At 42.7% G+C, this 288,358-nt stretch overlaps 4 protein-coding genes across 9 annotated transcripts; 1 reads left to right on the top strand and 3 right to left on the bottom strand.

Moving 5' to 3' along the window:
• Window positions 1-81,493: 81,493 nt before the first annotated feature.
• On the top strand, window positions 81,494-227,385 carry ADAMTS18 (ADAM metallopeptidase with thrombospondin type 1 motif 18; the record flags this gene model as incomplete). Of its 3 annotated transcripts, none has more annotated exons than XM_084257233.1 (23): window positions 81,494-81,583; window positions 81,686-81,773; window positions 84,631-84,950; window positions 155,492-155,774; window positions 158,027-158,220; window positions 158,492-158,575; window positions 160,118-160,277; window positions 161,519-161,624; window positions 165,757-165,894; window positions 167,029-167,182; window positions 176,623-176,718; window positions 181,415-181,563; window positions 188,159-188,331; window positions 192,641-192,771; window positions 193,625-193,748; window positions 195,939-196,183; window positions 211,567-211,702; window positions 212,950-213,076; window positions 217,148-217,352; window positions 220,146-220,331; window positions 222,401-222,613; window positions 225,403-225,550; window positions 227,270-227,385. In XM_084257233.1, 23 exons carry the CDS (start codon window positions 81,494-81,496, stop codon window positions 227,383-227,385), a joined length of 3,666 nt encoding a protein of 1,221 aa, XP_084113359.1. The 3 variants fall into 3 exon arrangements, with proteins under 3 accessions (XP_084113359.1, XP_084113358.1, XP_084113360.1); XM_084257232.1 differs by having other exon boundaries at window positions 211,567-211,708; XM_084257234.1 differs by lacking the exons at window positions 81,494-81,583; window positions 81,686-81,773; window positions 84,631-84,950 and having other exon boundaries at window positions 155,517-155,778; window positions 211,567-211,708.
• Window positions 227,386-255,035: 27,650 nt separating this feature from the next.
• On the bottom strand, window positions 255,036-266,669 carry SYCE1L (synaptonemal complex central element protein 1 like). Of its 2 annotated transcripts, XM_084257101.1 has the most exons (12): window positions 266,180-266,669; window positions 261,208-261,270; window positions 259,477-259,536; window positions 259,197-259,271; window positions 258,616-258,663; window positions 258,329-258,383; window positions 257,067-257,141; window positions 256,771-256,834; window positions 255,838-255,907; window positions 255,623-255,752; window positions 255,342-255,414; window positions 255,036-255,205 (listed from the first exon to the last, which is right to left on the bottom strand). In XM_084257101.1, exons 1-12 carry the CDS (start codon window positions 266,247-266,249, stop codon window positions 255,113-255,115), a joined length of 876 nt encoding a protein of 291 aa, XP_084113227.1. In that variant the 5' UTR covers window positions 266,250-266,669; the 3' UTR covers window positions 255,036-255,112. The 2 variants fall into 2 exon arrangements, with proteins under 2 accessions (XP_084113227.1, XP_084113228.1); XM_084257102.1 differs by lacking the exon at window positions 257,067-257,141.
• Window positions 266,670-267,440: 771 nt separating this feature from the next.
• MON1B (MON1 homolog B, secretory trafficking associated) lies at window positions 267,441-274,307 on the bottom strand (the record flags this gene model as incomplete). 3 transcript variants are annotated; one of them, XM_084257901.1, is made up of 5 exons in its annotated part: window positions 267,441-267,650; window positions 269,881-270,028; window positions 270,398-271,217; window positions 271,666-272,055; window positions 274,160-274,307. In XM_084257901.1, the coding sequence occupies 5 exons, from the start codon at window positions 274,305-274,307 to the stop codon at window positions 267,441-267,443; spliced, it is 1,716 nt and encodes a 571-aa protein (XP_084114027.1). The 3 variants fall into 3 exon arrangements, with proteins under 3 accessions (XP_084114027.1, XP_084114028.1, XP_084114029.1); XM_084257902.1 differs by having other exon boundaries at window positions 271,726-272,055; XM_084257903.1 differs by lacking the exon at window positions 271,666-272,055.
• A 6,975-nt stretch (window positions 274,308-281,282) lies between these two features.
• Window positions 281,283-282,723, bottom strand: LOC311185944 (metalloproteinase inhibitor 1-like; the record flags this gene model as incomplete). Its single annotated transcript, XM_084256832.1, has 5 exons — window positions 281,283-281,515; window positions 281,655-281,860; window positions 282,127-282,191; window positions 282,337-282,410; window positions 282,609-282,723. 5 exons carry the CDS (start codon window positions 282,721-282,723, stop codon window positions 281,283-281,285), a joined length of 693 nt encoding a protein of 230 aa, XP_084112958.1.
• Between the last annotated feature and the right edge of the window lie 5,635 nt (window positions 282,724-288,358).

Raw genomic sequence — 288,358 nt, 5'->3', positions numbered from 1 at the left:
AGACCGTCCAGTATTTTTCTTTTTCTTCCTGGCTTTTGGGCATTTCTTGGGTGGACAAGTCATTCTATCCCATCCTCAGAATTTCTGGGTATGATTGGTTTTCAGCTGATCTTAGTGGAGAGCTTGGTGACCTCCATGATGTAGTCTTATATTGGCTTCTCCTCTTTCTCTCCATCTCCCCAGTCCTTTTCTGCTACTCCTTAGGTTGCAGTTCACCCCAAGTCCTTGTCTGAGGCTTTACTTTCAGGAGATCCGAGATTCCTTCATCATTCACCTTCCATCCTCCATGTTTTTCTATCTTCTCTGAGGTCCTGTCTCCCATTCTCTTCAGTATTGTAGAATTACATTTAGTGACAATGTTCATTCTCGTTTTAGTGTGAACTCACGAGAGTTTTGACTATGTTTTCGATCTATTGATATTTTCTCTGCATTTTTAAAATTACCTTTAAGTTCAGATTATGCCTTGGTCTATGCTTTTGAGAGCAGGATTTATAGCTGTTCCAGCAGGAAAATATATATATATGTGTGTGTGTGTAATTTATTATGCCTGATTCAGAAAGTTTGTTGAATAAAGGAACATACAATGCTTTTCAGCCAAAAGCCATCAGGAAGTCACCTATAGTTGAACAAATTATGCTTTGCTAGCTTACTATAATGACAGAGACTGCACACCATCAGAAATTGTGTGTGTCCTTTGTAAAAGGGTGTTTGGAAGGACTTAAAGACTTGCGCTGAGAGACTACAGGAAGGTTCTAGGACATGGAGCTCTGCCGTAGATTGGATGTTCTCAGGATGAAAAGCTAATTCTATGATCAGATATCTTAATGTCCAGATATCTATCTATAAGGTGGAAAAAATAAAGCACAACTAAAACTACAATTGGTATTTGCTGGCCTCCCCTGGTGGCACAGCGGGTGGAGCACCGACTGTGAAGCTGTCCACAGCCTCTGCAGCACAGATTTGATCTCGGCTGGCCAGTGTATGTCATCAGTCTGCCTGTTTTGTTCCCCGCTCTGTCTCTGGTGAATCCTCTCACCCTCCCACACATCTGGCCTGTACCCTGGATTTTGTATGCATGAATGGATAAATCTTTAAAAAAAAAATGGTGTATGCCAGGAGAGGATGCTGTTTAGTCTTTTTAATTGATTATTATTGCTATCACTTTTTGTTTGAACAGTGTACTTGCTTTTGTGTTTTGCTTGTTCCTGGTTACGAAGTGGATTTGTCCTTGTCTTGCTCCATCGTGGTCATTTCCCAACCACGGATCTGTGAAATTGGGTGTGCACAACAGAAATATAGCACAGCTTGGGCCCTGGGCTCTCACCAATGCCACAGCCGACTCCCCCCGGCCCCCACAACTGTCAGGAGTTCCCTTTCTCTTTCTCAACCTTAATGAAAGCTCTTTACAAACTGATGTGATTTCCATGCAACTTTGCTGGAGGAGTAGTATATTTTTTAATATTAGAGCCGTTAGATTCTATTACATCTGAGTTTTCAATGCCAGTTTTGCCACTCGCAAAATATGTCTTTTAAACTACATTCATTTCTCTCAGACTTTTCCAGGCCATGTAAATGGGGACAATGCGCTTCATAGAAATCTTGTTTAAGGTAGTAATTGATATAATCAGATATGTAAATATATGTAAATATATGTAAATGATGAAGCCTCTTTGATACCTTTTGGCACATACATAATGGAAGTTCTTTCTTCCCATCTTTTCCTTTCTCAGTTTTGATAAGAACATTCTCCCGAAACATCAGTGCCCATTAATGACCTACATGCCCCTGGGTGGCTATGAATACACCCCTCCAGTAAATATGGCCTCCCATCCCCCCCCTACCATGGCCACTTTCCCTCATCTTCCTCTCAGTCTTGTGCATATAGCCAGTTTGCACTCTGACACATAGTTGGAAAGCTGAGATCTTATTTTCACTAACTCAGATTTGTATTACTTATGAAAAGTTTTGGATTGTTTTTCCCCCTTTTCTTCAGAAAGCTGGTAATAATTAATCCTGCTGTACTTGCAACAATGGAAAAATTGATAGGCATTTTAGAAGAGCCGGAATTCTAACACAATCTAAAATGTTCTCTCACAACAATGTAATGGTGGCAGTAATGCATCCCATTTAACTTAAGCACCAACTTCTTGGGCGTAGTTTTACTAATGAGAAAAATATCCAAGGGTGTAGAAACACAGAAAGGATCCTACAGTTGTGTGTTGGAATTTATGAACCACATTTGCAACATACTCCAAATTTGCCCTGGCGCATTTGGGCTGCCCTAGGAGTAGATTGTGAGCAAGGCTTTGGGTGTAAGCTGTTCATCTAGGAGAGGAAAGAAACACCAGGAGGAGAGCAGGTAGTTGAGATAGGGAGGGAAGAACATGAATGAAGCAGGGGTGATCAAGTCAGTAACCTTTATGACATCAGGCTCTTTGTCTTTTTTTATTGTTATTTATTTGGTTTTGATTGACTCTTTGTTTTGTCTTTTTTCCACATAGGAGTGAAGCCATGTGATATTTGTCTTTCCCTTCTGACTTACTTTGCTTCACATAATCCCTTCCAGTTCTGTCCATGTTGCCACAAATGGCAAGAGTTTCTCTTTTTTTTAATCACTGAGTAGCATTCCTCTGTGTGTGTGCATGTGCACACACACACACTTTTTCACATTTTTTAAAAATATTTATTTATTTATTTATTTATACAAGCACTGGGTACAGTCAGAAGCACGGGAGGGTGAGAGAATTCACCAGAGCCAGAGCGGGGAGCAGAACAGGGAGAAGGATCGAAGTACACTGCTGAGGGGAGCAGCGGGCGGCAGGAGAGGTCTGAGCGCCATGTGGGACCCTTGCTGGCGGCCGGGGATTGAACCAGTGCTGCAGAGGCTGCGGGCAGCTTCGCAGCCCAGTGCTCAACCGCTGCACCACTAGGGGAAGCCCTTCACATTTTTTCTTGCTGGAAGCCAGTGTAGAAGAAATACCTCCATGTTGCCTCTTGGGACACAAATTCACTAACTCCCTTCACTCATTAGTTAACCCCTGAAGGCATTTGTTTCCCAGCACTCGCAGGAGGTGTTGGTAGGTAGGCCGGTAAAGTGGGTTTCAGCAGGCAGAGAAGAAGCAGAAACCACAAAGTGGGAAATGGTAAAGGGGAGGACTTAGGGCTGTAGTACCAGTAGGTACAATGCTGAACACAAATTTAATTCTGAGTTAGATGTGACTTACCTGAAATGCCTTACATTGAAAGGTAACTCACCTTTTTTTAACCTTATATAAATTTTTTATATCATTTTTTTATTTTTGCACAATGTATGCATTTTCATCTTGGTTGTAGTCCCCATACAATTCACCACCCCCCCTTATTTTGACCCTAATCCTTCCTCCCCTTCGACCATAGTGTGTCTCTGGTTTATAGTTGCTTATTGATTTTGATTTTTACTTTATTATACTTAGTCCTTTACCTGGTCCCTTATTTAGGTTTTCTAAATTCCTGCTATGAGTGAGACCATCTAGTATTTTTCTTTTTCTTTCTGGCTTATTTCGCTGAGCATGATGCCGTCCAGTTCCATCCATGTTGCTGCAAATTGCATGAGTTTATCTTTTTTGATTGCTGAGTAATATTCCATTGGGTATATGTACCACATCTTCTTGATAAAGGACACAGAAACATTAATTCAAAGGGGCACCTGCACTCCTATGTTTATAGCAGCACTATTTACAATAGCTAAGCTATGTAAACAACCCAAATGCCCCAAAATAGGTAACTCACTTTTTTAAGGTACAGTGTTAAGGGACAGCAGAGATGATCAAGACCTAGGATATAAAGTCAAACAGACTTTCTCATGATGGTGGCATTGCTGGACTTTTGGGAGCTCTGGTTCCCTTCTACCTTCTGAGGTCATTGCCAAGGTCAAATGCAGATACCAACTGAACATGGCATAATATATTTGATAGGCACTCAAGAAACTGATGTATCTTCATTTTCCCAGCAAAGAATTTTTTTTGCCCCACTCAGTTTCAAAAATTTGTCAAGACAGAATTGCCCTTTGAAGCAATCATTTTTACCCTCATTGGCTGTATTTGTGGATTAGTTTAGTATTTCCTGAGATGGTATAGAAAAGAAATCTGAGTGCAGAGCTGATGGGCTCTGTTCTCTGGGCTTTTGCTGCCACTGCTTCCTACCACCATGGGTAGAATCCAGTGACTTTGAGACTTCCTTTGTTCATTAGTGGTTTCTGATTATTGAAATCAAAAAGATGTTCTTTTTGATTGCTGAGTAATATTCTATTATGTATATGTACCACATCTTCTTGATCCAGTCATCTATTTTTGGGCATTTGGGTTGTTTCCATAGCTTACCTATTGTAAATAGTGCTGCTATAGACATAGGGGTGCAGGTGCCCTTTTGAATTAATGTTTCTGTGTCCTTTGGCTAAATACCTAGGAGTGGAATTGCTGGATAATATGGAAGCTCTATCTTTAGCAGATTAAGGAATCTCCGCACATGAATGGAACTGGAAGGGATCATGCTCGGAAAAATAAGCCAGAAGGAAAAAGAAAAATAACAGATGGTGTCACTCATAGCGGGAATTTAGAAAACCTAAATAAGGGACCAGGAAAAAGACTAATTATAATAAAGTAAAAATCAAAATCGACAAGCAACTATAAACCAGAGACACACTATGGGGTTGGGGCTGGGAGGGAGAAAAAGGAAGTAGGATCAAAACAAGGGGGGGTGGGAATTGTATGGGGACTATAACCAAGATGAAAATGCATACATTGTGCAAAAATGAAAAATGATGTAAAAAATATATAAAATAAAAATTAAAAAAAAGATATTCTTCTCCTACTGAATTCTGCTCAGGTAGCCTCAGTGGTAACTCCATATACATCAAAGCTAGAGAGACTTTTACCTCTGGTTGGTATTTATTGATACAGTCAGCTGTCCTTGTTCTTTCCATGACCCTTAGTTGACTGATCATCTCAAAAACTCCCTGTTACTACTACTGCATTATGATTAAGACAACAATGGCTATTGCTACCATTGCTGCTACTCTAAGGATGAGTGTGGGGACAGTGACTGTTACTACTGGTGCTACAAAACTGCTACTGCTGCAATGATACTATTACTATTTTATTGCTACTACTACCAGTAGTGCTACTGCTGCTGCTGCTTCTGTACTACTTGTAGTTGCTGTTGTCTTTTAATGTTGTTAGTTTAGTATCTGACAGAGATATTGTAGGTAACATATGCCCATTGTTTGCATGCCCCAATTTTTTATCCTTTTACCAACACTGCTTTTGCTCCCTTTTACAGGTTAGAATCTTAAGATTGAGAGAAGTTAAGTCACTTGTCCAGCATGCAGAGTTGGTACATGCCAGGATCAGAATTTGATTTTCTATCAGCTTGACATCCATGCCTCGTTAGCTCTTATTCACTGCCCTTCCCTGCTCTATTTGAACACTTCCACTCCTGTTTTCCATTCTCTGCAAAAGATCAGGCTGCATATGTGCAAGACAAGGGGACCGTGGAGGCTAAGAAAGATGTTAGTGATTTGATATTACACAATTTAACGCCCACTTAAGCAATGAACAGGGGAATGAGAAACCGTGCAACTTGTAAGCATAGTGAATACACACTGCTCCACATTCTCTTGAACAAAGTTCTCTCTCTGAACCTCGGGTTTCCAAATCTATCATTGCCAGAATAGCAAGAACACCTAATTTTCAGAGTAGTTCTGAAGATCAAAAGGGTGATTGATCTCTTTGTGAAAACCTTTTGTAAATTATAAGCACATTCAATCATAAGCTATTGCTCTAATAAATTTTTTGAGACTGTGATGATTACACAAAAAGTGTTAAGTAAAGCTCATAAATCTGGCTATTAAGGGGCAGTTTTAAGCACATTGTTTTATTTTTCTACTTTGTTTATTGTTCTAAGTGCTATCGTCACATGAAAAACATTTAGGGAAACTATCATTTGATGTTCCTGGTCATCACAGACAGTGTGAGAATGACTAAATGAGGCAGAAAAAGCGCTGCATACTTGTTTCCAATTCCCGACTTCTCTCATCTCTCATCTCTCATCTCACCCGCTTCAGTGTCTGAGAAATGAGGTTATCTCATCCAACATTCTGTCCTGTTGGCTTCATCTGTCTGGGGGAGGGCAGAAGGCTCAGAGGCAGGACTTCTGGTTCTTTCTTTTCCCAGACTTCCTGTGCTGAAGAATTTTAGAGCTTAAGAAAAATAGGGAAGGACAAGAGTATGCTTCCTGGCCCTTTTCACAAAATAATCATTGTTTATTGAATGAATGAATGAATGAATGAATGGCTATTGGTTGTTTTTTTTTTTAAGAAGGAACTTAATCTCCCTTCCAAAATAAAATAACCTTATATTGACTGATGAATACATATACAATATCTATAGAATATAGTCATTTATTTCATTTATTGTACAGAATCCATGACAAAAATGGCTCCTATAATGTCTTTGACTTTCCCCACCCCATTCTTTAAAGGGCCTGAGTCACAAAACTTGGACCCTTAGAGCCTCCTCTCCTGATTGTGCATTCCCCATGATAAATAGCAGAGCTCTTCTCCTGGGATGTCCTACCTTCTCTCTCCATGGCCACTTGGATCATTGAACCCTTTTCCTCTACTCAGAGTTCTGCTCCCAGTGGATTGTCCACCATTCTGTTCCCCTTTGGATAGAGGCTTGGTTGAGGTGGGAAGTGAGGCTTTTGATCTTCTTCATCGTATGCAGAATCCAATCAAAATGCCAAGGGTGACCTCCGTGGGATATACCTATATTTCTTTTGGGGACAAAAGGGCTCATTTATTTGTCTTTTATTTGAATTCCCTTCTCCATTACTCCTTGAACCTGGATTTGTCTAATGCAGTGTGTGTAAACTGGAGCTTGAAGAGAGAAATATATATATATTTTTTAATTTTTTTTAAATTTTTTTTTTTTTAATAGAGGCATGCTTTATTTATTTGTTTTGCTGGTTTGTTTGTTTTGTTTATACATGCACTGGGTACAGTCAGAAGTGCGGGAGGGAGGGTGAGAGAATTCACCAGAGCCAGAGCGGGGAGCAGAGCAGGCAGAAGGACCGAAGTACACTGCTGAGGGGAGCAGCGGGCGGCAGGAGAGGTCTGCGCGCCATGTGGGACCCTCCTCTGGTGGCCGGGGAGCAGCCGGGGATCGAACCGGCGCCGCAGAGGCCGCGCGCAGTTTCGCAACCCAGCGCTCAACCGCTGCGCCACCGGGGAGGCCCCAAGAGAGAAATATATTGACTAGTGCATAGTAAGTATTGGAAAATTATTTGCTCACTGAAGAAACAGCAATGTAAATGAGACCTTCGTGGTGAGGGTTCAGGACATAGAGCCAGTCCCATAAAGGAGATGTTTCTTGCTCTGTTCCTACTCCTGCAGAAGCATCCTTATCAGTCTGTTTTCTTGGTGATATTTGAGTGATTTCCTATTTTGCTGAATTCAGATAATGATTGAACAAAATGAAAAAGTGATTTAAACAATGCACACATTGTTCTCAGCATAGAGGTCATTTCTGTTAGACATGAAAAGTTACGGTCATAGAGGATAGCTAAAGATTTAAATTCAGGGCCTCCCTGGTGGCCCAAGGGATTAATTAAGCACAGTGCTGTGAAACTATCTGCAGCCTCTGCAGCATGAATTCCATCCCTGGCCAGCCAGGGAGCTAACCACATGATGCAGACCTCTCCTGTTTCTCCCGCTGCTCCCCTCAGCAGTGTATTTCAGTAGATTCGCCTGTTCTGCTCCCCACTCTGTCTCTGGTGAATCCTTTCACCCCCCCACACCTCTGTCTTGTACCCCAGTTCTTGTATGCATAAATAAATTAATCTTTAAAAGATTTAAATTCAGCTTCTGAGTCTCACCCCCCAAATGTGGAGTTTGGCTACCACCATAATGCTACTTACAGAGTTCAGAGGCTGAACCTGAGCGTCCGAGAGAGAATTGACAATGACCTCATCTGGATCAAAGTGTCTGTCATACCCCACCCCAAGACCTTGTCACAGGTAGACAGGCATGCTCATTCACTATTAAGTCTTGTTCATGTGTGTCCAGCTTAGGAGATATTTAACCTTATGTTGTTTGGCCTCTAATTATTTTAGACTGAGATACAACATTCTTCAGTATACTTTACTTTAAAAAATCATCAGATAATATTAAAGAAAACCTATTTTTTTACTTTCGTGTATTTGGACAATTTATAATGTACTTAAAATATATATCATCTTCTCAGCTGAGACAGAATTGTCTTCTTAGATCTTCTGGTTAAAAAGAGTTGAATTTTTTATAGAGAAAAGTACATGAACATTTTTAGAATAATAATTAATGAACAAAATGTTTAGCAAATAGTTTCTTGAAAATATCAAAACTGCTAACTTCTTCCCACGTTATGAGATCTGGGAGATTCGAGTTTTGAAAGGAAGTTTACAAACTTCATATTTAAAGGAAAGTGTATCAAGTCCTATAAATGTTTCTATTCTGTTTTTTTAAAATGAGAATTAGTTTCATAAATGAAAGGGCTAAATTTTGTGTGGTGTCCAGATCATCTCCAAGATTATTTTAGGGTTGCAGGAGGCGGGGGTTTGTAATTGTCCTCCTGGTTTGTGGTTGTGCTCAGTTGCAACTTTTCCCAGTCTATTTGTGTCTACTTACTCACAAGTTCAGATTATCTCTGCTGTTGTACCCAAGTTGTTTTTTTTTTGTTTCTTTTTCCGGCAAACAAAATAGAAAAGTGTCTGTAGTGCATGCAGCTGCCATGCAATACTCTAATTTCATTCTCCACATTTTGCTCACCCAGCTCCCTCATCTCTGAATTTTAACCGTCCCCTCTGTTGAGCTGTAAATCACAGCTGGACTAGCTAAAGGAACACAAAATATAATGCAAGACACTTCTCTCCCCCAGCTACCAATTTGTCTTGCACTTTATTAGGAGGGTCTGTGATGGGAAGTGCTCTAAGATGTTGCTGAGGCTTGGGGAGTAGTTGCAGGCTGCTAAAAGTCCCGCCTGCTAAGAAACGGACTGGAGTAATAAGTGCAATTTTATGACTTGGCTCTGCTGAGCATTTAAAATGGGAGGCCTCTCTGAAAGTCCTGCATATTTTAGCAGGTAAGAATTTGCCTGCCAGTTTGGACTAAAATCAAGACAGGCTTGGGGGTCTTAGCAACCTTTTAGCCAAGGTCTGGTTTTCTTAAATGGTGATTTTCCAGGTTCTGGTTCCATATACCAGTGGTGAGAGCTTACCATCTCCCAAAACATCCTGAATGAGTATAGCATTGGCTAGTCCTTGCTAATAATAATTATAGCAATAATAACATAATGACTAACCTTCATTGAGTCCCTCTTATGTGTCAGACCTAGCAAAGGATTTTGTTTCTATTAAGTTATTTATACACTGAGAAAGGTACTGATGTTATTTCCAGTTTGCAGACAAGGAAACTGAAACTCACAGATGTCAAGTGATTTACCCAAGGTCACTCAAGGTTAGCCCTCTGAGCTTGCTCTCTAAACTGTTGCACATATTACCTAAGTTCTCTCTCACTGTTCCAGGCCAACCCAAACTTCCTCTCCTTTACATGTTCTTACATCACTTCTCTGTCTCTGGCCTGGGGCTGCATGGGGCAAGCCCATCTAGCCCTTTTCCTAGTTGCATTCATTCCAAAAACATTTCTAAGCCATGTCTGTGTTCCAGACCCTTTACATACAGTACCTAGTTTAACTAATAAGACTACCCTATGGAATAGGTGTTAATACTTCCATGTTGCAGAAGCATAACTTATAATAAGTACATTGTGTGATCTAGTTCTCTTCCGAGATGACCAACAGCCCATTTGCCTCAAACTGTAGTTAATCTAAGGGAATGGCTATCCTTGGCACACAAAAAGCATCCACCCATCTGTCCCCATTTATTAAGCATTTTATTTATTGCTTGGACAACACAGGATAAAACCTTGGCTAATCATCTGAGAGTTGATTAATTTTTCATGCACTTTGTATACTATTCATTTGGCACTTAATATACCAAGATATATTTTTGCCAAGAACTGTATGCGAAAGACATAGGCAACACCTGAATCCCTTCTACACGATGGTTCATAAGAGCCTGATATGTCAACTAGCTATATTTTGAACAGTGAGAGCAAATTAGGTTTCCAGAGGTGTTATCGATGGGGAAGAGGCGCTGGGGGCTAGGAAATGAAACGTTGGAATCTGTTTACCTTTGCCTCTTCTTCATCACTCCTAGAAGTACTTTTTGGACTTTGCTGGTGAATTACTCATGTTCTGCCAGCTCCTCTCTCTAGCAATGAAGTATCTGTCCAAGTTTCAGGTCAGTGTTCAGAGGTAGTAAGTCATTTTTCGTACTGCTTTTCTTGGATTCCTCCAGCAGGCCCATCGAGAGGAATTTCCCCTGAATGCATAATTTATAGTCCTCTCACAGATGATGGGTTTACAGTTTTGTGGTGAAAATGGGCCGCTCCTCCCAGCTACCATTTGTTTGGCGGTTGTACTTTGGAAAAAGACATGTATTTAAAATTATTTTAAGCTTATATTTAGCCTAACTTTAGCTTTGCGTTTCAGCAATTACAAATTGTTTATGTTACAATTATAATATTAGATGAAAAAACTGCTCATGTTTTAAATAGTTTGATAACTCCGCTACTATATTTATAGGGAAGCCATTCAAACACGGAGTGTCTGCTGGAGATTCCCTTTTCATAGGACGTGGTACTAAAGAAACTCCTGAGAGTGTTCTTTGATCCTCAAGTTTAAAAATTTAGTGTAGACAACATTTTAGATGATTTGCCCTTTTGATATTTCCTGTAATTAGTTAAATTACATTTATGTTCCTGTATTCTACATGAGATCATGAGAGCAGTCTATTTGTGCACTAATAAATTGTGGCACCTACACATAGCAGCTACTTTATTTTATTTTATTATCTTTAAAGGTTTATTTATTGCATAGAAGAACTGGGGGGTAGGCCATTGGTGCAAAGGTGTGAGAGGATTCACCAGAGGCAGAGTGGGGAGCAGAACAGGCAGATTTACTGAAATACACTGCTCAGGGGAGCAGTGGGCAAGACAGGAGAGGTCTGTTGCACCATGTGGATTAGCTTGCTAGCAGGGCATGGAACTCTGGCCATCTGGGTGATAGTGCTGACAGCACTGACACTAGACCCCTTTGCCACCAGGGAGGCCCCATAGCAGCTACTTTATCATTTGACGTTCAAACCATCTAAAAAGAGCTTTCTGGAAAATAGTGAACTACAAAGTGAATTTCTGTAAGTAGAAGTTCATTTTTCTATTTATTCCCTGCCTAAATATGAGGAGGAGAATCTTCTAGCTAAATATCAGGAGGAGAACCTTCCCTCCCACCCACCACCCAAGCCATATAGGCAGAGCACCTAATAGGGTTGGCAGTAGCTCACCCTAGATAGTGCTAAATTTCCTGTGCTAATGGGAAGAACAATTCCTTCCTTTTTCTTATCATCCCAAGGACAATTACTCTCAGCTCTGTATGGTCAATATTTTTGGGAGAGCTGAGGACCTTGCTGGTGGTGCAGGTGGTTGAGCACAGCACTGTGAAGCTGTCCACAACCTCTGCAGTGCGGGTTTGATCCAGGCCGGCAGGAGAGATACCCACATGGCACAGCAGACCTCTCCTGTCTCGCCTGCTGCTCCCCTCAGCAGTGTATTTTGGTCAGTCTTCCTGTTCTGTTCTCCATTCTGTCTCTGTCTCTGATTCTGGTGAATCCTCTCACCCTCTCACACATATGGCCTATACTCCAGTTCTTGTATGCATGAATAAATAAATATTTAAAAATTTTTGGGGAGAGCTCATTCTTTGTTTTGAGCTGTATTATGTCCTATGTATTACAGGACATTTGGCAGCTTCTCTGGCCTCTACCCATGAAAGGCCAGTAACATTTCCTTTTTTATTTGTGTCGCAAATATGTCTCCAAACATTGCTAACTGTTCCTTGTGGTGCAAAATCACTCTTGGTTGAGAACCACTGGTCCATAGTCTTGTTCCCTCCACAATTTTGTGCTAGTAGGAGCAGCATTAAGGACCCTGGGGATTGGTGACAGGCTGAATTTCCCATGGTTACGGGTCCTTGTGTCCATTCTTTCTCTTGGGCACTTGTTGATCAGAGAATGCAGTATGGTACAATGGACACAATATTGACCTTTGAGCAGGTGCCACCATCTTTGGATTCAAAGTCTCTAACAGGTTTCCTGACCTTTCTTAGATTAAGTTTCCCTTTTCTGAAACCCAGAGATAATGAATATGGTATTGATATGTCTGGCTCCTAGTCCACAGTAAATGCAAAAGGAAATATTGCTTATGAAAAGTCTTTGCAAACTCTAAGAGACTGAACCAAAGGGTCCCTTCTCCATTATATTATGTTAGGTTATTCAAGCAGCAGAGATAGTGACAATACATACACTAAGTTGAACCTCATCTTATCTGTTGTTACAAAGCTCTGTAGGAATTAGTACATATCCATATTATAGTTTTTGCTGTAGCTCAGAAACAAATATGTATGTTTTATGTGTATAATTTGACAAATATATAACTTGGATGACTCTAGAAAATTGAGGAAACATGGTAAAACCTGATTTTGCTCTTTGCCAGGAACATTTCAGAAAGTCCACACATGGCTTTCAGATGGCCAGAGTGAAGAAATAGGGTTATGAGGGTCTATGAGATCCCAGCCTTGTAAAGTGTACCTGCAGTGTGACACAGGAGTGTGTGCACCTCTATTTTATTGGTGCCCAAAAGCAGGTATGATAGTAAGATCGAGATTCCTTATGGATACATTTAGATCTCCTCAATTAAAGTGCTAATGGACTTTTCAATTTTTCATTCTTTTAGCAAATATTTAATAAGCAAATTTTATGCCCAGGTATTATTTCAGGCACTCAGATTATAAAAAACATAAGATAAAAATGTGAATAAAAAACATAAGATTCTTTACTTTCTATGGGGCTTATATCATAGTGGGCAGATCAGACACCAAACAAGCAAATAAACATGTACAGAGTATGATTGAGTTTATAGAAGAAATACACAGGTTTCACAATAGATGGAAAGAACTTGAGATGGTGTTTTAGCGAGGCTCCTGTGACCCCTTCTTTCCCTCCATGTTCCATTATAGCACAAAAAAATGAAGGAGCATCGCATATGGGTGAGATTTGTAAGATCTGGTAAAGATTTGTAAGACTGGATCAAATGGTAGAGGGTGGCACAGCACCCAGGTCAGACACCTTTGAAGCATCAGGTGCTCCATGAAGCACTTCACCCCTATGTCGTGTCCTGTTTTGTAAACAGTGTAAGGCAGTGGGTGGTCAGCTACATTCTGCAGAACAAGCTTGCCCCACAGACAGTTTCCCTGGCTTTTCCTCTGGAACAAATGTCTTCATCTTCTTAGTGGTGGTTGCATTTTCTTTGCAGAGTTCTTCGTTGCAAAGAATTAAGCGCAGGACAAATTAAATGTGTCTATGCCTCATGTAATGCAACAGACCTTTGAAGAAAAGTCCTAACCATTTTCTGAGTGTGCATGTATGCCCACCTCATTGGTATAACATGCAGACCCTGGAGTCAGATATGTTGGGTTCAAATTTTGTGTCCTCTTTCAGCTACTTCACCTTCTCCACCCTCCACTCTCTAATCCGTGCAAAGGAATAATGACATAACCTTGTAGCATTTTGGGTGAATTTTGGTACATGAATTAGAATTTGCAAAGCATACAGTCCATGGCTCTTCATAAATGCTTGTTGTTGCTGTTATTTTCCAGGACTTGCATTGCCTGTGCTTTGTTCTCATATAAACCTACCCAATTCCTAGTAATTCTTCTAAACCAACCTTAAATGTCACCTCCTGAGTCATTTTTATCTCTTCACTTCCTTTTTGGCCCCCAGAGCACCTGCATTCATTTATCTTTATGGTGCCCCATGTTGCGCTGTAATTCTGAGGGCCTTAAACCCTCTGAAGGCAATTGGCACAGAGCAGGAATCAACAAATAAAAGCACAGATGAGTAGGTGAATATAGACGAGAATCTCAGTGAATTTCATTCAGTTGATTTCATTAAATTGAAATTCATGGGCTGAAGCTAATTGGTGGGTGTGGATACTCCAACTAACTTTGAAAAAGTTTAAGCAGTTGCCTCAGCAAAGGCATGTAATTTTTCTCGTTCATGTGCCTTTAAGAGAATGAGTAGGCTAAGCCCTAAGCAACAAGGATGCTAATTAACTCTGATTAGAGAATTTATTCTCAGTACTTTGTAGAGGGATAGATAATTGTAATGTTTGTAGTGAACAAATTACTTATTATCTCTTTGAGGCATTCCCACTTGGCCAAGAGTTCTTTGATCATGGGGACATATACACACAGGCGATCATGTATTAGTTTTACATATGAAAGCCTTGGGTTCCTTTAATCCTTATGGGACAGAAAGATTTATCAGTGGAAAACAGATCTGAACCTTCCTGACCTCACCTCGACACAGAAATCCTTATTTCGGGTATAACGACAGGCTGGAAAGAGCAAATGCTTTTAACTAACGTCAACACGGTCTGGCACTCTTTGTAATTAATCAGGGCAGAAAATTTGCAGACAAGAGAGTAACATAGGCCTGTGCAAGTCATATTCCTGTTTAATCAGCAAGAGCACACACTTTTTCTTCACTCCACTTGGCGTTTCAAAAGGACCATCATTTGAAAATGACAAGTACTATTGTTGAGAAGCACTGGAAAGTTGGTCAGCCTTTGAAGACTGAGTGTTGATTGATGCAGGCAAGGAATGGTAATGCACTTTGGTTTCAATGAGTTATCCCAAATAATTCCCCCCTAGAAACAAACCACTAAATCCAGCCCTCTTACTGTGACAAAGCCTGTCTCTATCAAATCTGCGTATTATTTTATAACAAGAGAGTGTAAAAGCATGAAAGAATGTTGACTGAGAAGATAAATAAAGAACACTAAACTAAGAGCTGAAGTATAAAAGTGAGTTATGATCGCCTTGCTTAAAGGAGGTGAGTCCTCATCCCAGCCCACAGGACCACTCTCTCCTCTTAATGAGACACCATCAGGCTCCTGCCAGGACACTAGCTGGGTATTCCTGAGTTGGTCAACCCATAAAAGATGACATTCTTCAAAAGAGAAGTGTTTAACTTTTTGAGATGAAATGGAACAGTTGAGAATGATTTTCATATTTTTAATTGGGAGTTTATTTTTAAATAGTTTTCATTGCTCAAATTAGCAAAGAGGATGAAGCATGATGGAAAGTCTGAATTGAAAGAGGCCCAGATGTTGGCTTGGAGGAAGTTATTTAACCACCCAAAGATTCGACTCTTACAAAAATGATGACAGAAATGCCTACACTGCAGGTTCTTTGGGGATTCAATGAGATTGTGCCCATCAAGAGTCAGAATATATGGTCCTCCCTGGTGGCGCAGCGGTTGAGCACTGGGTTGCGAAGCTGCCCGCAGCCTCTGAAGCGCCGGTTCAATCCCCGGCTGCTCCCCGGCCACAGGAGGAGAGTCCCACATGATGCGCAGACCTCTCCTGCCACCCGCTGCTCCTCTCAGCAGTGTACTTCGGTCCTTCTGCCTTCTCTGCTCCCTGCTCTGGCTCTGGTGAATCTCTCACCCTCCCGCGCTTCTGACTGTACCCAGTGCTTGTATAAATAAAAATAAATAAATAAATCTTTAAAAAAAGTCAGAATATAGCAGGTGCTTAATAAATGATAGGGGTTATTATTATTTGTGGGCTGTGGGTGAGTGAAATTTTATTAAATGAGAGATAAAATCATAAACCTTAAAATTATTTTAAATTATACTATTAAGTTATACTATTTAAGTTATACTATTAAAATACAAAATGTTTGCTCTTTGGAAAGCACCATTCAGATAAAACATTAAGCCACAGACTTGACATGTGATACATATCAAGAATTAATAAGAATATATAAGAACTCTTAAAACTCAATGATAAGTGGATGAATAACCTAATTTAAAAAAAAGAGCAAATTGGGGCCTCCCTAATGGTGCAAGGGGTTAAGTCTCAGCACTATGAAGCTATTGGCAGCCACTGCAGCATGAGTTCCATCCCCGGCCAGGGAGCTACCCACATGGCACAGCAGACCTCTCCTGTCTCATCCTCTGCTCCCCTCAGCAGTGTATTTCAGTACATCTGCCTGTTCTGCTCCCCACTCTGTCTCTGGTGAATCCTCTCACCCTCCCCACCTCTGGCCTACACCCCAATTCTTGTATGCATAAATAAATAAAAATAAATCTAAAAAAAATTTTAAAAGAGCAAATTATTTAAACTGAGACTTCCCAAAGAATGTGGATGGTTAATAAGCTTTTGAAAGTTTACTCAGGAAAGTACAAAATCAAACCACAATGAGAGTCAACTACCCACACCCTGAATATCTGAGATCATAAATACTGAGGAGCATTGACAAAGATACGAAGCCCATGAACTCTCACACTCTGCTGGTGGGAGTGTAAAATGGCATGAGCTCTTTTGAGAACTATTTACCAGTTTCTTGAGATATGAAACATGCTCTTACCCTACTATCTAGCAATTCTACTCCAAGATATTTACCCAAGAGAAATGCCAGCATAGATTCACCAAAGATTGTATATAGATGTTCTTAGAAAAGAAGAGTCAGAGATTCCAAACAGTTCATAAACTGATGGCTGAATAAATAGAATGTGAAACAGTCATTTAATGAACTGCTATTTGGGGGGCGGGGGGAAGAGCAAAGTATAGAGACAGGTTGCAACTTGAGTGAGGCTCAGAAATTGGGCTAAGTGAAAGAATTCCAATTCAAATGGCTACATATTGTGCATTTCACTGTTCATTGTGTGAAAGGTCCAGGAAAGGTAAATTTATATGTTAAGGAATCATATTAATTATTGCCAGAATCCTGAGTTAAGAGAACTGATTATATTGGGCAGGGAGGCCTTCCCTGGTGGTGCAAGGGGTTAAACACTGCACTATGAAGCAATCCAAAGCCTCTGCAGCATGAGTTCGATCCCGGGCCGGCCAGGGAGAAACCCACATGGTGAAGCAGACCTCTCCTGACTCGCCCGCTGCTCCCCTCAGAAGTGTATTTCAGTCAGTCTGCCTGTTCTGTTCCCCACTCTGTCTCTGATGGATCTTCTCACCCCCTGCATCTCTGGCCTGTACCCCAGCTCTTGCATGCATAAATAAATAAATCTTTAAAAAAAGGGAAGAGAGAGAAGATTTTAGGGTGATGGAAATCTTTATCATGATGTCTGTGATTTCCTACATGAATAAATTCCTCAAACTGTATATTTTAGTGAATAAAAATTATGGCTCAAGTTGATCTATGTATTTGAATAGTGAATAATGAACAAAAAAGTGTGCTACTGCATGCTGTAAAGGAAGCCACATATATGGTACCCAGCAAGGGCCTTAGAAATGGGAGACTCCCAACATTTCTTGCCTTCCTTTCTTATTCCTGTCTGCCTCCCTCCTCACCCCTACCTCTCCTCCTCCTCTTCCTCCATTCATTCCTTATTATATCTGCTTGGCAATCGACAGGTGCTAATCTTTGCTAAGGTGTGAATGGCCGATCGTCTATCAATGTACAGTTCCTCTCAGGGGTCTCTTAATGAGGGACCCTGGAGATAGCTTATCCATCGCCTTTTTGAGGAATTGGTCCCTGGGGATAGGATTTTTCCTACATAGTAGACTTTGAAAGAAAGCTGTTATTAATTAGCCCCATGTATTCTTGGCTGGGGAAATGCAACCATTTATTTGGTAGAAAAACAAACATAAATCTCTAGATAGGCACTCTGTATTAATCAGACAAGTGGAATTTCAAGCTTTATTTCTCATGTGTAGGCTTTGTTGCTGTAGGAGGCGGGGTAGCATTTGTGGTAACAACATCACCTTTTAAGTCAAGCAGACCTCAGTTTGAATAATCACACCACTTGTTAGCTAAGTGACAGGGAGCTCCTAACTCTAAATTCTTACAATTTGATGTTTGGAAACCAAGCATTAAAGAGAGATATGAGCTCAGCTAAAAGAAGTTGACACAGAAATAAACAGGGAAGTTTGAGTCCTCTGGGTGAAACAAGAAACTCATATTTGGGGCTCTGGCTATTTGGGGGATAGATGGCTATTCTAATGGGACAGTATTTGGAATCTGTTTCTTTTTTTAGTTCCTATTTTATTTGTTAATGGGTATGGTAGTACAGACACAACCAGAAATGAATTTAGATAGTTAGATAACCATATTATTAGTTGTCTTAGGCTCCAGTTACCTAAACTGAGAACTGAAACTGAAGATACAGAATATATGCTTAAAAATCCTCAAATATTATGTTCTTTTTTTCATTGTTACCCATTTTATTTTATTGTTTAATAATTTATTTATATATATTTTACATCACTGTTCATTTTTGTGCAATGTTTGCTTTCTTATCTCATGTGTAGTCCTCACAGAATTTCCACCACCAATTCACCCGTTCACCATCACCACAGTCCCTTGTGCTCTTCCCAACCTCAGTTTGATCCCTCTCCTTCCCCCTCCCCTGAAGAATGCTTCCTGTTTCTAGTTGTCTGTTTATTTTTGTTTTGTTTTGTTGTGGTTTTTATTGTTACTATTTTTTGCCTGATCCCTTATTTGGTTCTCCCATATTCCTCCTATAAGTGAAACCATCCAATATTTTTCTTTTTTCCATCTGACTTATTTCACTGAGCATAATCCCTTCCAGCTCTATCCATGTTGCTGCAAATGGTATGAGTTTATCTTTTTTGACTGTTGAATAGTATTCCATTGTGTGTATATACCACATCTTCTTGATTCAGTCATCTATTTTTGGACATTTGGGTTGTTTCCAAGTCTTACCTATTGTAAATAGTGCTGCAGAAAATACAGGGGTGCAGATGTCCTTTTGAATTAATGTTTTTGTGTCCTTTGTGTAGATCCCTAGGAGTGGAATTGCTGGATCATATGGAAGCTCCATTGTTAGTGTTCTGAGAAACCTCCAGACAGCTTTCCATAGTGGTTGGACCATTTTGCACTCCCACATTCTTTAAGCACCCTTTGTCCTGTTAAAAGAGGCATTACATATATTATATACAAAGAGCAAGTGAGGGAGGGGGCACCTAGGGACCCCAAACTTAAGGGGTGCATGCTCTAAAAGGGATTCTGCTATTCACCACTCAAAGACAAAGGAAACAGACTTTTAGTGTGAATGATCTTGGATAGAATTGGTGTGCATAAAAAGAGAGGAAGGAATTTCCTAACAATAGTTTCCCAATAAAACCATCAGAATTACCCATTCCCTCATGGGCAGATGCCCAGCCAAATAATATTGGCTCATAGGGCCACTGAGGCACTGAAGCTTGTCACAAGTCTAAGGTCCCTTTGGGCAGGGAACTGTAAGAGGGGTTTTAGGCAGGTCTTAGAGAGTAGAGGCAAAAAGAGATACCACGACAAGATAACAGCTGCCATTGTCAACTTCCCCTATGTCTCTTACCCGTACAACTCTTCCAAATTTCCTGCATGTCTTCCCACCACATATTTCCTCTAAGTCCCCCAAGCCTGTGCGTACCAGTCAAAGCCAGAGAAACAAGAGCCCCAAGTTCCCCCTGTTGTCTGTGCTATAGAGCTTCACCTGGCCACTCAGCTCCATCCCTATTTCTCAGTAGCTCCCCTGCTCAGGAAGTCCAGTTATGTCACCCTGTGATCTATAATGCGGTGCAGCTGCAGACAAGTAGGGGAGGGGGAGGGAAATGGTGCCCATTTAGTGCTCTGCAATGAGTGTTCTTCTCCTCTTTATGGAGATGTCTCTGTATCAAAAGGAATCTAAAGGTACTTCCCATCTACCTTTTAAAATTAAAGGAGGGGGGCCTCCCCTGGTGGCGCAGCGGTTGAGCGCCAGGCTGCAAGGCTACCCATGGCCTCTGCAGCACCGGTTCAATCACCTGCGGCTGGTGAGGGTCCCACATGGCGTGATAGACCCCTCCTGTCTCGCCCACTGCTCCCCTCAGCAGTGTGTTTCGTCGGTCTGCCTGTTCTGTTCCCCACTCTAGCTCTGGTGAGTTCTCTCACCTCCCGTGCTTCTGACTGTACCCAGTGCTTGTATAAATAAATAAATAAATCTTAAAAAAAAAAAGAGTAAAGGAGGGGCCTCCCTGGTTCCACAAGGGGTTAAACTTCAGCACCCTGCAGCTATCTGCAACTACTGCAGCATGAGTTCAATCCCAGGCCTGCTAGAGAGGTGGCCCACATGGCGCAGCAGACCTCTCTTGTCTCACCCACTGCTCCCCTCAGCAATGTATTTCATTGGTCTGCCTGTTCTGTTCCCCATTCTGTCTCTGGTGAATTCTCTCACCCCCCACATCTCTAGCCTGTACCCCGGTTCTTGTATGCATAAATAAATCTTAAAAAAAAGGGCCCCCCTGGTGGTGCAGGCAGTTGAGTGCCGCGCTGTGAAGCTGTTCTCAGCCTCTGTAGTGCCTGTTCAATCCCGGCCAGCCGGTGAGGGTCCCACGTGGTGAAGCAAATCTCTCCTGTCTCGCCCGCTGCTCCCCTCAGCAGTGTATTTCATCAGTCTGCCTGTTCTGTTCCCTGCTCTGTTTCTAGTGAATCCTCTCACCCTCCCACGCATCTAGCCTGTACCCCAGTTCTTGTATAAATAAATAAAGAAAGAAAGAAATCTTAAAACAAAACAAACAAACAAACAAACAAAAAACAAAAACCAAAGAAATAGGAACCGCAATACATTAGCTGGTTGTTCTAGACTCATAGCTGGTTAGTGGAAAAGACTAGCCCAGAATTCTATTCTTCACTGCTCTCTCCTTACCTCCATGTGGTTTCAGTGTCAACCCTTTCTATAGTCTTTGTAGTATTGTCTGGATTGAGTTTGATGTATACAAATATGGGTTGTGTGTTTGATGTTAGACCATCTTTGCTTTCAGGTGCAAAAACATCTTTGTGGGGATCACACATCAGGTCTTCATGGAAACAGCCTGGTTTATTGACAAGTTCATAGGGTTTGGGAAAAGATAAACCTATCCAGACAACTCTGTTCTGATACCCTTTATTTGGATAATTTTAGACTATTTTCTTATCACTAGTGAGTCTCCATTTCTTCACCGTCCAAATGAATTCCTATGAGAAATGAAATAGCATATGCACAATCCCTGGCCCCTCATAATGATGATTCACCTTTCCCTCTTCCCTTCCTATGTTCTTTGGCCAAGTTTCATCTTATAAGAAAAGTTATCATCAGTGGAAGGGGTGATGAAGTCAACAGAGGAAGTAAGGAGAAAATACACCTACTCCTGCCTTCTCTTTGGGTGCTTTGGAGGGATCTTTACAGTTGATTACAGTTAATTGTCTGCCACTGGTGAGAATTTTGAGGCATTTTTTTAACTCAAGTATAGCTTTTAAATCTCAAAGCAGAGGCTGAGGGAAAATGAGACAACTGGTTTATTTTCAGTTCTCAATCAAAACATAGCCTCTGTTCATTCTTGCTTTGTCTGCAGAAAGAATTTCTCTTCTGTTCACATAAACATCAAAATTTAACTATTAATTTCTCTCCAGGGAAGGCTTATCACCATTTCTGGAGGCTCTGGATGTTAATGTTCATTCTCTCATGTGCTGCAGGAGTAGAGATTATATGGCACAAAGTTTTCATTTTTCAGATGGAGAAATTGCAAGTTACAAAGGGAATGTCTTGTTCAGCTTCACAAGGGAGAATCCAGTGCAACTTTTTGATTGCCCTGAAACTTCTCCTGTAGTTGTCTCCTCATTGTGACATCTTAATGAAGAATGAAAACCCCAGTGGTGATGCTGATATCATTCAATAAGCCTTCCTAGTAACTTTATCAAAATGGGAACTTATCCATTGATAATAAGATCTATTTCGAAGAAGTTTAGAGGCAGTAGTTTTACTTACTTCAAAGAGTGATTTCTGTGCACACTTATCTACTTAGTCAACCTATTCTTTCCAGAGGAAGGTCCATGGATGGACTTCCAAGGGACTATGAACCCCTGAAATCAAACATACAACTTCCTGTGTGTTTCCAGAGGTGAATGCGGGCTGTATTTTAGAATCCCCAGAGTCATCCCAACACAGCCTCCCTTCAAAGACTGTTCTACAGAGTAACAAGGAATAACTTTTTAACTGTCTTTGCTTTTCCACTAGAGAAACTTCTGGACTTTTTTTTATATGGGACTACACCCTCTTTATTGTTTGTGGTCATCCGTGACTACTGAGAAATTCGCAATGGAAACTCCAACAGCCCATCTCCTACCTGACAGTTGGTCAGACGAGACCCCAAAACAGGACTAAACTCAGAAGGGGGACCTTCAGGAGAGGCATTGGATTTCCAGTTTTCCTTCAGGAATTCACGGATCAAAGATTTGGGCCTTGGGAATTGATGAAGAAGGCTGATGTTGTATACTAATCTAAAATATGTGGGTATTAACATACAATCCCTGAGTATTTCTTGACTCCCATTTTAGTTCGCATCAGCATAAAATTATTAAATTGCATCTAGAACTTCTTGCCTGCCAGTGTGGTTATGAATCAGGAGGTACAGAACAGCTCAAATGTTTCTCCCAGGAAAAGGTGGTACCATATGTAGATATGTTTAGCTTCTAAGTAGCAGGAAGGCAGAGATTTCAACCTCTTCTCCAGCTCTTCTTCCAGGATTAGAGTGAACATAGCCTTGGGACCACTCAAATTCATTTCATAGAAGAGCCTAGAAGAATCTAGTGGAAACTTCTGATCTCCACCACTGCTCCTTTTACCTTTATCAGCATCCTATGTCAGCAACATATCAGTTTCCAGCAACACACTCACCCTACCCTCATCCTACCCCGTCTGATAACATCCTAGGCTGCACTACAAAAACATTTCTTCTCACTCACTCCTCCATTATCCTCCCTTTTTTCTTCCTTTTAAAAGGATTTTTCAAGGGCAAATTTATATTACAAATGATGTGTTATTTATGTGGTGACTGAAAAGAACTTTACACTTGAATAATAAGTGACTTCAGTGTGTGTGTGTTTGTCTGTCTGTCTCTCTGTCTGTTTGTGTGTTTATCTTATGGACCTCTCTGACTCCTAGATTGTTTTTCTAGAATGGTTCGTTTTTTTAAAATGAACTATTTTCCCCATCACCATTCCTCAGATCCCCTGTCCCTTTTCCTCCCCCTTCTGTCTTAATCTCAGAGTTCTCAGGATGTTTGTTGACATCCAGTAATTTGTAAAGTGTTTTACATTGTTGAATTGTCTGTTACATGAATGTCCAATATTTATTTTTATCATTTTGACTTGCTTTGGTACATTTTTACTACTTGCTTTGCTGGTTCATTTTTCAGGTCCCTCCATTCTGATGAAAATAGCTGCATTTCATCCTTTTTCATGGCTATGTGATATTCCATGTGTGTATGTACCACGACTTTTTGATCCTTCTTCCATTGAAGGAGATTTAGGCTACTGCTGTGTCTAAGCTGTGGTAAATAATGACTCATAGATTTGTAAATGTCTCCTTTCCTAGAGTAAGCATTTCCCAATTTGCCCTCTTTTCAAATTGAAAACAAGTACAACATAATGTACTTGGGAATAACTACCCCATGGATACTTTGGATACCTCATATTTTTATTAGTAGTGATTGGATCTATGAAAGATTAGGATGGACAATACTTTTTTATTTATATTATGTTTTATTTATTTATATGTACCAGTGTTTTGAATGAAAAATACTTGAATATGCTGTTCTGAATCTTCTTCCTTTTTACTTTTATTTTATTTTATATAATCCTTACATCACTTTTCAGTTTCACAATGGTATATATACGCAGTGGAATATTACTCAGCAATCAAAAAGGTAAAGTTATGCAATTTGCAGCAACATGGATGGAGCTGGAAGGGCTCATGCTCAGCGAAATAAGCCAGAAAGAAAGACAATACATTTTTTAATGCTACTGTTGGAACTACAATTTCACTTCCTGTTCCTCCACCTTTTGCCCCGCATACCTACCATCTTCAGTGTGTTGGAGGCACAAGGAAACACAAAGCCTTTCTTTCCACCCAGTGGCCATTACATGTATACACATTGTAGAATAGAGATTAAAATGATTTCTCCAGTCTGAAACATAATTAACATTTCTTATTAGAATGTTTTAAAATGTGAGGAAAGGTACAGCCTGACTGCCTGTCGGTCATGATGAAAAGCCCTAATATGCTGGAGGTCCAGCTGAGGAACCTTCCTCCCCAGGAAGCAACTGCCTCTGAGGGTTTGCCAAGACCAGCAGAGATCTGGTCCATAAATCTGTGCTGAGTGTCATCGTGCCAGTGTTACCCAACCTCCCAAACCAGCATGCCCATTTTCCTCCCCCTGCTGAGCCTGGAAGCAACGCTGGCCTCTGCCTGGTTTGCTGAGGTGGGCATCTGTTTTCATGCAGGCTTCTGGGAAGAACCTGGAGGCTGTGGCTTGTCATAGGTCCTGTATAAAGTGCCGCAGTCCTGTTCATTTTTCTTCATTAGGTCTTTTGGCTGAAGAACATAGCAGTACATGGATCAACTTTAGCATGAGAACATACATGTCCACTTACCTGTGTGTGGAATGTCAACTTCACAGTTGCAGCCATCACCAGGAAAAAAAAAAAGTCCTTTATATCCTATTAAGCCATATTAAGAGATTTAAGGGGTCTGTGTGAGAAGTAGGAAAAGGGAAGAGCTGAAACAACCAACCCAGACTCAAAGGAAGAGTTCTTTTATTTATTTATTTGCTTGTTTGGTTGTTTGTTTGGTTGGTTGATTGGTTATTTATTCATTTAATATATTTTGTACATTGTTCTTCATTTTTTCACAATGTTTGCTTTCTCATCTTGGTTATCGTCCCTGTGAAATTCCCACCACCAATTCACCCATGAACCATCACCATAGTCCCCTGTGCTCTTCCCACCCCTGTTTTGATCCTATTCCTTTCTCCCCACCTGCAGAATGTCTCTGGTTTATAGTTATTGTTGATTTTGATTTTCACTTTATTATAATAACTTTTTTTTATGCCCAGATTCCTTATATGGATCCTGTACATTCCTCCTATAAGTGAAACCATCCAGTATTTTTCTTTTTCTTTCTGGCTTATATCACTGAGCATGACCCCTTCAGCTCCATCCACTTTGCTGTGACTGTCATGAGTTTATCTTTTTTATTGCTGAATAATATTCCATTGTGTATATACCACATCTTCTTGATCCAGTCATCTGTTTTTGGGCATTTGGGTTGTTTCCATAGCTTAACTATTGTAAATAGTGCTGTAATAAACATAGGGGTGCAGATATCCTTTTGAATTAATGTTTTTGTGTCCTTTGGGTAGATCCCTAGGAGTGGAATTGCTGGATCATTTTGAAGCTCCATTTTTAGTGGTTTGAGGAACCTCCAGACAGTTTTCCATAGTGGTTGGACCAGTTTTCATTCCCACCAGGAGTGTAGGAAAGTTCCTTTTTTTCCACATCATCCCCAACCCTAAGCTCCACAGCTGTACACATGCCTGGGCCTTCTGGCCCTACCCGCCTCCCATCTCATACCTCACTTCTCCCCTCCTTGCATCCTCAATTTTATTTATTTTGAGCTATTTCCATCATATGCCTTCTCAGTACTAGGACCTTACACCTATATTGACTTTATCTGGACATTCTTTCTCTTTTAGATATTCCTGACCAACTCCACATTGTCCTTCACGATTCTCTTTGTATTTCCTCAGTTAGCAGATGAGATAACTATGTCTCCTCTGTGCAGTCTAACTCTTTGCCCCACCCCCATGTAAAATATATTCTTCCCACTTAAGGCAATTTCTTGTTTTTCCTTCCAAACTCTTAATGAAAACAACTTTGTTCTCAGTACAGAGTGAGGAAGTATCTGTTGGATAGACGCAAAAGTAAGAGAAGATACTAGATAATATCTTGGGATGTGGAGTCAGATTGTGAGCCCTCCTTTCCAGACATGTGCGTGGTAAGGTAACTGATGCCTTGGGTAAGGTAACTGATGTCTCTCATTCTGCTTCCTTGTTTGTAAAATGGACTGTTGTAAAGATGAAAAGAAAACCTTAGGAGGTGAGTAGGTGCTTATGGCATAGATTGTGGTGATGTTTTCACAGATATACACTTATCTGCAAATGCATCAAGTTGTGCACATTAAATATATTCAACTTTTTGTTTATCAATCATTCCTCATTAAAGTGATTAATAAAAGACTAAAAGGAGATCATGGGCACAGCATCCTTGAGAGATGTTATTTACAAGTGTTAATACGAGCTGGGTGGAATGGGCAGCAATGATCTTAGAGTGTACCTTGCCTTCCATAGGGATAAAGTAAAAGGATACTCATATGTAGGTATTATGAGAGCTAAACCTTTTTTTACAGATCCTTTTAGAGCTTCTACTGAGGGCCAACCTATGCCTTGCCATATTGGAATTTATATCTCCACTCCAGACACAAAAACCAGAGTCTCAAGCAGAGTGTTTTATTTCCCCTAAATCACAAAAGTTGTAGACTGTTTGAGCTCATATTTGTCTAATTTACTGTTTCACAATCGGATGATTTTGACCAGCCCCCTTCCAAAGGACCTGTGGCAATATCTGTAGACATTTTTCATTGTCAAAAACTGGGGGAGGAGGTGCTGATAACATGTTGGTTGAGGCGAGGGAAGCTTCTAAATATCTTGCAATCACAGGACAACCCCCACCACAAAGAAACATCTAGCCCAAAATGTCAGAAGTGCTGAAGTTGAGAAACTGGTCTGGCTTCACTGCATCAAGATTTCCTTTCTCATCCCAAAGATTAAATGACATTCCATTAATATGGTTCTAATGGTCTGGAATCCTGCAAGAGACCAGTGCCCTTCTATTGCCAATAAACTCAAATAACACTGCCCTATATTAAAAAAAAAAATGGACTAAAAATGGCTGTGTAGACATTTATGCAGTCAACAACCTGATGAGAACTTTTGCCTGTTTCTCATTCAAGAACTCCACACCCAGGAATCTTGGACTTGGGAGGGAGACACAGTGTTTGGAGCAGAAAAATGCAGGCAGAGTTAGTACCACCCTTGCTCCGCTTAGTAGCTGGTGGTTCTTGGGAAATTTAACCAATATCCCAAGATTCAGTTTTTCTATATCTGTAAAATGGAGGTGTTACATCTGACTCAAGTTGTTATGAGGATTTTCTGAAATTATATACTAGATCATTGAGCAAAGGATAAGGCAAATATGGGTAATCAGTGTTCGATCCATGTGAACCTCATCTGGGAACATGCTTCTTTGCTTCATTCTTTGCTGGCAGAAACTGGATTCATACCCAGCTTTGACACTGAAGCCTGTGTTTTTCTACCAGCCACCCTCCAGCCCTTTTCTTTGATGGAATTGGTGCCTCTGGAGTTCCTACTCCCAAGACCCTCCAGTAGGACCATGATAGATGGTGTTTCAATTAGGTAATGTTCCCTCACTTTCTTGTTCCCACTTACCTCTTATTCATTCTCCTCCAGCTGCTGAGTGGAGACTTGGTCACATGTAACTCAGTGGGGACACTCTCAGTATCTGCTGAGAACATTAAGTCTCTGGTCATCTTCACACTATACTTGCTGTATCTCTGCATTTGCTCTGTCTTCACATATTAAGTATTTACTTGAGCAAAATTCTACTTACTCAGTACCTCCAACATGCCAAAAACTTTGCTAAGCACTTTGCATGCCTCATTCTAATTTATCTCAGTGCCCAACATGGTACTCTGTATTTGTTAAATGAATAATTATTAAGTCATATTTATACAGTCTTAAAGAGGCTAAGTAATTTCAAGGTCACAGAGTAACCACAAAGGACCAGTACTAGTTGTGCCAGAAACAACTAAGCGGGGCTATTGATGGCAGGAGTCATTTCCAGTGCTAGATGGAAGTGCATTCCACTTTCTCTGACCCATGAAGACATCTCCTTCATGCATTCACTTCTGCACTAGGTAATTATTCAATTTCCACTTATTCAATTTCCATAAGAATAGGAAAAACAGACTAAGCCCCTGCTCACATCAAATTTACACACCAGTGAGATGGGAGGTGATACTCCTTGAACAAAGAAACAAATTATATAAAAACTGAGTGTTACCAAGTTGATGAATGGGCTAGCCAGGCAGGAAATTAAGGAGGTGTGTGGGAAAACCTCAGGTATGTGGGAAAGCCTCACAGAGTAGGCGGTCTTTAAACAGAGATTCTGAAGGACAAAGAGTCAGCCATGGGAAGTCTGTTTCAGACTGGAACAAAGGAAATAGAAATCTCTGGTGTTTTTAAGGAAATGAAAGGAGGCTGCGAGGTCTAGAGGGTAGTCGACAGAGCAAAGAGTACAAATGATTGAAAAAGACATTATTCTGACTTTTTGTACTAGACAAGATGCAGGGTAGTTACTTGCTCACAGTCTTGGGCTCTTTATGGGTTGAATTATGTGCCCCAAAAGGTAGAGTTGGGCCCTAAACTTTGGTAACTGTGAATGTAGCCTTATTTGGAAGGAGGATCTCTGCAGATGTAATTAGGATGTAAATTGAGGTTATATGGGGGGGTGCCCTAATCCAACACAACTGATGTCCTTATCAGAAGAGGAGACATAGGGCTAGACACATGCAGAGGAGAATGCAGGGGCAAGGGCTGTGGAAGACTCAGAGGGCAGAGAACTATGTGATGATGGAGAGGCAGAGACTTAAGGTATGCAGCCACAAGCCAAGGAATGCCAGGGATTGCCAGCCACCATTCAGAGCTGAAAGAAGGAGCATGGTTCTGCCAGAGCCTTGATTTTGCACCTCTAACCTCCAGAACTATGAGATAACCCATTTCTGTGGGTGGGGCCACCCAACTTGTAGTTTATTAGGTGTGAGTTAAGGTGACTAACTAGGAGGTGAATATAACAACTCATTTTGTGCAATGTAATCTCACCAATGTAATCTCACATGGACCACATGTGAAGGGGCTTCTTTTAGCTCCCTGACTGATGACATGCAGAAGAAGTGTTCCACCTTTAGAAGCACAGGGCCTGTACACTTTCCACTATTCCAGAAGGAATAGAAACATGCCTCTGTCCCACGGTGGGCTTGACAATGAGGAGAATGGAGGTGACACCCTCTGGTTGCCACATTGCCCACATTACTACCAGAGCTCACTCCCATATGCAGCATGAAGCAGGGTGTGTCTATATGTCTTAGCTCGGCAAAAGGTATGCTCACCATCTAAGCTTACTGGTGTCTTCCTTCACTCCAAAAGGGTCATTCTCAGTTAAGCAGACTGCATCTTCTCTGTGGGGAGGTCAAGATTACCCTAACATGGATTTCAGATAATTAAGGGAAAAAATAAATTTCCACTTGCCCCTGAGTGTATCTTTGCTTGAACAAGTGTTCCTCATTAGTTAAACAGGGTTGGGGTTTTTTGGATCACCCTGAGTGGCAATTGTGTCTTCTTCTTTTTTTTTATTTATACAAAAACTGAGGTATAGGCCAGATATGCAGGAGGGTGAGAGGATTCACCAGAGACAGAGTGGGGAACAGAAAAGGCAGAATGACTTAAATACACTGCTGAAGGGAGCAGCAGGTGAGACAGGAGAGGTCTGCTCGCCATGTGGGCTGCTCCGAGGCCGGCGGGGATTGAACCGGCACTGCAGAGGCTGTGGACTGCTTCACAGCACTGTGCTCAACCACCTATGCCACCAGAGAAGCCCCCAATTGTGTCTTCTTACTAGCATCAAGTTCTTTGAGTAAAGAATTGCTCTAAAGAATTGAAAGGGAGCATGCTGCAAGAATAGTGATGAGTTTCCTGGTGGTGGGAGAGAGAGGCTTCCAGAATGCTCATGGGTTCTAGTGTACATGGGCACCAGCAATGTGATCTGCCTGAGTTAATTCCCCTCCTGGGAGCAATAATTTCTCAGTGAAATAACATGCATAAGTCTCTTGAAAGAGCCACGCTTAAGTACTCATCCAAGCACTTTCCTTGTGTGAGGTATATATGGCAGCCTAGAGAAGATTAATATGTAGGAACACACCTGGTGAGAACAGCTTCTTAGCATCCCAAGTCCGAGCTAGTTCCTAGATTGTGTTGCCTGAGGTTGCACTGTCTGTTTTCTGGGGCCCCACATGAGAGCATGGAGACTTTGTTATGGTGCTCAGAGACAGGAGGGTAACCAATTGGATTTCTCTGTTTATTCTGTGCTGTCCCAGAAGACCCCATTGTCCTGGAGTCGGAGATATTAACAAGGGTAGCCTGCCAAGGTTTTGTGGATATGGAGATCATACATGACACTCCCAGTTTGGTGACACAGGGCTTTCTTACTCCTGGCACAGCCACTAGCATGAGTTTCTTACCTGTGTCTGCACCCCTTGCCATGGTTCCCACAAGCAATGTAAAGAGGGCCAGATGATGCATCACAGGTTGTGGAGTGTGTCATAGAAGGCGAATCATAAGCTTAGGGATGTCGAGTCTTTTATACTGGCCAGTAAACATGCCTGCCCATTGCTCTAGAGGGGCGTGCTCTCTCTACCCCTCCCAGCCCATTAGCTCTCTAGCCTAAAACCATGGTTGTTATAAAGATAGTCAGCACCTCTGTTCCCAACATGCTCAGGAATGGAAACATGCATGGAAAAATTCTCCATTTGTCTTTTGTCCTAAAATTATAATGCACCAGTGGCAGTTAAGAAAATGCCCCCATGCTGCTCTCCCCTCTTCTCTTTTTCTCAGCCTCCTTTCTTCCTTTTCACTTGGAGATAGAACTGTGATGGAAAGAACACAGTGCTTGGAATGTGGCATAGACAAGGGTGCTGGTATTGAAGTCTCAACCTGCTTCTTATTCACCATGAACCTTGAGCAAGTGGGTTATGATCCCTGAATCTCCATGTTTTCACCTGTGAAATATGGATGAGAGTGTCTGTCTTCCAGAGTGCAAAAAAGTTTGGCACACAGTGAGTGCTTAAGAATACCACCTGTATTTATAATCTGAATTTATATGCAGATTCATTCTTGGCCAAGAGAGAGGTGCCTACATTTTATTTTGTGTCGGTGTCTCTGCAAAGTTTCTCCCAGGGTGGTGGCTGACTTGGGCATGAGTGACATTTGAGCAAAGTGGCACGAACAGTTGCTTGCTTTGCCTGAGCTCATGAGTGGGCCAGCCTTTCTTCAACCCAAAGGAAGGCACAACCTTTGTGTGTGTTCCTTAAGGTTGTCTATGTCCCCTCTGTGAATCTACTGCATAACACCCTTCACCCTCCCTCCCTGCTCCTCCCTGGTCTACTTTCTGCGTCTTCACCCCTCTTAGGGTCTGCCCCTCAGACTTTTGCCCTTAGCTGCTGCCTTTACTGAATGGACAAGCTGTAATTCACTGTCAGTGCCTCCTCTATCTTACCTTCCTTCCTAGCTGCTCTCTGTCTTTCTTCACTCCAAATGGGCCATGGCTAGCCTTCAGAGGGGTGGATGTGGGTGAAGGAGAGGGAGAAAATCAGCATATTGTCCATGTTCCACTCTCAGAATATAGGTGGCTCAATTTCTGCCAGTGACCTTACTTCTGCCTGGCTATTCTCTGCTGATTTTGATTAATCAGGCCAGGTAAACAAATGATGCCCCCGGCTCCTAAGTAGTACAGAGTCAAAAAAGAGTTCAAGGGCTGTTGATGACCAGGAGTCATGTCCTTCCAATTTGTGAATGAGTAGTGGACCTGCCCCAGGAAGGGCAGCTGTCTCCCCAGATTCTGTATCACCATCCTGTTTGGTGACTATATGCAGAGAGGACATATGTTCCTTATACTTAAATATCCCTTCTAAGATTTTGCTGGTCAGTAGTGTCAGGACCCCTTTTATGATGGCTTTGATAGTGGTGGAGGAGAAATGTTAGTTCATTCAAACAAAACTAATCATCAATTCTCTATCAATCCATCTGTTTATGTATCTGACAGATCTGTCCACCTGTCCATCTATCCTTCCATCTATTTGTCCATCCATTTATACATTTTATATACCTATCTGCCTCTATCTACCTTCCCTTGCATCCATCCATCCATCCATCCATCCATCCATCCATCCATCCATCCGTTCATCCATCCATCCATCCATCCATCCATCCATCCATCCATCCATCCATATATCTTTTTGCCCATTCATCCATTCTTTTATCCATCTACTAATCTATCCACTCATCATCATTAATATATCTATCTACCTGTTTATATACCTATCTATATACCTGCTCATTCACCTGTTTTTTAATACATCTGTATCCATCCATCCATCTGTCCATCCATCCATTCATCCATCTGTCTCTCTATTTCAGATGACCTAAATATCACTGATTGAAACTGTGGCATTGAGGATGTCTATCTATTCTGTCTGTGTGTTGTTGTTGTTTTCTTGTGAGGAGACTCTGCATGGTTGAAAGTTGTATGGACATTAATTAGTTTCCAACTTCTAAACAGAGCTGGCATTTGTGGGCTCACCATTCTATCACACATGTAGAATATCTGTTCTGTGAATTCCAGATCAGCAATGATAAATATTCATTGACCGTTCAGAGTTTTTGGTATTAGAACACATAGTAGAAGTCTTGTGCATAGCATTTTATTAACAGGAAGCTTTTTTTTTTTCAATTCAAGAAGAAAGTTTACTTTTGTTTAAAGAAAAAAAATATAAAGCAGCTCTGAGGCCAGAGTAGGTCTGCAGTCTTTTGTCAGTGAAATTAGATGTGAGGGCAGGTCCCACATCACCACATGTTCTCACAAGAAGAGGTGATACCAAGAAATTCCAGCAGGCTCTGGGCAACTGAGAGGCTCAGGACAAGAGGAAGGAGACAGTGCTCAAGAGAGGGAACAGGAAAAGCACAGGATTTGGTGACCATCCTGAGGGGAGTCCGCCTTTATCAGAACAGTGTGGGGAGCGGCTTCTGTGTCATAGGGAAGGGCAGGCATCTCAAGCAGAGCCCCCTCCATTCCCTCTTCAATGCCTCTAGAGTGGTCCTCAACTTGGGGTGGGCTCAAGTGGCTTTGGTGACACAAGAAGAAGGAGGTGGGTCAGAGATGCCTAAAGGGGTCTTCTCTGAGACCCTGAAATCTGTGAAAGAATCATTTACCAAAGTCCATTTTTCTCACTGAATAACATAAAGACACAGATTTTTGGCCTCAAGTATGGAAACAAAATGGGTTGTTGGTTACTTATTGAAACATTTCATTTCTTGAAAACTTGAGAGGTATTTGTCTAAGTTAAACATTTCATCTAATCCTATACTGTGGACAGACATAATAATACTTGTTGAGTGAATGAAGGAATGAATAACAGGACTAAACTAAGGGAGATTTGTCACAATGATCAATCCACTCTTTTGTGCAACAAACCTGTTGGCTGGCTCATTTTCTAATAGAGGACGAGGTGACCCTCCCTTCTTTTTAGGCTCTGAGGGTGCTTGGTTCAATGTCTCCCCCATTATCTGTCCTTCTTCTCCCCCCCTTTTCAAAATTGAAATATGTCCTCAAAATGTACTCAATTATTAGCATGTACCTTGGTGTGCTTGTAAGTCACTGATCCTGGAGCCTCAATTACGCTTACTTCATTCCTCATTGGGAACAAAAGACATTACCAGGAAAAAACCTAATTATAATAAAATCAAAATCAAAATCAACAAGCAACTATAAACCAGAGACACACTACAAGGGGGTGGAAGGGCGGAGGGAGTAGAATCAAAACAAGAAGGGTGGGAATTGTGTGAGGACTATAACCAAGATGAAAATGCATCCACTGTGCAAAAATGAAAAACGATGTAAAAAATGTAAAAAATAAAATAAAATATATATGTTATTCCTGATGATTGGATGTCAGGAGACACATGGGGCAGAAAAACTGAGTGTGGCCTCTGACCCACAGTCAGCTAGGAACCAAGACTTCTGCTTGACTTCCCTAAAGTTGGCATCGCTCTGACCACCCTCAGAAACTTCTTTGAGCCAAAATTGTCTCATTTGCAAAATATGTTTGTTATATCAACCTCAGATGGTTTTAGAAAATAAACTGGCAAGACCCAAACTTGCCTGTTGAGAAAGCACCTCATATAGTTCTTGTCATGATAAATGTTCCAAGTGGCAGGTTATCACTGTTTTTATTATCACCATCAATCTTAGGAGCTAGGTTAAAAGGCCAGAAAGAATTTCGTGGACTTACTACACATATTACATTTTTATTTTAAAGCTTCAGAGAAGACAAGTCTTTACTACACTGAAATATATTAGCGATTGCCTATAAAATATGATCGTAATGTACGTTTGTGCTTTAAAGAGCACAGCTTTTGAGCTGGTGATAAAATTTCTTTAAGAATGCCCACGATGGGGTGATAAAGCAACAGCCCAGGCTTTTTCAACAGCAGAATAAAAAAGCCATCCTCGCCAGGCAGGAAAACTCACACTTTGGGAACCCACCTCCCAAATGTGAAGACACAGTTTACCTCCCTGACCTTCATGCTGGAATTTAAGTTCTTTTGAAGACAGATGTATCCAGTTCTGACTGGGACTCAAAGACCATAACAGCTGAATAGGCCACAGTGTGGAGGTTTCTAATTTCTGGGTGGACATGTTGGAACTTCTCACCAACCGTAGAATGGCCGGGTACTGCAAACATTTCTGCTGGGAGGCACCCGAAGTTCAGTGGGCGTTGACATGAGCTGAAGGGAAAGATACTACAGGTGAGTGAAAAACAGCCTGAGAGTACGGAGCCGGGTCTCCTGCTCGCATGTGTGGCCTTCCCAAGTGTGGACTGACCACTGTGCGGTGCCTCCCTGGGGCAGTACCTGCTGAGAGACTGCTGTGAAGACCCATCCTCTGCTTGGCAACCAAGGTGCTCATAGCAAAAGAAGAGTCTCACACCTGTGATAATACCACCTGCATATGCTGTTCACCTTCATCCAAAAGGTTATGGAAGCACAAGTGTGTGTTCCTGCTTGACCCTCCCCCTTCAGCTCCCCAGCAACAAATTCATGTTGAAGCCCTAATCCCCATGGGATGGTATCTGAAGGTGGGGCCTCTGGGAGTAATTAGATTTAGATAGGTTATGAGGCTGGGTCCTTAGGGACAAGACGAGTGCCCTTGTGAGAGGAAGGGACACCAGAGCTTACTCTCACTGCCATGGGAGCACAGTGACAGGACGGCCATCTGCCAGCCTGCAAGAGGACCCTCACCAAGAATAGAATCTGCTGGCACCTTGAGCTTGGCTTCACAGCTTCCAGAACTGTGAGGAATAAATGTCTATTCTTTAGATCCTCCTGTCTATGTTATTTTAATATAGCAGCCTGAGGCTAAGACAAGAGTAGCATTTGATTTGACTCTTCGAAAAATACCTGTGAGCTCAGCAGGGAAGAAGTAGGACATTTAGCAGAGGGAGCAACCCATGTGGACAAGCATGGCATGGACACATCCCACCTAATTTTTTTCTTATTGAAATTTATTGTATAGTGAATAAGCTTCTCCTAGAATGAGTCAGTGACTCCAAGTCTTTGCTCCAACTCTGACAATCCCTACAGGCACATCCTGTAAAGTCTTCCAGGATCTCACTGAAATGAAAGCACCTGCTTACATTTCAGCCAATATTACAAAAACCACTGCTATCCACATAGCCTAGATAGTCAAAGCAAGGACTTGGTGGGTCAGACAGAAGGAGAAGTTTAAGAAAAATATCATAGAGCTCATTTGGAAAACCACTGAAGGTTTTCTTGGGTCTGAAAGAGTCTGAATGTTACAAATAGCAGTGGTCTTTTTCTCTTTTTGTTCTATTATGTCTGAAGTTCACATGACAGAATCCCTCAGGACTCAACTTATTATGTCATAGGCACTAAACTTTAGAGAAAGCTGAAACCTAGTGAATACCAAATATGTCTTTTTGATTCTCCCTTCATGCACTTCTGATCTTGCCTAAAATATTGCAATGTTTTCTCTAAGTTATGTTTTCCCTAAGTTGATAGTCTAATATTTTAATACAGATTTATTTAGAGTTTTAGTGTTGAATTTTATTCCAAGTGAAGTATTTGGGTCAGAAGCTGTGCTCTAGGATACTGCAAATTCCTCCAAACTGTACTTAATTTCTTTTATATCACATATATCAGGCTTCTAGGTAGGATTACATTTGGAAAGCACAAAAAAGTGGTCCAATGAGAAATAATTTTAAAATGTTAAAGTGTTCCTAAAGCCACTGGTATCAAGCTTTTGAAAACGACACAGGCATTGTAAACTATAGTTTATATTTATTTTAATATTTAAAATATATTTATTAATATAATTTGTTGAAGGCTACTTTATGCCAGGCACCTGGGTGAATTTATTTCAAACATCAGTGTCATTCATTCCATAAAACATATTCTTAGTCTCTAGCAGAGAATAAAATAAGCTCTCAGTAAAGATAACCAAGACACCTTGACCCCTTCCCTCACCTCCCCCCACTCTAAGGATGAGGTAGACTGCATAGTGATCACTTTCACATGTGATACACTCTCCACAGACTCCAATTTTGTCAAAGATTGCCCTTGTGTACTAGAATAATTAAAAGCACCCTTTCACTCTTAAGAATATCTCAGGTTGGGCCTCCCCGGTGGTGCAGTGGTTGAGTGCTGGGCTGCGAAGTTGCACACAGCCTCTGCAGCACTGGTTCAATCCCCGGCCACTGACAAGGGTCCCACATGGCGTGCAGGCCTCTCTTGCCATGCCCGCTGCTCCCCTCATCAGTGTACTTCGTCAGTCTGCCTGTTCTGCTCCCCACTCTGGCTCTGGTGAATTCTCTCACCCTCCCGCGCTTCTGACTATACCCAGTGCTTTTATAAATAAATAAATAAATCTTTAAAAAAAATCTCAGATTGGAAAATAAATTATATGGTCCATCCAATTTAGGCTAATAAGCCAGAAGTCATATATGCATAAAAATAAGTACCTTTTGGTAAAAATCAATCATTTTCTGCTTCCTCTTTATCTAAGCAAAAGTTGATTGTTAACATTTATGTATTTGACTTGCATATTAACAGTTTAGGTCATATTCTAGGGGTTCACCAGGCAATAAATTATTGGCAATTTATAATTCTCTTGACCAATATATGAAATTAGTCATCTGGTTTTCCCCAGGTCAAGGGAAAATGGTCTTTAATTGACTCATTTCTTCCAGCTCTGACATTTTCTGAGTTGCCATGGATAAAATTTATCCATTGGAAAGCATAAGTATCTGCTTTCCTATATAGATGATGACCACCATGAATTTCTGGGGAGGAAACCTACCACCCACACCACTCTCTTTCACTTTTCACTCCTCCAAGGAATCGTTTTGAATCAGAGAATAGCTATATAAAAAATCAGAGCTGGAATAGTCTATAAATCACACTTGTCATCATTTTCCCAAACTATGGTTGATTTATGATACACACTGATCCTCATTGCTGTGGCCTCCCCATTCTTGTGATCTAAAATCTCATACACATACCATTAGGGACTACTTAAAGACTGTTCTAAGGGAGAAATAAAAATAAAACAGAATCAAAGTTGGAGAGAGATGTATGGGATACAAACACATCAGTGGAAAATCTGGAGGAGGCTGGAAATAAATGTGAATTCTGTGGAGAACAGAGAGGACAACCATTTGGTCAACACTAGATTATCTAAGCTAATGGAGAACGGGGGATGCTCAAATGCTGAAATAATCAAATGTTTATCGCTGGCGCAAAGATGCTCCCAGGACTTCATCCTCAGACACTCTAAGTTAGTTATTTCTACACAGAGAAATGGCCAAAGTAAATGCCCAATTGAATCTGGGTGGTTTCCCAATTAAGTTGGTAACAAAGCATTTTGGGGGAAGCTAAGAGCAAGAACAGAAAAAGGAAGAAGACTAGGCTAATAAGGGAGTGGGGCTGACTCATGGTCCTCTTCTCTCCTTATCTAAGCTAGACATTGACCATCTGGGCAAAACATGGGGAGTGGCCCCTCATCTGTGTCCACCTGGATTAAAATGCAGAGCTGGCATTCAACTTCCAGTGTCCATTGGCATTACCCTGAGAAAATACTTCCTCTGATGAGTCAATATTTAGGCTTGCTCTCAGTGGAATGTCCTTCATTAAAAAAAAATCTCCAGCTCCCATGTATTCCAGAAATCTGCCTGGGATAATTTTCTAAAATATTTCAACAAAGAGAAACAGTCCACGATGAAGTCATGAGGGAAGCTCATGTGAAACCTAATTGTCCGCCTTTCGAGTTGCTTTGGTTTTTCTCTCCTTCCAGGGCACGTCCAGAATTAGCAGGCAAAACAGAGAGAGGAGGGAGCTGGATCATGCCTGCCTTTGCCAGGCAGCCCTGCTTCCTCCAGTGGCCTGTCTTTTTCAATTGTAAATGATTTCACTGGTGATGGTTACTGAGAGAATATTCCACCCTTGTGGACCTTCTCCCTCCCCATGTTCTGCCACTTAATTTGTTTCATTTTGTCTAGTACTTGTCATCACTTTGAGAATTAAGCACAATCTCTTGGTCAGAGGGACTTGAGTTCAAGTCCTAATTCTGTCTCTGGTAAACTGTGAGAACTTAAAGTTATCTTTAAGTTGTCTTTCTCTGTCTCCAGTCTGAATCTCTTTTTATCTTCATGGAGATAATAGTAGCTAGATTATAAAATACTTATGGGGATTACATGGATATAAATAACCTGGCACATTGCCTAACATCGAGTAGGCACTGAGCATAACATGTGTGTATGTGTGTCTATGTGCACACGTGTGTGTGAGTCACAGTTTTCCAGAGAAACAAAACCAATAGGATGCCCCTCTCTCCCCCAGCCATATCTCTATCTCTGTTTTTCTCTGTATCTACACATCAAAAGAAATCTGTTTTCAGGAATTGACTCATGCAGTTCTGGAGACTTGGCAATTTAAAAATCTGCAGAGTAGGCTAACAGACTGAAGACCCACAAAGAATTGCACTTTCAGTCCAAAAACAGACAGCTGGCAGGATTCCTTCTTGCTTGAGGAAGTTTAGTCCTACTAGCACATTAACTGACCCTAGGAGGACCCCCATTTTCCTCTTTTTAGCACAGATACCACTAGGACATCAAACCATGCACTGCAGCCACGAGTGCTGAATGTCGTGCAAGCAGGACTGAGTTGAGAAGCTGATTGAGTAATGGGTTTCAAGTCTCAGTTCAGCCACCCTTCCCCGCCGCCCCGACTCCTGCAGTGTTTTGTAGGTCACCCACAGATTCAATTCACTTGTCTGTAAGTGGGAAGTTATTACTCAGTCCATGTTACTCCCTAAGGTAATGTCAACCCCTTGAAATTTCCAAGTATATTAAACTGTTGGAATGACCTTATATCTAAGCATTGAGATAATGTGTTCTTTCTTTTTTATTTTTTATATATTTTTTCCATCATTGTTCATTTTTAAACAATATTTGCTTCGCCCCCCTCAGGTGTAGTTCCCATAGAGTTTCCTTCACCAATGCACCCGTGCACCATCCTACACACTAAGTAAACATCACTGTCCTAGATGGTCTTTAAATTTTTTCTCCCATCTAGAAAATCTGGCCCATTATACTCATGAAAAATAACCAATGGAAGTGATTCCTCAAAAGTTATCATAGAATGTGCTCATTTGTCAAAAAAATAAAAAGAAAGTTGCACTGAGGGAAATCGTGGTATACTATTTCATAACCTCTTTGGTAATATATTTAGAAATAAGTGAGTGTCAATAAGCACGGTAAAACAGGATTCATTTTCATTGTCTTAAAACGTTTGTGCACACACTAAATGGTGGTGTGTTTATATTGTCCACCGAAGAATTGAAAAATCATTAAGTCCACAAAAATTCCATTTGCCCATAGTGTCTACACTCATTTTTCCTTCCTTTCACCCGGTTCATTCATCAATAGCTCTGTCTTTTCTTTCTTACTGGGTTCTACTTCACACGCTTCCTATCTTAAACTGGATGAAAAAAAAAAAAAAAGAGGTTTGCACATACCTGAACAAAAGGCTTTCTGGGCATTATGACTTCTTACCTCCGGTCCCTCAAGGCTGCATCTTTGCCCCACATTTCCTTGGCTCCCGCCCCCAAAAGCATTAAGAGGTAACAATAGCTGTCAGCCCCCGCCCAGCTGTGTCTTTCGGAGATGCAGCTGAATAATCAATTACTGGGTGAATGTATCTGAATTTCCCTGGCTGCCTTCCACAGACCCAAGACATCAAAGTGCACAGGAGTGAGCGAGGCTCTTCTCCCAGACGCTTTCACCATCCTGCCTTTCAACCAGAGTCTCAAGCCAGCAGCTACCCTCACCAACCTCGCTTCGCTTCAGCCATCCTGTCCAAGAGGTGTCGAGAGAGAAAGACCATTGTTCCTTGACAGAAGGGACCAGTTGGAATGGAGAGAGTGAAGACAGCAGCATTTGGCAAGCTTTGTGGGTTATGGGGAAAGACCAGAAGCTGTGAAATAGATACTTGAAACCATTTTATTTTCATGTTAGTACATTAAGTGGTTCTATTAAATTAATGCAAGTAGATCCAAGCCATAAGAACCTTCTACAAGGAACCAGACCCCGAATGCCCTTATGTTCCATGTAGTCAGAACCCACAGAGTTAGGGATGGTGCCTGTGCTCCTGGTCGTTTGCCTCGTTGACTGTAGGAAAAGTCAGACTATCAAGTGATCCGACAGAGGCATCTTACCAACTGTGTGAGCAAGCTGGGAAACAGTTTAAAGAGCAGAAAAATTCTTGTCTGTGAAGATGTCCAGTTTGTCTGAGTGTTAGTGTGGCTGTTTATGTCACTTTGAAGAAAGAGATGGTACAGGCAGAATGCCTGATAGAAAGGTGGCTGGCGGGCCAGGTTGTAATGGGTCCATGAAAAAAAGTGTATTGTTTATATAACAGGTCGCACACCCAGGCCAAAATAAGCCCTAAAGACAGCATTTTCTAAGAGGTGCCACTTTCAGCTTTTGTGTTTTCCCCTGAGCTGAACCTCAGGACTCAGATAGATCTGTGGTGAGCAAATAGGGTAACAAGGCTCAAAAATCAGCCGGCTAGCAAGGGCGGAGCCAGACTTGAATGTTCTCATCTGTCAAATGGACATTGTAGTTGGTCTCTTCACAGATGTCTGTGGTGGAGGCAAAATGAGATCATTACCAGGTGCCAGACAGTGGGATTTTATTTTTTTACTCTGGGCAGCAAGATACAGTGATCAAGCCTACCGTGGAGCCATACATATTTAGAAAAATCTTTGGAAGAAACATTTCCTTTGAGAATGGGAGATGACAACAAAAAGGTTTTCACTGAATCCAGTTCCTCTTTATTGATGTCACTCTTGTGAGGTGCTGGAGATTAAGAGCTGTTGCAAATTCATGCCTTTCAAACATAGTGTAGGGGCAGGACTGGACACAGTGCAGGTTTTCTGATCCCATGCAGACCGGGTAAAGGAGGAGTCAGAGTCCTCAGTAGTTTTGCAGGTTTTTTTATTTGGGGTTCACCAGGCATATGGCAGGCAGGGGTGCTGGCTGGGAGGCCTGCCAGCCTCCCAGCCCCCAGCAAGTCTTTACTCTATATCGGCTCTCTGGCATTCGTTCTGCTGCTTCTCGGCTTCTCTTTCGGCTTCGGCTTCTACTGCTGCTACTGGTGCTGCTTGCTGCTGGCGTCCCCAAGACGCTACCCTTAAAAGCATAGTCTTAGCTCAGCTGAATCCCATCTACCTATGCCCACACCCTATTCCAGGTGCCCGCCATCAGGCATGCATTCAGGACAAGGATCCATCATCTATCCTGATGGCGGAAGGGCAGAAAAGCCTGATATTTTCTTTACCCTACACATAGAAAGTAGACTATTTGCTGCTTAAGGTCAAAACAGTAGAGGGAGGAATTAGGAAGAAACTGCTAATGGCTATCGGGATTTTGGGGGTTGCCAAATGATTCTAAAATGGTATGGTATGAATGGTTGCATATTCCTGCAAATATCCTCCAATAATTAATTAAATGTTTTGTATACTTTCAGTGGGCAAGTTGTATGGTACAGGAATTATACCTCAATAAGGCAATTAAGGGACAATAGTGTATGGAAATAGTATAAACTAAAAGGAAAAGAAAGGAAACAATAGCAAAATATAACATATAAACAAAAAACAGGTCTTGGGGAGGGAGAGGATGTATTGACTTGGTCCCTGTCCTCATGGAGTTTAAAGTCTGTGGGGTAGCCACCTACTTGCTAATTGCTCAAATTAATAGGGGGTTGCAGAGAGAATAAGTGGGGACAGCGTGACATGGCAAATATGGTAACCTCCCCACAATATCCATGTTCTTCCTGGTCCTTGGTGCAGCCTTCCTTCTTGAGGTTAGGGTGCTTAGAGGACTCCTTGTAGCCAGATTAGGGACTGGGCCACAGTTTTGGCCACTGGGGCATGATGAGAGGGGACATGCACACTTTTCTAGTCAAGTGCCTCAGAGCCAGCTCTGCTCTCTTCTCTACCCGCCCCCACCTCGCCTTGAACTGGAACACTAGCTGCAGTCTTGTAAAAGCAGTTGGCACCATCAAGACAGAGGCCTGGGGCCTCCCTGGTGGTGCAAGGGGTTCATAAGCACAGCACTGTGAAGCTATCTGCAGCCACTGCAGCACAAATTCTATCCTCGGCCAGGGAGCTACCCACATGGCGCGGCAGACCTCTCCTGTCTTGCCTGCTGCTCCCCTGAGCAGTGTATTTCAGTAGATCTGCCTATTCTGCTCCCCACTCTGTCCCTGGTGAATCCTCTCACCCTCCACACCTCTGGCCTGCACCCAAGCTCTTGTATGCATAAATAAACCTTAAAAAAAATAAAATGGAGGTCTGGCTGCTTATTCCTTGAGACTGTTGCATGGGGTGAATTAAAGTTCTGTTCCGACTGAGTCGACAAATTCTGGGCTACTTTGTTATGCTGCTGAGTCTTTTTCGTAACTAGGACAAGAAGTTGAATTGGACTAGCGAAGACTTTACTTAGGAGGTATGTAAGGCAAGTGTTACCTTGAAGAATGCGAGAAGCATGACTCTAGGCAGGGAGATCTGAAAGTGCAAATGTCCTGTGATGAGAAACTACAATGTGCTATAGGTTGAGTTCAGTGAGGTAGGATTTCTATCATCCTTCAATGGAATCCAATTTCAACTTTATAAAGATCACTCTGACTGATGCACAGATGATTTGCAGAATATTGGTGGTAAGGGAGGTGGTGTGGAAGCGTAAGACAAATAAGAAGACTGTTGGGGTGGTTAATGGTGCCAGCCTGGACTGGGTGGAGGACATGGGGGAGGTAGGCTGGGAAGATTTACATCAGTGTTGTGAGGGAAGTTGTCGATGAACCAGATATGAGGGGAGGAGAGAGGAATATAGACAAATCAAGATGACTTCTGTGGTTCCTGCCTGAGCAAAAGGCAGAGCTATGAACTGAGATGAGAAAGAAAAGAGAATAGTTCTTGGTGAGGGGAGAAAGCAAGAATTTTTATTAATCAACTGTGATTTGGGCCTCCCTGGTGGCGCAGCGGTTGAGTGCTGGGTTGTGAAGCTGCCCACAGCCTCTGCAGCACCAGTTCGATCCCCGGCTGCTCCCCGGCAACTGGAGGAGGGTCCTGCATGGCGCGCAGACCTCTCCTGCCGCCCGCTGCTCCCCTCAGCAGTGTACTTTGGTCCTTCTGCCTGCTCTGCTCCCCGCTCTGGCTCTGGTGAATTCTCTAACCCTCCTGTGCTGGGTACATGACTGTACCCAGTGCATGTATAAGCAAAACAAACAAACAAACAAACAAATAAATAAAAACATGCCTCTATTAAAAAAAATCTTAAAAAAACAAAAACAAAAACAAAAAAACTGTGATTGCTTCTAGCTCTCATTCTGCAAAGGGGTTTTCATTTCCAATTCAGTGATATGGTCAGCAGTATCAACAGCAATAACTATACCTATACAGGGACCACTGAGCCCAGTGATGGCACTGGAGAAAGATGTACACCGTCCAGGTGGCTCTGGTAACAGTTTTGGGGTGGCAGGAGGGGTGTGGTCTGGGTTTCTTATTTGTCTCTGCTCTGCTGATTCTCTGCATCTATGCTGCTGGTCCTGCACAGATACACATTTTCTTGTAATTTTCTGATTTCAATTCTTATATCTCTCGGTCATGCAATTCATAAACGTTCAGTAGTCACAATCTCTGCTGGGACTTGGCTGCCCTTGAATTTGCTGAGAAAAAACAATCTTGATCATATCATTATTATACTCAGAAATTATCCTTATCTTTTGCATTTTTTCTAAACTCTATTATTTCTAGTAATTTTTTTTTTAAGTTTCCGCTAGGATTTCTACATAGACAGTGGTTATCTATGAATCAAGACATTTTATTCTTCCTTTTTGATTTCTGTTTTCTTGTGTAGTTTTGTTTTTGACTAATTGCACTGACCTAGAGCCCCCAGTGCAACACTGGCGAGAAATGATTAAAGCAGACATCTTGCCCTGCTCCTAAGGCTAAGGGAAAGCATTGGTCTTCCATCATGGAGTGTGATGTTCACTGTAGGTTTTTCTTTTTTTAAAGATTTATCTATTCAGAAGTGCGGGTGGTGAGAGGATTCACCAGAGACAGAGTGGGGAACAGAACAGGCAGACTGACTGAAATACACTGCTGAGGGGAGCAGTGGGTGAGCCAGGAGAGGTCTGCTGTGCCTTGTGGGTACCTCCCTGGCCGGGGATTGGAACTCCTGCTGCAGTGGCTATGGATAGCTTCATAGGTTGTGTCTCAAGCCCTTGCACCACCAGGGAGGCCCCACTGTAGGTTTTTCTTATGTGTCTTTTTTTTTAATTTTATATATTTTTACATCATTTTTCATTTTTGCACAGTGTATGCATTTTCATCTTGGTTATATTCCCCATACAATTCCCACCCCCCTTATTTTGACCCTATTCTCTCCCCTCCTCCCCATAGTGTCTCTCTGGTTTATAGTTGCTTGTTGATTTTGATTTTTACTTTATTGTAATTAGTCTTTTATCAGGATGAAGTTCATCACCTTTCACTCCAGCTTGCTGAGTTTGTTTCTAGAATGGATGATAAATTTCTTTCAAGTGCTTTTGCTACATTTATTGAGATGATCATATGAGTTTCCTTTTTTATTTTTAATATGGTGAATTACACTCATTGATTTTCATTCTTGAATTGCATTCTTTGGATAAACCCTACTTTACATATTCTCCTTTACATATATTAATACAATAGCTCTAAAGATGGTAACCAATTAAATCCATAATCATGAAGGATATTTGGCTTTATGTATTGTTTTTGCTTGGTATAAGGGTAATACTGACCTCATAGTTGTGAAGTATTTCTCCCTCTTCACTTTACGGAAAGCTTATGTAGAATTGATATTTATTCCTTGCACATTTGATAGGATTTAACAGTGAAGCTATGCCTTATGGGGCTAGAATTTAGTTTTTAAAAAGTTTTTTTTTTTTGCTCAAAATTCAGTTTTATATTTAACATTTACATGGCTATTCAGATTTTCTATATTTTCTTGAGTGATTTTTGATAGTTTGTGTCTTTCAAGGAATTTATCAAGTTCATCTAAGTTGTCAAATATATTGTTATAACCTGGTTCATAGTATCATTTTACTCTGGTTTTAAGCAGATTTTTATTTTTATTTTCATCATTTCATCAAGTTTGGTTGTGATATGATTTCTTCATGTCTCTTGTGCCAGGAAGACATTAAGTTTCTTGGTTATGTATGTATATAGCTTCCATTAAATTTGAATAAAAATAATTTGCTGTCGTTTCTTCAAATATTCTTCCTGCTCCTTCTCCTTCACAAAACACAATTACACATATATATTGGGCTGTTTGAGCATCCTTCTGTTCACAATACTCTTATTTAACTTTTTTTTGTCTCTCTTAGTTTTATTTTGAATAGTTTCAATTGTTATAGTACCAAGTTCACTGACTGTTTCTTCTGCAGTGTTTAATCTGGAATCAGTCTCACCCAGTGTATTTTTTATCTTACACACTATAGATTTCATCTCTGCAAATTCAATGTGGGTCTTTAAAATTTATCTGTTATGTCTTTTTTTTTTTTTTTAAGATTTATTTATTTATTTATTTATTTTTATTTATACAAGAGCCGGGGTACAGGCCAGAGGCACGGGAGGATGAGAAGATTCACCAGAGACAGAGTAGGGAACAGAACAGGCAGACTAACTAAATACACTGCTGAGGGGAGCAGCGGGCGAGACAGGAGAGGTCTGCTCGCCATGTGGATTGCTCTGAGGCTGACGGGGATCGAACTGGCACTGCAGAGGCTGCTGACAGCTTCACAGTGCTGTGCTCAACTGCCTGCACCACCAGGGAGGCCCCTGTTATGTCTTTTTAAGTCAAAGTCATTTTACACTAACTTTTGGACATCCAGAATATAGTTCTAATTGTTTAATATCTTTGCTAATTTTAACCTTTTTGTCAGTTCTGGGTCAGTTTCAGTTTATTCATTGTTCTCTATTTGGGTTATATTTTCTAGGTTTATTTTCTAGCCTGGTAATGTTTGGATGCTAACCACTGTTCATTTTATTTTGCTGAGCAATGGCTATTTTTGTATCCCTAAAAACGTTTTTGAGATTTTTCTGGGATGCAGTGAAGTTAGTTGGAAATAATTAATCATTTTGAGTCTTTTCATTTATGATTTCCTAGGCAGGTTTCGAGCAATGCTCAGTCTAGGGTTAATTAAGTATTCCTCCCACTGAAGCAATACCCTCCTGAGTACACTCCCCAGTGCCCCTTGTTAATGTGAGTGCTAATTAGGTAACAGCCATCATTCCTAGCTCGTCAGGTAACAGACAACATTCCCATTAATTTTTTAGATGGTTCTTTCCTTTGTTTTGAGTAGTTTCCTCACATGCATGTGCTGATTAGTATTCTGCTGAATCTTCAAGGATTCTTGGGGTTCAAGATACTCATCTTCGGGTTCCCTCCAAGGTCAGCTCTTTCCTCTGCAAAACTGCCCTGTATACTCTGTCACAATAGTCTGCATGCAGCTCAATTCTTCCATTTAAAGACTCTTCAGATTTCACCTGCTCTCCCCTTGTCATGTCTTTTCAGTGAAGCTATCTGGGATTGTCAGAGTATGAGCTTCATTTCTTTCTTGTCCCTCAGGGATCACTATTTTTTGTCGTTTGATGTAAAATGTCTTGAAAATGACTTTCCCCATGTTTTGCCTCTTTTTGTTTGCTGATTTGTTTTAGGTGGGAGGGGAAGTCTTGTTAATCTGTCTTATCTGGGAACAAAAATACACATCCCAATATCTTGATGTAAATAAGTCTCTGAAATAGGTACCCCTACACCCATTTTATAGGGGACGAAATTAAGGTTCAGACAGGCAGCATAGCTTGTCTAAGCTCCTGATTTGTAAGCAGTACAGTGCAAATTTCATCCCAAATTTGTTTCTTGGAAATAATTGTTTATACTATTTCCTGTACTCTGCATTTCCTTCACTTAAAATGTACTAGGTAGGGTAAGAGGGGAGAATGAGAGGAGAGGATTAGGGTTAACAAAGGACCTATAGACCAGTTCCCTTTATATAGACCAGTTCCCTTTATCCTGTGAAAATTAAGAACTTAAGGCTCATGCACAGAGTCCATACCAGTGATAGTCATTTTTTCTCCTTATAACAAAGGTCTCACAGTTGAGAACAGACTAACAAACTCTTGACTGGGGAAGATATACGAAGTCTTGAGATACTAAGAATAATAAAATTGAGATAAGAAGAAAAGATTGACAATATACTTAATTCCCTTCCTGATTTGGGTTGGTCTGTGCCCCCAGTGAGAACTGCTGATATCTAGGTATAAATTATTCAGCAGATAGAATTTCATACTCTGAGTGAAAGCATGCAATTGTTTCTGTTTTTTGTTTTTTTTTTTTTCCCCCTTCAACAGTCCTCTTTCTTCTGTGGCTGTGCTCTACTCCGTTCATTGTGTCTCAACTGAGACATGGTGGGTGAATAATGAAGACCCAATTAACCATTAGAACCACACTTTTTTAACCACACCAATTGGCCCAGTTTTTACCTGCAGGCCCAAGATAAGGTCATTCCAAGTTATCCCCCAAGACTTTGTTTATCTAGACCTTTAGAAATAAAAGTGGGGTGGGGTCTTTTAGAATACAGAATTGGAAGGTGTCAATCAGGAATCTACCAGAAGATGCAAAGGAAACTTGTGTGCAGTAGGAGAGGATAAGATAAGACACTTGAGAACCATAGCCAAAAATTAGACTACAGAGGGGTTGGAGGTGATAGATCAGAAGAAAGAAGATCATTAAAGTGTAGTCATTGGTAATCTCAGTTCCATAGTGCCTGATGATGGTTGGTACTTGGACTTCAGTTCCATGAGCTGATAAATTCCATTTTATGCTTAAATTGCTTTGAGTTAGATTTCTGTCACTGACTACCAAAAGAGTCCCGATAAGTAGAGAGAGGTTATTCACCCAATGTATGGTCCTGACTTCGATAGTAGAGGAACTGGCATATGCGTCCTATTCATTCTGTTTCAGAATACCAGGCAGGAGAGAGCATAGAATGCTATTTCTTCACATGGGGTGAGCAAAGGCCTCACCATCCACAAAGTGATTTTTGTTATCATGTGGTATGCATGTCCCAACCATGAAAGCTTAGTGCGCAACAGAGTCTAAAAGTATTATAGAATCCTTTCACAACCTTGAGGAAGATCTTATTATATACTTCCTTGGAAGACGAGGGAATGGAGTCTTGAAGAGGAAATGCCGGAAGTCCAGAATGGTTAGTGGGGGAGCTAGGAGTCTCCAATGAAGACAGCCTGCTAACCTCCCAGCCACGCTGACCACAGCAGTGCCCTGCTTCTGTGCTTATATGTCACCACCCTGTCAGCTGGAGCACCAGGGGTCCTCAGACATGACCTTCTACCAGTCACTGACACCAAAGTGTGGGTTTTCTCTCCACACCAGACAGTTTCATCCAGATTTATTACTCAAGAGCTTTATATGAAAGAACAGGTGAGAGCCACAATTTAGAGCCAAGGAAAAAAGAGCAAGAGGATTACTCCTCCTTGTTTAAAGCTGTCTTCTCACAGTCCTGTATTTACATGAATCCTCATTAGATGCTTGCTACTATTAAAGGAACACTGTGCACATTGCAGAGAGTGAGCACCAGGGTATCCTTTACATTTTTTTAAGATTTATTTATGCATGCAAGAACTGGGATGTAGGCCAGAGGTGCAGGGGGTGAGAGGATTCACCAGAGACAGAGTGTGGACCAGCAGATCTATTAAGATACACTGCTAAGGGGAGCAGTGGGCGAGACAGAAGAGGTCTGCTGGGCCATGTGGGTTAGCTCCCAGGCCTGGCATCGAACTCAGGCCGCAGTGGCTAGCAATAAATAGTTTGATAGCACTAAGACTTTAACCCCTGCACCACCAGGGAGGCCCACCAGGACTATCCTTAATCTAAGTTTCCCAAATAATGCTTCATATTTCCATCTCATGCATCATTCTAGCATAATTGGGATACTATTCCTGTTGAACCAGTGAATCAGAAGCAGAACAATGTGCTTTTCCTTCAGTGACACCAAAGCACTTGATTCTACAGAATTGCCAGTTGCCCTAAATACAAAATGAGTAGAGTAGTCCAAGGGTTGCGGTGGTGGGGGGTAATGGGACCAATGCAATCATTGTATTTTTCAGTCTCCAATCCAATCTCACAGACCTCACTGTTCTAAGGGGACCCATGCCTGTTTGGACAAGTGAAGCTCAGAAGTAACTTTCCTTATGGCAATTTTTAATTTGAATTTTGATTTTGCTAAAAAGTAAGTGAGCCTGCCACTATCAGCGAGACCAAATCTAATAAACAAGGCACAGACACCTCTGGCATTCCCGGCAATGGCTTTTGGTTTTTATCAGCAACAGGGCTTTAGGGAAGTTCTGCTGGATCAACAGAAGACAGCTCAGTAGGGGCTGCATGTTTAGACAGGGTGGGGCTGGGAAGCAGCCACACAAGGCCCACCCTGGGTCTGGGCTGTGGGAACAGTAAACACAGAGTAGACTCCCATGTCATAGGAAGGAAGAGACCAGGACCTGCAGGGTCTCCCCAGTGGCTTGGGGACTGGTGTCATTTCATCCCTGAGGTCATCATCACACGTCTTTCTCACACACCAGATGGTCTCTGCCTCAGAACTGGCAGGCTGAGGCTCCTCTTGTCCCACTTGGCCAATACCTAGAAGCTCAAGTTTGCAGGAATAAAGTGCACTTGGAACTGAGAAGAGTGGAATATCGCCCCCAACCTACTTGGGCCGCTTCACTGAGCTGATGGCAGACAGGGAGCCCTGAGTCTTGGCCCTGCTACTTCTGAGCCTGTGATTCTGGGCCAATTCCATCGCCTCTCTGAGCCTGTCGTCTAAAAAATGAGCTGTTCCAACCTGAAGCAACCTTAGAGATTATCTAGTTCAAACAAACTATGATTCTAAAAACCGTAGGGTGTGCTGTTCCATGTAGAATTTTTAGGAGATTGAAAATTCCCCATGTTTGTTCCTTGCCTCGAGGTTGCAGGTAAAGGGGCAAAAAGCTGGATTACAGAGAAACATCAAAATCCCTGAGGACACATTTAGAAGTCCTTGTGAGCCAATATTTCCTTAACATCTGTATTTATGCCAGCTCACTGGTTCCCTTATAAATATTAGCAAAAAGGAACCTTCTGTCATGGGCCACAATAAGAATTTGAAAACATCCTATATTTTCATTTTATTTTTTTCCAATTCCTTCTGATCATATACTTCGCCTATCAAAGTTTGTTGCCCCAGGCATGTCCTCTCCTTAACACTTGCTAATCTCTCTTTGATTTAGCAGAGAGGTATCAAACCCTTACTAGTTTCAAGCCAAAACACTGCCCCTTGATATCATCAGCAAGAGAGAAAGTGAGTCCTTTGCAATTATGTTCAGGTCCTGAGATCTCATCAAGACTTTCTTGCACTTCTTAAAACCTTCTGCAGAACCTGCCATGATATCTGACTTGCATTTTCTGCGCTCCGGAATGGGGAAGGCAGATTCTCCCATCCTGTCCCTTATCAGAAGTGCAGTTATGCTGTTTCATCCTTGGTAAACTCAGATCAGTGCTGATTATCAGCAGATCTCCTTGCGAAGGCCTGGACCCTGTGCTTTTATCATTGTCCTGGTACAAGCTTTATAAGGATCTTCTCTAAAAAGAAATTATCTTCAAACAATACTGCTCCTGTCCCCTATGCTTGGAGAGTGACACAAAGGAATACTCAATAACAAACCCAAGCTTTATAGATGCCATCCCTCTAACCATTTCTGAAAATTCAGGCATGTTGAGAACTGGTGAAGTTTAAATCCATAGCTACTGAAATCAGGCTCTTCCTAACCACATGAAACATCCCTCTGATGTGAGCAACTCCACATAGGTCAAAGCACTGTGCACAGCACTGAAGAGTACAGGCAGGGAAGTGTGATGGAAAACCCCTATTTTTCTTTTTCAACTGTACGTTTTGTGTTGGAGTGTGTTGGTGGGCCCTTGAGACCAAAGATACTAGTCACTATGTTGCTATGACCGGAAAATGCTGTTGATAGTTAATGATCTTCGTTTAAACAGTGACTTAGCACTTTGGTCTTCAGGACTGTAGTCTCCCAGTCAGGAGATCAAAGAGCTTTGGGTCATGCTCCTAGTGTCAGTGTCACAGAGTGTAATTACACACACCTAGGTCATTGAGCCTAGTCTCTGTGGTCCAGCCTATAGGGACCACCGTGGTCTAGGTGATCTGTTATGGACCAGGCTGCCATTAAGCGATGCATTAGTGTATTGCTTAGAGTCTAATGATTCTACTTTTAAGATAAAAGACTGTATAATACTAATTAATTAGTACAAAGTAAAAATCAAAATCAGCAAGCAACTATAAACCAGAGACACACTATGGGGTGGGGGGCGGGGAGAGGAAGGATAAGGGTCAAAATAAGGGGGGTGCAATTGTATGGGGAATATAACCAAAATGCAAATGCATCCATGGTGCAAAAATGAAAAATGATGTAAGAATTATATAAAATATTAGAAAAAACAAAAATAAAATAAAAGACTGTAATTACAAGGCTGAAAGAGATGACGATGCCCATTCACTGCAGAGTGAGCTATGAGGAGTTCTCAGTCTTCAGAGCTGGTTCCCTCCCACTGTTCTCTGAAAGCTTCAGCCCCTATCTGCCTGCAGGAGGAGTCTGATGCCTTCCCCATCCCTCCCATGCCCTCCACCCTCTGTGCTTTGGTTCTATGCAAACTCCAACTGGAGCATTTTCAATTACAGAAGTGATATATTTGAAAGATACTTATATCCTCCTTAAATACACACACACTCCTGAGATCAGCTATGTTTGGAGGGAAAAAGTTAACTAGGGCTTCTTAATTGGACTTTAAATTAACTATATGGGGTATTTTTTTCCTCATAGTAACTCACAGAGTACATGCCATTTTGAGGAAGACCTGGGCTTTAAAAAAAAAACAAAACAAAAAAAAAACTTGGGCCTCCCCTGGTGGCGCAGGCGGTTGAGCGCAGTTCTGTGAAGCTGTCCGCAGTCTCTGCAGCACTGGTTCGATCCCCGCTGGCCTCGGAGCAACCCACATGGCGAGCAGACCTCTCCTGTCTCGCCTGCTGCTCCCCTCAGCAGTGTATTTTGTCAGTCTGCCTGTTCTGTTCCCTGCTCTGTCTCTAGTGAGTCCTCGTACCCTCCCACGCATCTGACCTGTACCTCATTTCTTGTATAAATAAATAAATAAATCTTTTAAAAAAAACACACTGTGTTTGCTGTGGAATGCCTACTAAAGATGGAAAAAGACAGCTCACTCTGACTTGATGATATAACTAGGCCATTTGATGTTATGTATATGAAGTTCTCACTTGTCACAATGCCTAGAAGAGATGGGATACTCTAGGTGCATTTATGGTTGAATACTCCCACCCTTAAGTAAGGTTTCTTTGAACACCTACTACGTGCCACACACATGCTAGGAATACCAAGGTCAATGAGTTTTGTGGAAAAGTACTAACTGCAGTGAGAACTTTTCAGAGACCTTTAACTTTGTCTGTTAGCTTTAGAATAAGCATCCGTAAGTCATAATTTTTAAGCCTGTTTTTAAGGAAATATATGCAGGGTCAGAAGTTCCCAACTCACAAAAAAATGTATTGCTGTACCTCACAACTCATATTAGATATAAAACCCAACTAGAATAAAACCTTCTTAACTCTAATACCTGTTAACTTAACTATGGGTAATAAAAGTCTGCCAGGAGATAAGAAGTGATGTTAAAATCACTCATTCATTCAATGTTTTCCTTTTTGTGGTAAAATGTTATTAAAAATATGTCATTTTAACGATTTGAAAGTGTACAGTTCAGTGGCATTACATTCATAATGTGCTCCAGTGACCACTATTTCTAAAACTTTTCCCTTACCCCAAGCAGAAACTCTGTAACCAATACACAGAATTCCCCATCCTCCTTTCCTCTATCCCTTGGCAACCTCTATATCTACTTCCTGTCTTAAAAATTTGCCTATTCTAGATATTTGTTATAAGTGAATCTTACAATACCTGTCCTTTTGTGTATGACTTATTTCACTTTGCAAGGTGTTTTCAGGGTTTTGGCACATTGCAGCAAATGTTAGCACTTCATTCCTTTTCATGGTTGCATAATATTCCACTGTGTGGATCTGCCGCTTTTGTTTATTAATCTGTTAATCAACACTATTGTTGTTTTTACCTTTTGACTTGTAAAAAATGCTGCAGTGAGCATTGGTATACAAGTACCTGACTTGATTTTCAATACTTTTGAGTATATTACTAGTAATGGAGTTGCTGGAACTTAATTCTTTGTTGAACTTTTTAAGGAACTGCCACCATATTTTTGATAGAAGCTGCTCCATTTTACATCCCCATCAACACTGTATGCTGATTCTACATTCTCACTTACACTTGATATTTTCCTTTTTTGATTATATTCTTCCTGATGGCTATGAGATGGTATTTTATGGTTCTGACTTGCATTACCTGGTGACTATGTCGAGTGTTTGTCTATGTGCCCATTGATCGTTGTATGTCTTGCTTGGAGAAATGTCTATTCAAAATTTTTCCCCCTTTTTTAAATTGGCTTGCTAATCTTTCTGTTGTTGAGTATTAGGAATTTTTAAGCCTTTTAATTTACATATGAAATCTTTCAAATTTTAAATCTTTCTCAGAAAAATGATTTGCAGATATTTTTCCATTTTGTGGGTTGTTTTTTTTCAGTCTCTTAATATTGTTGTTTGATATACTGAAGTTTTTAATTTTGATGAAGCCCAATTTATCCATTTTTTTGTTATTGCTGCATGTGCTTTTGGTATCTGCTTTAGTTTGCTAATAATGCCAAAATGAAATACATCTGAGTTTTTTTTATTGTTGTTGTTTTGAGGGGTGTTTTTACCACAACAAAAATGCCTTTTGTTTCTTCTGAGAACTGTCTCCTTACTTGCAGATAGCTTCCTTGGCTGCCTCTTCACATGGTGTTTTCTCTGCACACACTCATCCTAGATGTCTGTGTGTGCGAATTTCCTTCTTATAAGGACACCAGTCATGTTGAATTGGGGTCTGTAAAACCTCATTAACCTTAATTACCTCTTTAAAGCCCTCTCTGCAAATATAATCACAAATTGAGATGCCAGGTGTCAGGACATCAAAGTATGAATTTTGGGGGCCACACAATTCAACCCATAAGAGTGTTATCTCTAAGGATCTATTTAATATCCTGACTGAGTGTATGGCAGGCAATGTGCTAGGCGGAGGATAAATAAGAGAAAAGCTTCTGCTCTCATGAAACTCACCTTGTTCAAGGACACAGAAAATAAATAAATTAGATAGGATATGATAGTAATAAGTTCTACAATGGAAAGTGAAATAAACATACAGATTTTAAAAATTAAATGGCAGAATGTAATGGGATGATAAGAAGTAAGTGAGAACAAGAGGGACTTCCTAAATCGAAGAGTCCGATCAGTCGTCTCTGAAGAGTGGACATTTCTTATGGCACCTAAATGATGACAAGGAACTGGTTATTTACAGATCTAGGAGGAAGTTTGATCTCATTGCATAGGAAACCAAACCTTGAATCTAACCTACTTGCTCATAGTAGCAGAGCTAAACTTTGCACTAGGGTCTCCCAACTTCCTGTTGAGAAAAGTTGTTGTGTGTATTTCAAGATTAATCAGTCAAGTTGATCAGTGGTGGGAGAAAAGGTAATGTGTAAAAAAAAGGATATGGTTTATATTTATTTATGTATCAAATTTACGGAATCTTTGGCAGCCATGAGGGGGTAATCAAATAACATGTTAATTTGACCAGTATTTTGACAAGTTGCCCTGGAATGTAGGTTCCAGAATTACTTTAGATCAATAAACAACATTCCTTACTGGGTAAAGTGGCAGGCACCCTGATCAGCTCTCTTGGAAAGGAATGCAACGCATACATTCCATTCTCCAGACCTAGGGCTGGCCACAGTGGGATTTCTGGGTGGCCAAGGAGAAATGAGAAGATGCAAATGCTTGGTCTTTGGTGGACTTGCCTTGTGAATATCAAAATGACAAACTGTCTTTCACATCCCCAGAGCTGGATGGCAAGACACAAAGATGGCTGAGTGTACAAGTCACATTCCTCCTGTCTTGCAGGATTGCAAGGAACCCAGCCCATTTCGCAGAGTGCTTTTGGACCCCAGACCAGACTCTCCCCCTTGAGAAAGCACCACCCAAAAGCAAACACACCCCAAACAATACCACTCCCAGAGCTGCAATTCTCAGCACAATCTCAGCTTTTACAACACAAGAGTAGAAGATCCTTCTTTAGGGAGGAGAGTTTATGTCTTAGTCCCTAGGAATCAGCCTTCTGTGATACTCTTTTCTAACTTGAGCAGCAGATTAAAGGTCTCTTTGGGTCCATGAAAACCACCACTGCTTCCCATACCAAACAGGGAGGTTGAAATGTCAGATTCACTTCTCCAGCCTTTGCATGTGGCATGTTGTACAGTCACAGCATTTCCATATCCTGCCTCCTCTTCCGATGTTTCCTCTTCTTCTTGATGACCCCTCATCAATGTCATGTTTCTGAATATGAAGGTCATGTCCTGTTATCTTTGCCTTGGCCACAGCACCTACTGTGCTTGGAACAAATGGATCTTCAATCACTTTCTGATGACAGACAACTTTGGTGAATTTTAAGCCTTTTTCATGTGTTGTGTGTATGTTCACCAAGCTTAGAGTTGCTGTTGTTGTCAAAACAGAGTTGTAATCAAGTTAACAAGTTAACAACTATCTCTCTGAAAAAGGTACGAGGTGGATATTATCGAAAATATCGTAAGATTTTATTTTTAAGTTTGCCACATCAGAAAATCTAATTGTGCTGTTTCAAAAGAAGAGGACTGAAAATAAATAGAACAATTTTCTTTTTTATTTTGCCATTGGGAAAAGTGATATAACAAATATCACTGTTTGCCCACTCTCTTCTAAGCCCACTATCTTATAAGCACATATGTAAGATTTGATGAGACAAATACAAAGATAAAAGGGTTTCTGTTAAAACAGAATACTTGAAAAGTCAACAGAATATATAATGTAGCTATAGTTTTAAATAACACATATATGCCCAAGTATAAATTATTTTAAATGTAAGTGGTAATAGACATTAAGAGCAATGAAAATACTCATTCACTTTGATGCCGTTCTCTGTCTCAAGAGAATTAATATCAAGGAGATAATTCAAATTCTTTACTGACATAAACAACATCTTTTTCATATTTATACAAAAATTAAATTAAAATCATTGTAGTCATAGGCTTTCAATATTTTAAGGTCTGTGTTATAGTCCAGACAACTGACATATTGAACTTGATTTAAATGTTATCACTAGGATATGAAACTGAGCAAACTAGGATATGTTTTGATACTAGCTTAATGGTGCAAAGGGAAATGTATATGGATGATGACAAACAAGTAAAACATGTGTACATATGAACAAACACTGACTCTTTTAGTTACTGAGTGGGAGGTACTGAATTAAAGAAGCAGCTTGTGGAAAGGTAAAGATGTTTTTCTAAGTTTTGCAAACCCACATTCTCAATTCAAAATATAACAAACAAATTAGAAATGACACAAAAAGGAGAACTGACTTTGGAAAAAGAAAACAGTATTGCTCACGTGTTATCCATTCCCCTTCCTTGTCTGTCTGAAATGAAGCTGCCTAGCACTGTCTTCTAACAGCAAAGATGAATTACGTTTTTGAAAAGCAGAAACTTTCCTAGCTAGGAAAGAAGATAGTGATCACACACATCAAAGCAGATATCTTCCTTGTGAAAACAATCGTATGATCTGAACATTCATTAGTGTAATTTTCCATTATTTCTGAATTTTATTACTGAATAAGAAGGCTATTAGTGTAGAAACACCCAAATATTCTTGAATGGAGGTATCTATTTAAGCCACTTCTGGAAACTGAAGGAGTGGCTTAATCTTTTTAAGAAATAATCCTCTCTAAAGAATCTGTGCCAATGATTATGAAATCGGTGAGCATTTATGAATGCCTGTTGAAACTAATGTGGTTTGTGTGTTTGTGCCAAAGTAACTCCACATATGATATCGATAGTTTTATTAGGAGGTTGGTAGACTTAGGACAAACACATCTTGGTCTCAAAGAAGCATTTGATAAAGTGTCCCTGATAACCCTGTACAGGATTATGATAAGGCTGTAGAGCACAATCCTAAATGACTGAAGATGTTGATTAATGGCTCCTTGTCATCTTGGTGGGAGGTCTGCAGCAGAGTGACATGGGGATCCCTCCCTGGCCCTGGTCTGTTTGTCATTTTTTTTTATCAGTTACTTGGGTTGAAAGTATGCTTATCACATTTTCAGCTGGCACAAAGTGGGAGGGGTTATTAACAGTCTAGACAGACAGGAGCAGATGCAATGAAAACCACAGGCAGAAACTGGACTGAAAATTGGAAAATGGAAGGCAATACAGCAAAAAAAAAGGAAGCTTAACTTTGGGGACTAGTACTAAGAGTTGTAAGGGTACCATGGGAGACTTGAGACTTGCTTAGCAAGCAGAGAAAACAGATCTGATGTTTCATCCATTTCTAAGACAAATTATGAATCTCCAGAATGATGAGGACATTTCAATAAAAATCAGTGTTCATGTCAAGGCTGAGACTTGCCTTGGAGTACATCTGCAGCACTATGTCTAGATGGGGGCCCACATTTCAAGAGAGCCACAAAAAACTAGGGATAAGTCAAAGGCAGGTTAACCAGAAAGGAAAAGGCACTATGCTGTGCTGGAAACTTTCTATTTTATTCCCCCAAAGCCCTATGACCTGGCTGTGATCATCAACTTATAGATGAGGAGACTGAGAGTTAGAATTTAAAAAACTTACCCCCAAAAGAATGATAGCAAGAGGGGCAAGCTGAGATTTGAGTTCAGAACTGCAAGTCACCCAGGTCTAAACTATCTTCTCCTCCAGAGACACCACCTGAATTTACTGAGGACATGAGTGTTGCCTTCATCTATGTCAAAGATTTTCTCAGATGGAAAGAAAACAGACTTAATGATGAGCGTTTCCGGAGACAAGAACTAATGCATTTGTTGCAATTTCATAGGGCAACCCATTTGTGTGTTATTTAAGGAAGTTGTAATAAGAGAATTATCTCCCACTGTGAAGATACATTAACATAAATCTTGAATATTCTTTTATAGAAACTATTTAAGTATAGAATAGAAGGTCATCATCGATCATGGATATGTGGAAAAAATCCCTAACTCTTTTGCTGAGAAAGAGGTTGAGCTCAAAGTCCTGTACCATCCTTCCCACTCAAAATTATTGTAGATGATTTGCAAGTCAAACCCACAAGAAATTAAACTGTGTTCAGAAAGGACCAATTTGCCAACTTGTCTGCTTCAGTACTTTTTGGTTTCTTCTTTTGAATCCTATGTGGCAACCCAGATTGCTGAAATTTAGCTTTCAGTTCTACAATTTACTTGCCCCGGGACCATAGATCAGTTACTGAACCCACATACAAATGGGGGTGATAATAATGCCTTCTTCGACCGCTTGTGCCCACGTCGAATGAGATATTCATTTGAAAAATACTAAGCAGGGCCTCCCCGGTGGCGCAGTGGTTGAGCACCGCACTGTGAAGCCGTCCACAGCCTCTGCAGCACCAGTTCGATTCCCCACCAGCCAGGGAGAACCCCACATGGCATGGCAGACCTCTCCTGCCTCGCCCTCTGCTCCCCTCAGCAGTGTCTCTGGTCCGTCTGCCTGTTCTGCTCCCCGCTCTGGCTCTGGTGAATTCTCTCACCCTCCTGCATTTCTGAACTGTACCCCAGCTCTTGTATAAAATAAATAAAAAATCTTTAAAAAAAATACTAAGCACCAGGATATAGCAAAATCTCAATAAATATTAATGATCAATAGCACTATAGTTATGATGGAGTGACTTATATTTTTCTCTTCTTTTTTTCCTCAAAACTTCAAACAAGGGTTTCAGGGATCTCAGCAAGGTTGTTTGAGGTTTGGATGGGTCAGATTATCTGAGGTGCTGCCTCTCCTATTACTTCACTGCACAGCTCACCTTAGAATCAGTGCCTGGCAGACTACCAGCACTTCTTGATCAGATTGGGAAGATGGATCAAGAACCAAGAACTCTCTCTGGGGTACCTTTTGTCTTCTTGCAATTTTCATTTTTACATGTCTTTTTAGTCATTGACATAGCCCAAGGCATGTTCATCTTAATGCATTTACATAGTTTAGAAGTATGTAAAATGGAAAATAGGCATCCTTTGTCCCATCATGCACTAATCCCCATCTGCAACACACACCTTCCCACATACATCCTGAAGGGAGAGTGTGGGTAAGAATATGATGTGTATCTTTCAAAAATTTGTATGTGTGTGTGTCTAACCACTGAAAGTCCCCACTTTACTATTTAATTTGTTTCTTCAACAATTGTGTGAAGTGTTTCCACTTTATATGCCATGGTTATGAAGATCAGAGAGAAGCAGATGGGACATTCTCCTATAGATAGCAAAGTAGCTAGCTACTAGGGGTGGAACTCTGGTCTATATCTCTTGAGTCTTGAGGTTGTTTAAACCAACCTTCCCAGCTTATGACATAAAGAACCATGAAAAAGATTATGAAATCAAAATTGAATTCATTAGTATTTGCTTTGGAGCTTTTACATTGAAAGAAAAGTAATTTATGAAATTCTGCAAAGAAATAGATAATCAAAAACTTTGCCATCCAAGAATATGTCATAATTATTTTCTTTAAAATGCAAGACAAAGCAATAACACTTACATTTTTAGGAGGCAATTTAGACTTTCTGCTATCTTATGTTTGGAGTGAAATATGATTTGATGCAGCCCCAGTTTCCAGCCAATTCAGTCTTTTCCTACCACCAACTCGAGGGAGGAGTCCAAAACACTGCAATTCAGAGGAAGAAAATGTTCATCTCTTTCCATAATGCTTCCTTTTTTGGGTGTTGTTTATTTAATAATCAGAATCAGACATTTTTTTTGCAGGCTTGGCAAGTGGCTACCAGTTTTGGATCCATTATGATTTGATTAATTGCACCACAGAGAAGACACTGGAGCAGAACTGACTAGATGTTTCCTCCTTTTAAACTAAACACTTGGGCTTTGCTGCATTTTTTTTTTTTTTGCCTGTATACATGAGACCACAGTGTTATATATTCTTCAATCCACTACTGAATTCAGAACACTTTGCGTTTTATTTTGTGATACCTTCCCTTCCTGATGGATGATGTTTTGAATTGTAAATTCAGAGCTCATTGTCCATGACATGTTCAGACTTAGGGTGACAGGTCTGTGACAAGTCCTTGGTGTGGCTTTCGGCCCTTCCATATGTCACTAATGACATGTGGTCAGGTTATGCAGACCAGAGTTTCCCAGGCAACCAAGTCATGCCCTCTAGGGATTCCTTGAGAAGCTGAAAAAAGATGTTGGAGATGAGAGGTCTGGAGCCACCACGTCTGGAAACCATTGTTTGCTTTCTTTTGTCTTCTTCCCTGAATTCCCCATCATTCTAACAGGAGTCTCCAAAGTGGGAGATACATTCCATTGCTAGCTCTCCAGAAGGTTCTCAGGGGTATAGAGAAAAATTTTTAAGTATAGCTCAATGAGTTAAACTCTTCATATATTCACAGTAGATAAAATAATTTTTACCTTTATAAGCTTTTTGTGTTTGTAAGGAAATAGTTAAGGTAGTACACTGATTTGGGGTGGGGGGGGGAAGGAAGAAAAATAATGAGGTCAGCAAAGAAACAATTGGACACAGTTTCCAAAATTTCTATCATTCTCGCTTTCTATTTACATGTTGTTTCTTATTCCTTAACAACAATGATCGTAATACCTAACACTTTATTTTCCTTCAAATTCACAAAATTTGCATATCTATTTCTATAAAAGGATGATTTTCCTTGATTTTTTTTTTCCAGGAAAAGAGACCTATAAACTGTCTCCCAGTTCATATTAAGAGAAGTCAGTTTGGAGTCAAAGAAGCCTTTTTCTCAATCCCAGCTTCATCATTCATTCATCGAGTGGCCTTGGTTAAGTTACTTGAGCTCTCTGTGCCTCACTTTCTTTCCCTGAGGAGTGGTGGGGTGAACAATAGCAACGCACTGCTAGGACTGTGGTGGGGGCCAGTGGCTGATGCAGGCAAAGAACCACCACATGGTTCCCAGCACAAAGCGACCATCCACTAAATTCTAGTTTTTGTCTATTCTTTTGATAGTGAAGTTTTAAAGATGCCGTTGATTGCACAGCATCTTATTTTGGCATGGCTCAAGTGTGAAGAGATGTGCATTTCAGAACAATGGTGCAGGGACTCTCTACTACCAGACTGTGGAGTTATTATAAACTGATCAGGCTGCATCATTCACTAGGATGAGCTCCTTGTAACTTGTGAGATTTGATTGATTGATTGATTGATTGATTGACTGATTTTTGCATGGAAGAACTGGGGTGTAGGCCAAAGGTGCAGGGGGTGAGAGGATTCACCAGAAACAGAGTGGGGAGCAGAACAGGAAGATCACCTTAAATACACTGCTGAGGGGACAAGTGGGTGAGACAGGAGAGGTCTGCTGCACCATGTGGGTCACCTCCCTGGCCAGGGATCAAACTCAGGCCATAGTGGTGATAGCACTGAGACTTAACCCCTAGGCCACCAGGGAGGCCCTAACTTGTGTTGTGGGAAATGTTACTTGTATGTGGGAAATGTTACATCATATTTTTACAATATCCGCCTGAGAGATGGACTGCTTTCCCCATTTTATGTATGGAGGACTAAGGCCTGGAAGGAATAAATAACTCATTCAGATGGCAGGGCCAGAGTTTGATCCCAGTGCAATCTTCTCTATTCCGATGTTTTTCTCCTTTTCCTGCCTCTTTCCTCTTCATGTTATGTATACCTTCAATGAGCCCCTACTATCTGTGGGTCATACATAGTGGATGGATCCTGAGACCTAGTGTCTTTTCATGCTAGTCTTTCTCTATACTTCAATCTGGAGACATAAATGTATGAGTGACTTTGTGTTTTGGTATCTCTTGCCTAAACCCTTTCTCTGAGAGCCTACTTTTTAGGGTTAAGCCTGTAAATCTCAGGGACAGCAACAACTTGACATTATAAAAGCTTAATTCTTTGTGTCTCACTGCCACTCTGATTCACTCAAACCCGAGGCTTTTCAGCAATGTTACTTCTTTGAACAGTATCCCCATTGCTTTAGCTGTGCAAATCAGGAGCAGCATCTGTGCCTGACATGCTTCTCCGGCACTTGTGACAGACACTCCTCAAAAGTAACCTTCCCTGTCTGTCTTCCTGCACCACCCTGGTCTCCCTTCCTCATCTCCGACCCAGACAGCTGCAATGCCTTCCTAATTATACTTGCCACCTCTGTTCCTCTCCCACCCCAATCTCCACATGTCAACTCAAGTGGGTTTTCTCCAATCTGCTCTTGTGACTCCATATTGCCGTCCTACTTTTCAGTGGGTGCTATGACTTTTATACAGACCAACATTTTAGCATGGATCCAACTCTCTTTTACACATCCTGTCTCACAATTTTCTGCTGTCCGACTCTGCTGAAGCCCCCGTGATCTTCTGCTGGGTCCTTGAGTAAGCCACCTTCATCCAGAGGCAAGATATACTGACGTGTGTTATTTCTTTTGCCTGAGAAGCAATCTCCATTCCAAAGTTTGCCACCAGAATGTCTATGTCTCCCTTATGTCTTGACTCAAGATTGGGTCAGGTCTGTACATTTTATTCAAAGCACCCAAAATCTTTGTGCTTATACACTTCTGTGTGTGTTAATTTCATTAGGCATGCCATTCTCTTAACTAGAGGTCAGGCTTGTGAGGACAGGACCAGGTCTCTTGATTTACCATCATGCTCTCCTCTGCCTTTCACAGAGCCTTACCACATAGCAGTATTTCAATAGATATTTGAACTAATACATGGTGATAAAGCATCCTAGGGGTATTGTATAAACAAACCGTCTTGTGTTTTAGTTACTGGTGAAAAAAAATCTCTATCTCTCAAGCAGGATTTTCAAATTTTAGTGATGATCAGAATTGTTATAATGCTTGTTAAAAGCATTCTGTTTCCCACCCTAGAATCATGTCTTCTTCGCTTACTGTGCTGGACACAGCCTGGGATGCCATGGGAGAAAGACAGGGTTTCCTCTCTCATTTCTAGACATGGAAGAAACTTCCATATTTCAACCATGCCTGGCATTGCTCAGAGATTCAATTTCCAGCAGATCTTTGCTTACTAGCAAGACTCTTGGTTCCCAACAGGGACAAGTGCCTGCAACTGAAAATAAATTGGGGAGGCCTGGGTTTCAAATATCTTTCACTGAGGAATTAGTTTTAAAGAGACACACAACAATAAAGCATGAACTCGGTCCAGACACTGTCATTCACAGCACGCCTACCCTCTCCACTGGCTTCATGCCAGCATGGAGCCAGGTGCCTCTCTTGGATCAGAGTCAAGTGCCCTGCGGCCACCTACAGAGCACTTAGGTAGGATCCTGCACCTCCATCTGCCCTGGTTGATTACTATTTCAGGTTCCACTAGAGGACTCCCAGCTGGCTGGCTGGGGTCCAGGAGCTCAGGCTCCCAGCTCACATCATCTGGGCTGCCCCAGGGCGGACTGACAAGACCCGGAGGACAGGAATGACGATTGCATTGCCTGCTTTGCTTGGGGCTCACCTCAGAGAGGTATTGTTTGCACATGATTACAGTGTTTATAGTTTATTGGCTACAGAAAGAAACAGGAGCACCAGACAATTGAAGCTGAGATTCAGGTTTTAATATGAAACAAAGCAAAATAATAGGACTTGGGGAAGGGGAGAAAGGGTTGGGGTGGAAGAAGATCAACTGTACAGAGAGAGGGGGCATTTTGGACATGTCCTGCTAGTAGATGAGCTCACTGGTCTTGAGGTAGTAGTGCCAATGGATGTCAAGTGAAATTTATAGGGCAGGCAGGTAACAGGCTGTTTCCCCAGAGGGCATGTGTTTGTGTACATGCGGAGCTAGGTAAATTGAAGGCACAAAATTTATGTGTATCTTACTGAAACAGTTGAAAGTGCTTAGTGTGATCCCTTCCAGCTCCATCCATGTTGCTGCAAATTGCATGAGTTTATCTTTTTGATTGCTGAGTAATATTCCATTGCATATATATACCACATCTTTTTGATCCAGTCACCTATTTTTGGGCATTTGGGTTGTTTCCATAGCTTAGCTATTGTAAATAGTGCTGCTATAAAATACTGGATGGTGTCACTCATAGCAGGAATTTAGAAAACCTAAATAAGGGACCAGGAAAAAGACTAATTATAATAAAGTAAAAATCCAAATCAACAAGCAACTATAAACCAAAGACACACTACGGGGGCGGGGAGGAGGGAATAGGATCAAAACAAGGGGTGGGTGGGAATTATATGGGGAGTATAACCAAGATGAAAATGCATACATTGTGCAAAAATGAAAAATGATGTAAAAAAAAAAAGTTCTTAGTGTGGTGGCTGTGGTAACAGCCCTTGCAAATATCCAACAACCTGAAGGGAAATTAATTGACTAAGGGCCTGGTTTCTGTGCCACATTGTGCCAAGACCACGTTATTAAGCACAGCAGCAAAACAAAGTCAAGCCATTCCCAGGAGACAGGAGACCTCTCCTTTGATGGCTGGCTTTGACTTGAGGCCTCTTTAATGGCTTTCTTTGACTGCACAGAAGTTTAAGAGATATTTGCACTCAACTATCCTTCCTGCTCTCCTTCACTGGGGCTCAGACCCACACCACAGTCTGATGGGCTTCCTAGCCTTCATGGTTCCCCCACTTTTCTCACAGATATTACCCCCAAGATCCTTGCATAACTGCCTCTTCTCAGAAAATCCTGGTGAAATAGGAGAGAACAGCATTTTTTACCCATGTGAAGAAATATTTACAGAAAAGACATGACTGGGATTCTGAGCTGTGAAGATGTTTCTTTTGTCTGTCTACACTCTCATCATCGTCATCATCATTCAGGACTCTGTTTTCTGCCATCTAATAAAACCCCTTGTCCCCAGCCCATGATGCACTCAGTCACACACTGAGAAGGTCTTCAAGAAACCTTTAACGTCCCAGCAAATAATTTGTCATTCAACGTCCTCTGTAATCATGGTGTCTTCTTAGACTGCCTGTCTTTTAACTCAAACCACCCGCCATAGCAGAGGTCATTAATTCTCAAGCTTCTAGCCTAAAAACTTACTCTATGGTGATATCATTAATTGCACAAAATGAAATAATTTAAATATCTCTATATAAGCCCTGTGATGTAGATACTGTGGTTACAAATTGCTTTTTAGCTGATAGGCAAATGTGTGCAGTAGTTATGAATCAGAAAATGTAAGTCAGATGCTGAGTTGTCTTAGGAAAATTATTCAGCCTCTCTGGATTTCCAAGGTATCATTGATTTACAGAGGAAGAGAGGCAAGAAGAGATGGTAATATCGATTACAGAGCTATTGTGAAGATATGTAAGATAATACTGTATATGTGAAGAGTTAGCATAACTCCCTGTACCCTTTAATGCTCATTGGGTATTCGCTGTCACTATCCACAGAAGAGTTATGGTAAGGAAACAGGTACATAGTGTACCTATGCACAGGTACACTATGTACATAGGTACATAGTGTTTCTCAATCTTGGCACTATTGACATTTTTTTATTTTAAAGATTTATTTATTTATGCATACAAAAGCTGGTGTATAGACTAGAGATGCAGGGGGTGAGAGGATCCACCAGAGACAGAGTGGGGAACAGAACACGCAGACTGACTGAAATACACTGCTGAGGGGAGCAGCGGGCGAGCCAGGAGGGGTCTGCTTCGCCATGTGGGTTGCTCCCTGGCGGGCTGGGGATCAAACCCGTGCTACAGAGGCTTCAGATTGCTTCATAGTATAGTTCTTAACCCCTTGTGCCACCAGGGAGGCCCTTATTTTATTTTTTCAAAGATTTATTTATTTATGCATACAAGGACTGGGGTACAGGCCAGAGGTGCATGGGGTAAAAGCATTCACCAGAGACAGAGTGGGGAACAGAACATGTAGATTCACTGAAATACACTGCTGAGGGGAACAGTGGGCAAGTCAGGAGAGATCTGCTGTGCCATGTGTGTATCTCCCTGGCCGGGGATCGAACTCATGTTAAGGTGGCTGTGGATAGTTCATAGGTTGTATCTTAACCCCTTACATCACCAGGGAGACCCACTATTGACATTTTAGACTGGAAAACTGTTGTTGAAAGTTCTGTTCTGTGCACTGTATAATGTTTAGCAGCATCCTTGTTCTCTCTATGCTAAATGCCAATAGCAAGTCCTATCCCTGACATGACAACCAGAATGTGTCCAGATATTGCCACATGTCCCCTTGGTATAAGGAATGTCCCCCAATAAGAAACACCATTTAAGATAGAATGAAGAGTCCCTAGATTTCAGAAGTCCCAAGTCCAATCAGGAAATCATCCATTTTATTTTAATTTTGGGCCTAATTTTCCATGTTCTATGACAGAGGGAAACATGGAATCTTCCAAGAACATAGAGAGGGGTCATCAGTCCATTTTGGAGGGATTGAGACTCCCCCCCCCCCCCAAAGACTTCCATGAAGAAATCTGAGCTCAGGTTCATGCCAACTATGACCTTTAGATTAACCATTATTAATGGGTCCATTAGTTCAATCTGAACTCATGATGGGAACTGTTTGGTTTCTCTCCCCAGATCCATGGTGGAGAGAGTGTATTCTCGTTTTTATGTTTTAGGAATTGACAACAACAAGTTTTTTTTTCTTAAGTCTACACTGATGATTAACACTTTGCCTCCTGAGGGAGATGGCAACTCTTCCTGCCTGAGGAGATCAGTCTCTTTCCAGCTGCTCTTCACTCCTGGAGATTCAGTAAGCCGAAAGGGGGTCTGGAACATTAGAGCTGCTGTTACTTGTTCTGCTATACTGAAGAGTGAGGCTAGCAAGGAATGATTTTTATTTCTGCAGAGCACATTAATGAGTTACTTGATATGCTAAGGTAGTCCTGGTACTGAAAAGAGGGGTAGAGGCTAAATTGTTCTGCATAAAACACAAGAAAGAGGAGTCTTTGGGAAGGTAGAGACCTCTAGCTACTTAGTGGGTGGCCAAATGACTTGTAAGAAAGGGCGATCTGATATCACTTTAATTCAGTGTAGACCCGTGGTGGTGGTTTGTACAACATCATGGATTCACTTAAGTGCTACTGAATTGTACACTTTCAGCTGGTTAAAATGATAAATTTTATGTTATGTATACTTGTGATGGCTAATTGTTTAATGTGTCAACTTGACCTCTTCTAAGGGATTCCCAGATAACTGGGGAAACATTATTTCTGGGTGTGTCTGTGAGATTATTTGGGGAAGAGATTAGCATTTGAATGGGTAGATTGAGTAAAGCAAAGCTGGTGGCCCTTGAAATGCCTGTGAGTATTATCCAGCCCCTGAAGGGCTGAAGAGCGGGAAAAATCCAAAAGGTGGGAAGAAAGGATGTTTCCTTCTCTCTGCTTGAGCTGAGAGCACAGCTTCTCCTGTACTTGACATTGGCACCTCTGGTTCCCAGGCCTTCAGTGTGAGACAGAGGCTTATACCAGTGGCCTCTCTGGCTCTCATGATTCTCCTGGCTCAGACTGGATCTTGAACTTGAACTAGAACCATAGCTCTTTTGGACCTCCAGCTTAGAAATAGCAGAGCATGGGACTTCTCAGCCTCCATAATTGATTGAGCCAACCCCTTATAACTGAGACACCCTATGTAAAAGAAATTGCAATCCGGTAGGATAAGAGTTGCCCCATGTCCTATTTGCCCAGGTAGACTAAATCACGGACTAGTGAGCCCTGTCCCAACGTTTTATTCAAACACTTCAGCCCACCAGGCTGACCAAAGGTGCCGTATGAGACAAAGGCATTTGATCCTGACTGATGATTACTAATAATTATCTTACAATTTCCTGAATGGGGAAGGGCGATCCTCCTGCATGCTCAGTTGATATGTACCCTGTATGTGCATGCCTGGATGTAACCCAACCCAGAACTAGCTATGACACTGCTCTCTTCCACTCTAGCACATGGACCTGTCCTTTCAATTGTCCCCCTAGCTCAGTTGATATGTACCCTGTATGTGCATGCCTGGATGTAACCCAACCCAGAACTAGCTATGACACTGCTCTCTTCCACTCTAGCACATGGACCTGTCCTTTCAATTGTCCCCCTAACTTCCCCCAAAGAGCCAGGCAAAATTATCTTTTCTGACATTGGTTCCCTTATGCATGAGAATAATAAAGCCTTTTCTGGTTCACCTGAAACTCTCTAGTGAATTCTTTCTCCTAGAGAGTCTCCAGACCTACTTATTTTGGGGGGTCTGATACACACACACACACACACACACACATAATCTCTTTTTTGGTTCTATGGTTCTGTTTTTCTGGAGATCCATAACTAATATAGTATCTTACCATGATGACAACAACATTTACTGCCCAAACTCTACTAAGAAATGTTACACACATGAATGACTTTCTTCAGTAGGTTGGGACCAGCTAAAGAGTCTGAGTTCTAGCAGAAGATGTGAGAACAATGACCTTGAGAGGTCAGAGGGAGCCTGGGGAAAGGTGAGAAAGAGAATGTCTGGAAGTCTCTCAAATTCTGACAAGGCCATTAGACTTCCAGTAAGGGATCATCCCCGCTGGGCTCACATTGGAAGGGACAGGTTGAATTCACCCCATTGTCATCTGAATTATATAAATATGGAGGAAGTAAGTTCAAAAAGCCTGTTGTCTGTGACCTAGTTGAGAGTTTATCAATTGCTTTTTTCTATTCCCTATCTCAGGGGTGCTGTAAGGGTCAAAGGAGTTGATAGCTACATGTACCAATTTTTACTCTCTGATGATTCCTTTTCATACACTGGTCCCTATCTTTGCATCTGTTAAATGACTTATTTGTCTTTACATTATTACCTTCACTGGATATCTACTGTCTTTGGTTTTTGTTCTACATGTTTGTCCTCCTAAGTTTCCTCCTCCCTCTTCCATGCCTTGCGTTTGCTCTACTACTTCCCCCCGTGACTGAAACATATAAAAGATGTCTTGGGTCAGGCCTGTGGCTCACCTGGGTGAAAATTCTGATAACCCAGCAATAGCCCATGTGAACAATAAAGGTCCTTTTGGGTGTAAATCTGAAAGTTAGGGATGAATTCTGAACACTGCTCATTCCCAGCTGAATCTTGCCTGGTCAAGCCTTTAGGGACAACTGTAGAGACATCTGTAGGTGGGTTTCAGAGGTACAGGAGGTTTCTCTGACAACATTATGATACCCTGGAATGTGAGATGACTGCTGGCATGATTGGGGCGTGTGTGTGTGGAGGGGGGACGTACCCATTGGTTGAATAATCATTCCATAAAATATGGTGAGATGGATCTTGGGTGTGTTTCTGGAAAGGCAGACCCACTTCCAAACTCTAACACTGTCACCTATCCAAATTATGTTAGCTGATAATCAGCTTCTTTGTTCATTAGACATTCTTACTTTCATTTTCCAGATTAGGAAACTATTTTGCAAGTACTTTGATGCTTATTTTCTTTGAATGTTCGCAATGCTTGGCCGAGTACCAAATAAGCAGTCAATTAGTGACAGTAACTTTTATCATTGTTGTTACTATTCATTTTTACAGTCTCTCTCTACTATTCTGAGATATATGTATGCCTCATGCTTTAGTTTTCTTGGTTCTACTTTATCGACAAAAACTGAAATATCCCTCATTTGTAAAACTGAATTAGAAATTGTGGCTCTTGGGAAAAGTGTGGCCTTGTAAATGAAATGTGGTGTGGGTGCAACCATCAGGTGTGTGAGTGATAACACCTGTGAAATATAAAGTTGAATGAATGGTATTTTTGTGACTTATATTCATTGGATAGCTAACTGTTGCAAAGTATAAGAAGAAGATTAAAAAATTTGACCTCCAAAATCATGCTCTTTTGATTACACTGCTTTGTGTTGACAAATTGATGAGGATTATGGATGAAGACAGATAAGTAACCAAGGACAGAGAAGTGGATCAGAAAAAAGTGGAGATATATATATATATATATATATATATATATATATACACACACACACACACACATATGCAATGGAATACTACTCAGCTATAAAAAAGGATGACCTCTGGCCATCTGTGACAACATAGATACAACTAAAGGAGATAATGCTAAGTGAAATAAATCAGAAGGAGAAAGACATATATTGCATGTTCTCACTTATATGTGGTCTATAGAGAAACATAATAAAGGATCAGTCAAAACCAAAACCAATAACAAACTCTCAACATATGACTGCAAAACTAAGGCATCCAGAAGGAGAGTGTGGTGTGGTGGGATTAGGGGAGGGAAGGGGCCCAATGGTGCATGTGGGGACTGTTGGGCCACTGCCAATGGACCGGGCGTGGAAATATTCATTTGTAGAGGTTTAAACCAATAATCCCAAATTAGAGACCAAGATGTAAACTTACTTAAATATAGTTTGGAGGGGGAAAAAATGAAGGCAGAAACTGAGAGACTTGGGTCTTCATGCTTCACTAGCTTTGTGACCTTGACTAGTGACCTCACCTATCCATGAACCCCAGTTGTTCTGTTCAAGGGGATTCCTAATAACCCCCTCATTGTGTTACTCTATAGAATGTTCCCTGGTAAGATGTTCAGAGTAACTCAAGGAAAGCTAGGCCCCACCTCCTTTCCCCATTGTGGGGGCAGCAGTGCAGATGGTCCTGCAAAGCTATTATTTGTTATAGCTCAACTGTCAACCAACAAAGGAGCTTCCAAATTTTTGCTAAGTGTGTTCCATCACGCGCCTTTGATGGATTATGTCCCAGCTATTAACAATAATGATGGCGCAAGGAATTTTAATCGCTGCCGCATATTCTATATATTATACTAGTCAAACATAGCAGCACCCAACATTGCAGTAAGTCCTCACTTAACATCTTGGACAGGTTCTCAGAAATGGCAACGTTAAATGAAACATTGATGTAAAGGAGGTGATTTGAGCACCTGCTGTATACAGTGTAATCTCAGCTGCGTAGAACAGCTGAAGGAAGAGACCTGTTTCCTTGGTCACCTATGAAGGGTGGATGATGCTTCATTCTTATTCTCTCATTATCCTTTTCTTTATTTTCAAGATTTTCAAAAAGAGCTGTTGGTTTTATCATTATACAAAGACAGATGTTTATTATTATACTATTTTTAAATCTAACAATAACTGCAAACCAATTACACTTTCTTGTCAGCCCTATCGTATATGGAGCTATTTATTTGCTTTTGCAAAGGAGAGGTTTGTTTTGATTTTGTCTGCATTCTCTTCAGGTGCTTTTAACCCAAACTGCGTTTTATCACTAAAGCAGGATGGTCAAAGTGTCTTCTTCTGAGAGATCGTTCATTTACTGGACTGTGAACGCAATGGGCAAAATGATATTTAGGTAATTCGGAAAAAGTGGGGGTTTTTAGGCATGAGGTGGAGGGGCTAGGGGCAGAATTTCAATTGTAATGATTTTCCTCTGTGTCATTTCGCCGTTTTCCAGGCCTTTTTCATTATGGCCGCGCAGGGCCATTTAAGGTACCTGCTTTCTAATCAGCGCTGGCTGTCTTCCAGGCAGCCTGGGCGGAAACTCAGTAGGCTCGGGGTTTAATTGGGGCCACCCACCATGGAAGCGCTTCCCCCCTTTGTCCGGAGAGATGGAAGCTCTTAATGCAATGCACATAAAAACATCCAGTGCTGCTGGGCAGGCACCAGCGGCTCTCATGTCCCAAGGTTGTTATTATGTTCCTGCTCAATGCTAGCTTTGCAGAGACTGCATCCGATCACGGGAGATGCTAGAACTCTACAGCAAGAGAGCAATAGAAAGTATTAGGTTTCAGTCTGGACACCACCCCTGATGTTTTGGACCCCTCCAAATAGATCCCAGACTGCTTGAAAAATAAAACATATCCCTCCCAGCCCTTCTGCTCTGATCCCTCTGCCACCTTGGAGTCCTTACATTAATTCCTTGCAAAAGCCAGCGGGGTTCCAATAATTGGTTTTAAATGATCTGCCTCTTGAAATTGTGCCTGCCAGTGTGGAAGGGACCCTGGTCTCTAGTCACTGCATAGCTTCTGGAAGCAAATGGCCTGTGCAATGGGGGTGCAGGCTCCATACAGCGCTCAGTGGGGAGGTGATGGCATGTGGAGAAGGGCAGATCCTGGTGGGGGTTTTGAGGGATGGAGATCGGGAACTGGGACCTCTTTGCATACTTAAAACTAGTCATGTTTAATTTGGATGTGACTATGGCATCAGCAAGGGTGTGATTCCCAGGATAACCGAGTGTAGTGCTCTGTCTAACCAATCATAGCGGGCAGAGGGATGAAGGAGGGGAGAGAAATAGGGGGGCAGAGAGAATGATAATGAGGCTACTCCTATGAAGTTACTTAATCTAACACTTAACGTGTTGATCCCTTTTATTCCTCCCTACCTCCCGGTGAGAGTTACTATTATCCTCATCTTGTAGAAGGGGCGACTGAAGCTTTGGAGGGCAGGAGACTCCCTGAGTGTCTAAATTCTGTACATTTGACTCCACAGCAGGATTTCTGCAGCTTTCATGGGGACCTTGCAGAGGCTCACTCAGCAGGTGGGGGACAGTGCTGAGACTGCATGGCTAACCAGCTCTCCTCGCTCTGTGATGGACACTCTAGACAGTGGTTGGTTCTCAACTGACTGCAGATTCTCCTGGAGGCAGAAGGCTTTCACCATCATCAAGATGTGCCATCAGAACCCTTCGCTCAGATTCTCTGGGGGTGGAACTCAGCACACACACCCAGGTTGAGACTGTCAGCTGAGCTGAGCAGTAGTGGGGCTCACATGGAGCAAGCCTCAAGGGGCTTTGCCTTATCTGAACAACAAAAACATACAAGTTAGTGAGGAAGGTAAGGAGAAAAAGAAAGACCACAGAGGCCGAGGGAAGGAACACAAGTGAGGACAAGCTGGGGAGGGAGGGAGGTAATGAAGACAAAAACAGCTGCAGCCAGTTCACAGGCAGCTGCTGTCCCCTCTGCAGTCATGGGATTTGTTCCTTGCAGGCCAGGATAGTAACAAGGTCCCAAAGTGGGGCTGGCCAAGGAGGTGGCATGAGGGCCTGTCTCGGCAGCATGCGTTGCCTTTCTTCCAGATATGCTGACCAATATGCTGTCCCCCCTTCACCTTCCACATTCAGGGGTGGCCCCAAACTTGGGATTCTGTGCAGATGAAGGCAGACCGCAAATGGCTGATGGTTTTGAGGCAGGAAAAACTGATCTGGGAGTCATCTGCCGGTACTTGGGATCTGAATGCATGGGGATGGAGATTATCTTATGAGAAAAGATAAGGAACAAGCACAGGAGTCTGGGAGCACCGATATTTAAGGGCCATGAAAAGAGCAGGGAAATTATTGATGAGTAAGCTGAACCAGAAAAAATGGGAGAAACACCAGGACAGAGGAAAGGCTTGGAAGCTCAGCAGATGAAAGGGTTTTGAGGAGACAGTCGTGACTGTTTCAAATACTACAACTCTTTAAAGATAAACACTGCCAAGGGCTCTCTCTCAAATACTTTTCATGGTTCTCTTTGAGTGAAAGGAGCAGGGTCAACATCTTTCTGTTTCTCTGTATTTACTTTTTAATAGCTTTATTGTCTTTTCACGATTATGAAATGGCCCTCGGGTGTCTCACTTTGGGGCAGAGGTGCAGAAGTAGTGAAGGGTGAGTGATGATGGACATAATGTGTGTCCTTTGCCTTCATTGCTCCAAGATCGTGCTAACTCACAGGATAGTGGGTTCGGGGGGAAATGATGAAATTGGCAATTTAGAAATTGTAAATCTGTGCATCGCCCTAGGTGGGATGAATCTTTGCTCTAAGTCAGTTACCCAATCCAAGATGATGTCAAGGAGGAGACTGTACCCCAGGCTGGGCGCAGGAAATGGCCAGGCCCTGTCTTGGCATGAGTTGAAAAGAAAGCCAATAGGGCCTAGGGCTCTACATCCTGCCCCCCCAAAGGCAGCATCAGCCCAGAAGGGGCATTTTTATCCTAATTTATTCAATTCCTAGTTTGGGGGCATTTCTGTGCCTGGAAGAAGGGAGAACCTTTCCCATACACACTGGGCACTGTGTCGGGAAGTGCAGTCCTGTGAACCACATGGGAAATATCAGGGTCCTGCTGGAGTGTGGGTAAAAAAAATATTCCAGATGGCATCATGTCTAGGCCAGAGTTCACAGCCTCAGGAAGTGGGGTGGCTACACCAATAAGATCCCCAAACAAGGAGAACAGCTACCATTTATTGCACCCTGGTGGTTTGGCATCAGACATTTTATACAGGTTGCTTGACTCAACCCTCATGAAAATAAAAAGATTGAAACAGGGATTGTTCTTGCTGCGTTTGATTAATACTTTGGTGTTCAAGGTCACATAGCAAAAGGACTATTTTCCTTGACAGTGACGATAATCCAACACAGAGCAACTTAAAGGGAAGAGAGAGAGAGAGCGGTTTCTTGGATTAAGAGGTAGTGATTTCAAGGAATAACAGATGAGTGCCCTGGCTTCACACTGGAACCTGTGTTTTTTCCACTTCTGTGCTATTTCTCCATGGATTTCCTTGATGCAGCTCCGAACGACTGCTGACAAGTGCAGGCTCCGCTCCTGTATTGTGACAGGCACAGCTGAGAGATGTTTCATCCTCCCAAGAACCAGTGACTGAGTCTTTTTTTTTTTTTAATAAAAGATTTATTTATGCATACAAGACCTGGGGTACAGGCCAGAGGTGTGGGGGGTGAGAAGATACACCAGAGACAGAGTGGGAAGCAAAACAGGCAGATTGACTGAAATAGACTGCTGAGGGGAGCAGTGGGCGCATCAGGAGAGGTCTGCTGCGCCATGTGGGTAGCTCCCTGGCCGGGGATCGAACTCGTGCTGCAGTGACTCCAGATAACTTCATAGATTGTGTCTTAACCCCCTGCGCCACCAGGGAGGCCCCACCAGTGACTGATTCTCAAAGTTCAGCTTGTGTCCAGGTCCCACCCATCTCTTGGGCCAATAATATTTGCCAAAAAGGAAGTATTACTATATGTTTGGTGAGGTCAAAATCAAAGCTTGAGCCAGAAGAAGGGTCATGGAAATATTTAGAAGGTCACTCACCCCCTTTCTCCCCCAACTCAAATCTAACAAACAACAGATATCAAGGCTTATAGCTCATCACTAAATCAAGGGTTCAGTTCCAGCCTGCCCTTTATTGTTTCTATTACACTTTGCTTCTTTATGAATAGGATTTAAACCTAGGAGCTGGGAAGTCCCCACTCCATCCACATGGAGGTGTAAAGACTGGGGGGGGCGGGCATAATGACACCTTTGTAATAGATTTAGTTACATCACAAACCCCCAGGTGTGGGTTAAAACACAGATGTCTGGGCCTCATCCCAGACCCACTGCATTGGAATATTCGTCAGGATGAATGTTAGAAAGTACTGCTAACAGTTACCCAGGTGGTTTTGGTTAGCAGCAGTTCCCAGCTCTGACTGCTCCAGGGCTGAGGGCAGACTGGCTGGTGTTAGGGATGTGAGTTTGGGAATTCCTGGGTTAGATGTCTAAGTCCAGGTGTGAAGAGAGAAGACTTGGTGTCAACCAATCTTCTTTCCCTTTCTAAGGCAGCCCTGCTGTTTCCCAGAGCATCTACAAAGCATATATTTCACTGTGCACAGAACTCAGAACTTGGCCTTGAACTTGCTGTGGAAGTAGTCTAGTTCTCATACTGCCTATTAGCCTTGGGCAAAGAAACTACTGTTGAGAACAGAGCTGGGAAAAGGACTAAAAATAAAACAGGGAAGCAGGACAGGTAGCCAGAGGGGGAGCATGGGAGGGAAGCGGAGAAGAAGTGGGGAAAACTCATCAAACCAATAGGTAAGGCTAGCGTAGATCCAAAGGAAAGAAATCGATGCTAAAATCCCAAGAGTGTGCAACAAGAGACAAACGGTGATACCAGGAGAGAGAACAGTTGGTAGTTCCCGCATCATTGTATGGTAACCTATTCCCAAAGCCGGGTGTTACACCTGAAGTCCTGCTTCCTGTAGTATCACTAATAAATACGCAACGCTGTTGCATGTCATGGTTTGTGTGGTAAACATCTTTCTATAAAGATGATAGAGATACTTTGAATCAGGGTAGAGAGACTTTGAATCTGCTTCTCTGTCATCCATCCTCTGCTCCTCTCTCTGCCCCTCCCTACTGTTTTCAGAACTGTGACGGTGTTGCCAACTGTACCCCATTTTTGAGACTCTGGCCAGAGGCAATCCTTCCTTCTCTGGGAGGAAAGGAGGTAAATCCTTTCCATCACTTGCCTTTTCAGCTGCTGTGTTGAATAAGTTCAGCCTTGTTTATAGTTTCTCTTTGAACCTGTTCTAGGTTTGAAAGCGTGACTTTGGACATCTTTATCTTTGGACATGAAAATACCTTCTGCAGGAAACTGTCAGGTATTTGTTAAATAAATTTGGAGGAAGTATTTAATGCGGCCTTAAAATGTCCAAGAAGAGCAGTGTCCCTCTACCCTCTGCCTGGAAAGGAGAGGAGATAAAAAGGGTCAATGACAGCGCAGAGAGTGAAGGGGAAGGGACTGCGTATGTCTTCATTTCCACAGAAAATTGTACCGTGGTGGAGCAGAGACTCAGGGAAACGTGAATCAATAACAGGGGTCACCATCATTGACTTTCTCTGGCCAAGAGGCGGTACATGATCTGAGGCATTATTTTGAAAAAAAGGCTACACTTATACCAATGAAAAAAGTAGAAAAATCAATACCTGGAATAGTTTCGTTGACTTTAAAGGAGAAAAAAGGGGGACATGTATTTAGGGAAAAGTGATACTGGGTGACCTCTCTATCTCAAAATTCCCCATTTCTTCCCTCCTCTTCTCCCTCCCCTGCTTCCTTCTTACAGATGTGCACTGAGTGTGTGGAAGGCTCTGGGCTCGGTGTGACAGAACACAGCATAACAGAGATTCCCCCGCATCACTCGGTGCATGCAATGGACTCCATGTTTCTGCCCCTCTCCCAAATTCATCTGTTGAAACCTAATGCCAGTGCAGTGATATTTGGAGGTGGGGCCTTTGAGAGGTGAAAAGGTCATGAGGTCAAAGCCCTCATAAATGGGATTAGTGCCTCTTGCCCCTTCTGCCATGTGAGGACACAGTGAAAAGAAAGCTTCAGGAAACCTGGAAGCAGGTTCTCACCAGACACTGAGTCTGCCTGTGTGTGATCTTGAACTTCCAGCCTCCAGAACTGTGAGAAATCCATTTCTGTTCTGTATAAACCACCCAGGCTATGGCATTCTGTTACAGGACCCTGAACAGTCTGAGACAGATTACTGTGAGCTGTAGATATTCATGATAGTGTCTTAGATTTATAACTTTACAGTCAACCAAGATTTAAAGTTCCAAGCAATTTAGAATGCGGTGCTAATTTTTAATTCACAACCAAAAGGCTGGACCATGAGCTCATGACTCTCTGTCACCATCTAGAGGCAGTTTACACATATTGCAGGGCCAGTTCCTGGACTAGTACATAAGGCCATCTGGGTGGCTATAGCTTTGCAGTGTTTAGGTAGCGACCCCACAAAAGAAATTGGACAGAATCATCTGGAAGTGAATGAAATGGGAAGTTTTGATCTCTAGATCTAGAATATATGGGAAGTGGGTCTTGGTTTCTGTACCAAACTATGAAAGGGTGGGATCTATAGGGTAGAAGGGCTTACCCTATAAAGGGTGGGGGAGGGGCTGCAAGACCAGGGAACATGAACGACATGCAGAGACCTCCAGTCCACAAAGGGGAGGAGGCACTCAAGAAATATTTGTTCAGTTGAATGAGAAGCTCTGAGGTGCCAGGCTGGTAGAGAAAAATGCCATAGGATGGGATTGGGGTCTGGACTGTTCATCCAAGTTCTCATGGAGAGAGGGAGGTATGTTGCTCCCCAGAGAACATCTGGCAGCATCACAGTTGTGGGCATCTGATGGGCAGAGATGCTGCTAACCATCTGGGTATGCACAGGATAGCCCCCTCAGCCCCAGATGCTGAGGCTTAAGGCTACAGTGGAGTACAGAGCATCCACCAAAACTATTCTCTGGACTCTAGCACTGACCCAGGCAAGGATCCTCTGATCACCAAAGAAGGAGATAAAAAGAGTATGGATGACCATGAAAATATATCTCCAAGAGGGACAACCTCTCTCCCAGTTTCCTTAGTGCTTACTTAATGAGAGCTCAGGGCTGTCAGTCCCAGACCCCTTTTTCAGGCAGCCTGTTGCAGGAGGATGAGGATGATGTGATTTGGGCCACCATTTGTACTTTCTGTCCCTGATTTCCTCTTTCCTTTTGTGTCCAGCTGTCTCCAGAAATCACAGAAACCACTAAAATCAGCTGTATCAGCATCACCCACAGGTGCTGGCTACCGAGGCCTGTTTGGACGGTACACCAAACCCACAGAGCCAGACTTCCCAGGGCTCACAGCCCAGGGGCCCACTCTAAAAGCCAGCATCCCAGGGGATTTTGATGCATATCGAAGTTTGACATGGGATGTAAGTTACAGATAGGCAGGGTGTCATCTGTTTTTACTTTTAATGCTCTCAGAAAAATGTTTTCACTTCATCTTTGAGATAGCCCTTTAGTGTGCTGTTTGGTCTTATTTTACAGGATATAAAATGGAGGCCACAAGAGCTTAAACAGACGATGTGGAGAGACCCAGGGGTTGTTAAACTTGAATTTTCTTCTTATGAGGCCATTCCCAAAAGCTTTCCCTTGGCCAGAAATGGTGCCACTTCTGACATGTGAGCTTTGTTTGCTCTGAGCTATGACATGGCCTCATCTTAACCACCTGGGTTAGGGCGATCCGTTTCCACGGCTGTACCCTGGTCCCACTCACCTTTCTTAATTGTCCTTGCCTTCTCTTGGCACCTGCCAGCCATGTCCACACACCATCCACATTGTTCTTTCTTGAAGACAGTTCTCCCACACACACACACACCAGTCTCCCACTAACTACTTATTTGCTACATGCTTCCCCCAGGCTGGAAGATCCTGTCCACCTTGCCATGTGCTGTTTCTGCCTCTCCCTCTGGTCTGTAACTTACAATCTTTCTTTTCCTTATAGAACAGACCCACACTCCTGGAGACTGGCATTCAGTGGTGGTTGTGGTGTGGTAGCCGTACTGTATCCTAACTGTTATAGTTTACAGCACTATACGGTCCTCTAAACTGATGTTACCGCAATAAAAAAAAAATTAAAAAAAAGGAAGAAGAAGTTGAAAAACCCAGGAGGATGGGTGGAAAGGGTTGGTCAATCAGAAAGCATCCTCATGCTGCCCCAGGAGAGGTGCAGACCCATATGCCTCCTCCCTCCACCCAACTAAATCCGATTCTGCAGTTATTTTAAATTAAGAGACTGCTCTTCTCCTTCATTGTATTTGTGGTCTTTCTGGTACTTAGAATTGTTGAGGTATCTCTCCGCAAGTGTTTCCTACTGGCCTGTAAGAATATATTTTGTTCATGGCTGCAAACAGCAGGGATCAAATAAATGCACTGATGAAAGGAACAGCCACCCAGCAAATGGAACCACGTTGGCGGTGATGGTTAGCAGGGTTTGTTGTGGCTGACTGCTGGAGGCTGGGACACCAGGCCAGGATTCAAGTTTGAGGAGTTGGAAGCATGGTCACTTGGGGAAGAGGTGAGGTGAGGGGAAGCCGCCACCGCTGACGGTGTGTTCCACGCTGCGGGCTGCAGGACTGGACAAGGCTCAGGGCTCCAGCCCACGAGGCTGCCCCCGACTTGCAGGTCAAGGGATTTCTCTTTAGGTAGCTAGGCAACCATGAACCCAGCTGAGTCCCATTTTCCAGTCTTCCTATCGCGGGTTAATAGCATCCACCTTGCAAGGACAGAGTCTGAAATAAATGAGATGAAGCCAGGGATAACACAGGCACTTTGGAGTTGTTTAGGAGGTTAAATACCCCAGCCTTCTCGCCAGAAGACTTGTCAGAGTCTGCACAGGCGGCCAAAGAAGTCGCGCCACTTACCTGAGCCTGCCCCCTTCTCAGCTCATCCCACCGTGCGCTTCAATTACGTTTTCCAAGCCTGACCCAGGGCGCGCCCCTCCCTCCCTTGGCTGTCGGTCCCTCCTTCCCCTCGCTCTTACCCAGAGTCCCCTCCCCTTTTCCCCTCCCTCAGAGCAGGAGCCAGGAATCCCACGCCCTTGCACCAGCCCGGGGGCTCGGACGGGCCCTGGAGCCGCTGGTCGCCAATCACCGTGCGGTGGAGAGGCGGGCGCTCGGCTCCGGCGCGCTGGGGGAGCCAGCTGGCGCTGCTTTCCCCGGGAGCCTCAGACGCTCTCAGCGACCCAGACGCACAGACTGGCGGGCGAGCGGGCGGGCAGGCACGGACAGAGCCCCCCAGCCGTTTGCGCTCCGAGGCGCGCGCCAGCCCCGGCTCGGGAGCCTCCCGGATCCCCCGGGGAGCCGCAGGCAGCAGCTCCGCAGGCTCGCGCCGGCAGAAGGGAGGGCGCACAGGCGGCCGGAGGAAAAGAGGCGCCGGGGCGCCGGGCGGGCGATGTGAGCCGCGCGGCTCCCACCTGGCGGCACCTGGAGCACCGCACTCTGGGGCGGCGGGGAGAATGCGCGCCGCCCGTGCGCTCCGCCCGCTGCGTCCGGCCTCCCGCAGCAGCCGCACCCGCACCTGACCATGGAGTGCGCCCTCCTGCTCGCGTGCGCCCTCCCCGCCGCCGGCGCTGGCCCGCATTGGGGTCCGGCGCGACTGGGGCGCTTGGCCAAGGCAGGTGCCCGAACGGGAGGCGCACCCAGAGCGGGTGGCAGGGGGCGCCAAGCGCCAAGCCCAACGTGCCGCTCACGTCCAGTGTCACCTCTTCTCTTGCAGGCGCTCCAGCTGTGCTGCCTCTGCTGTGCGTCCGTCTCCGCAGCCTTAGCCAGTGACAGTAGCAGTGGCGGCAGCGGTTTAAATGATGGTTCGTATTCGGCCCCCATCCCCATCCCCAGAGGGGCCTTTCCAGGTTCTTTGTCCCTTCCTTCCCCCTAAAGAGAGAAAAGATGGAACGCTGCCCCTCCACCTGGCAGGTGTGTGCGCGGTGCGCGCGCGCCTTGGAAATGGTTCCTTTTGGTGGGGGAGGCAGCGGGGTGGAAGGAGGCAGGCAGGAGGGATGCGGGCGAGGACTCTGAACTTATCAAAACAATCAAGGTCTCAAGCTGCAAGTCACTTAAATGAGACTTGATGAGGAATAAGAAAACAATACTTTCCCTCATTCACAGATGGCTTGTAAAAAATTCCTAACTGCCGTGAGAAGTTAGAAAGGAAGTGGACATAGACCTGGCGGTGGATATCAAAGGGTCCCTTCCTGGGTTTCTTCCGCTACCCGGAAAGCCTGCAGGAACTCATTCTTGGTGGTGGTGATGGGTGGGGGTGAGGGTGGGGGTGTTGGGCATGTGAGTACTTTACCTTTTGTCTCCCCCTCTCCACTTCTGTTCCTTTTCTTCCTCTCTGCGCTTCTATTCTCTGCTCTTAGCCATGAATTCCCAAAGCCCCCCCTGGGGAAAGAAGCTGGTAGCTTTAGATCTCTGGAACCTTCATCTCCAAGGCGGTTCCTTAGCCCCAAACTTCCAGAGCAACCTTCACTTCTGTCATTTATTAACCTTTCCCTGGTGCCCTGAAGGCAAATGCTAGTTTCCATTGTTTTCCACCAGCTACAGAACAGTTGGTTCTTGATCCAACCTTCATGTCCCACTGGAATTCTATCTTTTTTACCTGTCAGGTCATTCTCTGGCCCTGTTGGGGGACTAGGGAGCATATTGGGGAAGAGGCAGAATCACGGAGAAGGTCTGTGCCAGGGAGTGGGGCAAGAAGGGGACAGGAGAGAATCAGGAATTCACTCCTGGGAAATTCACCTTTTATCCAACCACAGAGATGGGCGCAGTTTTAAACAATCCCCATGTTCCATCAGGGTCAGAGGGCTGGAGGCTCTCCCTGTCCCAGCCACCACCCATAGGGACCTCCTCTTTAGTCAGCCCCTGAGCTGGCAGGTGGTGCTCCCCAGGGGCTCTGCCTGCCCCTCTTCCTTCAAGGACTTACTCTTTCTCTCCTGGCAAACAAGCAGCAGGTGTGGGGGTAGGAGGCACTTTTAGGGCCCATTCCTGGAAAGCTGGCTGGATAAGTCTCCTGCCTGACCACTCAACTCAGAGTAGACACATAATTTTGGACAAGGAGGTAAGAAACCACTTCTTGTAGAGAGTCTACAGTGTGTGTCAGGAATGTTTTTCTCAGTCAGCTTTCAGTGTTGTGGAGATAAGAGGTGGTTTTTTGCTATGAAGCTGCCACATACCTAGAAAGCCACACAACAGACTTTTTTTTTTTTCAAGAAGAGAATATTGTCTGTCCTGCCCAGTTTCTTTAAGGTTCAGGAAAGACTTATTTTTCCAAATTTTTAAAATATGCACGACAGTGTGATAATTTTCCTACTTAAAGGAGTCAAGGCAAAGTGGGAAGGGCAGGACAGCAAGCACAGGTAGGAATGAGAGCTGTTGCAGCCAGAAGAGGCCCAGATGACTTCGCTCCTCCACAGAAGAAAATGGTTAAAATTGTCATTTGGGGAATTTTTTTTTTTCTGAAGGTAGGCCCAAAGTATATCACCTGTCGTTGATTCCTGCCGACCACGGGACTTCCATTCATTTCTCAGCTTTATTTTGGGGGGTTGTTGACTATTTTGGGAAAAGGGAAATTCTTCTTTTCCTGCCCCCAGTAGCCAAGGATCTGAGTGACTCAAACATGCCACTTAGTTATTCAGAATCTTTCTAAACACTTTGAAAATTAGCTTCCATTCTATGCCTACAAAGTGGAAATGCAGAACATTCTGTAGTGTGCAGAGAGTGTATTCCACCCTGTGGGATGAACCTTTTCAGGTTCAGTGTTGTGTGATAGAAAACAGTGTTGCTGGCTTCGTTTTGTTTTTGTTTTTGTTTTGTTTTTTCCAAGCAGCAAATTGTCTTTTGGCTCCTCCTCTCCCCAACAAGCAGCAATTAGTGCTGCTCGAGGAAGCTTTGGAGAAGGTATTTTTAAACATGCCTTTCCAGGTGTCCCCTGATCGGACACTCCCCCACCAACATGTCTGAGCAATTTGAAACCTCAGACACCACAGAGAAGTTCTGACAATCTTGAGGCCTATTTATGCAGTCACTCTATTTTATGCTCATGATTAGATGGGACTGTCCCTGTGAAATGCTGGTAAAGTGTGAAGAGTGGTACATGTGCTGGGGTTTTTAGTATCGCGTATAATTCATATCGGGAATCTGAAACTGCTGTTACTTGTTAATTATCTGCAGTATCAGCTCAACTTATTCAGCACTGTGACTTAGCATTTGAAATGGAAACTGCCCCCCAAATAGGTTCCCGATTCGGTTTTAAACACAAAGATATCCATCTGCCCGAGAAAAAAAAAAATTCATTCCTTTTGTGGTTTTATACTTATTCATTTTGTCTCCAAAACAAATCCAATTTTACATATGGAGCGCTCTGGCTAATATATAAAAAAGCCATGTGCTGCAGACTCAGAGCGGTGGCGTGGTCCACATTCTTGACATTCAGCAATCCTGTGCTGGACTTGTCGTTTTTCTTGGAACTACTGGGGCCAAGCTGGTTGTAATGACCACAGGGTTCTTCTCCAAAGGAGTCGCTCTGAAATCTATTTTGGTGTCCCGCAATTGGAGCACAGACATCTTTGAACTGAGCATTGCTATTTGCCAACCTGTTGGGAAGAAGAGACCAAGTAGCCTCGTGGGCTCTGGGTGCTCACAGCAAACCCTCTCCCATTGCAGATTACGTCTTTGTCACGCCGGTGGAAGTGGACTCGGGCGGCTCATATATTTCACATGATATTTTTCACCACCACGGCAGGAAGAGGCGGTGGGTGCAGAGTGCCAGCAGCTCCCTGCATTACCGATTTTCAGCATTTGGACAGGAGCTGCACTTAGAGCTTCAGCCCTCGGCGATTTTGAGCAGTCACTTTATTGTCCAGGTACTGGGAAAAGATGGTGCTTCAGAGACTCAGGCCCCCGAGGTGCAGCGATGTTTCTATCAGGGATTTATCCGAAACGACAGCTCCTCCTCGGTCGCGGTGTCTACGTGTGCCGGCTTGGTGAGTAACCCAGGCTCCGAGGCCGCTCCCTCTTTCATGTGTTTCCTATAACTTGAATGAACAGATGTCTGCAATATTAAGTGCTCTTCCAGCCAACTCGACACATTCACACTGTCAGCTTTGATACTTATAATATTCTCAATTGAATTAATCTAATCTGCTCCCAGAAAAAGAAAATATAATAGAACTTTAATTACCATTTAGAACATTCTTTTGATGTTTAATGGGCTGGTCTTTTCATTCTCCATGTTTGAGATGATCCCCAAGGAAATTAATTTGATGGATGCCATTCGCTTTGTAAAGTCTTGAGAGACCAGACTTTATATAAATCTAACAAGTCGCATGCCTCGACATTGCTTTGAAATGGGAAAACTGTATTTCAATATGAAACTGTCTTCAGCAGCCCTGTTCAGCCCAACCTTCACTGAAGAAGGGAGGCCTTTTGTTTTCTTTTAACCAATCTGTTCGTGACATCCTACTCAAGTAGGACATCCTTCTAGAACATGTTGTGGTGTCCTCCAGGGTTGGCAGGATTAAGTGTGGCATGTGGGCAGGCAGAGCACTTAAAAGCATTTGTGACGAGTGTTGCTTCTTCCCTGTGTGTGATCCTCATCTGTTCAGCTCCAGGCTGAGAATACTGGTATAAAATACACTTGTCTCAGGATTCAGTTGGATGCTATAGGAGATGATAGAATAGCCCTTTGGGTTTGTGTTGCCACTGAGAAGTGTCTTGTGCTGACAGAAGAGTGTGTGTGTGTTGAGACATGAGGTGGTGATAGTCTGGGATGGCAGGAAGAAGGAAAAATCCTCAATAACCAGTCAAGGATCTGGTTTACCATGAAACAAAGAGAGAGCAACTGGCTTAGGTGCTAATTGAAGCTTCATCTTCTTTGTTCACATTATTGAGCTTTTGTTTGTTTTTGTATTTTTTTTTGGTGGTAGTAGTATAGTTGAAAATTTAAAATCTTTCATCACAACTGGAATTAGGGTAGCCATTGATATGGTCTTTACATTTTATTTTTATTTATTTGTTTATTTATTTATTTATTTTATAATGATATGGTCTTTACATTTTAAAGTGAAGCAAATATTCAATAGTTCCCAAAGGAGCTTGATCCATCTCACTTAGCTGTTAATATAGCATGCCTGTTATATGTTATGAGTTTAGCGCACAAGCACACTTAACAATACATCTTGGTATTGTGATTTTGTTTTGTTGTGAGGGATCTCTTGTTCCTTTTAAAGTATCCTTTTATATATTCCTTTCTCCTATGCTAGGATCCTAACATCTCCACAAAATGTTTAGCTCACCATGAGAGAGACTTAAATTGTCCTGTCCCACAGAGCACTGGGGTTACGAGCAGTCTTCCCAGGGTAATTCTCCCACCAGCACTTACTAGTACAACCTTGGGGAGCTCCTCACCTCTGTGTGTCAGTGTCCTTATATCTAAAGTGGGAATCACAGGAGGGTTATGTCAAGGGCTGTGAGATTAGATGGAGTCTTACCTGAAGTGCTGCAGCCATTCCCGGCAGGTGGTACTTGCTTTGTCTGCTCTAGTTCCAGTGACACTTGGCTTTTTCGGATTCTACTCTCTGTGAGTGATAGTGAATTTGACCAGTTGTGCCCTGTGATTAGATACGACCTTATTTCTCCCAATGAAGAATTGAATTTTGAATGGGGAGCAAGTGATCACTTAATGTATAGGAATGAAGCAAGTTCAAGCTTTCCATCTTTTTCATGGATGTGAAGAAATGGACAGCCACCTTTGCCTATGTGTCAGACTGATATAAACTGGAATCATGAGCTCAGATTTTGTCCCCACTGTTCAAGGAACCAGCAAACCAAAATCCATAGACTTTGTTAATGAACTTTCTTAGGCCTCAGTTTCCTCTCCTGAAACTTGGAAATTGTTTCTAAGACTGTTGCCTTCCTCCAGGGTTCTGACTCTCATTATTCAATATGTTGACCCAGCGTGAGGGGTTGGAGGAAGGGAGAGGGGAGGCACCGATATAGCTGGTCAGGACAGAATCAGTTTTATCCCCATTGTATTAAACAATTTCCATGACCCTGCCAAACAATAGCAAAACACCTACATCCATACTCAATTAAACAATAAGAAAGAGGTGGGGAGGAAAAGAACAGAACCACAATTGTGAAGCTGAGATCCTGCTCTAGAATAATTTTTGTAACCTTGTATTGAGGACTATATAAAGAAAAGTACAAAATGTATGCAGAAAAATGCAAAAACCAGAGTACAGCCTAATGTATTTTCACACCCATGTAAACATCAACCAGATTCAACAGGGTGTTACTACTGCTCCAGAACCAGACCTCCATCTTCAAGTATTACCCACCAGAAGTAACCAGTAGGTCATGGGGTATGTATATGTGCAGCTTTAGCTGATTCTGCCAAAAGCTTCCCAAAGTGGTTGTACTAATTATCACTCCCACCAGCAGTATAAGTGAGTTCCAGTTGCTTCACATCCTTACCAACACTTGCTTTTGTCTATCTTGTCCATTTGAGCCACATTGATGGATGGATGTGAAGCAATAGCGCATTATGGATTTAGTTTGTTTTATTCTTATGATTAATGAGCTTAAGTGCCCTTTCTCGTGTTTATTGGTCATTTGTTTACCCTCTTGTTACCTCACTATCACCCAGGGCCCAGAAATAGTATAAATGCTGTCAGTCTAAGTCGTAATGATTTTTCACTTCTCTGTGAATAGAAACAAGAATTTTGAGCAAAAACACTGTTGCAAACTTAACCTCTTTGTTATTCTGACTATGAATCTTTAAGCACTGATTTACTTATGAAACACTATGGATTAGCAACAGTGCGATCATTTGATGGTTCAAATGATGGTTAAATCATTTGAGATACCACACTGAGGACTAGGGATGTCAAAGGATGGGATGGAAAGATCTCATCAGATCTGGAGGAAGAATGTCTTCATCCTTCTGCCTACCTGGAAATCATAGACATTGCCCAGCTTCTTTGCTCAAACAAGGGGTTTAGACTATTTATCGAAACTTAATTAGCCAATACTGTAATGGATTCAGAATAGTGAATGAGTCAAGAGTTTAGGAAAGGTGCAAGCCTCTAATGTGCTTGTTGGAGAGACTCCTCCAAGTTAACATGCTAGAAGAGATAGGCAATTCTTCTTCCACTAAGACTGTGACATGGGTGATGAATCTTCCACTGGAAGTCTCTATACCACCAAGAGTGGGGCTGAACAACTGGCAATCAGAATGCCTTTGGAAGTTACAGCAATCTCCTAGTTTGCATGCATTGTATTAGGAAAGTAATAAGTTATGTTTACATAGCCAAGTGTCAGTAGGAAAGTTAATTGCTATCTTGAGTGTTAGGGAATCCCAGGAGAGAATGAGAAAGGATGAAAGGCTTGTAGTACCAAAATAACTGATATACATACATGTATATGAATATGCTCCAGCTGGAATTTCTCTAGCAGGAATTTCCCTCAATCATTCACAGTTAAACTATGCTGAAGATATTTTCTTCAAATGCATCCCCTCACCCCTCACAAACTGATAGGCCTCACTTTATTCAGATGCTGAGTTATTTACTTGGAAAATTTATAAAGAAGGAGTTGCAAATTTCCCTGAGTGAATTATGCCTCCTGTTACATTTGGGGGTGATTATTTTTAAAAATTTGAATGCCTCGGGCCTCCCCAGTGGCGCAGCGGTTGAGCGCTGGGTTGCGAAGCTGCCCGCAGCCTCTGCAGCGCCGGTTCAATCCCCGGCCACCAGGCGAGGGTCCCACATGGTGCGCAGACCTCTCCTGTGCCCACTGCTCCCCTCAGCAGTGTACTTAGTCATTCTGCCTGCTCTGCTCTCAGCTCTGACTCTGGTGAATTCTCTCACCCTCCCGCGCTTCTGACTCTACCCAGTTCTTGTATAAATAAATAAATAAATCTAAAAAAAAAATTGAATGCCTCTAGACAGAAGTAGCCCTTTCCAACCAACCACTGTCCCCTGCACCCACCTCCCTTATTCTCTGTGAAGGTATTTGAGTTTGTTCCAGAATCTTGAGTGGCTGATCAACCTTATCTAATCATTGTCTGTCTGTATGTCCCTTCTACAATCTCTAGCCTCAGCTTGACTGGGTGAGGTGATCATGCAAGGATGAGAAGATCATTATATCCAGGAAACCCAGCTGTTGTTGGGAAACTACTTTTTTTTGGTCAAAAAAAATTTTTTTAAAGATTTATACAAGAACTGGGGTATAGGCCAGATGCTTAGGAGGGTGAGCAGATTCACCAGAGACAGAGTGGGGAACAGAACAGGCAGACTGATGAAACATACTGCTGAGGGGAACAGCGGGCGAGACAGGAGAGGTCTGCCGCACCATGTGGGACCCTTGCCTGCTGGCCGGGAACAAACCGGTGCTGCAGAGGCTGTGGACAGCTTCACAGCGCGGCGCTAAACCACCTGCGCCACCAGGGAAGGCCCTCTTGTTAAAATTTTTTATGGGACTAATGTTGCCTTATACCATTACGTAAGTTTCAGGTGTACAACATAACTCAACACCTGTCTACACTCGATCATGAACACCAGGCAAAATCCAGTTTCCATCTACCACTATGCAATTCATCCCCTTTACCTGTTCATCCCCCACCCCTTTCCCTCCTGGTAAACACCAATCTGTTCTCTGTATCTTAGTTTCTTTTGTTCATTTGCTTTATCTTCCACATAGGAGTGAAATCATAAGGTATTTGTCTTTCTCTGTCTGACTTATTCTCTGTCTGACTTAGTTCACTTAGCACAATTCCCTTTAGGTCCATCCATTGTTGTATGTGGTAGGATTTCATCTTATTTTATAGCTGACTACTATTCCATTGTGTGTGTGTGTGTGTGTATATATATATATATATATATATACACACCACATCTTTATCCATTCATACACTTAGGTTGTTTCCATAGCTTGACTAAAGTATATAATGCTGTAATAAACTTCAGGGTACATTTACCTTTTTGAATTAGAGGTTTTATATTCTCTGAATAAATATCCAGATATGGAATAACTAGATCGTAGGATATTTTTAGTTCTTAAAATATTCCTTTTTTTGAGGACTCTCCATACAGTTTTCCATAGTGTCTGTACCAATTTAGATTCCAGTCAACAGTGTGCAGGATTCCCTTCTGTCCACATCCTCTCCACACTTGTTGTCTCTTGTCTTTTTGATAATAGCCATTCTCACAGATGAGAAGTGATAACTCTTGGTTTTGATTTGCATTTTTCTAATGAGTGATGATGACCACCCTTTTATGTGCCTGTTGGCCATCTGTACAGAGAGACCCTCCACCACTATATTGAGCTACAACCTACTATCTTAAGTCTTTCACCTCTGTCTCTTAATTTCGTCTTCTGCGTGTTAGAACATGCACCTTTCTTCCTGCATAGTCAGCAGTCTAAAAAGGCCTTTCACCAAAATGTCCCTTCTTTGTTAGGACAGTGATTTTTCAGTGTGATCAGCTGCATTAGTGTCACTTGAAGTGTTGAAAATGTGGGTTTCTTTGCCCACAAAAGAAGCCAAGTGAGACTGGGCTCAGGAATGTGTATTTTTCATTCTCTAAATGATTTTAATGCATATTAACATTAGAGAACCATGGGTTTAAGGCACTGAATATACAGGCACATTGTTTGAGTAATTGCTATTGGTTTGACAGATTGACCCCATTTTTGACACTTGGTGGAAATGTCATATTTTAAGAACTGACTGGAGAGACACATTGACTGGACATTCTTTCATTCGACAAGGATTTATGAGCTTCTATCATGTCAGGTACTGTTCAGAGTACTGTTCAGATAAGGCTGCAAACAAAATGTGTGTTGTACTCCAGTTGATAGAATTCCATTCTAAGGGAGGAAATGGAGTGGTAATTTTCAACCTAGACATTGCTGTTTTACTTCGAACCAAGCTATGATTTGACAGAACCCTGAAACAGAGTTCATGCAGCATGAGTTTAGAAAAAAGGGAAGAATGGTCAAAGGGGCAGCCCCTTGGAGGTTTCTCCATGCCCATGAACATATTCACATCTCGGTTGTTAAAACTCTTTAGATCTAGAGTTTTCCAGACTTACTGGATCATGGAAACTTACTTCCAAGAGCATCTGTTCACAGTCTGGTAGTTACATGAACATCACCAAAGCTGATTTCCCCAAAGAGATACTACACTATTACATAGTAATTTCTAACTGTTTTGCAATGCTCTAAGAATTAAAGGGGTACATAACTATATAGGTGGTTTCATGGCCATATATTCCCATGAAGTTTAGGTTTTCAGATGCAAGTAAGCAAATGTTTTTGCTGTAACACAGGTTGCACCTTGTAATATGCTAATGTGCAGTGGGGCAATGCAAGAAGTGGTATTTCAAGACTAATATGATCATTTCACTCCCCCCCCCCCTTTTATACCATTCTTGTATCAACAGTTTGGCCAAGGTCTATAAATGACTGTAAGCACGGTTCCTAGGTCTCAGGATATTTGTACTGGATGGGAACCTGATAAATCTATTTCCTCTGTCTTTCACTGGGAAAATGGACTCCTAGCTTAAGAAATTCTTAACACCAAGCTCCATTCACGTGAAAGACATATAGACACAGCCCTTCCCTCATTGCAGTTTGCCCAGATCTGCATTACATCTTTGATGAACCACCTCAGCAGAGGCCCAGCTGGTGAGAGTGACAGAGCACTGTTCTGTACCTGTCACTGCTCCTTGTCTGTCTCTGAATCGCCCCAGCCTCAGTGTTAGCAGCTAGACTAAGGGACATCCTAAGACCCCCAAACTTACAGACTCTAAAGGGATTCTGTCACCCGCTATGTAAAGATAAAGCATACACTTAGTGTGTAAGACTTTTAATAGGTGTACATAGAGGAGAGAAGAAAGGATGAGAGTTTACCAATGAAACACCCAGAATTACCTATCCCCATGTGGCTAAAATGTCCACTTAAACAGGGTTACCCTGAAGTGGGGCCACAAGGCCTGAGAGCTTGCAGTAAGTCAGAGGCACCTCTGGTAGGGCAGAAAGGGCCAGGCTAGTCTGGGACAAAAGGAGCAAAATCAAAGTGCAAGTCAAATAAAGGCTGCCACTGTCAGCCTCCCACAGGTCTCTTATGTTTGTGTCTCTTCCAAATATCTCTACATGTCTGTCCTTCATATCTCCTCCAGTTTGCCCAAGTCCCTAGTGCAAGTCCAAAGCTGAGAAGCAAGTATCTTCTCTGTCTCTGTCCCCTTCCTGTGTCTCTTCTGTGTTATGGCTTCACCTGGCAACTCAGCTCTGCCTCTCATCAGGTAGGGCAGGGTACATGGCACCTCCCCGTTATATGGAGATGCCTTGGTTATAGCAGCCAAGGTCAGAGTGCCCAGGAACTCTTCCAGCCTCCATGCCTGATGCACCACCCAATTTTGTCACTTGCTTTTTTCCTTCATTTCTCTTTTCTTTGTCCCCAACAATTAAACTGTAAGTGGCCTTTCTCCTCCATGGCTGACTGCCCCCATGTCCTCACAGAATCTGTCTTAGTGGTGGCCTTTTGAGACTATCACTGCAGTGACCCATTCACCAGGGAACTGGAGTCCCTGCAAGGGAATTGGGAAGCTGTAGGGTTTCAATAGGCAGTGAGGATCCTTTGATCTCCCCTTTTCAGAAGGGTTTTATGACTCAGCAGGCCTAAGCACCGAGTTGTTTCTTGCTGGTCACTGCCTGCCCAGTAGTCTTTAGAAAACTGATTTCCATTCATAAAAGGGCCAAAGTTAAATGACCTTTATCCAGAGAGGCAGAGAGAAAGCAGGCCCTCCTGCTCTGCTTGGTGGGGCCTTGTTAACTAGCAGGGGTTTGCTGAATGACAAACTCCCTCTTGGAACTTTTCCATTGCTGGAAAGGATCATGTGAAATTAAGGATTAGCCTGGCTTGTATTGACAAGTTTTTTGGATACAGGCTGCCCCCCATCAGAAATGTGTTCTTCGCTTAGGACTTGATTCATCTTGGGTAAAGGATCTTTTTGCCTCTTTGTTGTATGCCCTCTTCAGCTATAATTGATAAAGCCATTTAAATAGTCAGGTTTCTTGCCAGAGAGCTGGACCCCCAAGGCTTATTTGGGGGTTGCTCACATGGGCTTTCTGCCTTTCAGGGGGTCACCCCTGAAGCATCGAACTCCCCAAGTCCCAGTTGTTACCTGTGACCCCTCCCAAAAGGGTTTTTTTTTGTTCTGAGATTCAGAATACTCAAAACTACAGGCTTTGTCAAGATTTATTTACTTGAGTCAAGCAAGGTAAGCCCTGGGGAAAGCTCTGCAAAGTAGTCCCACCCAGAGCGGGAAAGGGTTTCCCTTCTAGCACAAAGTGAGGTTGTCCTGGTGAGGAAGGGTGGTCCTCTGTGTGGTCGGAGCTCGATAGAGAGGGCACCTGTGTGCTGGCTGTATCATGCTTGATCCTAGTCCTGTGTTCAAAAAAAATAGCCCCACAGCAAGTTGACTTCTCCTCTAGGTGGGGTTTTCAGGGTGATCATGGGTGCTAGTCCATGAGCTGAATCAGGTTTGCTCTGGTTTCTGTGTGTGCAGTGTAGCGAGTCTCTGGGACACAAAGAACTCCTGCAGAAAATGAGGTCTTTGACTTACAACCTGTGTTTCCTGGCTACAGAAGTGGGTTTCCCCAAGTCTGTGCTTTAGTTTCCTCATCTGTGGAGCATGTGATAACTCCATCTAATGGCATTGAACATTGGTAGTTAGCCCTCAGCCTGGCACACAATAGAAGCTTCAAGTCTGATTGTTCGTAACTTTGATCTACAAGAGGTCTGGAAGGAAGTGGCAAAGGAAGCACCCTTCTCAGAACTTGCCCAAACTGTCAGAACAGGAAAGGAGCACTTGGGGGCCTGGTGGTCTTCCTGGTGAGGTTGTTTGGGCAGTCACCACAACTTTATCAACCATGAAGAAATAAAGGGGAGAAAGATAAAGGGTCAAAGAGGAAGGCTGAACAAGTAAAGATAGGGATCAATTCTCTACAAAGCAGCCCAGTGGAGTGACTTTGTCTTGACAAGTGCCAACTCTGGTTTTTACTAACTGCATAACTTGGTGAAATGCTTCACCCACGTGTGTTTACTTTATTTATCTAAGCACTTCCCTGTGGGGTCCATTGATGGGAAAATACTCCAAGTGCAATGGTTAAAACAGTGCGTGGTGCACAGTACTAATATTGGTGATACAACAATAATTGTTCTTACTGCAAACCTTCTTCTATAAAAGCTGTTTTCAAAATTGCCTCCTGCCCAGTCCTCCTTACTACCCACAGGCAGTCAAGCTTTGGTCTACATAATAATAATAATAGTTTGTAATTATTGCACATTTGACTGCACTATTAAAACTGGAGCCATTGAGAGCAAAAGTCAGCTTGGACACCAGTCTTACTGTTATTTAACTGACAGTAAATGTGTCATCAAGGTCAAAAAAAGGGGTGGTACAATTATATGGGGAATATAATCAAAATGAAAATGAAAATGTATATATTATGCAAAAATGAAAAATGATGTAAGAATTATATAAAATAAAATATTAAAAAAGTAACGATTTTTCCTCTATAGACTTCAAAAAGATCTTTGAGGGGGCGGACTTATATTTAAGTACTGCCTCTGAGAATTCAGTAGGTCTTGAGTGGAGACTGGGTATCCATTTCAAAGAAGGGAAGAAACACTTCAAGAATGGTTCCATGGACACAGGTGACCATGAATCAGTGTCCTGATGGTATCTACCAAGAGCATTCTCAGGGCAGAGGACTGTTGTACATTTCCTGGAGATGCATCACACAGGAATGCATCACTTTCTGGAACGCATCATACTGTGTGAGTGTGTCTATGGATGCTCTGGTCAGTGTTAGCCAGTCTGTGTGCTAAGAGGGACAAGAATGACTGTCAAGTGCTGTCGGAATGTAGGGATTATTCTCACAATTTGTTAGGACTTTGCAGTTACAAGTAGAACAACTCCATCTTCTAGTAGATTAAGCATAAAATAATTGGTATTTTTTGGCTCTGGGGTAATCTTTCCTCCTCCATAGCCTCTTTCTCTCTCTTTCTGTCCTGGAATGGCTAGTTTTCCAAAAGGCTGGATCCAAGGCACCCAGTGATGTCACCATGTTTTCTTTCTTAGGGTCTCTCAGCTCTTTTGCTGTAGCTTAACCTCCTTCTGCATGCAGAGCCTTGTGAGTTCCAGGGATGATTGACACATTTCCTTGGGTGCCTGGTAGCATGTGTGACCTCCTCTGCAGTGACCACCTTTCCCCCCCAGCTGCAACCTATATCATACCTGTGAAAAAATAGTGTGCTACCACGGGTTTTATTTGCTCTCACTTGTCTGTATGCCTCAGAAGACCTCCTGAAATTCATCTGTGTGTCCAAAGAAGATTAAATCACATTTTTATTTCTGTATTGTCATGTGAACTAATATACTGAAGGAGGTCTGGGTAATATAATATAAGCCAAGAGCTCCCCAGATATCTCAGAAGCTCTTTTTGAAACCAGACTTCATTCTCGGGTATGTGTATATGTAATTTAAATGTGCATAAATTGTGTTAGCCATTACTTTTCCTGAAGCATTCTATGTGTGTGTATGTGTGTGAGAGAGAGAGAGAGAAACAAAGGGGGGGAGTGCTTACCTATAATGTATAACTTGGGGTTCCTCCCTTATCACTGCAGATATATCTTCTTCTTTGAAGTACTATATACTTAATCATTCCCAGCTGATTAATATGCTTGTTTCCAATTTTGCTGTTGCTAAAAAGAACCTGATTGTGTAGAGGTTGTCTTAGAAGCTTGCAATTCTATATATTATTTAAAGTTTTATTTTTTTATTTATACAAGAACTGGGGTATAGGCCAGAGGTGTGGGAGGGTGAGAGGATTCACCAGAGACAGAGAGGGAAGCAGAACAGGCAGATGACTGAAAATACTGCTGAGGGGAGCAGCGGGCAAGACAGGAGAGGTCTGCCGCTCCATGTGGGTATCTCCCTGGCTGGCCGGGAATTGAACCCACGCTGCAGAGGCTGTGGACAGCTTCACAGTGCTGTGCTCAACCCGCGCGCCACTGGGGGAGGTCCCAATTCTGTATTGTATGAGAAAGGAAAAGAGACAGACAGACATACCGACCAGGAGGGCCACACTCTGTGAAGAGCTGACATAGTAAATGCAGACAGGACTTTAGCAATGAGCATTTTTTTGCTGTTACTGACATTAGCTTCCAAAATCACCCCCACGATCATCTGGGTTGTATAACAGGCAGAATTACTGTGAACTCCTTTCATCTTTGTTTGCCAAGTGCCTAAGACAGTCACTTAGGAGAATAGTTGTCTCCAGCAGGGCCTGTGAGCTGGTGAAATGGTGTGGATTCCCACCACCAGCAATAAACAATTTAAGAAAAAATGATCCTGATTAATTTCTGAAGTCTAGGTATAAACAGGCATAATGATAGCATTGCACATGAAGGCTTTCATGTCCAAAACTATTTGCCTGGGTTTCCTCCACATCTCTGTCCACAAATCCAGAAGTTCCTCTTCAGCTCTATCAATTTATTCCCATGAAAGCCTGTTCCCACGGATTTTTTATCCAATTACAGGGTAGTGTACCCTCAAATACCATCATGCAAGTCTGGTGAGAGTGTTCTGTCTGGACAGCACGCTCACCTCTCCTGAAGGGATGCCTTTGATGTATCGGAGGATTTCATTCTCAGCCGAATTCTTTTGATGGCTTATTCATGCCGTGGAGCTGTGGACTATTTCATCTGCCCTTATTACCACTCCATGTCAAGGGGGCATGCTTTCTGATATAAATTATAGAGTGCACATCACCAATTTACCATCAGTTGGCTCTGTGCACACTCTTCTTGGAGAGATGGCACTTGAAAGGGATTGAGATAAGCTCGTAAAAGGAGATTAGCCCTCTGATGATTTAGCCTGGCTTTGCAACAGCAGAGTGCTTTTTAGTGTAAAATCATTCTGTGATTTTACATTCCTCATCTTCCATTCCTATTTTTCTTTGCCACTTCCAGGGGACAAATGAAGAGTTACCCAAAATTGATTTCCCTCCGGATAAGTAATGATCACAACTTGTATTCTGCCTTGATTATTGAGTCTAGGCTTGTTTTATGCAAAGAGCTGTGATGGTGAGAAAATATTACTTTAACACACTCTCTCTTCTATGTCTTTTCTCAAGCTTTTGCCATTTTACAGTAAAATGCATTGAAGTAAGACAAATTCCATTCTTTTAAAAGGATTTCTTTTGTGTGTAAAGCAAATACTGATTTCTACTTAATGTTGCGTATTTATGGTGTGATGAAGGATAGATTCAAACTTCTAGCTGCGAACTTAATGTAAGAAATGCACTTGTTGATTCACAGTGATGAACACCTGAAGCTTATGTATTGTTATAATGTGATAGTACATTAAATCAGTAAAAATATTAAATATTTAACATTGTCATTTACAATGAAAAATTAAGTCTAGACCAGTGATTCTTAGCCTCCAGAACTTTAAAGGACACAGATGGTTAGATCCTATCCCAGGCCATTGAAAACAGAATATCTGAGCATTCAAGCCCAGGCATCTGTATGTTTTAAGGAGTCCCTAGTTGCCATCAACTCAAAGAAACCCCATGCTTTACAGCATTTATTATTGCAGCATTATTATTACATATTGCAGCATTATTGTTACATATTACAATAGGCAGGACATGGAAACAACCTAAGTATCCACTGATGGAGGATTAGATCAAGAAGATGTGGTCCATCTACACCATGGAATGGTGTTCAGCCATAGGAGAGATGAGACTAATTTCCAGCAAAATGGTAGGAGTTCGAGGAATTCATTGCAGTAAAGCTAGTCAGAATGACAGAGATGAATATTAGACATCTACAGAGCAGATGAGAGGTGATATCTCATTATGGTTTGGATTTGCATTTTGCTAATAAATGACAATGAACATCTCATTTGCTTATTGTATACCTGTATGTCATCTTTGGAGAAGTATCTATTCCTCTGCCCATTTTTTATTCCAGTTGCTATTTTTTGAGTTTCATGAGCTCTTTGTATATTTTGAATATCAAACCTTGGTTGGACACATAATGTACCAATATCTGCTGCCAGGTAGTAGGATGCCTCTTCCTTTTGTTGCATGTCTCTTTTGCCACGCAGAAACTTTTGATTTGATCTAGTCTCATTTGTGTATTTTCCCTTTTGTTTCACTTTTTGAAATTGCTTAGGAAATGTTTATGTTACACGGAGCACAAGGTGTATCCGCAGGGCGCTGTGGACCTTATGGAAGCATTCTGTGAGGGGCTGTGCTGTAGGATGTTAGCATGTGCTGTAGGATGTTGCCAATCCTCTTCCCACTAGATGCCAGTTGCTGCCCCTTCCTCAATTGGTGTCAGCCAGGTATGTTTCCAGATAGGACCATGAAGGGACATAACCATCCCCAACTGAGGTTGTGATCTACACAATCACACCCCAGCTTTGTTAATAGCATGCATTATGTCTTTTCACTTTGTGGTTGGTCTCAGTGTCTTTAAGAAGACTGACTTCAGGTACCCACCCACCCCCACTTTGAAGCACTTAATCTGGGGAAATTGCTTGTGAATGGGGTAGGGGGTAGACTGGGTGATATCACAAAATCCATCTGGAAATATTTTTGAGGATGTGTATTTGCATTTGAATTTCACAGCATGCTAACCCAGACTGTTGAAATTAATTAATTTCTGGGCCTCCCGGGTGGTGCCGCGGTTGAGCGCTGGGTTGCGAAGCTGCCCGCAGCCTCTGCAGCGCCGGTTCAATACCAGGCTGCTCCCTGGCCACTGGAGGAGGGTCCCGCATGGCGCACAGACCTCTCCTGCCGCCCGCTGCTCCCCTCAGCAGTGTACTTCGGTCCTTCTGCCTGCTCTGCTCCCCGCTCTGGCTCTGGTGAATTCTCTCACCCTCCCGCGCTTCTGACTGTACCCAGTGCTTGTATAAATAAATAAATAAATCTTTAAAGAAATGAAATTAATTAATTTCTGAAGAAACAAATATACTTATAATAAAATTTGTTCTTGCATTGTTATGAGGAAGGGAGCCTAAGTGGAGGAATTCTATTTCTGTAGATAAAAGTCAAATATCCTCTGTATTATCTTGACCTGTAAGAATGGGGGCAATGGGCTGTTCTGGGAATGAAATAGGGAATGTTCTCTGTGCTTTGGGAATGTGGGCACAAGCCAGAGAACCTTCTATTAGATTTCTGTCTACTGCTTGTAGCTGAGCAGCTTATACATTTGCTTCTGTTAAATGTACAAATTCTTCACTTAAAAGAGGCAAGGAGCTCTGTTTTTTTTTTTTTTTTAAAGATTTGTTTATTTATTTATACAAACACTGGAGTACAGTCAGAAGCAGGGGAGGGTTAGAGAATTCACCAGAGCCAGAGCATAGAGCAGAACAGGCAGACTGATGAAGTACACTGCTGAGGGGAGCAGCGGGCGGCAGGAGAGGTTGGCGCGCCATATGGGGCCCTCGCCGGCAGCTGGAGATCGAACCAGCACAGCAGAGGCTGCGGGCAGCTTCACAGCCCAGTGCTGCGCCACCAGGGAGGCCCAAGGAGTTTTAAAAACTAATTCTTGAGGGCCTCCCCTGGTGGCGCAGTGCTTGAGTGCTGGGCTGCGAAGCTGCCCGCAGCCTCTGCAGCACTGGTTCTATCCCCAGCCACCGGCAAGGGTCCCACATGGTGCGCAGACCTCTCCTGCTGTGCCCACTGCTCCCCTCAGCAGCATACTTTGTCAGTCTGCCTGTTCTGTTCCCCGCTCTGGCTCTGGTGAATTCTCTCACCCTCCCATGCTTCTGACTGTACCCAGAGCTTATATAAATAAATAAATAAATCTTTAAAAAAAACCAAAAACTAATTCTTGAAATTAAGACAAGAACATAATTCTCTTATCTCTGTAGACGCATCAGGTCAACTGTGACCTATTTCTGTCACCCCTTCCTTGAGTAGATCCATCGCCTGAGAATGACACTGGTGTCTACATGATTAACTCTCTTTTGAATTACTCAACCTCTTTATAAATATGCCAGATTAGCAAAGTTAGGGTCACTTTGAGCCTTGTATTCCTATCAGTAACTAGTTGTTTGACATTTCTTCCTTTTCTCTCTATTCCTTCCTCTCTAAAACCACCATCCATCCACCCACCCACCCACCCACCTACCCATCCATCCATCCAGTCATCCTTCCACCATCCACCCATCCTTCTAACACAAAATACTTTTTTCCCAGCTTACTGTGTATGCCTTAGTTCTATGTTAGATATGGAAATACAAAAATTATGTGGTCTCTAAATTCTAAGATATTCCAATGTAGGTCTGGGCAGTAATGACATGGAAAATATGAACACCAAAGCAGGAATTTAGAAAACCTAAATAAGGGACCAGGAAAAAATACTAATTAATAGAAAGTAAAAATCAAAATCAGCAAGCAACTATAAACCAGAGACACACCACGGGGGCAGGGGGAGGAGCGGGGGGTGGGAGGGAAGGGGAGAGGAAGGACTAGGTCAAAATTAGGGGGGGTGCAATTGTATGGGGAATATAACCAAAATGATAATCATACATTGTGCAAAAATGAAAAATGATGTAAGAATTATATAAAATAAAATATCAATTTAAAAAAAAGAAAATATGAACACTTAAGGAAATTGCAGTAAAATTAATACTGTAGCTATGTTACATTTGCATCATGAGAATAAGTAAATTTAGTATCATGGGCAATCATAGAATATAATCATATAATCAAATTTTGCATATAAATATAAATCAACTTAAATGACTGCATTAGCCTGTAAAGATAAAACACCAGGCGATCTTATACACACATCCATGTAAATTTCATTTCTCCCACGCCATTTTAAAATATCCCAATAATAACCACTTCTTACACCTCCACACCACCACGGATCTTAGTCACTCTTATCTTTCACCTGGATTGCTGTAGCAGCTTCCTACCCTGAGGATTCCCTTTCTTCAATAACTAGATAATTTGACCTTCCTCTTCTCTACTAGCTAATGCCTTTGCATTTCCCATAGTATGTAATCCAAATTTCTTATCACCTGCAAGATAATAAATGATCTGGCCCCTCTACCTTACCTCTTATCTCATCTATCATCTTAGACTCCACCCAGTCCTTTTGCTTCTGATGCCTTTTGGTATCCCAGAAGCCTCTACTCACATGACTTTGCCCTTTATATGCTTTTCCCCCAGAAACTCACCTCGTTTCTGCATGGGGCTACTCTGTGCAAATGTCATCTTTACTGACAGTTATTCCCTTACCCTGCTTTGCTTTTCTTCATACTACTTATCACTTAGTACTCAACTTACTAGTTTGCTATCCTGTGCATGCTGCCTCCTACTCTTCCACATCTTCACCATGAGGGCCAGGGGGTTTATCTTTGCTCTTCACAGCTGTGTCTCCAGTGGCCAGCCTGGTCCTTGTAGTGCCTGGCAGAAGTAGGCACCCAATAAACATTTGTCATGCTTAGTGAAATGTATGTCTGCAATTAAACCCTGGTTATTAAGAAATAGAAAATAATTTCTATGTTTGGAATATATCATGAATTAGATATTTCTTATGCATGTGTTCATTTATATATTGAAAAACACATCAACTGGCTCTCTTTTTTAAAAAAATCTTTATTAAATGGAACTTCCATATGATCCAGCTATTCCATTCCTAGGTATTTACCCAAAGGACACAGAATCATTAATTCAAAAGGGCACCTGCACCCCTATGTTTATAGCAGCACTATTTACAATAGCTAAGATATGGAAACAACCCAAATGCCCAAAAATAGATGACTGGATCGAGAAGATGTGGTACATATACACAATGGAATATCACTCAGCAATCAAAAAAGATAAACTCATGCCATTTGCAGAACATGCATGGAGCTGGAAGGGATCATGCTCATCAAAATAAGCCAGAAAGAAAAAGAAAAGTATCGAATGGTCTCACTCATTACAGGAATTTAGAAAACCTAAATAAGGGACCAGGAGAAAGCCTAATTATAATAAAGTAAAAATCAAAATCAACAAGCAACTATAAACCAGAGACACACTATGATGGGGGGGAGGAGGGATAAGGGTCAGAATAAGGGGGGGTGGAAATTGTATGAGGAATATAACCTAGATGAAAATGCATACATTGTGCAAAAATGAAAAATGATATAAAAATATATAAAATAAAACAAATATCTTTATTGATGTAATTTTGGTTTATAATATTATGTAAGTTTCAGTGCACAGCATTTTAAATGGATTTCTGTGTAAAATACATTATGTTCACCACCAGAAGTCTAGTTTCTATTCCTCACCTTACAATTCAGCACCTTTATTAACCCATTTTACCCACCCTCCTTTCCCCCTTCTGGTAACCACTATTTTGTTCCTATGGTCTAAGCATTTATTTTTGATTTGTTGTTCACTTCTTTGGTTTGTCTTCCACTTATGAGTGAAATCAAATGGTGTTTGTCTTTCTTCTGACTTATTTCACTAAGCATAGTACCCTCTAGGTCCATCCATTGTTTCAAAGGGCAGGATTTCTTTTGTTTTAATCATTGAGTAGTATTTGATTGTTTATGTATAATACATCTTTTTTGTCTGCTCATTTCCTGATGGTCTCTTAGTTCAATTGCAACTCTTGGCTCTTGAGAATAATGCTGAAATGACACATCTCTTCAAATTAGTGTTTTCATATTCTTGGATATCTCTTTATGTGCAAGTTAAGACATTGAGATTTGGAGAGGACAGTGGCCAACTATAATTTCATCTTCCCAGCCTCTGTTTCCCAGTCTATTGTAAAAATGCTGCAGTTTCCCTTTGGGACCTGCCTTCCCCACCTCTAAAGTCCAAGGAATTTGGGCGGAAGTGACATGTTTTCCTCTGTGGTCAGTCAGAACATCTGATATCCCAAACTACAGTGATTGGTTTCGGGATAAACATATAACATCTGATCATTGGTCAGACACAAGAAAATAAATTTCTGGAACACCTGGAGGTAGCAAAGGGGATGGAACAAAAGTCCAGAATTGCTGACAACCATCCCATCACCTGAAAATAGCATCATCACAGTACTTCGAACTTTTAATTGACATGAACTATAAAGGCTCCCCTGCCCCCTCTTTTTTTGTAAATCTGGTTTACCTTTAGTTTCTGTCACTTTGAAATGAAAATCCTAAGGGTGACAGGGGCACGTTATGAACACTTTCTGCAGAGAGCTTAACCATGCAGTGGAAACATGCACGTAATACAACAAGGATATTCAGCATGAAGTGGCCCACAGTTAAATACAGTGGGAATTTGCACGTTCACTTCATGAGTCAGCATTTACTGGATGCAGTGTACACTCCACAGACCAAGCTGCATTAAGCATAGTCAATGTTTGTTCCTAGCAGTGCATCTTGGATGCATTATCTATGTTGTTGATTCACTACTTTGTAGATTGTCGTGTTATTACACACCTCTCCATGTGGTGTTATCTCCATGTTATTACACACCTCTTCAAGCCCTCTGCCAACAATAACTGCAGAGGGCTTGAAAGCAGCCAGTACCAGTGAGCAATTATATGCTTGTCAATTGTGCAGTTGAAGGGAGGTGGAGACTCTACGGTTGACTTAGGGGATGACTTCATACTCTGTAACCCCTTTTAACTGAATTCTTTGATTTGTTTGGACGATGACTTGTGGGACAACGTTGTAAACCAAGAATGCTTATTGATGGATTAATTGCTCAGCGTTCATGTGCAGTTCATTTGTGTCTTTGAAGATCTTTTTAAAATGACTTTAATTTTAGTGTGCAGTGGATTTTTATTTTAAATAAGGATAACAGAAATCCTCCCCCATGAAATCCTTTATTTCTTTTTTATGATACATGGAAATTTCATCTCCTCTGCTCTGACACAGTGCTGTCCAGTGGATAGAATACAAGTCAGCAACTGTAATTTAAAGTTTTCTGTAAGTCAAGAAGAAGGTAAAAAGTAGAAGTAATTCATTGCAGATAATGTTATTACATTTTATTTAATCTGATATATCAAAATGCTATTGCAAAATATAATCAATGCAAAAGTCATTCATGAGATACTTTACACTTAAATCCTCAAAATCTGGTGTGCATTTTACAACCACTGCGCATTCAAACTCAGACCAGCCTTACATGTCCAGTGCCTAGGAACAGCAAGGACTTGATAGGTGTCATCTCCTATCTTGAGGTTCCATTAACACTTACAAGTAGGGGCCTCCCTGGTGGCACATGGGGTAAGAGGCACAGCACTGTGAAACTATTGCTAGCCACTGCAGCATGAGTTCAATCCCCAGCCAGGGAGCTACCCACATGGCACAGCAGACCTCTCCTGACTCACCCACTGCTCCCCTCAGCAGTGTATTTCAGTCAATCTGCCTGTTCTGTTTCCCGCTCTGTCTCTGGTGACTCCTTTCACCCCCCACACCTCTGGCCTGTACCCCAGCTCTTGGATGCATAAATAATCTTAAAAAAAAAAACACAAGTAGAAGCAAATAGGCAGAAGATATTCTCTTAATATTCAGCTAGTTTGATGAAATTGCTTGTCTTAAGGCAACAACTCTTCCACAGCATCCTCAGTTTTCTTTTTTTTTAAGATTTCTTTTATTTATACAAGAACTGGTGTACAGGCCAGAGGCGCAGGAGGGTGAGAAAATTCACCAGAGACAGCAGGGAGCAGAACAAGCAGATGAACCAAAAACACTGCAGAGGGGAGCAGCAGGCGAGACAGGAGAGGTCTGCTGCGCCATGTGGGTATCTCCCTGGCCATACTGCAGACGCTGCGGACAGCTTCACAGCAGTGCACTCAACCAACTGCACCACCAGGGAGGCCCTAGCATCCTCAGTTTTCATTCAAAACCACTTCTGTGTGAATGGGTTGATATTCTCTTCTGGAGGCACTTCCTCATTATATAATTACATGGAAAAGTACACAGTTAGTGGGTAATAATCAGATTTCAAATAAAAATGCTGAATTAAAAATACTGAGTCAGGGTTCTCCAGAGCTAGAGAGTTGGAGGGAGACAGAGACATGGCATATACATATTATATGAATTAAATATCTGTCTTAAAGATAAGTAAAAAAGGTGGTTTTGAAAAAATTCCAGATTTTACACATGGATTTTCCCCCTAATTATATGGGTCAAAACTAGCTAGTTCAAAATAATTTTTGTGCTTTTTTCTTGAATGAAAACTTCTTTAGTAAGTGTTTGTTTTCATAATATAGTTTTCTGAGTTAATACTAATTAACATGCTTAGAAATTAAAACAAAATGCAGTTTCAAAAAGATCCATGGTCTGGACATTGAAAGCTAATGTCACACAACTTTATAAATTTCCTTAATGGAGGGGTTCAGTGGCCAAAATTCAACAAATAAATCCACATCAGTCAACTTCCAAAACCACAATGACTTAGTATAACATTTAATGCATCAAACAATTTCATTATTTCATTGTATTTCTGTTCAAATGGCTATCTGGGCAAATTTTCCTGGCTGATGATCATACTAAAGGAAGCCAGTGAATTCCACAGAAAGGCAGGAGAAATGCACCCTTAATCCCACAGAAGGAGTTCTCCTTGTCCTCCCCCCAGCTGTGACTTCTTCCACAGCTGGAGAGCTAGGGTGGTCTGACTTGTTCCCAGTGTCACAGACCCTTGCTGATTCCTGCCTTCCTTAAGCCAGAAAGCAGAAAAGAGCTTCTCAGCAACATTTGAAATGAGGAACAGAGGGCCTTTCTTCTAAGGAGACTCTAGTCCAGAGGATTGCAGTGGCTGGTCTTCAGGTGCCTCCTCCCTTTTGATTTTTTTGGGGGGTAGATTGAGCATGAGTCAACTTGTTTGAGTCAGGGTTCTCCAGAGATAGAGAGTTGGGGGGAGACAGATACATGACATATACATATAGTATAAATACAGCGTGTATATAAAACATAGTTGAAACATACATGTGACCTGCTGCAAATCATCTTCCTTCTTCAGGACTCAGTTTCCTTATCTCAAAACAAGGGGAGGAGATAAGAGAAGTATTTATCTGTCGTCTTCCTTGTGCTTGTGAGCATTCAGAGTGCCAGGCCCCAGTCCAGATCTATGGAGTCATCAGCTCTGGAATGGGCATCCTTGGCATTTGCACTATGAGTAATTCTCATGTTCACCAACTTAGTGAAATAAAGAAAGTTTAACCTGGGGGTGTAATGTATAGCATAGCAACAATGCAAAATACTGGACTGTATGTTTGAATATTGCTGAGAGAAGAGATCTTCAAAGGTCCCATTGCCAGAAAAAAAATGTGTAACTTTGTAGTGATGGACGTTACTCAGGCTGATTGTGGTGACTGATTCATAGACCTATAATGTGTGTGGGTATTTGTGAATCATTGTGTTATATACTTGAAACTAATATGTGGTGTGTTCATTACAGTTCAAGTTTTTGAAAAGAGCTTTTAAAAGGGCAGCCTGATTCACACATCTGAAAAAAATCCTTAGTGCTTATAGAAAAACATCTTCTTACTTTGGTTGCTGTCATGGAGTGGAATCAGTGAATCAATGTAACCTACCTGAGTAGAGGAAGCCTCCTAGTATAGACTAGGTGGAACTAGATTTATATATTGCCTGGGAAGGGTCCATGTTGCATGGAATTTTGCAGTAAGGGCTTGTATGTATGTGCTCACAGAGCCGCATTATAAAATATGTAGGGGTATGGAGGCAAATTTTTGGGACATGGCTTTTGGTCAGAATGGTTTAAGAGACACTGATACAGGTATCCACATTTAATAGCTGTGTAATGCTGTCTTTGTAATTGTCCCTCAAGAAGGCTTATCTGTGATCCACTTCATCAACACAAACACAAGCAGAAGCTCCAGAGTTACTGCTTTTATCAGACTTTCCTAGAAATGATAGATTTTAAAGATCACGTATAGCTCCATACCTTTGCACTATTTTTCTCTTTACCCCCAAAAGCATCAGAAAGATTTGCACGAAGTATTTGTATAGAAATGCAGCATTTTTTTCCTCTCATGTTAGCAAATGCCTGCCTTTGATAACCCACTTTTTAGCTGAGCTCAGATTCAAGGCGAGGCTTGTTTGACGAAGCAGACCTGTCAGGGAGCCTCACCATAAATGCCATAAAACTGTTGATTTAAGGGTTTCAGCGTCTACTGTAGGTCAGCAAGCCCCAAACAGAGCACATGGTTTTTGATCTGCGGATTCATTTCTCCATTGTAAATCTGTCAGCCTGGGCTGTTGAGTCGACTACTGAGAGCGGAATGTCTGTGATACTATTTATCCTGTCATATCAACTTAGGTGAACAGTTTTTTGTTACTCTCTGTGGAATCAGCCAGTCCCCCCATTAAATGCTGCCTTTGACTGTGATGCAGTTTCTTATCTGTACTTTCTTCAATGTCTGTTTCAGTGGGACAGGGCTTCAGGCAATGTAGGTTTCGTCTAGAGCTTTTACTTAAATTGGGGCCGCCCAGTTTACAAGGTGCTTCTGGAATCCTGCACACCATTTGTCTCCTTGAAAGAATGATCCCATTTGAGCTTTATAAAAATGAATAGGAATAGTGCAAATATAGAAAGTCGCTTGAATAATGAGTTACTTAGCTCAACTGATTTTTACAGTGGCCACACTCACGGAACTGTCACCTAGATCAGAATATAGAACATCTGTGTCAACCCCCAAGCTCTTCTTATGCTTCCTAATTGCTCACTCATATCACATCACCGTTCTGACTTACCTTACCAAAGATTTTTGCCTATTTTTGAACTTTGTGTAAATGAAATCCACAGAGTACTCTTGCTTGACTAGCTTCTTTTGTTCAACAGCATGTTTGTGATGTCATTGTTATCCATAGCTGTCATTGATTCATTTGCATTGCTCTAAAGTTCCCATGAATAGCCACATTCTATTTATCCATGCTATTGTGGATGGACCTTCAGGTAGTTTCTGGTTGTGGGGTGTTACAGATCATGTATCTGGGGCGATGCTTTTGCAGTTCCTATGCTTCAGATATATGCTCATTTCTTTTGAGTACCTAGAAATGGAATTTCTGGGTGATAAAGCATCTACAAATTCTATTTCAGTAGAAATTTTCAAGTTTTCAAAAATAACTTTACCATTTTCCATTCCCACAATCTGTGAATTTTGCTTGTTCCTCATCTTTGCCAACAGTTGGCATTTTTGTCACCCATCTTAACAAATCTGGAGTGTATGTATTATTTCATATTTTCATCTTGCATTTCTCTGATGACTAAAGAAGCTGAGCTATTTCCTGTAAGTTTTCTTTCTCTTTCTCTCTCTCTTTTTAAAGATTTATTCATCTCTGCATACAAGAACTGGGGTACAGGCCAGAGGCACTGGAGGGGGAGAAGATTCCCCAAAGACAGAGTGGGGAACAGAACAGGCAGATTGACTGAAATACACTGCTGAGGGGAACAGCAGGCAAGACAGGAGAGGTCTGCCGCACCATGTGGGTATCTCTGTGGCCCGCTAGGATTGAACCTGCACTGTAGAGGCTGCAAACAGCTTCACAGTGCTGCACTCAACCCCCTGCACCACCAGGGAGGCCCATATTTCCAAAAGTTTTCTGGGCACTCTCCTCTTGTTAGGTTATTATTGTCACATATTTTAATTTTATATTTACTTCAAACCAATTATTATCACTATTGCTTTTGGAATTAATATTGAATTTACTCACATTTACCTTTTTCCTTTTTTGTTGCTTATTTGCTTTCATTTCTAATCTTCCATCTGGGTCTCAGTCTGAGTGTGTGTTACATGCTTATGTATCCATTCATCTATAGTCTATCTGAAGAAAATATCATTAAATATGTATTTTAGTATATATCTGATGGGGACAAATGATTTCCTTCATCCATTTGTCTGAAAATATCTTGAAGTTTTCTTTATCATAACTGGTTTAGAATTCTAGGTTGGCCTTTCTTTATCTTCAGCTTTTAAATGGTAATCTGTTACTTTTTGGCTTCCATTGTTTCTGTCAACTAGTTCATTGTAACCCTTACTGTTGCTCCTTTTAAGGTAAAATATCTTTTTAAATGTTTTCCTCTGGATGCTGTTGTGTTTTTTTCTCTCTGTCTTTGCAGCAATGTTACTACAGTGTGCCTAGGTATGTTTCCCTTTAAAGCTTTTGGAGTTCATAATGCTTCTTGGATATGAGACATGAAGTCATTTCAGTTTTGGAAAATTCTTTCTTGACCGTTATCTTTCTAGCTGCTTCATCTGCCTATGTTGTCTTATCATGAAACTCCAGTTGCATATATATTGCACATACATTTTCAAATCAGCAATAGCATGTATATTATGCATTTTTATGACCTATTTTCCAAAACTGTAATCCTCCATTCAATTGTGTCTGATTTTTGTTAAATCCATCTGAGTTCTTTTCAACTGATATTTCCATTCTAGAATATGATTTTTAAAGTAAATTTGTTTTTTCATGGAAATTTCCTCACTTGTAATTTTCCCGAACATGTTAACCACTGTTTCTTTAAAGGCTCTGGCTAATGACACACTGTACCATCTGTGGATCTCTATCAACTTTTTGGATACCCCCCCACTTTATTTCTATTTCTTGTTATGCCTTAAGATTTCAATTGAGTGGTAAACCTTAGGTATGAAAAAATAAAGAGCCGTTAGCTTCTTGAAAAAGTCAAGTAAGGGTGGAATCTGCTTGGCAGATTTATTTGATCCCATCATGTATTTTGAGGCTGAACTTTATAGAGTCTGACCTCCTTCCAGTTTTCCCTTAATCCAAGAATATACTGCTTTAGGTGTGCCAACTGAAGACCCAAAGTATTGACCGGTTTTCTCTTCCTTGGTGGTTACTGAACTCAGTTTTCCTTTTCTTTCCCAACAAAACTGCCAAGACCTTGGTTTCACTTCCTCAAACGTTAGGTTGTCTTTTTGCATGCCTTCTCAGAATCAGCACCCTTTATTAAGCTGTGAATTCCTCAAAAAAATAAGCATCACAGATGACTGGTTCACTTCTCTTCTCTAAGGGTGTTGGCTCTTCAACGCCCAAACATTTTACTGGCCCAAACACAGATTTCTGTCTAGTTCTTCTTCAATCACCAGAAAATTACACTGAGGTTTATATCTCTTAGCAGTAGCTTTTTATTATTATTATTATAAATATCATTATTAATATAATATTAAATATAATATATGATGTAATAAATAATATAGAATAAATATAGATTAGTAATATATTTTTGTTATTATTTTTGTTATTGAATGTATGTATATATATTTAGCAGTAGTTTTAAACTTTTTGTCAGCTCTTCATTGATGTCCTTGAGGAGAAGATAATATTGAATGCTCAGATCACCTAATTATGTTTACTTTCTTCTGGAATCTTGACTCTTTGGGTCCTGATGGGGCAGGGAAGTAGGAAGGTTATTTAGTTGTTCCCAGGATAGTCTTAATTTATGTCTTCATTGTTTTACTATAAAGATATTGAGGAAATAGTAGAAAAGAGAGAAAAGTACAATTCAGGAATGCTGAGAACAGCCAACATAAACTCCTGCTGCACATCTATGTTGTGTCTGGTACTGTGAGGCAAAGAAGCCACACAGAAGTTGATAAAAAAGAAGTCATCACTTTGCACGTAATGCTACTTTTTTGTTGTTGTTGCTAAAGCATTGTTCTTATGAAAGTAGTGGAACACTTCATTCCCTTATCAGAATTCCTTCTCCACACAGCCAGTAAGTTTGAAAATGTTTTTCTTGGTCCAAGGCCTAAAATATTAAGCACTATTCTCTGCTACCTTTCAATAGTGATAGTGTTTTCTTATTCTTTAGTATGTTCTAAATTACTTTGTCCCTCACTTCATTCTTACAATAACCCCTTACAAAGGGGTTATTACCAGACAAATGAATATTTTATATTTCCCTGTGGTCCTCAAATTCACATGTTGATGTTCTTAGCCAGGTTGTGACTGTATTTAGAGATGGTGCCTCTAAGGAGGTAGTAAAAGTTAATGAAGTCATAAGAATGGGTCCTATCCTTAGAAAAAGAGGTAGAGACACCAGAGCACTCTTTCTCTGCCATGTGACACAGCTAGAAGGTTGCCATGTGCAGGACAGGAAGAGTGCTCTCATCAGGGACTATTTGGCTGATACCTTGACCCAGATGTCCCATTTCCAGATTCCTGTTGTTTAAGTCACCCAGACTGTGGTATTTGTTATGACAACCATAGCCGACTAATATGAAAGGTTAGTAACTCAAACTCTCTCCTCTTTGGGGGCAGAGAAATAATCTTTCTAGGAGTAAAACTGATTTCTTGTTTAAGACAAGTTGTACTTAAGAACACACAGAGTTCCTTTCCTAAATATTTCTCAACATTAAATTAGAATATAGCCTATCTGTGCATTTACCGCATTCAAATATGTTTATTCTCTTGATTGAAATTGGGTCTACAGTGAACTCTGGATTGGGCAATGCAAGATGTTCTCTTAGGTAGGTTGGAGAGGTGTTCAAAATTTTGAAAGGAATTGCATTGTTCAGTTTTATGTTTTTATTCAGAACTGAAAACTGTTGGATGCATTTGACCAAGAACTACTTGCCTGAACATGACTTTGGGTCTGCTTAGCTGTCAGCACACCACAAAGGCACTGGGATTTTCCCTCGTAGCCCCAGCACAGCACTGGCCAAATGCTGCTGCAAGACAAAGTCTTAATTTAACTCTCTCTTTTGCATGCCCCTTGTCTGGGTCTCAGTGTCACTTAGTCAGAGCTGATCTGCCCAGAATCACTTGGAATCTTTTCCTCACCAATGGTGATGGCAATTAATAACAGCACAAAAAACATTTTTCTGCAGCCTCTGGCCTTTTTCTTTCATTAAAATTTTGTTCAAAAATCCTTTTCACCAAGAAATCTTCTCTGTTGCTCACACACTGGGCTAAGGTCTCACACCTGTGCTCTTGGGGCTTACCTTGTCATCAGGCTGCATTGCATTTACCAGTTGAAATTGCCATCTCCCTGACCAGATAGGCAATTCTTTGACACTAGATCATAATCTTTGACATCTGAGAACCTGGCAGAGAATCAACCACTTTCATTGCAAAGGATCAAAGAGTGGACTGTATAAGAAACAGTTCAGTGGAGTAGATGGCCAGAATCACCTGCATGGGCTTTGAGAATTTATAACCTTTCGTTATACAAACAGAACAAGCAAACAAAACCCTCCAGCATTATTAACTACCTTGTCATTGAGAGTCAGATCATGTTCACTTATTTCCCCTGTTGATTTTTAAACAATATTTAGCCACGGAGTGTCTAGTGAATTTTCTGTGATTTTACTTCTTCCTTTCTTAAAATTACATTGTGGTTGTTGGTCTAATTATTAACTTCTAGAAAAGCCCTGTGCCCATATAATATAGTAGAGTGGATTCAAGGCCCACATTCAAAATCCATTTCCTCCCTAGCCTATTATTTTTAGTCATGTTATGATTTTTTTTAATTGAGGTAAAGTTAATTTACATCGTATTTGTTTGAGATGTTGTAGGCTCCAACCTCTGCAAATTTGTTTCCACACCATACCACCACAAATCACCCAGAATTTTCTACCATGCTACATTGGTCCCCTTCCCTCCCCTCTGCCACCCACCACCTTTCCCTTTCTGGCGGACTCAGTTTTGCAGTTAAATTTCAAGATGTTGCTTTCATTTTGTCTGTTATTGCTTTTGTTTTGTTTTCGATAGTCCACATGTAAGTGAAATCATCTAGTATTTGTCTTTCTCCTTCTGACTTAGTTCATTTAGCATAATCCCCACCAGTGCTGTCCATGCGGTCACAAAAGACAGGAGTTCATCTTTTTATAGCTGAGTAGTATTCCGTTGTGTATATATACTACATCTTCCTGATATCCTCTGTGTTGGGCACTTAGGCTGTTCCCATAACTTGGTTATTGTATATATGACTACAGTGGACATAGAAATGCATATATTACTTCAAACTAATGTCAAACCTATTTTTTTTGTGGCCCAGAGATGGCCTCCCCATTCAAATTTCTTGTCTAAGAGACATCTCCTATTCTGGTTACAGGCAGCCTTTGTTGGATGGAGTTTTAATATTGTTGGAGCAAGAATGCTGAATTCCATTCATTTCTTGATTCATTCATTCATTGCTTTTTCCTCCTCTATTTCCTCCTCCTCCTGCATGGAGATACAATATTCTTAAGACTTTCAACTCATAAGAACCTGCATCTTGACTTTTAACCATATTGGTCCCCAAGACCTCCCACCCCCCATTTTCCCACCCCCATGGGTCATCTTTAGTGTGATATAATGGGCTGAAAGCATAACCTCTGGATGCATAGATTGAATGAGGGAACACAAAGCACATTTAACAATTACTTGCCATTATTATTAACAAGAATTCCAACTCTTAATCCAGGGATAAAGTTTCATGTATCATTCTACCCCCAAATGGTACCAACCCCATCTTGATGATGCATTCCTGTTTTTTTTTCTCCTCTCTATATGATACTGCCCAAATAAACATGTATCAGTTGTTTTAATATAAATTTGATATCTATACCAGCTATCTCATAGTGATAATGAAAATGAAATTAGGTTAGTAGTGCATGTGACAGGGTTTAAACGGTGGGTGGCACATAATAAGCAGTTAACAGTAGCTTTGTTTGTTATGATTTATAGTAATGATGATGATAAAAATAATGACTAATAGACGTGACTGTTGCCCAGCCATTTTTACATGTGTCTTTGCTAGAGATTATGTCTTATGACATCGGAGGGCATTTCCCATGAGGAAGCCAGCTGCAGAGGCAAAGAATTCAGGGCATTCAACCATGACTAGAGTTCTTGGTCTTGAGCCAGGCGTCTCTTGAGACTGCAAGAGGATAATTTTATGAGCATAAGAACCGGAAAGTTTAACATTTTGTGTTGAGGGTAGGGGGCAATAGTGCTATTCCAGCCTTAATTTCTTTGTCTTACAAATATGTATTTTCTATTGTAGATTAGTCATTCTTATTGATCAAAGGCAGGTTCACATATCAAAAGGAAGTAAGGGCACATAAACGTTTGATCTCTTACTCAAGGGTGATTTTGAATGTCTAGATTCTGCTTAAATCTGGGTCTTAAAAACAGGCTCTCAGAATTTGAGAGTCCCTTGGAAATCTCAGTCAGCATTCAAAAGTGGGTTCAGATGGGCATCCCATGCTGGGCTGCTCCAGGCCATGCTCAAGGGTCTGCAGAAATCTCAAGGCGCAAGATTCGAACCCCCAGGGCTGGGAGGGAGAGGAACACTGCTGGCTCCTGGGTCAGCTTCCAAGAAGAGGACAGGAGTGACCAAAGCTGGAAGATCTGGACATTTCCTAGTGGAATCAAGTGCTGTATTGTATTTTGTGCTGTCACAGGAAACATAGGAATTTGAAGATCTTATTATATTACAAAGAGCTACACCTGGCTTTTTCCAAGTGTTCTAGGAGACAGAGCTTAAGAATGTTAGTTGGTGTCTGATGCTGAGAGCATTGTACGGTATGATTCAGGCTCTGGAGAAAGACTGGGTTCAAATCCCAGCTCTCATTTGATGGCAAGTTGCTTAAATGTTCTGTGCCTCAGTTTCCACAGTGCTAAAGCGAGGCTATCTTGGGAGTAGATGAGTTGACTTAAATACATTAGCCATCTACAGATGTATTTGGCTACAGTCAAGGGCTGAACACCATGGTCAGGACTTGGCTCTCCATGTCTTGGGTCTCTTTCCTCAATGTCAGCTCTTCCTCAGGCCTCTAAGTGGTAGAGGGATGAGCATGGCAGTCTTAGCCTTGCTTCTACCAGCTGGACCATGTTAGCCTAGATGCAGCCTCTCTTCCATGAGGTGGATAGTGCATAGGACTGACACTCCTCGTCAAGGCTTGAGATGGACTTGTCTCTAATCCCCAGGGAAGTGGCAGCCCCAGAGCCACTGATCCCCATGCAGTGAAATGTCATGGAAGCCATTTTCCCACAGACATGTGGCTTATGGCCCAGAAGATGCTGATGGTGGCTGTGCAGGCTCCTGTCGTCTGTTTTCACACTCAAACAGCAAGTAAGCCATCTTCTGCTATCCCCAGCATGCCCTGCAGCAGTCAACCTGTCACAATTTTCCCCTGTAGAGCCCAGACTCCTAGGTACATCTCTGTCTTCCTCTTTTCCAGGCCTTCAATGTCCACATCTTAATCCACTTCTATTTTCTATCTAAAACAGTAATTATCCACCCTGGGCTTTTTTGTCCCTAGGGGACATTTGGTGATATCTGGAGACATTTTGGGTTGTCACATTCTGGGAAGGCGCAGGAGCTACTGGTACCTCGTGGGTTGGGGCCAGGGATGCTGCTGAGCATCCTGCAACACACAGGACAGCTGCTCTCCAACACAGAAGGATCTGGCCCCAAATATCAAGAGCAGAGTGGTGAATAACCTCTTGATCAGTGCCTTAAAACTGCTGTGACCAGGGCCTCCCTGGTGGCGCAGACAGTTGAGCACCACACTGTGAAGCTGTCTGCAGCCTCTGCAGGGCAGGTTCAATCCCGGCAGGTCGGCGAGAATCCCACATGGAGCGACACCTGTCTCGTCCCCTGCTCCCCACAGCAGTGTATTTCATCAGTCTGCCTGTTCTGTTCCCCACTGTCTCTGGTGAATCCTCTCACCCTCCCATGCATCTGGCCTGTACCCCAGTTCTTGTATAAATAAATAAATCTTTAAAAAATAAAACTGCTGTGACCAAACTTCCTGCTGTGTCACTTCTTGCTGGTTGCTGAAGCTCATGCCTCACTCATAGTTCCGTGCACGGTGTTTGACTATTTTGATCATGCTTTCTGGTCCCTTGGAATGTGTGATCATCACACAGTCCCTTGGGTTTCCCACTGTGCATTTGAATCCTCTTTCTGGCTTCTTAATGCTTATTGTTCTTTAGACCAGGGGTCCCATATTGAAGTCCTGGGACCAGGCAGGGTATGAGATTAAAGCCATCTCGATGCACATGGGAGGTCACTGAGGAGGCTGCACAGGCAGGGGGTCTCATCTAAAGAGGGCCTCTGCTCAGCACCCCCAGTTTCTCAAGGAGACCCAGCCTCACTAGCTTCTATGGGTTTCCCAGACAAGCTAGCCATCTGTAACCTAAGTGAGGTGTTCCTGTGTTTAATGTTGGCAAGTTACAACATTTTTTGCTAGAAGAGATATGTGGGAAAAAAAAGCCCATCTCTATGTTATCATTGTATAACTACCTCTGCCTTAAATGCCAGAATTTCCAGGAGATCTTTCAAAGAAATAAACCCCCTTTTCTTCTCGTGCTGCATAAAGGGGCAAATGTATTCAGTTCTTCAGAATAGGGGGACATGGATGTGTGAACTACTCCAAATACTCCCAGGGCTACACTGCAGCCAGAATAGATCCCTACATCTTGTTCAACAGAAGGGCCTTCTTTACAATGGAATGAATCACACCTTGAAAAGGAAGCTTCTGTCTGGATGTATCACCTACTGGGTGACAGTGATGAGGAAGTGATGAAACAGTTAGTAACAGAATGTGTTATGATGATAGTAGCAGCATTTGGGAGGTCTGGTGCCCTCTTATATTTGTACTTAGGAAAATTAAATGAGGATCCTGGCCTTCTCTTTATTGGAAGAAAGTTCACTTTATAGGAAGAAATTAAACACAAGAGCTTTATTCTCTGGAAAGGAGAAAGCGTGTACGTTTATTTCTATTAAGTAAAATACTTAAAAGACAGATTTGAAAACTAGCTTTCCTTCTTACTTATGGAGGTTATAGTATTAAGTTGAAAATAATAGAAGTATCTCAAAGAACTGTACATATTAATACTTATTTAGAGGACAAAGCTGGAATGTTCTGTAATGGGCACCTCTCTGAAAACAGTGATGATTTTGGAATTCACCTGGTCTGTGTCTTTGGTCTACAAAATGAATCAATCCACTCTGTTTTTGTGCTTTCCTAGACTCTGCATTGCCCCTGTGCTGGAATTTAGAGCTCAGTCTTCACAGATTTTTCTCTTGACCAGTTGTCTTACCTTCAACCTTTGTTTTCCCATGAAGATTTTTTACCTTTGAATATTTCCTACAGTTTAGGTCTAAAATGATTTTTCAACCTTGTGGTTCTGATAACAACTTCCTGCAAAAATTATACTAATCTTGTGAAACTGGTACATAACCCATGTGGCGCCTGGAAATAGTTATTTTTAAATGACTTTATGCTGAAGTGTAGCCATATTTTTGTAGAAAGACCGCGATCTGTTTTTAATTTACAGCAGTTTGAAGTCATATTGATATATATATTTTTTTCTGCTGATATTTCAAATTTCCCTTTATGGCAAACACAGCAAGTTGATTAACCTCTTGGCTTCCTTTGCTGTCAAGTGGCAATAGCTTTATTTACCCAATTGGAATGTCTAGAGATAAAATTCTTTGATCCTCTGTAAGACTTGGGCGGAGTATGCTAGAGAGAGGCTGTTGTGGTTGAGTGTGATAGTCAGATGGTGAGTGAAAATTCTGGCTTTCCCATACCAGCTGGGTGGCCTTGGGCAAGTTGCTAAACTTTTTTGAGGCTTGGTTTCCTCATCTGCAACTGTCAGTGGCATTATCCCTACTCTAGAGTGTTGTCAGAAGAACTAAAGGAGATTAGGCACCTCCTGATACTTGCTTACTAAATGTAAGAACATATCACCACTAACAGTAGTACTTGAAGTGACTGTGGTAGTAATAGCAACAGTCACCATCTTCATCATATTTCTCCAAATAAATGTAAAAACTCCTGAAGACTTTTCCAGTTTAGGTTTGTTCAGAATGCAGTTTGTCATTGTCCATGTCATCTTTTCACTTATTTTGAAAAACTCCAGCTTGATGTTGAGGCTCTTTGTAGGTGTGAAAGATGAAACAATCTGTTCCTACCCTGGTGAAATTTATCGCTCATCTAGTTGGAGTAGATGTGAGTCATAGAGTCACACAATTACAGCTTTGGCAAGTGCTTCAAGAGAAAGATCTGCGGTGTTATGAAGTTTGCTTGGTAGTGGGGACTTGTGAGGAGGTAGCCCTGCGGGAAATGGTGGTGAAGCTGAGAGGTGGTGCGGGAGAAGGAGCTCACAGCCATGCTCTGGAAGAAAGGGTGGTGTCGATGTTCTTGAAAAGAAGTATGATGGCCTAAGGAACCAATGAGGCCGTATGGCGGTGGAGCCGCACTGGCTGGGCTACTGGAGAAACAGGATCCTTGATGAAGCTGCAGAGGTGGACAGGGCCTAGTCCCATGGACCTTAATGGGTTTGCAAAGAGCTTTGACCTTCTCCCTGCCACACACTCTCCCTACCTACCTTTATTAACCAATGATTGAATGGAAAAGATGATATAAGGATAGATCCTCGTAAAGGTAAATTTTACCAGCCTCCCTTAAGTCTCTTTTGTACTGTGGTTCACTCTCTACTTTCTCAGACCTGCTTGGACCAGAAATAAGACTGTGAAGAAGCTCTGCTGATGAGGGAAGCTTATCCATGTTCTTGTTAACCATAGGTAGACGTGACTTCATAGCCAATGATTTTCTACATGTTGAGAGTCATCCAGACACAGTGGAAGGAATCTGGGTTTGTAACTGACAAAGCCGATGATCAATGTTTAGACACCATGAACTCTCCATACTGTCTCTGAGCTTCTTCTGCTCCACTCAGGTCAGCATAGAAAACAATTTGACAGTTGCTGTTTATACTTTGAGATATAATGAATGCCCAATTAAACTTAGTAAATGAAATTTATTATTACTATATTGAAAGGATGTGATATAAGTACTTAATGATATTTTGCACAGGAATCGGCCCGCCTAGGATGCAATTCCATAAGGATGGAGGCACTCGTCCATTCAACAAGAAGTTATCTTGCTCATTCTATGCCAGGAACTGGGCTAGACATGGGGTGGGGGCAGGTACAGCAGTGAACAAATTGAGATCCCTGCCCTCCATGGGCCTACACCCTAGTGGGAGGAAATGAGACACAAGCAAACACATTTATAACCTATCAGAAGGTGGTCTTATGAAGGAATTAGTACGGCAAGGGGGTGGGCATAGGGGTGGAGGTGGGGAGTTCATGCAGAGTCCTCAGGGAAGGTCTTGATGAAGGTGATTTGGGAGCAGGATGGAGATGAGGGTGTGCACTACATAGGGACAGTGTTCTGGGCAGAATGAATAGGCCTTAGGAGAACCCAACACAGTGACATCCTCCTTGGTGTTTCAGGACCAGCCATCAGGCCAGTATAACAGGGGTTTCATTGGTAAAGGATGAGCATTAGAAAATAGAGTCAAGGGCCTCCCCGGTGGCGCAGCGGTTGAGCTCTGGGTTGCGAAGCTGCCCGAGGCCTCTGCGGCGCTGGTTCGATCCCCGGCTGCTCCCCGGCCACCGGAGGAGGGTCCCACATGGCGCGCAGAACTCTCCTGCCGTCAGCTGCTCCCCTCAGCAGTGTACTTCAGTCCTTCTGCCTGCTCTGCTCCCTGCTCTGGCTCTGGTGAATTCTCTCACCCTCCCATGCTTCTGACTGTACCCAGTGCATGTATAAACAAAAACAAACAAACAAACAAATAAATAAAATAAAAACATGCCTCTATAAAAAAAAATTAAAAAAAAAAGAAAAGAAAAGAAAATGGAGTCAAGAAGGAAGGGAGGGGGCCCTCTCTGGTGGCCCAAGGGGTTAAGACACAACCTGTGAAGCTCGCCACAGCCACTGCAGCATGAGTTTGATCCCTGGGCAGGGAGCTACCCACATGGTGCAGCAGACCTCTCCCATCTTGTCCGCTGCTCCCCTCAGCAGTGTATTTCAGTCAGTCTGCCTGTTCTGCTCCCCACACTGTCTCTGGTGAGTCCTCTGGCCTGTATCCCAGTTCTTGTTTGCATAAATAAATAAATCATTAAAAAAAGAAGAAAGAAGGGAGGAATTTAGCCCTTGCCCATGGAATTGACATGACACTCCCATATTAATGGGGGGGGGGCATGATGAACCCTCTACCTTCTACTCAGCAGTTGTCCACAGTCTTGAGCAGAAGAGTAAGGTGGTCATTACCATTTGTGCCTGACAAGTAGGATGTGATCAACATTTTGATTAAATTATTCTTGTTACTTTTGTTCAATTTCCCGTATGATGACTGGTTCCCCCCATTTGGGAGGGCCTGTTTTTCTGGTGCTAAAGCTGTTATGAGCATAGGTAGTCTGTGGAACACCTTTTGGTAACTAATGGTAGGATGGCTTACCTCCCCCAAAGCCAGGGCACCTGTATCTCATTCACTGACTCACCTTTTCCCATTATGTGGACAGGTTTCTCTGGAAGGTTCTTTGGAAACTCAGGTATTAGTTAATCTGTCTTGATCTCCTGGAGCCCCTCCCTCCCCTCTGTGTGAAGAAAACAAAACTAAACACAGTTGTTGTTTTTGTCATTTTCAGATATTACCATTCCCATTATTACATTTTTAAGTGAACACTTTTATTGTATCATTTTTTAAAGACTTATTTATTTATGCATACAAAAGCTGGGGTACAGGCCAGAGATGGGGGGGTGAGAGGATTCACCAGAGACAGAGTGGAGAACAGAACAGGCAGACTGACTGAAATACACTGCTGAGGGGAGCAATGGGCAACACAGGAGAGGTCTACTGTGCCATGTGGGTGGCTCCCTGGCTGGCCGGGGATCGAACTCGAGGTGCAGAGGCTGCAGATCACTTCATAGTGTGGTGCTTAAGCCCTTGCATCACCAGGGAGGCCTGTATCATTTTCTTATTAATAAATTTTTACTGAGCTAGCACTGGTTGGTCACACTATATGTTGCAGGTGTACAGCATCATGGTCTCTGTCTGTGTGCTCTACAGCTCCATCACCACCAAACGTCAGGTTTCCATCCACAGCCACATAATTGACCCCTTTTCTCATTTCAATCCCCTGCCCCTCTGGTAACCCCTGTAGCTAAGAGTTTGTTCCTGTTTTGCTTGTTCATTTCCTCGCTTTTCTTTTGTTTCATGTGCAAGTAAAAAGGACAAGGTACAACTCCCAGCTGATCACAAGTTGTTCATACAGCTCTTTGTAGGTAACAGAACCTGGTGTTGACTCCTCCCATCCCCCCCCCCCACTGTTGATGCTTTATCAGGAACACCCAAATAATTGTTCCTTATTTGACCTTTAGCCTCGAGTTGATCAGCACCAAAACCTCATCCAAATGCATTCAGGCATTGGCATCTAATTTATGTGTGCACCTAGAACCAGATTCCTGCCTTTAGAAGTAGCTTGACATCTTTTCAATTAAAAAGGAAAACAAGGGAAAAAAAAAAAGGAAAACAAGGGGCCTCCCTCGTGGTGCAAGGGGTTAGGTCTCAGCACTATGAAGCTAACCATAGCCACTGCAGCACGAGTTCAATCCCTGGCCAGGTTGCTGGCCCACATGACACAGCAGACCTCTCCTGTCTCGCCCGCTGCTCCCCCCAGCGTGTATTTTATTAGATCCACCTGTTCTGCTCCCCACTCTGTCTCTGGTGAATCCTCTCACCACCACCCCCTTGCAACTCTGGCCTACACCCCAGTTCTGTATACATAAATGAATCTTTTTAAAAAAGGAAAAGCACATAGGTCTGCATTCATGGACATTTATTGGATAATTTTGCCTGAAGATGGTGGCATGGCGTGTCCATCCAAACCTTCTACACTGTCCAAACATGCTGACCACACGACTCTTATGGCTAGTGTGACTGAGAAAGAGCCCTGTTGATTTTATTTCATTTTAATAAGTTCAGTGAAAATAGAAATAGCACATCGGGCTGGTACTGCTGTTTGGACAGTGCAGATTTGAGGGGCTGAAGGGGTGTCCTCAGGCAGTCTACAGGGTTGCGTGATTCTTTACAGGCCTTCAAAAATGAGACCAAAGACTCTTTTCATCTTTGATGTGTCCTGTTCCCTACAAAAGAGATCTGAGTACCCCATTCTTAACTCCCCACTCCCAATAATTAAAGCCTTGGAGTCTGCACTCTAATTTTTCTTTAATTTGTTTACTTTGCTCCATCTTTTCCATCACTTCTTGGTTCCCACTGCCATTTTCTCTTGCAGAAGCACAGGCTGTAGCCTCACTGGACTTCTTAGCCTCTGTTCCTGTCTTCGCTTCTGTCCATCCTCCATGTTGCAGCCATATGAACTCTCCTTGGGATTAAAACCTCGGATAATGCTTCATCTTTTTCAGGATAAGACTCAGAGTGGTTAGCTTTGCTGAGCATCACATGTTTCTGTGGTTGGGACATGAGTTGTTAAATTCTGTCTGTTTCAGTGTCGGCTGATGGAAAGTTTTACAGATGATCCTTTGATCTGGAATTACATAGGGGCACACGTTACCTTTGAGTAGTCAGGGCCTTCACACAGGCTGCCACTGTCCACTCCCGGAAGCATGTGCATGCCAGTGTGCCGGGCCATTCTGTGCTTGATAAATCAAAGAGCTGCTGAACCAGCCTCTCCCTTTCACCCTTGCTCCCTCACCTGCTCCCCTCCCCACTTGCTCACCTGGCTGATGTCCCCCTCATGAAAGACTAATCTCAGCCTGCTTCTAAGAAGCCTTTTTAAGCATTCGGTCAGTGCCTTTTCAGTGATCTGAAGCCTTGGGGGGATAGGCCAGCAGAAGGAGGCTGTTTGTGATGTCTGTTCAGCTGCCCGTGTCCTGTGCAGAACCTGAGCACCTTGACGAGCCCGTTGGGTGTCATTCCTTCTTACCCTCAGGTCAGTGCTTAGCCCCTTGTGGATACTCAGTATTTATGGCGTGAGTTGATCTGATAGTCCCATATAGTCAAGGAGGCAGTTTCCCAGAATCCCCCCTCCAGAAAGGAACAAGATAAAACTGAACTCTTCCAGTAGGCTGTAATTTTTTTTAAAAAAAATTATTATTATTTATTTTTTACATCATTGTTCATTTTTAAACAATATTTGTTCCCCCCCACACATAGGTATAGTCCCCATATAGTTTCCTTCACCAGTTCACCATCACCACAGTCCCTTGTGCTCCTCCCTCCCTCCCTCTGATCCCTCTCCCGCCTCCTTCCCTGCAGGATGTCTCTGATTTATAATTGTCTGTTTTTGCTTTGTTGTGTTTTGTGTTGTTATTTTTTTTTACACTGATGTCTTATTTGGTTCCCCTATTTTCCTCCTATAAGTGAAACTGTCCAATATTTTTCTCTTTCCTTCTGGCTTATTTCACTGAGCATAATTCCTTCTAGCTCCATCCATGTTGCTGTGAATGGCATGAGTTTATCTTTTTTGATTGCTGAGTAATATTCCATTGTGTAAATATATATATATAATATTTATATATATATATTATATATATATATGAAAAATATGGAACTAAGTCTGGGAAACTGTAAAATCCGGGATACCTTGTTACTGATTATAGAACTGTCTCCCAGGGTGACTTCTTTCCTCAGTTGATAGCAGCCAGCCTCATCATGTCCGTCACAAAAGAACCATTTGGATATCACCTATCCATTGTACAAATATTTATCTAGAATCTGTGAGGCATCTTACACCACTCTGGGGCTAGGAAGCTGAGAATTTAAAAATGGGACAAGGACATACAAGGTCCTTCCTTCAAGCGGCCCCACGTACTGAATAGTAAGACAAACTTTGTATTTTGAGGCAAGCAAAAGAAATGGGCAAGTCCTTGCTTGGTGTCAACACCATCCTAAGTGTCAGTGCCCATAAATGTCTGAGAGCAAGTCTCACCCTTCATTTGGCCTCAGGATATAAGCCACCCAGGAGCAAATCACTCAAGCAAGGTCTCAGGCCTCCAAGTTGTGCAGCCAGAATTCGAACCCAGACATTTGACTCCAGCCTGTGGCATAACCACAAGTGTTATCCACAAGCATGATTTAGGAGGGCTGTTTTGATTGTTTTCATTCCATGATCAGGGGAGAACTCTCAGAGAAGGAACTTACAGAGAACTTGGGGTTTACTTGGGGTAAAGCCAGATACAGGCTTGGCAAGTGTCAAGAACTGCAGAAAGGTCTGCCTGCTCAGGGGGTAGTAAAGGATTGGGTGAGAGTGGGTGCCTTGGTAAGAAATAAAACAGAGAGAACACCATAGCAGACAGGGACTTTCTCAGCCAAGTGGAGAGGGGTCTACAGCACCCAAATGCAGGCAGCAGCCATCAGGTAAGTGAACAGAACCCTGGGTAGCAAAGGCCCAATCTGACTCTGTGTCTCAGTTGTGGATGAATAAAAGGAAGCTACAGACTCATCTCAGTTCACTTGTTGTCTCAGCTATGTTTGGAGAATCAAATGCAACTGCTTTTCTTTTTAGCAGCAGTCAAAGAACTCAATATCCTGTTATTGATTTTCTTATGTGATCTTGGAAAACCACTGATAGGCACCCTGTGAACTCTGATTAAAGGGGAGGTGGGACAGCAGGAGAAATGTACTCGAAAATGCTTTACATTAAAATAAAGGAATGGACTGTGGAGTAAATTGCTGGGGGCGGGGAGTACCAGAGGCCAATGTTTTGACAGAACTGGTTGATCCCTGTCTCCCCGCATCCATGCCTATGCTCAGAAAGAGGGTATTTTCCATATTTAAAAAAAAAAAAAACCTGAAAACAACAAATGCTAGCAAGTATATGGATAAACTTGCTACTCTTACTCTCCTGGTTGGAATGTAAACTGATCCAACTGATCTGTGTGGTTACTCACAACACTAAAAATGTGTCTACCATGTGATCCAGGAATTCCACTACCAGGGATCTATTCAAAGGACACAAAAACACTAATTTGAAAAGAAACCTGTATTCCTGTGTTTACTGCAGCACTATTTTCAATAGCTAAGATATGGAAATGGCCTAAATGCCCCCAAACAGATGAATGGATCAAGAAAATGTTTATATACACGATGGAATACTACTTAGCCATCAAAAGATGAACTCATGCCATTTGCAGCAACATAGATGGAGCTGGAAGGGATTATGTTAAGTGAAATAAGTCAGAAGAAGAAAGATAAATATCAAATGGTTTCATGTATAGGTAGAAAATAGGGAAAACAAACAGAGAGTCTGTAGAAAGACAAAACTTGCAAACGGACCATCGATCTGTGGCGTACAGCAGGGGAATGAGAGGGAGGGGGACCAAACAAGGGAGGGAAGAGTACAAGAGACGTTGGTGATGGGTCACGAGTGCTATAGTGGTGGCAGAATTACAAGGTCTATACCTAAGGGGAGAAATCAAAAATTGTACCAAAAAATGAAAAACAATGTTAGAAATCAATTAATTTAAAAAATTTTAAAAGAGGGCATTTTGTCATTGCATCCAAAAACCTTGTTGCCCACTTTTATCAAGAATATAAAGCCTAGGGCCTCCCCGGTGGCACAGCGGTTGAGCGCTGGGTTGTGAAGCTGCCCGCAGCCTCTGCAGCACCGGTTCGATCCCCGGCTGCTCCCGGGCCACCAGAGGAGGGTCCCAAATGGCGCGCAGACCTCTCCTGCTGCCCGCTGCTCCCCTCAGCAGTGTACTTCAGTCCTTCTGCCTGCTCTGCTCCCCGCTTTGGCTCTGGTGAATTCTCTCACCCTCCCGCACTTCTGACTGTACCCAGTGCTTCTATAAATAAATAAATAAATCTTTAAAAAAATAATAATTAAAAAAAAAGAATCTAAAGCCTACATGTACGTGGTTCATTGAAATACAATTTATCTGTGGACAAGGGTGGCTTGTGGTTTGATAGTGTGAACGACTTTGTGCTTTGGTCTGTGACCCAGGAACGACTCATCTGCAGCTATTGACAGCAGATGGAAGGACCCCACCCGCTGTGACAGGAAGAGAACTTGCATGACAGTTGGACGAGTGAAAGAAATCTATGAAAGCATGAGGAAAAAGTTGGAAATCACCACACACGTTCAACTAATCCTTCAGTTACATGTTAATGTGTTCACAGCGTATGTCTTGGCCTGACATCCTATCTTATTTATGTCTTTCTGAAGAGGAATCTGGCTGGGAGGATGTTAGTTTAATTTAATGCAACTGGTCCTTGGCTATTTTCACCCCCAGGCTCTCATCCTCCGTCCCTGTCATCTGTTTGGAGTAGTCATTTTGAATGCTCCAGAAGGCAAGTTGGGTTCACAGAACAGAAATGTTTACCCATTTGCAGGCTTCTGTAGTTTGTTTCTGCATGAAGGCACTGAGTATTTGCAAATGCACAGACTTCCCAGTGTAAATAAACTATGCTTCTGTTCCAACCTTTTAAGGAAACATTATCTACCTGCCTCAGGCGGTGACTACTGTCACCCAGCAATGCATTTGTCAGCTATTACCTTCTGCAATCCTAAGCACTGCTAAAAAATCGGCCACTGTGTTCTTCTCATTTGACAAATGAGTAAACTGAGGCTAAGGTAGGTGACATAAATGAGCTGAGATTGCAAAGATTATAAAATAGGGAGGCAGAGGGCCTCCCTGGTGGCGCAAGGGGTTGAGTGCAGCACTGTGAAGCTGTCCACAGCCTCTGCAGCGTGAGTTCACTTCCTGTCTAGGGAGCTACCAACATGGTGCAACAGACCTCTCTTGTCTTGTCCACTGCTCCCCTCAGCAGTGTACTTCGGTCTCTCTGCCTGTTCTGTTCCCCACTCTGTCTCTGGTGAATCCTCCCACCTCCTGCGCCTCTGGCCTGTACCCCAGTTCTTGTATACACAAATAAGTAAATCTTTAAAAAATTAAAAAAATTAAACAGGGAGGCAGAACTTGAATCTAAGTCTACCCTCAAAATCCCTCTTGTTTTCTCTTTGCTCAAGAAGGATGCTTCACTTATAACCAGATACTTATCCCTCAGTAATCACATATATGTGCGTGACATATATGTGCAGGTAACATTGTGCTTCGGTGCTCTGGCAGATGTAAAAGAAGGAAAATGAAATATCTTGGAGAATAAGACATAATCTTACACAAGCAATACATCAAATACAGGGTTGAATTAAGACAGGGATCACAACGCCAAATGTCCACAGGCAATGGGCTAGTAATGTAATGAAAGCATGAGCCAGTGAATAACTGGAAAACCTATGCCATAAGCTTTGAGGGCAGCCGCTCCTTAGCTGCTGGTCATTCTTTGTATATACAAAACAAAATTCATGGTTTCTCTTGAAAATTTGGATGAAATGACGATACTGGGTTTCAATTTCCTACATGGAAAAGAGATGTTAACACAGAGTTGAACAACAAAACCTTCTGAGGGGGGGCTTATGTCAACAAGATGGTGAAGTGGAAGTTTCCAGTGCTTGTCCCCTCATAGATTCATCAATTTGAACAACCGTCCATGCATAAAAACCTTCACAACATCTAGCATAAATGGATTACAGACCTCAACATAAGGCTGGAAACTGTAAAACTACTAGAAGAGAATGTGGAGAAAAGGCTTCTTGACATTGGTTTGAGCAATGAATTTATGGCTCTGACCCTAAAAGCAAAGCCAACGAAAGCAAAAATAGCCAAATGGAATTGCATCTGACTAAAAATCTTATGCACAGCAAAGTAAACCATTAAAAAAAATGGAGACACACTTACAGAAGACAGGAAAATATTTACAAACCATATATCTGGTTGGTAGTTAATATCCAAAATATATAAGAAACTCATCTCAATAGTAAGAAGATAAATATCCTGGCTTTAAAGTGAGTAAAGGAGCTGAATAGACATTTCTGAAAAGAAGATTAACAAATGGCCAATAGGAAAAATACTCAAGACTAGTCATGAATTTAAAACAAATCAAAGCCTCAGCTCACCTCGTCCCTGTTAGAATGGATATTATCAAAAAATAAATGACAATTGTTGCCCAGGATGTGGAGAAAAGGGAACCGTTGTACAATGATGATGACAATGAATAGTCATTATGAAAAGTAGTACGGAGGTTTCTCAAAAATAAATAAATAAATAGAAGTACCATATGATCTGGCAACTCCACTTCTGGGTATATGCAGAAAGGAAATGAAATCAGAATCCCAAAAGACATCTGCACTCCCATGTTCACTGCGGCATTATTTGCAATAGCCAAGATATAGATCAACCAAAGTGCCCATCAATGAGTAGACAAAGGAAAAGTGATGTCCGTGTCCATCACAGTGTTTCTCAGTCCTAAAAAATGAAGGGAATAATGTCACTTGTGATAGATATGAACTGGGAGGACATTATGCTAAGTGAAATAAGCCAGGAATAGATCTCACTTTTTTTTTTAAAGGTTTATTTATTTTATATAAGAACCGGTGTACAGGCCACATGTGTGGAGGGTGAGAGGATTCACCAGAGACCAAGCGGGGAACAGAACAGGCAGACTGATGAAATACACTGCTGAGGGGAGCAGCGGGTGCAACAGGAGCGGTCTGCCACGCCATGTGGGACCCTCACCGGCCAGCTGGGATTGAACAGGTGCTGCAGGCTGCAGACAGCTTCACAGTATGGTGCTCAACCACCTGTGCCACCAGGGGAGGCCCAGGTCTCACTTCTATGTGGAATCTAACGAAGTCAAACACATAGAACCAGAGAGTAGCAAGCTGGTTGCATGGAGATTTGGGGAAATGGAGAGATGTCAGTCTATGGTACAAACTTCCAGTTATGCAAGATGAATACATTCTGGAGATGTAATATATAAGAGTTAATGCTGAGTGACTATTTGAATTTGCTATGAGAGTAGATCTTAAATGTCCTTACCACCTGCTCAGAGTATTTCATGTTAAGTATGTTAATTAGCTTGATTGTGGTAATCATTTGATAATGTATATCAGAACATCATGTTGTACAGCATATATACAATTTTTATTTGCCAAGTACACATCAGTAGAACTGCAAAAGGCAGGGAAAGGTCTAAAGGGGGCCAGGTTGGAGCTGTGGAATAAGTTTCTCATCTTTATTCAAAAAGATTGGTTTCGGGCCTCCCTGGTGGCACAGCGGTTGAGCTCTGGGTTGCGAAGCTGCCCGCAGCCTCTACAGCGCCAGTTCGATCCCCAGCTGCTCCCCGGCTACTGGAGGAGGGTCCCACATGGCGCGCAGACCTCTCCTGCCGCCCGCTGCTCCCCTCAGCAGTGTCCTTCGGTCCTTCTGCCTGCTCTGCTCCCCGCTCTGGCTCTGGTGAATTCTCTCACCCTCCTGCGCTTCTGACAGTACCCAATGCTTGTATAAATAAATAAATAGATAAATAAATAAATAAATAAATAAATAAATAAATAAATAAATCTTTAAAACAAAACAAAACAAAAAACCAAAAAGATTGGTTTTCATTTTCAATCTAGAAATTGAGACTGAAGATTTAAGTTGGGTACCAGGGTCTGTGCCTTTAAGCTTAGTGCTCAGGCAGGTTGACCAGGGACTGTCAACCCCCTACCTGGGCAGGGCTGCTGCACAGCACCACCAGTGGCACAGTCATTTCTACCCGTGCAGCAGGCTGCTAAGCCAGCTTGCTGTCATCTGCAGAAATTATATTTTGCATCACAGTAAGTCACCTGCAAGTCAACCCAACTGATAGAATAGGATTTCAGATGTGGACGGGCCCATAAATGCTCAAATCCAATCTCTTTATTAAGTAGATGAGAAAACCAAATATTGGATCACAGTGATCTCCTGCTAATCAGGTTTGTGATTTGGGGTATTTCCTTTCTTCTACAATATGTGGATCCCATCTCTTTTCTCTGTGAAATCAGGAGGATGCAGTACCCAGTTGCTAACAGCCCATAATCTGTGATTCTTTTGTTCAGTTTTTCTTAAAGGCAGGGGACGAGGAGGGGCAGGGGAAGATAAATAACTGAAGAAAGTTGGGATCAGCCATCTCCAACATGGGGGTCATCTCTGGCTCTTGCATACCACCCTGGGGTGGGGAGCTCAGGAAGTCCAGTTGGTCTTCCTGTCCCTCTGTGCAGTTACCCAATGGGCCAATGCCACGTGGCATACTTCATCACATTTCTAACAGCTGGTTCCCGCCTTGGCTTCCAGCTCCAGCTGGCTTCTTAACAAATGAATACTGTCAGTTCCAAGGAGGCGCAGGGCAAGGTGGGGTGGAGAGCTTGACATAACCCATCACCACTATAGAAACAAGTAAAAACACATGTCTTCCTGATGCTGTGCATCAGCAGGCAGTAGCCTTGGGGATGGAGGAGCATCACTTATTCCAAAAACGATTGCTCCACTATCCTGTAAATATAGCAGACACTATTTATGCAGCTCCAGCTGACTCACAGGATTGAGTCAACTGTTCCTTCTAGGAAAATCACTATTTTCAGCAGACATGTACTAAGCATAAGTACATAAATGCCTTACTTGTCAAACTCAGAAACCAAGTAAACTTGGATAATGAGAATTTTAATTGCTTAAGATAGCAAATATATGGATTATTGATTTCCAGATAAGCGAGTAGTTAGAGTTCTGGTGGCATGAAATACTAACTTTATATGAAAATATTTAGCTGAATTGATTTGAGATTGAGGGTTTTAATATCCATACTTGGATACCTAGATCTGTAATGTTTGGGATTTCTGAAAAGAAAAAAGAAAAGAAAAGAAAAAAAAAATCTGAAGCAAAGGCAGAATGATGAGCTGACAAACTGGATGGTAGCTAATGTGTGCTCATCATGTAATTTTCTATTCTTGTCTAAGTTTCTTGGCATGTTTCACAAATATACCAGGAACAATATAAAGTGTCAAATTAGTTTATTCTTCTGTATTTCAGGAGACAGGAAGTCCTTTCAACTTGGGTCAAACTAGCTCTCTGTAAGTTAGTTGGCTCTTTGGGTTTTTCCCTTCAAAGCCTTGTCTTCCTCACTGTACAAGAGTTTGAACTGTATTTTCAGAGGGGGCCTGCCTGAAATTCCTACTCCCACAGAATTCCATGTGTTTGCCCATTCATTCCACAGGATCTAACTGTCATGCCACTGCCCTCTGAATTCCAAGGGCAGCCAGTCAAGTGCACTGTTTACACTCCTTTGCAAGGAGAGGAAAATAGACCCCTTTGGCAAAGTGCAGGGTGGCAGGAAAACCAACAGAAGGGGCATGTAGCTCAGAATGAGGAATCAGGAAAGGGAGCCAACCCCTCTGATGATTCAGTTCCCTGTGGTCTCCTGCACTAGAAGAATACTCCATGTCTGGCTTAGTTTGGTGTCTCCCTTCATACCAAGCATGTTGCCATATTTCTTATTCATGTATAAATTCCACAGGTATTTACAGAGCATCTACCATGGCCCATATACTGGCCATAAGAAAGTAAGCAGGAGGGCCTCCCTGGTGGTGCAAGGGGTTAAGCACAGTACTATGAAGCTGTCTGCAGCACGAGTTCCATCCCTGGCTGGCCAGGGAGCTACCCATATTACGCAGCAGACCTCTCCTGTCTTGCTCGCTGCTCCCCTCAGCAGTGCATTTCAGTCAGTCTACCTATTCTGCTCTCTACTCTGTCTCTGGTGAATCCTCTCACCCCCCACACACCTCTGACCTGTACCCCAATTCTTGTATGCATCAATAAATAGATCTTTTAAAAAAAGTTTTTTAAAAAGTAAGAGAGATGTAAGCTCCATGCATAATGGAGCTTAAGAGAGTGACTAACAATAAACAAGTAAGCAAACAGCTGCTCCACACGCCAGCCAGTGGTTGGTAATAAGGACTGCTCAGAAAAATAAAACAGCTGGAGGGCACAGTGTTGCTTTGTTTTCAGAGGGTGATTTAAAGATGTGGTTTTGGGGATCTGGGAAAAGAGCACCCTAGATTCAGAAAACACCAGACAACCTGGTATGACAGATACCCTGAGGAGTGGGGACTTAGCTGTCCAGTTCACAGAATAGGGATAGAACCAGCATTCCTGGGGACCGTTACAGAGGGGTAAGTGAGGTAGATAAAGGGCAGCAAGGCCACAAGGCACTGGATTGTAAATAGACTGGACTGCAAAGTTTGAAGCTCCGATTTCTTGGCCTGACACACATCTTGTGATGATACAGCATGCATGTGTCCTGTTCAAAGTGAAGCTTTAGGAAAATAGCATCAGAGCAAAAAGAAGGAGGGATTGCCTAGAAGGAGGGATTGCCTAAAGGAAGATGAGCGCTGAGGCCACTGCTTTATCCCAGGCTTGGTGGGGTGAGGGTACGGGGAGAGGGTGGCACATGAGTAAGCCTGAATGAGAATACAGTGAAGAACAGAATTAGAAACTCAAGGCATCAGTTGTACATTGAAGTTTCTCTACCTTCTTGACAGCCCAGTGCCACATTCACTAGGGGTTTTTCAGGGAAAATGGAAATTTGAGTTCAGAGCTCATATTTGGATTTGAAATTCACATTAAAAATGCAGTTTCAATGGATGTGAGTGATGATCATCTCCTCCCTTTCTTGAGCATGCTGACCTGTGAAAAGTAAGGGCTGCTGTTTTAGCAGACAGGGTACCAGTGCCTGGAATGATCTGGAGGGAAAGGCTGGCTACACGGTCCCATGTGAAGTTTAGGGAAAGTCTGGTTTCCATTAAATCCAGACATGCTAGCTCTCTCGACTTGGTCGCTCACAATTAACCCACTGCCACTGTGGCTGTCACATGTTTTCCAAATGACATCCTTCCTTAGCTTCCTTTGAAATGATCTGACTCTCAAGAAAATTTTGGACCAGAAAGGATGCTGTGACATAAGCCTTCCTCTTTAGTCTTCCCTAGATGAGAAAATCTTCCTGACCAGACTGGCGAAAAGGGTCATGCAACTTTGGCATCTGTTCTTCTTGGTTGCCGGGCATATTTAGCTCTCCATGGGGCCAGGAAGATGTGGTTTCTCTTCCTCATCATCCTGCCTATGTGCCTCCCAAAGATGTGTGAAATTCCTCTAACATTACAGGGCGTGCCGTGGCTGCTGCTAAGCAGTTTAGCCCAGCCCTGCCCTGAGAGTCCTTGCAATACACTAGAGGGAAGAAAGGAGCATTACAGGATGAAATCTGATCTAGTTCAGTCTTGTTGACTAAGGCACATTGCAGAGAACAGTTGAACCTGTTATCCCCAGGTCCATGAAGAAGCTTTCTCAGTGACACTGTTTAATACCCTCCCTATGGGAGGACACAAAAACATTGATTCAAAAGTATACCTCTGTCCCTGTGTTTATTGCAACACTATTTATAAAAGGTAAAACCTGGAAACAACCCAAATGCCCCAAAATAGATGACCGAATCAAGAAGATATGGTATATATTCACAATGGAATAGTATTCAGCAATCAAAAAAGATAAACTCATGCCATTTGTAGCAACATGGATGGAGCTAGAAGGAATTATGCTCAGTGCAATAAGTCAGAAGGAGAAAGAAAAATATCGGATGGTTTCATTTATAGGAGGAATATAGGGGACCCAAACAAGACATCAGGGAAAAAAATAACAATACAAAACACAACAAAACAAAAACAAACAGGCAATTTTTCTTTTTCTTTCTGGCTTATTTCTCTGAGCATGATCCCTTCCAGCTCCATCCATGTTGCTGCAAATTGCATGAGTTTGTCTTTTTTGATTGCTGAGTAATATTCCACTGTGTATATGTACCCCATCTTCTTGATCCAGTCATCTATTTTTGGGCATTTGGGTTGTTTCCAAAGCTTAGCTATTGTAAATATTGCTGCTATAAAATACCGAATGGTCTCACTCATAGCAGGAATTTAGAAAACCTAAATAAGGGACCAGGAAAAAGACTAATTATAATAAAGTGAAAATCCAAATCAACAAGCAATTATAAACCAGAGACATTCTACAGGAGGTGGGTGAAGGGAGGAGGGATTAGGGTCAAAATAAGGGGGGTGGGATTTGTATGGGGAATATAACCAAGATGAAAATGCATGCACTGTGCAAAAATGAAAAATGATGTAAAAAATATATAAAATAAAATATAATTTAAAAAAACAGACAATTATAAGCCAGAGACATCCTGCAGGGTAGGAGGAGGGAGAAGGATCAGAAGGAGGGTGGAAGGAGCACAGAGGACTGAGGTGATCGTGCACGGGTGCATTGGGGAAGGAAACTCTATGGGGACTTCATCTGAGGCGGGGGTAGGGGGAAGCCAACATTGTTTAAAAATGAACAATGATGTAAAAAATATATTAAAAAAATAGAAAATACAAAAAAAAAAAAAAAAACAACCCTTCCTTTGGGAGATGAGAGGAGAATCCTAAAGGACAACTCCCTGATTTTAGTGACCCCGTCTTTATTTCTGGAAGAACTAGGTTTATAGGTATTTCTCTTAAGTCCTTCAGCTCCATCTGAAGTGACAGTAAAAGGTATTTGACGAAAGTTAAGAACCATGTGTGATTTGTTCTTAATAATCATACCTTGGGAGTCAGTTATTTGGCCTGTCGTCCTCACCCCAAAAGTCATATTGTCTCTGGAATCTTTTTTAATTGAGGAACAATTAACCACTAAAATTGTAGGAATTTAAAGCATACAACATGATAATTTGATGTACCTCATGAAAGCAGTCTCTCCACTGAATTCATCCATCACCTCACGTATTTACCTTTGTGAGTATGAGAGAGAACTTTAGTTTCTGCTCTTAGCAAACATCAATTAAACATTGTTTTGCTGTGTTCTGATAGGATGAGTGTTTAAGAGTGAGGGAAGGCTGTGTGGTCAAACTTGAGCTATAGAGAGGATAGTAAAAATAGCCATCAAGTAGAACTGTAAGAATCGGATGAGATTTTGTAGATAAGAAAGCTTTGCATAGTGTCTGGTACCTAGGAACCACCCAACTCCTCCAGGTATGGAGAGGAAGGAGAAGAGACTTATCATTTTATTTTTTTAAAAGATATATTTTGTTTATGTATACAAGAATTGGGGTGTAGGGCAGAGATGCAGGGGATGAGAGGATTTACCAGAGAGAGTGGGGAGCAGAACAGGCATCTCTACTGAAATACACTGCTGAGGGGAGCATCGGGCCAGATAGGAGAGGTCTGCTGCGCCATGTGGATCAGCTCCATAGCTGGGGATTGAGCTCAGTGCTGAGACTTAACCCCGTGTGCCACCAGGGAGGCCTGACTTCCCATTTTAATTAAACCAATTTAATTGATCATAATTAAGCCAATTGGATTAATTTATAATTGTTGTCATGTAGATTGTGGCTGCTTATAAAAACTGCATTTATGAGCAATGATACATGTCATTTTTGAAATCAGGATTAAAATTCATGTCATCAGTCGTAGTAAACATGTCCACTATTTTTATATCGTACATCATTGTGAAAGTAAAGTGAGTTTCTTGGAGATATGTGCCTTCTGTGCCTGGACACTGGTATGCATTGGACAAAATCAGCTTACCCCTCCCAAACCAAGGTTGTGCTGTGAAACACCATAGTCTGGTCTCATGAGATTTGGGCTGTTGAAGTCAGTAAAGGCTTATCTCAGTAGAAATATGGGTAATTTGTCAAATAAAGAAGTTTCATCAGCATGTTATCATTATATTTGAAGAGCCACCAGAATAGCATAATCTATACCAGTGCAGTTAACAGTCTACATGCTCTGAAGAAAGAGACTGACTCAATTCATCTTTATGTCAATAGCATAAACTACTGTGTAAGGTCAAAACCATCTTTGTTAACACAATTGTAGAGTCAAATTTGGCTGAAATGTTCAAAGAAGTAGCTAAACATCCCAGGTGTAGAAAGAGAAAAAAGTCAACTATATCTAAGAACTTCTGCAGCAAGATCTTGGGATCTTTTTTCAAATTCATCATTATCAGGGTGACTTAAAAAGTCATAGAGCAGACAACATGGAGAATCTGCCTGCCTAACTGAGGCCAGGGATGCCCTGGATAAATCATTTTTGCTCAGTGCTGCAGTCATGGTGCTCAGTGAATGTCTTTTGAACAGCCCTGAATTGATAGGCTCAGGTGTTTACTGAAAAGAGGTGGGCCTTAACCTCTCCCATTTAAACAGGTGACTAGCATATGTCTGGGTGCAAAGGGAACTATCCATACCCTTCTGGGTTCTTCTAGGTTAGCAAATAATCAAACAAGCATCAGCCAGATTAATAAAATGTGGAAAAGAAGATTAACAGTAAATGCTGACTTCCTGTATACAAGGGAGAGACCAAGTTTGACTGAGCTAAGGCACAGTATGTAAAAGTATGTAGATTAAGTTCTGCCTTTTCCATTGGAAAGCAGTGAGGAGATTAGGTCTTACAGAAGTCTATATGTAAATGTCTTTTTCAAAGGTGACTTCCTTCCAAGTCCCTTCCCCAGATTCAACCTTTTGCCAAACACATATTTTGGAGCGGTAGATTTTTGCTTTTGCACACATATAATTTGAGAGATTTAGCCCATGGTTGGGTTGCATTGTGCCATATTCTGCAGAAAGTCCACATCATTTTTGTTTTATCTCCAGCTATGGTTATCTCTTCAATCTGCAAGGCTCATCAAAATCATCCATTTTTCCATGATGTTACCCCAACTAAACAGATATCCCACCTCTTTCCATGGCAGGCAATTGGGTGAGAGTTTGCATCTTCAACAGTAACTAAACCTGAATTTACACAGTTTAACCAATGAACATTAAGGATGAGAAGTTTTTGAGTTCAAAAAAGGGTCCAATAAATGGTGTAGTCTAATGATTTCCTGTCTACCTGCCCTCTCTCTTCACTACACCCAAACCAACCAACCAACCAACCAAATATGAAACCTAGAATCCCAACAACTCTCCAAATTTATTATTTCTGTCTTTAAATATCTTCAGTTATATTTACAAGAATTCCATAAACAAGTCTCTATAGGTCTTGACGTCTGGTTTGGTCCCTTCATTGTTTTTCTCAATGAGCAGAATGAACACTTATACCATGTACTAGAATTTCAGGTCCGACTGAAGGGGGAAACTAAACTACAAATACACTGGTAGAAAGAGCTGGCTTCCCTGCTTTGTTCCTTCAAATAATCAAATATAATAATTACAACAATAATAAACATATATTGAGTATCTCCTGTGCCAGGCACTGTTTTTATTACTTTAAAAGTATTAACTTACTTAATCTTCTGAAAATCCTTTAGGGAAGTGCTGTTGTCATTGCTGTATTACAAAACTGGAACTTGAAAATCTGAGAGGTTTATAATCATCCCCAGGAGATAAACGAGATCAAGAATGGGGCGCTTGACTATTACAGAGTTGAAAATACTTTTGGGCTTTTACTAGCTTCTCTGTCTCTTTCCTCACCCGACTGTAAGCAATTTGGAACGTCTGATTCAATTTGTATTGACTGGGCCCTACAGTTTTTGAAGGACGATTTCTGTGTAGGTAAATATGGAAATCCTATATTCCCTTCTAAATTGTGTTTTAGATTGTGAGTCCCTTGATGAGAATATTGACATCAATGAGTGCATGAGAAGTGTCAGATTTTTGTTGAAATATATATATTCTGGATTTCTTTCTTTCAGAAGATGAAATCCCCCCTCCTTTGATAATAATAGGGAATCCTGAACATAGGTTGTTTATTTGACGAAGTATATCCATGTGTGGGGGCCTGAGTTGTCAGGATGTGTAAACTCAGATAAAAAAAAAAATTCTATTTCCATTTCTTATAATTATGTACTTGATGGAGAACGGAGGAAGCTATCAGAGTGGGCATGTTCTCAGCCCAGGTGTCAGATTTTTCTCTCCACAGCCTAATCTTCAATCCAGATGGTCCCACTTGTTCTTACCAGGGACCTGGTGAACAGTTTGCTACATATTCTCAAGTCAAGTGTCTAACCTCCCTTTTAAAAGTTACTATGGTTCTGGTTTTTGTAGGTTAAGCTTTACTGAGTAACTGACAATTTAGGACATTATCTGATAAATACTCACTTATTTAATCAAAAATCCCCAAGTTAGGGAAACTTTTATTTCCATTTCATGGATGAGAAAATTATAAGGGGGGAAAAAAACAAACAACCAAACAGGGTGATTACAGCCAGCTAGTCAGCAGCAGAGCTTAAAAATGGGGGGCGGGAGGGGAAGGATTGGGGTCAGAATGGGGCATTTGCAATTGTATGGGGGAATATAAAAATAAAATTTATTATTTAAAAAAAATGACCTTTAACACATTTCCTTTTTATATGGAGCATTTCCTGTCTTTATTTCCTTTGTCCCATCATTCCATCCTACCCTCAATAATTTTTGGCGCTTTCTCACAAAACCCTCCAACATCTTCATGCTGTTTCATGTTTTCACAATGATATACTTTCTCAGCCATTTCCCTTTCTTAGTCTTTCACTTCTCTGATATTTTCTTTCTCTCATTCTCTACACTCATACTCTGGATCATGGACTTCTGAAGTTTTACATTGAAGCTCCTTTCTTAAGCTGTTCACTTATTCAGAACTGAGACGTCTCTTTGGGGAAAATCTTAACAAATCAATGTTTTATTCTTTAGTGCTATTGTTTGGACTATATATATATATCCATATATATATGTATATGTATATATGTGAATGCGATATCTTGGCTGAAGTCATAAAATTGTTGTCGTTGGAGATAGCATCAAAATTAAAAGTCACTTTATTATCAATAACCACAAGGGAGGTTTTTGCCATTAATTTCTCCAGTCCATCTCATGGGGCTAAGTTGGAGGATCTATCAGTCTTCACTGAAACAGAAAGAGAACCATCGAATTGCCCAGAGATACCCTCTTCTGTTGTTATTTTGACATACTTCTTTAAGTTTCATTTCTATTATCCCATTTTAACTTCTGCTTGACTTTTACCAAGCATCATTAATCCATTAAGGCTTTTTTACCTTTGGATTATTTGTAGGGATGAGTAACCAGAATACAAGTCACTCAAGACATGGACCCTCCCTTCAGGGAGTATATAGTTTCCTAGTCTTTATTGAGCCTTAGGGCTGTTTACTCAGAATTTTTTAAAAAGGGAATTATATATTTGTGCCACCACTTAATTCATCAACTATTTCTGGAATCTGTAGTCTCCTTTTTTCTGCCAAATCTAAAGTCTTTGATGGAGTTGAAATACTTTGATGGAGTTGAAACACTGTCAGTGTTTTTAAGAGAAATTGCACGGAGTGTGGCTTATACCTGATGTGAGTCCTTTGAGAATTGTTTCAGTCACTGACTCCTAATTTAATAGGAAATATACTTGCAAATAAAACTAACCTGTTGTTTAAAAGTTTAAAATAATAATACGTGATCTGAACAGAATATTCACTCTTGGTCAGTATCCATTTAATTTTTTAACTTAGCAGCTAAATTATACAGCTGAGTTTCTAGGTCTGTTAAAAATTTATTTAACAGAAATTCTGTTAAAACAAAATTTCCAATGCTGGGGCAGAGACAATATTGTGGGCAGATGTTTCTGTCCAGAAGGGGTCTCAGCCAGCGCTTCACCTCAGGTTTTCTTTATCTTCTGAGGGAAAAGGGCCTCCTAGTTGGGGGACGCTCCTAACTTACTGGACCCACATTTCAAAGGACTGATTTCTCTCTCATCCCTTTGCAGCTCAGGGGAAGCTGATGGGGGTCCTCCATCCCCTTCTTAAGCACAATGCTGGGTTTCTGCTTCCTCCCTCCGGGTACAGACTCTAATCCAAAAGCATGTGTCCTTTGACCAGAGAGCTCTGGGTGTAGTTGAATCAGGCTAAGCTTTGTTAGACTCATGCACAAGGAAACCAGTGCCAGAGAAGAGAACTTAGCCTTACTCTGTGAAGGGATTTAGGGGGAGATATTTAAAAGGTAAGTCCGCAAGGCAGGAGGAGGAACGTAGCATCAGTTTGTTCTGGGTTGGGCTGTGCCCAGGCATGAACAGACAAGTTATAGTCCAATTTCCCCTGTAGGCTCTCGGCCCTCTCCCTTCAGGAAATTGTAAGATAATCATTAATCATGATCTAATGTTTTTTTTTGTCTAGCATGGCGCCTTATGTACGGTCAGTGTGGTGGGCCAAATTTTTGGGACAGGATGTTGGGACAGGGCTTTGCCAGTCTGTGATTTAGTTCAAAAGGACTGGGGGCAACTCTTATCCTACTGGCTTGAAATTTCTTTTACCTGGGCTGTCTCACTCCCCACCAGCTTTTCTCTTCATGGTTTGAGTTCTCTATCTCCTGGTTTCATCTTGGATTTCCCCGCATGAACCAAGCCCCCAGGAAAAGGCTTCTGGCCTCAGGGAAAATGTCTATCCAACAAGCATGCCATAACCTCCCCCCATAAAGTTAGTTTCCCACAAAAATTACTTTCTCCATTCTCTTCAGCCTTTCTGATATTTTCTGTCATGGAACCCTGCTTTTTTTCTTCATACTTACGCAAAGAAATAGTGTTAGCATGCAACCACAACTACCCAGGGGCCCCAAGCTCTTCAGTGGTGTATGTTGTAAAATAGGGTTCTGCCATCCATTGCACAAAGGCAAAGGAATCAGACTATAAGTGTGATAGGGTTTTAGTGGAAATGGTGTAGAGAGAGAAAAGTTGAGAGAGAAAAGGATCCCAAATAATAATTTCCCAATAAAATTCCCAAAATTACTCACCGCCTCATGGACAAATGACCAAATAGGCTTGGCCCAAAGCTGAGCTGCTGAGGCCCAAAAGCTTACAAGTCTAAAGTTCCATCTGGTGAGGAACCACAAGAAAAGGGTTAGACGGGCCCAGAGAGCAGGGACAGAGAGACTCAAAATTTTAATGTACTACATAATCCAACATGAAATTAAGATAGTGGCTGCCACTGTTCCTGCCTAGACCAGGAACAGCCTTCCTGGGTGTCTCTCACTCATGTCTCTTCCAATGTCTCTTCTCCATTTTGTCTCCTCCAAGTCTTCCTTCAAGCCCCTCCTCTTGCTCCTTTCCAGCTGCCCCCCATTTAGGAAGCCCAGTTCGTGGGCTGCTGGGACTTGTCATCCAAAGTAACTGCATGTAAGTGGAGGTGAAGAAAATGCTGCCCATTCATTGCTCTCCATTCCCCTCCCTCTGTTATATGGCACAATGGAAACGTGGACACCAGAGCTAACAAGAAGCAGGTTTAATGCATTGGTGCTGACTCAGCAGATTCGCATCTCAAGGCTGAGCCAGGTTTGTAGGAAGTCAGCGGCTTATATATACCTTCAGTTTCTACAAAGTTCCGGGTGGGTTTGCATTGGCAGCTGTACATGGTCAAGTAGAACATGGCTACATACCAAGGGGTGAATCGAGTCGTATAGTTGCATACTACGGAATGAGTAAAGGGTCAGTAGTCTTGGGACCCCCCAAGTCCATCCTGCCTCATGGTGGTATATGGTCTAAGATTCATATCAGGGACTAAGTTGCATACCAGGAACTGAGCAAAAGGTTGTTACTGTGGTCCCCAGGCTGCTTATACCAGGTCACCATTCTTCACCCCTTTCATGGAGTTTCTGCTGTAAGAATACTTCATTTCCATTTGCGATCTTTACATGTTTCAGCCCTGCTTCCCCCATTTAATTGAAAGCCACATGGCACCACAGACCCATCTTGTTCTCTACTGTCTAGTCAGAATGTCACAGATGTTCAAAATGCTTCATACATTCTGCAAATGAATAAACAGATGACTCCTTTCAGATGTTCTGGCTCTATATATTTTATCTAAAAGATGTGTTTATTTAGTTAGGCCCCAGTGTTTTCCATCAAACTAAACTCAAAAAAGAACACTTTTCTTCCTTAAATATCCAGCATTTAAAAGTCTCATTTTCTAAAGAAGTGGCCTCTAGTACTTCTCACTTTGCACTAAAATAGAGAGGGCTGTGTGGGTCCCATGTTTGTTCCAATATAAGAGGATGATTTCTTTTATTGCTTTCTCAATGTAGAAGATTTTTACTCTGCATTTGAGTTGCTTTCCATGAAAGAAAATGGAAAGCTTCCAAACCGGTTAGTCCTGTTAAGGCGCTTAAGTGCCTTAAGCCTTTGATATTAGTTTAACTAAATTAGGAAGTTAGTAAGACTGGAGGGCTTTCATGGATAATTCACTATTTTTTTTCCCCTTTAACTGCTCACTCTGTCTGTAAATGGCGTCCTTTGTCTTCCTACAGCTCCGGAGAGGTGAGGGCCCAGGATTGTGGGGCTCAACTAGAAGGGTCTGCTTAAGGAATAGGGAGCTGAATCCTTCTTGTGCATCCTGCTGAGATTTTTCTCACAGGGTGGTGTGAATATTTAGTAAAATTTTCTGGGGACCCCACTCTGCTAGCAGGCAAGAGAGCAAAGTGATTTCACAGGCTCCATCCTGTCACTTATGCAGAAATCTGCTGCCTGAAGGTAAATCCAGTCTTTTCGCAACCATTAAAGACCAAGGAGCAGATAAAAGATTTAACAATTAGTACCCAGCCTTTGCATCTCTCTGCAGGATTTTCTTTTGAAAGGAAGAGATTAAATCCTGTCTTCCCTTCCTCTGGCATCAGCATACATTAAGGTCCTGACAACTTAGAATTAGAAGTCCCTCCTATCAAGCATAATTATATTCTTAAAGACTACACCTCATTGTTCCTACTTATATAAACTAAATTCAAACTTGTGTTTATTAGATCAATTCACAGGATAAAATCTTTCGGACTGTTTCCTGGGTTCAAACTCCCACTGTGTGTTTAGCTAAGAAACTCTTTTGTCACTGGAATTGGGACTTAATTTCAGTTAAGAGTAGTTTCAGAATTTTGATAAGGCACTGCTTATCAGTGCTTTAGGAGTGCTTTAGGAGTATAGGAAGAGTTCATGGTGTTAACCTCAAAGAAAAAGTCATCAGTTAGGGCCTCCCTGGTGGCACATGGTTGAGCACTGGGTGCTAAGCTGCCCGCAGCCTCTGCAACACCGGTTCGATCCCCGGCTGCTCCCCGGCCACTGGAGGAGGGTCCCACATGGCTTGCAGACCTCTCCTGCCGCCCACTGCTCCCCTCAGCAGTGTACTTCTGTCCTTCTGCCTGCTCTGCTCCCTGCTCTGGCTCTGGTGAATTCTCTTACCCTCCCGCGCTTCTGCCTGTACCCAGTGCTTGTATAAATAAATAATTAATTAATTAATTTAAAAAAAGTCATCAGTTATTCTACCAACAAAGTGAGTTTATTTGGAAACCACAAAAAGGCATTTGGAGGCCTCCCTGGTGGCGCAGGTGGTTGAGCACTGTGCTGTGAAGCTGTCTGCAGCCTCTGCAGCATGAGTTTGATGCCAGCCGGCCCGCGAGAATCCCACATGGCGCAGCAGACCTCTCCTGCTGCTCCCCTCAACAGGGTATGTTGGTCTGTCTGCCTGCTCTGTTCCCCACTCTGTCTCTGGTGAATCCCCTCACCCTCCCGCACATCTGGCCTATGCCCTGGTTCTTGTATAAATAAATCTTTAAACAAAAAAGGCATTTGGTAAGTGCATGCTCACTGTGAGACACTTTCCATGACCAGAAGGCAGCACCCCCTTTTATATCCTTAGTGGGGGGTCGTGGATGAAGCTCCCTCCCTCTTCCTTCCACTGGGGTGGAGAAGCAACATCATCCCACCCCACTGGAGATGCAAAGCATGTTGTGTCCTAGCGTTTGTTGACTGCATGTCTGTGGACACTCTCGTCTCGTCTCCCAATCTCATTTAAATGGGGTGTCTATGTAATAATTTTCACAATGGTTTTTATTAATTCATCATATTACTTCCCAGTTCTGGTTTCCACCCCTCCCCTACTGAAAAGAGACGGGGATGCTGGTGTTATCATAATTTTAGGTTTTCTGGTCTAGTTCCCCAGCTAGGAGTGGATCCCAGGCTGTGGTGACAGCGCCGAGTCCCGGCCCCTCAACCACCACGGGCTGGTGTCTAAACCGCAGCAGGAACTTCGCTGACATTTAAGGAAGCAAGTGAATCAAGAAGCAGATTTGTTTAGAGAAATAGATATAAGGAAAAATTTATTAAGGAGAAAAGGAACAGAAACAAAGTGGGACTCCCAGGATGGTGGACAGGCCAAGACACTTTGGAGCCTTGCCTCAGGGAGTATAGACCTTCTTTCCCTAGTTTTTCTAAAGCCCCGCCAGTCTCTTTGTGATTGGCTAGTTCTTCTGGTCTCACTTGCTCTGTCTTAATTTCTCTGTGCCCAGAATTGAATCTTGAACTTCAGCTCTTATCAGAGAGTCCTTTTTCTTTAGGTGTCCTTTTTGCCCCTAGTGGGGGTGTTATAGAGGAACCCCGATATTAAACGGGTTCCTGGCTGTGGGTCCTCACCCGCGCGCTTTAAAGGGACTTATGAATACTCCACTACAGACACACACAAAAGGTTAATAAAAGGTTTATTTACAAGGGAAAAGGAAATAAGGAAAATGTACAACTCAGGGAGAAAATAGGGAAATAAAGTCTTTAATGCGTCCTACCAGATCCGACGACCTGGAAACCCAAAGTCACTCTCAGAGCTGGCCGGACGCTGCGAGCTGGTGGAGAGCCCAAAATGGTGTCCCCCAAAGCCCACGTGTCTGCCTTTTGTATCCACCTGGCTGCTTAACCCCACCCTCAGGTCCCAGCCACCTTCCCTTTGGTGGTGATGGGATTTGGAGTTCCCAGTGTCTTTGGCTTTGACCTGGGGTGGGGGTGGAGTCCACAAAGCCTATATGGAAATAGCTTTGGGACATCCTTTTCCCCCTAACAGGGGGAGTAGGGGTTGCCCCTTTGGAATCTGTTGCCCTTATTTCTGGAGCCTTCCTTATTCCTCCCAAGGCTTCTGCCTGTTCTGTTCTGACCCTAGAAGCTATCTGCTTGCCCTGTGACTCTCTGGCAACCCCTTAGCATCCTCTGCACTCCGAGACTCACTTATTCAACAAGTGTTTATGGACTCATAAACATTTCTTGGTGGATACTATGAGGAGCACACCGGGGTGCCAATGAGTCTCTTCCTGTCAGAGTGTACATTAAAATTGTATGTTGGAGGTTGTGGAGAGGCCACATTTTGTTTGTTTTTATCGTTGAAGGTAGACATGCAGCAAATAAACTGTGGCCTGAGATCATTTAAAATGGGGGAGGGTAGTTCTAACAGGGCAAGAGCACAGCTTCTCTGAGGCAATGCCATTGAAGCTGAGAACTAGGCACTGAGCTCTAAGAAACCACACAAGTCTGCAGAAGACTGTAGATGAAAGAGAGAGTGTGTGCAAACTCAGTCAAGAGCACGTAGGAGAAGAAAAATAATTTTCCCTCTATCCCTCTGGGTTCTTGGCTAAGACTCCCTTGTAATAAAAGATATTAGCTGGAGAAAATTGAACAAACATTTAATAACATGTATGCCCTGCACACCTGGGATGTACCCAGGGATACTGAATAATTCTTTGAAATGATCCAAACCTCCGCCTTAAATACCTTTTCCAGCTAAAGATAAAATAAGATTGGAGTGGGGGAGTAAGTTATGGGAATTGATCAGGCAAAGCACAGTAACTGAGGGTAAGGTTGTTGTGTGGATTTAAAATCTCTACCTTCTCCATTGATAAGAGTTGCTAGTGATTTAGTCATTCTTTGGGAGAAAAGGATGTCCTGAACGAAATCCACAAATGCAGGTTTTATGGACCCCACCCCCAGCCCAGACCGAAGAGATCCAGGACACGAAGGACTACAAATCCCATAATGTCCATCACCACCAAAGGGAGGGTTGCTGGGAACTGATATACCCTGTGAAGAAAGAGTATCCGTCCACATTCGGTCCTATTTTGCACTCTGAACTGCCAGGAGGAGCTCCACTCACCCAGGACCCTAAACTGAAATAAGCAGGTTGGAAAATGAATGAATGAATGAATGAACGAGAACAAATGATGGTTTAACATTTGAAATGCTTGAAGTGTTTTTGTGACCAGAAATATGCCGTAAGAACTTGACTCATGTTTATATCATTTAGCCTGTGGCCAAATCGGTTTCCCGATAGTTGTTTTGCTTAAAGTCACAGTTTCCAAGAAAGTATATCAACGATGTTAAATGAGGACTTGCTATACAGAGAGGGAGTTTCTTCACAGGTGGAGATTTCCCTTTTAAATCTCTTAATTGTCGGGGAGGGCGGAGCAACATGGCTGCGAGGAGACGCTGCGAGTAAGATCTCCATTAAAAAAAATTAATAGGGAGGAAAAGCGGCAGGTCCCAGTGAGAACTGGGACACGGAAGATAAACAGAGGACTCCAGCAAACTGCCCGAAGAAGAAAGTTGCCATAAAAGAGGACCAGAAGGGAGGGAAGCGCAGAACCCTGCTCCCCTCCCCCGCCCACAAAGTCGGCACTCTCCGACCGGCAGAGAGGAGGGAAACAACAAACCAAAACGGCCAACAAGAAAAACGGACGCAGCAAGTGGGACTGTGAGTGGAAAGGAACTATTTTAGCCACCACACCCCGTGAACGGGAGCTGTGGAGAACCCTGCAGGATCCGCCGCGGAGGTGAGCTCCAGGCGCCATTAAAGAGAGCCCCGCCCCCCAGGAGGAGACCAGCACCAGCACACAGCCCCTGCCGCCCGGTAAGCTTGCACAGAAAGCGGCGCGCTGATCCGAATCGGATCGCAGCTGCCCAGGTCCCCGCGCCTGCTACCTAGGCTTGCGGGGAGACGCGCAGAGGCCCTCCCTGAGTGAGCAGGAACAAGGCGCCCAGGCAGGGAAGCGGGATTCAAAAGGCGCCATTCCCGCGCCACTGATCTGGGCTACAGCCCGCGTCCTGGAACTGAGGGCTTTGGAACTGAGACCCGGGGCACGAAATTAGGGGCGTGGGTTCCCCACAACGGTGGGGCACAAGGCAGACACAGCACCCCAAAGCCATTGAGGTGTACCCTACCATCCCCGCTCTGCTCCCTGTCCCACGGGGTGGAAAATCAGCTCCCCAAGGGCTCTAGGAGAGATCTCTGGCGCCACCTAGCGACTTGAAGCCAGCAGAGGCTCCTGAAGGAGCTAGTGGCCAGCTGGGGAGTTAGCCCACACCGGGCCCCTTCCGAACAAGTAGTCTGAGCCCACAGGGAGAGCAAGCACCCACAGCCGGGGCAGACCAGGCGCGCAGAAGAGTATGCCTGAGACCAGACGCGCAGGGAGTGTGTCCCACATCACCATTTTAGAACAGGGACATTTCTTCAGTAAAGACTACCTGCAGAAGGCTTCCTCAGGAGCCAGAGGTGAGCGGGGGAAGTTCGCCCACGCCAGACCCCCTCTGGCCTGCAGTCCAAGCCCAGAGGGGGAGCAGGAACCCACCGCCGGGGCAGACCAGGCGCACAGGGGAGTGTGTCCCCACATCGACATTTTAGAACAGGGACCTTTCTCCAGTAAAGACTGCTTGAAACTGACAGATGACTCCTGGAGGAACCAGAGGGGAACAGAGAAGCCCACCCAAGATGCCGGCCAGTCCCATCAACACAGTGTCCCAACGCATATGGCAAATTAGAAAACAGACAGTAGGGAGGAGAAGAACCACACGCAACCTAGCAACTCTCCAGAGAAAAAGCACACCACAAAAAGCAAACCAGCCCCCAGATTGCAACGACAATAACTTGGAAGAATTTCTGAGCCTTCCAGAAAGAGAATTTAAAATTGCCGTGATTAAAAAACTGACAGAAGTCATAAAGGAAAACAATGATAAGGGAAAAATAATCAACGATCAGAAGAATGCAATTGAGTCCCTAGAGAGGGAAAACAATGGTCAGAAGAAAGAAATTGAGTCCCTAAAGTGGGAAGTAAAAGAAATGCAGGAGATCAAAGAATTAATGGAAGAACTAAAGAATTCTGGGAAAAGCAATGAAAGCAGAATAGATGAAATGGAAGAACGAATAAGTAATCTTGAAGACACAGAAATAAAAAGAACCAAAACAGAAAAGGAAAGAGAAGTACGAAGGAAAAAGAACGAAGAAAGACTTCGGGAACTATCTGACTCCATGAGGAAAGGAAATATAAGAGTTATAGGAATACCAGAAGGAGAGGAGAGAGATGTAGGAACAGAGAAAATATTCAAAGAGATAATTGAAGAGAACTTCCCAAATGTGAAGAAGGAGCTGAAAATTGATATACAAGAAGCAAGAAGAACACCAAACTTCCACGACGAAAGGAAAAATACAGCAAGACACATAATAGTAAAGCTCCCAAGAATCCAGGACAAGGAAAAAATAATGAAGCTGGCAAGAGGGAAGAAACAGATAACATTCAAAGGAAAACCAATCATGCTGACATCAGACTTCTCCGAAGAAACACTACGGGCAAGGAGAGAGTGGAGGGACATAGTCAACAGACTCCAAGAAAACAGATGCCAACCAAGAATACTCTATCCCGCAAAGCTCTCCTTCCTCTTTGAAGAAAGAATATGGACCTTCCCAGACAAACAGAAACTCCGGAATTTCATTGCAACTAAACCCCCACTCCAAAAAATACTACAAGGAGTCCTAAAGCCAGAACCTCAGAGGGACGAATAACAATGAAAGAAGGCCAAAAAAAAAAAAAAGTTATTAAAAGAATAAATAAATAAAATCAAAGGAAAGACAAACACAATGGCAAATACAGATGTTAACATATCAATATTAACTCTAAATGTAAATGGACTAAACTTTTCAATAAAAAGACACAGAGTTGCAGCCTGGATTAAGAAACAAAACCCAACCTTTTGCTGTCTCCAGGAAACACATTTAGCTACAAAAGATAAAAATAGGCTCAAAGTTAAAGGATGGAAAACAATCCTACAAGCAAATGGACCAAAAAAGAAAGCAGGAACAGCTATACTTATATCAGATAAAACAGATTTCAAACTCAAAAAGATAAAAAGAGACCCCAATGGTCACTACATTATGATCAAGGGGACAATACTTCAAGAAGAAATAACACTCATTAACATATACTCACCAAACGAAGGAGCACCAAAATATATCAGGCAACTGTTGTCCGCTCTGAAAACAGAAATCAGAGAAAACACATACGTAGTGGGAGACTTCAACACACCACTATCAACAATGGATAGATCAACAAGACAAAAAATAAGTAAAGAAACCAAAGCTCTAAATAAGGACCTAGAGCAATTGGGCTTAACAGACATCTATAGAACACTAAACCCCAAAAAAACGGAGTACACATTTTTCTCAAGCGCACACGGATCATTCTCCAGGATCGATCACATACTGGGGCACAAGACAAACATCAACAGATACACCAAGATTGAAATCATATCAACCATCTTTTCTGACCATGAAGGCATCAAACTAGAAAGAAACCATAAAAAGAAGGCAAGGAACTTTCCTACCTCATGGAGATTAAAAACCAAACTACTGGAAGACCATTGGACTAATGAGGAGATCAAAGAAGAACTTAAAAAATTTTTTGAATTGAACGACAAGGAGGACACCAATATCCTAAATGTATTGGATGCAGCAAAAGCAGTAATAAGAGGAAAATATATAGCAATAGAAGCTCACATCAAGAAACAAGAAAGAACGCAAAGAAACAACCTAATCTCGAAGCTCAAAGATCTAGAAAAAGAACAACAAAAAACCCCAAAACCAGTAGAAGAAAAGAAATAATAAAAACCAAAGCAGAAATAAATGAAATTGAAACTAAAAAAACAATCCAAAAGATCAATGAAACCAAGAGCTGGTTCTTTGAAAAAATCAATAAAATAGACAAACCCCTAGCCAGGCTCACAAAGGAAAAAAGGAAGAAAGCACAAATAAACAGGATCATCAATGAAAGAGGAGAAATCACAACGCACACAGCAGAAATCAAAAGAATAATCAGTAACTACTATGAACAGTTATATGGAAACAAGTTTAACAATCTAGAGGAGATGGACAAATTCCTACAACTCTACAATCACCCAAAGCTAGATAAAGAAGAAATAGAACACCTAAACAGACCAATTACAATTAGCGAAATTGAAATGGTAATCAAAAACCTCCCCAAAAACAAAAGCCCAGGACCTGATGGATTTACAAATAAATTCTACCAAACATTCAGAGACGAATTAGTGCCAATCCTTCACAAACTCTTCCAAAAAATTGAGAAGGAAGGGACAATACCAAACACGTTTTATGAAGCCAACATTACACTAATACCAAAACCGAACAAGGACAACACAAAAAAGGAAAACTACAGGCCAATCTCCCTAATGAACACTGATGCAAAAATCCTCAATAAAATTTTAGCTATCAGAATCCAACAATGTATCCATAAGATAATTCACCACGACCAAGTAGGATTCATTCCAGGGACACAAGGATGGTTTAACATCCGAAAATCAATCAACGTTATCCAACACATCAACAAAAAGAAATATAAAAACCATATGATAATATCAATAGATGCTGAGAAAGCTTTCGACAAAGTGCAACACCCATTCATGATAAAAGCCCTTGAAATTCTTGGGATACAAGGAACATACCTCAACATCATAAAGGCCATCTATGACAAGCCAACAGCCAGTATCATTCTCAATGGTGAAAAGCTGAAAGCAATTCCATTAAGATCTGGAACAAGACAAGGATGTCCACTCTCACCACTGCTTTTCAATATAATACTGGAAGTCCTAGCCAGGGCAATAAGACAAGAGAAAGACATCCAAGGAATCCAAATAGGAAAAGAAGAAGTCAAACTATCACTATTTGCAGACGATATGATATTATACATAGAGAACCCCAAAAACTCCACAGAAAAGCTAATTCAACTCATCAATCAGTTCAGTAAAGTGGCAGGATACAAAATCAACACACAAAAGTCAGTAGCCTTCCTATACACAAACAATAAATCTGAAGAAGAAGAAATCAAAAAAACCATCCCTTTTGTTATTGAAACAAAAAAAATCAAATATTTGGGAATAAATCTAACAAAAGAGGTAAAGGACCTATACAAAGAAAACTATAAAACACTGTTAAAAGAAATAGAAGAAGACACAAAGAAATGGAGAGACATCCCCTGCTCATGGATTGGAAGAATAAACATTATTAAAATGGCCATCCTTCCAAAAGCAATATACAGATTCAATGCTATTCCAATCAAAATTTCAATGTCATTCTTCAAAGAAATAGAACAATTATTGATGAAATTCAATTGGAATCACAAAAAACCCCGAATAGCCAAAGCTCTCCTGAAAAAAAAAAGAAGGGAATGGAGGCATCACACTCCCAGACTTCAAACTATACTACAAAGCCATAATCATCAAAACTGCATGGTATTGGAACAAGAACAGACATACAGACCAATGGAATCGAATAGAAAATCCAGAAATAAACCCACAGATTTATGGTCAACTAATCTTTGACAAAGGAGCAAAGAATATGCATTGGAGCAAAGAAAGTTTGTTCAATAAATGGTGCTGGGAAAACTGGGTCGCTACATGCAAAAGAATGAAGCTTGACCACTACCTCACACCATACACAAAAATCAACTCAAAATGGATTAAAGAACTAGACATAAGACCTGAAACCATAAAATATATAGAAGGAAATATAGGCGAAACACTACGTGATTTGCACATCAAAGACATCTTTACAGACACATCACCCAAAGCAGTGATAGTGAAGGCAAAGATAAACAGCTGGGACTACATCAAATTAAAGAGCTTTTGCACAGCAAAAGAGACAATAACAAAAACAAAGAGAAACCCCACCAACTGGGAGAACATTTTTGCACCCAACACTAATGATAAAGGACTGATCACAAAAATCTGCAAAGAGCTGATGAGACTCAACAACAATAAAGAAAATAATCCAGTCAAAAAATGGGCAGAAGAGCTAAAAAGAAACTTCTCTGAAGAGGAAATGCAAATGGCCAACAGGCATATGAAAAAATGTTCAACATCACTTGTCATCAGGGAAATGCAAATCAAAACTACCATGAGATACCATCTTACACCAGTGAGAATGGCACATATTAAAAAAACTAGCAACAACAAATGTTGGCGAAGGTGTGGAGAAAAAGGAACTCTTCTGCACTGTTGGTGGGAGTGCAAACTGGTCCAACCACTGTGGAAAGCTGTGTGGAGATTTCTGGACCTACTAAACATAGAGCTTCCATATGATCCAGCAATTCCACTCCTAGGTATTTACCCAAAGGACACAGAAACATCAATTCCAAAGAACACCTGCACCCCTATGTTTATAGCAGCACTGTTTACAATAGCTAAGCTTTGGAAACAACCCAAATGCCCAAAAATAGATGACTGGATCAAGAAGATGTGGTACATATATACCATGGAATATTACTCAGCATTCAAAAAAGATAAACTCATGCAATTTGCAGCAACATGGATGGCGCTGGAAGGGATCATGCTCAGCGAAATAAGCCAGAAAGAAAAAGAAAAATACCGGATGGTCTCACTCATAGCAGGAATCTAGAAAACTTAAATAAGGGACCAGGAAAATGAATAACTATAAGAAAGTGAAAATCAAAATCAACAAAAAACTATGAACCAGAGACACTTTTAGGGGGGCGGGGGCGGGAGGGGAGGGTTGGGGTCAGAATGGGGGGGCTGCAATTGTATGGGGAATATAACAATAAAATTTATTAAAAAAAAAAAAAGAGACGTTTCTAAATAAATAAATAAATAAATAAATAAATCTCTTAATTGCCTCTTACCAAAGGGCAGCTTCTAGTTTTGCAGAGCTTCTTATGTGTACTATATTTCTTAAAAATAATCCTTAAAATATTAGGTATATTTTGGGGTTGCAGATTCTCCCCATCAATTGAAAGAACTTAGTAGATGCACAGAGGCAGAGAAATGTCCTGTTTGGAATGGTGTGAAGGAGGGAACAGATAAAGCTGCCAGACTCCACAGGGAGCAGATTATGCAGGGATTTGTGGACCAGGAAAAGGGATTTAGATTTGAGTTTCATACCAGAGTGCATGAAATGAATTGATTTATGTTGCACGAGGACTCTGGCTGATGCCAGGAGACCATATTGGAGAGAACAGGGGACTTGGGAGACCAAATACAAAGTGTCCAGATGAGAGATGAGAGTCTTTACCAGCACTGGCATGGCATTGGGCTTGATGCAGACGGATGGGTAACTGATAGATGCTCACTAGGGGGACCCGGCTGGGGCAGGGCTGGGCTAGGGAAGAGTGAGCTCTTCTGAGATATGGCTGGATGAATGATGGACTAGACTGCTGGGACTGTTAGGGGGAAAAGAGTTTTATTTATCCAGTTTTTTTCTCTTGCCTGGGGATTTTCTTTTCCCATGGTCTCCCTGCAGACATCAATGTGAACTGGTGTATTATCATATTGTGTGCTTCCTTTGCACATGCCAATGCTTAGGACAGGGCTATGCATCAAGTGCTCAGGGTGTGTTTGCTAAATGAAGGCAAGCATCAGTCTTTGTGTCCAGGCTCTAGATATCATGTCAGTGCTACAGCCAGTCTTTCAAAACTGTTAACTGGAATACAAGTTGTATCGATAGCTCGACAAAGTGTTTATTAGATTTTCAGAGTGAGGATTCAAATGCAGGCAAATTGAAAGTTTGACTGTTGGAACTGTCCCAACAGTCACAAATTGGAATTAAGTTTATATAGATAGAAACAGTGAGTCATTGACATTGAACATGCACTTATTCTTCGAGGGGGCGCTTCTGGTTTTAAGTTGTTTTGACCTAAATATATGTTAATATTATCTATGTGCAGAGAAAGGCAATGCTAGGGTTTAATCTTTTCCTTTCTAAAGAATGCACTGTGGAGCTGCGAAGCCTGGGTACCCATAGTTTAAGTCTCTTTTCAGCTCCCTGGTCAGTAGTGGGGATTGAGAAGATTGGTTTTAACCTCAGCCAGCAGATTTGCATAGCTGTGTCACAGACTGCAAGTCTATGCATATGGCTTTGCTCTCTGGTCAAAACAGAGAGCAAAGAGGTCAGACCAGAGAGCAAAGAGGGTTTCTCAGAGCATTTTGTTCATAAAAGGCAGCCCCTCTTGAAGTAGACAGAAAGGCAGAACCAAACCACACATGCCAGGACTTCTTTAAGGAATGAGAAGCTGAACCCTAACATAGGGTCAAAATATGGAGGTAGGCCCTCTGAGGCTACCCATCCACCCACACACAGGTCAGGTGAGGTGCCAAGTCCTCTGTGTACCCATGCTCACTTGCCCCACCCCAACACACCCTTAGCATTCTGTACCATCCTTGGATAGTTCTGTGTTCCCAGTGAGCCAACTGCTGTTTGGGTGTCCTCCAGCCAGTATAACATTTACCTAGCTACCTGGCATTGATTCTGGCACTTGCCATCCTCAGTCATGTAAATGACTGTTATTCAGAGTATACAAAGAGCTTCCACAGTGCTTGTTCTATCTCCCCTTGTATGGAGTCAGAGCAGGAAGAATTCTGCCCACTTTGCATATGGAGGAGTTGAGGCCTGAACTCTCACTGGTTCCCCAAGATTGCAATAACCATGGCTGTTTAAAAATATCTGATGCTGGGCCTCCCCTGGTGGTGCAGCGGTTGAGCGCTGGGCTGCGAAGCTGCCCGCAGCCTCTGCAGTGCCGGTTTGATCCCAGGCCACCAGCGAGGGTCCCACATGGCGCGACAGACCTCTCCTGCCGTGCCTGCTGCTCCCCTCAGCAGTATATTTAGTCAGTCTGCCTGTTCTGTTCCCTGCTCTGGCTCTGGTGAATTCTCTCACCCTCCCGCACTTCTGACAGTACCCACTGCTTGTATGAATAATAAATAAATCTTAAAAAAAATATCTGATGCTTCCATCACAAGGACAGAGATTCTGTTTCTGATGGACGGGATTCTGCCTAGGAGTGAGTGACTGTGTGTGTGCGTGCAAGATACCCAGGTTTGCTCAGCAAAGTTTAAGAATCCCAGCCCTGTATCAGTGTCTCTCAAACTATAATGGGTATGCAAATCTCCCAAGAATCTTAGTAAAATGCAAATTCTGATTCAGCTGGCCTGGGGTGAGACTTGAGTCTGCATTTCTAACAAACTACCAGGTGAGATGAAAGATGCTGACTCAAGCCACAGACCACCCTTTCTGTAGCAGGACCTGAGTGTCAGGAAAATTCTGGACCAGACACGGAGAAAGGAAAATACCAGATATGGTGAAACAAAGGCCAGGCATGATTGCAGCTGATCCAAAGGTCAGGTTTTGGGCCATGGAATTGAGAAGTGAATTTATATTCCATGGCCTTCCCCTGGCCCCCTCTGCCTTCTTGAGTTAGCAGACCTCTCTCTTCATCAGATAACCCAGGCCCCTCCTTGGAGATGAATGCTAATGCCCGGCCTTATTGGTGCTTTCACTTAGGAAATCAGCATGGAATATCTTTGTCTTGCTACCTACTTGGTGAACTTGAGGAGCACGTGAATGTTTTTATGTGCATCACCTCGTCCCAGGTTTTCTATGGTATCTACTATGTCCTGGTCATCTGCAGGATGACACCTGGATCAGACTTGAAGTCACACAAGCCATGGTCAGCGCTTAGATTAGTAGTTAAGGGAACTCTGAGCACCAACATTAGCTTCTGTTGTCTCATCTGTAAAATGGGAGTAAGGATAGTTGCACCTTCCAGTGATGTAGATGCAATAAGATGATGCATGTCAAGCATTTAGCCCTGAGCCTGCTCCCAGGAAGCCACTGACATAGAAGCATTTAAGGTTTTCTTTTTGTTTGGCTTTTTAGTCAGGGCTAATACGGACACGAAAAAATGAATTCCTCATCTCACCGTTACCTCAGCTCCTGGCTCAGGAACACAACTATAGCACCCCTGCCGGCCATCACCCTCATGTTCTCTACAAAAGGACAGCTGAGGAGAAGGTCCAGCGTTGCCATGGCTACCCAGGCTCCAGCCAGAATTATCCTGCTCACCCCCCAAGACCCACTCCCCACACACCTGGGAATCCAGAAGGAGAGCATCCCCACCGAAGATTGCCCAAGCAGCATTTTTGTGGACGACGCAAGAAATGTATGTAAGGAAACCTTTTCTTGTTCTGTTCTCAGTGGGCCCTCGTCAGATTCTCCTGAGTGTCTGTGGATGTGCTGACTTTGCTAGTTACGATGGGGCTACCCTAGGCACCCCCAGATATGAGTCTTGGGGATGGACCAATCTACCAGGCAAAACTAGGCGATCCCTTCTTCTAGGTTAAATTAGGGAAGATTTTGATTTTTTTTTTCTCTTTTTGCATCTCTAACTTACTAGTCCCAATAGATCTTGGTCTCTGTGTCCTGAGGTTTCCATTGAAAAAAAATCAGAGTTGACTCCCTTGGGGGAGATGGGTGTTCCTTTGAGGACATGAAGGAAAGACACCCCCAGAAGTGAGGACATTGGCACCTGAGTAGAGGTGGCAGTGGAGCCCAGTCAGACCCTTGGGTGTCACTGGTGACCCGGGTAAACTTTCTGCCTTTTCTAGAACAGCAATGTCCAGCAGAAATGTTAATGCTGGTCCCACATGTAAACTCACATTCTCTAATAGCCACCGTAGAAATTGTTTTTAAAAAGGTGAATTATTATTAACACAGTATTTAACCCAATGTACACAAAATCTCTCAACATGTAATCAAGACCACCAATTTGTCAATGAGGTATTTTAGATTCTTCTCTTCCTGTTAACTTTTGGAAAGTCAGTATTTATTTTACACTGGAAGCACAATCTCAGCTCAGCTGATAGGGTCTCCTCAGAAATACTTCACCTGTATTTCAGTATCATAAAATTGAAAGTTGAAAAAGTAGACTAACCTATTCAAGTTGTCCCAGATCTATGTAGGTTATGTTTTTCTAAGCATCTGCTGGATCAAGTATTGCTTTTTAATTTTAAGTTAATGAAAAATAAAATGTTAAGACTCATTCCCCAGTGGTACCAGCCACCTTTTAGGTGGGGTGGCCATGAATAGCAGGTGAGTGCTTCTTGGACTGAGTGACAGGTGATGGCTCCACCGAAGGTCAAGGGGAACTGGTGCCACTAAGGTGTTGGTTGGGAGCAAGAAGGGAAGACAGCTCTTTTGCCATGTTAACTGATTTTTGAATTTTGGGGGTGAGTGAAATTCCCTCTGAATGACCTCTGTTCTATAATAGATGCATCTATAATAATAGTGGTATAAGTGACAGCAGTGATATTCACAGTGGCATTGATATGTATATGGCAGGAAGCAACAAAGTTAATATGATTGGCTGCAGTGCTCTTTTCGTTGATGAGCAAAGTGAGTCTCAGAATCAGGCCAGAGGTGTAGGGGGTGAGAGGATTCACCAGAGATAGAGCGGGGAACAAAACAGGCAGATCTAATGAAATACCCCGCTGAGGGGAACAGTGGGCGAGTCAGGAGAGGTCTGCTGAGCCACGTGTGTCACCTCCCTGGCCGGGGATTGAACTGGTGCTGCAGTGGCTGTGGATAGCTTCATAGTGCTGCGACTTAACCCCTTTTCTGTATTAGTAGTACCCGTGTTAGTACACAGTTACTGTCCAGAGCTTTCCAAATGCCCCTTTCCTTCCCAGCTTACCTTTGACCAGTGCTATCCATTAACCAAAAAGTGCATGCCTTGCCCAACAACCACTTCCAAGTTGAAAGGCTATGGCCAGTATCCCTTCTGTTAAGGTGGTCCCATATCTTTCCAATTATAAAGTATTTCATATTGTTTTTATATCACCCATGATGCTGCTGTTTCGCTCATAGCTAAGTCAATAATTCTTAGCGACCATTTATTATATGCAACATTAAGGATTATTTTGATCAGACATTCTATAGGGTCTAAGCCATGTTGTAAAGGAGATTAATTTTATTTAGAAAGTAATAGATAATGTTGTCATGAATTTAGATGCAAATAATGTCTATTTATGCAGTTTTTTAGCAAAAAATAAATGAACATTTTCTGCCTTTAAAAGCTCATGACTCACCCAACAAAATGGATTCTTCCTGACCTGATTTACCAATTAGCATTGTAGCTTGTTTTGTTTTACTCTTCAGAGAATTCCTGAGGTGTTGAATCCATCCATCCATCCATCCATCCATCCATCCATCCATCCATCCAAACTTGTACTGTATGAATCTTTCTCAACTTCATACTAGTTGCAAAGCCCTAGGACAGGCACAGTGGCTTCCCTTATCAGTAGATCAGTGAGAGGTGGTTCTGTCATTTTTTTCTCCCCTTATTTAGATGTCTGAACTATTTTCTTAGATGTTGACTACTGATCTCCCTTCCAAATGCTCTTGTGCTCATTGTAGATGCCCCCAAGCCTCCCACACGGGACACCTATCTAAGGTTTGATGAATACGGGAGCACAGGGCGGCCTAGAAGATCAGCTGCAAAGTCACAAAAGGGCCTAAACGTGGAAACCCTTGTGGTGGCAGACAAGAAAATGGTGGACAAGCATGGCAAGGGGAATGTCACAACGTACATCCTCACTGTCATGAACATGGTAAGGGCGTTTGTCAGCACTCACACCCTTCTGGCTCTCCAAAATAGCTGGGAATCTTAGAATTCTTTGGGATAGGCTTAGTAGCACATGGATCTATTCAAATTTATTGAAGAAAAAAAGTGCTGTGTTTTGAAGAACTACTTCATAGGTTACATATGTGGTAAAATTGAAGCCTGTGTACTTGTAAATATGTCTGTTGGGACCATCCCCACTCCCAAACCCCCAAGTTTTGGAATTTTAAAATTTTTGTTTATTTCCATTTTCCCAACAGGTTTCCAGCCTATTTAAAGACAGCACCATTGGAAGTGATATTAACATCATCGTGGTGAGCCTCATTCTTCTGGAACAAGAACCTGTAAGTGGCAAACTTCATTTAGTCTTTCATTCATCCTGCCTGTTTTATTATTCAAGTAATAAAACTTGTTGTATTTATCCTGTTTTATTATTCAAGTAATAAAACCTCACAAAATAATTATATATAAATATCTATAATCTACATGTCATGTGTATATGTATAGCATAATTATGCATGTATGCAATGATGCATAAATTATGATTAAGTATGCATATATAAATAAATATAAAATAGGAATATTACATTAATATAAAAATATAAGTAAGGTACCTTTGATAATAGATTAAAGGGATAGTTGGATTTTGCAAGTTGGATATGCTGGGTGATTGCAGGAAGATATAAAAGGATGTTTTGAAAATATTCTTAAAATAAGTTATCAGAAAATTCTTTCAATAGACCTGCTTACTCCCTGGTAACAACTTAAGCTCTGTTGAGAATAAGCAAGGAATATTTGACTGCCTTTGAATTGATTACAGTGAGGTGCAAGGTACAGGCATGAAGCAAATTATAAAACCAGACGATAAAATAAAGTGAAAAATGGCATGGTGCTCATTGCTTTGTACCTATTTTCATGTTAAAACTGTCTGTGAGATGGGAATTACCAAAGAAGCAAACCATTTTTATCAACCCCTTGGGGCTTTTTCTTTCTATGTATAACCCTGATGATATACAAAGCAGGGAGTCAGCGGTAAGACAAAATTCAATCCGGTTGTCCAGGTGTGTTGAGTTACAGAGGTTAACAACTTGTCACATTATTCTTAGAAGTTTAGCAAGTCTAGGAGACACTATAGTTTTCAGCTACATTTATACTTATCCCAAGGACACTGATGCCAGGGGCATCCTAATTCACTGATAACTAAAGATCTGATCTCAAAGCCCTCAAAGTCAAGTCAGTAGTTCAAAGCAAACATTTTGAAAAAATGGTCATTTTAAAGGGTAGGCCCTATCTAACCCTTTTGGATCTTGTAACTATTGAATTATTCATACACTCAGTGAACTTTTGATGGATTGATTATAACCCATGAGGTGCCAAACCCTTTGCTGGGAAATTTGACTTGGGATAAAGAATCTGCAATCACTACCTTCCTCCCAGTCTGTTGAAGACACCATTGAACATTATTACCATTTTTTTTTAATTAGTGGTGTTCTGGAAGTTGTAACAGGTTCATAAAGATGGCACCAACATGAGATAACAAAGGTGTTGTAATGCATGTCAGGTTATCTGTTGTAAAGGTATAAGTGGTCGTAACTACACGACTGAAACTATAATCGCTTTAAATATTGTGAGCATTTACCCAAAATAGCTTTTCTTTTTAACCAGTCATCTCCAACCTTAGCTCACATGTTTTCTTCTACCTGCCTTTTCCCTAGAAACATGATATTTTCTGTGTTTGCCTGTACAAACGGAATGACTCATTGTTCTGTATTTGCCTATACAAACGGAATGACTCAATGTTCTGTGTTTTCCTGTACAAATGGAATGACTCGATGTTCTCCTCTCTGTGACATATTCACTCTCTGATTTGTGTGGGTTTCCTATAGGGTGGATTATTGATCAACCATCATGCAGACCAGTCTCTGAACAGCTTTTGCCAGTGGCAGTCTGCTCTCATTGGAAAAAATGGCAAGAGGCACGACCATGCCATCTTACTCACAGGATTCGATATTTGTTCCTGGAAGAATGAGCCATGTGACACATTAGGTACAGTATGAGCCAATGCTTCATGTACACCCATATTAGCTGGAAACTTCCTGTTGGGTGGATGTCCCTGATGATCCTTAATAAAGAGACATAATGATTAAATGGTGGCATATCCTCATTGTGTCCTCTGGTGAATATACATTCTTGAACAGAATTCAGTGTGAAAAAGGGAACCAATTTACTTTATGCTTTTTGGGTTTTGTTCATTAACTCTACTTATGATTGTTGAGGACAATGGTCACTAGATGAGCTGTGGGTTATTCCCTGTACAACCTGTACAATCAGGTGGCTGAAGAGAAGGTAATTGGTCTACCTGGCACTTCACAGTGTCCCTAGGTCACAGTGCCTCCTTTGGAATGTTCCTTCACCTTTAAAGGACTCAGCTCTTTCATATTTGTACAAGACAGTGAATAAAGACTTTATTATTCGCATCAATTTTCTATTTTCTGGCATATTCCATGGCATAGAATAGGATGATGAGTTGATGAGGACCCAGAGTGGGAGTGTTGAGGAGGTGGTGGTGATGATGGTGGCACCCATAACCTGTGCCTGTACATTGAGTTCCCACCTGATCTCATGATGATGAGGTGGGTACAATCAGTTCACAGCATGTGTTTCGTAATAACTGAGTGCATTGCCTTGTTGATTGTCTTAGAAGGCCCAAAACTGGAAGAAAGATAGTCAGCAACATAATGTAAACTTAGAATAGAATTGAGGACTAGCTGGGATGATTTTAAAGCTGTTCAGTGAATAAAATAGATGAGCAGGAGCATTTATCACATTACAGTGAAAAGGAGAAAAATGAACTGATTCTCCTCATATTGTTCAAGCATTTCCATGTTCTTTGCTTTAGAGAAAGACCGGGATGTGTTTTTCCCTTGACACATTTTGTATTGACTTACATATCATTTTAGCAGTTGCTCTGACCTATATGATAAAGTTAGGACATAGAAATGCCCTGTGACTTTTATCTTCTATATAAAATGGGAATTACAGACTTCGTAGGGTTGTTAGGAGAATCCATTGATGACAGTTTCTTTAGAAAGCAAGAAAATACTCCGTACTACATCTAGCTACATGGTCAGGACAGAGAACAAATACTTTCAGCATTTTCCTGCAGATAGTTAAATGGATTAATCCATTAAATTAAAACCTTACAGAACATTTTGAGGATGGAAGAACTAATCAAGTTTCTGTGTGTGTTCCTTTTGGACTAACATTTGAAGTTGCTCTTGCCATAGGATTTGCCCCCATCAGTGGGATGTGCAGTAAGTACAGGAGTTGTACCATCAATGAGGATACGGGACTTGGCTTGGCCTTTACCATTGCTCATGAGTCAGGACACAAGTAAGTGACCTCTTGGGACTCATTGCTTTATTGAGTTGGATGGTTGAAAACTGGTTGGATGGTTCATTGACATTTGTCTGATGATTATCATGGTCAGTTATTATGAAGTAGGATGCAGGTAGAGTAAAAAGGATCAGTCCTATGTTGGAACTTGGAATAGTGTCTAACTATAAGAAGGATTCAATGAAGGCCATTCATCATAAATGTTGCTCTCTTGGAGCAAAAATATTCTAAATTTTTTATTATTTATTTTACTTTATTTTTATATATTTTCTATTTTTATAGTTTTTTTTTTAATATCACACAGTATTACATTGTGTTCATAGATGAATAGCAATAATCTAATGTATCCTCTTGTGTTTTAGGCATTTGCCTATTTTCTTAATGTTTTGCTGCAGTGAAGATATCTTTAGTTCATTATACTAAAGAAATAATCATTGAGAATGTAACTCCCCAGAATACAATGGCATGCTAACTATTTAAAAACTTTTGATACATATACTAGATATTCTTTTAGTGGGTATTGTTGGCATTTACTTAATATTCTTTTTTTTTTTTTTTTTTGTGCGACCCTCGCCCGTGGCCGGGGATCGAACTGGCGCTGCAGAGGCTGCGGGCAGCCTCGCAACCTAGCGCTCAACCACTGTGCCACCAGGGGAGGCCCTCACTTAATATTCTTTTAATTGAAGTTAGTAAAACTTTTTGTGAAGATAGAATTAGAAATGAGGAATGAGCACTCTAATGAATTCATTTTATCAAGTATATATTTTGGTAAGGAGACAGTTCTACAGAGATTTCTCAAAACATTTTGGGGGGGTGGGGAGAGGAGGGATAGGGGTCAAAATAAGGGGGGTACAATTGTATGGGGAATATAACCAAGATGAAAATGCATACATTGTGCAAAAATGAAAAATGATGTAAGAAATATAAATATATATATATATATAAACAACATTATTTGAGCAATAGCATCTGCGTTGGGATAACCACATTATTTTATTTATTTTTATTTATTTATGCATATAAGAATTGGGTGTAAGCTAGAAGTATGGGGGGGTATAGGACTTACCAGCGACAGAGTGGGGAGCAGAACTGGCAGATCTACTGAAATACACTGCTGAAGGGAGCAGCAGGCCAGATAGGAGAGGTCTGCTGGGCCATGTGGGTTTGCTCCTTGGCTGGGAATCGTACTCATGCCGCAGTGGCTGGTGATAACTTGATAGCACTGAAACAAACCCCTATGCCACCAGAGAGGCCCAAATTTTACAGGGGAGTACTCTGTGTTTAGGAGTATGTGTGTGAGTTTTTCAACGTTTATATTGCATTTTGAAGGATGCAACTTCTGAGTTAAAAATGAAAGCAGAATAATCTATTCCATAGCCATTTAATTTATACTTTGATATTTTGGTGTTAATGTCTCTTATGAACTACATGTATTATCTTTCAGAAATTTGACCTTGACTATGACTGTTTCCCAACAGTTTCCAAGCATTTTACACATACATATATCTCTCTTAGCAAGATATGAATGAACCAGTTTCACTGTGAGTGGAGGTGCAAACATCCCCATTAGGCACAGAGTTCCTTTTCATAGAGCAGGAATTAAAATACCTGTGAATGCCAGACATACATCTACATGTGTCTCACCAGTATGAAGTTTGAAATGACAGGTCTCTATTTCCAAAACACTGACCGTTAAAAATTGAGACATCACTGCTTATGAGTTGAAGCCAACATCAAAATCCAACATTTTAGGTCAGAAAAAAACAAAGAAACTTCAGGTGGGGTGGGTCCGGAAGAGTCAGAAGTAGGGGGAAGAACACATAATAAATGAGATACACACTCAAGTTCTGGGTCACATGTCCTTAGAGACTTAATTTTTTTTTAAAGATTTATTTATTCATTTGCACAAGAACCGGGGTACAGGCCAGATGCGTGGGAGGGTGAGGATTCATCAGAGACAGAGCAGGGAATAGAACAGGCAGACTGATAAAATACACTGCTGAGGGGAGCAGCGGGTGAGACAGGAGAGACAGGAGAGATCTGCCGTGCCATGTGGGACCCTCGCCCGCCGGCTAGGATTGAACCAGCACTGCAGAGGCTGCAGACAGCTTCACAGCACGGCGCTGCCTGCGCCACCAGGGGAGGCCCCGAGACTTAAATTTTGAAAGAGACAAGTCATGAGATTTTGATATGATTTTTGATGTGTGCTAAAGAAAATTCATTTTGTCTTATAAATGACTGTTAAATCAAAAAAGTAAAAAATTTAAAGTTTGAAGTTGAGTTCAAAAACTTGGTTTTCCTATTTTCATAAAACTCCAGTGAAGTATTGATATAATTACTGTTTCCTCTCTGCCTACTGGCTTCAGTCTCTCTGACTCCAATCCCATTCCTGGGATTCTTATTCTTCTCATACTTCACGCATAAGTTTCCTTCACAAATACATTGGCTTTCACAAATACATTTGGAAAGTTGTCCCCAAACACACCTCCTCTGGTTTGCTACAAAGAAGAACAAAGATGCTCTGAGAAAATGTGTTCCCTGATCATATAATGAGGTCAGTAAATACCAGCTTGAATATGTCACACCTAAATATGGGGTGATCACTTATAGGAGCTCAGTACACAGCCATCCTAGTACTACTTGCCTGATAAATTGGAAGGAATGTTGGAAAACTGACTAGATTATAGACATGGGCCTCAGCAGAATTGTATCTACAGTTATGACATACTTATTTAGTATAACCTACCTTCAAAGCATAGCTGTACTAACAAATAACAGTATGTTTATTTACATAGGAATCATAGCTGCCTCATAAAAATATATCCTTTGGAGGCAAATTTTACACTTTCAAATCATAGGTTAAGAATGATTGAAATTAACACTAAAATTGATGTCTCCCCAGCCTTATCTTCCTAGAAAACCCACAAAAGAGTTGCATGTGCTGACTTTTTATTTTTATTTTTTCAATTTTTTCACTGAGGTAACATTGGCTTACATTATTGTTGGTATGTTGGATGTATAGGATTCCCCCTCCCTCACGTATGCTGAATTTTTTAGAGATGATCAAAGAAGCTTATTCTGCCACCCCCTACCATTTTAATATAGCCTGAGGTAAGCTGTGTCTCATAGTATACATGTCACACACATTAATGTTACATTTATTCTACCTCTCTAAGGAGATTTAGGAATCATTTAGGTATTGATATGCATGATTTCTAGCAGTAAACCGCTTGAATTATTTGTAATCCATAATTGCTAGAACCTTCTGTGGTAAAATGGACAAATCAAAGTTTTCTCATATAATATATACCGAAAAGAAGTCCTTTATATGCCTTCAGTAGATGAGTCCAACCATTACTTGTTAAAAATGTTCATGATTATGGGGGGGTTAAATTATAATCAGAGTTTATGATTTCAGCTAGTAAATTGATCTTCATTAAAGGGTTTTTCTGTTACACTAGCGTTATGAATGAACAGTTCATAAAAACTTATAATAATCATCTTCTCTCTATACCTCCCTCCCACTCCCTCTGAACTTCCTTACCACACATCCATGATTGGTGAAAAGAATTTCCCAAATTGAAATAAAAGAATTTAACTCTCTCGTCACTTTTAACTCAGAAATCTTGACCAAAGTTATATAACCCAAAATATGTACCAGGTACCCCATGGCTTGAGCTGAAGGCCAAGACATATTACAAAACTCTGAGAATTCTTAAAAATTTTCCAGTTGAGGGCCTCCCTGGTGGCGCAACAGGTTAAGTCTCAGCACTATGAAGCGATCAGCAGCCACTGCAGCTCAAGTTAGATCCCTGGCCAGGGAGCTAACCCACATGTGATGCAGCAGACCTCTCCTGTCTTGCCCGCTGCTCCTCTCAGCAGTGTATTTTAGTCAATCTGCCTGTTCTTCTCCCCACTTTGTCTCTGGTAAATCCTCTCACCCCCTGTACCTCTGGCTTGTACCCCAGTTCTTATATGCATAAATAAATAGAAATTTAAAACCTTAAAAATTTCCATAAGTACCTCTCACTTGGATTCATTGGTTCTCAATGCATCTTTTTCTTCCTCTCGTGATAATTTGGAAATTGGGTTCACACAAGGCATTTTTATTCTCTTCATTTTGGTTCAGCTTTGGCATGATTCATGATGGAGAAGGCAACCCCTGTCGAAAGGCTGAAGGCAACATCATGTCTCCCACGTTGATGGGGAACAACGGGGTGTTTTCATGGTCTTCCTGCAGTCGACAGTATCTCAAGAAATTCCTTAGGTAAGATAGGGCCAAGCCAAAAACATTCCTGTTTAAATTGGTGATGGAGAACAGGTTATATAGGTGGGAAAACAATGGAAAAATCTCTTGACACCTCAATGAACACAAAGACTGACAAATTCCAATGATGATGAGGACGTCGTTGTTGTTGATGAAAAATGGAATTAAGACCTAACACTGTGCTAGACACTCTTCACATATTGCCTTATTCCATCCTCAGAGCAATCTTATTATTCTAGATTTGAGGAATTTGGTGAATTGTGTTGCATTAAAGCCACGGAGCTACTGAGTTGCAAACCTGTTACACAGTCCAATTAAGTATCTGCAGGGAAATTATTCTACCTTACGCTCCAAAGCTTGCTTCCTCCTGATTTCTTTCAATAACCTTATTCATATTTTGGCTGTAAAGGTTATTTGAGGTAAAGTACCTTTCACCTCTGCCCTGTTATCTGCATGACTTTCTACTCCATGAAGACAGGTTGATGTTGTACCTTAAGTGCTCCACCTAATGCTAATACAGGAATTAATTTGTTGAATATTGTTGAATGTGACCTTAGGGAAAGTTTTCAGATATGTGACCTTTCCCATCTCTTAGCAGACCCTACCAAATCAATGGCCATGCCTGTGGGACCATGGGAAACGCTTTGTGGCTGGGGCAGTTCCATCCTTCTAGCCAGCACAGGGCTCACCCTTTTTTAACAAATAGGCATTTTCATTTTAGGCATGTGCTTATTTCTTTTTTTAAAAAAAGTTTTATTTGTTTATTATTTATAAAAGCACTGGGTACAGTCAGAAGCTCTGGAGGGTGAGAGAATTCACCAGAGCCAGAGCGGGGAGCAGAATAGGCAGATTGACAAAGTACACTGCTGAGGGGAGCAGCAGGCACGGCAGGAGAGGTCTGTGTGCCATGTGGGACCCTCACGGTGACCGGGGATCAAACTGGTGCTGCAGAAGCTGCAAACAGCTTCCTAGCCCAGCACTTAACTACTGTGCCACCAGGGAGGCCCTAGGCATGTGCTTATTTCTCTAGTCATGTTGTATTTCCCTTGGGATGAATGCATTCAAGGGTCAGTTGTTTGAAGTGGGAAGAACACAGAAGAAACAGGAATTAATAAGGCTATATTGTCCCCACAGCACTCCTCAGGCTGGGTGTCTGGTGGACGAGCCCAAGCAAACAGGACGATATAAATATCCAGACAAACTACCAGGACAGATTTATGATGCGGACACCCAGTGCAAGTGGCAATTTGGAGCAAAAGCCAAGTTATGCAGCCTTGGTTTTGTGAAGGTATGTTGGCTTGTGATTTCAAAGTTACGTTAAGATTCAGTGGTTGTCTGTATACCTAACAGTAGTATAAACATTTGGTTTGCGAAGGCCAAGGGTCAGTGTCTGGGTTATCTCTAAATGTCAGTTGTTTGGCATGATAATTAAGTGGCAATTTTGCTGTCAATGAATTCTCAGGCTTTATCCCCCATGGGCCAGGCCAGGTTAAAATACTTTGGACTCTGCATCTTTGCAAGAAAATTCCTCCTCTGTAGACAAAGATTCTCACAAGTAGTAAATCTGGGCGCAAATAGCTTTTCACTAGTGCTTGTCAATGTTTTTGTTATGGCTGAGTTCTTATGCCCTTTTGATGTCATACTTTTAAAATCACCATCACCTCAAAATACATCCATGTATGCCTTTCACAGTATGTGAGCACTGTTGCCAGTAGCCAACTTTTTAATGTGGTGATGCAAGGTGTAACTTGAGTGATCTCAGTAAGATTTTGCATCAAATATTTCATTCAGTAGTGTGAGAAAGATAGATGGGAAAAAGCAAAAGTCCAGAGTGTGGAAAGAAGAGGCAGCATCATAGTCAATCACTGTATCTCACCATCATTAAAAAACAGAATCGTTTTAAAGTCATGTAGTCCTAGTGTTCGAAGCGAAACATGGAGATCCCAAGTATCTGCATCTTGAAACCAATGGTTTATTGAATCTCTTTCCATCTCTGTTCCTACTCTTCCTTTTTCTCTTCCTTTTTCTCCACCTCCACTACCCCCTTTATGACCATAACCACCATCTTTATCAACAGGACCACCTCCACCATCACCTCCACATCACCAACACTACTGGCTCTACCACAACCATCATCATCCCTCTTCTCTCACCACCCACCATCACCTCCAGTAGTGGCTAAGTGAGCCTCTGCTCTCCATAAGGCATTCTACTTAGAGACTCCTTATATTTTTCTTCAGTCTTCACAAACACCCTTTGAACTGTGAACTATCACCATGTTTTACCCGGAGCCCAGAGAATGTATGCATTTATTCCCAATTCACAAAACTTTTGAACAGTGGAATCTAAACACAGCATATCACTCAACACCAGCATTCAGCTCCTTCTCTCCATTAGTTAATATCAGCATCAACTAAACTCCTGTCATCAGGATTAACTAACATTCAGTCATTAACAATTCCCTTCATTGTTTGTGCTATATCTCTGTATTATTGTTGCTTTTCTATATTTTAACTCACTTTAAAAAAGTAACTCCAGTTCTGAGAAATAATAACCAACAAATCACAGCTTTGATAGGGGATTACATATGTTTCTCCTATATATTTTTTTTTAATATCTCTCTCCCTCTCGCTCTCTCTATATATTACATCATTTTTTATTTTTGTACAGTTTGCTTTCTCCTCTCAGGTGTTATGCCCATAAAATTCCTACCACCAAGTCATCTGTGCACCATCACCATAGTCTCTTGTGCTCTTCCTGCCCCTATATAATCCCTCTCCCTGCTCTTACCCTCCTGAATGTCTCTGATTTATAGTTGCCTGCTAGTTTTGTCCTTTCCCCCCACCCCCGATCCCTTATTTGGTTCCCCTATATTCTTCCTGTAAGTGAAAACATCCAATACTTTTCTTTTCCCTTCTGACTTATTGCACTGAGCATGATCCCTTTCAGCTCCATCCATGTTGCTGCAAGTGGCGTGAGTTTATCTTTTTTATTTCTGAGTAGTATTACGTTGTGTATATATACCACATCTTCTTGATCCAGTCATCTCTTTTGGTGTATTTAGGTTCTTTCCATATCTTAGCTATTGTAAATAGTGCTGTAATAAACATATCTCCTATAATTTAAATGTATATCTATAAGAAAAGTTTAGCCATCCACCATCAAGCATTATTTTTAATGTATCCTCCATGGTTCACGGACCTCACATTGGCAAATGCTGCTGTGTCATATACCTGTTAAGTTGGTACTTAAGGCAGAAGCAAGTAGCTGTTCACTTTGCTAAAAAATTTTGTCTCCTGTTTGCTTTATTCTGGAAAGATTCACTAGCTTACTCATTCAGCAATCAAGTATTTAGTAAGTACATCCTATGCAGTAAATGTCCAATTGGTAATGGGTTTGGTTTACTTTAAAAGTATAAAGGATCTATAGCTATACCTCCCTGCATGCACCCCATCTCATCTAAAAGTATAAAGGAGGTCCCCAAAATTGCTATCATTCCTTTAGGGTCATACATACAACCAGAATTTTGAGGTGACCTTTCTATATCAAACAATGTGCAGAGTTTATTTTTTTTAAAGATTTATTTATACAAGAATCGGGGTACAGGCCAGATGTGCAGGAGGGTGAGAGATCATCAGAGACAGAATGGGGAACAGAACAGGCAGACTGAGGAAATACACTGCTGAGGGGAGCAGCTGGCAAGACAGGAGAGGTCTGCTTTACCATGTGGGATTCTCTGCCGGCTGGCCAGGATTGAACCCGCACTGCAGAGGCTGCAGACAGCTTCACAGTGCAGCGCTCAACCAACTGCGCCACCAGGGAGGCCCTGTGCAGAGTTTAAACGACCACTCTTAAAGTCTACACCTTTATGGGACCACATGACATTTTGCACAGTTCTCAGCCTGATGATCTTCCCTGAGAAGCAGAGCAGAGAGAAGTGGAAATACCAGACTTGAAGAATAAAATGAGGAAAGGAAGAAAGATCAGAATGTCTTAGGGCAGGGAAAGATCATTTGTGATGATGCTGAGGTGACATAGAGAAGCTAGGGTTGTGGGGGCTGGGGGCCTGAATGTGGTATCTTTTTCCCCCACAGCCTAGTTTTAGGTATTAGTCTTAATCCTGTTTATAACTAGAACCATGGCTACAGCTTTGAATATCTTAAATCATTCCCAACAGGCCCTACCTAGGACGGATTTCCAAAACACTGAAATCACCTATTCGTTCTATTGGGCTAAACAGTGCAGCAGATACAGATCCAATGCAGGAAAAGAATGAAGTTTATTTTCAGGTTCTTCATAGTCCTATCATGACTTTCCCTTTCTAACTTTCACTTCTTCACTGCCTATCACCTTGTTCTCTGTGTCTCCTAGAAAGGCAGGTTCCCTACTGGCTAGAAACACCAAAATAATAATAATAATAATAATAATAATAGATACAATAATAATTATTATATTATAGAAATATTATTATATAATAAACTTATTATTATTATTATTATTATTGTTATTGTTCTCAGTGTCCTCCCCAACCAGCAGATGCCCTGTGTCATTATCACCTGGAACGTGTTAGAAATTGAGGTGCTTGGGGCTCCTCTCAGGCCTGAGGAATAAGATACTTGGGGAGGAGGACCTGGTAATCTATATTTTAATGAGGGTTTAATAAGATGATTCTTCTGTGTGGTAAAGGTTGAACACTGCTGAATTAACCTTCCGTTTGCACATACACACACCACCATCTGGCTTTGTCGTTAGACCTGGGCTTACTTCACAGAGCCTTGTGCAGATGACTTAAGCACTCCCAGCTTTTGTGTCCACATCAGAGGAGGATAATGTTAGCTCCTCCCTGGGACCTGTAGGGAGGAATCCCTTGGGTCAGTGGCACCACTCAGTGAAAAACAAGGTTTTCTTCTTGCTGTCTCCCTCCCTCTCAACACCATCAGCACCACATCACTCCTGTTCTTGCAAAGTGGCTTCCTCACCAAAGCATCTGAGGCTGGCGAGTTTTCATCTCCCATGCCTCTTCCCAAACTTTCATTTTCTTTGTCTTTGGTATTTCAAGCCTGGTCTCTGTTGCCTTTTGAAGTGTCCCAGAAAAGGAGTTGTTGATCCAGCTGATGGCTCCACGTGTTAAGAGAGTTCCCTGTCTAGCAAATGGGGAGAACATGGTGATTACACCCTTATTAAATGCTCCCTGACTTAGAAGTGAATGGATGCTGTTGGCCAACATGTCCCAGGCTCTGATCGACACCTCCAGTGGTTATTTTACTAAGTGAGACTTGAGCAGCCTTTGCTGTATGCCTCAGTCACCTGAAAAATTACTGTCACAGAGCAGAAACTCGGTAAACCTTCATTTATAGACACAACAACAGGATTTGAGACGGAATAAAAATGAAGGTACTTGAATTCTAGTGACTATTTGCAGGCATATCACCTCAGAGAGCACTTCCTTTGAAGGACAAGGCATGCCATAGGTAATTGGATGGGCTCATTTTTTCCTTTAAGAGTTTTACATTGGGAACAAGAATGGAAAATGAAGAGGCGCTGCTTGGTGTCTAAATCACTCTGACTTCATAATCTGCTTACTACACTGGGGACTTAGGTCCCAATTCTTTTAATGTCCTTGAATGCTTTTCAAACATTTCCTGCTGTCATGTGTACGAACCTTTGTATACAGGTTTCCCAGCCTAGACATCCATGTGACAAATAGCTAATTATTTCTTATTGTTGGTAAAGATTCCCCAAGGAGGTTAAACATTCCTTTCTCTGGGCTCAATCACCACTTTTGTAAGCTCATGCTACTACCTTTCTTGTACATTCTTGCTCCAGAAGATATCTATATTTCTTGCTCCAGAAGATACTATCTCGAAGTGCCTACCATTTATCTCATATGCCCACAGATACTCAGTGATTAACTGTAGGATTTATTAGGGAAAATTCTTAGCAGCATCCATTTTTTTTTGCATATCAAAAGTGCCATATTCTTTAACATTTTTTTATTCTTTAACATTTTTTATAATAAAAAGATTTATTTATTTATGCATATAAGAACTGTGGTACAGGCCAGAGGCATAGGGAGTAACAGGATTCACCAGGATAGAGTGGGAAACAGAACAGGCAGACTGATTGAAATACACTGCTGAGGAGAGCAGTGGGCAAGTCAGGAGAGGTCTGCTGCACCATGTGGGTAGCTCACTGGCCAGGGATCGAACTCGTGCTGCAGTGGCTGCAAATAACTTCATAGCTGGCGTCTTAACCCCTTGTGCTACCAGGTTTTATGCTACAAAAAAAAAAACCCTCATATTTTTACACTTGAAAACTTCCTTAAGGATTTCAAAGTCTTTATTACAAGTGAACACTTTCCAATTATAAATAATTTTCAGTCATGTGTTGATTTATTAGGAAGTATTTATGAATCCCTACTTTGTACCACATCCTGTTCTAAGGGCTTGGGGGTACATCAGAGAAAAAAAACAACAAAATAACCTACCCTTGTGACCCTTGTGACATTGACTTTCCAATGGGGGAGACAGACAATACACAATAGACATTAAAAATTAGTGATATAGTAAATTGGAAGATCAGAATTGCAGAGCATAGGTAGAATAGAATAAGGGACATTAGGAAACTGATTAGGTCCGTGGCTGATTACATGTGGCAGGAGGGGAAATTAAGGCAGACTTGAAGGAGCTCCAAAAGAGCAGTTCAGAGAGTTGGGGAAATAGAATAAAATGCAGGTTTGGAGAAGTTTGTAGAAAGCTTGGAGTTGCTCCAAATTTGGAGAAAGCTTGAAACATTTGTGGATCAACACGGAAACCAATGCTATCAGAGCAGAGTGAGCAAGTGATACACTCATAGGACATTGGTCAGAAGATGAAATGAGACTTGATCATATGTAGCTTGTTAGGTGATACAAGGACTTTTTACTTTTTCCCAGCGAAATGAGAAGCCATTACATGGTCTTCAGCAGAAAAGTCCTGTGATCTCACTGAGTTGACTTGAAAGACTCTATCTCAGTACTGTCCAATGGAATGCTCTGTAATGATGGAATTCAATATGGCAGCCACTCACCATATAGAACCTATATAAGTAGCTACTTACCATATATGATGACCATTGAGAACTCGAAGTATGAATGAAATTTTAATTTAAATTCACACTGAAATACCACATGTTCTGGTGGCTACTGTATTGGACAGTCCAATATCTACCATTTTAGTTACCATGCTAAGGATAAACTAGCTAAGGATGGACAAGGTGGAAGTGGAGTGCTTGTAAAGAGGATATAATAGTAATCCATGAATGAAGTGGAACAAAATGGTAGCAATGCAAGTGGCAATGACTGTTCAGATTCTGTAAATATTTTGAAGATAGAACCAATGCAGTTTCCTGATCTAGTGGAAGATTTCTGCATGGAACGTGGGACAAAGAAAGAATCTCAATGATGACTATAAGATATTTGGCTTCAGTAACCGCAAGTATCAGGGTATTATAAAGTGACCTGGAGAAGACTGAACATGGAACAGGTTTGGTGGACAGAAGATAAAGAACTTGGTTTGGGGTGTTTAGTTTGGGGATGCTTTATAAAATTATTTGCAAGTACCATTAACATAACCAGCAGGGGCCTCCCCTGGTGGCGCAGATGGTTGAACGCAGCACTGTGAAGCTGTCTGCAGCCTCTGCAGCACCGGTTCAATCCTGGTTGGCGGGTGAGGGTCCCACATGGCGCAGCAGATCTCTCCTGTCTCCCCCGCTGCTCCCCTCAGCAGTGTATTTCATCAGTCTGCCTGTTCTGTTCCCCGCTTTGTCTCTGGTGAATCCTCTCATCCTCCCATGCATCCGGCCTGTACCCCGGGGTCCTGTATAAATAAATAAATAAATAAATAAATCTTTTAAAAAAATTACCAGCATGTCAGGTTTCACTTGGCGCCAGGCATCCATCCTTAAGAACACAAGTGGAGATCGTGGGCAACGAGTGACAACAAAATAACATACATCATGCAGACTCTTCCTTTAAAAATCACATCCAGGCAACATGAGACCCTGGAGTCTCTGTGGTTATTTTTTTCTCCCTTAAATTATGACCCAACACTAGGGAATTATAGATAAGGAAAAGTTACTTGAATATGCCAGGGAGGAAAAAAAAGGAAGAATGAGCAAAAAAATGCAAACTCCCATTTTTTGTTTACTTTGAAAAGGAGCTTTCTCAGAGGACTTTCATGGTCATCAAAGCATGTAGTTGGCTATAATTACGTTTGACTTCTGTACTTCACCACAAAAGAAATAACATGTTCATATAGCCTGTCTTATTTCACTCTGAAATCCCTGTGTTTTTGTGTTTTGCTTGATTTTCCTGGTCCTCTCCAGCTCCCTTTCCTTGGCCTTGTAGCTTGGCATTGATGGTGGAATCTAGGGGTCTTTTGCTTTGGTCCAGCCCTACGGTCACTGTATTGGCCACCACATAGGCTATCGATGTGGCTTATGGCTTTGCCCTGGCTGTAAGATGGAAAACAATTTAATTTTGAAAGCCTATCTATCAGTGGCTTTAATTGTGTCAGTGGTTACCTCTCATCCCTCCACTTTGATGTAGAATGTTCTTTTTCCATATTAAACTGTTCCCCTTGGACCCAGGGGCAGATAATACAGGAAGAGATCATGAACCCAATTCACTGGAAAGCCACACCATGCTTTCTACCAATGTCAGGGGCAGGCCTGTTTCCATGGAGAACATTTATACATTGGGTCTTCTGAGCTGTTTGGAGATGTGTGGCCCCTGTCAGGTACTGCTGCTGCTGCTGGTGTTTCCCAAGAAGATGTCATGACCATCCTTCCATTTCTTTTGGTGGGGGAAGAATTTTAAGGTCTACAAGACCAGACTCACTGCCTATATCACTGATTTCCCTGTTTATTTTTTTTTCAGTCCTGTGGAAACTTTTCATGTGTGAAATATTTCTAAGCATGAGCTTGCCATAATTTTTAGCCATGAAATCTATATTAGCAGGAACACTTGGGGGAATTGGGTGCCTGGTTAATTGAATTCTCAGGGTTACAACAGGTAACCACAAAAATCATTTTGTTTCCTCCCTGGTTGTTAATATTTTCCCCAGAATCTATGTTCCCTATTTCTACCTCAGTCAGTAGAATGTGGCAAACAAAACGGGGCCTCTTTGGCAGCTCATAACTTAGTTATTCTTTCAATGATGTGATTCTGAACAGCAAATTCAGCTGTTTGACCTGGAAGGAAACTATATCGGTCCCTTTATTCTACAGATAGGCAATGGAAGCCTGAAAGTATAGAGTTTTCCAGCATTTTTCAGTGGCAAATCCAGTTCTAGAGTAGCAGTCATGAACTTGGACTCTGGAATCAGGCCAGCTTGAGTTTTTGCCTCTGCCACTTAACCACCTGTGTGTTCATAGCTTTGAAAGTGACAGTGGCATGCTCAGTTACCTCATCTAAATGAACTTATATGCAAAAAATCAGCTGGTCCTCAAATAATGACCTTTTTATTCAACATTCAGAGTTATAACATTGATGAGGGAAAAATATCCAGCCAATGTTGAACAAAACCTCATTATTCATATATATGGTTTTGTTGTACATCATTTTGATAAAAATGTTGACTTCCAAGAACCTACTGACAAAGTCAGTAACTGTAATTGAGTGTCTACCACTAAAGGATGTTGGTCACGGTATAAATTTTGCAAGGCTGTTGTAATATATTTCCATAAACTTAGTGACTTAAAACAACACAAACTTATTTTCATACACTTCTAGAGGTAGACGTCTGAAATAAGGCCAACTAGATTACAATCAAGGTGAGGTTGTGTTCCTTTGAGAGGCTCTAGAAGAGAAACAATTTTGTTAACTTCTCCAGCTACCAGAAGCTTCTGGCATTCCTTCCTCCATCTTCAAAACCAGCAACTTCCTTCTAATTCCTCAACCTGCTGCCCATCTCTCTGATTATTTTCTGTCTTCCTCTTCCCCATTAATGACCCTCGGGATTACCTGGTGGCACATCTGGGAAACTTAACATAGTCTTCTCATCTCAAGGTCAACCGATTAGCCACCTTAATGCCATCTGCAACTTTAGTTCTACTTTGCTTTATAACTTAACATATATACATGCTCCAGAGATGAAGCAAGCTCATTTTTTTTGGGGGGGGGCATTGACTGCAGTCAATTATTTCATAGTTCTAGTGTGAGAATCATCAGAATGCTTGAAAGTTACTATATGGATGAAGAAGGTAATAGGCAGATCATGCACACCATTTAACCTTGGGAATAACCTTAAGAGGCAAGTGATGATTTTACTACTCTTTGTCTGGTGAGGAAATTGCAGCTTCTGAGGCTACTGTCACGTGTCCATCGGGCATGCAACCTGGAATGCCAGGGCCAGGATTTGAAGAAGATGTGCTTTATTGTAGTCTTAGCCTACTCTGCTTCACTGGATGATGCTGCCAGGTCTTTTAGTTTCAAATCCAGTGTTCTCTGAATTCACAGTTACCTCCCAGTCATCACTAACCACACAGACTATGACCGTAGTGTAGAAACTGCCTGCTCATGCTTTCCTAGCACTTACCATGGGGCATCTGGCTGCTACCAACTTCAGTGACCTCCACTTCCCAGATCACTTGTCTCACGTCAGACTACTCAAAATACAAAATTGTATGTCAAACCTATGATACGCCTCCATTGATCATCACCCTTACCAGTCCCTTCTTTCCTTTCAGGACATTTGCAAATCACTTTGGTGCCACCGAGTGGGCCACAGGTGTGAGACCAAGTTTATGCCGGCAGCAGAAGGGACCGTCTGTGGCTTGAGTATGGTAAACTGCATACTTGTTAGTTTTTAGTTCTCCTAACTTGATAAGGCCAAGAACCCAGACTTTTTCTTCCATAAACTTAGAATGGAATGCCTCAGTTGCATATATTTTCTGACTTCTCTTTAACTAGTAGTATCTAGCAGCTACTAGAAACACCCAATGCTGATTATTACTCAGCTGGCTCAAATTGCTTAAGATCTTTTTTTTCTTTCTGTCCTTTGTTTTCCTGTTATAGATAGAAGCTTGGGTCAAAAATATTTCTATTTCAATGGGCTGGTAGCTGTCCTTAGAAACCATTTGCCTTTTTCACAGCAGACCTCTCCTGTCTCACCTGCTGCTCCCCTTAGTAGTGTATTTCAATAAATCTGCCTGTTCTGCTCCACACTCTGTCTCTGGTGAATCCTCTTACCCCCTGCACCTCTGGCCTGTACCCAAGTTCTTCTATGCAAAAACAAAAAAAAATTGCTTTTTAAATTCAATTCAGTATAATAAAGCCACTTGGGACAGATTCCCATTCAGAGAAAAAAAGAGATTGGCCCTCCACACCAAGACTTCTTCTCCTTACCTTACATGATCCATCACTGGCATGCCCATCTGGGTTGCATGAGGAAGTCTGTTTGCTAGCAAGCATCTTCTGAGAGCCATTTCCAGAATGGAAGTTTCTGGGAAGTTCTGTGTGTTGAATGAAGAGCTCTGAAGCATTAGTTCCCATTTTTCTTCTCCTTTCCCAGTAGTGCAGCTGAGGTACCAGTAAATGATACAGACTTGGGGCATTTCTTTGAAGGACTGATAGAGGAGCCATGAATGATGAGAAGACCTAAGAGGATATGGGTTTTTTGATCTCTGCCATTGACTCTCTCAGGGTAGCATAAAGCTGTCTGGAAGAATTGGTCATTAAAAGTGAATTCTGTTCCTCAATAACTGATTTATTAGCTAGATATTAGGGCCAGGAGGTTCTGCGGATACAAACAAAAATAAACTTCAGTTTTCCCTCTTTTAGAATTCACAGTCCAGTGGGGGAAAATTGTGAGGAAGCAGTAACTCTCTTTAAGGATGGAGTTGCTATTTATTAAGGCTCCAATCTAATCCTGCTTGGGATTAGGTATGCATTAGAATAAACTCCAGTGAGTGGGTATATCAAGATGGATATTGGAATTGAGATTAAAGTTGAGAGAGAAAGACTTTCAATAAAAGCAAAGATACAGGTGCAATAACAAATGAGTGTTCAGAGAATACTTTCTGGTATTAAGGCGTTAACTCAGTATCTCTTAAAAGATTAATCCTTAGAAGGAGGGGGAAAAGACTCATCATTCTTAACTCTTTCTTAAAGAAAAACATTCTTTAAATGGGGTTATTAGGTGCAATTTTTAACCAGATGTTTGGGTCTTAGGATGCCCCTGAATGCACATTGCAAATGTGCATAAGAGTATTGTAGTACAGTGATAAAATTAATCAAGTCAGTGAAAATAGAAACGCATTTGAAGTCTTTCATAGTTGCAAAGCATCAAAATTTAGAACTTACAACTAAGTTACTGGACACTTTTTTCTTTAAGAAAGCAACAATGTAAGGGCCTCCCCTTTGGCGTAGCGGGTTGAGCGCAGCACTGTGAAGCTGTCTGCAGCCTCTACAGCCTGGGTTCGATTCCCGGCCGGCCAAGGAGATACCCACATGGCACTGCAGACCTCTCCTGTCTTGCCCACTGCTCCCCTCAGCAGTGTTTTCAGTCTGTCTGCCTGTTCTCCCCACTCTGTCTCTGGTGAATTCTCTGGCCTGTACCCCAATTCTTGTATAAATAAATCTTTAAAAAAAAAAAAAAGAAAAAAGAAAGCAACAATGTAAGAGAAAACATTAGAAAGAATTAATAGCATAAATAAGGAAAATAAGTGATTAATACTATAGGGCTGAATTTATTACATAAATACACCTGGGATCTAATTCCATGGGAACTAAAATGAATTAGATTTCAGTTAATCTGAGACAGATCAAACCAGAAGTTAGAAAATCGATGCTCTCGTACCATTCCCTCCACCTCTCAGTTTTAAAACACCATTAGAAAGCATGGTGATAAGTCCCGCCTATCATTACTCCAGTATAGTTATCACTGCATTCATATTTTGGATTAACCAAGACTTCCTTCCCTGGTGGATGGGATTGGCTGTCACCAGTGTTGTCAGGGCCTCACCTTACTAGTGTTTTACTTGAGGTCTCTTGCAGAGTAGTAAATGCTCCATGTTTTGCTCGTTTGGACTGGATGCTTCCCCATCTTTTTCAAATTGCTGGTCCTTCCATAATAGTCGAACCACAAATACGCAATGTGATTTTCATTTGAAATCCCTGTGCTTTTATCACACCCTGGCCATTAATTACAAGCAGCAATAGAAATATGTATGTGTGCATGGTTTTATCAGTCTACACATACATATTTTTTTAATTTTAATTTTTTTATTTGCTTTTATCACACCCTGGCCATTAATTACAAGCAGCAATAGAAATATGTATACATATTACAAATATGTATACATATTTCTATATATACATGTATACATATTTCTATGTATACATATTTCTATATATACATGTATACATATTTCTATGTATACATATTTCTACATATTACAAATATGTGTACATATTTCTATTGCTGCTTGTAATTAATGGCCAGGGTGTGATAAAAGCAAATAAAAAATTAAAATTAAAAAAAAAAGAAATATGTATGTGTAGACTGATAAAACCATGCACATGAGTTGTGTATATAGAACTTTATACAGATGTGTGCACTGTGCATGTCTGTGCGTATGTTCTATTTAGTCTTCCTTTCTGTGCTAATTGAGAAAACCAGAGGAGATGATCTGTCATCCATCTACCCAAGCCTACAACGATAACAGGAATAAAAGAAAGTCAGTTTAGCTGAAGGGTTGGAACATGTGTAAGAACCACATCTGTGACAAAGAAATTAGACTCAAGTGAAGCTACATTGGTAGGTGCTTTGTCTACAAGTTGAGAAGTATTTGAGGAGCTTTGGCTATTGAGTTTATTTAAATCTAGCCTCAGCTGTAGTTGTAGATATTCAAGCAACTCTTTGACTCTAGGCAAGTGAGTATTTCTTTGCTAAGTTTCTCTCACCCAGAAAATCATTATTAACCATTAACTATAATCCTGGCAAGGATTTTATTAGCTGCTATACGTGAAGCTCCCCTTCTCAGCCTGTCCCCTACCTGCACCGATTTTGGCACATAGAAGCAACTTTTCATAAACTGTAACTACTGTTGCTGCTACTGTTGTTGATGCTGGCTATTGCTCTTGTTGTCTGTTGTTGCTGGCTATTTTCATTGTTGTTGGCTTTTCTTTTTGTTGTCTATTTTTATTGTTGTTGCCTATTCTTGTTGGCTATTGTTCTTGTTGGCTATTGTTCTTGTTGTTGGCTGTTGTTCTAGCTGCTGGCTGTTGCTGTTATTGTCACTTTGTCTCCACCACTGAGCTAAGGGCAAAAGAGTCCCAGAGATTTCCTGGTCCCAAAGATCCAGATTCATGCTTAGGGTAGACAGAATCCACAAATGACTGATTGCCTTCCTCTTAAAAGTTCTCGACAAGGTTATATGATTTCGTGCAAGCTCTGAAATGGCAATTAATTCTGGGAAAAGAAAAATCAGAAACAGAAGAATTAATCAGCACATGGCAAGAACTTGAAGAAAGGAAGCAATATCTTGACCTAGACAAAGCACACTAGCCTCATAATAAACAGCTACGAAGCCAAATGCATCACCAAGTGGCTTCACTTGAAGCCAAGTGAAGATCTGAAAGTCAGACAACCTCCCCATAATTCTTTAACCAAACCCTAATTCCTCGGCTGAGCCTGGCACAGTCCAAACCCAAAGTCTTTGGATCTAATTGCAGAGGCTTTTAGGAAAGTGTGCTAAGTCATGCAGAACTTGCTCATAATAAAAGCACCACAGAGGAAAAAATAACCACCACCAAAGGCTCATGCAGCCCCAAGGACAGAGATGACCAGGGAAGCCTGGAATGTTTTCCAATGGAGAAGTAGCACAGAGCAGTTAGCACAGCAAACACCTCTGCCCAAGCTTGAGCCAGTCATTGGCACATGAGAGACCAGAGCTGATTCAGGCAAGACACTCAGCTCAGCATCAGACCTAGGGGCACATACACAAGAAAAAGAAAAATAAGGCAAAGGGCGAACTCTGAGAGCACAATTTGCTTAGACTGAAAGTTACTCAGTTTCATGAGAAATGCTTTGGAATAAATGTGCATGGTTTGGAATAAATGTGCATCTTTATATCTCTTTTTAAGATGAGATCATTATTCAGATCAGTAAATTCCGTGATCAAAAAACACTCATTCTCCAAATTGTCCTTTAAGCAGGGCTGTTTCTGAGCAACAGGGGAAGTCTCTGGTGTGGTGTCTGTGCTGACTCCGGGTGCTCTTGGGGTGCCTGAGTATCTGATGCTCTGCCTGTGGGTGACAGATTTGAGATGTCAGTCTCAGAAATTGCACATGGTCAACGCGGAACTTGATGTTTATAAATGCAGGCAGCAAAAGAATTCTCCCACCAGTCCTTTGGGTCCTTTGTTTTCCCCTTTGCCTGCAGACTGGTTTTTCTTGTTCACAGGTAGGTGTTTGCCTCTCCTTCAGCTTTCCCAAGGTGGCCTCTGACAGGAAATGTGTTGCATGTTCTTTTCACAGTGGTGTCGGCAAGGCCAGTGTGTGAAGCTTGGGGAGCATGGGCCCCGGCCCATCCATGGCCAGTGGTCCCCCTGGTCGAAGTGGTCAGAATGTTCCCGAACTTGTGGTGGAGGAGTCAAGTATCAGGAGAGACACTGCAATAACCCCAAGTAAGGCTCCTGCCCACAGTTGGTGCTTATAAGATATTAACCTTCAGCAGATAACATGCTGGGTTGGGTTTGCCTTTTGTCTTTTTGTTCTGCTGCTGCCCTGTTTAGGGTGGCCTGTCATCCCTGCAGCGAATAGTAATCACTAGGGTTTTCCTGTGTGCAGCTAAGAGCTGCTGCTCTGGAAAAGGTATGGTGGACAGAAACCAAAACCTGTGAAGGAGTGATTCTCAGTGTGGCTGCGATAGTCGAGGGATGGAGCAATAGCTGGAACCATTTTCTGAATCTAAATTGGAGCCCACATCATCCCGCAACCTCATGCCTGGTGTTGTAGAACTGAGAAGCTTGGCTGGTGGGACACGTGTGTCTGTAGAGCTGATGAACTGCAGACAATGTGCTGATGTTTGCCTCCCAGGAATGCACATCAGCACGTGCTGACAGATCTGCCTGATTTTCCAGGAGAAAACAGAAATCCAAAAAAAAGCCATGTGGAAAAGTTCCCAATTTTTGGAAATACTGACAACAATTCAACCTCCTTTCAAAGCAAAATGAAATGAAACACAGTTCAGTCAAACCATCAATGGCTTGAAATTGCACCGTGTTCATTGTCAGTCACCCCCTGGTCCTGGTCATCCTGGGAGACTGAATGCTGATACTTTCATCTGCTTTAATTCCCACTTAAGAAGCACCTGAGAGATGTACTTCTTGATTGACATAGTGATGTAGAAACACTCAGGTTTTAGAGATGGGAATAGGACTCCAAATCTTTGGTCTGCTACTGACTAACTTTGACTTAGGTTTGTGTGTAAAAATGGAGAAAATAACGCACAGCCCCAAAGATTTGGGAGGATTAGGAATTGAATCTGTACACTAGGTAAGTACACAAGAAGCATCCAATGGGCCTTGAGCAGAAGGTACTGGGACCCATGTGGTTTTCATCATCTTTATCCAATACTCACCGGGATCACAGGGTAACAGAGGGTCAACCCTCAGAAGGAGCAGGGAGAGGCCTTGCTAATGAGATTGGACTTTGGAGAATGCTGAGGAAGCAGTGATTAGACCTGGGGAAGCAGTAGATTGAGTTTTTCAACACCATTTCAGTGTTGGCATAGCCTAAACATGAAGAATACAGACTCTTAATCCCAAAACAACCTGGATTTGCCTCCTGGCCTGTCTTTTCTCTCCCTGCTCTAGATTCCTCATACGTTAAAAATGGGATAATGACACTCCCTCCCTCAACTGGAGTCACTATGTGTAAAGTGCTTTAAAAAAAGTGCCTGGCACATCGTGAGCATTGCATAAATGTTTGGTAAAACGAGAATTACAACAAATAATGAAATGAGCAAAAAGAAATTTTAAGAGAAAACTGGTATTTTATCTGAGTCAGCAGTCTGAGATGGATAAACAATCTAATTTGTTCCAAAATATAGGGGAAGTGTTGGGATAGCCTCTGACCATGGTTTGTTACACCCTTTTTTGGGATATCTCGGACTAATTCAGGATTTCTCAACTTTGACACTGCCGAGTTTTTAGGCTAGAGGATTTTTTGTGGTGGGGGATTGTCCTGTCCCTGGCAAGATGGGTGATAGCACTCACTGGATACCAGTAGATGACTCCCTCTCCCCCCAACCTCCAGGCTGTGACCCTCATTCCAGACGTTGCCACAGGTGTCCTGTAGGGGAGCAGTAATGAGACCCAGTCACTAGGTATGATGATAGGAGGCTTGTGATGCCTTTACAACCTGTACTGGATTATTAAAAACACCCTCCTCACACTTTGAGAGTAACCCATGTCTTGGATAGAATCATTAGAATGATTATATTAGTTTTCATTTTTGCAGCATATTTCATGGCTCTGGTTATCATACATCACAACATTTTACAATCTCGATATTTTCCCAAGAAACAAAGAGATTACCTAATTTAATAACTCTGCTGGTAAAGTGCATGAATGACACCCCTGAGATTTAAATTAAAATCTCTCTCATATCTTCAGGGTTGAGCACTCTCATTATAATAGAGCACTGTTCATGGAAATACCATACTGTAATTTTAGAGATGCCTAATAAAAGAATTAATCACTAAGGTAGTTCCAGTTGGTACGGTTTTCTCATTTTAAACAAGATTAAGGTTAATCAGGATAGTGTTTACTTTAATTATGTATGAAGTCAGAGATAAAACAAGTAAATGATCAACTATCCCAAGACGATTGAATTAGTTGTTCTCTGTTCTGATTTTACATTGTTGTAGGAAACACTGGCTTTTTCCTTCCTATTTCAAGTTCCTGATTTCTTTCTTCAGTTTAAGCATTTGGTCTGTTCTCATCACTCAGCCTAACTCTTTGCATTTTGTTTCATGTGAAAAGCAGTGTGAGCTTTTTATTTCCCATCGTGATGGCTTTCCCAGAACATATTTTGTTTCATCAAAACCGAATTATTCCTGGCTGATTCTTGGATTTGTACTGTCTTTCAGTTTCAAAAGAGTTTAAAGGTTATCTGATTCTGGGTTTCTGAAAGGCACATACAGACCTTCTTTTTTTCCCACGTCTTAGGCAGACATTTTTAATTGGCTGAAGTCCGATTTTCTATGAAGGCCTGCTCTGCTCAGGAACCTTCTCAGAAACACTTCTGCAGGCGTCAGCTCCCAGTCAGGTTAGAAGAGATACATGGGCTGCAGTGTGTAACCTTCTCTGTGTCCTCTGCGAGTGCACATCCAGGAGGGCAGGAGGGCCATTCAGAGCAGCAGCCCATGCGCAGGTCACAACCTGGCAGTGGCACAGCCTGACCAAGAGCCCTTTGATAATTTTTCTGGCTCCCTAATATTCTATTACTAGTCTGTGGAACAGCTTGCTGAAATGCCTATAAACTCTACTCAAGAAAATGAATAGTGTCATTAAAATGCTAAAATTCAATATTAAAATATTGAAATGAAAATTAAAGGGACCAAGCCATTCTAAAATGCCCTTAAAAGAACTCTCCTGAAAAAAGAATGCCATAAAACTAGTCTCATAACACCAGAATAATAATTGAATCATATCTCTGGCCCATTTTCCACCCAGTAATTTCCAGGCTCTGCTGATTATCAGTATCACCAAATGTCTTTAAAGAAACACTGATTTCTGGATCTTCCCCCTTGCATGATCTTATTGAGAAAGTCTGTGAAGAGGCCAGGGATTTTTACATATTTTTGTCATACATATGTTTTATATTTTTGTACTTATACATATAATATATGCATATATATTATTGTGTATTATATACACATACCTATATATTGTTATATATAGGTTATAATATATATTTATGTCATTATATATTACATATTTATTTTATGTCATACATTATGTATTTATATATTATATAGATATCATGTATGTATTAAATATATTTATAGTGTGTATATATATGTGTATGTTATATGTGTTTATGCTATATATTACATGTTGAATATCTGTATGTTATATATTATGTATATTATATATAAGATATGCATTCTACATGCATTATATTATATATTTATATGCATTGTACACATTATATATTTTATTTTACATATATTTATATATATAAAATAGCCTGAGTCTCTGAACTATTAGCCAGCCAGCCAGCCAACATTTTAAGATTGGTAGTCAGGACCTAATAAATTACTCAGAAGCAAATATGGGTATATTTTATAGTAGCCTAATATAAAGACAAAATCTTCTGCCTAGGCATTTCTTCTGGCTATATTTTATTTTTGCTTTTATACCAAGGGGCATCATGGTAAAATTTTCTGTTAATTTATGTTAATAGTCATTTTCAAAGATACAGAAAAATGTTAACCTGGAAGATTTGGTGGTAAAGTCTAAATTCTTACCACTCATGAAAAATAGAACACCTTTTAAAACAGAATTTATTTGTGCTAACTCTGCCCTAGACTCTGCCCTCAATTCTTTTCTCACATCGCAATCATCAGAACTGTTCACATTTTACAGAGTGGGAGGTTAAATAAAATTGCTTGAAGATAAACTGGGAAGAGGCAAAGGAGATTTAAAGCCAGATGTTCTCCATTTTTTGGAAGCCAGCTCCCTAGCCTTGGTAACTTCCTTTTCCTCCTCCTTGCCTGGCTCAGGCAGATTTAGCCAAGGTAGAATAGAAGTATCCTAGAAATCCAAAGGTAAGAGCTCAGCTCTGTGTCTTTCTAATTGTGATCTTTATAGAGCAAGCTTTGCATGCTTGCCCAGGCATTGCTCACGTCTCTATCAAATGAGCAATGGCTGTGTGAGTTTTGAGGTCATTTCCATGTCATAATGTCTGAGTTGAAAAAGTGACACATGTGGTTTTCTCTCGTTTTATTGAATTTGAACAGTCTAAATGAGAATTATTTGTAAAATCTCTGACAGAAATTCTCACTGAGAAAATTTTCAATATACCTTGTAAAGACAACCAGGAATAGTAAGGATCTCAGATGACACTTGAAAGTTTTTTCTGAATGCTTTTTAGAACATGATTTAAGAAGTCTTCAGGGGTTTGAGCTCGCACAATGTCTGCTGAATGTTTAAGTAGTTGCTCCAAAATGTTTTGAAATAGCATAAAAATCTCAATCTGGCAGTGTGACATTTCCCGTTTCTGTTGAATCCATTTTAGTATGCAGTTATAGGAGGATTTGATAAAAAATGCTGAAGCAAATCCGGGGGTGTTTTATAGCATTCTTGTGCTTCCTAAAGAGACAAGGCATTTTAATCACATGAATTTATTAACCTGGAGCCTCCTTTCATGTTATGTGTTTGCATTGAGCTTTTGTACAAGACGATCCATCATTGGGTTTTAGACTATGGAGAAAACTACAAAAATGTGTGAATGAAAAGAGGGAATTGCTTTGTGCCTGGAGTAAGCTGGATAAGACATTATTGGTGTTAGAATGATTATTATCAAAAAGACAAGAAGCAACAAGTATTGGAGAGATTGTAGAGTAAAGCAAACTCATGCACTATTGATGGGCATGTAGACTGGTACAGCCACTGTGAGAAACAATTTAGAAGAGTAATACCATATGATGTAACTATTCCATTTCTAGGCATTAAGATGAAGAAAGCAAAAATACACTCCAAAAAGGTATATGCATCTCCATGTTCATTGCAGCATTATTTACAAATTTACATGAAAACATCCTTAGTGCCCACTGATGAATAAATAAAGAAGATGTGGTATATCCATACTGTGGAATACTACTGAGTTATGAAAAAAGATATGCTGCCATTTGCAACAACACAGATGTACCCTGAGGGGATTATGCTAAAGTGAAACAAGTCAGATTGAGAAAGACAAACAATGTATGATTTCACTCATGTTGATGAAGAAATAAAGCAAGTAAACAAACAAAACAGAAGTATATTAACATATAGAGAAGATATCAAAGGGGACAAGGGCTGGGGGTTGGGTAAAATGGGGAAACAGTATGGTTGTCGATGGAAAAGTAAACTTTTGGGGTGATCATAATGTAGTGTATACAGAAGTAGAATCATAATGTTGTACATCTCAGAATTTTACAATGTTACAAGCCCATGTTGTGTCGATAAAGTTTATTTACAATTTTTTTAATTTATATGTTTCACATTTGTATTTTTAGAAAACACTAAAACAATGTTGGTCATTTTCGGTGTGATTTGTGCTCCTTTTTTCTCTATTTTGCTTTGTGATTTTTGTAGTCTACCTTCAAAATCTTAAAGAGCCTGCCATTAGATTGAATTCTTTTTATTGCAAGGGGATTCCCTCCTCTGGAAATCTTTGTCCTATTGTGTTTGACAGGAATAGAGTAGGCCACCTACAAAGTTAAGAAATTATTATTCAGATGAAAACAGGACTGTTTTTCCTCAGAGTTTAGAATCAATCAGATTAAGACATACCAGAGTCTGACAATAATCCAAATACCAGCTCAATAACTGATGAGGCTGGACTGGAGGATGGGGCACATGGGCTTTCTACTCTTTCTCCTCAGTGTCCTGACCTTCTGCATAGTAGCACATGCATGACAAACTATAGGAAGATGGTGAGAGTGTCTGCAGAAAGAAGAGAAGCTTGAGAGTAGGTTGGTCTGCAAGTGAAGAGCTTTGATGCCAATACCAGGGCATATGTGCTTGTGTGTATAGCACACAAATACACGTCCTAGATGAATAAGAACGTGTAAGTGTATTTATAGATTTATTTGCACTGTGACAATGAGGGTCAAGAATATGCTTTCACCAGTTTTATGGAAATGGTAAGAATGTAAAAATTGGATCACAGAAGGAAAATAAGGTTGCTCTAACAGACCAATTCCAATTAATGAACAATGATAGTGACTACCTAAGGGCTGTGTTGAAAAAGATGTTGAGGGCATGTTGGGTTCTGCAAAAAACAAAAATAAGAAAAGAAAAAACGTCCCTGATTGATTAGGTATGCCTGCCAGGGAAACAATAAGAGACATTGTGAGGCATATGTGACATATATTTGTTCTTATAATAAACCGTAAATGCTGTGAGTGACAGTACTCATCCATTTTGTCATTCCATGTACTCACACCTGTGGCTAAGAATGAGTCCTTTCATGACTAGCATTGAAGTTCTTTCATTTTGTCTTCAGGCCTCAGTATGGTGGGAAATTCTGTCCAGGATCCGGCCGTGTATATCAGCTTTGCAACATTAACCCTTGTCATGAAAATAGCTTGGATTTTCGAGCCCAGCAGTGTGCAGAATATAATGGCAAACCCTTCCGAGGATGGTTCTACCAGTGGAAACCCTATACAAAAGTGGAAGGTAAGGTGAATTATGGGAATCTCAAGCTCTCTATGTGGGCAATAATGTGAATGAACAACACAGAAAAGATTATTGCCCATGTACAAGATTTTCAGTGTTTACCTTTTATTCCCCAGGTCCATCTGGGTCCACTTTTTCTTACAGTTCTATAGATTTTATTTATTTTCCACACTTTTTCCCCCCACAAGACAACCTTTGTCTCCCAGATCTGTAAGCCAAAGGGGTCAAGTGTTTGGAAATGTACTTATGTTTCTAAACTTACCTTTGACATTTCAACAATGAAGTCTCCCAGGGATGGTCATTGAAATTGGTATGAATTGTCCAGACCTAAAATCTATGAAACCACATATGCTCTGTAGGGACACTCTACTCAGTCACTGACAGGTTAGGTTATTACAAGAATAGGAAGAAGGCCCATTGGCAGAGGGGGTACACACACACACACACACACACACACACATAAAAATGTCTTATACTAGTATTTATTATAACTTAAAGTTATGGCTTGTATTTCAGTCTTTAACATGGTTTTATTTTAGTAAGGATCAAAAAAGTTATACAAATTTAATGCAATTTCTATTACCTTTGCAAAATGAGCTGTTACTCTTCTAATTGTTTTCTCTTCACTGTTTCCATTCATATTCTGTCATCGGTGCTCCCTTGAAAAAGGATGTGAATTCCAACTGCACGTGTGTAGAATAGGAAGAGACTTAAGTTGATGACATTTCATGGGAAATAAGACTGAGGGCTGTTCTTGTACAAAAACTGAAAATGAATCTATATTATCTATGATCACATGATTCTTATAATGTGATTAGAGAAACATTATAAGAAGTGGCGTGTCCAAATCAAAGGATTTGATAGTACAGCTTTGATTAGAACCAACCCAGCCTTGCAGGGGTATTGGTCTGGTTCTGGGCCAGAAGTACAGATTCTATCCTAAAAGCACAGATAAAGACATGAGTCTTCTGAAGTGTCTTTTAAGAGGCGACAGTGGGTGATCCATAGATGTTTGCTTTGAAAAGAGGGCCTCCCTGGTGGCGCAAGGGATTAAGACACAACCTATGAAGCTGTCCGCAGCCTCTGCAGCACGAGATCCCCGGCCAGCCAGGGAAATACCCACATGGTGCAGCAGACCTCTCTTGACTCACCCGCTGCTCCCCTCAGCAGTGTACTTCTGTCAATCTGCCTGTCTCTGGTGAATCTTCTCACCCCCCACATCTCTGGCCTGTACCCCAGCTCTTGTACGCATAAATAAATAAATCTTAAAAAAAAAAAAAGAAACTAGTTGCCTTCAAAATTCAAAGAGCTGTTGAATAGAAGGGATTTAGATTCATTTGAAATTGCTCCAATCTACAGCTATACCATCCTGAATGTGCCCAGTCTCATCTGAAACTGCTCCAGAGGACAGAATTTATTCAAGGAGTATGACTTTTCTTGCCATATCCCCTATCAGAGAAACCTTCCTTGCCAGCTTACCCAAAGCCTTCTTCCTTCATGTCATTCTCTGAACCCTGTCTTCTTTCTTCTTTGTAGATCTTACCAATGTGTGAATTTATATTATATAATCACTTCTTTATTATCTCTCTCTCTGCAAGAATTTAGGTGCCACAGAGTTGAAGCCTTTGCCCATTTTGAACATGTTTGTATCTCTAACATCTAAGAACTCCACTCAGCACATTCGTATAACCAGTAGAATGAATGAATAAATAAATATTAACTGTCTTCCCTTTATGAGTCAAGGGCATTCTCTCCTCATAGTAAAATAAACTAAATCTGAAGTAATCCATGTCCTAAATCCCAGTCTACTCAGGAACTGAGTTTATTATCCAGAAGGCCACTTTTCCAACAGTTTCCCCTGGCCAATTAGATAAAATAACTGTAATTGCTTTCCATCCCAACATTTGAATATTTCTTTTAGTAAATATGCCTGTTACCCTATGTTTCTTACCTATGATTCTTTCTCCAAGATGTTCTTACCCTTCCTCTTACTTCCTCTTTTATGTGTCTCTTCTTGACATTCCTTAACTTTCTTGCATTCTTTCATTCAAATACAGTGTTTAGGTAATTAATCTATTCTGTCACCCTTTAAAGAGGCTCTCTGTGAAATACATAAGGAGAAAGTTAAGAAAATACACTTTGTATGTATGTATTTTTTTTTTTTTTTGGTTTCAGAGTTCTTTGACTAACTTGATTGCAGTTTCTATTAATAGGAAACAGACTATGTCCTTCAGTCACTCAAAAGATGTTTACTGAGCCCTTACTGTATAAAAGCCCTGCCAGATATGGGAGAGATTGGAATGACCAGAGTCCCCAGCCTTAAGACCTCATTCCAGGTGGAGAGAGACAGAAAAGTTAACCTTTCTTCTTCTCTTTTTGATACAATCAGAAAAACTAACCTTGATGTGAAGGTCTTGCAACATTGATACAGTTTGGGAAAAACAAGTGAATTTTGTTCATAAACGTGGGTAGTCTTTGTCCTGTAATAGTCAGCGTCTTTCTTCTGTTTCTTTTTTTTTTTTTTAATGTAGCACATGATTCAATATTTTCTTCTCTCTCTTTTTTTTAAAGATTTTTAAAAATTTTTTAATTGTATGTATACAAGAACAGGCCAGAGGTGCAGGAAGGTGAGAGAATTCACCAGAGACAGAGACAGGAGCAGACCAGGCAGATGGACCAAAATACACCGCTGAGGGGAGCAGCGGGCAAGACAGGAGAGGTCTGCTGTGCCATGTGGGTATCTCCCTGGCTGGCCGGGAATCAAACCCGCACTGCAGAGGCTACAGACAGCATCATAGCACTGCAGTCAACGTGCTGTGCCACCGGGGAGGCCCTTATTCTGTGTTTCTAATGAACTCTCATAAAATTGCCCAGGAACCTTTGTTAGGATCAGAACTTTCTAGAACTTGTGAACTCCTGGGAATGATGAAAGAAAGAGAGGAGATATGTATTTATATCCATATATTTATAGATACAAGGAATGGGATATATATGCATATATATCTATAGAATCTTCCAGTTCTCTGATCTCATGCAAAAATTAGAAGGCATTAGGGCCTCTCTGGTGGCGCAGCAGTTGAGCGCCTGACTGCGAAACTGCACGCAGCCTCTGCAGCGCCGGTTCAATCCCCGGCCTCCGGTGAGGGTCCCACATGGCGCGCAGACCTCTCCTGCCACGCCTGCTGCTCCCCTCAGCAGTATACTTTGGTCCTTCTGCCTGTTCTGCTCCCCGCTCTGGCTCTGGTGAATTCTCTTACCCTCCCGCGCTTCTGACTGTACCCAGTGCTTGTATAAATAAATAAATAAATCTTTAAAAAAAACTAGAGGGTATTAAATAAAGCTGCTATTAAAAATTCCTGGGTGAGAGAGAAACTTTAATATGTCCACATAACTGCATGTTTTATGCCTAATAATCTAAGTTCTTTCACTTTTAAGATTTGACTTCTTCTTTTATTGAGCAGTTTCATGAGCTTTATGAAACACAACTATTTTGCAAAGTGTTTACACATTTGTTGTAAAACTGTTGTCAGGGATATCACACGGCATTGCCTATGTAAGGCCTCATGTGAGAATTCCTCGCCAAGAAGAGCTTTGTCTGTTTTAGAAATTGGCAAAATCACTCCTTTCTGATAACAAGAGCTCTATAAGTACAATACTTTTTCCTTTGCCTGTGATACCAGAAACTTCTCAGGGACTCAGTGATCAATAATTGTTACAGTTTTTAGCCTGTAGGTTTGGTCTATTTCCTTCTTCTTCATTTTCTCAATGATTGTTCTGCATATGTTTTATGAATGTTGGTCATCTGCCTTTGTTTCCAAAGGGCCTTAGTTACTTAAAGGAATCATATCCTAAATCCCAGTCAGCAAACTACATTCTGGGAGCCAAATTGGACGTGTTTTTTTTCTTTTAAATAAAGATTTATTGAAACACATCCACACTCCATCATTTACATCTTGTCCATGAATGGCCCTAGGCTCTAGAAAGGCTAACAAGTCTACCGTCCAAGGAGAGTTGCTACACCCCCCACCAACCATGTGTATCATGCCTGTTGCTAAGGACTTAAAAAAAAAATTCTTTAAATAAATAAATAAAAATATTGTGTATGAATATTAAGCAGTGGGATCTGGATTGCTCAAAGGGATTTCTTTTTAAAAGGCACATCCATTTGCTTTCATACATGTACACACACACATAAAGACATACAGAGCATTTTGTATTTTGATCAGCTGTCTCCATAGTTCTGTTGATAGTCCTGTTGTTTTTCTGATTCCCTCATGACCATGCCCTCTCTCAATTTCTTTGCTTCTAGAGGAAGATCGGTGTAAACTGTACTGCAAGGCTGAGAACTTTGAATTTTTTTTTGCAATGTCTGGCAAGGTGAAAGATGGAACTCCTTGCTCCCCAAACAAAAATGATGTTTGTATCGACGGGATTTGTGAAGTAAGAGAACATTCCCGCTTTGGGTTGTGTGACCCAGCTTGTGCTTCTCATATCAAATGAGTGCAGTGGGGTGGGGGAGAGGACACCCCACCATCCCTGATAGGACATGATAGGATGTGAGCACTGACTCCAAACCCCCTCTTTCTTTTTGTACTACCTCATCCAGTTTTTCAGTTTCCCTTTCGCTCTCCCACCATAGATCAAGAATGGCATTGATGGTCTATGCTACTTTACATTTTAGTTGTACAAAATAAATAATAATGGCTGAGTACATTGATGATAGGATTAGATCCTCACAGATAGGATTTGAAGCCAGACCATGTCTGATTTGTTTTCCTTTGTTTTTGATTTTAATTTGATTGTGAGCTTGTTGATCATTAAAAGGTGTGTGTGTGTGTGTGTGTGTGTCATTCAGCAGTAGAACTGTCTTGAGTAAACTCATCTGATGTTAGTAGTCATGACAATTTTTTAGTTCAGTTATACAGATGGAGAATCTCAGCCTTAGACAAGCAGAGGCTGTCGTGAATGCTAGGAAACATAGCAAAAATGTTGTTTGGCTTGGTCCATTTTCTCCCATGTTTGTTTTTGCTGCTGCTATTTATGTTTATTGGGGTTACTTTGACCTACACCACTGTATGTTTTAGGTGTACAGGTTCAGATCTGACGTGCATCTAGTAATGATAGAGCAAGAATGTGGATTTCTACTCAGTCAAATTTGACATGCTGTTCACCTTGAAACTGTACTACCTTCCAAATATTCCAGAAATACAGAAAACTGTATTGCTAGGTGCTTTTTAGTCCATTGATTTCTCTGATCTTTGTCTCCCCATCCCCCCCCTTTTTTTGGTCACAGCCAGTAGGATGTGACCATGAACTTGGCTCTAAGGCAGTTTCGGATGCCTGTGGTGTTTGCAAAGGTGATAATTCGACCTGCAAGTTTTATAAAGGCCTCTACCTCAACCAGCACAAAGCAAATGGTAAGAGATGCTGTTTCATTACTGTATCTGCTGGAACGCACCACTGCTGCCAAGCAGGGTTGAGTCTTGCTAGCATGGCACAGCCTTTTAGTAGCTCACCTAACATGCAAGGGAGATGGCTCATCTCAGCTGTGCAAGAACCAGGGAAGATAGGTGGCTTTTCAGTGTGAGCAGTTTCATCAATATATTATATCTCAGAGATGTGATAAACAAATGCCTTTCTATTTGGAGTTTTTATTTATTTATTTTAGGAAATGTTGTCTTTGGAAGATGAAGGTTATTGGTTTGGGGCAGTGTTTTCAGGGAGTTTGAAAGTATACTACCTTCCAAATATTCCAGAAATACAGAAAACTGTATTGCTAGGTGCTTTTTAGTCCATTGATTTCTCTGATCTTTGTCTCCCCCTCCCCCCTTTTTATTTTTTTTGGTCACAGCCATTAGGATGTGACCATGAACTTGGCTCTAAGGCAGTTTCGGATGCCTGTTTGCACTTTTCTTTTTCTCCACTACCACCCCTTGTCACTTTCCCTACCCCTCTTCCACTTAACTTCAGAAGCCTCGGGATGCTTACTAATGTCCTTTGGTTTTGAATATGTTTTACACTATGAATGCCCAGTATTTGTTTTTATTATTCTGACTTGCTTTGATGCATAAAATTTTTCAAATTCTCTCATTCTGTTGAAAATGATTACATTTCATCCTTTCTCATGGGTATGTAATATTCCATGATGTGTACGTAGCACATCTTGTTGATCCAGCCATCTGTTGAAGGAGATTTAGACCACTTCCATGTACCAGCTATGGTAATTAATGCTGGTGTGAATATTGTAGAACACATCGGATTTTTTGGTGATAATTTCTTATTCTGTAAATATATGCCCAAGAGTGTGATTGTCAGTTCATACAGTATTTCTGTTTTTAATTTTTTGAAGTGAATTCAAATTGTTTTCCGTAATGGTTTCACCTCAAAGTGGGGTCATCTTTCTCTATATCCTTTCCAGCACTTGTTGGGTTCTTTTAATATGTGCTGTCTTCCTGTGTGAGGTGGTGTCTCATTATGATTTTAGCTTGCATCTCTCTTGTTACAATTAATATCTTTTCATGAGTCTTTTGGCCTTCTGGATATCCTCTTTAGTAATCTTTCTGTTCACATCTGCTGCCTGTTTGTTAATTGGACTGATTGTATTTTTATTGCTAAGCTGAGTTTTTTTATATATATATATATATATATATATTAATCCCTTTTCAGTTAAGTATCATGTAAGTATTTTTTCCCATTCAGTAAGGGATCTATGCACTCACCTGATACACGTCTTCTTTCTCTGATGTCCCTACCCTGGTAATGGAACAATTGGTCATCTTCACTTCATAGAATAGAAGTGAATGTCACTTTATGACTGAAAAACCCTACACTATAAAAAAGGCCTCTCCATGTTTCTGGGCATTTCTAGTCATATCTCTCCAACACACAGTGAGAAAAACAGAAACGTTCTTTTCTTTTTTTGCTTTTATTTATTTTTTAATATATTTTCTACATCATTGTTCATTTTTAAACAATGTTTGCTTCCCCCCCGCCATAGAATTTCCTTCACCAATGCACCCGTGCACCATCACCACAGTTCCTTTTGCTCCTCCCTTCTTCCCTGTGATCCCTCTCTCTCTTCCTCCCCTGCAGGATGTCTCTAGTTCATAATTGTCTATTTGGTTTTGTTATATTGTTATTATTTTTCCCTCTGATGTCTTATTTGATTCTCCTACATTGCTGGTGGGAGTGCAAACTGGTCCAACCACTATGGAAAGCTGTCTGGAGGTTCCTCAGTCTACCTAAAATGGAGCTACCATATGATCCGGCAATTCCACTCCTAGGGATGTACCCAAAGGGCATAAAAACACTCATTCAAAAAAAATTCCCTGTACCCCTATGTTTATTGCGGCACTATTTATAATAGGTAAAATCTGGAAATCACCCAAGTGCCCAGAATAGATGACTGGATCAAGAAGATGGGGTACATATATATATATATATATATACATACAATGGAATACTATTCAGTAATCAAAAAGATAAACTCATGCCATTTGCAGTAACATGCATGGAGCTAGAAGGAATTATGCTCAGTGAAGTAAGTCAGAAGGAAAAAGAGAAATATTGGATGGTTTCACTTATAGAAATGTTCTTTTTCCTTTTAGAATATTATCCAGTAGTCATTGTCCCAGCAGGGGCCCGAAGCATTGAAATCCAAGAATTACAGATTTCCTCCAGCTACCTCGCCGTTAGGAGCCTCAGTCAAAAGTATTATCTGACAGGGGGCTGGCGCATCGACTGGCCTGGGGAGTTCCCCTTTGCAGGGACCACATTCGAATACCAGCGCCCTTTCAACCGCCCAGAACGTCTCTACGCCCCGGGACCCACAAATGAGACACTGGTCTTTGAAGTAAGTCCCTTCTTTTGGTTCAGTTCTTGGCGACATCTTCTGAATTTATAGTGAAGACATCATTTTGAGCTAGCTTAAAGAACTTCCAGTCCTTCTATTTCAGATGTGTTTGTTGATAGGCTAAATTGCAAAGTGCAAAGGAGAAAAGAGAATTCCATTTTGGGAAACAGGGCAGGAGCACATGGATCTCCGGGAGAGTGCATTGATTTTCACAATTAGTTGTCAAACTTTCACCATTACACTTGACTTTCAGGAATGCTGAGGATGTCATAGGAATGTTGTTTAGATTGGTCCAATTTTTCTATGTCTGCTCTTTGTTTTTGTGTTGCTGTTGTTGTTTTATGTTTATTGAGATAGCTTTGATTGCCAACACTGTATGTTTTAGGGATACAAGTTCATGCCTCTGCAAATATTGACTAAAATGGGGTGGGTCATGCCCACCACCAAAGCACCAATAATCTTCCAGCATAGCCCAATAAGTGCCATACCTCTATTACTCCCAACAAACCCCCTCACCCCCACCCGCCCACCCTCAGTTACATTTCTAGGGTTTGTTTTGGCTTGGTTTTATCTGCTCCTTTGCCTTGTTTTTTATATTTCACATATGAATTAAAAATATCCAGCATGTGTCTTTCTCTTTTTGACTTATTTTGCTTAGCATCATCCCCTCCAATTCCATAAAAGTTCATCTGGTCTCTCTCTCTCTCTTTCTCTCTCTCTCTCTCTCTCTCTCTCTCTCTCTCTCTCTCTCTCTCTCTCTCTAGCTGAGTAGTACCACATAATCTTCATTATCCACTTAGCTGTCTTTGGACACTTCAGTTGTTTCCCTAAGTTGGCTATTATAAATAGTACTGCAGTGAAGATAGGGGTGCATAGATCTGTTTGGATTAGTGTTTTTGTATTCTTGGAGAGGGGATGCTGGATCATATATGACTGCCCTTTGGATGGTCCATTGTAGCTCTTTACCATGAGGATCACCTGTACCAGGAGACAGAATGATATACTAGAAAAAAATACAAGGTTAAGGGCCAAAAAGGTCTTAACTCAGGGCAAACCACTTTTGTTTTGAAAGTTGTTTCCTTAGTTGTAAGAGAAAAAAAATAAGTAATGGGTAATAACTGCAGTAGAAGCTGCCAACATATCTGCTAATGATTCTACGAGACCATTATCATATGTGCATTCTTTCTGGTCCTCACAATGTCTCTGGTTTGCTTTTCCCATTTTCTAAGTTGGAGCTGTTCATTCACTTACAGTAGCAAGTGCTTTGCTTCATGTTATATAAAAGTCAAACTGGTGGCCACTTACTGATCACTTTGGTAACCAGACACTCCTGTAAGTCACTTGGAACTTCAGTTTCTCACCTATAAAACTGAAATAGCAAACCTATCTCACCGACTTGCCAGAAAAATAAACAGTGAAGTGTGAAGATAACTTCAAAGATTTGCCTAACTCCCACAGCTAGGAAAAAAGCAGAACTGAATGAAACTCTAAATTTTTTCCATCTAGGAGTATGACATGTACATTCACCCAGTTACTGGCTCTTCTCAAGTAAAGGAAACAAACTTAATTCAATTGTTTATTATTATTATTATTATTATTATTATTAGGCACAAACCTTAATCCTTTACTAAGGAAAATGACTCCACGATAGTTTTAAAAAATCAACCATATGTAACAGGATCTAAGTCAGATGTTGCACACACAGCATGGTTAAGAGTACATACTCCTAGCTAACTATGTAACTTGGACACCTTTCTTTGCCTCTGTGTCTCTGAATGTACAGGTTTGTGAATTGAGCAAACTGTGCCAACCATGAGGACTATTGGAAGGCTAATGTAAGATGACTTCAACACTTACAGAGTACTTGGCACAAAATGTTTGTAACCATTATCATTTGCCTTCTGGACATGTCACACACATATTAGAAAAGAAATCCATACGTCCACCATGGTTAACGAGCCACAGATTCAGATCTGCAAGTATTAGAATACAACAGCCCAGCATCTTAATGTCAGGTGATTTCTTATAAAAAAAACATAGTTTTTGACATCTCTTAAGAAACAGAAATTCCTAGCCTCAGTTGATACTTGAGTTTGCTACTGTGGCCCTAGACTCACCCTGAGTTCACTTACCTTGTCCTGTAAACTTAAGATACCTGGCTGTGACACCTCTGTGTGATGGGAGGTCCCCCAAAGATCTCACCACACTTATTCACAGAAGACCTGTTACTGGAAATGTTCTTTTTACAACCCTCTAGGTTCTTTCCTTTCAGAGGATCAGAGTAGAAACCCCAGATGAAATTTGACTAAAGTTAGGGTGGTTTAGAGCTTAGCCAGGAATCCAGTCCCTGAAATTACACAGTCCTTACCTAAGGCGTAAGAATTGGACTCTCTAGTTAAAATTTCTGGAGTTTTTTAATACTGCTTTTTTTTTTTTTAAGATAGAAATATTCTGATTCTGTCCTAGCCAGCATCTGATCAGCCAACATTTTTCCCTTTGTTTCCAAGAGGTATCAGTTGTAGAGCAACATGGTCTTGTGAATTTTGCCAAGAGATCTTTATCCCACCTGTAAGCCGATGTGCACCAGACCCAGTATTGTGCCTGAAATTGAACTGAGATCAGGAAGCAGGGCTCAGTGGCTCTCACGGTTTTTGCCGTGAGCAATCAGAACAAAGTGCCTTCATTCCTAATGAGAAATATGTTCCCTGCTACTTCACAACAGGCAACTGTTTCTGTTGTTGTTTCTCCAATTCCGTTCATAAACACAGAGCTGTTCCAGAAGATTTTCACAGATCTGTTTGTAATTTAAGGTTTGCCTTTAGACATATATTTTCTGCAGGAAAACCGGCATAGACAATAAGACCAGAAACAATGGGGACAGTGCAAAGCAGAATGTTGGAGTTCTTCCTTATTTTCATCTTTGGAACCCAAAATACCCACTGCTCCTCTCAGTACTGGCCAAATTAACCAGATGATTAACACATTGTCACATTTTAGCTGTGCTTTATTGAATTTAAGTCCTGTTCCCTATCTCATTCATCTGTGTGGTTTTTTTGTTTGTTTGTTTGTTTTTTAAAGATTTATTTATTTTTTTATATAAGCACCGGGTACAGTCAGAAGCGTGGGAGGGTGAGAGAATTCATCAGAGCGGGGAACAGAACAGGCAGACTGATGAAATGCACTGCTGAGGGGAGCAGCAGACGCGGCAGGAGAGATCTGTCACAACATGTGGGACCCTCGCTGGCGGCCCGGGCATAAAACCGGCATCACAGAGGCTGCGGGCAGCTTCATTGCCCAGCGCTCAACCGCTGCGCCACCAGGGGAGGCCCCACATTTGTGTTTTTAATGCCGACTGAAAGTAAATCTTTGGGCAGTTCTAAAATTGTTCCTGGTGTTCAGAAGCTATTTTTGAGAAATGGAAGGATGGCCTAACTGGGTGATTCTCCAAAACTGGTCAGGTTTAGCAATCTCTCTCCTTGAAATACAGGCAACTGCTTGGGAAAATAATGATAAAATGTAAGGGAAAATATTGGATAGATTAAAATAAAATTTTAAAAACACTAAATCTTCCCCAGGTTCAATTAAATATGTATAATATTTCTTTTAAATAATATTTAGAAGTATATAAATAGAACAAGAAGTCTAATAATATCTATATTAATACAAAATTATACTTTCACCACTATGGAATAAGGTCACATTTGCTCAGCTATTGTTTCACAAAATCTTACTTTATTATGCTCATGCCGCTTATAGACTCAATGAAAGTTTAAATTAATGTCCCAGGAATGTGTCCCGTCTGGAGGGAAATTCGTGTGATTAATTGGATGTGCCTTGCTTGTATTTTTAAAGGAGTTATGGTTTCATTCAAAACTTGCAGATAGGTTAGGAGTTAAAAAAAAAAATGAAAGATCAAATCCAGTTACCTAGTATTTTGTCTATTTTATCTTTAAAAGAATTTGGATTCATGACCTTAATATTCAAAGTATAGTCAGTTGCTCTCAGAAGAACACTTTCATCCTAGGGTCACACCTCTCCCAAACAATAGAACGCAGTCATTTTAAAACTTAAAATCACAATGAGCAATAAATTACAATTGCCAAAACTAGATTATATATCAGTAGCCAAGTAATCCGTGGCCATTTTCTTTATAAAGGATGTTAAATAAAGTTCATATGCCTTTCCATACAACTATGAATTGAACCAAAGTGAATACTTTGTGAGCCAAAAATATGTTCAATCCAATATAAAAATGTTGAATGTGTTTTACAATCCTGTGGGATGCTGAAATCAAAGTGTGGGAACCTACCAAAATGAAAAATGTTGTTCCATCCACAAAAAGTATAAGCGGCTAAAAAAAAGCACTTCCTGCCTTGGACACTTAAAATATTGCATATCCACCACATTCTCATTATAGTGTAAAATTCAGCAGAAGGGCCTGTTTGCCAAAAACACTTGAAGATGGCATTTTGAGGGTAATGTCCCTCTTTTTAATCTCATTTGTGCCTGTATCTTAACTCATTCCCATCCTTGGGCCACCTGGGTAGGTTATTGATTTAAGTAATTACCTTCAAAACGGTTTCCCTCAGCTCACTTTCCCTTCCATGTCTGCTAATAGAATCAACCTCCCTTGCGTGTCTAGTCAATGCCCAGCCCTATGCTGGACATTGGAGAGACGCCAATGATTGCATAGTCTTGGTCTTTAGAGAAAGGGAACAGTGGACTTTGGTATGTGGATCCTGGTTTTTTTTTGGAAGCAACATGGGTTAGAACAAGCATACAGATGGCATTTTTATAAATAGTTGACAATATGGGGGGTCTCTGCTGTGCTATGTCCCTTTGGATGAGTCACTTGAGCCAGCTGGTTCCCAGGTTTGCATTTGAGATATGATTTCTGCAGACTAACCTCACATCTTCCACTGTAGCCTCTAACACTGTCCCGAGGCACTTTTATAGCCCCTGAAACACTATGTAAGCAGTAAGATGACTTATCCATCTTTGTAGCTACCAGAACTAGCAGAGTATCTGCAATGCCATAGACGCTCAAAAATTGTATTCAACGAATGACATCCAGCAATAAAATTCATTCCGTCATTCATTCCAGAAGTAAACTCTTCTTTCCAGATGGGACAGTCATATACACAGAGGTGCTAAATAAAACAAAGAAAGGAGAACATCTCTGATCTAGGTGAAGAGTGGCAGCCCCAGAGGCCAGGGTCTCCTTTCCTGCTTCAGCCCCCCTGGCCCAAACCACAGTGGTGACTGAAGCTATCCACATGGCCCCTGCCTACTGCAGAACACATTTTTTAAAAGATGTATTTATTTATGCATACAAGAACTGGGGTACAGGCCAGAGGTGTTGGGGGGCAGTAAGAGGATTCACCAGAGACAGAGTGGGGAACAGAACAGGCAGACTGACTGAAACTCAATGCTGAGGGGAGCAGCAGGAGAGACAGGAGAGTTCTGCTGCGCCATGTGGGTCACCTCCCCGGGATCGAACTCATGCTTCAGTGGCTGCCCTTAGCTTCATAGTGCTGAGACTTAACCTCTTATGCCACCAGGGAGCCCCCTACTGCAGAACACTTTTTAAAAACCACCAGATTTCATCATCTCTCCGGACTGATCTTCTAATGTTCAATGTTAAAGGAAATAGCATTTAAAGAACTGAAATTTGACCTTCTATATTGCATTTGAGGGATCAATAGACTCCCTAAAAAATTTGCCTCTTGAGGGCCTCCCTGGTGGCGCAGCGGTTGAGAACTGGGCTGTGAAGCTGCCCACAGTCTCTGCAGAGCCGGTTTGATCCCCGGCCACCAGCGAGGGTCCCACATGGCGTGCAGACCTCTCCTGCCACCCGCTGCTCCCCTCAGCAGTGTACTTCGGTCCTTCTGCCTGTTCTGCTCCCCACTCTGGCTCTGGTGAATTCTCTCACCCTCCTGCGCTTCTGACTGTACCCAGTGCTTGTATAAATAAAATAAAATAAATCTTAAAAAAAAATTGCCTCTTGCAAAGTGAATAATTTGCCTACAACTCATCACAGAAGTCCACAGGGGCTCCCCTCCATCCAGGAGTGCAGCCACTTGTCCTCTGAGAGAGGGGCAATCCAGATCTTTTCACTTTTTTGTGGTTGTTTCATCATGCAAGGCGGGGTGATACTACCCTGGAATACTGGGCCACTGTCAGTCACCCCCAAAAAATCATTGTGTTCAAATAACAGTATCTTCTGCTTTGGGTTATTTTTCTGTCAAAACTCTATAGAATGTCTTCATAGGAAAGCTAGTTTCACCTAAATGGAAAACAGATCTTCTCTTTTATCACTGAGTCACACGCCTGTCTGATTTTAAGATATGGTCTCTATTACAACCTTTTATTCTCCTGGGAAACTTGATGCCTCTTGTATCTGCATTTGCAACATATGTCAACATCAGCAGTGCTGGTCCCACTGAATCCCTCTGTGGCCAAGGGACATCCCAAAGGTGATCAAAGGGTTTCTAGGATTGAATTTTCTAGGCATTATTTAAGTCCACCAATCAAGTTTTTATTCTGAAGTACATCGGTGTATGTACACATTGTTGACTTGGAGAAAAGGGGCCAATTTTCATGACTCCCTATGACATTTCTGCATTTCCCAGGGAACAACCTCTCCCACATACACACATCCCAGCATAGAAAGAAATCAACACTGATTTGGCAATTGTACTTGCCAAAGTGCAAAGTACTTTCTGCCATGGCTGCAAATACAGTTATTATAAAGCTCCATGATTCCATCATATGTTTTTATTCAACATACTGCCCACAACCTAAGACTAAAGTGTTTCTTGCCGAACTATTGCTCTGATTAGTCATCTGAAAGATTTCAAAGTTGGCTTGTCTTTCCAGAGTCTTTAGGATATTATGTATAGACATAGCACTATATTTTATTGCATTGGGATTAGAAACACAAGAAAAAGTAAATCTATGTTAACTCTAAACCCACATAGCAAATTGTGCATGTTGTATGTGGGGGATTGTCATATAAGGCATTAAATTTTGATGTGGAAGAAATGTGAAAACTGAAGTTGACACTTGATGGCTCCCTAGTAGCTCACGTGATTCCACAGGGTTCAGTGCTCTGCAGTGTGAAGGTCAGAGATGACATCCACACATGTCTTTGTTGAGATATAATCATTTAATCTGAGTAGACATTGACAGGCTGGGCTTTTGAAGATATGGGTGAAAACGTAAATGTTTTTCAATTTTGAGATTGAGATATAGGTATTTTAAGGTCACTGATATTCTTTAGTTAACCACCGTGCAAAAGGCCTTTTGAATATATAAATAGAGGAGACATTGGCAATAAGAATTAAAAACACAAAAATTCTTTTTTTCATGATTAGCCAAGGAGTCCACTTAGATGACACATTTTTAGAAGTGACTGAAGAATAGTTTTTCTGGGGCCTCCCTGGTGGTGCAAGGGGTTAAGATGCAACCTGTGAAGCTGTCCACAGCCACTGCAGCATAAGTTCAATGTCCGGCCAAGGAGATACCCACATGGTACAGCAGACCTCTCCTGACTCGCCCACTGCTCCCCTCAGCAGTGGATTTCAGCAGATCTGCCTGCTCTGCTCCCCACTCTGTCTCTGGTGAATCCTCTCACCCCCCCCCCACCACACACACCTCTGGCCTGTACCCCAGCTCTTGTATGCATTAATTAATTAATTGATTAATTAAAATAATCTTTTCTGCTAGTGTTCTCTCTCCCCCTTCCCCTCTCTCCATCTCTCTTTACCCCTTCTCTCCTTCTTGCCACCTCTCATTCTCTCCTTCCTCTTCCTCCCTCTCCCACCCCACCCCCCCACACACACACTCATAACAAAGAATGAGTCATATTCTCTGTCTTGTAGTCTGAGGGTAGGTGAGGAAATTCTTCCTGAGTGTTTCATTATAAAGTACCCTCACTCTGTCTGATAAAGAGCGGTTCAGGATGCCACGATATACACAGCCACTCTCCTAAGACTGAAATATGATCTCGTGTGTTTTTACAGCATTCCTTCTGTGAAAAGGCTGCAAAATAAAAGCTCTCCTTTATGTAAAGGATGTTTCCCTTCTTTAGTAAGCGGCCCAAGGGGTGTTGAACTCTTTGAAAGCCCGTGCCTGCTTAATTGTACACCAAGGGAGAATCCTGAAGCTGAAAAGGACAGCAACCTTTGTGATGACAGTAAGTGAGAAATAGGTTAACCACAGGCCAGCTTCAAGGCAGAAAAAGACATCTAAAGAAAATGACTGTAATAAACAGCTTCCTCTGCTCTTTGGCCAAAGAGATGATGGGGTGGCAGGCACCAGGTGGCCCGGGACATTGATCATTGAGATGACAGAGTGTGAGCATCCCTGATATCTAGATCCCTCCTTGTCACCCTGCTGTCTGAATTCGCCCCAAGGGGAAGGGGCTAAATTGAGTAAAGACGTGCTTCCCTCACAACCAGTGTCAGGGAGAGGAGCCCAGCCAAGGAGCACGGACACAAAACACAGAAGAGGCAAAGAAATAATGGAGTATTAATTTAGAACAGAGGATATAAAACTCAGACCCTCGAGGATGATTCGGAGGGGCTTCGCGATGCCACATCATTTATCTTGGGATCATCATTGGAGATTTGAAGTAGGGGCCACCAGTTCACTCATGGCAAATAGTTCTGTGACGGGTTGGCGGTGCTATTCATTTCCTTCGCTGAACTCTGAGGAATGTGGATGAGTTGAATTAGAGCTGTGGTCAAGGTTCAGATGTCAGGCCACACCTTTGAAGCTGCCTCCCAGAGCCCTGGTCAGGCCTTTGTGTGGCTGTCGCATGTCAAATTCAACTCAGTCTCATATAATAGCAAGGTCACGTGCTATAGGCTTTGAAGCCAACGAGGAGGCAAAGACAACAGACTGGATTTTTAGCATATAAAACATCACAGGAACTTAGGAGAGCTTGAATCCACCCCACAGCACTTGCCTTGTGATTTAGTCACCCTGCGATGTGTGGTGTGATCCACCACTTACCAGGAAGGGTCCTTCTAGAAAGCAGATTATATTTCAGTTGTTTACACCATGGCCAAATAAAACGTCTAAATAAACACTGGAGAAAATGGATGGAGGGATTAAAAGTGATTTCTGCTTCAACCAGACATTAGCATGTTCAAAAAATACACCCAGTACCTCAGTGTAAATGTGAGAGAAAGCTGTACAATCCCAATGATAGAATCTTTTCAAATTCTTTTTGAAATTTGCAACTAGGATTTTATTTTATTTATTATTTTGAAAGATTTATTTATTTATTTATACAAGCACTGGGTACAGTCAGAAGCACAGGAGGGCGAGAGAATTCACCAGAGCCAGAGCAGAGAACAGAACAGGCAGACTGACGAAATACACTGCTGAGGGGAGCAGCGGGCGGCAGGAGAGGTCTGCGCACCATGTGGGACTCTTGCCGGGGATCGAACCAGCGCAGCAGAGGCTGCAGGCAGCTTTACAACCCAGCACTCAACCGCTGCACCACCAGGGAGGCCCCGCAACTAGGATTTTAAATTAGAATCCTAGCCATGGACTCAGAGCTTGAGAGACTGTCACTGGAGTTACGATGTCAAGTTACAGAGTCAGACAATCTCAGAAAGGTGAATTCCATTGTGTATAGCACTTTCTCCATACCTGGTGAGCTGATGTTGTATCAACAGAACCAGAATATCAGTAGCCCTTATAATATTGTCAATGTTAAGTGAGAAAGCACATGGATATTGCCCTGCAGGGCCTATAGAAAGCACAATGAGTACTGTGCTTCTTATTTGTAAACCCTCTGATGTGCTATTGAGCAGAAGAAACTAGCATCTAGCCTGCTTTAAGTAAAAAGCCAGTCTTAAAACCCATCGATATCTCATGGAAACAGCCCAAATGCCCAAAAACAGATGACTGGATCAAGAAGATGTGGTATATATATATATATATATATATATATATATATATATATATATATATATATATATATAATGGAATACTATACATCAATCAAAAAGATAAACTCATGCCATTTGCAGCAACATGGATGGAGCTGGAGGGGATTATGCTCAGTGAAATAAGCCAGAAGGAAAAAAATATATATATCAGCTGGTTTCATTTATAGGAGGAATATAGGGGAACCAAACAAGGGATCAGGAAAAAAAAACTATTAGGCAAGCTATAAATCGCAGACCTTCTGTAGGGGAGGGTGAGAGAGAGGGATCAAAACTGGGGAAGAGCATAAGGGACTGTGGTGACAGTTCACAGGTGACTTGCTAGTGGGAATTTTATGAGGATTACACCTGAGAAGAGAAATCAAACATTATATTTATATATATATATATCTTAAGAAGAGAGAAAAAATCCATATTTCTTTGGTTTCATGAGAGAATTATAACAACTTCTTGAAAAGAAAAAAAATAAAGACCTTCAATTGTGAAGCAAAGACTGTGTTGGTGAAAGGCATTTATCTCTTTAATGTTAAAAATCAAAAGTGGGGGCAGAAGAGAGCCAGTTTACCCAAGATGACTCAGTGTCCCCGAGCAGGAACTGCCTCCCTCCCCTTCAGCGCACAGTTGGTAGAGTCCAGCCCCTGGCTGTGGTTTTCCAACTTAAGAAGCTGTAAATTTTATAACTCTGCGCCCTGCGGTCAGAGCTGCTGAGTGTTATTTCTGAAGTCAGGTGGCTCGTGTGTGAAAGGTAGACATTAAACTACTGAGGACCTGCAAGCATTTAAGGAGGTTGCTTGCCAGCTGTAAATTAGAGACCCAGTGCCAGTTGGCTGGAAAATTCTCTGGACTGCATCCAGTTAAGTAGACGGAATCACTGGCGGTCTCTCCAAATTTGTGCATTTAACAGCTCGGCTCTACGGCCTGACATGCAACGTGGGCGGGTTCAGAAACCCTGTGACCGTGACGTGTGCCGGACCAGCCAATGTGGCACTCTCCTGACCTGGAGGGCATTCGTGTTCTCTGCTAATGCCGAGAAAAGCTGCTGGCTGCTCGGTGACAAGGTTCCTGGAAATGTTTCAAAACAGATGTGAGTGATGGGAATGATCCTTTTCAAATGATGTGTGGCTAGGGCATTCGCAGAGACACTTAGGATCTTAGCTGTCACACAGGGTCCCAAGGTCCTTCTGCCTCCTGGCTCGGGGGCAGAGGGTACATTCTCAGGTGAGGTACTTAGTACAAACCAGTCCCCAGAATTATGGGCTGTTGGTGCCATCTAGGAAGAGCTGGTGAAGTCAGTATGAAGCTACTTGGTCATATATCAATGGAATTTGGAAAATATTAAGTTGTATCAACGTGGGTGAGAAAACCTTAACCTTAGGATGGGCCAGGCTGACTTCCTGGATGTGGAACCTGCAGTCACCCAGGACCAAATGCTCAGAATATCCTGAGTTTGGTTTAATGCTCAGTAGTCACAACCTTGAAATTCTTAACTTTTTAAAATAAGGGATCTTGCTTTTTCATTTTGCATTGGACCACACAAATTCTATAGGCATTCTTTTTTTTTTTTTTGTAAAGTCCATTCCTTTTGACATCAGGGGTAAGGAAGGGGCCACCAGAGATTCTAACCAGGTGGACAGCCTGTTTCCAAAAGACCATTTGCATGCATCACACAGTAAGAGATAAGACCCCTATCCTTGGCTTCTTTTCTCCTCAACACAGAATAAAGAGCAGCCAATACCTTAATTATCAGTTAAAAGCAAATTGGCAAATGCTCATCTTTTATATATTTGATCTTTGCGTCTATTTGTTGAAATAATTGCTATCTTTAAGAGGATTTTGTGAGTTAATGTTGAATCCTGAGTTAGCTTTCTGCTAGTCTGTGCAAATATTGTCTTTCAGCCTACGTGATTACATGCACAACACTGCATGCGAATTTACAGCTCCCCAGATCTTACAGTCGTGTCTTGCATCACTAGATTTTTTAAGGCCCAGTGTCTCATTCGCTGATGCATTCACTGAATGCATTCATATGTTCAGCAAACAAAATGTAAACAATATATCCTATAGTTACAAGACTGTACTGGTACTACAACAATAACCAACTACTGTGTAGTTATGAGGTCACGATTTAAAGTTTGCATAATCCTGTGGATACTTAGACTAAATTGTGAGTTTTTTCTCTTCTTGCTTTGGCTGGATAAGTGAACTTCTTGGTACCTTGATAATACAAAGTGCATTAGTAGCCTTCTTGTTAGTAAATATTCTGTTTGCTGCTGTTCTTACTTTCAGCTGAAGAATTTAACTTTTCAGAGGACCTTGACATATTTCTGTTTATGAGGAATAGGAGGTGGGAAACTCAAATATGAAAGTTTGGACCTTAGGAGCATAGACATTCCCAAAGGAAACTTAGATTCTGTTTTGTTGCTGAAACCATCTACCAAGCGACTCTTTTAATTAAGTGGCAGCCACAAAGCTTCTTATCGTCTTGACATTCTACTCCCCTGGTTTCACAGCAGCATTTGGCTTCCCTTTGCAGGGCAGGGTCTGTGGTACTTTTAATCTCTTAAGTTTCTATCAATGCATTATTTTTTAATTTATTTTCTTATAATGTTGCTTATTTTTGGACAATATTTGATTTCTCCGTTCATGTGTCGTCCCCATAAATCTCCCACCACCACATCACCCGTGAACTGTCACCATAGTCCCTTGTGCTCTTCCCTTCCCTGTTTTGATCCCTCTCCCTCCCCTGCTGTATGCCTCAGATCTATAGATTTTGCCTGCAAGTTGCTAGTGTTGTCTCTTTTTTTGACCCTTTGATCGGTTTCCCTATAAGTGAAACCATCCAATATTTTTCTTTTTCCTTCTGACTTATTTCACTGAGCATAATCCCTTCCAGCTCCATCCATGTTGCTGCAAATGACATGAGTTTATCTTTTTTGATTACTGTATAGTATTCCAGTGTGTATACACACGTGTGTGTGTGCATTTATGTTTTTGTATATGTGTGTATATGTATATATGCAATGGCATCTTCTTTTGGTCATCTGTTTTGGGGCGTTTAGGTTGTTTCCATATCTTAGCTATAGTAAATAGTGCTGCAGTGAACATAGGTGTGCAATTTTTCTTTCGAATTAACTTTTTTGTGTCCTTTGGGTAGATTCCTAGGAGTGGAATCCACTCCTGGATCATATGGTATTTTCATTTTTAGTAATTTAAGGAACCCCCACACAACTTTCCAAAGTGGTTGGACCAATTTGCATTCCCACCACCAGCAACACTGCATTATTTTTATGTGTGGCCCTTTCCTATCTTCACCACCAGAGAATATGGCTTTTCCTCATCCCTCCAGGGCCATGAGGATGGAAATAGAGAAGGTAGTAACTCAGTCAGGCCAAGGACCAGCAACAGCAATTAACAGAGTGAAACAAAGTCAGATTAGAAATATGTAGAAAATCAAGATATACACCATCTCCTGTTCAGTTAGATGTGGGTATTGGAAAACAAGGATCAGGATGCTGCCAACTTTTTTTCTGGTCTGAACAATTGAAAGGCTCAGGTTGCCATTTTATGAGGTTGGGAGGAAAAGACTTTGAGAGGGGAAGGAGGAAAATCATGAGTCTGCTGTTGGACATGAATACACCTGTTCGACATTCAAGCAGAGATGCCCAGTGGCTGTTGAATATGTCAGCAACACAAGATTATAGTACATTCTCTTCATTGCAACAAGTTCTATCATAGAGCACTGGTATAGCATGAATTTGGAAGTGGTCATATGAAAATATTAAGAGAAATACTGCGAAATCTCAAAGAAAGCATGCTATATATTCAAAATGTATGATGTATATATTTGAGTATGTGAAGTGTATGACTGAGCTGCAAAATAAGAAAAGCAAGACTAGAAAGACTCTCAGAACTGAAGTACCCATAGGATTTTCAGAATGTTTTCATTGGTAACTAGTGAAAATTTAGCATTTGTCCCTTTTAGTGGTACTATCTGCTTTGCTTGGGATGTGGGTGAAGGGACCAAAGACCCATCTATTCACATTTTTGTTGTTTCTGGGAATTGCCAAGACTTTGTTTGTACAACAAAGTGTTGTTCACGGCATGGAATCTCTATTTTAAGCCATAATATTTTTGGAGACTTTTAGGCTAATAGCAAAGTGGAAATCATTTTGAGCATCCTAAGGAATGGTCTGGAATAACGGAGGTCCTTGAACAACTGCCACCCACCCAACTTTAATTGAAGTGGGATCCCACCAGGCAGAGATAGAGCCAGGGGTTCTTATTTTTAACTGGAAATCTGTTTTGCTTTTTGGCGATGAAGGCCCAGTTCTGGTGGTAAAGAATTTTCCACAAGACTCACGGGGTGGGAGAGAACTAACTATTTATATGCATGCTTTGAGCTTGAAAGAAAAAAAAAAGAGAGAGAAAATGGAAAGAAGAGAGGCAAATAATTTTTCCCACACCAAAAACATGTGGTTGGAGGTCTTATGTTCTATTTCAAGCTCTTTCACAAGTCACCTGTGTGATCTTGCACAAGTTTGTTAGTCTGGGTTTTCTGCAGTGAAAAAAATAGACTGATAGATTATAGAGTTGTTAAGAGAAATGTTTGGAGAAAATTCACAGGAAAAAAAAGCCCCATGGAGCCCTGGGAAGTACTAGTAAGTGATTCATCTTATTTTAGTAGTCAAAGCTTATAGGATCAGTTTATCCTACATCCTTGCCCTTTTGAGGTTAAATCCATCCATTCCAGCATCTATCTCACCAATCCCTACTTCCTATCATACTTCTTTTGTCTTATCTACTCATTCCCAGAACACAGTTAACTATCATTTTGTCTTTGAGTAAATTCCCTTTGGAAATCCCATTGGAAACCTGTGTGGATTCTAACTCTGATGATGGGTAAATCTAAATGAGGTGTCCTGAGGTATTCGCTTTCCTTGCACCCAACTTCTGCCAACACCAGGAGAAGGATTATAAACTGTGGTCCAGGACAAAGCACAGAAATGTATATAAGTAGACTCGGGCATTATCTGTGGAGCACTGTCTGTTGGTGCTATGTTGGACTTTGATGTTTAGTGTGAAGATTGAGATCTCATAAAATAACCTTTGTTCCTTCAGTGTAATGTAATATATATATTTTTTTGCTTTATTAATTGGGTATACCTTGATTTGAGGAATGTGGCCTATGGGAAATGTCATGTGACCTATTTAACAGCTCTCTAGTTCACAGTTTTGATGATATAGAGGTACACATTTTAAAATGTCACTTTAAATCAACCTAAGCCATACTTGGGAACAAGATGTGAGCCAACTTTCAGGTCGAAATGTCGTACAAATGTCTTTAAAATGTTCAGTGAGATTTCTGGAATTCCAGGGTCTGACCTGTATCTTGATCTCTGATTTGTATCTGACACTGTCCAGATTCTGATGCAAGGCAAAAACCCGGGGATAGCTTGGAAGTACTCACTTCCCAAAGTCACTAATGGAACCCAGCCTGCCTCAAAAAGACACAGCCACGCCTGGCGCGTAGTACAGTCGGATTGCTCCGTCTCCTGCGGTGGAGGTAGTTGATTTTCTCATTCCATCTTCCCCATGTCAGCTTAAAGAAGGATTCTTCACACCAGGCCTCTTCAAATTGTATGGTTTATTAAATAAGCAACAAAAGAACTGTTTTTTTGTGGAACCCATCAGTGTGGAAAGTAATTATTATTGTACTATTTGAGGATTTTCCTTGGAAAAAGTAACCAATTCTTACAAAATTCAAGTCAACCAAAACCGGCTCGAAATGAACATATCTGAAACTTAGAGGGGAAAATATAAAACATTTATATTTATTTGTAAATATAAGGCTATGTACAGGTGTACATACCTATGTACATATTTTTTTTTTCCACTTGCTGTTTACGTTCCTGACTTTTCTATGGCCATAAAACTACCAGTGGGATTTGCAGAAGGTAGGGTGAAGATGAGGGAGGATACAAAAATCAAAAACTATTGAAAAGGTAGATGTGTCATTCCAATACTTCAGGGGTCTTAGGTCAGCAAAGTCTCCTTCAGTATGAAAAATAATGAAGTCTAAGAAATAATCCTTACAATCAAGGAAAAGTGATCGCCATCCTCTTAGCCAGTAGAAGGCAAACACTTCAAAGAGAAGCAACATACCTCTTTGGGGAACTGATATTATTTACACACTCAAAAATGTATGCCTCTGATAGATCCCAAATAAACACTAGAATATATCAGTGAGATACCACTATAACAAACCCAAACCACAAATTCTATATATATATAGAAAAAATTCTATGACTATATATTCTGTGACACTATATTCTGTGACTATATATTCTGTGAGTTCAACTTCTTGTTTATCTATATAGCACATGCTCATGGAAGTAGAAGACGTTTCATGGAAAAGCAGAATCTTAGAGTTTTACATATGATGATATTTTATTAGAGAATTTTTTAAGATGTTTACAATGTGAGTTACAGCTTGTGGAGTGTTTTCCTTTACAACCGTCCTACTTCAAATGGTTGTATTATCATTTTATGTTTATAGGATCCCAAGCAGTCTTGAAAACTAAGAAGCTGCACAGTATCATTATTAAAACGTGAAAACTTTTATCTCGGGGAAGGGGGAATTGGATTCAAATTATTTACAGATTTTCACAAAAGGAGATGTTTTCACAAAATTTTTGGATTCCAGCTCTTAACTATCAGAACTCTGGTAAATCAAAAGCTGAACTTGGAAACTAACATGAAATAATAATCTGTAGTGTTCACTAGTAACTTTTGATGTCTTACCAGGATATATAAGTGTAAAGGCCGTTTGCTTACGAGAGCTCACTACTCAAGTCAATGCCTCATTCTGCAATGCAAGACCCAAGCCAGCAACGGAACCCAAAATTTGCAACGCTTTCTCCTGCCCCGCCTAGTAAGTCGTGGGGGGCAGGGTCTTTCTGGTTATGTCTGCACTGGTGTCCTTTAGTATAGATATGCAATTACTAAAATCCCACTGCCCATGCTTCTGATTGAAAGGGATTCAAAGATAAATAAAATAACACCCCAAAACACTCACCAAATATATACAACGAAACAAAGTAATGGAAGGAACAATAATATAGTTGAGGTTAACACATATAACTTAAAAAACTCAAATTATTTTAGACACGCATCTGACCCTGCTATGCACATTTAACTTCGTGATAAAAAATGCTTAACAGTGTCTTTATTTTTTTTGAACCTTTGCATGTAGCAATCCCTGTACTCTAAACTAAAACATATTTCAATAACACCAAATCCTATATTAGTTAAATTTACGTGTGCTTGTCTATAGTTGTCTAAGAATCTAAAAATCTTGCTATGCAGACCGTGAAACCCAAATGCAAATTACACAGTAGCAAGACACAACTTTTTTTAAAAAAGTGGTTGAAGCCAAGTGGTAACCCCACTTCTGATGATGGTTCACTATGGAGAGCTCAGTGGGTTTGTTTGGGATTGATTTTAGCCACACTATTGTTTAAACACTAATTGTAAGTAATCTTCCCAGCTGAATGGGGCCTCTTGTGTGATTTATCTATTGCCAAATGTATTTATATAGAACTAGAAGAGTTTTTTCTAAATCAGTGTTGTGTTCACTAATGTTTCAGTTCATCTTAATAAGTAGTGTTTGCTTTGTGGTGATGCAATTATATTGCACAATCTTTTTATATACTGCATACATTTTTTTCCTTATAAGCAGTGTGTTTGTCATAATTGTTTGGGGTTCAGCTATCTACCCATCCCACATGTCTGACTCTCATCCTAGTTTTTCTCTTTGTATATGAAACCAGCTGTATTCTGAATACAAAAATAAGAAAGACATTTGGGGGTTTGCCTAGATTTCCCTCTTCTGCTAAGAGATACCTGGCTCTAAGAAATACCCAGCGACCCTAAGACATGATGACCGGGCATTGTTATTTATCCTGTGGAGCAAGTTGCTCCTTTAGCTGGGCTGTGAGTTTATATAAGTTTAAGTATGTGTAGGGGCTGGCAGTAGGTTTGAATAGCAAGCTGATGCCAAGTCTCCTGCCCTTCATTGGTTATCTCTGCCAGGCAAAGAAAGGGACCCTATTTATAGATTCCACGGAAAGGGAGAGAACCTAGAGCATGCCCAACTTCTAGAACCTCCCCAGTGACTACATGTAGAAATGATGTTCTGTGCAATAACAATTTTATGAGCTGATTACAAACAGAATAAGCCCTCCCAATGACTCCGCGAGGTTGGAGAGGTGAATGGGTAGAATCATGTGTTCCCTTTCTCTTCTCAGCATTTTCTGTTGGAACAATGAGATAGTTCAGGGAACATTATATCCCTAGGGATATACTAAAGGAAGACCTCACACTCTAAGACTATTAGAGTGAGGAAAAAGGAGTTCATCTGTGCTAACACCATTATGGCCCATGGAACAAGCATGTCATAGTGCTTACTATATGCCAGACCTGAGCTAGGAGCTGGGATGTGTAATTCCTGTCATTGATTGTTACAACAAAATGTAGAAAATGAGAAAAGATTGGTCATTAAAATTTAATGAGATCTAAGCTATAAAAAATGTTAGGTATAATTAGTTTTTTTTTTTCTGATCCCTTATTTGGATCCTCTACATTCCTGCTATAAGTGAGACCATCCAGTATTTTTCTTTTTCTTTTTTGGCTTATTTCACTGAGCATGATCCCTTCCAGCTCCATCTATGTTGCTGGAAATGGCCTGAGTTAATCTTTTTTAGTTGCTGAGTAATATTCTATTGTGTATATATACCACATCTTCTTGATCCAGTCAATTATAATAAAGTAAAAATCAAAATCAACAGGCAACTATAAACCAGAGATTCTGCAGTGGGGGAGAAAGGAGTAGCATCAAAACAAGGGTGGGAAGAGCACAAGGGACCATGGTCATAGTTCACAGGTGAATGGGTGGTGGGAATTTCACAGGAACTATAACCAAGATGAAAATGCATACATTGTACAAAAATTAAAAATGATGTAAAAATACATAAAATGAAAAAAGAAACCTGTAAGTAAAAAAAAAATGTTAGTTATAAAAAGTCATAAGGAAGAAAGTGAATGGTGTAGGTATCTGGACTCTGAGGCATGGAGATTGACAGAGAATCAGCTAGAGACCAAGTACGCTGAGTTCCAAACATGGGGCAGTATGTGTAGCCTGCAAAAAGTCTAATTGTGTTATGCCCTTTTTTGTGTTTTTATAAACTCATCATAATTGTTGCATAAAGGAAAAAAATCAGAATTTGGTATCATGACTTGTAAGTGTTGAAACTAGTAATTTCATCATAATACATGCTTCCTTTATATTTTATTATAAGATACAAATGATATAAATATAAGGAATTCATTTATATCTTTAACATTAATTAATACTAAGCAATTTTTTAGAATATGGATGACCCTAGAACTCATATGGTAATAGAAATGCAAATGTTAGCATGAAACCAAGGGGTACCCAGGGACCCCAAACTGTTAAGGGGTGCATGCTCTATAAGGGATTCTGCCATCTGTGTACACAAAGGAAATGGAAACAGACTTAGTGTGAAAGATTGTTAATAGAATTGGTGAGCATAGAGAGAGAGAGAGAAATTATTTCAAATAATAGTTGCCCAATAAACCCCCCAAATGGGCAAATGCCTAGGCAAATAGGGTTGACCTGAAGCAGGGACCAAAGGCTTGCCACAAGTCAGGGAACCACAAAAAAAGGTGTGTTAGATAAGTCCTAGAGCAATGTGACAGAAGACACTCAAAATTCAAAATTTAACAGACAATAATCTAACAAATAATCTAATATGAAGTTGGGATAACAGCTGCCATTGTCTCTGTCAGTGATTAAGAATAACCTTCCCATGTGTCTCTTCCAAGTATTTCTTCCAGATGTCTACCTGCCTCTCCCATAGTGTCTCCTTTCATGTCTCCCTCCCCTCTTCCTTTATATAGCTACCTCATTCCTTCCCAGCTGTCCCGCATTCAGGAGTCCAGTTCATGGCAGACTGGGACTTGTAATTCAAGGCAACTGCATGTAAATGGTGGTAGGGAAAATGGCACCAATTCTTGGCTCCTCCTCCATTCACAGAGGTGCACCTGCATCTGTAAACCAAAGCTATAACAAAGCACATATTTGTCCTTTGTAATGCTTTATTTCTTAAAATTAAATTTAGAATATCTGGAAACCAAGATCAATTTAAGACATTCCTCTACTGTCTCAAGTGTTTACAGTCATATCTGGTGAATATTGTGCTAGGCCTTTGAATCACAGATATTCAACTAATCAAAAGAAATTGTTGAGAAAGAATAAAGTTTAGCTGATCCCCCTTCAAATATATACCATGTCTCAGCAGTGAAAAAAAAAAAATCTGTCGATCTCTAACCCATCAGTATATTTTAAGACTAACCAGAAAATCACTTGGGGAAAACTGCCTACTTAGAAATATCCCCTGTGACACCTTCTCTGGATGTGCATCCCTTCCTGTGCATGCACACACACACACACACCTCTCCCTCTCTGATCAGTCTTCCATTAGCCTCATTATTATATTTTATATTAACTTATCAGGAAATAATTGTTCACATATCCACCTCTTCTCTATGTTACCAGCTCCTTACTGGAAATAACAGAGCCTCATTCAGTTGTTCAGCCCTCACGCCTAGGAGAGTCCCTAGCACAAAGTTAAGATCCCAATAAGTTTGTCTGAATGAATGAGTTGCTCAGATTTCCAGAGGGCACATGTGTTTTCCCTGCACAGGGCAGCAAGATATTTCTTTTCTGCCTGAAAGGCATGGTGATTAAATATGACTTCTTATATCTCAACCATGTTGGTGTAGACATCAAGATTCATAAAAGAATGGATCACCCTCCTGGTAGTAAACATAATCTAAGACTTTCATCAAGTGGTTAATATTTCACAGTATCTGCTTTGAATGAGCCAAAGCCCTCATTGGACATAACTGTTTTTCACAACAGTTGGAAGCCAGGTGAATGGAGCATGTGCAGCAGGTCATGTGCAGGGGGTCAGCAGAGCCGGAAGGTCCAGTGTGTCCAGAAGAAGCCCTTCCAGAAGGAGGAGACGGTGTTGCATTCTCTCTGCCCAGTGAGCACACCCACTCAGGTTCAAGTCTGCAATAGCCAGGCCTGCCCTCCAGAATGGAGCTTGGGGCCCTGGTCTCAGGTAACTGGGAGAGGCTTGGAACCATGTCTTGATACTTTCATGGGAACTATACTGAATTCATGAAATGGGGCATTTTTCACTCATTTTTTTAGTGTTTCTTGTATAACCTGATTGGCCACACCTCATCAGTAGCTTAGGAATCCTCCCTAGAAGTTCAGAAATTAGTATGGAACCAGGCAGACTAACAAGCAAAGCCAAAAAGGATTTGCACATTGGAAGGTTAGCAGATGAAACTGGTTACCGAATTCCCCAAAGCAAACAAAAAATACAAAAAGAAGTCATAGGGATATTTAACCCTTGCTTCCATGGAAAGAGATAGGGTTGGAAGAACATGGAGGGGGTCTGGGAACTTTGCTACTGTCACAAGCACCAGTGAGAGGACAAAATTCTCAAGTTTCAAGAGGTATAAAACTACATGTCTGTCATTCACAAGCTTGGGTTCACAAGGTGGAACAGAGGGTGGTGAGAATATGCTCCCCAGGGGACACTTGGCAATGTCTGGAGACAATGTTTACTCTCATCATGGGTCAAGGGGGTGCTGCTGTTCTGGTGGGTGGAGAGGAACATCCCACAGTGCACGGACAGCTCCCAGACATAGAATCATCTGGTCCATGTGCCAAGGGTGAGAACTCTGCCCATCCTCGCTGAATCCTGGGGAGCCAGCCAACTTAAAAATGGAGAAGTAGGGCCTCTATGGTGGCCTAGGAGTTAAGTCTCAGCACTATGACCACTATGGCCTGAGTTCTATCCCTGGCCAGGGAGCTGACCCGCACATGGTGCAGCTGACCTCTCCTGTCTTTCCCGCTGCTCCCATCAGCAGTGTATTTCAGTAGATCTGCCTGATTTATTCCCCACTCTGTCTCTGGCTAGGGTCTTGTATGCAAAAATTAAAAAAAAAAATGCAGAAGTAGAAAGCAGGTAGCCGCTCTTGACCACAGTTCCCTATGGGGCACTTTACATCCTGGAGGAAGTTGATGATTTCTGATTAATTAGCAATGCAGGGGTCAGAATAAGGCTTTTTTTTTTTTTTTTTTTTTTTTAGGGATGGAACATTATGGGGTTTTTCAAAATCTTACATCTGTTAGGGGATCAAGACCCTAGGAGTAGGAATATCTCGGAGCTTCTATATGTACAGTCAGAGCAAAGGGAAACTGAGTCATCCATCTTCATGTTGAGCCTCCTCTTGCCCTTCGCACTTGAGGAGTTTGAATTCACCTTTTGTAAAAATTATAAGGATTTTTTTAGCCTGGTAATGGGAGAAGGTAGAGGGGGAATTCCAAATGAGACATCATGAAAAGGAGTTTCCGTTCACAAAGCTTACCCCGAATTTCACAAGGAAACGTTTTAAGCGAATGTTTTTCTTCTTCCAGTTTATTTCTTTTGACGACTGAAGCCTTTGTTCTTTTAAGAACTTGTTCATGACACTATGAAAGGAGTCCTTCAGAATCCCTTCCGACAACCTGTTCTTCCATGAGAGGCCATGTGTCTGGAAGCCTTTTGGACAGCTATTGAAAAATTTTGCCATTCTGAAAAAAAAAAAAACCACAAATATAAAATAAGAATGGCCCATTTAGAAATGGTGGATGTGGATGAGGAATAGATTTAGTAGTGCCTAGCTGACCTAGCCATGGTCTGCCATGATACAAATGTGTCTGCCCAGCTCAAATACTTGGTCAAGATACCTAACTCTTGGGTCTCTTATGTAAAATGAGACACTGGCAATGATCTCATGGGGCTGTTGGAGGGTCCTGGGGTCCAGGCGATAGTATTAGCTGACAGTCATCATCACAGGGAAGGCATGAAGGCCCTGTGCTGCAGTAGATGCCAGATGATGCTAACTAAGACCCTGACACCCTCCTCTATTTCATTCTCCCTTGTGATGTAATGAGGGAGAGTTCACAGTGGTCCTCTGGGCAGCCTTGGAAGTGTGTCTAGACTTTTGCTACCAAACGAGGGAAGAGGCACCACCCTTCCTCTGGCCCTGCTGACAGGGGAACCGAGTGGGAAGGTCAGAGGGGGCCACCTGGACTCTGGAAGCCCATGGACCACGTGGTCTTTATTGTTACTTAATTCTGCCTTTGTAGCAGTAAAACACCATGGACAGTATGTTAGTGAATGAGTGTCTTAGGCAAGTCACTCAAGTGAGAAAGCAAGACCCGTACCTGCTGCCCTATTTCATAAAATTCTGGGGCTAATGAAAAAAGTAAATGTGCATGCAAGAATGACCCCCCGCTCCACCCCAGAGATTCACATTAGACAGACTTATTCACAAACATCTGATGAGTATTTGCTCTCTTCCCCCTTAGTTAGCACAATGCCCAGCCTGGAGAAAGCAGGTGTCAGGAGCAAGAATCAGCCACCCGCAACCCATTTTTATAAATGTCGCAGCCTGCTGCTATTAGAGATGCGTGCACTCCTGCTGTTACTCTCCTGGTGAGCTGCACAGGTCATCCTCTGTGGCCTTGTGCCAGAGGGAGACATGCTTCCACTGGCCACTGGGCCATGTAGCTTCTTCCCCTATGTGCTACAGAGAGAAAACCTGGCTTCTTCAGTCTGAATAAAAATCACCTTCAGACCTGGGCCAATATGGCAGCCACTGGGGCATTCAGCATGGCCAGGGGAGCATGTCCCTGCATCACAGGCCTCTGGATGAGAGGAAAGGCTCCCCGGTGGTTCTAATGCCTAAAAACAGTTTTGCAAACTCTTCGTGAATATGTCCACACCCCTTACCTGGAAGAAAATCATTTGAAACTGGCATGCCCATGGCGTTTTTTTTCTTTTTCCCATCTCAAGTGTTCCAAGACCTGTGGCCGAGGGGTGAGGAAACGGGAAGTCCTGTGCCAGCGTTCTGCCAGGGCCGGAAACCTCCCCGAGGGCCTGTGCTCCAGCTCTCCAAGACCAGAGGCACAGGAGGGCTGCGTCCTAGGCCGCTGCCCCAAAAACAACCGGCTGCAGTGGGTGGTGTCTTCGTGGAGTGAGGTGAGTCCTGGGTCCTGTGGGGGCGGACTCACGCCCACATGCTCTGAGCTTGTTTCTGTTCTGCACACACAGACCAGGACCTCCTTGTCACTCCTCTATCTCCTGACTCCACTCACCGAGTGCCTTACCCCGTAATGAGGCCTGGGCCATGGAGGTATAGCACCTCCATGGGAAAGTGGGTGCAGTGCTTGAGGGGTCCTCTGTGCCACACAGAGCTGGGTCTGCCCACCCCCCATCAGGAGGCATCCTGTCAGAGGAGACCTCCCAGGGAGCCTGAAGGATGAGTCAGGCAAAGGTGGGGAGTCAGATAAAGGCGGGGCTGGGCAAGGTTGCTCCAGAGGCCCAGCCCTGCACCAGGGAGAGAGGAGAGGCTGAGGACAGGACAGGACACAAAGTTCCTCAGGCACAGTCACGAGAGCCTCACGTGACAGAGTACAGCACTGACCCCATAAATGTTGGGGAGCTAGCTGAAATTCTAAATAAAGAGAACTGACAGACAAACCCAGAAGTGATGAGGGCACGCGCATGGATATGCCAGTGATGGAGATGAAAGATGAAACGTTTCAGGGAGGGAGAGATGCAGTATCTTTGAGGTAGCCCAAGAGGGCATTCACTACCTCAGAGACGAAGGGAAGGTGCTTCCTGGAAATCTGGCTTGGGAAATTCAGTTTAAGAGAAATGTTAAGTTTTAATGTGATATGTCATTCTGTCCACCTCACCCATTCTTTTCAAGATACACTGTAACCTAATGGCAAATGCTTGAGCTTGAAGATGTGTATCCCATTGGAAACTGGCTTGATGGTGCACTCTGTGTGTGACCTTGGGTTAGCCACTGACAGGGCTAAGACCTCACTTTCATGACTGTGCGATGAGCAACATCTGCCCCTGTAGATGTGAGATGAGCCTGTAGATGTGAGATATAGAGTGAGCTAGTCAGACCAGAAACCTACAGACATGACAAAGAAAGTTCTCCCTAGGGTACTCCTGTGAATTCTCACAGAGAAATCCAGAGGGGCTTCAGAGAAGAGGTGGCATTTGAAGACATTAAAGAGTGAGTAGGAACTTGTCAGGCTATGGCAGGAAAGAGCAGGAATGGAGCTTCTATAGGTAAATAACTGGTCACCCCATGTCTTCCTCAGCATCATCCTTCATTGCTTACCACTGTTACACTGACACCAGTGTCCTCTTCATTGAGACACACACACACACACACACACTCACACAAACACTCACTCACACAGTACTCATTAAAGCACTTAAAAACATGCTTTCTGCAGCAACCTCTGTCCTTTCTCTCCTCTGCCATAACACAGCATCAGGTCCTACCTCAGACAAGTGTGAGACAAGGTTAAAATAAAGGACAGTTACTTGTTCTATGGTGATTCTTCCCTCTAGGGTTGGCTGCCTCCAGCCCCCTTATCACTATCCCCTGTCTCTGTTCAGCCCAGTCTCCCCACTCCTCAGAGAGGTGTTTGGTAGAACTGGATGCACAAATGTTTAACCCCAAACCTGGACATCATAGAAACACCACACAGAGATCCTCACCTCTCCCTTTGCCTCTTGTCTTTCTTCATCTCACATGATGTGGTGTCTCTTGGCCCATGCTGGCCTCTTTTTATTTTAAAGATCTATTTTTATTTATACAAGAGCCAGGGTACAGGCCAGAGGCACAGGAGGGTGAGAGGATTCTCCAGAGACAGAGCAGGGAGCAGAATGGGCAGATTGACCGAAATACATTGCTGAGGGGAGCGGTGGGCCAGACAGAAGAGGTCTGCCGCGCCATGTGGGTATCTCCCTGGCCAGCCAGGAATTGAACCCGCACTGCAGAGGTGCTCATGAGGCCTGTGACTTTCGTAGAGTCTCTTGCATTCTCTGGCCTTTGGTTTCCTCTCCTGGAGAACAAGGGGCCTGGTTGCACATCTCTGGGCTGCTGGCACTGGGTGTGTGATTGACCAGTTATGATTCCATCCCATTTCACCTCCCTTGTGCATCCTTACATGGGAACATAGCTGCTCAGCAAACTGGACCCTGGAGCTCTGCAGGCTCACACCTCCTCTCTCGGCTCCTAGTGTTCCACGACCTGTGGCGTGGGCGTGAGGAAGAGGGACATGCAGTGCAGCGAGAAGGCCTTCCAGGGAAAGCTGATAACCTTCCCAGAGCGGAGATGCCGCAATATCAAGAAACCAAACCTGGCCTTGGAAGAGACCTGCAACCGAGGGGCCTGCCCAGCCCATCCAGTGTACAACATGGCAGCTGGATGGTATGCGTCACCATGGCAACAGGTGAGCACCTGCATATGGAGGTTTGTATTTGGGATAAATAGGAGGCAGTCCACCAGCTGCCATTACAGACCTGTCCCGACATAAAGAACAAGGCCTCCAGAGAGTCTGCCACATGTGGGGCCCAAGTGACCTTGAGAAGACTGATCTGTGAGCCTCTGCTTTTACAGCTAGGAAATGGAGATGATGGTATCTTAGTATTGTTGTTTTGTTGTTTTTGTTATTGTTGAAGATTTATTTTTTGATGCATACAAGAACTGGGGTGCAGGCCAGAGGTGTGGAGGGTGAGAGGACTCACCAGAGACAGAGTGAGGAGCCGAATGGGTGGATTGACTGAAATACACTGGTGAGGGGAGCAGCGGGTGAGGCAGGAGAGGTCTGCTGCACCATGTGGGTAACTCCCTAACCGGGGATCAAACTCATGCTGCAGTGGCTGCAGACAGCTTCATAGGTTGTATCTTAACCCCTTGCGCCACCAGGAAGGCCCTGTTTTGTTTTTTTTTTTAATTGATGCTAATGTTTCCTGTTATCAAACCACCACTGGAGTTTCCCTTACTCTCAAAATGCTCACATTCTTAACTATTTTGGTGCTTAGTCATGTTTCTGAGTAACAGAATAGCTACCATTTCTCAAAGGCTTGCTGGGCACTGTGCTAAGTTCTTTACCTGCATTCTCTATTCTCTTGCTCCATTCTCCTTGCAGCAACCTCCTAGTGGGTATTGTAGCTCCTGGTTCATGAAGCAAGCAGGTAGATCTGAGAACTTAGGCAGTTCAGCCAAGGACACCCAGCTTTTTGGCTCTTCAGAGGGTTGAGGCACCCTTGTTCTCAGAAGGCTTGACTGCAACTCTGGATTCCTAAGGACATAGTGTTTTCCTGGATTTAGCACCCCATCCCACTCTGAGCCCAGAAGAACCAACCCCATGTGACCAAAGCTGGGTTTTGGTCCTTGCAGCTCTCCAACCCACAGAGTGTGCACAGCTCTTCAAAGAACCCACAGGATTGAGAGGTGCTGGCCCCTCACACCATGAAACATGGGTAGGGATGCAAGCATAGGCAATTTCACATGTCTGCATGTGTGTACATGTACCTATAAACATATACAGTTGAACAATGCAGGGTTTGGGGCACTAACCCCTGCCACCCCACACACCATGCCATCAAAGATCCACGTGTAATTTCTGCGTCCCCAAAGTCTGTTGTTGACCAGAAGCCTTATCGAGAACATATACACTCGAATAACACATTTATATGTTGTTATTATATTCTGTATTGTTACATACTATAAAGTTAAAAAAAAAGTTGAGAAAATACATTCACGGGCCTGTGCTGCATTTATCAACACATGGTCTGTTTATAAGGAAATGCACATATAAATGGCCACGTGCAATTTAAACCCATGTTCAAAGGTCAGCTGCGTATGTGTGTGGCTCTACCTATTTCTATGGATTTCCTTTAATTATTGTCATTATTTTACTTAACAGATTTGGAAATTGTTACAACATCATTTACATCTGAGATCTGCAAATAATTGCCAGCTGGTCAGAGTTGCTCCTCTGTCTGTTTTCTGTAAATGAGATTTTATTAGAACACAGCCCTACTCACTCATTGATATATTGTCCATGGCTGTTTTAGTGCTACCAGGCAGAAGTAAGTAACAACAAAGACCACATGTCCCAGAAAGCTTACAGTGCTCTATAAAGGGCATGATAGTAACGTTGCCAGCCCCTGGTTTAAATCATATGATGACAACCAATCAGCTGTACTTGAAGGTGGGACTAATTCTAAAACTCATACCTTTTTCACCCCCAAATACCAGTCCAAATAGTGACGCTTGTCCAGGCTGCTGTCTTCATCTGTCTGCTATAAAATAAGAAAATTAAGGATAATGTAATTTTTTTAAAACAAAACACACCAACACAAGTCAATTTGAGGGCTTTTTCCAAGACAATATTTTCTTGTTGTTTTGTTGTTGCTGTTCTGAAATATCTTTATAGGAAATCTTCATATGTGTCTGGAAAAAAGGAGGATGTTGACAGTCCTTGTCATCTTTTCTTTTTTTCATTTGAGCTAGACGGGAAAATCCTTGATTTCTAGGCAGCCCCATACCCACCATGCTAACTCAGAATTTGCCAGGACACTGGGGCCATAGTTCTGGACTATAATCCCCACCAGAGGGGCATCTGCAGAGATTCTCTGGAATTCTTTAAACACTGTGATTAATTGCCTAGCTGTGTCTGCATTCGGCCCTGCATTATTCTTTTTTTTTTTAAGATTTATTTATTTATGTGTACAAGAGCTGGGGTACAAGCCAGAGGTGTGGGGGTGAGGGGGAGTGAGAGGATTCACCAGAGACAGAGTGGGGAACAGAACATGCAGACTGACTGAAATACACTGCTGAGGTGAGGGAGCAGCAGGTGAGTAGCTCCCTGGCTGGCCAGGGATTGAACTCGTGCTGCAGAGGCTGTGGAGAGCTTCACAGTGCTGTGCTTAACCCCTTGTACCACCTGGGAGGCCCCGGCCCTGCATTCTCATAGCAGCTTCTGCATTTTGGGGTGCTCTGTTCTTCAGGAGATACCCACTCTGGGGCAAGATAGATCATAGCTGTAGCATCTGCCTTCTCATCAGATCAAGTGGCTCCCACGAGCCCCCAGCACTGAGCATCCCTGCTTTATGGACAGACATCTGGCTGATCTCATGAAACCTGGGGATTGCTTCTGCTTGATGTCAGTGACATAGGAAGGACACCATCCCCCTGCATGCTCTGATACCTTCCTCTTTCCCACTACTGCAGTGCACAGTGACGTGTGGAGGAGGGGTCCAGACCCGACTGGTCCACTGTGTTCAGCACGGCCGACCTTCCTTGAGCTGCCTGCTCCGTCAGAAGCCTCCAGTGCTACGAGCCTGCAATACAAACTTCTGTCCAGCTCCTGAAAAGAGAGGTAAAGGGCCCCACACTCCCGTCACTTGTATAGTCTTCAGCAAAGTTTTCACCCTATGTGGGTGGCACCCGCCAGGGCCGGGCAGCGTGTCAGTTGTAGTTCACATCCCAGTGTACATGAGCAGTGCAACCAAGAGGTACACAGGCACAGCCCATTTTGCTTGCATGGGTATAAGGGAATATAATTCTGTGACAAGGCTTTCTAGCCATTATGCTTCCTTTGAAAGGGGGGCATGGTCCTCTTGCAAGTCCATTTGTTTAAAACTAAATTTTACTTGAATACAAAATGAAAAATTAACCAAGTGCACCTGAGGTTCTGCTAGGCAGTGGGAATGCAGGAGGGAACAAGAAGGGCCCCCAGGGAGCTTGCGTTTTAATGGAGGAGACAGATAAATTACAGCCCATTAGAGCACATAGGTATTAGTCTAGAATTATGCCTTAAATGTTTTCTCACTTTAAGCCAGTTCAAATGAAATGCAGTGAGCACTGACGGAAAAATGGGAAATTCAATTTTCACGAGTCCAATTTATCTTAAAGTAACCTGATACCAGGAAATATGCTTCAGCTAAATTGGATGTCCTTGCACTGATGTGCTGAAGAATCCTTTTTATCCAATCCCAGTTTTTCCTGACCATCCAGTCTCTTACTGCATGTTTTCCAATCTGTGGTGAATTCGGTTCAGGACTGTTTCCCTCTCTTGCTCTCCCCTGTCCCTCGCACTTCCTATCTCTAAGTTGTTTCGCTTTATCTGCATCTTACAGCCTTAGCCCCGCGCTCTAGGCATCAATTTTCTCTTCTCTGCTGTCTTTCCTATCTTATCTGAGTCTGAGACTTGCCAGGACTAGAGAACTAGTTCTACCACAGTTCCTCAGAGCCTGATCACTTCTAAGCAATGCTGGAATTCTGCAAGCCTGCAGCCTTTCTCTGCAGAATGCTAATCACACAGGGAAAGAAACACATTTCAAGCAAGTGGTCACATCTTCCAAACCATCTTGTCCTTTTTCACCATCACTGATTTCTCATCCTCCCGCTAGTAGTTTTGGATCCACACATGTCCAGACTCAGTCCAGAAGGCCACAAATGAAGTGCTGCCTACCTCGGTTCTTTCAGAAAAGGCCCAGGACAGTCATGAAAAGTGCTCCAATGGTCTGTTCTGCTTCCAGTAGATCATCACATCTCTTATGTGACCGACACAACTGAAATGTTAGAAAGGACTAGTGCTGATGTAAACTCACTATTTGAACCTGGCCTCAGCTAGGCTTCAAATCCAGATGTCCTGACTCCCAATATATTAAGCTCATTGCTCCCCAAAGTGTAGGACCTCCTGGGTCAGCAGCATCCTGTGGAGCCTTACTAGAAATCTCAGCCATCCCCAATCTTTTGAAGAGGGACCGGTTGTTTAACAAGATCCTCAAAGGATTCCTGATGAGCTACTTTAGTTTCCTAGGATACAAGGTGGGATCTCCGAGGCCATTTGGGAGAGGACCAGACAATAATCTCTGGCTGGATATGAGTCTTTTTGTAACATCCATTATCTGCCCACCTTTTAAAATTTTCCTAACAGTTACTTTACTATCCCTTAAAATCCTAATGTGTCATGGAAAGAAACACACCGAAGCATAAGGCAGGTGAGCCATAGGTTTTTGTTCTGCAGCCTCTCCCCTTGAAGAAAAGGCTAAGATCCTCATTCTAATCCACTAAATACCTGTTCTCACTTTAGAGGACCCATCCTGTGTCGACTTCTTTAGCTGGTGTCATCTTGTTCTTCAACACGGTGTCTGCAACCACAAGTTTTATGGCAAACAGTGCTGCAAGTCATGCACAAGGAAGAGCTGACCTTGAAGTTATCAGGGTCTTACCTTTTGACCTCTGGGGTGCCCAGCTGCCTCTCCCAATCACAGCTGAGAGCTGACACCCTCTGTGAGTGGCCGCCACATTGGATGAGGTGGCTCTACCGGACTCTGTTCCCCCAAGCACATGGTACTCGGAAGCACTTGAAAACGGGAAGCGATGACAAATCTGAGCACAAAACGAACAGAAACACAGGACTTTGCTTTGCACTGTTACATGCGAGAAGTGACGAATCCCACTGAGTTACATCAAACTTGAGTTTTGACAAAGTGAGAATCTGGGCGACTTGGGGACAGATCAAAGGCAAAGACACCGGGGTCACAGAAAGAGACTGGGAGTCTCTCCAACATGGAGAGAACACCCTGCCTACTTATTTGGAGCTCACCCCCCAGCCAGGAATTATGCAGAAGCCAAATGGTGCTCAAGATGATGCTTGCTGCTGGACTAGCAAGCTTCCTGTACGTTTATTTAGTGTGTATGTTTGTGTGTGTGTTGTTAATATTTTGTTTAAAGTATATTCTGCTTATAGAGTCTCCAAGACTAAAATTAACAACTTGAAAAGTGTTCCAAGAAATAGCCTGAAACAGAACCATATGGCCTAGTTACAATTTCCACTTAATTGGAAAAAAAAAAACCTAGACAACTCTCATAAAAAGGCAAATATTGATGTCCTGCAAATGATTCAATCTCATAACTTTTGGTGCTAGCTGAGTAAGAACAAGGGGCTTTGAATCTGTTCTTTGAGAATCAGAGCTGGTAAGATGTTCATTTCTGATTAAAAAATCTAGGAAGAGCTAAATAACAAAACAGCAGTATTTTTGAGGGAGAGAAGCCCATTTATAATGCTCCCCACATATTATCAGAGCTGCTTGGAAAATTAAAGGCCACTTGTGGCTTTTTTTTTCCTCCTACCAACTGACATGTTTAAATTTGCCCTAGGATTTAGTTAAAGAGAAAAAAGTCATAGCAGCAATAGAAAAATCCATCTGTTGTCTTGCTACGTTAATATTAACAAATCATAATATGCCAAGACCCTTTCATGAATATGAGTATTTTATAATCTTTCAGATGGTATTTTCAGTCTTCACAAGCCAGCTGTTGTTAGGCACTAATGAGCTTAAAATTGTTCTCAATTGGAAAAACACCACACTCTTCCACCAAAACCAAAGTAACTTACAAGACTGTGTCCTTCTGTAATTTTTTGAGATGTGGTTATAAAGGGCATATTTATATAATTCTACTCAATTCCTCAATTTCTTTGATGAATGTAACCCAATTTTATTACTTTTTAAAAGTCTCCATTCAAACAGGGATTTGCCAGCTCAGCATAACCAACTAGACAGTGGTTTGTTAAATTTAGAGCATCCTTTGTTCCCATTCTAATTAAAATCATGCATTCTCAAAACTGAGAGACATGATGATTAGAATACTCTCTCAGTCCACTTGGCTTTGCCTAGTGTAGCGGCCATTTTATCTTCAGAAAAACAGTGGTTCCACGTCACCACCCCTTGCCCTCTGAAGAATAGCAACTTATTTGTTTCTTTATATAATTATCATTTTATTATTTTATGGAAAAATTAATTTATTAATAGCCTGTTCTTATGTGTTCTCACTTGCTTCTCTGGGTAAGTGATATTAATTCTGAGGGAAAATGTTGAATAAAACCATGGGTTATAGAGAAACATCAAAATATATGTGTAATATTTAATTATTTTATAAGTTTTAAAATAAAGTGTTCTGTTTATCTTTGGACCTTGTTACATTCTTGAATAAATTGAAAATCAGATATTTCCATGGTGATGCAAATTGGTTTAAAATCTCAGAATGATTTCTCAATGAAAAATTAAGTAAAAGTTGGGGGGAGGGAGAAGAAAAGATAGTAATGATTTTTCTTGTTTGTATATAAGAAAATAAGGAGCTATCAAATTCTAGGATGAAACAGATGACCCTTAATGTTTGAAGGAGATATTATTTTGTTCTACTCTCATGGTCCTATAAAACATTTATTTAAGGATACCATTTAGTTAGAAAAACCTCTATGTTATTGGGTTTTCTTCTTTCTATTTGAAAGACACGCTAGCAAATTTTTTTCAATATTTATTTATTTTTGCATAGAAGAATGGGGGTGTAGCCCAGAGATGCTGGGGGTGAGAAGATTTGCGAGACAGAGTGGGGAGCAGAACAGGCGAATCTACTGAAATACACTGCTGAGGGGAGCATCAGGCGAGAGGGAGAAGTCTGTTGCACCATATATGAACTCAGGCCTTCATGATGATAATGCTGAGACCTAACCCCTGTCCCACTAGGGAGACCCCCATTCTAGCAACTCTTTTAGTAGAAAGAAAAGAGCAAAGGAAAAGGGAGGGAGGATAAAGAAGAAAGAAAAATCTAATAAAAGATAGTTGTTTTCTAATCAGACCAGTGACGTATAATCACTGAGCAGAGTGAGTCCAACTGACCTGAATAAACAGTATTTTCCCCTGCATATGTGATTAGTACAAACACACAATTACATGCACACATACATAATCACCACATATATGGATCGTTTATGCATGGTTATCTTTAATATATACTTCAGAGATTTTTTTATATGATTCATTAATCGTTGGCGAATACAAAAAAAAGAAATTATGACTAAGAATGGAAAATGGATTAAGTGATAGAAAAGAGAAAGTATCATTATACCTTCTGGTAATATTATTACAACCAACTATGTATTAGTATTGTATGGATGACAGGTACCAAGCTTACCCTTCATATATGCTATCTCACTTAATCCTCCCGATATCTCAATTAGAAAGATTCTATCATCTTCCTCTTGAAGATGAAAACTCAGATTCAAAAATATCACATATTTGGCCCAAGCACACATAGTCACTGATGGTGTCAGGGCTGAAACCCAGGTCCATGGGACTTAAACAGGTGGTTCTGTCATCATGCTTCATGACCCTCAGACACCTAAGAAAGGAAGAGAAGGACATTTAGGCTTTAGAACTCTTCTTATGGCTCTTGAGATGCATGTGAAAGAGATAGGACAATAAATGATTTAAGAATGGAGAATTATAGGCAGAGCTCGGATGATTTAAGATGGGGATTTGGGGATGGGAGGTAATAAATTCCCACTTAGCCTTTTCAATGAAAGATACTTAAGGGCCTGTTGTATAACTAGGGTGTTCATTCTCAAATAAATGCTTCTCTCTAGGATGAGAGTGTTTCCTGGGCAATAGGACCAGAGTATAGCCTACAACACCAAGTCCGTGACGATGGAGAGAGAGAGCAAGCAAGAGAAAATGAGGAACAGTGAGGAAAATGAGGAAAAGTGAGTGCTCTTGTCATGGATTCTATACACTAATTGCAGGGAAGGATGGTCTCGTTGCACCTTGTATCATGCAAGAAATGCCTTAGGGAACTAATAGCATAGAATCTATTGTAGCCATGTGTTGCTTAACAACACTCAGTCAACAACGGGATATGCTGTACAGCATGGGTGTGTAGTGGGTTGCACCATCTACATTGTGTATTACACTCTGACCTTCACACATCGAAAATGGCTACCGACACATTTCTCAAACATAGCCCCAACCTTCAGTGATCCATGATTGCACTGCCGAGTACAATATAGAAAAGGACTCTGACTTATGTTCTCTGTGGGTTAATTTTAGAAATGGTAAGCATGGTACATGGATTCTGTGCTCTGTTGGCCTTACCTTGAACACCTCTATGGTCTCTAGTAATGCTGAGGATCTTAACATTTGAAGTGACATTCATCAGTCACTCATAGGTCTGGGCAATTGCATCTTCCTCCTCTAAAGAGAAGGGAGAAGTGATTTGTTCTGCCATCCGTTTACTAACACCCTGACTTCCCCATACGAACATAATAGCACTTCTAGATTGTTTATTTTTCATTTGCTACATTTTAAAAGGACAGGTTTATTAGGAAAAGGAGAATGAAAAAGAGAGGCCCCTGTGTAGTCTCAGGTGGGCAGGAGAGCTGCTGCTGCTGCTGTTGCTTTGTAAAGGGAAAGCTTTTGTGAAAAGAACCATCTGCATAATCACGGGCAGGCAGGAGAGCTCACTCCTAAAGTTTTAATTCATCTTTTTTTTTAAAGATTGATTTATTTATACAATAACTGGGTACAGGCCAGAAGCATGGAGGGTGAGAGGATTCACCAGAGACAGAGCAGGGAGCAGAACAGGCAGATGGACCGAAAACACTGCAGTGGGTGAGACAGGAGAGGTCTGCCATGTGGGTATCTCCCTAGCTGGCTGGAAATTCAACCCATGCTGCAGATGCTGAAGACAGCTTCACAGAGCTGCACTCAACCCACTGCACCACCAGGGAGGCCCTTAATTCATTTTTTTAAGTAAAAAAATTGCTTGATCTACAATGATTTAAAAAACAAACTTCCATGAATTCCTTTAAGTGGGAAATGTCATTATTTGCCATAAAGAAAAGGTAGCCATAAAATAAAAGGCAGCCATAAAAATGAGTCAAATATTAACATTTAAATTATTTTAAACCCTAATATCTTTATTTAAAATCAAAATCACTAAAAGTAGCAAGTGCACTTACAAGATTTCAGATTTATAAACAGATGTGAAAATTGAAAAGTTACAGTAATAGGAGAAAGAGCTAAATCTTTTGGTTCAAAAATAAGATTCACTTGTGGTGACATTTGAGCAATCTCCCCACTCATCAGACATAGCTTTTTGTCATAATCCAGTACAGGATTCATCTTCTCAATCCATACTGCCTCTACTGGTTCCATCAGAACCTATTTCCTATCTGATGTCTTTTATGCAAAGGTGAAGATAGGGCAAAATGTAATAATGACAATGTAGCCAAAGTTTAATAACATTTCTAAATTTTACAAAGAAATTCCTAAATTTAATTTTACCACAAAAAGGAAAAGGCACCTTTATGTTTGCAATCTTTCCCAGTGTTCCTAAACTCATACAGAACATGTTTGAAAAATATTACAGGTAAAAAATATAATTGCCTTGGAAGACACAATTTTCGTTTAGATTATCTGATTCTGTACAGTATTGGCTTCAAACAAATCAACTACGCGTGTGCTAAGTCAAATTAGAAAAAGACCACATTCATATATGGTTTCTATGATATGGAGTTCCTCTCCCCCATGAGAAAAACTTTCATGTTGCTATAAGCAACATGAAAGTATTGTCACACCCTCTGCACTGAGGGTGATCATGATCTCACAAAGTACCGTTTTTAAAAGCAACTTACCCATTCCATTTCCAAAAGTCTGGTACCTGGGAACAGGGCTATTGTTTTGCACTGAGCCATGAATTAAGGAGGATGTAGAAGATTGCAAAGCTATAAATATACTGAAAACCACTGGATCATACAGTTTTAAGTGGGTGGATGTTGCACATCTATTATATGGAAGGTGTATACTTTGCATTTTTCTTGTATCGATCTGAATTTCTGTAGTTATCTGTGTTTTTAAATATGTTGAGTAAGTCCTAGCTCTCCTAATCTCACACATGATCCAAGGCTCACAGACATTTCCTCAGGTAATATTAGATCAATGCAGATGCTTAATTACGTCCACGTAATGTATACGCTGAGTTCCCCTAAAAATCCCTCTGGTCAGTGAAATAGTCACTTCACTTCTTTGAGCCTTAATATTTCATCTAGGGTAAGGCATTTAATTTCTTATTCAACAAAAGTTAGCACCACTTGTCCTGGACAGAGTGAGTAGAAATGGACAGCACTCTGCCCTCGTTGTGATTCATGGGTAACGATAGTCATTAACCAAGGTACCTCATAGACCAAATGACAACAATGAGAAAGGCTAAGCAGAAAAGGTGTATAGTGGTAATGGACACTACATAGTACCCTATACAGATGTGCCTGTAACCCAGGCTCATTTTCTTACACAGAGTCTGCCAGGTGATTTACTCACAAAGCCAGTATTTCTTGTTCCCAGGCCATGCTCTCCCAGGCCTGCTCTCCCACGCAGGCATGCTCCCACTTGCCTGCATGCACAGAAAATCACAAGTACCTGGAAATTTACTCTGACCCTCAACCTCCACCCCTGAGCAGTCCCTCAACCCAAATGCCATTCACTCGTTAATGACTAATCTAGGCAGAGGGCACTATAGTAACTTGAATTGCTTGCATTTTAACTAGAAGGGAGTGCCTGGCCCCCAATAATACCCCAAAATGATAACTATACACAGTGGGAAGGGGTCACAGTGGACTATGGTGGAGGATAAGGCGTGTTTTGGGGGTGGTGTAACAACACCGAAAGAGGGAGAGCTTATAACTCTAAATCACAAACAACGTTGTAAACCAATGTTACCTCAATTTAAAAAAATGCTACTCACCAAAAAAAAAAAAAACAATAATAGTAAAATGGTAACTATATAAGAATTATATATATATATGTATTTGTGTTTTTAAAGTTTTTTTTAATCTTACAAGAAGAAGAATTTATCATAATGTATGAAAATGATCTGAAATTTTGGGTCCAGAAATAAAATTTTTAATTGGAGCTTGGGGCAAGAGGCAGGGGAGAAAAAGCATGACAATCAAGGAAAAGAAAATTGAACAGAGGCAGCCCAGATGCTTCCGGAACAGCCAAAGAGATGTGAATAGGCCAACGAATATGATTTTGAAGCTTTTCAGGAAAGAACTTGATAAGCAGGTTCATGGGCAGCCAACATTTCTTGAGGGGCTGAATCACATGACCTGGGGTGCCAGCCTCCTGGCAAGGTGTGTGCTGAGGTCTTCAAAGGACCCAAGGTTGGCAGCCTGGGAACAGCCGGCCGCCAAGCTCCTCCTTTTCCCAGAGTGGGAGGAAATTGGTTCCTGTGTGACTATTAATTAAATCCTGACTGGGTGGGCACTTTTAACATCTTTTCCAGTGGCTGTCTTATTGCAGAGGCATAACTGAACTGCAGCCAGCTTCAGTCAGGGAACAGGAAGCAACCTTTGGCTGGGACCAAGGCACTTGTTCTCCATCCAAATTTACTCACCCAGGTAGAGAGCCGAGTTGGAGGTCAGCCTGTGATTTTCAATGGCTCAATTGTTCCCACCCATGGCCCCTGTGTAAAGTACGGAAGACATGAAATAGGATTTGGGGGAGATTAATGTGCTGCTTCACCATACTGTCTATCTGGAAGGCACACTCTGGGTATTGTCTGCTAGTACAAAGAGTCTTTCAGAGGAACTGTGCAAAGGACTGCTTTTTGGAAGATTGTGTTGGGAGTTAGGTGTCTCAGGCTCCCAATATGAAGTGGCAGGGAGATTTAGCAGTGATCTAGATAATCTTATCGGCCCAGATCTTTCAGATGTTGATTTTACTGCCTTCTAATGCAGTAGTGAAGTAATCACCAGTTAATAGCACTTCTTTCCACTTTTACTGCTGCACAGAAAAAGTGGACTGATATTTCCTAAGCTCTGATCACGTGGCGGATAGTATCCTCACCACTTTATCTGTACTCTCCACTGTAATTCTCAAGTAAAATTCCTTTTTGTCATTTCCTCCCTTTTAAGGAAGAGGAAACTGAAGTTCCAACAAAGGTAAGTATTTCTCTTACGGTCACAAAGTACAACATGATAATGCTGGGTTTAGAATGATAGGTTTATTTATTTCAGGTTAAAAAATTCTTTACATTTAGGAAAGGAGCCAATTTTTTAAAAAAGTCAGTGATAACATTTGTTTAAGAGTCGCCTTGTGGCTTCTACTTATTGAAGATGTATGATTTCATAATTTACAAATATGAAAAGGGCTTAAAGATCTGGAGAATAAATATAAGCAACACAGAGTTGAGAGGCTCTACTGTAGGAAAGAAAATAGCAAAGGATAAGTTCCTTTTCCTTTCTTTTCTCTTTCCCTTTATCTTCTTTCCTTATTTATGATTTTATCCTGAAGGCACAGAGCAGCATTGGGGTGGGAGCTAAAACCTTGATAGAGTTTCTGGATGGTAGAACCAGGGAAATGAATCCCAGAAATCATGGCTGGCTACCAGATAATGAGACAAGAATCCTAAATGGGAGACAGCCCCCAAAAGAGCATTTCCTAACCCTGTGTATGAACTCCATAAATCTTTGATCTGGGCCACAAGACACATGTGTGTGAAAGAGTCATAGCACCTTCCTCATAAATGCTTGAAGAATTGAACTGAGATCTGAAAGTCAACCACAGTGAGACAGTTTATATTTGTCTATTCTAATAAAATATCTGCAAAACTGAATCATCTTCAGAGGAGTCTAATAAAATCCAGAGTAGTCACAACATTATGTCCAGAATGCATTCTAAAATAATCTAATATGAAAACAGTTGTTAAAATATGACCCCTTCTGGGCCTCCCTGGTGGCACAGTGGTTGAACGCTGGGTTGCGAAGCTGCCCGCAGCCTCTGCAACGCCGGTTTGATCCTCAGCTGCTCCCCAGCCACCGGAGGAGGGTCCCACATGGTGCGACAGACCTCACCTGCCATGCCCGCTGCTCCCCTCAGCAGTGTATTTCATCAGTCTGCCTGTTCTGTTCCCTCCTCTGGCTCTGGTGAATTCTCTCACCCTCCCATGCTTCTGACTGTACCCAGTGCTTGTATAAATAAATAAATAAATGTAAAAAAGAAAAAAAAAATGACCCCTTCTTATAGGGAAAAATGGTCAACATATACCAACCAAAAATGACCTGTGTATTAGATCCTAGATGTTTAAAGGTAGATAAGAATTTTAAAATAAATGTTGATATCATCCTCAAGAGTGAATGGAAAATACACTAAATGTGAAGAAATGGATATAAAAATCAGCTAGGAAATAGAAAATATAAAAAAAGAACCAAATGGAAACTTTCATACTGAAAAATATAATGTGGCAATAAATTCACTGGCAGAATGGATATGATATAGAAAAGAAACAGTGAAGTTAAAGATAGAGCAGTAGAAAATAAAAAGTGTAAAGTAGAAAAAGATAAGGAACTGAGATGAGGTGATGTGTAAAAGCTCCCAAAAATCACCCCCATAAAAGAAATGGGAGCACTGGAAAAATAGGTCACAATCAACCATTTCAGAACTTTGGGAATCAACAGAAGACTTGGAATCAATAAAAGAAAGCTATCCAGAGAACATTTGAGGAAAAATGGCTCAGTCTTTGTAGTTGTCTGATTTATCCCATGTTCTCATCTTCTTTTCCCCCACCACTATGGTAGTGTTGATAACTAACTGTCTAGAATCATGGCAGAAACCAGCATTCTGGTAGCACTGGAAGTACCTCAATGAGACTGGAGCACCTCAAAGCTCCATTCCTAGAGAACTATCATTATTTGACCTGTATAGATTCCTGGAAGAACTTCCTTACAAGGTTTACCATGAATTGACCTGACCTAGAGATCATTCCGTGTGAGCAGTCTTTCCCTTGGGTACATTTGTCAAAAAAGTATCATTAGCAACTGGTTGACCTGGTAGTTAAGAAACTATTTACAGGTTTTGTAACTATGGTACATAAATGGAAAAAAGATCACACTGGAAGTCAGAAAACCTAGGGTTTAGACTTTGGTCTGCATTCATCCTCTATCTGAGCTTAAATTATTCTCATACCCTCCTTGAATCTTATTAGGTCTTGTGATTCTCAACCGTGAAGGCACATTATGTTAACCTAGAGAGAATGTAAAAATTGTTATGCCCATGTCTTGTCATCACAGGTTCTGATACCCTTGATAAGGGATAGAGCTACAAGTTCCCCAGGTTATTCTCACATTTAGCAGGGCTGGGAACCATTGATCAATTCCAGCAACATTGTAGATGAGTCCTAAGGGCTCTTCCAAGCCTTTGAATCTTCTATAATTTTATGATGGTATTTCCATTCTCACTGAAAATCTAAGAATGACTTCAGCCTATTGTGTAAGTGGTCTGAAAGTGCAATTGCTAAAGCAATTTATTTATCTGCCCTTGGGTGGGTTCAATAAGCAAAAATTGAAAACATCTGTGCTAAGTATTTGTTGCTGCAGTGTCATGGGACACAATGCGGATGGGGGCAGGGAGAAGTCCTCAGGGAGTCTGTTGTTGGAAAACTCAACTCAAAACCCTTATTTGATGTATGTCTCGTTTCTATGAAGCACACAGCAAATGCCTTGCATCTACCTTATTGGTGGGTTTGGTATAAGAGGATACTGGAGTTCTCTGGTTCCACAAATACCTTATTCACTTTTTCCTTACCTAGGAACATCTGAAAACTCACCTTGATGTAGGCATAATTCATGACAATGAGAACTCCTTAAGCCAATTTCAGATAGAGTCACAGAGGAGTAAGACAGAGACAAAAACGGAGCCCTCATCTACCCAGAGAGATATGAAATTTAATATTCTCACTCAGTATCTTTCTAATTCCCTGAGTTACCCTGTCCTAAAAGGAATTCCATATTATTGTTGAATGTTGGTCTTCGGTAAGCTACTGTCATTGTATCAAGTTTTGCTCTCTAAGTTCTCCTTTTGAAAGAGCTGTTCTCTGCCTGTGCTGGCACCAAAGACCTGAGTCTTCACTTATAAGTGAAGTGAAGTGAGTCTCTTTGGAGTCATTTAATTAATTCATTTTCTTTTGCTCTTCTTTTTTTTTTAAAGATTTGTATTTATTTATGCATACAAGAATTGGGGTACAGTCCAGAGGTGTGGGGTTGGGGGGTGAGAGGATTCACCAGAGACAGAGCAGGGAACAGAACAGGCAAATTGACTGAAACACACTACTGAGGGGAGCAGCAGGCCAGTCAGGAGAGGTCTGCTGCGCCATGTGGGTAGCTCCCTGGCTGGGGATCGAACTCGTGCTGCAGAGGCTATGGATAGCTTCATAGGTTGCGTCTTAACCCCATGTGCCACCAGGGAGGTCCCTCTATTGCTCTTCTTTAAGAAGGACTTAGGGGAATAAAATTAGATATTTCAGATTATGAAAAGGGTATAGGTATGAAAATGAAATATGCTCGTTATTTAAGTGTCTTCCTTTTATAAGCATTAACTAACCCTCTTTTCTAGTTTCTGCTACACCCCAAAAAAAAGTGTGTTAAAACCACACCTCAATTTTCCCCATTTGCAAATGGAAATATTTGGGCAATAAAAATCTTAAGGCTTTTTATTGCTCTAACTTGTATTTCTGTTTTTACCTTAACCTTTCCCTTCAGAAAGTTGTTTCCTATTAAAATTATACCTAGGTTTATAGTTGAAATGAAAAAATAACATTTTACTTTTGTTCTTTACTTCATTAATCTTAATTTTGGTGGCAGAAAGTAGATTAGGAATAATATGAAGAACATGAGATTAATTCATTGACATGTTCCTCCAGGACCTGTTATTTGCCAAAATTCACTTGATATTAGAAACACTAAATAAGATATGGCCCATTTTTTTCATACTTCTTGGCCTTCTCATTGATAAATCACTTAGTGGCAAGATAAAATTGTACTTTACAATAAAATTCACCTTTTAAAACGATTTAACTTCAAGCCTGTGGGCTAGACATTTTTAAAAAAGATTTAACAGGAAGATGTACAAAGTGCAATGGGAATTACTAGATTTTCTTTTGTAAATAGAATTAGCAAATTATTTAATAAAATATTAAAATCCATCTGTTTAATGGATTCAGAGACAATTCAAAGGAAGACCATTTTCAAAGTTATGTGAGCACAGACAGCCCCGAGCAAAGCCCTGAGTGGTCCTAATTCACGCCTTCATGTAATGAGCTTCCTCTCACATTAGAAAAAGCTTATCTGTGCAACCTATAAAATAGTGTCAAAATGATTGTGTCTCAAAGTGAGGTCATACAAAATATTACGGCTTCTGTGTTGGTGTCTGTTGGGTTTTCCACTCTGGAGAAGTCAGTCACCATGCTGAGGTATTGTTCATGCAGCCCATAGAGATGCCTCCATAAAGAAGAGCTGAGGCCTCTGAGAACAACCAGCCTATGTGAGTGTCATCTCAGAAGCAGATGCCCCAACCCAGTCATGTGTCCAGATTAACAGAGACCTGCAAGACATCTTTCCTGCCACCTCCTAAGAGATCCCAAGGCAGAATCACACAGTTAACCTCTCATAAATTCATGTGAGATAAATTTACTGTCAGAAGTCACTATAAAAATGGGTGTCATATACTAAAATAATAAGGGGTACAGTGGGGACCAACAGGAAAGGGGGAGAATCAATTGGAAAGGGCTTATAGTGAAATTAGCCCCCAGAGAACTATGAAAAGGGGACTGTTGATTTAAGCAATGAAGTGATGCATTTGGATTTATGGGTTAGAATCCAGGATCTGCAGAAGGATGTTGGCAGGTATGATGTTAGACATGAATTACAGTGAATTTTTTCCAACTGGTTTGTCTGTGTCTACCTTGAAGAGAGGTTGCCTTTCAGAATTGCAAGAGATTTTACGGATTCTCGCCTCCTTCCCCCTTCAAGACTCTCATCAACACCCTACTTGTCAGATGACCTTGCTGCCTTTGCTTGATTATCTCCAGGGGTGGGAAGCTCACTACTAGCTGAGCCAATGACCAACATGTTGATTTGAAGAGCTATGTGACTCCCCGTAATTCCAGAATACTGGACTGCATTATGGGCTTGTCTCTTCCACTAAGGAATTGGTGATGTTAGAATGGGGTTCAGGGTTCTAGTGCCTGCCACCAGCGTGCTCAATCTTGAGAAAGGAGCCATGGAGAGAAATAATAAAGTAATGGTTCTGTGCTCCAACCTTGGAGATAACTTAGTAACTGTAGGCTGGAGTCTGAGGAGGAGTGAGCAACATTTTTTAAAACCTCACTTTACCAAATTTATCATCAAATTCATCTGAGCAAAAAACTGACCCCCATTCTCCATCTTTCTATCTAGCATCTTATTTCCCTACTGTTTTAGAGAATTTGCATATTTCAAAGCACTGAATCAAAGGAAGCTGCTTTGTATTGCAATTTTCTAAACTCTCCAGATAGTTGACACTGTAGTTGATCCCACACCATCCCACTCCAGCGACTCTCAAGTGGCCATAGATGGTGGTCGTCAGAAGTCTGAGGTCCCAGGATGTCTGTGAAGAAGATGAGGTCATGTTTAATCAAAACTTGGCTGAGACCAAGCTCTGGTAGAGGAAGCATGAGAAGCAATCCAGCTTGTGTTGCAGTCCAGAGTTATAACACTTGGCGACCAGAGAGCACTGTTAAGTGATTTGGATGTCCCTACAGTTGCTTAATCAGTAGGCTCAGTCATCTGGGGTTTTAATAACTTTTAAGCATTCTATGTATTATATGATTCCCCTGTAGGTCCTGCCAAGAGACATACTTTCAAGAGAGAGGAAAGAGTAATGGAAGGAAGCCTGTGAACAAGAAGGTCATCTTGTGTCTTGTTTCACATAGGAGCTTAAGCTCTAGTGTCATATTAATATAGGGATTGTGCTGATCCTGGTATTCCATTTGATCTTGGCAACTTTCTTTCAGGATATGAAAAGGCAGCCCCTTATGTTTAAGAAATGTCATGTAGTTTTTAAAAAATGGACCACTTTCAAATCATGGCTTTGTTAAGATATCTAGATTCTGTGTGGCAAGTGGTCAGCTGAGAATTTCCAGCTGCGTGCCTTCAGGACACCCCTCAGCTTCGGAGCACGTGGGGAGTCCAGAGGATGACCCTATCTGCTCACCCTGGGAAATGTCTTAGGGTCCTTCTTTGCTTCCAAGCTTCCTGTTGAACTGACCATCACTTTGTGGGCTCTGCACCACAGTCTGTGTTTCTCACGGCCAAATCCTGTGGCCTCTGCCCCTTTCTTTTACAGGTGTCAGAGTCACACTGCAGTCTGAAGGAGTTCCCTGAGTTCTGCCTCCTGTCTCTTTTACCTGTCTCCTATCTCAAAAGCCCCGCCACACACACACACACATGCACACGCACACGCACACGCACGCACGCAATGAAGCATTTGAACTACCAATTCCATCTCAGTATCTACTTTCCAAAGGATCCAACTGGCAGAGTAAGTTACTTGAACCTCTTTTCCTTTTTTTTCAGTCTTTTTTCTAATATATATATTTTTATTTTCTTACATTGTTGTTCATTTTTGTGCAAGATTTGATTTCTCCCCTCAGGTAGTAGTCCCCGTAATTCTCTCACCACCGAGGCACCCATGAACCATCACCAGAGTCCTTTGTGCTTTTCCCTTCCCTGTCTTGGTCCCTTTCCTCTCCCCTCCCCACCACATCTATGGTTTGCTGCAAGTTTTGTCTTTTTCCTGATCCTTTGTCAGGTTTCCCTATATTCCCTCTATAAGCAGACCACACAATATTTTTCTTTTTCCTTCTGACTTATTTCACTGAGCATGATCCCGTCCAGCTCCATCCATGTTGCCACAAATGGCATGAGTTTATCTTTTTGATTGCTGAGTAGTATTCCATTGTGTATATATACCACTTCTTGAGCCATCCGTCTTAAACACTTTTTCTTTTTTTATTGAGGTAACACTAGTTTATAATGTTGTGTATGATTCAGAGGTTTAGGTTTACATCATGCCTCTTCTGATGTATTTTACCACATAACACCTACCACCAAGGCACCCATGGTCCTCCACCATAGTCCATTGGGCTCCCTCCACACCCTGCTCTTCACCCTCCCTCTCCCCATCTGGCAGCCTCAATTCTACAGTCAAACATGTAGGTTTGTTATTGCTTTGGTTCTGTCTAACCCTTTATTTTATTTCTCTATGGTCCACATATAAGTGAATCCATCCAGTATTTCTCTTTCTACTTCTGACTTATTTTGTTTAGCATTATCCCCTCCAGTTCAATTCAGATCATCGTGAATAACAACAGTTTTCTTTTGTTTTTATAGCAGAGTAGTATTCCATTATGTATATATACAATATTTTCCTAATCCACTCCTCTGTCCTCAGGCACTTACATTGTTTCCATATCTTGGCTATTGCAAACAGTGCTGCAATGAACATAGGAGTGCAGATATCCCTTTGAATTAAGATGTTTGCATTTTTCAGGTGGATATCTAGAAGTAGAATTGCTGGATCGTATAGTAAATCCATTTTTAGTATTTTGAAAAACCTCCATTGTTTTCCATAGGGACTGGACCAGTTTGCATTCCTACCAACAGTATAAGAGGGCTCCTTTTACTCTACCTCTTCACAAGCCCTTGTTTCTAGTCTTTTTGATATGGGCCATTTCTTCCTCTTTCAAATTGCACCATATACATCGTTAGGATATAAAGATGTTAAGTGAGGTAAAATACATATAGTGTTCTGGATCTTGGTTTACCATCACCGAAGCTTTTTCCTCCTTCATTCAAATCACTAGTAGGGTGTTTTCTGCCATGCTGGGATATGTCTAGGATTGCTTTAGCTACCTGAGAGCAGCAGCACACTGGAAACATACCGTGCAGAAGAACATGATATACCTGCATCAAGTCTCTGAACACCTTGAGGGTGGGAACAAGACAAATATTAAGTGGCAGAGGAGCCCAGAACAGGGCAATCCAACCTAGAATGTCAAAAATAATTACCAGGAATGAAAACGCTTGCTTTGCATCTGGAAGAATGAGTATAAAGTCACCAGATGCAAGGGCAAGTTCATTACAAGAGTGGGCAACCCTTGCCACGTCTCTAAAACACTGAGAACAAGGTGGACAGAGACCACGTGCTCCACAGATATTGTAGGGCACACTGGGGAAGGGAGAAAGAGAAGGCCAGCAGAGCCATCCCATGAGGCATTGGTCTTAGGGATAACCTGCCCCGTGGTGCTGAGCAGGGGCCCAGAGGGCTTCAATGCCTGACTGAAGGCCGTAGCATAGCAACGTCACTGAGCCACCCAGAGACACAGCCAGGTCTTGAATATTCCTCTACCTGCAAATGTGCAAGACCCAGACCCCCCGCCCCGCTGCAAGGAGTTACTGAGGGGATCTAGTCAAACCCCAAATATGCCTTCATTAGCTAATGGCCTCTGGAAATGGACAGAGGGATGCAGTAAACAACCTCAGAGTCAACACTTGAGGCTTTTTCTGGGGAGAGGATCTCTGTGCTCAAGAGTTCGAGGAATTTGAGCTCCTTTAAAACACAGTTTTGGAGAAACAGAAGCCAATGTACACATTCACAGCACTCAGTTCCCCCGAATCAATTATGCTTAAGTGATGTTAAGGGCTTGACAGAGCCACAAAAGAAAGAACAATCTTTAACCTCAAAATTGAAGCTGATCCTCATGTCTTAATCCAAGCCATTGTGTCTGGCCCTCTTTGCAAGACCAGGTCTGGTTCTCATTGCTTTTGTGGATTTAAGTAAAACCCTCCACATAACTTAAATTAGAGTTTGTGTTGATGATATGGCTTTTGTTATAAAATAAAAAAGACAGGAAACACCCAAATCCCAACAGCAGGCCAATGATCTAGTGGACACAGGCTATTCTAACAGAGGGAGAGACTGTTTTTCCCAAGAATGAGGATGACATCAGTGTGCACATTGGCATGTGGGGTACAAAGTGCAGCCCCTTTTCAAAGAGCCAGATGGGGCGGGGCTGTTGCCACCCCCTGCTATAGCGTGTCGGTGCAGAGAGGCTAATGCAAAACACACAGCATCATATGACAAGTACATGAGGCTGGCGGGACACGGTGGGACTGCTGGATCAGAAGCAGACTTCAGATGCCATTTATTTAGAAGGAACCACATCTCATGCTGGGTGAGAAAGAGACCCACATAGGTCAAATCTCTCACTTTCCAGATGGAGAAATGAAGGATTTGATTGGACAGGTGACTTGCTCCAAACCAAGGTCAAGTTCATGGCACCGGAAGAATTAGAATCCAAACTTGCTGGTTTCCAGGCCATCACTCTGATTTGGCTTAGTTACTCAGAAGGCAACGAAAAGCTTCTGGCTCCAAGTTTTTCTTTCCAATTGGGTGAGAAAAATGGAACACAATTCTGAAAGAAAATGCTGCCCAGGGAACAGTGAAAAAATTACAAAAACCAAATATTTTTGGCAGCAATAAGAATATTGTGAAATGCATTTATAGATGTTGCATATTATATCTTTATGCACGCATGGGTGGCTGTGTGTTTTACCTGTGTGGCTCTGTAAATATAGCCCTGTCGGTCGTCAGTGCCATGCTATCAGGGGGTGACAGATGTCACCCCTACCAACAGGGCAAACACCCTCCAACTGTACCTGATGCTGACACTAAGGAAAGAACATAGGATGTAGGTGATGTTGGTAGAGAGAGAAGACTGTCAAAGTTGATAGTCTCTTAGTCCAGAGAGTCCCAAAGAATAATCCACCGGTAGGTGATTTGCTATTCTGGAAGGAACAAAGTCCTCTGTGGTCAAGTCTTTGAGAAACCTTAGTTTCATCCAAATCAAACAGATTTCTGAACTGCAGGACTTAGTGGCCAAGGCAATGTGCACTGAGGATTACTAGGAGAAGAATAGTAGATACAGTGTATCCCTGATTTACATATCCACCAAACCCCTTTTCATCCTCAGGACAATCTCCTGAGACTTTGAATAGAATCTTTAAATATTGACCTTTTCCAATATCCTAATTTTGCAAATGTGAAAAAAGAGACTGAAGGGGAAAAAAATGTGAGTTTCCTTAGGTCACACAAATTCTCAGTAGCAAAACAAGGACTCAAATGTCAGCCTTCAGACAATAATCAAAAGCCAAATCTTTTCTTTGCTGCAGTATCCCTAGTGCTGTTCCAGAAGAGTTCCCAATAAGCAGAAAAGGACCAAGTAATAAATAATAGCTAAGTATTTGGCCTGCATTATCTAATATGGTCTTGATTAAAATCCTAGGGGAGAGATACTCTTGTTACCAGCTTTACAGAGAAGGAAATAGAAACTTAATGACCCAGTCATTGGCTTTGGGCAAGTGGTAGTACATGGAAAATGAGTGCATAATGTAGGATAAGATGCTTCATACTACAGATATAAATGACTGCCCCAGATACTTCCCTGCAAAAAAGCAGCCACAAGGATAAAGGAAAGAATAATCAAGGAATTAGGTTTCCTGTGACCATGGTAGAACTGCTTCTCTCAAGCTTGAGCTGGAATTCGCACCCCAGATCCAACAGCTCTGTAACTTAGTCCCATGACCAACACAGTCTGTGCACAGACTGGAGAGGTTATGTAGACCTTACAGCATAGCCTCATGCTGAGCCTCCAGATCAAAGCCTGAGCAGCCCTATCCTGGCCATAAGGAAGGCATTATCCAGCCCTCCCACATTCCCATTGTCTCTTGAAAGTCACACAAATTTGTTCTACCATCACAGAAATCCCATTTCTTGGGATTTCAAATTGTTTCTCATCCATTCCCATAATTCTGTGATCCTGTCTCATAATAGAAAAGACCTCAAATTTACATAATTCCTGGGATTGGACCCTGCCTCTGGAGCCTACATGTTGTATGACCCTGGAGAAATAATTTGAGGACTAGGAGGTTCATTACTATCATCATCATCATCATCCTTACCACCACCACCACCACCTAAGTGCTCCTTGTGGGTTTTACCTGCCATTATCAGCTTTACACTTTCCAACAAACCACTGGGGTGGCTGTTATCACTGTTTACATTTCATAAGCAAGGAAATGTGCCACAGAGAAGCTAACCAAGCTCTCTGAGTCCTGGCATGTGGCTGAATTCTCCTCTACTGTCATAAGCCTATGATGTGTGATCATGTCCATTATAAAGATGAGAAGAGTAAGTCGCAAAGAGATATAAAAATCTGCTGAAGTCTCTGGTGAACTCCATTGGTGGAGTCAAATGGAGCTAAGAGCAGAATGTCTGCAAGACCCAAGCTCTTCAGAGGTCTTCTAATTTTTAAAGCATCTGAACCCCACTTTCTTCATTTGCAAATAAAGGCAATGCTTCTCTCTCTCTCTCTCTCTCTGACTCTAGTGAAAAATCGTGGAATTTGAAAGATCTTGTGAACTGTATGCCCTATGATGGCTGCCTCTTCTTATCCTGTCTGCACAAACCAACAATAAGGAGTTCCTCTGGCAGGCTGCCATTTGCTGACTCTGGGTTCATGTGTTGGCTGGACCTTAGATTCACTCACCTAATTTTTTAGGGCCTTGTAAAATGTATGAGGTAATTTGTCTTTGTTAGCAAAAAAGATTTAGTGATGAATTCACCCTACAGCATAATTAGCCCCAGGCCTGTCTGTCCCTGAGGGAATCCTTCCTATCTTAGCAAAACACAGGCAACCTGAGGCTCGGGGGCATGTCATTTCATGGAGTCTAGCTCATCTAACACAAAATGTGTGGAATCAACAGGTCTTTCTTTATTCCTGCTGCCTCTAAGAGACTCAACTTCTCCCCACAGCAAAACAAAGGGGTGGTTTTTGTCGGCATGAAGTTTGATGGAATAACATCACTTCCAACTGATAAATATTAAGAGCTGCTGGATTCCTGGTTTGGATTTCTGTAGATGTCCCCTTGGGTGAAAGGAACAAAAGGGTATACTTAGGAAGCGGAAGATACGTGTTATGCTGGTGATTGCTTCAAGAACGTGCCTCTACTTGATTTTCAAAAGACTCTCTAAGCATAAAGGCTAAGTGGCTGCCAGCCCGCCTCAACATGACAGGAGATTTGCTCAGAAGAGAGAGTTTGCACTTAATTTTAAATCAGGCTTTGTTCCGGCCCGCAGAGCAACAAAAAATGTGAGGAAATGTTTGCTCTTCATCCCCAGTGGCTTAGATCATTTGGCTATCACATGACCTTCACTGATCTAAGTCACCCTCTCTTTGGGCATTGCCAAAAATTGATTGTGCTGTTCAGTTCTTCCTCTCACTGGCTGTTCAGCAATAAAATGTCTTCTCCCTACCCATTGAAGATAAATCGGAAAGACAAATCCTGGGGCCATCCAACTGGCAGTGCATATGTGTTGGCTGAGATGATTCCTGCCCTCATATGCTGCAGTCCGCGTGCTTTCCTAAGGGTCCTTGGAGTTGCTGGCATCGGGGTCCACAATGAAGACAGAAGGGGGTTTCGCAGCCAGCAGAGAAAACAGTACCTTTCCTCCCCACCCCATAAAATGACATAACCAAATCAGGAAGCAGGACTCACAGAAACCATCAAACCAGGCCACACAGTCAGTACCAATAATTAAGATTCTGAACAAATCCTTATGCATGAACTCATTCTGAGCTACTTTATGTGTAGGGTCGGTGAAATAATACTTCGGACAGACGTAAACACAACTCATTGTCCCAGTTCCCTGATTTGAATGGGAACCTTCTCTTGTTGAACAGAATCCTGCACTGGTCCTTCGAGGCTCTTCATGAACACACGTATCCAAATAGGATCGAGATGTATTGATCACTTCCCAGGCAACCCAATATTCCATGGGTTGTAATGATGTGTCTTTCTCCACAATTGCTCTCCTGATCCTTTGAAAGATACCAAATTTTCCAAATAGTTCCAACATGCTCTCCAACCTATTCCTGCCATGCCTTGCCCTTCTCTGCTCTCGTCAGTAAGATCTTACTCACCTTAAACACTGAGCTCAAACTTCACCCCTCTGGGTGAAGAGTCATTAAACTGACTCTAGTTTGGGTTAATGCAACAAGATATTTTGCAGGGTGTCCCACCCAAAGTAGAAGTCTGCTTCCTCTTTATTCTCACTTTTCTTCCATCAATAGAATGTAGCAGAAGTGACACTAGGTCAGTTCTACAACTCTGTCCCCAAGACGCCTTCAAGTGTCCTCCTTTGTTCTTTTGAAATATCATCCTGAAACCACCCCATAAAGACCTGTCTATCCTACTGAGGATGCAAAGCCATGTGGAGAAGAAAGGCTTATAAGGCAAAGACAGAGCTTGCTTCAGCTTTGATTTAGCACCTGCCAAAGTGCCCACAGAGAATCTAGCACTAATTGACAGAATGTTGATACCATCTGGACCATCCACCCCAGTTGAGTCAATAGATGATGGCAGCTCCACGAGTGACCCCAGAAGAGCCAGAAGAACCGCCTGCCTGAGCCCAGTCTAAACTGAGCAACCACAAGCAAATAAATGGTCAAGGTTTTAAGATACAATATTTTGAGGTGGTTTTTTAGCAGCAATACACAATGGACCTAGTAATGGAGCTTTCTTGGTATCTAGAAAGGTCACTTTTATGAGAAGTCATAGGAAACTTTACCATGTAAAAATCCTCTTTCTCCCACCCTCTTTATCCAGATAACTCCTTTTCAGTGTACAAGTCTCTAATTAGACACTGTTTCTATGGGGATTCCTCACCGACTCCCCTAAGATAGGATAGGTGTTTCCCTGACCAATCCCCCAGCATCCTGTTCTTTCCCCTATTATATTTCACACCCTGTAGTTGTGCTACCTGTTTTCCCCATCAGACCAAAGGCTCACAAGGCAAAGACAGAGCTTGCCTCAGCTTTGATTTAGCACCTGCCATACATAGGAAGGATCTTCTGCTTATACTGCCCATCAGCCCATCAGTGTTCACTGATGTTTCCACCAGGCACAGCAACACGCGCAAAATGTTTTTCTATAAGTGAGATACCCTCTGCCTCTCTGTCTACCTCTTAGTGACAGGCCCACATCTGATCACAGAAAGCTTCTGAAACCTACTCTGCACACGTGTATAACTGAATGTGGTGCCATGCCCTCTTCACATCACATCTTCTGCAACAGAAGTGTAAGAAATAGGCCAGGGCCCTGAATGGCTGGCCTGGTAGCAGCTGACCACTCAATCTTTCCTCTTTCAACAGTTTTCTCCTTGCCAAAATGTGGCAACAAGAAACTAGCTCTACCAGAAGTGGTCTGACCAAGGCAGAACAGGGCAACATTATCATGTCCATTGCTTCAAACTTTATTCTTTTTAAAATTCCCTTTCAGCCCACATCAATTTCCTGGATGGACTAGTTATAATTAGGATAGCTTTACAGCCAGCAGGAGCTTGTGTAAGAAAAGACTCCAGGCCAGTGTTCATCCATATCCACTCTGACCCAAGACTGTGTAGTTGATTTTATTGAGTTTTTAGAGCAATTTTAGCTTTGTTTTAAAACTCATGGTAATCGGGCTTTTTGGGTACCCCAGTGATTACAGAAAACAATGTATGAGGCAGCGCCCCTGTGAATTCACGTTAGGCCAGAAGTCCACATTATATGCCCCATTTGCTGGAACTTGCTTTGGGCAGAAAAGTTTCTATTTAGCACTTGGCAACAGTCATGGCTTAATTCAACTGCTTTCTGTTTGGAAAAGGAAAAACAATTACAAGTGACGCTAAGTTCCTTGCAGAGAACTGGGTGTTTCTCGCTGTTCCAGGGCTGCAGGCGAGCTGGGCAAAGAGGCTGTAGAAAGAACAGAGGGTTTGGAATTGAGTGACTTTTCCACCACTAGGGAGTTGAGGACAATGGAACAGCAATTAAGAAGTGACTCTCAGAATCAACTGCCGAAAGTGTAAGAGCTGTACATACAGAGTTACTTCTCTCACAAAATTAAACTCTCTGCATGTCTAAAATCTCAGTGGGTATGACACCCAGGGCCACTGTGCCAGGCACACAGAAGCACACAACTGTCTTGACTAGTGGCTGTTTCCCATAGGATACACCTCGGCCCATCTGGGACCCTTGGTCTAGAAAATCCTGCATTGACTTATGTATTTAATGGAGAACACTCCCTGAGACTGACCCAGTATAACAGAGGAGGTGAGGAACCTTGAGATTTTCCCTCAGAATCTTGAGATTTGGTGGCTTATTAGTCCGGCCTCATCTGGGAAATAGAGAGAGAGAGAGAGAGAGAGAGAGAGAGAGAGAGAGAGATTTTCACAGTTGAGGATGTGGCTGTAGCTGGTAGCTGGTGGGGCCACTGAGAAAACCATTCCCTACTAAAGGATCCTCCCTACCAGCCCCTGTTCAGGGAACACTGTCCTTGTTTGCATAGCCACTGCTGGCATGTGCATTTCTAGGCAGATGCTGCCATCTCCTGGTGAAGTCCCATTTAGCAAATCTCAGGTGGTGGTTCTGTGAGGCTGGAAGCTGCCAGAACTATGCCTTTTTTATTTGAAGGCCTGGAAATGCAGTCAGCAGAGCCTACAGTTACCCTGAAAATTACTCTGGGCCCATCCCCCCTACACAAATCTCTGCCAATGTACTTTTCAATCTGGACTGTGTTCATAGTTTCCTTCCTGGTCTTTGAAGGCTTTACGACGGGCATGAATCGGAAGCTTCAGTGGTATGTGAGGATACTGTTGCTAGTGTTAGCACTGGGATCTAGTGTTAGTGCTGGGAATTAAGTAACTTTACCATAAAGTGATGTTTTTTAAATTCTTCATACATTGAAACAAATACCTATCTATCCCCAAGTAATCTGTGTTATATTTCTTTTTTTAACTTATGCAAACTTTACAAAATAGCCATTTAAACTACACAACCCAACACCTCTTGTGCCCTGACACTATGTTCTGTGTTGTGTGTATTTATAGACAGAACAAAACACTTTTGAAAAAACAGATATGTAGGGCCTCCGTGGTGGCACAAGGGGTTAAGTCTCAGCACTATGAAGCTATGGACAGCTACTACAGCACAAGTTCAATCCCTGGCCAGGGAGCTGGCCCACATGGTGCAGCAGACCTCTCCTGTCTTACCTGCTGTTCCCCTCAGCAGTGTATCTCAGCAGATTCTCCTGTTCTATTCCCCACTCTGTCTCTGGTGAATCCTCTCACTCCCCCGCACCTCTGGCCTACACCTGTTCTTATATGCATAAATAAATAAATAAACAAATAAACAAATAAATCTTTAAAAAAGAAAAAACAAACATGTAAAGACTGGAAGAAAAGTAGCTCATCATTCCTTCTCCCTTACTTTTTTTAAAAGATGATTTATGCATACAAGAACTGGGGTGTTCTTCTATGAGGGTGCAGGTGCAGGGTTCGAGTCCCCTTCTAGGTTAAAATCAAGAAACACGCCTCATCTCTGTAGACATACATAGGGAGTCTCAGTTTACTCACACAATTTGGAAAGCACAGACTTTCAGCTTTATAACCAACTTATTTTCTTTTCTGGGCTCACATCTGCATGGGTTCTTGGTACTTATAACCTCCAACTTCCAAGGGCCATGTAGTTCGATGATCACTTGGAGGTTCCCTGAGAGGCTTATGGGCCTTTGCTGTCACCTCTCAGGTGAGTTTAGCTTTTGTTTTTTCTTCTTCTAAATAAGATGACATGGATTTCCATTGATTCACAAGACGATCTAATTTTCAGGATTACAGCCACCTTACCCACCACCGAAATTTCAAAGCCATTTCCATCATCAGCTTCCCTTCCACCCTGCCCTCCGGCCATTCCTCCCACAACCACGAAGTCTAAGAGCTCTGTGTGCTGTGACATGTTTGTTCCTTTGTTTTGGTTATTTATACTCCACAGATGAGGACACCACGGGCACTTTCACCTCCTGAGTTATTTCACTTCACTTCATCACCTCACATTCCATCCATATACTCACCACCACTTTTTTTTTTGATCATATATTTTTTTAAGATTCATTTATTTATGCATACAAGAACTGGGCACAGGATAGAGGTGCGGGGGGTGAGAGGATTCACCAGAGACAGAGTGGGGAACAGAACAGGCAGACTGACTGAAATCCACTGCTGAGGGGAGCAGCGGGTGAGACAGGAGAGGTCTGCTGTGCCTTGTGGGCCAGCAACCTGGCCAGGGATTGAACTCGTGCTGCAGTGGCTATGGATAGCTTCATAGTCTGTGTCTTAAGCCCTTAGCCTCTCCTGAAATGCAGTGTGGGTACCTCCCAATGTGGGCTAGCAGCACTGCAAGGGCTCAGTGGTCACCAGTGATGGGGTGTGGGCAGCGCCATGCTCATCTGCACTCAGCCTCTTCAAAGTGCAGTCATCACACTGTGTGGGTCCACTAGGCTTAAAGGGCTGAGGAAGCCGCCATTCCAGACATGCAGTTCGGCCTTTCCAGTACAAAGCCCATCTGGCCCAGTCAATCAATTACCTAAACTTAAAGAATGCAAACTGCCAGCCCTGCGAAGGTTCCTCTCAAGTTAAACAAGAGCAGGATGCTTAATTCCCTGGGACAATGAGTATATGTCACTAGGCATGACCCATAGACTGATAAGTAACTTTGCGGCCCAGAGACTGATCAGCAGAATGCCTTGTTAATAAGAACAGAGCCAGGAGTCGGGGTTGGAAGCTTGATTTCGATCTTTGAACAGGGCCATAAAACTAATCTGGATCTGCAGACTCATCTCCCCCCAAAGCCCAGATAACCTAAGCATACATCCGCTTCCTTCTAGCTTTTTTCTCTTTGTTTTCCTGCCTCAAGTCATTGACTCTGTAAAATCATTCAATCAATAAAAAGGCCAGGTTTTGCTTTCTCGGCAGCATCCTGCCGTAACAGCTTGTTCCTCAACTCCCGTTTCTTTGAAAGTGACTGGTGTTGCCTGATGCAACAACACTGCCTTTACACACCCAAATATCACCCTCGTGTACTTTTGTTCCTTTAAACCCACAACCCCAGTACACTGCCCTTAATTAAAAAAAAAAAAAAATGATGAGAATAGGAAATGTGTGTGAATAAAGGAGCAACCACCCAACATACAAGCTTTTGGGGGACTCTGGAAATTGATTTTTTTTATTGAGGTGACACTGGTTTACAACACTGTGTAGGATTTAGGGGGACAGGGTCACATCTCAGATGTATGTCATCACACCACACCCCCCACTAAAGCACCCACAGTCCTTTACCCTAGGCCACCAGGCCCTCTGTCCCCAATATTTATTTTAGATGGTTATGAATAAGATCAGTGAGCGCAGGAAACAACAGTCAGTCATCAGTAACCTTCAGATCCGAGAAATTTCACTGTCATTTGACACAGGTACGAAAATACAAAGGTGATCGTTGAAAGGGGCATTTATTTCCAGTGTAGGTTTCAGGCCTTCTATGAGAACCCAGGGAAACGGAGCAGGTCAGGTGAGACTCTGGGAGAGACAGTCCCTCCACCAACCATCTCCGTGTGCTCCCTGCATCCACAGGAGGGGCAGCTTGCCTGGTATGTCTAGAGGTTCTTGGGAGGTTTCTGGGAGGAGTGAGCAGTTGGCCAGGTTTATCATAAATTCTCTGCAGCAGTTGGTATCATCCCTTTGCAAATTTGGTGATTGAGTTTGGTGACATGAAGCGACAAGCTGAGGTCACTTAGCCAGTCATCAGGGAGGGCGAGGATTGAAATCTAGGGGGAAGGTGTTAAGTCATGGAATACCCAGGTGGTCCCCATTTGTGTGACAAAGGATGATGAAGAAGTGACTAAAGTTTCCTTAAAGATCCCTGGAAGCTGGCCTAAGGCAAGAGGCAGGGTCGGCAGGACAGGGTTCTAGAGCCAGGCCTGCAGTCAATTGCATGTGGTGTGAGCTTTGGGATACCAACAGTAACAGTGGTGAGACCCAGCTCTTATGGGCTTATTGCACACATGCACGGCCTCGACTTTTCGCAGCCCTGGACTGGGAATAACATGAACAGTAATGAGAACAGGTAGCATATATTGAGCACTTATTGCATAAAAATCTTTCCTAAGGGAAATACACACCTTGGTGTTTCTCATCTCTAGGAGGGAATAATAATAATAATAATAATAATAATAATAATATGAACCATGTACTAAACAGTTAACAGATTATAAGCCTCTGTCCTAAGTGAGTCTCACACCTTAGATTCCCTCACTACAGACTGGGAAAAGGAGTCATCATCAATATAAGTCACTGCTACCACTTACTGAAATGCCTGCTTATGCTAGGTCCTGTCCTCAGAACACTACACAGACTGGATAGACAAGGCCCAACTTGGCTGGATCCCCAACTATTCTCCCCTATCATCTCCCCCTCTGTCTTCACCCCACTCTGCCCCAGCAGCCTGTCCCCCACCGCCAGAGGCCCCTCAAACTCAAGAGAGCTGGTCCCATCTCACAGCCTTTGCAGGAGCATCCCCTCTGCTCCACCCATGTGGCTCACTCCAGGACTGGAGAGGCCACTCCCCGCTCAGACAGCATTTTCTTAGGGAGACCCTCTCCTGACCACGCCACGGGAAACCCTGGGCCCACAACATTGCCTGGTACACAACAGATATTCAGCAAGTCCTTGTTTAATGTGCTTAGTAAGTAGCAACACCTGGTGATGGTGACCTTTGGAACTGGGTCCCCGGGCCTGCCTCCTGAGCAGCTGACGTGTTTCAGGGAGCTGAGTCCCCAGGACCCAGGGAAGGGCCACCTCAGAGGTGCACAGGGCAGGGCAAAGGCTCTGAGCGAACCAGGCGCTTGGAGAAGGGTGGAGAAACACTGTGCAGCCAGAACCAAAGGATGAGGGGACCCCAGAGAGGCCGGCAGGTTGGAGGGCTGGGGATGCTGGGACTCTGGGATTTTACTCTGAACCAGGGAGACCCAGAGGCTCTCGCACGGGCGTTGTTTCTGCAAACAGCATCAGCATGGGCTTTTAGCCCTTGTTGCTGCAACAGATGGTTGGGGAACCGAGGCGAGGGCATGGAGATGCGCGATACCCACCTATTCCCAGAGCTTCTGCGGGAGCCCCTGCACCAGAGCGCATAGCCCTGACCCCTAGGCGCCCCCAGGTCGCAGAGCTGGGATGACCCCCCACGCCCAGAGACTCCCGGCGCACAGACTCAGCCCGAGGCAGGCGGCCGTGGATATAATCGCCTTTATTTCTCGGCGGCCCGGACAGGCGGGCGGGGCGGGGCGGGGCGGGACTGGGGGCCTCTAGGCCTCGGGGAGAGTTGGGGGCAGCTTCGCCGGCGGCTCCTCCTGCTCCTTCGCTCCGGCGCCGGGGAGATCGGGATTGGCCTGCGGGAGCTGGGGGTTCGGGGGTCTCGAGCGCCCTTTGCCCCGTCACATGCACCCTTCCCGGGGCGCCCCGCTCCCCCTCCCTCGGAGGGTCTCCGGGGACACCCCAGTCCGCCTCCCCCCCCACCCCCTCTCCGCTCCCTACCTGGCGCTCGCCAACCCTGCCCCCGGCGGCGCCCAGGACCTGCCCCTCGAATTTATCCAGCTCCGCCTTCATCCTGCGGAGAAGGGGCGCGGGAGAGCGAGGAGACTGAAAGGTGGGGCGGGATGGGGGGGGCGGGACGCAGGGGAAGCCGCGGACACCCTGGAGCTCGGGACCTGCAGACGCAGAAGCCGAGGGCCCGCGGACCCGCCCCCAGGGCCGGTCCCTCCGGGAGGGGCGTCTGGGCTGGTGCAGGGGTTGGGGGGCGCGGCGCGACCCCTCACCCATCCTTCCAGGACGGCACGCTCGGGCCCTCGCGGGGCGCTGCCGGGACCTCGCGCGGCGCAGCCGGGGCCTCGCGGAAGGCTCGCAGGCGCCGCTCCACCTCCCGCAGCTTGGCCCGAGCCTCGTTCTCTGCAGGGGTGTCGGGGTGTCGGGGCGTCGGGGCTCCCTTCCCCTTGCACGCCCCGCTCCCCGCCCCGCCGCGCCCAGGTCTCACCTTCGGTGAGCAGTTGCTCCCGGCTGCCCTGCAGAGTGTGGATCTCCCAGGCCAGGCGGTGCTTCAGGATCTGCGCGGACAGAGAGGACGCCTGTCGGGCTGTCCGTCCCCCTGGCCTCGCCGCGCCTCTTGCAAAGCCCTCACTTGATGGGTTCACTAGGCCAGACTAGTCACCACCATGTGCACTTTCTGAGGGGCTGGGGGGTGGTGGAAACACATTCCCCACCCCAATATCGCCCCAAGTCCCCTTGGACCTCTCAAACCTCACCTGTTCCCGCTCCCCTCATGCTCCCCCAACCCACACCCCTATTTGCTTTTCCTCAAATGCTCCCTCCATCTCAAGGCCTCTGCATTGCTCCCTCCACCTGCCAGGAACAGCTGTATGTCTGCCAGATGCCTGCATGGCTTCCTCCCTGGCTTCCTTCCCGGCTGTGCTCAGGTGTCCCCAGCTCAGAGAGGCCTACCCACCGGCATGGCATCTGCTTATTTTGTTTAGAATCTGGAAAAGCCTCCCCCCACCTCCAAATATCCTGGGTACCATCCCGGGCACAGAAATGTCTCGGACACTTTGGTTCCCTCCTGCCTGGAATGCTGCCAGGTGCATCCAGGGGGCATTAGCTACGGGAAGGAATGGAAGGAATGACCTGACCCGGCGAGCACCCTCCGGGTGAGCAGGAGCGGAGGAGGAGGAGGACCAGCAAAAGCTCCTGAGATGGTCTGGGCAAGGGATGCCAGGTGTGGCCGTGGGGGGAAGCAAAAGGTGGCCAGATTTAAGGTTGACCCTAACGGACTGCGTTGGCGGGTGAGAGGAACAGAGGTGCCAAGGGCTAGCCCGCGGCTGGGGCTGCACGCTGCTTTGATCCTGGACCAGTCAGCGGGGACCCTGAAGCCAGGGGAGGAGTGATTGGGCTGGAGACACCGGCGATGGCTCACGTGGAATTCCCACAGGTCCTTGTGCTGGCCTATCAAATGCTCCAGTTCTTCTTCCACGTTCAACCTACGGGCCAACACCCAGCAATGAGGGACCCCGTGCTAGGAAGGCGCCCCAGCCTGGCCCTGTCTGGGGGTTCCTTACACACAGGTCTTCAGATCTTTGCCCCGGGCTCCCTCTGCTTCTTTGAAGGGTTTGGTGCCAGTAGCTGCTCTTCCAACACTCTCCCTGATGCCCCGCTCCCACTCTCCACCCAGTGCCACACCAGACCCTAGACCTGGGGCTACCCCGGGGTTACCCCAGCTTCCTCTGTCTGTGACTGCCTGGGACCTCAGGGTTATGGGCAGATGTTTCCTCCTGCATTGTGTTCTCCCTGGGGAGGGAAAGACAACCCTTTGTCATTCTCCAGTTGGCCTCGCAGTCCCTTCAGCGGGCGCCGGGGCCTGGGAGTCTGTTCATAACCTTCAGCGTTTTCCTTCCTTCTGTTGATTGCATTTGAGACTGCATCGGCCTCTGTTAAGACCATCAGCCTGTCCCCCATCAAGCCATGTCGTCCTAAGACAACTTTGTGAGGGGGCAGTGGTTTAATTCCATGGATTCTAGGCCTTGACTTGCAGCCTGGATCTACTATTCCATTGGGACCCTAGACAAGTTACTGAACCTCCCTGGGTCTCAGTTTCCTCATTTGAACAATGGTGGTAGTGATGGGCGTGTGACATGAGCCCTTCATTTCTGTGGTTGTCATTATAAGGATTACGTAGCTAAAGGAAGAGTTTGTGGTGTCGTTAAGCAGACACCCACTTAAGACTGTCCGTCATCCGGTGTCCCCACACAGTTCAAATCATGGTGTACCAATGTATGAAGCCTCTGGTCACGAGAATGTATCAGGCCAAAGTTCAAAGGATGGAGAGATGAATGGAGAGTTGGCTGGAGAATTAACCGGATAGATGAGTGGATGGCTGAAGAGATGATGGCTGGTTACAGAAATGACGAGGGAAGGGATGGCGGTTGGATGGAGAAATAAAGGGTGGTTGGAAGCGTGGATACATGTCTGGCTGGGTGGCCGGGTGAAGAAATGACTGGCTGAGACTGGAAGGGTGGAAAGAGGAGGGATGGAAGGTCGCATGGGTGCAAGGCTATCCGACGGCAGGCTGGAGGGATCACGGCTGCCTCGCTGCCTGGCGGCCAGGCTGGGTGACTGGATACATGTATGGGTGGAGAGGTGAGCTGCTGGGCATGGGGGAGCTACATGAGCAGACAGATAAACAAAGGAATGGATTGCAGAAAAGCTGGATAACCAATAAGACAAGACTTAGAATAACACCAGTGGTTGAAATTTATTTGGTAAAGAAACTAGCAATGGATGATTAAATGAATGAGTCCGTCGGAACATCACCACCCGATACCTGGGATAGGCAGGGAAACCTACTGTCTAGCTGCTTTGTTTTCAAGAAAGGGGAGATGAGATGTGTGTGTCCAAGGTTTAATTTTCCTACTTCTGGCTCCCTCCTCCTTGGAGTTGAGGAATAAGGGTGGGAAAGAGCTGGACAGGTCTCTTACCTCTGAGCCTCATTTTTCTTCTTTTGGCCGTGCAGCTGGAGGATCCTCAGTGCTTCTGTGGGGAGAGGAACTAAGTGGGGCCTGGGAGGACGCTTGGGGAATCGGGGTTGGCTGGCAGTAAGGGCTCCCCGCTCACGTCAAGTACTGGGGGGCACTGAGAGACCTCGGAGTAAACGAAGCAGGGGGAGCCCCTGACTTAGGATTCAGTGAGATTCCTTGGCTGTCTGGGGGCGGGGGGCTTTCGTGGGGTGCAGGATGGAACAAAAAGAGGAGCAGCTGGTCAATACCTTGCTTTTTGCTCAAGACCTCCTCTAGGTGCGCCTTCTCTCCACTCACTGGAAAACACAGCAACACTCAGCCTCCAGGGGACACCTTCTGTGCCCCACAACGACTTCATGCAAGGTCATGCAGAAGGCCAGGTACAGCCCCAGGGGAGTTGTCTTCTTAGCACCCTTACACCCATCTCCCGTGGGGCCCATCCCCACTAGCTTCTCCCCCTCCAGGAATGTGCTTGCTTCCCTGTCAGGAGCAAAGGAGCAAAGAGCCTGAAGAATGCACAGGTTTATGCTGAGAGTAGATATGACCAGAAATGAAAATGTGTATGTCATGTAAACTGGAAATAAAGGCTATGAAGAAATAAATCAAGCAGAAGGGAGAGGGGCAGAGAGAAGGTGGCCTTCTGTTTTCCTGCAGCACCATGAGGTAGACCTGTGAGGGTGGCGTTGGAGCTGAGAGCTGAAAGATGAGATAGCAAGAGGCAAGCCGGATGGCGGAGGAGGCTAGCCCTGCAGTGGAGGGGACAGCCTGTGCAGAGACCCTGCGGCATGCACAGGATTGCCTGTGGGCCCCCTCTTTTGGTCCTCCTTACAGGAGTCCAGTTCCTTGTGCAGGGCCTCCCAGAGGGCTCGCGCTTCTCCCAGTTCATCAGTAGATTTCTTCTTTGCTGGACCAAAGAAGAGAAGACAGTATGAGTGCAGCCTCTAGCTTGCTCTTCTCTCACAGATTCTGCACATGTATCTTTGAACAACCTGGCAAGTGGTGGGGGAGGGGAAGAGGGGGCATTGCTGGGTCTTAGAAATGTGGAAGTGACGGTGTTCAAACTGTGGGCCCTTCCTGGCCAGCTGGCCAGACTTGGTCCCAGAGTTTACCTTGCTGAAGCTCATTAATCCGGTTAATCAGTTCTTTGATCTGGGGCTCCAGGCTTCCCTCTGCATGATAAAAAGAAAGACTGAGCCAGAGAAGGCAGATGTCTGGCTATCCGAGGCAGATTGGAGTGGGGGGGTGGTCATTGGCACTGTCTCTACTGCTATAAATCAGTGTGCATTTATTGGGTGACTGCTGTGTGCCTGGTTCTGTTAGAAGCCCTTGAGGGGCTGGCATTGTGGGGAGAGAGTGGGCACAGAACAAAGACATATGACACCAAGTTGCGAGGCAGTTTCTGCTGTGAAGGGAAATAAAGTGAACAAGGCTGACGAGTGCCAGGGATCAAGGCGCTTCTTGTGATATGGAAAGGCTCAGGATGAAGTGAGGGAGGGTGGCCCTGTGATGCCATGGGAGTGGAGAGTATGGCAGCGGAACAATGCAGGGCAGAGGGAGGGAGGGAAGCTCATGCCCCCAAATAATGACTAATGCATGGCAGGTGGGAGTCTAGTGAGCAAGTGGAGAGCAGCAGGAGTTAAGGTGGGCAGATGTGGGGTTGGCAGGTCACTCAGGGCCTTGTGGGACACAGTGGAAGCTTCCAGATGGAATTCTGAGTGTGGTGGGAGCCAAGGGAGACTTCCCACTTGCTCCACCCTGTTAAAAGTCTGGCAGGGTGAGTTTTCACTACTGTCCATCCAGACTCTGCCATGACTTCCTTGAAAAATAGGGAAATGTTGCTTTCACTGTGTGGGTGGCAGCTATCACGTCTTCCAGTGAGGGAGATCTTGGTCTTTTTAGTGAGTCATCTCTTAACCCCTCACAGTCCCAATTCTGTTTCAGTATTTGGTACACAGAGGTCTTCCTTGTCTCTCTGCCTTCCAGGAAGCCAGAGAAGGCAGAGAGTTGGGGCAAAAAAGCCTCCCAGTCCTTGTGGGGTCTCACTATCAGCTCCTGACATTCTCGAGTTAATAAACTCAAAATTTTCTGAGGCCCTCCCGCTCCCGTGACAGCCAAGACAGTGGGGGGTGCTCTCCAAGGTGCTGATCATAACTGACATAGCCCCAGGGGTCTCATTCGTGAAGCTGGTTGGAGCATCTCTGCAATTCCCGGCCTGTAATTGTGCTACCTAGGCAGCAGCCCAAATGCACTTCAGTATGCGACCATGGGGGGCAGGACAGAGGAGAGGCCCCCTTTCATTTGGGGCAGATCGATGTATAGCAATATTTTGAGATAGGCAGGGAAGGGCCCATCCAATTTCACACCCAGCCAGCACCCTGCTCCAGCTTGATATGGGTGCTAGATGCAGAAGCAAAGCTGTTGGTCTTGCCACTTGTACATAAAAGGGTGGACAGAAAAATGCATCCCCAGGAATGTACTTTTTAAAAATATCTAGAAAAATAACTAAAAATTAAAAACCAGTTGCTGTTGGCCTGTGGGCTAGGGGAATGGATGCAGGTGTGTGTAGGGACAGGAGGGGTGTGTGTGAGTTCAAACAGAAGGTGGAAGCCTAAGGAGACTCCGTTCCCCCTCCTCTCCCTTACTGCTTGCTCCCTCCACAGTCCCCTCTTAAAAATCTGTTAAAATCATAAAGCACCCCTTTATGCTTCTTTAGCTTTAACTTGTGTCAGGGAAAAGTGCAGTGGGGGAGTTTCCCGAGGTTGTAAGTGGAGGGGGCTGGGTTTGAACCACCTCTGCTTGGCTCAGCACCCCAGAGTGCTAAACACAAGGAGATACACGACCTTCCTGCAGCTTCTTCACCATGGTCACCAAGTCTTCATTCTTCTTTGAGGGCTTGTTCTTCCCTGTGGAGATGAAAATCAGAATTACAGGATCCAGTGAGAATGAGAGGGGACTGAAGAAAAGTCCAGGCCTCTCTGGGATAGGAAGAAAGCCTCCATGGGTTCTGCAGATACCCTTGGGCTGGAAACCAGGAGACTGAGGGGCAGCTTTTTGCCAGCACAAGGCCCCTGCGGGATTCCTGGCCCAAGTCTCTGCAGTTCCTGGTGTATGCTCGATGAATCAGGAACCCTAATAGTCAGCTTCTCCCCAAGAGGTCAAAGGACACCACAGAGTCCCCTTAATGAAACCCCAGGTGCTGTTGCTGCTGCTGCTGTTCAAGATCAGTATGAATTCTCAGCACTGCCATATAGCAGGGCGATTTCATAGGCATTTCTTTTAAATTATTATAAACCAGTTTGCAAATTCATAATGAACTGACAGATCTAGGAAGTGGTGATTAATGGCTACTCACATCCAAATAAACCACCAGAAATATCATGAGAATGTCATCATCATCCAAATTCTGGGGAACTCCCTACGAGAGTCTGGTTTCTTCAATAAATAAATTGCAAAGAAGAAAAAGAGGGAGAGGGACAACTATTGATTAAAAGAGACTCGAGACATATCAACCAACTGTAATGAATGGCTCTTACTTAAATCCTGATCAAATATACTTTTCTCCCTACAAACATCTATATATTTTTAATGTGAGCCTGTGTTACAACAGCAGCAGCAGAACTCGGCAAAATAATACCTTGAAATCAATAATAAAAAAATCCCAGTGACCTGCTCTTCACCAAGGAAAACTGGAGATAAAAGGCAGTTCATAAAACATAGGATAGCCAAAACACAAACTGAGAAATGCTAATCCACAGTCATATAAAGGGACCCTATATTTCTCCAGTCCCCTCTTCTGAGACCACATGAGTTACATGTTAGTATGTGGAGGTAATTCAGTTCACATCCAACCATATGTCTCTCTAGCTACATAACTGGGATGCTCATAAACGGTGTTCTTGTTTTTCTCATTGGACACTGTATACTAGTGACATTTTTATTCTCTTCAGTGATCCACTAAACAAGTATACCAGGATTTAAGAGGAGTCTCCTACTGATGGATATTTAGGTCATTTCCCTTCTTTTGCTGTTCCCCAAAATCACACAGCTACTATCTGTTTTAGTTTTCTAAGGCTGCTGTAAAAAAGAAAAATACAAACTCTGTCTTCCTTTGAGGTCTGCCCGTGTCGTCATCTGGCATTTCTGCATCCACATTTTCTTCTTATAAGGTCACCAGTCATTGGATTAGGGTCCACCCTCACCCAGTAAACCCCATTTTAACTAGTTACATTTGCAAAGACCCCATAACCAATTAGTTCTACAGGACATAATTTTGGGGTGGGGGATCACAATTCAGTTCAGTACAACATCCCTGTAGATTCTTGGCACACACATGGGGGTGTATTTACTGGATACATTCTGAGAAATGTGCTTGTGTATCTGAGACGTTGATTTATGTGGGGATGAAATATCTGGTGCTGGTTTGCAAATATCTCAGCACAGGAGAAATGTAGCTGATGCAACCATGAGTGAGTGTGGGTGACGTCAGGTCTGGTGATGAGGCAGAGCTCTTTCGAGTATCTTCTCTACTCTGGTGTGCATTTCAAAATGTTCATTATGATTTTTTTTTCATAAAGAATTTCATAAACATTTGAGCCTGCCAGATCAAAAACGAGGTATCTTATTAAATATGACTGATAGGATGAAGCTGATCTCCACCTGCCTCAAGCAGGCTCCTTCCTCGTAGTCTCCAGCCAAGTATGTTCTTAACCTTTTTTTCATTTTCCCCAATCTGATATGCCAAAACTATCTCATTTCAAGCTTTCTGGTATTACGTATCAAAAGCTCAACTCTGGATCAGAATTCCACTTCTAGGAATCTTACAGAAATGATTAAGGGTGACTGGTCAGATAGTCAGTGTTTCAGTGTATGAAATCTTAAAAGATGGACGCAACCTGAAAATGCCTTAGTCGACTGCAGCACACTCACAGGCTGAAATTCTTTGCAGTCATTAAAAATTCTGCTGTAACCTGAGCTTATTAAATTTGGCTGGAATGTTTGGTAGAATGTTCACTGTTTTGATGGAAATCTTTTAGAAATGATTATTCATTAATTTTGCATTTGGATTTTTCAAATTAGTTAGTAAAAAAAACCAAAATGTAGAATATGATTAAGAAGGTAAGTCTCCCCTCACCACCAGCCCCATCCCCAAGCCACTCCCCTGCCCAAAAGTCACCACTGCTAATGGTTTGGTAAAGACATTCAGATCTTTTAGTAAAATGTGTTTTATGTATTGCTTTAATTCTCACTTTCCTAACTAAATAATGTTCTAAAAGATCAAACACTATGGAAATATGTGAAGTTAAAAATGAAACTTCCCTTCTGCCCTTGACCCTAAATCTCTTTGTCCTTCTCTGAAATAATCAGTGTTAGTGGGTTGGCAAGGCTCCTCTTGAGTTTTTGAATTATTCTTAATATGTGGAAATGAAAAAAAATTAGTCACTTTAATCATGGAGAGGTGTCTGATTACTTCTTTTTAGCGTTATCTTTTCATATTGGAAATTATAAAATGTTTATGAAATGTTTATGAAAATGTTCATTATTATGAAATTTTTCATTATGAAATCTTTCATAATGAACATTTCCAATGCACAGGGGAGTAGAGAAGATACTCGAAAGAGCTCTGCCTCATCACCAGACCTGACGTCATCCACACTCACTCATGGTTGCCTCAGCTACGTTTCTCCTGTGCTGAGATATTTGCAAACCAGCACCAGATATTTCACCCCCAGATACTTCAATGTCTCAAATACACTAGCACATTTTCTCAGATGACCCCAGTCCTACAGTATTATCACCCAACAATACCCAGAACCGGTGTAATTCCCCAATTGTCTCTGCGGGTCTGTTACAATCAGCCTCTGCACAGGTCTGAAAGCTCCATTTTGTTTCTCTCCACTGCGTTTCCAGTTCTAGTCATGAGCTAAGATCACGTGCTATGATCAGCAAATCTTTTAAGTAATCTAACCAACATCTTGCACATTAAAACAATTCCATATAATAAAACAAGACAGTCTGTAGAGCATGAGACCCCTTTTTAAAGATTTTTATTTTGAAATAATTTCAGATGTGCATAAAGGTTGTAGAAATAGGCCCCAGTGCTCCTGTTTGCCCTTGTATCGGATTTCCCACCTGTGAGTATTTCTGTACCATTACTGCAGGCATGATGGCTCAGTATTCATTAATATTCCAGTGTATATTTCCTATGTACAGGGAGACTCCCCCAGGTCACTGCAGTATGACCATCAAGCCCCGGATGTTAATGTGCATCCACTGTTAATACACGATCCTTGATATCATTCAAAAATTTTCCTTCAATTTTACAATTCTGTAGCACTACATACATTTTAATTGCTTTTTCTGACCCTTACAAAATGTCCACCCCACCAGCATCCCACAACACGCATGAACAGACCTATATTTAGCCATTTCCTTGATTGTTCCTTGTGTTTTGTCTCCACCAACAATACTCCACACATCTGTATATTCTACAATCGGTTCTGTAGGACTGAAAATGTCCTACAAATATCCTAAATGCAGCCTACTAAGCTGCCTCTTAGCTACACCCTCACTGGTCAGTTCTGCCTGGGAGGCAAGAGATGGCCTATTTCCCCACAGAGTAATGCATACTAGATGGACTCTTTCCCTTTATAAAAGCCCATTTTGGTGGGCTGGAAACCTTGATAGGCTTTTCCATTTTCTCCATTGTTAAGTGCAGCTAATTCATCACTTCAATTTTGACAAATCTGAAAGCTTGATACTAAAATCACTTTTTTCGGCACAGGGCCAGCTATTATAGTAAGCACTTACTACACGGCATCTCTCTGCCTCTGTATTATTTCTGTCTGTCCATTGTTAAAAGCTGGCACTTAATGCGTGGCTCGCCTCTAAGAGAGCTCTCGGGGTGTCAGTCACGTCATGACGCACACACCAAAAATGACTGAGCACCTAGGACCTGCCAAGCAGGCACTGTTTTAGGTGCTGCTGGGGAAACAGTAGTAAACAGTCTGTCTTCACGGAGCTCACATCCTAGGACAGATAATCAACAAGTAAGTAATCACACTGATGGCTGCAGAGAGGTCTGGGGGGCTGCAACGCAACATGTGGAGACCTACAATGGCGATAAAAGCGCGCAGGAAGGCGGTGGGAGATGGGTTTTGGGGGGGGGGGGCAGGCCAGAAGGGTGACAGTTCCAACTTCAGCACATTTTGAAAACGCCTCTAATTTTACAAAAAAACAAAAAAAGCCACCGGCACAGGAGTGCGTCACTCCTTCCTCGGGCTAAGACAGCAACTGACAACAGCCCCCGGGATGAGCTCCGTTTCCCTTCTCGCCCGGCGTGGGGGTGTCGGGGGCAGCACACACGGGAGGGGGAAGGTGTCTCGTCGACACAACCCCCTGGAGGAGCAGCCGCCGTCCGTGGGGGCGGCCGCGCGCGCTCCGTGCAAGCCGGGGTGCACCGTGAGCCCGGACAAGAGCTGCGGCTAATTTTCTTAGACGTGTGCCAGCAGCGGCGTCATCTCTGTGACTATCCACAGCCGCCTCCCCCCCCAACACACACACGCCTTTTTGGCTTGGAGAGCTGCAGAATGACATATTGAGCCTATGATTCGCTTCCCAGCGCCCGGGCAGCAGCTCCAGGGAGGCCGGCGCGCACGAATCCGCACGGCAGACCAGGCGTGCCATTCATCTCCATTTTGGGGACCCGCATCCTTTCCAACAAGGTCTACATTTTGTCCTTTTTTCTTTTTTTTTTTGGCAGCCCTATCACTACCCCACGGCCGCCCGCCCGCCCGCCCCGCGGTGCCCACTTGCCTGCGCTCCCGCCGGCCGCCTGCGCCCCGGCCGCGGGCTCGGGCAGGTCCTCCTCCTTCGCAGGCTCCATCTTCCCTGCCTGTGCGCGCCTGCGCCCTGGACAATGCGTGTTTAGGGGGGAAAAAAAAAAAAAAGCTGCGGGAGAAAGGCGCCGCAGCGCGCATGCGTGCACTGCGCCTCTGGCTCAACTGTTGCGCAGTGTGGGGGCGGCCGGGGTGCGGCCAGGGGGGCGCGGGGGCCACGCCCAGGCCGCGCTGGACAGCGGCCGCCCGCAGCTCGCGTGGCCGAGACGCACGGACCACGGACCGAAGCAGCGTCTGGGGGGGCGGCCGCCTGACTGGGGGGGGGGGGGCACACGTGGACGCTGAGCTGTCCAGGTTGCTGGAGCGCGGGCTGGGGAAATCGGGGATCGATCGGGCGCATCCCCGTGCAGTGGTACCGAGTCCCAGTTCCTTTTTGTTCACACGTCCTCAGTGGACAGCCCGGGCGAGGCTGGTGGGATCCATTTCATGGAGAAGCAGTGCAGTGCAGTACGAGCTCCAGAAGCTGAGCGCACTCCTAGGTAACAGCCGCGAGTCTCAACCCCCGCGTGAAGTCAGGGGCTTTGTCCTGTCAGACCCAGGTAGACGTAAGCCGGAGGCCACCTTCTCCTGAATATTAGCAGCAGCCAAATGGACGGGGGTCCTATTTGACAGGGTGCAGATGAAGTACATGATGGGCAAAAGAAATGTTCTCGTGGGGGCTGGTTTTAGGCCTCACATGCAGTTTTCTTTAAAATATCCCCAGGCCCGTTCCAGGCTGAATGGCCCGTTTTTTCCAACTCCAGAACCTCTGTGGGCCACCAGAGACCTGGACACTCGGTGCTGAGATTCTGTCGAGGAGGCAGACCCCCCTGATGGAGGGCAGAGGGTGTTGTGGCCAGTGTTGGAGAGGACAGAGCCCGAGAGAGGCTGCACTATCATCCAAGTGGAGGTGAGCCAGCCGAAGGGAAGAGGGAGGCCTAAGGGTTTCACCAGAGGTGGAGGTGAGTAAGGGGTTTGGGGGGGGCACATGAGAGAGCTAGGGAGGCAGCCCATAGCCATGCTGCAACCTGCCTCCTTTGTGGGCAGGCCTCAGGTCTTACCCTGTTGCCTAGGAAGCCAGGGATCAGCCAGAGACACCATCCCCCACCCTCGCCTCCCCACCCCATATTCAGGGTGGAGACAGAAGGTAAAAGCCAGAGGGTTGTTCCCAGCTCTGCCCAATCTGAGAGCTCCACCTCTCAGAGTCCGGTGAATGAGCCATTATGGGGAACTTGGTCCGCAGGGGCAGCTGGGGCCGCTGGGGGTGTGGAGTACTTAGGGGGATAACGAATGAAGAGCCGATCCTCCTCTTTCTTCACCCAGCGCAGGAGTTTGGTCACTACCAAGATGGCACCTGCCTTGGTCACCAAGGGGCTGAGGCAGGTATAGAGCTCAAATTTGGAAGTCACCTGGGGATGTGAGAGGAAAGAGAGTCAGTTGGGCTGGAGCTGGCCCTGCCCAATCCTGCCCACCCCTACCCAGCCCCATCCTGTCTCCTGTGTGAAGATGTACCTGGCTGCAGCTGCCACCTGGTGCTGGTACCTGAGTTAAAGCAGGTAAGCTGACATTACTGTGTCCCAGGTGGGCCAGAGGCTCTTAGCTGGATCAAGAGATCACCTGGAGACCTAATGGCTTCAACTGGGAGACCTTGGCTGTTGGGGGGGGGGGGGGTGTGTGTGCTGGCTGGGCCTCAGTTTGCTCATCACTAACTGAACATCAAGTGAGTAACGTTGTGTTCTAACCTCCACACACCTGTTTTCCTCACCTGTGGCCTGAGCAGAAGATGAAGATTAATTTCCTTTAGTCCTCAGAGCAACCCGAGACCAAACTTCACCAGTTGACCAGCACATTCCACACTGCCCCACGCTGCTGTCCCCTCGCTCCCTCTGCTCCAGCCACTCTAGCCTCTCATTGCTCTTCCTTAAAGGTAAGCAGGCTCCGTCCTGCTTCCCAGCATCTGCATGGTCCTCCACCTCTGCTAGGCATGCTCTTCCTCCAGATACCCACACGGCTACCTCCTCTCCCCATGTGGACACCATCGCCTCAGAGCAGCATCCCCCAAACTGGGCCTGCCATTTCTTGGCTTTGAACTGCCATTCTCTACTAAAAGGTTGACGGCTCCTTGGGAAAATGGCTAATTTCAAGATGAGCCGAGTAGAAGAGAAGCCTGGAATGGGGGATACTCAAGCAGGAATGGGGAATGTAAACAAAAGATGTGACATGAAAGCATTTTTAGCTCACTGGAGAAAAGGAAAATCCATGGGCCCATACTGCTATAAAAGTCAACAAGTAGAAAGTTCTTCCACACAGAGGAATTACAATCAGTAAGAGTAGAAGAAATGATGGAGTTAGAAAAATCACTGTTTGATAAACATCATAGTAGTAGCTGTTGGAGGCAAGAAACTTTAATGCATATGAAAATTAATGAGTGAAGAGATGATGAAAACAGAACACTGATCATCACCAAGAGACACAGTTAGAAAGAGGGAAAATGTAGATACTAACGTTGCAGTGAAGAAATCTGGCAGACATGCTCTTGAGCACTGAAGTCATCAACAAAGGCACACACTGACACTGTGGGCCTCTTTATGAGGCAGAGGGTGCAACAGCTCTTCTGTGGTATTCTTGCCAACACTGTACGACCTCAATTTAGTCATAAAATATTAGAAAAACCCAAGTGGAGGGACATTCTACAAACCAGCTGGCTGGTACCATGGTCTTGAAAAGTACCATGGTCTTTTAAGACAAAAAAAGGACTGAAGAATGTTCTAGAATAAGCAAGACAACCAATGGATCCAATATGTGATCCTGGACTGGGTTCTGGATTAGTCAAAGGGCATTGATGGGACAAGGATGAAATAGGAATAAAGTCTGTGGTTTAGATGTTATTGTACTGACAGTTTTGTACTGAGATGTTTTTTAAGTTCCTGTGCTTATGTAAGTATCTGGAGAAACCAGGTGAAGGACATACTTAGAGTGATTGTTTGTACTGTTTTCCAACTTCTTTGTAAATCTAAAGTTGCTTGAAAATGAAAGTTAAACAAAATTTTAAAGTCAAATCAAATCCCTGGCCTTGGACAATGCCTGATGTATTATAGGCAGGCAATACAGGGTTTAATAAATGTGCACTAAAAGGCATCTCCTGGGGGAAGGTGCTGTTTCCAGTGGGGTTACTGTCACCAAACTCCCTGAAGACTTCAACCTAACCTGTAGTAAACCTGTAGGAAGTGAGGATGGGTGCCATGAAGATGGAAAGAAATGCCAGGTAGAAGGCATGCCATGGGATCAAGCCCATGTGCCCCAGGAGTCTGGGGTCCATGAACTGGTACCAGCAGACCATGCATGGGACTCATAGGCAATCAGGCACAGCGAGGGCCATCAGTGGGGCCTCTTGAACATCAAAGACACTGTACCGGTTGCTAATGGGGGAACAGCAAACACTGAAGGATTGGAGAACTCATGCTTGATCTTTGCCGGTTTCAAAGACTGGCGTGTAATAGCAGGAACAGTGCTGGAGACAGAGCGGGGCCTAGGTGACGGCCTGGAATGCTGAGTGGAGGCTGTTATGTCTGGAGAGAACACGGTGGAGGGAAAGGAGGCTTGAAGTGGGGCATGAGCTCAGGACCCTACCCAACTCACCCAGGCCAACAGCGTCTCCTTCTCAGCCACGTGGTAAATGAGGCGCAGGGGCCGAGAGGTGCTGTGGAGGCGCGCGTGCAGGCGGTGGTACAGGTCTGACAGCCGCTGCCGCTCCTCCTCTCTGCTGTATGGGGCCTCCAGCTCAGGGCTGCAGTCGTGGAGGGAGGCAGGGGACAAACTCAGTCTAAGGCTTTCTTGGCTGCCCCATCTCCCCTCAGTCTGGAGATTTCAGTTAAGCTAGAGAGCTGAGCCTCCCCCATCAGACTTGGGGAGTCTCTGGTTGGATACCGAGTTTCCCCCTCAACTACAGAGTCCGTGACTCCTAGGTGCCTCCTCCCTGTGAGAATAGGGGATTCCTTCATGTTGGTGCTTGACCCTCCACCATCAGAGGCCCATTCTATTCGCCCTTTCTGGAGCGTGGCTGGTTCTCTCTCCCAAGTCATGTCTGGGAGATGCTGAACCTGCCAGTCAGAGAAGCCTTCCCGCCCCACCAATTGCCCGCAGGGTCAGAGCCCACCTGGTAAACTGGGGCAGCTGGCGGTGGTGGTCCGGGATATCCAGCGGCTTGTAGAGGAAGTGCCTGAGACCAGGCGCCCCCACGGCCTGCACACTGTAGGCAGGGGCATTGGTTGACAGGGCAGTAGAGAAACTGGCCGCCTCGGCCAGGGCACGCAGGGCACCAAGGGAGTGCATGCCCTCTTCTACCAGGCGCCGGCAGGTGGCCATGTCATGAAAGGCCTCAGGGTCAGTGCCAAGTAGCAGCAGGCAGACAGGCATGGCGTCCAGGCGGGCCACATAGGCATAGAAGAAACCATCTGGGTTGAAGCGGGGCAGGCACACAGGTGCCCAGGCCTCACCCGCCGCGAAGGCCGGTGCCCCCACCCAGTCCAGCAGCAACTGCAGGTCAGCTGGGTCCAGCCGGCACTCGGCCAGCACAGTCCGCTCCTGGGCAGCAGTCACCAGTCGCCCGCCAACTGCCAGCACCGACAGGGCCAGACCGGGTGCCGTGCAACGTCGGAGCAGTGCACCGAGGGCATCACGCAGTGTACGAGCGAGGGGCACGCAGCGCACGGCACCCAGGAGCAGGGCCCCTGGGTCCCGTTCCACACTGTCCAGAAGGCGGTCTAAAGTGCGCTCAGAGCCCGTCAGCAGGCGGCGGAGGTCGTAGTTCTGCTTGTGTGCGAAGATGCGGGCCACGCTCGCTCGAGTCAATGTGCTGACGATCTGGGCGTGCACCGCCAGCAGCTCCCCCCGCAGCTGGGCCGCTGACTGAGGCGTCCGGGACACGGCCACCAGCAGCAGTGGGCCCTGCTGCAGGAACACCAGCTTGTGGTCCTCTGGGTGAGGAAAAGGTGGGACGAAGTCAGGGGTAAGGTCTGGTGGGGCTCTTCTCCTAGCACACACACCCCTGATCTGAGCTGGCAGGGTCACTATGCACACTGGAGTAAGGACAAGGTGGGGGGCTCTGGATGTATATGGAGACAGGACAGGACAGTAAAAGAGTCAGATCAAATGCAGCATGGAGTAGGGGAAGAGGGAATGAGGACTGACACAGAGCTAGAAAGACCCTCAACTCAGCCACACAGCCATTAAAGTCATGTTCTCGGCCAACATGGAAGTTTCTACCCGGTCACTTAGATCCTGGTGAATTAATCATTTAGAACCCAGCAGGCCGATCAGCCAAATGGACCGCCTCCCACCAGTTGTCAGGTGAGCCACCCACATGCACTGACTCACCCCAGGCTGGCTGGCAAGGCCCTCAGGCAGACAGACACACAGACACACCTACAGCTGGCCAGCCAGTCAGCCATATTCCCCGGGTCTGCGTCCTGCCCCTGTGCTCACCGGCATAGATGGCGCGGATGGCATCGCCTGCACTCTGCACAAAGGACACGAGGGCTGTCATCACTCCCATGGTCGTCGACAGTGCCTCTACGCTGCCGTACCTCGAGTAGATGGGCTTGCCGGCCTCACTCAGCACAAACACGTGCTTCCGCTTGCTGCGCCAGTCCTCGTCACTGGGGTCCCCACCCTGGCCCCCAGAGCTGCTCTCTGGGTCACCCACGGAACTATTCTCAGGGGTGGCAGGATCCCAGAGACCACAGGTGTATGATGGAGCCTCGGGCGGGGACAGGGGTGACAGCAGGTCCGGTAGCGGATCCTTGGTCTCAGATCCTGAAAGGGAGCTTTGGTGGGTCATGTGCCCTAGGACCTACTAAATCCCTGCCAGCCCTCCCTGTGACCCTGCCAAAACACAGGCTTCATTGGCCCCCTGAAGCCCCCAAATTCCAATTTCTCGTCATCATTGACTCCTCTATGTTCCTATAAACCAATTATTACTCTCAATAACTGCCACTCCCAAGTCTTCAAAGCCTCCAAATGTTATTAGTATCTTCTCACCTCGTTTTAACTCTCTTGATATCTACTCACTCCTCAATGGTCGCCAATACATCTGTGAATATTTGATTCTTTGAATGCTCCCCCTTACTACCCTAGCCCCTAATTTCTTCTCACTGATGTCCACTGATCCCTAATGACCCCACTGGCTCTCTGGGTCACCCATGAAGATGACCACTGATTCTCCCAATGTCTGACATGAATATTCACTTAACACCCTGATCTTTAGGACTCGTCCTAACCTCCCATTTATTCCCTCTGTGATTCGCTGACATCCCAGAGACCCATACAACATTGCTACTTCCTGGGTCATCAGTGACCCTCCATGACTCCCCTGACCTCTATGTCCACTCCATCTCCACCAGTGACCACCATTAACCTCCATTAATATCTAAGACTTCCAATGCCCTCTAGCCCTCTACTGACTACTCTGTGCTCACCGATATCCACTCCCTCCCCTGGAGTAACCACCACAATATCCACCAACGCACAGGACTTTACTGGTCTCCACTGCCTTCCCCATGACCACCTTTTACATTCACCAATGAAACCCATAACTTCACTGGATCCCAAGGACATTTACTCCAGGCAGTGTTCACCGATGTGTTCACCGATGCCCCTCCCTGCCAAGAACAACTGTTATTACCAGTTGCCAACTATGTCTCAATGATTTTCCCATAAAACCCCAATGACCTCCTGTTTCCTCATTCTCTCATTGACAGCCAGACTTCCACATGTCTCCAATTACCAGTTACCTCCTCCTATTAACAGCCAACAATTCCCAAGTTCTCAAACAAACCCTCCCTACTACTTATTCTCAGCGATGTCCACTACTCTTCCCACAGACCCCTTAACATCCACTAGTTCCAAACTTTTCAGGGAGGACCAACTCCCCGCTGACTCCTATTGATTCTCTACTGAATACCTCTGCACATCCATCTGTCACTGTCCTCCAATTTTCCAAATAATCTCAGCGTTATTCACTGTCTCCCTGCCCAGGATCACCATTCTGCTTCCTAAAACTCCCCCCCACAACTCATCATTGGCTCCTCAATGATGTAGGTATTTTGAGTGCTCACTACCAACCCTCACCCCAATTTCCCACATCAATGACTAACCCCGGCCTTCAGACACTGACTTCTAAACAGCCCTCTTCTGTCCTGATTTTGTTTTGTTCATTCATCGAACCCAAACACCCCAAATCCAGTGCCCCATTTTGACTCCAAATAATCCTGTTTGACTCCATAGTGACCTAGTTTCACGCCAAGTCATCACTGACCCACAGTCACTCCCCTGACCTACAATCGATTCTATGTCCACTCCATCCATCTCCACCAGTGACCACCATTTACCTCCATTTACCTCCAAGACTAGGGACTTCTAAATAAGTCCCTAATTGGGCCTCCCCTGGTGGCACAGTGGTTGAGCGCTGGGCTGGGAAGCTGCCGGCAGCCTCTGCAGTGCCGGTTCCATCCCCGGCCTCTGGCAAGGGTCCCACATGGCACAGCAGACCTCTCCTGCCGCCCGCTGCTCCCCTCCGCAGTGTACTTCGTCAGTCTGCCTGTTCTGCTCCCCGCTCTGGCTCTGGTGAATCCTCTCACCCTCCCGCGCTTCTGACTGTACCCAGTGCTTCTATAAATAAATAAGTAAATCTTAAAAAAAAAAAAGTCCCTAGTGAACATCCAGTGACGTGCACTGATTTTCATTCCTCAGTGACTTAACGAACATGTGAGTCCACAGTGACTTCCTTCCTACTAAGCCTGCTATGAGTTCAGCTACTTCCCTGGGTCCCCAAAGACTCCTCACCAGCTCCCCATTCACTCCCCCAACAGTGACATGGCTTAGGGCTCCCCCCCAGCACCCTAGGGAGGGGAAGGTGTACCTGTTTCCTCCAGCCCCCCATTCTCGGGGTCCGGCGGGTCCTCGTGAACCCCTCCACCATCTCCAGCCTCCCCAGTGGGGAGCCGAGCGTCGTCCAAGTCCTCCGCGTCCCCGGGGTCTGGGGCAGCAGTGTCTCCTCCGGCCTCCATCTGCACATCCCTGTGGGGTGGGGAAATCGAGAGTGACCGGCGGCCAGAGAAACTCCTCAAAAGCCTTTCGGGAGCCCCCCGGGGTCCACGGCGGGGTTTCAACAGGGGCGCCCCAACACTTGCACCCTCCGACAACACTTCCCGAAAAGGGAGGCGCCTCGGGGCCTCCGGGCACGGAGACACACGAACCCCCGTTTCACGCCGCCTCCCCGCCGGCCAGAGCGCGCCCCTGCCCGCCGCCGGCGCGGGCGCCTCGCCTTCCGGGTGCGGCCGCGCTCGCGCCACACTTCCGGGTGCGACGCCGCCCCGAAGACGCTTCCGCTCGCGGCTCTCCCTTCTCGCCCGGCGGCGCCCTCCCCCCTCTGCCGCCGCGCGCCGGCGTTCCCTCACCGTTGGGACGGCTCGCGTCACTCCGGGAGCGACGTGGGCTCGGCTGGGGAACCCAGTCAGAGCCCCCGCGCGCCTCTCCACAGCCCGGGCTCGCCCGGCCCAAGCAGGCGAGCCGGGCCCACTCCCAGCGCAGGCGGCTGCCGGCTGGAAGGGGGCGCGGCACCGCTCAGCCAATCCCGAGTACGGACAGGGGCACGCCCCCGACCCGCCTGCGTCTCGGCTCTCCCAATAGCGTGCGTTTAATTTTCATAGTATCCGCCCATGTCTTGACTGACATCTCCTCACAGCCAATGGAAGGCTTCTGGCACTTCCCCTTTTGCGTAGGGTTTTTTTTTTTCTTTCAGTTGACGTCTTGATGGATAACCCTGCCCGACCAATAGACGTGCTCTGGCTGAATTGAGGACGCTTCGACCCTCCCTTTTCCAGCAGAAAAGGCGGGGCCTCAAGGGAGGGACGGAAGAGCTGTGAAAGAGTCTGGCGGAGGGAATGCTTGACGGACAATCGTTTTGTCCAATAGGAGTGCCGTGCGCTGCCGGCTCGGCCCTAGTGGCTGGGTCGCCGAGGCGAGGGGCGGGCCGTTCTGAAGTAGGAAGTGCTGTGCTCAGTCTCTCGCGAAGGCGCGGCCGCCCCTGGAGAAAAGGCGGCGCGAGTCGTGGGCACCTTTGGGGCGCGAGGGAGTGAGTTTGCGAAGGCGACGTGAGGCGACCGGGGCCTCGTCCAGACCAGCCCAAGGCCGAGCTGACCTCATGGCCGAAGACCAGGCTGTGTGGACTGGCGGGCTGGTGTAAGCCTCGAAGCCCATCCCTGCCCTGTTGCTGCTGTCAGAATTCACCACAGATTTAGTGACTTAAACCAATACACATTTATTTTCTTACATTTCTGTAGGTTACACATTCAACGCGTGTGAAAAATCTCATCAGGTGAAAAATCAAGGTACTAGTGGGATTTTTTTTTAAAGATTTATTTATTTATGCATACAAAAACTGGGGTGCAGGCCAGAAGTGTGGGGGTTGAGAGGATTCAGCAGAGACAAAGTGGGGAGCAGAAGAGGCAGAATGACTGAAATACACTGCTGAGGGGAGCAGCGAGCTAGGCAGGAGAGGTCTGCCTCGCAGTGTGGGTTAGCTCCCTGGCAGGGGATCGAACTCATGCCCCCGTGGCTGGAGATAGCTTGATAGTGCTGAGACCTTAATCCCTGCGCCACCAGGGAGGCCCCGAGATGTGTTGTGTTTTGTGGAGGTTCCAGGGAAGAATCTGTTTCCATGCCTTTTCCTAGCTGCTTCGGTTTTTTGACATTCTGGAATCATAGTCACCTACCTCCAGTGCCAGAGCTGGCAAAATTGCATCTCTTGGAACGTTCTTCTGTAGTCAAATTTACTTTTCTGAATGAGAACTAAGAAGGGTTTTCCACTTTCCAAGACCCGCATGATTACATTGGGTCTGTCCAGATAATCCAAAATAATCTCCTCAATTCCAATTCCTCCGTTTTGCTATGGAAGGTAACATTCGCAGGTCCTTGGGGTAGAAGGCATTGCTCTAACTATCTGCTCTAGATTAAATTAGCCCCCATGCACATATTGATGTGGGGTGGCATTTGGACATAAAGTCTTTGGAAGGGAATTACATTTAGAGCTTCATGAGGGTGGGTCTTCATGGTGGGATTAGTGGCTTTATGAGAAGAGACCAGAGAACTCTCTGCCCTCTGAGTGTACAGCCACAAAGTAGTGGCTGCAAATCAGAAAGTAGTCCTTCACCAGACACCAAATCTACCTCCATCTTGATGTGGACTGCAGAACTGTGAGATATGCCTGTTTTTTAGAACCCTGGTCTATGCTATTTTTCTGTGGCAGCTTGAACTGACTAGAACACTGATGTAACACTCAGTCCCATGTCACATTCTAACCTCTTCTTATAGACAATGTAGGCAACCGAAGGGTACTTGAGTTGATTTACCTGACTTCTAAGGAGGATAGCTGTTGACATCCAATGGTGAACATCTCAGGAAGAAATTCCCCAGGTAGGGTAAGTTGATCACACTTCAGACTCTGCAATTCTAGACATGACTTACTAACTCTGGGGAAATCCAATTCTGATTCTGCAGATGCCTACACCTGAGCCCCCAGCCACTCATCACTGACCCGACATGTGCCCATCAGTGTCTCCATACTCCACTGACATTAACCCCCAAACCCACTCATTTATTCCACAACCCCAGTTCCATGACTATTGAGGTTTATGGTGAAGGCCGCAGGTGGACCCAGAAAAAAGCCTTCAGAGACCCCATCATCTTTGCTTAAATAGTGATGGAGGACTATGGGTGCCTTCGTGGTGGGAGTGGCTGGTGATACACACTTGACAAGACATGACCCCATGCCTCTGAATCACATACTGTACTGTAAAACAGTATTACCTCAGAAAAAGGACTGTTGTCCTTCTTCAAAATGACCAGTAGGTGGCAGAAAAATCCTTGATTTTGATAGCCAACTGCTCCAAAGATTGTGGAGCTTTGAGAAACTAGAGTTTTCTGGAGGAGGCCAGTTCATCTGCCTGGTGAGTACTGAAATTGAGAGATCGCTGAAATCTCAACAAATTCCCCAACAAGCTGTTTTCTTCTTAGCCCACCACTGTGACGCCCACCCCATTTCACTACACCTGTAGGCAGTCTTGCGATTACCTCACCCTTCTCTTGAAAAATCCATTAGGAAGAAATAATCCGCTTTGACAACTGTTGTGCTATCTCATGGTTCCTACTAGCTTTCCTACATTGCCATAGAGATTATTTCGCAATTTAAAGTGATGACTCTCTAAAGGCCACAGTAGTATATGTAATATTTTTGGACAAGGAAAGGATTTATCTGCCTCTGAAATTGTCAATGGAGGAACCCTGTATTCCTAGTAATAAAAGAAAGAGCTGTTGTCTATCAGGCTCTCAGTATGTGCCAGGCAATGTACTAAGCACTTTTATTTTTTTTTAAGATTTACTTATTTATACAAGAACTGGGGTACAGGCCAGAGACGCGGAGGGCGAGAGAATTCATCAGAGACAGAGCGGGGAGCAGAATAGTCAGGTGGACTGAAGACACTGCTGAGGGGAGTCATGACATGTGGGTATCTCCCTGGCCGGCCGGGAATCAAACCCACGCTGCAGAGGCTGTGGGCAGCTTCACAGCACTGCGCTCAACCTACTGCGCCACCAGGGAGGCGGCCGGGAATCAAACCCTGGCCGGCCGGGAATCAAACCCACGCTGCAGAGGCTGTGGGCAGCTTCACAGCGCTGCGCTCAACCTACTGCGCCACCAGGGAGGTCCCCTGTACTAAGCACTTTTAACTGGCAAATTTAACCTTCATGAAAGGCCTTGAAAGTGATAGCTAGAAAGTGATGGCTAGTTGGCATTATCAACTAAGAAGTACACTGGTGGCCCAAAAATTCAATTAATTCACTCGAGGTCATGCCATTAGAAAAATGCTCATGACCGTTTCTTGTATCTGTACATAGTACATGCTATTAGCAATCTTATGCTTGGCATTAGCATTTTGTGGTGGGGGTTTTGTGATTCTGATGGAAAGTTATTGTGCCCATTGTCTTGTGACACAGGTTCCAGAATCCTCTCATGACTAGGTCTCTGTTACCTTGAGTCAGTGTGACTATAGATGAGCTCTTTTTTTTTTTTTTAATTGTTATTATTTATGCATACAAGAACTGGGGTGTAGGCCAGAGATGTGGGGGCTGAGAGGATTCCCCAGAGACAGAGTGGGGAACAGAACAGGCAGATGTACTGAAATACACTGCTGAGGGGGGCAGCAGGCGAGACAGGAGAGGTCTGCACGCCATGTGGGTCAGCTCCCTGGCTATGGATCAAACTCATGCTGCAGTGGCTGGTGGTAGCTTCATAGTGCTGAGACTTTAACCACTGCATCACAGGGAGCAGATGAGCTCTTAAGGGAGCCTTGTGACAATATAAAGGCTGATCTTAGCTGAATATTTTAAACCAGATCTGGCCTGCCAGCTCCAGGTTCCATGATCCTCTTTAGTGCAATGGAGTCATGAAATCCCTTCTCCCTGCTACCAGGCACCAATTCAAGACTATTCTGTTTCTTCCTTCCAGGCAAAACATCACTCAATTCTTCCCATCTATTGTGTTTCTATAGTGGTATAACTTAATGCTCAAGAACAGGGTGATCAGCTCAGCATCAGCTGCCCTGGGGTAGCGCAGGCTTTGCCAGAGATATGGTGTGTTGTGTCCTGTACCTGCAGGCAGCCTCCTATGCACTGCCCCATTTCCAAGAACTCACTTTGGTGAGTGGGATTCTTAGAAGTAAGAGAAGCCAAGTCTAATGCACTCCTTATAAAGGGAGTCAAGAACTCAAGGTGTGGCGCCTTCCTGGTGGCACAGGGATTAACATCTCAGTGCTTTCAAGCTATCACCAGCTACTGCAGCACGAGTTCTATCCCTGGCCAGGGGGCTACCCACAAGGCACAACAGATCTCTCCTGTCTTGCCCACTGCTCCCCTGAGCAGTGTGTTTCCATAGATCTGCCTGTTCTGCTCCCCACTCTGTCTCTGGTGAATCCTTTCACCCCCTCCTACACCCCAGTTCTTGTATGCGTAAATCAATAAAACAAATATTAAAAAAGAAAAAGGACTCAGGGTGCATCCCACAGCACATGGAATGGAAGCTGCTGGACTTCCAGAGGCATGGAATCAGAACGTGGAAAGCCCCTAAGTGTCTCCATCTCTGCCTCCTGCCTGTATTCCTCTGTGTGTTTTTGGTATAAATAATTTCTCTGTCTCTCCACATCTCTCTCTCTCTGTTGTCTGTTTCTCAGTGCCCAGATCTTCCTGTTGCTGAATAAAAACCCTACCCACACAAAAACTCTAAAATTCCCAGGTTTTGTGTCAGTCACCCAGGAAAATCTGACTCGTTGGCCCCAGTTCTAAGTTCCTCAGCAAATTCCTAATGCGGTAAATTCTGGGACTTGCCTGGGACACAAACGTGGTGTCTGGGGGCCATTCCCTGCTGTGTGAGGGAGAGGGGCACCCAGCTAAAGATAGAGCACCATCATAGTTGTTCCTTCTTTGATTCAGGACACTGTGTTCCCAGGGTTGCCCATCCATGGCCGATTTCACTCCCTACCTAGGGTGTCCTGAGGCCCTCGGGCCGGATTCCTTTACACCATAGAGTGGACAGAGTGTCCTGATCTTTCGGGTTTGATTTCTGTCTTCATGAGTTGTTCTGAATAGCAATAAATTATAGTTTAGATTAGATGTAACATGGAGTGTGGAAAAGAGTCCATCTAGGAGGGGAAAGAGGGCATCTTGATGTCTACAAAACAGAATTCTAGCATGCGTAAAGGGTGTGTATGAATTCTCTGAACCATCTTGGCACCTTTTTTGGTCAACCCAGTTATTCCAAAATTGAAAAAAAATCAACACATGAGGCCTCCCCTGGTGGCGCAGCAGTTGAGCACTGGGCTGCGAAGATGCCCGCAGCCTCTGCAGCACCGGTTCAATCCATGGCCACCGGGCGAGGGTCCCACATGGCGCGACAGACCTCTCCTGCCGTGCCCGCTGCTCCCCTCAGCAGTGTATTTCATTAGTCTGTCTGTAATGTTCCCTCCTCTTGCTCTGGTGAATTCTCTCACCCTCCCGTGCTTCTGACTGTACTCAGTGCTTATATAAATAAATAAATAAATCTTAAAAAAAAAAATCAACACATGAAGGGGGAAGAGACTGTCTTTGGAAGGACTCTGAAAAGATTTTTGAGTTGATAAACTACGTTCAAAGGAAAATTTTGATCATTTTCTCCATGCGTTCATTTTTCAGATGTCATTTTTTTTTTTTTACTTTAAAACTGTATATCTTCTATGATCCCCAATGATGTTTGCATCAAGATATACAGTTTTAAATTTTTGGAGTGTCTTGGCACTTGATAAGGTGTTCTATTTTCAAGCAGTCAAATGATGTTTTCCTGCCTACTTTGTGCCTTTTGTGCTAAAGTCCTAGAGATACTCGCTTTCGTACTCTTGTCAAAGCTTTCAACCTTCCTATTCTCAGAACTTTTATCTGAAAAGGAATGACTTTTATATTTGCAAAGGGGTTTTGATTCTGCTGGAACAGGACCATCCTTTCTCCCTTAACCAGTGATTTTGGAGTTCTGCAAATCATCGAGGCAGGTTCAGAGCATTCAGGTGGAGTCTGGTCCCTAGTTTCTTGGAATTTATCTCTTTTTCTGGGCCCAGAGCTCTTGCATAGATGGGAAAAAATGCCAGGAACTCTGGCATCAGGACTGGGGTCAGGCATGCTGTTGGTGGATGTATGTAAGAGATCAAGCATGATTGAAGAATTGCAGGATAAAGCGAACCACTGGTCACCAGGCTAGGATTTGTCAGTTGGGAATAATTTTTGGAAATTTTATTGATGCAGACACTACTGCAGAAAGTGAATGAGATTAAAGACTACAATGAATGTGCTCCAAACTAGTTCAGCTCTGTTAGCCTGAGCTAGAACAAGAGGCAGAATATTAAACCACTGAGACCCCGGTTCAATGATTGTAGTAAAATCCTTGGAGTCCTGGGCAAGGATTATCACTGTCCTGGGGCTCGGGCCCACTTACAGTAACCTTTTTTGGGGACACATGTGTAGAACAAGCTTTTGTCTCCTTCCCATATTCTGTAGTTACAGTTTCTCTGCTTCCACACACACTCATTAGTATCAGGCTCAGGGCAGCCGCGCCGGCAGAGGAGACAGGGGCGGATCTGGAGGTGAGGCAGACGGGGCGACTCATTGCCACTTCCCTTCCACCTCCCATACCCCCATCCTAAAAAGACCCCAGCAATAGGGTCTGAATCCAATGAGAGTCTGAAGGGACTGGTGAGAGGGGGTGGGGGAGGCTGGCAGGGAATAGGGAGAAGATGAGGGAGCCAGGAGGCAGGGGAAGAGGAGAAAGGTCCAGAGACTGGAAAATAAGATAGAGCAGCATGGAAGGCTTCTCACTTCACACTTGCATCCTTTCCGGTACTTCCCCATGAAGCCTAGTTGCTGCTCTGCGGTGAGCCGGTCCCAGGGATACACCATATGGCATCTAGTGAAGCGCATCTGGAAGTTCCTCAGGTAGCCTGTGAGGCCCAGAGAGTATGTCGGGATGCATTTCCCCCAACAGGACCTGCCAAGGCCCCAAGGTCATTATCCCCAGAGGGTCTGGCGACTCACAACTCTGTGCTGATAAGTACAGTCTCAGCCATGGGTGACCTTCCCACATTTCCCTAGGAAGCTTCTGTCAGATGGTGGAGAAAGATGCTTGGTGCTCTGGAGTGCTAGCTTGGCAAGTCAAGGGGTGCTTTGAGTAGGGGGGGACTCAAGTGCAGAAGGGGGTACTCACCTGCAAAAATTAACCCTGACTGTTGAGAATCCCATGCCTCATATGCACACTTTTCCCATTTGAGGGGTGTGTATATGTCCGTGTAATTTTGGAGATTCTTGGGGCCCTTGAGTACCTGTGATGGGAAAGAGAGGCCAAGATCTTCCGTTTCCACAGAAATCACTGGGCTCCAGAGACCACCCCTCTCCCTCAGTAAGAATAGACTGTAGGGTCTTGCATTTTATGAGGGAAGGGAGGAATAAAGAAGGTCTTCAGTTTACCTCAGTGACATTGATTTTGAGACCACGTCTTATCTTGGTGTTGTTTCCAGGTCCTGTTATATTGGCTCTTATGACTGGGTAGAGGAGGAAGTGGGTCAGGGGTACATAGGGGTACATACCTGCATTCAGGTAAGATTTCCCCCATCTTAAGTCTCCTGGAGGCATTGTTCAGATCTCTCACATCACCAGAGTTCCCCCAACCCCTGATTTCTACACCCTTTGGTGAGACCTCCTCCTTGGTGGTGATGGCTGTGGTGTCTCTCTAGACTCACCAAAGTCTGAAATGCAGTAATATGTCTGAGGATGATCCAGTTTACATAAACAAGCCTCACAGGGTGTTGACAGAGCCAGGACCAAAGGAAAGACCAGCAGGAATGAGGGATTCATGCTGGGCCCTGGAGGACATGGGCCTGAATTAAATGACAAACTTTTTCTAGCCCAGCAACCCTCCCCCAACCCTTCCCCTTACCATTCACCTCTAGACAGAAATTGGGCTGACTTTGGAAGACGATCTATCCCTTTAATGTCTAGCTGTTATAGAGCTGCCCCGATTTGGAAGGGGTTCCTGGCTGTGGGTCCTCACCCGCGCGCTTTAAAGGGACTTATGAATACTCCACTACAGACGCACACAAAAGGTTAATAAAAGGTTTATTTACAAGGGAAAAGGAAATAAGGAAAATGTACAACTCAGGGAGAAAATAGGGAAATAAAGTCTTTAATGCGTCCTACCCGATCCGCCGACCTGGAAACCCAAAGTCACTCTCAGAGCTGGCCGGACGCTGTGAGCTGGTGGAGAGCCAAAATGGGGGATCCCCAAAGCCCACGTGTCTGCCTTTATATCCACCTGGCTGCTTAACCCCACCCTCAGGTCCCAGCCACCTTCCCTTTGGTGGTGATGGGATTTGGAGTTCCCAGTGTCTTTGGCTTTGGCCTGGGGTGGGGGTGGAGTCCACAAAGCCTGTATGGAATTAGCTTTAGGACATCCTTTTCCCCCTAACATAGGGACCTGAAAAAGATCAGGTCCACCTCTCATGATCTTGTGGGCCAGATGCACACAGTCTGGACCCCACATGGAACATGCCTTACCTCTGTCTGAGTGGAGATGTAGCTCAGCTTCTGCAGAGCACCCAGCACCATGGAGATTAAATAGTCTTTGGGCATTTTCTTCTCACCCTGAGGCGTGTCTGTCAGGGAGTTTCACTCACATAACTGGGTGTACCGGTCCCTTTGAGTTGTTTTTCTCTTATCTGCATTTCCCTTTCATCCTCCAAGTGTATCATTCTGGCAGGTGTGGTCTGAATATTGGTGCACTTACCACCAGGGATCTTTCTCTGTGTGGTTATTCTTAGAGCCACCAATTCTACCCATTCCTGGACTGTATAATGGGCTGAACTGTGTCCCCCTAAAATTCATATGTAGAAGTTCTAAATCCTCAGAATGTGACCATGTGTAGAGATAGGGATGAGGTTATTAGGATGAGCCCCAGGGATTAGCACAGAGACACACACACAGATGTCTCTGTGAAGATGTAAGGAGGAGAGCATCGTCTACCAGCTGGAAGAGAAAGGGAACCACCAATCAAATGAAATCTTTCCTGTTTCCTGCTAAAAGAGTCATAGGTCTGGTGCAGTAAATAATGCAAAGTAAATGCAAACAAGTTTTGCCTCTCTAAAGCCTATCTAGATGAGATTACCTAAAGGAGGTTACATTTTAACAAGGCCAGAGAGCCACCAGGCTGATTGATCTCCCAGGGCATCCTTGAATACCTGTCTTCTGTCACAAACTTCTGTGCTTACTGACTGATGTTATCAGTGTAAGGTGGTTATGTGTAAAAGAAACCCTTTGTCCCTAGACTGGTGCTCAGACCTTACAGGGCTACCCAGGTCTGGGACCTCATGCATGAGTAATAAAGCATCTCCTGACCTCACCTTTCCTGAAGTACCGCTTGTTCTTCCCCTGCCTGGGTAAAAGGCTAGAATTTATTTCTGCAACAAAAGGATACTCTCAGAAGAAAGTAAGTTTGGCCTTGAATTTCTAGCCTCCAGAACTGTGAGGAAATAGTTTTCTATTGTCCAAATCACCTAGTCTATTGTACTTTGTTATGAGAGCTCTAGAAAACTAACATTCCCTTGCAATATCTAAATATATGTTTAAATATGTAAGTATATACTTCTGTGTGTATATATATATATATATATATATATATATATATATATATAAATGATACTGGAATTGTCAGGCCTAGTCTCTCAGCCAGGAACGGATTCCAGGCTGCAGGGCAGCACTGAGCCCCGGCCACTAGACCCCCACGGGTTGGTGTCTCACGAAGCCGCAGCAGGAACTTCGCAGACGCTCAGGCAAGCAAGCGAGCAAAGGCAGGTTTGTTTAGAAGAAAAAGTTTATTGAGGAGAAAAAGAACAGAAATAAAGTGGGACTCCCAGGCCAGGGAACCAGGCCTGGGAGGGGCAAGGAAGCCAAAGTGGAGTCATGTCTCAGGGAATATAGACCTTTTTTCCCTCATTATTCTAAAGCTGCCCCAGTCTCTTTGTGATTGGTCAGTTCTCGGCTGTCTCACTCAATTTGCTACTGAGTGGGGATCTTCACATTCCTTATCCAACAGCTTTCTCTTTCCCCATTTGTTGCATCTTTAAATTTATGGCCCAGTCTTCTGGATGGGCATCCCTGCATTGAAGTTAAACAGCTGCCCTTCTAATGTGACCATAAATTAAACCACTCTCCATCTCTCCAATCTCCGCCTCCCTTTACCACCTGAAGGAAACCAGGACCAGCATTAACAATGTTGTCCTTGGTCCTGGCATGTTTGTTTTTTCTAGTGGAATGGGTTACTTTCCCTTGCTTGTCCTTATCTCTGAAGCCTCCCTAAATTTTTCAAAGGTCCCCTCCTGCACTATCACCTAAAACTGCCTAATAACCCTAGCTTGCCCTGTCTCATATATATGTAGGGCCTTTGCACAATTTAAATTTGCATTACAATATGGAGAAGACAAAATTACTGCCAACAATACCTCTGCCAAACAAGTCTTACTCAGTCACCAAACTGAATTTTTTTAAATTCTTTTTTTTAAAGATTGATTTATTTATCTTGCATACAAGATCTGGGGTATAGGCCAGAGGTGTGGGGGAAGGTGAGAGGATTCACCAGAGACAGAATGGGGAGCAGAACAAGTGGATTCATGAAATACACTGCTGAGGGGAGCAGCGGGCAAGACAGAAGAGGTCTGCCACGCCATTTGTGACTTAGCTCCCTGGCCTGGCCGGGCATCAAACCTAGGCTGCAGTAGTGATAGCTCTGTAAACCCCTAGGCCACCAGGGAGGCCCTAAAGTCCTCATTTTTTATACAGTTCTGTAATACTCCAGCGGTTACCCAATCACTTCCTGATAATTAGTCCTTGCAATAGTTTTCTGTTGTTTGCTTATATATAGTATTTCAATGAATAGATATGTGGATACATCTTCTCTTATATTTGAAAATGTGTCTTTGAAAGTGATTTCTAGAAATAGAATTGGGTTTAGTGCCCTTAGCAGACCTAATGCTCTTATGGTCACCAACACAAGGAAGGTCACTTTGGGCTGGTCAGCCAGGGGTGTGATATGGTCAACCACATTGGGTGCCACACTGTTACAGGGCTCAGGGTGACCTACAGGTCACTCAGACTTGGCCTTGACCGTGGTGTCTCTATCCATCTAGTGAGCTGTTATTGGCTGACAGTGCCCTCCATCTTTAGTGGCCAATATTTGGCAAAGTCTCTCTGATGCAATGTGGGGGACCAGGTGGAGCCTGGTGAAAGTCCAGTGGTGAGGCTTCTAGCTAGTCATGCTTCTACTGGGCTCTCAGTAAGTTGAGGCGCTCAGCCATTTGGGAATGGAGAATGTCCAGGTCTTCAAGATCACTAACAACAGAGTTGACTTTGTGATCTACAAGCTATATATATTTTTGCCATATTTATTTTTTTTCACATATATTTGTTATCACCCACAGTTCGAACTAACAGCTCTCTCCCGTATACCTTAGGAATTTCCTAAGAGTGGACAGTGGCCCAGGCATCTCTTATTATGTTAATAAAGGTAACTTTTAGGGCAAACACCTGGGGGCTGATTGCCAAGGGAACCAACTTATTGGAGGGTTAAAACTTCCAGTCCCACCCCCTGGCCTCTGGGGAGGGAGAGAGGCTGCAATTTGAATCTTTTGCACAGGGCCAATGATTTAATGAGTGTAGGCACCTTAAAAACCCCAAAGGAGGGGCTTCAGGGAACTTCCCAGTCCGTGGAAGCAGGAAAAGCTGAGAATGGTTCCCCGGAGTGAATGGAGTGGACGTGGGACCTCCATGCCCTTTCTCCATCTGAGCCCTAGGTCTCTCTTCCATCTGGCCATTCCCGAAGGAGAGCCTTGTAATAAATCAGTCAGCTAGTGAGTAAATAGGTTTCCTGACTTCTGGGAGCCACTCTGGTAAATGAATGTGCCCCGAGGACGCTCTGATTTAGGGCCTGTAGATCAGAAGCCCAGGTAACTGCTTGGGCTTGCAACTTGCATGGGCAGTGGAGGGCGGTCTGGGTCTGGGGACACCGAAGGGGTTTTTCCTGTGGGTCTGCTGCTGGCTCCGGGTAGTTGGCTTCAGAATTGGGCTGAACTGAAGTGACTCCTTCCACAGCCAGCGGGTGTCCAAGAATTGCTATTGATATGGGGAAAAGTTCCCCACATCCCTTTAAATTGCCAGGATCCCTCCATGCCTCCAAATACTGTTTCAAAATACTTGTTCCAAGAGAAGTGGGAGGTGGTGGCTGTAGTTGTTGGGTGATTGTCACCACAGAAAAGGCCCTGAGCAGTCTGTGGGCCTGGGGGAGGGTGGTCCGGTGACCTTCACTGGCCTGTGTTTATATCTTAGGAATGGGCCTTTCTAAGTTCAAGCAAGGACACTTAATAGAATGAGTTGGAGGGTCAGGTGCTCTGGGCTGTGCTTTAGGGATTGGGAAGCAGGACAAACGCCTTTTTTACCTCAGGGTTGTGGTTTTGGTGAGTTCCAACGTGAGAGTGAGACTCAGGTCTGTAAATTAGGGTGGGGGATGTCTTGGGAATGCAGTAGGAAGGGAGATGGACAGGGTTTCATTTGAAGAATGTATTAGTAGGAATTGAATACTCTAGGATTAATTTTATCATAATAACAGTCATTTTCTCTTTAATGTACGTGTGGGCAAGCAATCTAATTAAAATCGTTTTAGTGCAGTTTAATTAGAAGAATTGAAGAGAAAGGAAGTGCACAGCGTCCTCAATATTTTTAATTAATTAAGCTTTGTATTTTCTGTACTTTCTCAATAATATAGCATCCAAACGGTGTAAAATTTTTATCTTTTGGGAGTGCTTTAGATTGGGATTTGCATGAAACCAACAGCCGAAATTTTCACGGACAATAAATTTGTGCTATTTTAATTTATTCCTACTACTTATACTACTAACTACCTTCATGACTATACAAACACTGCCACCATAGTACTACCCCTTTGGATACGAAAGGATTAATTTGGGGCACACATTTAATTTAGAACTATTTCAAGAAAGGGATAATCAGTTCATTGTTTTCTCAACTTGATTGCATAAAATATTCACTATTATCTCAGCCTGACTTTATTTTCTCACCTTGCCTTTGGAATTGCGGAAGTATTTTCTGTTAATTAGTAAAAGATATTTTTGTAACACTTCCTGCTTTTTTTTCGGTAGAGAAGTTCATTGCTTTTGCCAAGGTTGTGTGAATGTTCCAGTTCGTTTTCCTCTAGAAGTTGTAGGCATAAACTTCTATGTGTTTACCTATGCTCTAGTTCAAGTTAATTTTTGAGAGTGGTCTGGGGAGAGCATCACATTTAATTTCCCACATAGCATCAATTGTTAGGCATAATTTCTTGAAAAGACCCATTTGGCATCTTCATTGACAGTCGACCCAACCAACCTGCATGGGTTTGTTCCTGAATATTTTCCCCCATTATCTCCATAACGATCTCAAGATAAAA

Source organism: Talpa europaea (assembly GCF_964194135.1).
Source record: "Talpa europaea genome assembly, chromosome: 16".
NCBI lineage: Eukaryota > Metazoa > Chordata > Mammalia > Eulipotyphla > Talpidae > Talpa > Talpa europaea.
The sequence above is the reverse complement of the archived record's forward strand: the minus strand, read 5'-3'. Positions and strand labels throughout refer to the sequence as shown.

What these genes read in the sequence shown, in the direction of transcription:
- SYCE1L (XM_084257101.1), bottom strand. Translation starts at nt 266,249, where the DNA reads ATGGAGCCTGCGAAGGAGGAGGACCTGCCCGAGCCCGCGGCCGGGGCG. An exon ending in GGTCTTGAGCAAAAAGCAAG is followed by an intron (nt 258,384 to 258,615) that starts GTATTGACCAGC and finishes CTCTCCCCACAG; the next exon opens with AAGCACTGAGGATCCTCCAG. An exon ending in AGGACCTGTGGGAATTCCAC is followed by an intron (nt 255,908 to 256,770) that starts GTGAGCCATCGC and finishes CTGTCCGCGCAG; the next exon opens with ATCCTGAAGCACCGCCTGGC.